The sequence below is a fragment of the Neofelis nebulosa genome, chromosome 9, assembly GCF_028018385.1.
Source record: "Neofelis nebulosa isolate mNeoNeb1 chromosome 9, mNeoNeb1.pri, whole genome shotgun sequence".
In the NCBI taxonomy this organism is placed as follows: Eukaryota; Metazoa; Chordata; class Mammalia; order Carnivora; family Felidae; genus Neofelis; species Neofelis nebulosa.
In genome coordinates, this window is record NC_080790.1 from 113,931,684 (window position 1) to 114,213,524 (window position 281,841).

Genomic DNA, 281,841 nt, shown 5'->3' on the forward strand with positions numbered 1-281,841 from the left:
CTACACTCACCAAGGAGCACCAGCCCCACTCCCTGACTATGGCCCTGTCTTCTTCTTCTTCATCATCCCCTTCATCCCCAATTATTTCATATTTATTTGATTTTTGCCTATCTTCCTTATAAGACTGTAAGTTCCAATGAGGCAGGGATGATAGTCTGTTCTGTTCACCGTTATATCCCCAGCACAAACAGCAGGTGCTCCATAGATACATACTGAATGAATACACTCTGTGAGGCAGGTATCATCACCCTCTTTCCTGCCCATGGGGAAACTGAGGCTCAGCAAAGCAATGCGACTCACTCGAGTTCATACAGTGAGTAAGTGGCTGGGATCTAGATTTGAAATAGCAGTTCTGGAAGCTGAGGTGTGGGCTGTGTCCATGGTGGCAGCTTGGGGTCCCTGAGACCAGGGAGACTTTTCAATCAGGCTGCCACGTCTCCATCACCCAAGATCAGCAAGCAGGGTGTTGTGAGGCCTGAAGGATGCTCTTTTAAATTTTTTTTAATGTTTTTATTTATTTTTGAGACAGAGACAGAGCACGAGCAGGGGAGGGGCAGAGAGAGAGCGAGACACAGAATCCAAAGCAGGCTCCAGGCTCTGAGCTGTCAGCACAGAGCCCGATGTGGGGCTCGAACTCCTGAGCCGTGAGGTCATGACCCGAGCTGAAGTTGGACGCTTAAGGGACTGAGCCATCCAGGTGCCCCTGAAGGATGCTCTTCAAGGTGAAGAAACAGAGGGCAGGAATTCAGTGCTGTGATCCTAATAAATGGGGCGGTACCACCAGGAGTGTCCTTCGGGCAGTCCCCTGTGATGACGGGGGTGCCCGGGTAGACAGCAGGAGGGGAGCACAAATGCAGACATCTTACAAGGGGGCCTAAGTCCTACGAGGTGTTCAGATCTCTTGTTGGTAATTAAGCAAAGGTGTTAAATCCTGTTTTTAATGATCCGAGCCTGTGACCGAATTGTTTCACATGCAAACACGATGTGTGTATGTGTGTGTGTGGGGGGGGGGGGGGGTTGTTTTGTTTTTACTAATTTTTAATAGACTTGATCTTTTAGAGCAGTATTAAGTTTGCAGAAAAGTTGTGCAGCAATTACACAGCACCCTTCTTCTTCCTCTCCCCAGCGCCCACAGCTTCTCCTGTGATGAACACTTTGCATTAGCCTGATACATTTGTTACAACCGATGAACCAACGTCGATACATTATTAACTGAAGTCTAGAGTTGTGTCAAACGCATAATGCCCTGTACCCACCGCGACAGGATCACAGGGAAGTGTTTCGCTGTCCTAAAAATGCCTGTCGCCCCATCTACCCATCCCGGTCTCCTCCGCCCAAAACCTTGGCAACCGCTGATCTTTTTATTGTCTTTAGAAGTTTGCCTCTTCCAGCACACATCTGCCAGGAGAACGACCTCTACCTAAGTTGGGAACAGGCCAGGTTGTGTCCGGTTCTGCACTTTACCTAGAACTGCTCGCGTCTGGGACCGTCACGCAGTCTCGGTGCTCATACAGCCCCCAGATTCGAGGTGAGCCCACCCTCAGCCGTGTGATGTTTTCTATGGATTGGGCCGAATATTTACATATTCATGTACTCTAAGTTATTTTCATTTTATTTATTTTCTTTTATATTACAGCGAGGGTATTATTTGTTTAAAATTATGCGGGGGGGGGGGCGCCTGCGTGGCTCAGTCAGTTAAGTGTCCAACTTCGTCACAGGTCATGATCTCATGGTTCGAGGGTTCGAGCCCCGGGTCGGGCTCTGTGCTGACACCTCGGAGCCTGGAGCCTGCTTCAGATTCTGTGTGTGTGTCTCTCTCTGTCCCTCCCCTGCTCATGCTCTGTCTCTCTCTGTCTCAAAAGTAAATAAACATTAAAAAAATTATGTGCCTTGGTAGGTTATGTCATTTATGAATGTCAACGGAGAAAAGAAAAGAAGCATGGTAATTGTTACGAAGAACACTGGCTCCCACAGGGGTCAGCCCAGGGTCTCTCCGCAGGACAGTCACAGAGGTGGGAGAGCCAGCCCCTCAAAAGGGACCATGCTGGCTGAGTGATTCACATGAGAATGAGTACATAAGCACAGTTCCCTTGCCCGGTGCTACACTACGTGTAGGCTATCCCACTTTACAGAGGGGGAAACTGAGGTGCAGACTGAACAAGTCCCCACATGAAGCTGGAAATTGAATCCCAACCCACTCTCCTAACCACCCAGCATCCAGCCCTGGACTTCCTAGGGCTCCTGGAAAGACCATGTCGGGTGAGCTGAGCGTCTTCAGGCCTAAATACCCCCCGGAAGGTATGGAGACCCACATAGGAGGGCAGAGAAGTCAAGGGCAGAGGTTCTGGCCTGGATTCCAATCTTGGCCGTGTCATCTGTGACCCTGAGACAGACGCTCCCCCCTCTCTGAGGCTCAGTGGTCTCATCTGTAAAATGGGTCACCAAAAGTGTGGTAGGTACTGTCCCTTTCCATGTCACCAATATGGAAGCTGTGGCTCATAGAGGAGAAATGACATACCCACTGTTAAATGGGGGGTGGGGTGGGGGGTGGAATGGTCCTCTAAGGTAAGGACACACTCCATTACCTAGTTAGGTCCCCGAGGCTCCTTCAAAGCCCAATTTCAGATTTACAGGACACTAGGCAAAGGTCAGGGGTCACTTTGCCATTCTTCCTTCCATCCACCCTCACGTGACTCCTATAGTGCCGAAGTATCTGAGAGCCAGGAAGGCTGGGGAGTGCTGTCCTTGGAAGCACCAGGCCTCAGTTTCCCTGCACTCGACTCCAGCTCCGAAACAGATCCCAGATCAATACATTCCTCTCCATCTCTCCTACCACTGCCACCCCAGTTTCGGCCATAATCACCTCTTGCCTCCCTACTTCTCACTCCCCACCCAACAGCCAGGGAGATCTTTTATGAATGTAAAACCACGGGGCGCCTGGGTGGCTCAGTCGGTTACGCGTCCGGCTCTTGGTTTCAGTTCAGGTCACGGTCTCATGGCCTCGCGAGTTCGAGCCCCACTCGCTCATGAGTGAGCACGGAGCCTGCTTGGGATTCTCAATCTCTCTCTCTGCCCCTCCCCCACTTTGCGGTCTCTCTCTCTCTCTCTCTCTCTCTCTCTCTCTCAAATAACCACATGTCTTGAATGCACCAGCCATGTTCCCATCTTCGGACCCGTGCCAACACTCCTCCTTGGTCAGCCCATACACAGCCCCGTCCTTGCTTTCGCTGAGCAAACTCCTCCTTCCTCCTTCCCTCCTTCTCTCCACCGAGACAGCTTTTCCTGCCACGCACGTTCATACCTTGCCCTCTTATCTCCCCTGGCAATGATCCCAGTTTGCAACGACAGATTTTGTCTGATCACCTTCTACCCAGCTTGACTGAGCCCCACCGGGACCAGAGACACTGACTTGTTTCCTGCCGTGTACTGAGAACCTAGAACTGTCTGCCCCAGAAGAGGTGCTCAGGGAAGCCTGAGAGAAGGGAGGGAAGGGCCCATTCCCTCCACCAAGTGGACCGAGACCTCCAGGGCAAGCCTGAGGGGGAACCCGGGGGGGAAAGGGGAAGGCAGAGGGCATCCCAGGCACAATTCAATTCACTGTTCAGCATGAGCCTACACATGCCCAGACACTGTGCTACGCCCTGGGGGGACGGCATATGGATGCTAGGCTAGTGACAAAACAAGGTCTGGGCCACCCTGCCCAGCTGTGCAAGTGTAGGCAAGTCACTGAACGTCTCTGAACCTTGATGTCCCCAACTACCAAATGGGAGAATTGAAGAAGTTACTTCCCTAAAGAAAACTCCAGCCTTAGGGCATTAAGACTTAACCTACTATTGAAATACCAGGGGAACCAGTAATTCGGTCTGGTTACCAGTGCGGCATCACAAATCATCCCAGGACTTGGTGGCCTCACACAACCCTTTTCCCCCTCACTGTTGCGAGTCAGGAATTTGGGAAAGAAACAGCTGAGCCGTTCTCGCTTTGTTGCAGTCAGATGTTGGCCAAGCTTGTGGTTATTTGAAGGTTCAATGGCCGCCCGTTGGCCAGGGACACCAACATGTGGCTTCTCCACCATGGTGGTCCCGGGCAGTCCACCTGTTACATTTATTACCTTCACCCCTTCCATGATCTCAGTTTCAAGCAGCCACCTAGGTGACCATCACTTCCGATCTTTCTAGCTCACTCTCTCTGGTACCCCAACCCCTACAGTCCTTCAGTCCCACTGGGACCTCTAATCCATGGAACTTACCACCTTTTCCCTCATGTCCTCACCCCCCCCCCACCTTGCCAGTTAAAGCCCACAGGCATCATTATTCCCATGCACTGCACCCCATCCCCAAGGTGCCCCTGCCCCTCTCTGGCTAAATACGCACTGGTTCACACCAACTCTGTCCCTCTGGGCTTGTTCCCACGCAGGGGGCTGGAGCATGGCGGCCACATGAGCACTGGTCTCACCGTATTTATATGATGGCTAGCCTCAATGGGGTCTTTGGTGCTGCCTGACAATCCCTTGGCCCGCTGTCTCCCCAGACGGTTCCTCCCCATCTTCTCAAATGACCCTCGCCTTCCCCCCTATCCTCACTCTTAGCTGAGGACCTTGCTTCCTATTTCACAGGGGAAATTCTAGCCATCAGAAGATACTTCCAGGAGTTTCCACTACCCTCAATGGCCCCCAAACACTCCGCTCTGTCTTCTATGACCATGGATGGACCATCTGTGCTCCAAGCCATGGTCATACCCTCTCCTGTGTATCCCAGCCTCTTCTTTCTCGGGTCATCACTGTTTCCGATCTACTGAATCATTCTCACCAACGCGCACAAATGCTGATATTTCTGCATTCAAATAACTTCTCTCGATCCCGCTTTGCTTTCCGCATACCACCCTATCCTCAGTCCTACAGCAAAACACCTCAAAAAGTCGTCGGTACCCACTGCCTCAGTTTCTTTTCTTGCTTTCCTTCCATTACAGAAGAGGTATAAAAATAATACCAAGAACGCTAAAAGACCAATCACCCAGATTTTACCATTTTTGCTTTATCATCCCAACCTCCCTTCGCCTTTCCTCCTGAACTCTTTTACAGTAAGTTGCAGACAGGATTCCTTTTATTCCTAAAAAAATCAGTGCGTATTTCCTAAAGGAAAGGCACTCTGCTATGATACCCCACGTCAGGAATTTTTACACTGATATCATACTCTTATCTAGTTTATAGACGTCATTCAAGTTTCCCCAAATTGTCCTACTGATGCCCTTCACAGTAAAGTGAAAACAACTTCTTTTTTTTTTTTTTTCCTGGTCCAGAATCTCACATCACTGCATTTAGTTCTTATGCCTCTTTGGACTCCTTAGTCCAGAACTGCTCCTCCGTCTGGCTTTCACGACCTTAACATTTTTCAAGAGTCCAGGCCAGTCATTCGGTAGAAATGTCCCTCACTTTGGGCTCATCTAGCACTCAGTCATGAGTCAAATGCTTCAGTCAAACTTTGCTGGCAGACATACGATCCCGTGTCCCTCTCAGTGCATCATACGGGGAGGCAGTTAATTGAGGCACTCGCCCCAATACAAGGGATGTTTATTTTGACCACTTGGTCGATGGGGTGTCTGCTGAGTTTCTCCACTGGAAAGTTACTATCTCGCCCTTTGGAATTCAAAGTGTCTTGTGAGGGGAGACTAAGGCTATGGAAATACCCCGTTTCTTGTCAAACATTGATCCGTGATGGTAGCATTTCTTGATGATCCTTCCCCTGAAATAATTATTCTATAGGAGTTGCCAGATGGTGATTTTCTAATTCCTACTCTTCCCCATTTACTAGTCGACTTTCTACTCTTAAAAAGGGCTTTCTGGGGCGCTTGGCTGGTGCAACTGGTAAAGCACATGACTCTTGATCTTGGGGTTGTGAGTTCGAGCCCTACATTGGATGTGAAGATTACTTAAAAATAAAATCTTTTTAAAAAAATTTCCTTTCGGGGCACCTGGGTGGCTCAGTCGGTTGGGCGTCCGACTCTAGCTCAGGTCATGATCTCACGGTCTGTGAGTTCGAGCCCCGCGTCGGGCTCTGGGCTGACAGCTCAGAGCCTGGAGCCTGCTTCCGATTCTGTGTCTCCCCTCTCTCTCTGCCTCTCCCCCGTTCATGCTCTGTCTCTCTCTCTGTCAAAAATAAATAAACGTTAAAAAAAATTTTTTTTAATTTCCTTTCTTTTCCTTCCTTCCTTCCTTCCTTCCTTCCTTCCTTCCTTCCTTCCTTCCTTTCCATCTTCCTGTATCTTCTTCCACTCTCTCCTTTAAAAAAAATTTTTTTTTAAATTGTTCATTTCTGAGACATGGAGAGAGACAGAGCCTGAGTGGGGGAGGGACGGAGAGGGGGAGACACAGAATCCGAAGCAGGCTCCAGGCTCCGAGCTGTCAGCACAGAGCCCGGCGCGGGGCTCGAACTCACAAACCATGAGATCATGACCCGAGCCGAAGTCGGATGCTTAACAGACTGGGCCACCCAGGCGCCCCTTCTTCTACTCTCTCTTAACCCCACTCCGGTCAGGTTTGGGCTCCCACCGTTCCACCTAAACTCTTTCCTGTCAAATAACAATGCCCTCCACTTTGCTAAATCAGCTCCCGGGTCTCGATGTCCTTGACCTCTCTCTGCACCATTAGACACAGACCATCAATTCTCCCTTGAGATGTTTTCCTTACTCGGTTCCCAGGACAAGTGTCATGGCGAGGACTCCTGTATTAGTCTACTTGGGCCTGCCAGAACAAGACCCCACAGACTGATGACTTAACAACAGAAATATATGTTTTATTTCTCCCAGGTCTAGAAGGTCAAGGTGCCAGTAGGGTTGGTTTCTGGTGAGAACTCTGTTGCTGGTTGACTTTCTTCTCCTTGTGTTCTCATATGGCCTTTCCTCTGGGCACACTCAGAGAGAGAGAGAGAGAGGGAGGGAGGGAGGGAGGATGTGCTCCAGGGTCTCTTCCTCTCCTTACAAGGACACCAGTCCTGCTGGATTAGGGTCCCACCTTTGTGACCTCATTTGACCTTAATTACCTGCCTAAAAACTTTATCTCGAAATACAGTACATTGGGGGTCAGGGCTTCAACATATGAATTTGGGGAGACACAATTCAGTCCATAACAACTGCCCAAATTACATCCCCAGCCTGGACTTCTCTCCTGGGCTCAGATTCGTGCATACAACTTCTTATATTGTTATATATATATATATATAACATATATATATATATTTTTTTTTAATTTATTTTTTGAAGAAGAGAGAGAGACAGAGCATGAGCAGGGGAGGAGCAGAGAGAGAGGGAGACACAGAATCCGAAGCAGGCTCCAGGCTCCGAGCTGTCAGCACAGAGCCCGACGCGGGGCTCGAACTCACGGCCCGTGAGATCATGACCTGAGCCGAAGTCGGACGCTCAACCGACTGAGCCACCCAGGCGCCCCACCGCGCGTGCAACTTCTAACGGAAGTCTGATGGGTGCCTCAAACTGAACAAGTCTCAAATGGAACTGCTAATCCCTCCCTCCTTTCCCTACCTGAGAAAGTTCTCCCATAGTCTCCCTCATCTCAGTTAATGGCAAACTCCTTCTTTCAATTCCTCTGCCCTAAAACCTCGGAATCAACTCAATCAATTTTCTTTCTCAAAACCCCACCCCAACGTATTTCCAAATAACCCCGGAGTCTAAGTTAGATTCAGAGCATCGCCATCTTTGGTCTGGATTGTGGCAGTGCCCTCTTACCTGGTCTCCCTGCTTCGGCCCTCGCTCCCATTCCATTTATTCTGCACCCAGCTGCTGGCAAGACCCTGTAAAAAGGCAGAGCTGGGCCTGTCCTCCGTCGGGTCAAAACCCTCCAACAACCCCCATCTCATGCAGAGCAGAAGCCAAAGTCCCTATCACGAGGCACAAGGCTGTGCCTGATCCAGCCCCAGGGGAGTCCCCCCGACGTCACCTCCCCCTTGCCTGCTCAGCTCAGCTCAGCCTTCCTCTCTACTGGCCGTTCCTCAAACCCACTAGACATGAGTCCCCTTCAAGGTCTTGGCCCACCCTGTTCTCTCTGCTTGGAACAGTCTTCTCCCACACACCCTCGAGCCTCCCTGCCTCACCTCTTCCAGCTCTTTGCCCAAGAACCACCTTCCCGGTGAGGCTTCCATTGATTGTCTATTTGAACAGCACCGCAGCCCTTCCCTGTCCCTCCCATGCCTTCTTTCTTTCCACAGAGCTCGTCACCATCTGATGTGCCACACACCTCTCCAAGGAACGTGAGATGGTGAAAACGGGGCCTTTGTTTTGTTCACGGTGACACCCCACTCGTGACCGCTCACGTTAATTGCATCCTTGCTCATCCTTGCTGTGTTCCAGCATATTTTTTTTTAATTTTTAAAAATGTTTTATTATTTATTTTAGAGAGAGAGAGAGAGAGAGAGAGACAAAGTGCGAGCAGGGGAAGGGCAGAGGCAGAGGGAGACACGGAATCCAAAGCAGGCTCCAGGCTCTGAGCTGTGAGCACAGAGCCCGATGCAGGGCTTGAACCCACAAACCATGAGATCGTGACCTGAGCCAAAGTTGGACGCTTAACCGACTGAGCCACCCAGGAGTCCCTGTGTGCCGGCATATTTTTAAGAGCTTTATTATATTCAGTCACTGAATCCTGACATGAGCCCTATGAACTGGGTATATCAGTTAGCTGTCACTATAATAATGTTGCATAGCAAAGCACCCCCCCCCCCCCGAAGTCTGTGGCTTCCAGCAGCAAATATTGATTTGTCCCTCCCTTGCCTGCTGCCATTTGGGCTTTGGCCGATCTTGGCTGGGCTCTGCTGAGTTTGGTTCCATGTCACGTCTGCTATATATTTCTTCCACTCCTCTACACCAGTCTGCTTGGTGCTGGGGATTTGGATAGAAGCTCTAGGTTCCTTAAACAGACACAGAACATTCTCTTCCCAGCTGTTTAGCTTTCTGTCATTCAAAAGTGGTAGCGTTGATGGGGGAAAAGAAAAACAATTCAAAGTTTAATACAACTAAATACCAAAACACAAAACTTTCTTCACCCAGACTTTCCTACAGAACCTTCAACTGGGACTCAGTTTCAAAAGACACAGTGCACTGTTGATAGCCCCATCCTTGTGATAGAGGTGGAGATTCCCGGGGGGACAAGTGAAAAGGTGAAACCTGTTAAGGCCCAGGCTGGAACTTGCACTTGGTCACTTTCATCTACGTTGCACTGGCCAAAGCAAATCAGATGGCCAAGCTTAGTATCAATGGAGGAGGGAGTGTAACCAGTCCTCACTGGGGGGGGGGAGCACGACAGTCACTGAACAGTAACCTAATTTGCCATATTTCATGCTATATCTTCTCTTTCTTTCTTTCTTTCTTTCTTTCTTTCTTTCTTTCTTTCCTCTTCTTTTTCTTTCCTTCCTTCCTCCTTTTCTTTCTTTCTTTTTCTTTCTTTCTTTCTTTCTTTCTTTCCTTCCTTCCTCCCTTTCCTTCTTTCTTTCTTCTTTCCTTCCTTCCTTTCTTTCTTCCTTTCCATCTTTCTTTCTTTCTTTCTTTCTTTCTTTCTTTCTTTCTTTCTCTTTCTTCTTTCCTTCCTTCCTTTCCTTCTTCCTTTCCTTCTTCCTTTCTTCCTTTCCATCTTTCTTTCTTTCTCTTTCTTCTTTCCTTTCTCTTTCTTTCTTTCTTTCTTTCTTTCTTTCTTTTCTTCCTTCCTTTCCTTCTTCCTTTCTTCCTTTCCATCTTTCTTTCTTTTCTTTCTTTCTCTTTCTTCTTTCTTTCCTTCCTTTCCTTCTTCCTTTCTTCCTTTCCATCTTTCTTTCCTTTCTTTCTTTCTCTTTCTTCTTTCTTTCCTTCCTTTCCTTCTTCCTTTCTTCCTTTCCATCTTTCTTTCTTTCTTTCCTTCTTTCTTCCTTTCCATCTTTCTTTCTTTCCTTCTTTCTTTCTCTCTTTCTTTCTTTCTTTCTTTTCTTTCTTCCTTCCTTCCTTTCTAAACAGATGAGGAAACTAGGGCTCAGAGAGATCAAATAACTTGTCTGAGGTTACACTGCTAGTAAGTGACAGAGCTGGAACCCAACCAAGTTGGAGTCAAATTTATCAATGTCATGGCCACGAGGCCAAGCAGTTTGGACTTACTCTGAAGGCAATGAAATACCACTGAAAACTCTTGAGCAAGAAAGGAACATAGTGGTTAATAAACTTTCCTCCAGTGGCAGTGCGTGTGCAGGATGTGTGGGAGAGGGAGAGAGGAGGGGCTCCTGGAGGTAGTTACAAAACTTCAGGCCAGAACTGATAAGGGACTGGGCTGGAGCAGTGTCAAAAAAGGGGGGGTGGGGGTGGGGAACAGTAAACGTCAAAACCAAATAGAAGAAGACAGAGGTGAGAGACAAGTTGAAGGACATTTTAAAAACACTTTTTCTTTATGGAGTGTCGAAATAAACATTTGTGTTTGTTACCAAAAAAAAAAAAAAAAAATTCAAGCAAAAAAAGTCATGCAGTGCAGACGGAAGCGTTCAAAGTAAAAGTTCCCTCCTCTTCCTCTCTTCTGAGATAAGCTCCATTAATAGTTTGTGGTGAATCGTTCCTGAACTTTGTCTGCAACTATACAACACACATACATCTACTCATTTTTATGTTTTTATTTGATTTGATTTGATTTTTTAATTTTCGAGAGAGACAGAGAGACAGAGAGAGGGAGAGCGCGTGAGTGGGGGAAGGGCAGAGAGAGAGGGGAAGAGAGAAAATCTTAAGCAGGCTCTGCCCTCAGCCCAGAGCCCAAGGAGGGGCTCGATCTCATAACCATGATATCATGACCTGAGCTGAAATCAAGAGCTAGATACTCAGCCGACAGGGTCTCCCAGGCACTCTTACATCTATCCATTTTTAAAGGTGCTTTTAAAATGCGTTCTGCCTAGGGGCAACTGGGTGGCTCAGTCGGTTAAGAGTCCAGCTTCAGCTCAGGTCATGATCTCATGGTTTGTGAGTTCAAGCTCCACATGGGGCTCTCTGCTGTCAGCACAGAGCCTGCTTTGGATCCTCTGTCTCCCTCTCTCTCTGCCCCTCCCCTGCTCATGCTCTCCCTGTCTCTCAAAAATAAATAAACATTAACAAATTTTTTTAAGTTAAAAAAAATAAAATAAAATGTGTTCTCCCTAAATCTTCGTTTCATCTCTTGCTTTTCATCCCATAACAGTATGACAGAGCCAGTTTTCCACGTCAGGACATTACATTGTCATTCTTTTTAACAGTTTTGTCACAGACTAGCTGTGTGACCCTGCACAGGTTGTTTAACCTCTCTGAATCTTGGTGTGCTTAATCTCTAACTGGGGGTTAAAATGTAGTGGCATTAAAATGAAATGAAATAAAATAAAATAAAATAAAATAAAATAAAATAAAATAAAATGCAGTGGTCCCACAGGGTGACTATGAGAATTAAATGCATTCATACATACAAGGCATCTTGCATAGTGCTGGACATATACTAAGCACTCAACAAAACAGTAACCCTTGTTGTTAATAGCTCCATGTTTAGCCGCATGATAATTTATTTAACCAGTTCCACCCATACAGTCACTTAGTGTGGTATGTTTGCAGAGACAGCCACGACAATTCCTCCCATCCTGGTACGCATGACTCTTTGCAATATGACTTCGGTGCATTTGTCATCTAGAGATGGAGTCTGTTTCTACTCTCCTTGATTCTGAGCTGGCCACGTGATGGGCTTTGCTCAATAAAATGCAGTGAAAGTAACAGTCCAGCACTTCTTTTTTTTTTTTTTTCAACGTTTTTTATTTATTTTTGGGACAGAGAGAGACAGAGCATGAACGGGGGAGGGGCAGAGAGAGAGGGAGACACAGAATCGGAAACAGGCTCCAGGCTCCGAGCCATCAGCCCAGAGCCTGACGCGGGGCTCGAACTCACGGACCGCGAAATCGTGACCTGGCTGAAGTCGGACGCTCAACCGACTGCGCCACCAGGCGCCCCCAGCACTTCTGAGCCTAGGCCTCAAGGGGCCTTGCTGCTTTTTGTTGTTTTCCCTTTTGGAGGCCATCATGTGAGGAAGCCTGAGCTAGCTGCCGAAGAAGCCACATGGAGAAGAACCAAGGCACTTAAGCCAACAGGCCCAGTCAACTGTCAGACATGTATATGAGCCTGTATTGGGCCAGCCAGCTTGCCAATACGCTCAGTAAAGGGGCACTTGGGTGGCTCAGTCGGTTGAGCGTCTGACTTCGGCTCAGGTCATGATCTCACAGTTTGTGAGCTCAAGCCCTGCGTCAGGCTCTGTGCTGACAGCTCGGAGCCTGGAGCCTGTTTCGGATATTGTGTCTCCCCCTCTCTCTGCTCTTATAATAAATAAGCAAATAAATAATTATTAGTCTAACCAATTCTGTTTTGGGGTGCTTTGTTAAGCAGCATCAGAAAGCTGATACAGTTAGGTCTAGTGCAGAGAGGACGACCCATGTTGGAATGCAAGTGACTTTTGTCACGTCTTATAACCTCTCTTCACTTCAGTTTCCTCATCTGAGAATGGAATACTTTAGTTCCTACCTCATCAGGCTGATGTGAGGATTCAATGAGATGATGAACATTCACTGTGAGGCTCAGGGCAAGTACTTCAACTCTTAACTGTGATTATTGCTTTTGTTGTTTGAAGGGAGTCTACACTGAATGGTTATAATGTGGGGTGCCAGGAAGAATAAGTGACGAAGATAACTGAGCTGGTCTTTGGAGGCTCCGTAACTAGATGAACACCGGAGAATGGGACTTGGGACAAGAGATCTGTATCAGGCTGGCCAGGAAGATGGAAGCGGTTGGCGCTCATCTCTGCCCTGCTTAGTGCCAAGGATTGTATGTGTGTGCCTGGGTGAGCCCTCTGTGTGAGGTCATGGGTGGAGGCTGGAACTGGGTGCAAGAACCAAGAACTGACACTGTAGGAGGGCCTGAGACCATAGGAAGGGTGTGAGGGCTAAGCCTTGGGAAATATCCCCATTCTTCTCAACGTGAAATCTCAGACTCCTCCCCCTGGACGGCATAAGCCCCGCCCATCTCTCCCGCCATATGCCCTCCCTTTCTCCCCCTCACTCACTGCACTTCAGCCATCCTGGCCTCCTTCCTCAAACTTATCCAACTCTTTCCTGCTCGCGGATCTTTGTACTCACTGCTCTCTTCTCCGAGGGAATTTCTGAACCACTCATGCTATGGCTCTTCCACTTCCATTCGTTTTCACAGCTACTTATCTTTTTCCTTCATAGCAATTATTGTTGCGTGAAACTACATTTGTTCATTTGCTTACACGCGTATTGTTTTTCACTCTAGAAAGTGGGCTCCACAAGGAATTGGTATCTGTCTTGCTCATACCCCACCCCCAGCACTGTCTGGCTCAGAACAAGTGATGAATAGCTAGCTGTGAACTGAATAAATGTGAACAAAGGAGCCATGAAAGCCAACAAACAAACAAAAAACAAAAACCATGGTCCAAGAGCTAAGTGGAAAGCCAGTCATTTCCTAAAAAAGGTCTTCATGAAAATCTTGGGATCAGCTTCTCCAACCTTCTCAGTCCACAGGTGGGGAAACAGGCCCAGATAACAGATCGGCCCACTTGAGAGCACCCAGAAAGCCATTACCATAGATGCCCAGCCCACTGGGGTCAAATGCTGCAGACCTGTCTGGCAAATGAGGCCCAGAGAAGGTCACAGCCACCTCCTTGAGGCCATCACTGTACATCTGAAGCTGTGGCCACCCCCATCCTATAGGGGAGGAGATCGGTCTCTTTGGGAACAGAGGTGCCAGTAAGCTGACAAACTGTGAAAGGAGGGCTGGAGAGGGTGGGAAGACCCATTCCTGGGCCAGGCAGCTGTTCTGAGGCAGCTCAGGGATAATAGCTGGTACGAAAATAACCCAGTCTCCTCACCCTTGTTCCAGCCCTCACACCTCTGCCCCACTAGAGGTGAGGCTAACACTTGAATTCCTCTCAGTAACACACGAGGTTTTAGCGGGGCCTGCGCAGAGGACAGTGATCATCAGACCCAGCCCTGTCCACTGGGGGCTCACAGTCTGATGGAGGAGGCAGGCCTAGAGGCCTGTCAGGCTGCAGAGTGACCGCACCTACGTCTGGGGACGTTCAAGGGAGGGACGATCCCCAGAAAAAAGGACCCCTGAATTAATTTGATTAGCCAGTTCAGGAGGTCACAGTAACAGAAGTAACCACCAGTGCAAAGGGAGAGAGGCAACACAGATGAGCTGCAGGAATAGTTTGCAAGCTTTCGTGGGTAGAAGCATCAGAAATCTGAGAGTGGAGGCACAGAATAGGAGGCTAGAAATGGGAGCAGTGTCAAAAAAGGTGGGGAATTGGGGCTGTCCAATTTATGCGGGAATTTGATGTCAAGAGAACTTGGGCTATCTTTGGTGCACCAAAGGAGAGACCTGGAAGATTTTAACCCACGAGGACGCCGTGATCAGGCTTGCAAGATAGAAAGTGCCCTGTAGCTGCTTTGGGGGAAGTTGCCCAGGCGGGCGGGGAGGATGACGGGTGGCGGACTGAAGGGAGAGAATACACTTCATTCTAGATGGGTAGTTCTAAATAGGTCTCCTGCAGGAGGCAGGAATAAGGTCTCAGTCTCTACAGGGCTTGGATCGTCACTCGCTCCACTCCTGCATCACACCACCCCGAGGGTCCAACTTCCGTTCGTTTGTCGCGAACTCAAAGTTTGAGTAGACAAAATGTACTGCTGGAACCCTAACCCTAGACGAGGGGTCCGAGCAGCCGACTTCAACTCCCAAAATGCTTTGCTTTACAGCTCTGCAGGTCGCGCATGCTTCAGGAAAGGCCGGCTGGCTTGTCCACTGGGGCGACTCGTCAGCTGGGTTGAAGTGCGGGAAACATAGGGACCGCCATCTTAGCTTGGGGCAAACCAACTGTACACGTACGGGAGTTTCGCCTTCTTTCTGTCGTCAGTTCCTAACAGGTGCTGAGACAAAACGCGCTCAATCGCTGCAAATCTCGTTAGTATGCTTTCTGGCGACAATTTCTCCCATTTTGCGCCCCCAGTCCGGAACGGCACCCGCAGGGACACCTTAGCACATCCCAGCATGGCCGCACTCAGCCGGATTCTGCGTGGGGCGGAGTCGGAAGCGGTCCCGCCCCGCCTCCTGGTAGGAAGGGGGTTTCCGCTTCCGGCAGCGGCGGCTGCAGCCTCGCTCTGGTCCCTGCGGCTGGCGGCCGAGCCGTGTGTCTCCTCCTCCGCCGCCGCCATATTGTCTGTGTGAGGAGAGGGGAGAGCGGCCGCCGCCGCTGCCGCTTCCACCACAGGTACTGTGGGAGCCGCCAGGCGAGGTCGTTGGTGTGTGGAGGTGGGTCCGGGATAGGACGACGGGTCGCGGTCGGCCCTCGCGCTCCCAGCGGACTCCCGAACGGCCCATCGCCTTCCCCTGCCCCCCCCCCCCCTTACACACACCAGCCGAGGCCCCTGCAGCCCATCGGGGAGGCCTGGGGCCACCCTTCAGGACCGCGAGCGAGGCTTGCGGGGCAGACGCTGATGTGAGGGTGGGAACTGGCTTTCTGGAGTCCCGCTTATGGCGGGGGAGAGGGCTGGACTGGGGCGGGGACTAGGGGGCAACTTGGAGGAGGGGGTCGCCTGAGGGGGAAGGGAGCTTGAGGGGTGGGGCCACAGGGGGATGCTGGGGGAGGGTGCCCAGGGGAGTGGTGCTTGATGGGTAGGGTGGGGTGAACCCTCCCGGGAAGCGGAGCAGCTGGAGTGGGGGCCTTCTAAGGGTCCCTGTGGGCCGGGCTGGGCTTCCCACCTGCAGACTGGGGTGCAAAGAGGAGGGAACCCCGGGCGAGGTCGCTGGGAAGAAAGGGGGAAGGGACCGCGAAGTGGGGCCGAATGGGTGGAGTTGGGAGTTCAGGGTTAGTTGGGAGCCTGGGTGGTAGAGAAGTATGTAGAATGGAAGGTTGGCCAGCAGTATCCAGCCTAGTTTGTGACCTTTCGGAAGAGTACGACTTCTATTTTGTTTTTTTGTTGCTGCTGTTGTTGTTGTTTGTTGTTTTGCAGCGTCGGAACGTTTCTAGTCTAAGCAGGTGATGGGTGGAGCTTCGGTAGTTTGTTTTTGGAAAGCGAAGTCAGGGTGGGAAGAAGTCGCTTCTTGACTCTTGGCTATTGTGGGAAGGGAAGAGTTCCGAAACGAAGGTGGTGCCTTGACTTGGGAAGGACTCGGTTGCCTTGAAGCTGCTGAGGTCTGCGAGAAGGGGGCACGGGGAGAAGACGTGCAAAGAAAACTGGAAGGGGACGATTTTAGCAGGAGTTAGGAGGCTGCATCACACCTAAGGAGTGGCGGAGTCGGCCAGGGCTAAAGAACCAGAGGGCCTGGGTTCTCAAATGTCAGTGCCTTTGCTACTTAGCTGTGTGCCCTGATCTCTGTGAGCCTTGGTTTTCCTATCTGTAAAGTGGGGGCCGTAGGATTTCCTAGGTCGTACGTTTATGGTGAGCGGTAGAAAGGATACTTTGTGTCGAGTGCTTACCGCGGTACCTGGCAGGTAGTAAGCGCTTGGTAGGTTAAAGGGACCAGCTGGTATATTTAGGGGTCCTCTGTTCTACGTAAAAGGTGTGGTCAGGAACCAAACGGTGGGCGAGACTTCAGAATATTACACTTGTGGAAATTGCTGCAGTGTTTTGTTTCGTTGTAAGTCGATTTGGCGTAACTGGCTTGGTGGGCCCTTGAAAGACCAGGGCCAATAGCGGGTCTCCCTCGTGTCATTTAAAAAACCAAAAACCAAAAAACGTCAACTGCTGTTTGACCTGGGCACCTTTATCCTTCTGTGACTTTGAAATACTTGAGTTTCATTTGCTATTGGGGGAGGGTGTACAACTTGAAGAAAGAAAAGATTTGAAGTGTGCTTGGGTTGATTTATCCACTGATTACAAAGTTAGGTCACCCTGGGGCAACTTTTTTTTTTTTTTTTTAAACCCCGACATGCCCGGTTATGTCCTCCTGTATGGAATACAGTAGCGAAGAGAAGCACACGTTGAAGGGGAACGTTAGGTTAGTTTCTGTGTAATGGGTTTCTTGCCTTGCTGTTTGGGGATGAAACAAGTGGCAGCTTCCTTTCCACAGTGTATTTTTAGTTCTCCTGTTGCCTAGCCACTGTTACAGGCTGAGTCTTTGATTTTACTGTTGTCTCTGTCTCTGAACAGATACCTTTACTTCACATACTCCTTTGGAGAAAGGGGAAATTTTCTTCAGGAACTGAGTTGAAAGCCTTCCCTTAGGGTTTGGGTGTGTGGTAGACAGAATGATACCCTCCCCGACAAAGATGTCCATACTGTAATTCCCAGAATCTGTGAATGTGTTACATGGTAGAAGGGATTTTGCAGATCTCCTTAGAGTCACGAATCTGAAAATAGGAAGATGATTCTGCATTTCATGGATGGACCCAATCTACTGACACGAGACCTTGAAAGCAGAGAACTTGACCCCCACCTGGGAGTCAAGGGAGGGCAGAAGGGTGAACACAGAGATTGCGACCATGAGAAGGACTCCGTTTGCTGTTGCTAGAGGGGGCCACAGGGAAAGCATGAGAAGGAATATGGTCGGCTCCAGTGGCAGAGACCAGCCCCAGCTGACAGCCGGCACTAGGAAATGGAGACCTCAGTCCTACAACCGCCAGAAACTGATTGTGACCAACAGTCAGAATGAGCTAGGAAGTGGATTCTTCCCCCAGAGTTGCCAGCAAGGAATATACCTTGATTCTGGCCTCGTGCCCTAAGCAGAATACTTAGCCAGAGCCCGCGTAACTTCTGACCTACAGAAACTTCTGTGACCTGAGATAATAAATTTCTGTTGTTTGAAGCCACTCCTGTTTGTGGCAGTTTGTTACGGCGGCAGTAGAACACTGTATCGATTTTTGGTACCTGGAGTGGGGTACTGTTACCTCAAAATGTGGAAGTGGATGAAGGCCAGAAAATTTTTGAGGAGCGTGGTAGAAAAGACCTACAACAGATGGTAGAAATATGGTTGTTGACTCCTAGTGAGGGCTCAGGGGGAAATGAGGCAGGTATTAGAAACTGGAGGAAAGAGGATCCTTGTTACTTAGTGGCAAGTAAGTTTAGAATTGTATCCTGTGGTTATGTGGAAAAGAGAACTCGTAAGTAATAAACCTGGCTCTCCAGTGGAGATTTCCAAGCAAAGTGTGGAAGGTGGAGCCTGCTGTATTTGTGCCTGGGAGTCTGACTAACAACAGCGAACCCCTATGAAATTTACGTAAAGTCCATGAGATCCTTGAGGATTTTATACTAACAAAAACGAAGCCAGCTTGGATTGAAAGACATAGTATGAAAGTTAAAGAGGTCTGTTAAAACCCCCCAAAGTCTAGGCAGGAAACGGGCTGGTAAACTCAGGTGTGAGTGTGCTGCTTTTTGTTAAAATGTGGGTGACTCAGAAGCTGGAACCAAGAGCCCAGAGAGGTGGAGCTGAAAGCTGCAGAGGATTTTTCCCTGACTTTGAAATGGAATGGAGTTTGCCCAGATTTTGAAACTGCTTTGGACCAATGGATCTGTTTTCTCTTCCATTTTCCTTTTTTGGACTGGGAATTCTATAACTGTTGCCCTATACCTGTCCCACCCTTGTGTATTGGAAGCAGGTAGCTTGGTTTTTGTTTTCAGAAATTGTGCCCCAGGAGTTCTTATTGTATTATACACAAAGCCTCATCCACACCTGATTTAGATGATGAGATTTGGGACTTTTTAATTGATGACCTTTAGGTGAGATTTTGGGATTTTGAGTTGATGCTATAATGGAATGAGACCTTAGGATGGGATGGATGTATTTTGCATTTGGGAAAGATATGAATCAATGGAGGTCAGAGGGGGGGCTGTGGTAGATGAAATGACACCCTGCCTTCCCTCTCCCCTCCAAAGATGTCTGTACCCTAATCCTGGAATCTGAATATGTTAACATTATATGGCAAAAGGGACTTTGCAAATGTAATTATGGTTTAAGTATCTTAAGATAGGAAGATTATCCTGGATTTTCTGAGTGGGGCCAATCTAACATGAAGGCAAAGAACTTTGTCCAGCTGCAGTCAGAGAGATGGGTCAGAAGTTAGAGATTTGAAACATGAGGGGAACTCAACCCGCCATTACTGGAGGGGGCCTCATGGAAAGCATGTGGACAGCCCCTTGCTGACCACTAGCAAGGAAATGGGGGCATCAGTCATAACAACCACAAGAAACTGAACTCAGCCAGCAGTCTAAATGAGCTTGGAAGCAGATTCCTGTCCCTGCCCCAAGTGTCAGCAAGGAACAGAGCAAGGTGGACATCTTGAGGGTTTTTTTGTTTGTTTGTTTGTTTGTTTGTTTGTTTGTTTGTTTTGGTCTTGGGAGACCCTAAGCAGAAGATCCAGCCAAGTGCACCTGATTTCTGGCCTATAGAAACTGTGAGATAATAAATTTGTGTTGTTTTATGTTTGTGGTAATTTGTACAGCAACAGTAGAAAACGAATAGAGGCCTTTTGCTGATTTTATTTAAAACTCTCGGGGGGGGGCGCCTGGGTGGCGCAGTCGGTTAAGCGTCCGACTTCGGCCAGGTCACGATCTCACGGTCCGTGAGTTCGAGCCCCGCGTCGGGCTCTGGGCCGATGGCTCGGAGCCTGGAGCCTGTTTCCAATTCTGTGTCTCCCTCTCTCTCTGCCCCTCCCCCGTTCATGCTCTGTCTCTCTCTGTCCCAAAAATAAATAAAAAACGTTGAAAAAAAAAATTAAAAAAAAAAAAAAAAACTCTCGGGGGGATAGGGGTGCCTGGGTGGCTCAGTTGGTTGAGCGTCTGACTTCCACGCAGGTCACGATCTCACAGTTGTGAGTTCGAGCCCCACTTTGGGCTCTGTGCTGACATCTCAGAGCCTGGAGCCTGCTTCCAATTCTGTGTCTCCCTTTCTTTCTGCCCATCTCCACTCATGCTCTGTTTCTCTCTTACAAATAAATAAACATTAAAAAAATAAATAAAAAAAGAAAATTTCAGGGGGATTGTTTTCTAAAGAACAGAAGTAGTAAAGATTATTCTGCAAAGTGATTTGGTTCTAGAAGACTTCACAAAGTAATTGTGTTGAGTAGAACCTATGCCTTTTCCTTAGTGTTTAAATATCCTGTTACTGCCCTTAAATACAATTGGAATTGGCTAGATGACTAGCATTGAAAAATGTGGATTCTAGAGCTCTAGGCCATTTTGGTAGGATTTCTATAAATTGATGACTTTTCCTTGCCTATAATAAATGTCTTGAGTAAATGACATAATTTCTTCATTAATTTTTATTGGCTGAATAAAGCAATAAGTTTATATGACAGCCTTTTAAAGACTTATTTCTAACTTTTTAGAGGAGATGGAAATGGGTGGTCTTTTTTTGTGAATTGATAACCACCTATATACAGTAGTCTGTTCTTTTTACCCTTCCCACCCCAACCCGAAGTTGTTGTAACGTCTTTTCTCCCTGTCTGTGTCATTTGAGGTTAAGAATCACATTTGGGAATTATAATTGCAGTATGGAGTTCTAACTTTTAAGAAAGGCTGTCCTGCCGCAGTATCCTGCTGATTTGATTCATAAAATGTAGACTCTCAACTTTAGTGGGGACTTCAGAGGATGGAGGAAAGGAGACCACTTCTTTTCAATTTAGTTACCTGAATAGAAAGATGATTACAAAATTAGAACATTTCAGGGTATGAAGGCCTTTTTAAGATTATGTATTTGACTTTTGGGTTTAGAGTAAAGGAAATTGGGCCACATGAAGGTTAAGTAGCTCAACCTGGTATCAGCCCTGGAGCTGGCCTAGAATCCTGGTCCAGGCAGTGGAGATACATGGCTTTTGAACTGTATTCCTTGTGCACTCCCTGCCTTGCCCTTTTTCTAGGTTTTACCTTGGACAGATTCTCTCTGCCTCACCTTCCTTGTGGAGTCATTGTGAGAATTGAGGTAGTGTAACACATTTAACAGTACCTACCATATGAAGTGCCCCAAGGATGTTAACTGTTGTAACATTTATGATAGTTGTTTCGGCAACTATATGACAACTTCTGCATAATCCCGTTAGTTTGTATAAATTTAGAAACAGAACTGGTGAAGTTTAGCACTGGATTAGGTATAAGGTCTTAGCACTTTAAGGGAATGATAATGTTTGTGATACTTGATTTAAAATGAGAAACTGGTTGGGGTGCCTGGCTGGCTCAGCCGGTAGAGCATGCAACTCTTCATCTCAGGGTTGTGAGTTCGAGCTCCACATTGGGTGTAGCATACTTATAAATAAAATCTTAAAAAAAGAAATGAGAAACTGGATTTGATCCTTGGTCTGTTAAATTCATTGAGTGACCTGGGCCAAGTTTGTTTCCCAAGAGTATTAGTGTGTTTGTACACCTAAATTTTTTTGAACTCCTAAGATGGATAATATCAAAAGTGGTATATCATTTAGCTATTTTTTAATGGAAATCTGGGCCAGCTAGCTTTTCAAACAAAGAAATTCCTTCAGGATTAAGGAAAAGGAATTGCTGTCATTGTAACAAAGGGTATATTTGCATTGGGTTATAGACAATTGGTAGTTTTTCTTAAATATTTGATATGCTCTGGGATAGATTTCAACAGACCTAGTTGTTGACCAGATACCCTTCTTTTCCCACATAGAAATCAAGGATTAAGTCTTTTTAAAAGTTTAAGGTGAATCCTGCTAGGAGCGGTATTTCATTGGTTTCTACAAATTCTGTGTCATTCAGCCTTAGACATGAGAAGCCTACTTAGCAACAGTCGCTATGGTGGGCAAGCTTTTTTTTTACATTAGTGGTAATAGTGTTTTCTTGCATAGAAGATACCGGGTTATCTGAAGTGAGGGTTTTAGCATTAAATACCCAGATACATTTAGAATAATCTTTTATAATTTATATGTGTCACATCTTAAATGCCCTTGTATTGGCTACTTTTTTCTTTTCCTTTTATACTTTCTGATCTTGTGGATTTTTCTGACAGGTTTTTACTAGCTGAAACATTTTAATCTGCTTGGAAAAGTGAACACTTGGAATTTTTCTGAAGTTATGACTAATGCACTAATGGGCATTTCTCAATTTAGCTATCTCATTAATGTGCTATAAATTTTAAGAAAGCAACCCTGTGAAAAATGAGTGGGTAAATTATTTTCCTAAAAAATTGAATCATGTCATATCAGAAAATACACAATAGCCATTTTAGGCTATTGAATTTATAACCAGTGAAAAGGTGTTACTTGTTCAGCAGATCCTGAATGCCTGCTACATGTCTGGTAGGTGCTATCATAAGGATTTCTAAAATTAAAAAAAAAAAAAAATTGAGTATTTTATTTATTTTTGAGAGAGAGACAGAGTGTGAGCAAGGGAGGGGCAGAGAGAGAGGGAGACACAATCCCAAGTAGGCTCCAGGCTTCAAGCTGTCAGCACAGAGCCCCATGTAGGGCTTGAACCCACAAACAGTGAGATCATGACCTGAGCCAAAGTCAGATGCTTAACCGACTGAGCCACCCACGTGCCCCTAAGAATTTCTAGATTGTCCCTGTTCCCAAGCTTACAGTTGAATGACATTTTGTAATCCTATATCATTCCACAATGTAGTACCTTTCTGAAATGTTTTCTTGTGAAAACTCCTACTGGCTTTGTGTCTTAGGTAAAGACACAGAAATCTGGGTGGGGGAGGGATTGAGAATTTCTCATTCTTAATGGAATTCTTTAACTGAGACTGCGAGAGGGGGTGGGGGGGGCGCAACAGGATAGCTGGAAAGAACTCCATCTTTGGAGTGAGATGACCATATTTGGAGGTTACTTAACCTCTCAAACCTGGATTTTGCTATCCAATTAGGGTAGCAGCTACCTTGAGCCATTTATTAACCTTCAGTTTTTTCATCTTTAAATGGGGGTTAGTAGTACTTACCTCAGATGTTCTTGTGAGGATTAATAACTAAAGTACCAGCTAATGTTTTCTCTGAGTTACTGTGAGGATGAAGAGTTATTTTAAATTTTTTTTTCAACGTTTTTAAATTTATTTTTGGGACAGAGAGAGACAGAGCATGAACGGGGGAGGGGCAGAGAGAGAGGGAGACACAGAATCGGAAACAGGCTCCAGGCTCCAGGCTCCGAGCCATCAGGCCAGAGCCTGACGCGGGGCTCGAACTCACGGACCGAGAGATCGTGACCTGGCTGAAGTCGGACGCTTAACCGACTGCGCCACCCAGGCGCCCCTGAAAAGTTATTTTATAAAATACTGGATGCCTGACTAATGTGAGTTCTTTCTCTTTGCTGTCAGTGAAGACCATGTGTTCATTGCAGTGCTCCTGCTCTTTATTTTCATTTTCTGCTGCCAGGAGTTCTTATTTTTTAATGAGGCCTTTTGACCCGTACTTCCTGTTTCTGGTGTGTCCTGCTGGGTGAGTGAGGTACTGAATTGCTATTTAGGGGTGGGTCGGGTATGTAAGTTACACCCAGTGTAGATTGCCTCGGTTGCTCGGGTACAGTATACACTGCCAGAGTGGTTATCTAGTCTTGGTGAATCTAGGGTTCTCTTCTAGGTAGAGAAGTGAATCTGCCTAGCTCATACTCAGGGAAAGTTCAAGGTTTGCTCACCTGTAGCCTTGTGGACCTGGATCAGAGGTCTTATTCCCCAGTGGTTTGATCACAGTTTACTTGTACTTGTGTATTATGTGTTAGGAATATGTTTGGAGGAGAACTTTTTCCTGTGTTAACATTTTCTCTATGTCCTATTCTCTCAGGTATGATCTTAACTTTCTTGTTTGCTCTGAATTTTGCAATCAGACACTCGGTAGGCAAAGCAGGAACCTATCTTTATGAGTACTTTAAAGTACATAAATCATTCTATGTATTTATGACTATATAGACTGAATATATATATAGCCATCTGCTTTGGAGTTGGTCTTACATCTTTGAGCCGGAGAGAGGGAGAGAAAACCTTAAGATCTTAAGCGGGCTCCACACCCAGTGAAGAGCCTGACCCGAGGTTCCATCTCACGACCTGAGCCAAAATCAAGAATTGGACACCTGATCGAGCCATCCAGGTGCCTCTTCCATCTTTTAAAACCCGATTTTTATACCATTGTCTCCTGGTGACCATCCCATTCAGATAAGAGACTAATGAAGGCTCCTGATTGTTAAAACTCACATCCTCCACCTTTCACCTTGCTTCCAAATTTAAAGCAACCCATTTCGTTGTAGTATGTATCGTAGGCTGTTATTAAATCAGTGTGCAGAATTAGGGAAGTAGTGTTTAATTAGTGAAAATAACCTATTTAGGCTTTGAATCCTAAACAGAGTAGGATTAAAATCTGGCCTCCTTCACCTAGTAATCCTTTGATCTTTGGCAGGTCATATAACCTCTGAACCTGTTTCTTTTTTCTTTCTTCTTCTTCTTTTTTTTAATGTTTAATTATTTTTGAGAGAGCACAAGCAGGAAGGGGCAGGGGAGGGGGGCAGAGGATATGAAGCAGGCTCCGTGCTGACAGCAGAGAGCCCGATGTGGGGCTCAAACTCATGAACTGTGATGTGAGTTGGTGACCTGAGCCGAAGTCAGATGTTTAAGCGACTGAGCCACCCAGGCGTCCCTGAACCTGTTTATTTCTAAAATGGGAGTTAACATTTCCTCCCATGCTTGGTTTATAAGAGGCATTCAAATGGACAGCAGTAGTTATTATTACATACATAAATGCTGGATTATACTTTACTCTAGATCTCAAATGAAGTTTTCTGTCTTTGGGTTCCAGAGGGTTGTGGCCAGTGGAACAAAGTTTCAGATTGTGACTTTATTTTGATTGTGTTGCCTAGTAAAATGATATACAGATGAAGACTTCTTTGCCCATCATTTATTCTGTATTATTGAAGACAGTACTGGACTTCAAATTTATGTCAGATGTTTGAGGTAGAGCTGCCTTAATTCAAGTAAGTCAAACTGCTTGGGTTTTCTTATGATACTTCCCTTCATTGGAAGACCTCCCACTGTTGCTATGTTATTTATGTAACATTGACACTTTGATTCTTTTTCTGGCTTAAAGGTAGAGAAATGAAATTCACACAGAGCCCAAATGCTAATGTTTTTTGTTATTTCATACTTGCTGGTTTGCTTTATGGGAAAGCTTGAGTGTGTTGCCTTTTAAAACAGAAATGTTGTAAATTTTGTAGATGGGAATAAAGACAGGAGGCCCCATACTGTGTTAGGATTGTAATGTCTTAAATATCCTGCAGGTTTATGTAAGCAATAACTATGTGAGTTATCGAGTATTATTGTGAATATTTATATTTCAAATTTGGATCCTTAACAGGGCCAGAAGAAACTTAGGCTGTTGACTTTGAATGGGTAGTTCTTGCTTATTCGGTGTGTACTTGGAGTCTTAGGATTTGAAGGTCAGAGTGGGTTAAGGGAACTGTCAAGGAGCTAATTGTTAACCTTGTCTATATTTCCCCCAATTTAAGAAACGAAACACCACTACTTACATGGCATTAGCTTGATAGATGAGAGAGAATATTGTCCATGACCTTGAGATAAGAAAATAGAATCATTATACAGTGGAGCTGGAAAGGTAACTTAATTTAATCTTACATTCATGTTTACCATTAACCTGTTTGTTTGTTTATTTTGGCTTATTCTTCCAAGTTAGGGTTATGAAGCTTATGTTATTTTATTTTATTTTATTTTATTTTATTTTATTTTATTTTATTTATTTTATTTATTTTTTATTTTTTTATTAATCTCTGCACCCAGAATGGGGCTCAAACTCATGACTCTGAGTTCAAGAGTTGCACGCTCTTCTGACTGATCCAGCCAGGTGACTCAGATTAGGAGGTTTAGTTTGTGTTTGTTTTTCTTTTTTTTTTTTTTGTGCCAATGACCTACATACAAGTAGATGGTCTCTCAGAAGAAGTCATTGTTCATTAATGGTTATATCTGGATTAAGAGGTTGGAAAAGATGATTATATGTATATCCCTTGAAACAAGGGGAGTTATGAAATAGTTTTTTCAACTTACTGCATGGATTCTGACAGTTTCAGCTTGCGATCTCTGTATGTTATTTAAACTTGGATTTTTCAGCCAATGTGCTATATTAGCCTGTATTAGTGTGAGTTAACAGATGCGCTGAGGTACTGGTCCCCTCAGCCCTCTGGCCATTTGTGCAGGCTACATACAGGGCATCCAAGCCAATGTCTTTAGGTCCAAAAGTCTTGATCACTCATCCCAGTGTGCCATACAAATACTACTTTCTCTTGGTGTTTTGAATTTTAAAAAGGCAATAAGCACTGATTTAGAAGTTTGGTAATTGAGTTTTTTAACCGTTTTAAGACGCAAAAGGCCGCCAATCTTAAGATAATCTTGGCTTTAAATTTAGAAAAGACTATTTTAAAGTATCTCTCAGATCTAAAGTAATTCTCTTTCCACATACAATTGAAGAGATACACTTTTAAAAGTTAGGGGTTGGGGCGCCTGGGTGGCGCAGTCGGTTGAGCGTCCGACTTCAGCCAGGTCACGATCTCGCGGTCCGTGAGTTCGAGCCCCGCGTCGGGCTCTGGGCTGATGGCTCGGAGCCTGGAGCCTGTTTCCGATTCTGTGTCTCCCTCTCTCTCTGCCCCTCCCCCGTTCATGCTCTGTCTCTCTCTGTCCCAAAAATAAATAAAAAACGTTGAAAAAAAAAAATTTAAAAAAAAAAATAAATAAAAAAATAAAAAAAAAAAATAAAAGTTAGGGGTGCCTGGGTGGCTCCATCTGTTAAGCATTTGACTACTGGTTTTGGCTCAGGTCATGAGCTCATGGTACGTGTGTCCCATGCGTTCTGGCCCCACCTTGGGCTCTGCACTGATAGCCTGCTTGGGATTCTCTCCCTCTCCTGCTGGCATACTTCTCTCTCTCTCTCTCTCTCTCTCTTTCTCTGAATGAATGAACAAATGAACAACCATAAACGATTCAAATTTAGACATTTGAAAGAAATTCAGGTTCTGGGGCACCTGGGTTAAGCTTCCGACTGACTTCAGCTCAGATCATGATCTCACGATTCGTGGGTTCAAGCCCCACATTGGACTCTGCTTACAGCTGAGACCCTGGAGCCTACTTGGAATTCTGTGCCTCCCTCTCTGCCCCTCCCCTGATTGCACTCTGTCTCTCAAAAATAAATAAACATTAAGAGTTAAAAAAAAAAAAAAAATTCAGGGGGCGCCTGGGTGGCGCAGTCGGTTGAGCGTCCGACTTCAGCCAGGTCACGATCTCGCGGTCCGTGAGTTCGAGCCCCGCGTCAGGCTCTGGGCCGATGGCTCGGAGCCTGGAGCCTGTTTCCGATTCTGTGTCTCCCTCTCTCTCTGCCCCTCCCCCGTTCATGCTCTGTCTCTCTCTGTCCCAAAAAAATAAATAAAAAACATTGAAAAAAAAAAAATTTAAAAAAAAAAATTCAGGTTCTTACTTTTTTATACAGTGAAGCAAAACTAAAGTGTCCTTGCTTAGAACTGTTGTCCTCACCTGACTCTGAATACCACCTTATCTTTTCTGAAACTGACAGTTTGTTAATCATTCATCAAGCATAGGTCTCCTGCTAGAACATAAATTGGAGCCTAGGATACATTGTCTTCCTCTCTCCCTTCAGGAAAGAGTGGGATAATATATTGTACTTAGCTTGAGAAATTTAATGGTTTAATACTTATGAAAATTATCAAGTTAACCTTTTTAAATGTATATTTTACAATGTTTAAAGGGGATATTACCTTTTGTCTCTGATTTTTTTTTTTAAGTTTTATTTATTTATTTGAGAGACAGTGAGTAGGGGAGGGGCAGAGCAAGAGGGAGAGAGAGGATCCCAAGCTGATAGCACAGACCCTACATGGAGCTTGATATCATGAACCGTGAGACCATGACCTGAGCCAAAATCAGGAGTCAGGACGCTCAACCCACTGAGCCACCCAGGGCCCCTAACTCTGAAATTATTAATTCTGCTGGGGTTTACAGATTCCTCTGGGCCTGTAATAGAAACTACAGACTTTTTCTTCACAAAAATATACCTGCACATGCTATTTTGTATGTACTTTTAGGAGTTTCATTTACCTCTGATCTCATTGATGGACTCCATTTTCTTTTTTTTTTAATTTTTTTTTCAACGTTTTTTATTTATTTTTGGGACAGAGAGAGACAGAGCATGAACGGTGGAGGGGCAGAGAGAGAGGGAGACACAGAATCGGAAGCAGGCTCCAGGCTCCGAGCCATCAGCCCAGAGCCTGACGCGGGGCTCGAACTCACAGACCGCGAGATCGTGACCTGAGCTGAAGTCGGACGCTTAACCGACTGCGCCACCCAGGCGCCCCAATGGACTCCATTTTCAATGCCATAATTTATGTAGCCCAAATAAGTTTCGCCTTTTCATTCATTATTTTTAGTACTGTAACCAATTCACCTGATTTATCATTTGTCACACTATTAGTCTTTCAACAAATATTTCTAGACCATATGTCAGCTTTAGTGTTAGATTCCTGAGGATACAGAAGCACTATTCTCTGCCCTTGGAGTTTTGTTCAGCTAAAAAGATGTGTACGATGACCATGCTAGATGGAAGGGGTACGCAAAGAGTGCTGTTGAAGTGCAGAGGAAGGGCGTCGACCATTAGAATTTTTCTGTAAATCCATGTTTGGTTCTGCATTTCTTTTTTTCTTTTTTTTAATGTTTATTTTTGAGGTGGGGGGCAGAGAGGAGGGAGATGCAGAATTAGAAGCAGGCTCCAGGCTCTGAGCTGCCAGCACAGAGCCCAACATGGGGTTAGATCATGACCTGAACAGAAGTTGGGTGCTTAACCAACTGAGCCACCCAGGCACCCTGGTTCTGCATTTCTTAATTGGCAAAAAGCGTCTCGTGAATTGGAATTCTAAATGGTCTGAAATTGAGAACGTAAATGTGCTTGCCATTGCATGTAATAATGCTGAACATTTTCTTTGTCTGTATCCCCCCCCCCGCCAGTTACCTTTGTAAAATACGTAGTATTAATTAGTTTTCTAATCTTATATATGTATTTAGTATAGAGCAGGGATTGCTAACTCAAATACCTACAGGAATCAGACCAGTAAGATAAATGAATAGAGTTGTCCAGGTTTACCTGTGGCATCTCCAATGGTTGGGTTTAGATCCCATTGTTGCATAACATAGCTGAGGCAAGTGATTTTTTTTTTTTAATTTTTAAAAATTTTTAAAAATTAAAAAAAAATTTAATTTTATTTATTTATTTTTATTTTTTATTTTTTTGAGAGAGAGAGACAAACTGAAGCAGGCTTCAGGCTCTGAGTTGTCAGCACAGAGCCTGACGCGGGACTTGAACCCACTAACCGTGAGATCACGACCTAAGCCGAAGTCAGCCGCTTAACCGACTGAGCCACCCAAGCGTCCCTAGCCAAGTGATTTTATCAGCGCGAGAATACAGGATTATTGTTATCAGACAGACCTACCTACCTTTTCATCTTCCTTCTTTTGAGAAATTGAAGGTTAATTTGTGTGTGTGTGTGTGTGTGTGTGTGTGTGTGTTGGCAGCTAAGTCACACTTAAGTATTTATAATGAAAAATTTTAACACATAATTAAACTCGATAGCTAATTGCTTTTTTAAAACACTGTGTGAAAAACTTGTACATGAATGTTCATAGCAGCATTGTTCATAGCGGCCAAAAAGAGGAAACAACCCAAATGTCTGTTAGCTGATAAATGGATAAACAAAATGTAGTGCTTCCATACGGTGGATTTAGCCATAAAAAGTAATAAATTACTATGACAGAAACTACAACATGGATGAACCTTGGAAACATACTAAATGAAAGAAGCCAGACACATAAGATCACATTATAGGATTGATTCCATTTATATGAATTGTCCAGGATAGGCAAATCCATAGAGATAGAAAACAGATTAGTTGGGAGATGGGCATCAGGAACGACTGCTATGGGGTATTGGGTTTCTTTTTGATGTGATAGAAATGTTCTGCAATCAGATAGTAGTGATAGTTGCACATTGTGAATTTACTAAAAACCACTGAATTGTGCGCTTTAAAATGGTGACCTTTGTCACGTGGATTTTATATCAGTTTTTAAAATTGGGGGAAAAAATACTGTGTGAGCCAAATGGGACGACATTGTTTGCTATAGAACAGAATGAGTAGGCTGTGAATCTAGACAATAAATCCCCATCTCTTTGTGACTTTATAGAGATTATTCTGACTTGCCTTCTGTAAAATGGGGAAGATATTACCTAGGTCTTGGACTTGTTAGGTTTAAAAGTGACAAATATAAATTCTAAGAAATAGCATTCACATATCTTGAGAGTTGGAAGCCAGCCAGTGTTCTTCCTTACATTCTGCACCTTCCTTCCTGAAATTAGGTAAGTTAAATGATAGATCCAAGGTCATATTTAGTCTTAGTGGTTCCAGTGTTCTCGCTCTTTCTGTAACCTCATGGTGCCTTGTAAATCCAAAGTTCGGGTCTTTCAGTAATAACTATTTCCATGGCTCTATCACAGATTGTCAGGCACAGTGCTCATCACATGGGTAACACACAGCCTCATAAAAGCTTGTGGTTCCAAAGAAACATCTCTCACACATGTTGACTGGTTTCATATCTCATTGGGAAATAGTATTACTATTTTACCTTTGGTGTTGGTGATGGATGTGATTTCTGTAAGACTAAAGAGCGTCTTTAAAATTAGCTGTAGCGGTGCCTGGGTCGCTCAGTCGGTTAAGTATCCGGCTCTTTTCTTCGGCTCAAGTCATGATGTTCGTGGGATCAAGCCCCATGGCAGGCTGTGTGCCGACAGCTTTGGGCCTGCTTGGGATATATATATTCGTTCATTCTCTCTCTCTCTCTCTCTCTCTCTCTCTTTCTCTGCCCCTCCCCCACTCACATGCTCTCTCTTCCTCTCTCTCAAAATAAATAAACAAACATTTAAAAAATAAAATCAGGGGCGCCTGGGTGGCGCAGTCGGTTAAGCGTCCGACTTCAGCCAGGTCACGATCTCGCGGTCCGTGAGTTCGAGCCCCGCGTCAGGCTCTGGGCTGATGGCTCGGAGCCTGGAGCCTGTTTCCGATTCTGTGTCTCCCTCTCTCTCTGCCCCTCCCCCGTTCATGCTCTGCCTCTCTCTGTCCCAAAAATAAATAAAAAACGTTGAAAAAAAAATTTTTTTTTTTAAATAAAAAATAAAATCAGCTGTAGATCAAATACTCATCATATTTGATGAGCCAAACTTCTTTCCTCGATTTTGAGCATGAACAGGTCCGTACGCAAGCAAAGTTGATTTTTGACAAAATATTGTTTGTTACTGTCCTAATATTCAGTCTGCCAAACATGTATGGAATACATTACCATGCTAGGCATTTTGATAAATATAAGGCGTATACCAAGAGAAATAAATTATGGTCTAGGTTCTTGGTTTTATAATTTGTTGAGGAGAGGGAATTGCATAAACAAAACATGTGATAATGTAATGAGTATATGGGGGTGCTTTGGTCTAATAGAGGAACGTTTGGCTTGTTTGGGAGAGGCATGGAAAGGCTTCATCGTGGATATAAAACTTGGCTGATTGTTGAAGGGTGAGTAGAGTTTCTCCTAGCCGGCATTATTGGAGGTCATAAAATTACAGGCACAGAGAAGGAGGAAAAAGCATATTCAGTACGCATTTGCTTAACATTTTAAAAGTTTTTTAACTTAAAAAAATTTTTTTTTAACGTTTATTTATTATTGAAAGACAGAGTCAGAGTGTGAGCAGGGGAGGGCCAGAGGGAGAGGGAGACACAGAATCTGAAGCAGGCTCCAGGCTCTGAGCTATCAGCAGAGCCTGACGCGGGGCTCGAACTCACAAACCGTGAGATCATGACCTGAGCTGAAGTCGGCACTCAAGTTTTATTAACTTTTTAAAAGTGTTAGAAATGTTAAACAATAGTAAAAAAGACATTAGAACAGAGGTTGTAAACTGATACCAGTTACAGTTACAGTACTGATTAAACTGGTTATGGAACTACTTGGGGTTTTCGTTTCTTCTTGTATTAGTTTTAGTAACTCTTTTTCCTCTAGAATTTCAAATTTACTGGCATAAAGTTGTTCATACTAATGCTATGTTAAATTTTGTTTTAGTATACAGCATATGATATTTTACCCATTAAAAAATTTTATTTTTAATATCAGTATAAGTAAAATTGGTCCCTTTTTGTGCATACAGTTTCAGTGGATTTTAACACACACAGAGATTCAGGTAACCACCATCACAACCAAGACATAGAGCAGTTCTATCACTTCTGTCATGTACCCTCAGTAGTCACTCCCAGCCACCCACCTGTATTCTCTGGCAGCCACTATTCTGTTCTCAGTCACTATAGTTTTATCTTCTCAGGAATGTTATATAAATGTATCTGTGTGGCTCAGTGGCTAAGCATCCGACTTTGGCTCAGGTCATGATCTCATGGTTCATGAGTTCAAGCCCCGTGTTGGGCTCTGTATTAACTGCTCAGAGCCTGGAGCCTACTTCAGATTCTGTGTCTCCTTCTCCCTCTATCCCTCCCCACTCATGCTCTGTCTCTCTCTCTCTTAAAAATAAACAAACATTTGTAAAAATTATTTTAAAAATTTAGAAAAGGAATGTTACATAAATGTAGTCAAACAATGTATAATATTTTGAAACTGGATTTTTTTTGTGTGTTTGTTTTTTACACAACATGTTGCCTTTGAGTTTCATTGAATTGGATCAATGGTTCCTTTCCGTTTCTGAGTAGTAGTATTCCATCGTATGGATGGACCACAGTTTATCCATTTAGTTAACATTTTTTGCTGCTGATTATGAATAGAGCTGCTGTAATGTACATGTATGGGCTATTATGAACATAAGTTTTTATTTATCTAGGGTAAATATCTATGATTGGGATTGCTGGGTCATCTGAAAAATGTAATTTTAACTTGATAAGAAACTGCCAAATAGTTTTCCAGAACAACTATACCATTTTGCATTCCCATCAACATTTCTGAGAGTGGTTGTTTCACATCCTTTCTAACATCAAGTATTGTCAGTATTTAACCTTAAAAAAAATTTTTTTTTAATGTTTATTTTTGAGAGAGAGAGAGACACACACACACACACACACACAGAGTAATCGCAGGGGAGGGACAGAGAGAGAAGGAGACACAGAAGCCGAAGGGGGCTCCAGGCTCTGAGCTGTTAGCACAGAGCCCGATGCGAGGCTCGAACTCACAAAAGGCGAGAGAGATCATGACCTGAGCTGAAGTCAGACGCCCAACCGACTGAGCCACCCAGGCACCCCAGTATTTAACTTTTTTGATTTTGAAATAATTTTAGATTTACAGAAGAGTTGCCAGTTCCCCCTAGTGTTAACATTTCACACAACTGTGACACTTTATTAAAACTAAGACGTTAACAAGGGACACCTGGGTGGTTCAGTTGAGCAAGTGTCCAACTCTTGATTTTTGGCTAAGGTCATGATCTCATGATTCGTGAGATCGAGCCCTGTGTCAGGCTCCATGGTGCTTTGGGATTCTCTCTCTGCCTCTCCCTGTGCCCCTCCCTTGCTGATGTATGCATGCTCAAAACAAATAAATAAACTTAAAAAAATTAACTACAGTACAGTACTACTAACTAAATGACTTTATTTGGATTTTACCAGCTATGTGCTTTTTCTGTCCAGGATCCAATCCAGAATACTACATTACATTTAGTTGTCATGTCTCCTTAGTCTTCTCCAGTCTGTGACAGTTTTTCAGTCTTTCCTTGATTTTCAAGACTGACACTTTTGGAAAAGACTGGTAAAATTGTAGAATGTCCTTCAGTCTAGGTTTGACTAATGTTTTCTCATGATTAGATTATGGTTATGAATTTTTAAGAATACCACAGAGACGGCGTGTCTTTCTTATTACGTTGCATCAAGGTTATATGATGCCAACGTAACTTATCGTTAGTGATGTGTATGTCGTGTCTGCCATGTTTCTCTACTCTAGAGTTATTATTTCTCCTTCTACATACTTCTTCATTAGAAGGTCTTTTCTAAGTCCAACCCAACTTCAAGGGGAGAAACATTAAGTTCCAGTTCTTTGAGGGAATATTTGTGGACTGTGTTAAAACCACCAGGGAGATTAATGAGGAGATACTTAGAGGCTATGCAGATAATCCTGTTTCTCCTAAAAGTTGTGCTCCGCAAGTTAAGCATCTGTCAGTGGATCTTGGCCGCAGTAATTTACTGTTGCTGGTCCTAATGGTGATTTTCTATTTCTTCCTGAATGTATATGTAAGTTGGAATTCTTATGTAGGGAAGATTTTCAAAATTTATGTAATTATTTATATAGGGCGGACTCATGGATATTTATTTTACTCTTTAGGGTTATGATCGAATTCCATCGTTCTATCATTCAAGCTTTGGCAATGATGCTCTTTCACATTGGTTTTCATGTCCCTTCGACTACAAGATTTGCCAGGCTATCTTGTATTTTTCCTGCCCCATTCTTGAATCAGCCATTTCTCCAAGGAGCTGTCATTTCTTTTATTGGAGAAAATTGTTGAGAAACCCAAGATTGGGCGTAGTCATTGTCATTGCTACTTGTTGACACTGCTTCTAGGTGCTGTAAGTGGACAGAGCTAGGAATTTGCATTCAATAATATTCACTCTTTTGTGGTGTGCAGTTCAGTGGGTTTTGACAATGCTTAGAGCAATAAATCCACCTCTACAGTATGACAAAGAACAATTTTGTTGCTTGGGGCAATCACTCCTCTGTTCTCTGTCTTTATGGCTTGCCTTTTCTAGAATGCCCTACAAATGGAAATATATATTATGTAGCTTTTTGGATATGGCTTCTTCACTTAGAAACATATATTTAAAATTCATCCATGTTGCTTAAATCGTAGTTTGTTTTCCACCTGTGTGCTTGTACCACCATTCGTTTATCCATTCACCTGTTAGACATCTTGGTTGTTTCAATTTTTTCGCAATTATGAATAAAGCTGCTATCAGCTTTTCACCTGTAGGTTTTTGTGCGAACATTGGTTTTCACTTGAATAAAATACCTAAGAGTGGGAATACCTAAGAGAATGTATGGTAAGTGTTTAATTTTATAAGAAACAACCAAACTGTTTTCCCAAATGGCTATATAGTGTGTTGTGTTCCCATCAGGAATGAATTAGTTTCTGTTATTCTGCATCCTCACCAGCTTTTGGTATTCTCAGTTTTTTATTTGAACCATTTTAGTAGGTCTGTAGTGTATTTAATTTTTACTTTAATTTGACTTTCCCTAATGACTAACAATATTGTGTATCTTTTCATATGCTTATCCGTAGATCTTCTTTTGCAAAATGTCTGTTCAGATCTTTTGCCTGTTTGTTAATTGGGTTGTTCTCTTATTGTTGAATTCTTTATATATTATGCATATAAGTCCTTTATCATATATGTGATTTGCAAATGTATTTTCCCCATCTGGCTTATTTTTCCATTAACAGTGCTTCTCACAGAGGAGAAATACTTTAATGTTAATAAAGTCCAGTTTAACAATTTTTATTTTTATGGGTTGTGTTTTGCTGTTACGTTTTAAGACCTCTGCCTAATCCTAATTCCTGGCCACTGGATCACAATATTTTCTTCTAAAGTTTTGAAAATGTTTCATTTTGTATTTAGATCCACCATCTATTATGAATTATTTTTAATGTTTATTTTTGAGAGAGCGAGCAAGTGCCCACAAACAGGGGAGGGGCAGAGAGGGAGGGAGACAGAGGATCTGAAGCAGGCTCTACGTTATCATCACGAAGCCCTACCTGGAGCTCACCTGAGCCCAAGTCGGATGCTCAACCGACTGAACCACTCAAGGTGCCTCTATTATGAATTGTTTTTTGTATAAGGTGTGTGAGGTTTAGAGTCAAGTTCATGATTTTGCATATGGATGTTAAAATGTTCTGAAACCTTTTAGAGAAAAGATTACCCTTTTCCCATATACCTGCTTTTGTACCATTGTCAAAAATCAATTGGCCATATTTGTAGGGATTTATTTCTGCACTTTCATTCTGCTCCACTGTTTTATCCTTTTGTCATTACCACACTTTTAATAACTGTAGCTTTGTAGTAAATAACTTAAATAGTGTGCTTCCTCCAGCTTTATTTTTCTTTCTCAGAACTGTTTTTGTTATTCTAGTTCATTTGGATGTGTTTTTTTTATTAGTCTGACAGTCTTTATTTTTTTCTGGATAATTTATTTCATTTATATTGAATATAATTAGTCATATTTCAGTTTAACTTTTCTCTGTTTATGTTCTGGGGTTTTTCTTCTTTTTTCTCCCCCCCCCCTTTTTTTTTGGTTCTTTTTATCATTCTATTTCCCCCCTCTTTCTAGTTTTGAAATACATGGTATTTTATATAAGTAGATACCATTGTAGGTATTAAACTTGGAGCCATAATTGACCAAAGTCTAATATTAATAGTCAAAGGTTGCTTGAACTTTTCCATAGTTTTTCTCTTTTTTTGCTCTTTCTCCTTCAACACAGACCTTCCAAATGGGATGGATGGATGTGTGCGTGTGTGCGTGTGTGTGTGTGTGTATATATATATATATATATATATATATATATATACACACATACTTATATATACCCTTTTTTTTTTTTTAAATGTTTAATTTTGAGAGAGAGAGAGAGACAGAGCATGAGTCGGGAGGGGCAGAGAGAGAGGGAGACACAGAATCCAAAGCAGGCTCCAGGCTCCAAGCTGTAAACACAGTGCCCGACGCAGGGCACAAACTCATGAACTGTGAGATCATGACCTGAGCCGAAGTTGGATGCTCAACCAACTGAGCCACGCGGACTTCCCGGGATTATTTTTTATCTCCTTTCTTTAGAGATCTTTGCTGGATGTAGAATTTTAATTTGGCAGATTTTTTTCCTTAGCACGCTGAAGGTATTAAACTGTCTTAGGCTTCATTGTTGCTTTTGGAAAATCAGCTGTTCTGCTGTTGCTTCTTTGAGTGTAATCTAACTTCTCTGTTTGCTTTTCAGATTTGTCTTTGTCTTTGCTGTTTTATTATTGTATGTTTAGTTGTGGATTTCTTTTTATTTATTGTCTGGAATTTGTTGGCTTCTGGAATGTGTTTGTGTCTGATTGCTTCTGGGAAATTTTCAGCTGTTACCCCTCTTTCAAATATATATTGCCCTTGCTGTCTCCCATTTTCTCAATTTCTTCTGGTACTGATCAAAAGTATATTAAACCATTTCACAGTATTATTCCTTTCTTGCTTTTCCATAGTTTTGACTTTTCTGCTATATTTTGGATAATTACTGGCCTATTTTCCAATTTCTTAGTTTTGTCTTCAACTTTGTTGAATTTACTCTTAAATCAATTCACTTGTTATTTTTTATTTCTTCCTAAACATTCTATTTTGTTCTTTTCACTTTTTGAAATCTGTTACTTTCTAGAGTATCCTGTTCCCTGCTAGTATTCTGAAGCTTATCTCATATTTCTATAAGCATAATCAACATGTTTTTTTTAATTTTTAAAAAACTTTTTTTAATGTTTATTTTTGAGAGAGAGAACACACAAGCAAGATGGAGGCAGAGAATCTGAAGCAAGCTTTGTGTGTTCAGTGCAAAGCCTGATGTGGGGCTCAAACTCATCATCAAACCGTGAGATCATCAACGTGGTTGGTTTGAGTTTGATAAGATCACAAGTCTCTGTATGTCTTTTCTCGGTTTTTTTCTGCCAGGTCTTACCCTTGTAGTCTTTTCTGTCAATACCTAGTTATCTTTGAGTACAGGCTGTGTATTCTATTTGAAAAATTATTTGTAGGAATCATTCGAGGTCTATAATAGCAAGGTGCTTTTTTCCCCCCCACAGAGAGCTTGTTCATATCAGGTATCTGGACATTACAGGTCCAGGAACCACGTGAAAACAATTTTTTTAATCTGATATTCCCTCCATAGAGTTGTATTTCTTTCCTGGATCTTCCACTTCTCATTCACTCTCACCCTAAAGTTTTAATCCTCTGAAGTCAGCTTATTATGAAAGTCTCCTGTTAGACTTCTACCCTTTGAGGGCCCTGTGCTCTGGTTCCTGTCAGAACAAAATTCTAATTTTCAGGGATCAACAAAGACCCTTTGGGCTTGCTTGCTTCTCTGGGTTCTCATTTTCTCTTTACTATAGGCTATAATTGTTTATCTGTTTTATTTAAGAGAGATAAAACAAGAATGTGTATATATGTGTGTGTGTGTGTGTGTGTGTGTGTATGTGAGAGAGAGAGTGTGTTTTGCGTGTGTGTTTAATCCGTTCTCTTTAGCTGTTCTCAGTGGAAAGATTGACCCAAATAACCTAGCCCACCATTACTGAAGACAGGGAAATTACCTGCAAAAATCTGGGTTTCTTACTTTGAGAAGCTCCAATTACACTTTCGTGGATCTACACCCGCTAGCTCTTTATTTGTCCTTTCTAGGCATTTTGCTTTGTGACCTATGTAGTAGAACTTATTTGTATGAGTGGAGAAAGGAAGAGAATGAGATCTGAACTGCAGTGGTTATGAGTTAATAATTTTTTGTTAAGGCACACATAGTCGAGTAGAGTGTTCTCTAGTGTTCTTCAACAGATATAAAAGGATTGCTGAGGGGTGCCTGGGTGGCTCAGTCAGTTGAGCATCCAACTCTTGATTTTGGCTCAGATCACTATCCCAGGGTCATGGAATCCAGCCCTGCGTTGGGCTGTGTTGGGCTCTGCGCTGAGTGTGGAGCTTGCTTAAGATTCGTTTTCTCTCTCTCTCTCTCTCTCTCTCTCTCTTTCTTTCTCTCTCTCTCTCTCTCTCTCTGCCCTTCCCCCACTCGCCCTCCCGCCCCCACCCCCACCCCCAGAATACATTAAAAAAAAAAAAAAAGGAATGCTGATCTGGTGTGCTTCTTATAGGGAATGACAAGGTATGCCAGCCTTTGGTAATTTTAGGGTATAACGTTACAGGTCTTTAAAATTCTTAACTTGTTTAAAGTCTTGTGCTTTTCAATTTCTTGTTTTACTGTTTTTCATCTGAGTAATTTCTGTGCATCCTTCAAAACTAAGCTTAGATGTTATTTTTTCCCTGGCAGCTTTCCCCAGACTTTGAGGTACTCCATAAATATTTGTTGAATGAATGACACTGGGTTGGTGGGTGACTTAAATTCCCTTCAATTCCTGCAGAGCATCTTAGACTTCACTCTTTCAAGCACTAATCGCTTGAGAGTGTGATGGTCTGTTTTCTTTGTCAAGGGCGGAGATAGTTTCTCTTTATTCTCCAAGGCCTAGAGAAATAATCCCTTCCCAGCAATAGGCACACATTTCCTGATACATAATAATTGTTTAATAAATGCTTGCTGAGTGGACATTCTGCTCTTGATTTGAAAGGAAGAGAGAATGGGAAATTAAGGGGGAACTATGGACATATGAAACAAGTAATTCCGATTGTGTTAACTCCTGCTTTTTTGTGTTCATTTCATAGCCACTTTGAAAGGGGAAAAGGCAAATTTCTATGACTGTTTGTCTTTGCTTCTGCAAGTCACAAGTATCTAGTTGTGTTCTCCCTGAGTTTGTTCCACAAATCATCTCTTTGCAGTGTATGCTGCCTGATTGCTAGGAAGAAGAGTTGATTCTCTGCAGCAGTGCTGAAAAGGTGTTGTTTTCCTTATACAACTGCTTTTCTTCTGAACAAGCATTCTTAAATCATGCAGTCAGTGCAATATAAGCACATTCCTCATTTTTTACCATAGAAATCTTTGCCGTCTAGATGATTATGAGATATTACTCATTCACTATGGCTTATCTAGGGTTGGGAGGGTTTATTTTGTTTTGTTTTTAAGATGGAGACCCTCATAAACATTAGGGTTAAAAGAACTAGTAAAACTGTATTGAAGTTTGAAAATGGACTTAACTTTTTTTTTTTTTTTTTTTTTTTTATTATTTTTTATTTTTTTTAATATGAAATTTATTGTCCAAATGGTTTCCATACAACACCCAGTGCTCATCCCAACAGGTGCCCTCGTCAATACCCATCACCCACCTCCCTTCCCTCCCACCCCCCATCAACCCTCAGTTTGTTCTCAGTTTTTTTTTTTTTTTTTTTTTTTTTTTTATTTTTTTATTTTTTAATATATGAAATTTACTGTCAAATTGGTTTCCATACAACACCCAGTGCTCATCCCAAAAGGTGCCCTCCTCAATACCCATCACCCACCCTGCCCTCCCTCCCACCCCCCATCAACCCTCAGTTTGTTCTCAGTTTTTTTTTTTTTTTTTTTTTTTAATTTTTTTTTCAACGTTTTTTTTTTTATTTATTTTTGGGACAGAGAGAGACAGAGCATGAACGGGGAAGGGGCAGAGAGAGAGGGAGACACACAGAATTGGAAACAGGCTCCAGGCTCCGAGCCATCAGCCCAGAGCCTGACGCGGGGCTCGAACTCACAGACCGCGAGATCGTGACCTGGCTGAAGTCGGACGCTTAACCGACTGCGCCACCCAGGCGCCCCATGTTCTCAGTTTTTAACAGTCTCTTATGCTTTGGCTCTCTCCCACTCTAACCTCTTTTTTTTTTTTTTTTTTCCCTTCCCCTCCCCCATGGGTTTCTGTTACGTTTCTCAGGATCCACATAAGAGTGAAACCATATGGTATCTGTCTTTCTCTGTATGGCTTATTTCACTTAGCATCACACTCTCCAGTTCCATCCACGTTGCTACAAAAGGCCATATTTCATTCTTTCTCATTGCCACGTAGTATTCCATTGTGTATATAAACCACAATTTCTTTATCCATTCATCAGTTGATGGACATTTAGGCTCTTTCCATAATTTGGCGATTGTTGAGAGTGCTGCTATAAACATTGGGGTACAAGTGCCCCTATGCATCAGTACTCCTGTATCCCTTGGATAAATTCCTAGCAGTGCTATTGCTGGGTCATAGGGTAGGTCTATTTTTAATTTTTTGTGGACTTAACTTTTTAAATTTAAGGTTCCAGAATAATCTTTTCCAGTTCTGCTGGGAAATTTATTTATAAAAATACATTGGTACAATGATTAATCAGACATGCAGTTTTCTGGTTTGGGATCATTTACTAAGCCTCCAGTTTTCTTTTTAGTTGCCAGATTGAAAAACAGAAATCACATGGAGTAGAAGAGATTAGAGGGAGAGATTGAGGAAGGCGAGAGGAGTTTTTAATAGAAATTAATTAGTTCTATATTCCATTTATGTTGATAAACCTATGATTTTGGCAGTACATGTTTTAGCCTCATAGTTAGATGGAGTTTTCATTTACTGGCATTTTATTAAAGAATAAGTCAAACAGAGCCATATAACTGGCTTTGGTTGTAGGTGTGGTCTGACTTTAATGGAGAAAATTTTGCCAACAAGATAATTTTTCAGTTGATTAATTGGCTTCTGTTAGGCTAAGCATGAACAAACAAAACATAGCCATGTATTCAGAGTCATTCTGAAGGCTTTTTAGGCCTATGAAATTGTTATCAGCTAAAATTACACCTCCTTTTATGCAATCATATGAGACAGTAAGGATGAAGTTAGGTCATTTAAAATGGAATTATTAAGAAAGTTAATACTTTTTCTTCAAGTCAGATTTTCTTAGGATATGCTTGTATTACGAACACTAGGTAGGACGATTGATCATCAGGATATCTAGGACTCAGGTACTTTCACCAACTTCTAAACAAGCTGTTGTAAAAATTGCTAACATCAAGTTTCTCCAATATTCTCTTAATTTTAACTGTGGCCCTGTTATGAACAGAGGAAACTATAATACTGGGAGAGAGAGAACGTGCATGCAAAGGGAACAGCAACTCAGGAACCCTTGAGTTGTTCTCCCGATTCTCCTAGCTTTGTACCAGATAGCCAGAATAGGGCTACCCTACCTTTTGGAGGCAAATTTCATTTTCATTACATTTCATTTTTTGAAAAGAAACAGCCTTGATTTGGTCAACAAATAATATTTCATGAACACCTTACAAAATGCAGAGCCTTGAACTGGCTACTGTAAAGTCAAAAGATAAATCAGACATGCATCTTGACTTCAGAGAGCTAAGTGTCTAATAAGGAAGTTAAGGTTTTTTTGTTTGTTTGTAATGTTTGTTTATTTTTGAAAGAGAGCTCAAGTGAGGTAGGAGCAAAGAGCAAGGGAGACACAGAATCTGAAGCAGGCTTCAGTCTCTGAGCTGTCAGCACAGAGCCCGACATGGGGCTCAAACCCACAAACTCTGAGATCATGACCTGAGCCAAAGTCAGATGCTTAAACGACTGAGCCACCCAGGTGCCCCAAGGAAGTTAAGGTTTGAAGACTATTGTATATGAGATACAAAGTGACCAGTTCTATGGGAATGAAAACACTTGAACCTTGCAGGTCGGCCACCTTCGCTTTGAATCCCAACTCTCTCCTGGATATTTATGGCCAAGCTACTAAACTTACTTAGGCTGTTTTCCTATCTGTAGATTAGGGAGAGAAATGGCTGCCTCATAGAATTGCTGGGAGGGTTAGATATTTAAAGCTGAGAGGCTCTTTTAGCTCCAGACTTGGAATATCTAATTGCTTGTTCAGTATCCTTTTTAATGTCTCCTCCATTTTAACCTTAAGTCCAAAACCTGATGAATGAGCTCTCTTCCAGAATGTTTTCTGTCTCCATAAATGGTATCAGCAGAAATCTAAAAGTCACCTCCCACTTTTTACCCCATTATCTAGACGACCCTGAACTATTGATTTTACACCACAAATTTTGTTCCTCGAATTTGTGCACTTATCTCCATTGCTACCACAGTTGGGCAAGCTTTCGTCATTGCTCCTGCATAAGTCACTGTTAACAGTCTTCTTTCTCCCTAAATCTGTTCCTCTGCTTGTCCCACATCCAGCCAGAGTGAACTCTTCAAAATGTACACATGGGTCACTTTTCTGCTTAAAACTCAACAGTGAGGGGTGTGTGGGTGGCTTGGTCAGTTAAATGTCTGACTCTTGATCTCAGCTTGGGTCTTGATCTTAGGGTCCTGAGTTCAGGCCCTGCATTGGGTGTGAATGTAACCTACTTAAAAAACAACTCCTCAATGAGTTTCCATTATCCTTAGTTTGCAGATAAAATCTTAAAGGCATTTTTGTCTCACCCTTGTTCTTCCTTGCTTGCTATTCTATTTCCAAGGACTAGCAGGATGTTTTTTCATAGTTGATGCTCATATACTTAAGGGATGGACAAAGGAAGGAATGTATGAAAGAACCAATCAGTAATTGAGAAAATTAGGCTGTCCCTTTATTTCTTTCTTGTTAGGCTGTATATGAACGTACATACATATTTACAGAGGTTGCAAGTGAAATACTATTTCTAAATAAAATGTTTATCTTTAATGAGTTCTCTTTCCTATCTTTTCACTTCCCCTCTTTATCCCCAGCCTGTCACTGATCTTCTGTCCCTCTTTGTGCCATTTTATTTATCTGAGGTTGCTGAGGTACAGTTAAGGACTCTCTCTTTTCTTCTCCCTATATAGTTCAGGAAAGCCAACCATTTGAAATTCCTATGAATGACTGTCTTACTATAAACAGATTATTTGGTATGCATGATAGTAAAGTGAAGCACGTCTTCCCGGTGTTGCAAAACTGCAAGCAGTTCCTCCCACTGGAGAATCAAGTCTGCCGTTTCATTAATTAGGTCCCAGCTGATGAGGCACAAAGCTGCAAGGGTCAAACAAGTACTTGAGAATCTCAGGAGTTTCATTAGTGAGTAGTCTTGCTCTCCTCTTCACAGAGAATGCCAAGGCCTTAAGAAAGCAGAGGAAGACTGGGTGATAAGACTGATAGATACATGGACTAGTAAATGGGAACTGGGGAATGTTTTCCACGTGACTCAGGTGATTTCCCAGAGAAAAAAATGAGGTCTCATTTTGTAATGTCATGTCCACCCATGATTGGCCCTCTGAGGCTGGGAGTTAACTATAGCTTCTGCAATTCTTGTATTTTTTTTTTTTAAAGAAAACATGGTTAAATTGGTAAATTTTATGTTATGTGTATTTTACCAGTTTTTATAAATCACGTTATTTCAACAAAAAACAAAAGTGGTACGAAGAACATCTGTATCCCCTTTACTCAGATTTACCTATTGTAATATTTTTTTTACCCCATTTGCTTTATTGTGTGACTGTACTCTTGTGCACACGTAATCTACCATCTAAATGTTTTTATCATTTGATTTCATAGTATTTTTTTTTATACCATTTCTCCTGCTCCAGTACAGGATACAGTCTAGGGGTAGGACATTGTGTATAGTCATGTCTCTTTAGCCTTCTTTTTTTTCTTTTATAGTATTGACATTTTTGAGGATATAGTGTATCCCCCCCCTTTTTTTTTTTAATTTTTTAAATATTTATTTTTGAGAAAGAGACAGAGTGCAAGCAGGGGTGGGGCAGAGAGAGAGGGAGACACAGAATCCGAAGCAGGCTCCAGGTTCTGAGCTGTCAGTACAGAGCCTGACATGGGGCTCAAACTCAAGAACCCATCTCATGAACTGTGAGATCATGACCTGAGCTGAGCTGAAGTAAGGTGCTTAACCCACTGAGCCACCCAAGTGTCCCTCCCCCCACCTTTGTAAAGTAGGCTTCACGTCCAGCATGGGGCTTGAACGCATGACCCTGAAATCAAGAGTCTGACCCTTTACCAACTGAGCCATCCAGGTGCCCCATTCCCTCACTGCTCCTTTTTAATAGAAGCTTCCTCATTTTCGGTTTGTCCAATGTTTCCTTGTAGTTAAGTTGAGGTTACACAACCTTAGCCAGAAACCTACATAAGTGATACGTTCTCAGGTTATAAAATCTGGAGACTCAATACATTTTTTTTAATTTTTTTTTTTTTAATGTTTATTTATTTTTGAGACAGAGAGAGACAGAGCATGAACGGGGGAGGGCAGAGAGAGAGGGAGACACAGAATCGGAAGCAGGCTCCAGGCTCTGAGCCATCAGCCCAGAGCCTGATGCGGGGCTCGAACTCACGGACCGCGAGATCGTGACCTGAGCTGAAGTCGGACGCTTAACCGACTGAGCCACCCAGGCGCCCCAATACATTTTTAATTAAATGCAGAGTAAAGGGGATCAACAAATGCTGTAGGATTCTCTGAAAAGATAAATAGATTCGAATGGTCAGGGGAAGACATCACAGTTTACCTATTATCTAGACTTAGTTTACTGATTTGGTGGAAAGCGTGTTTCTAAAAGTTTACCACTTTTCCCTTTAAGTTCAGGTAACATATATTACTGTCTTCTACCAGTTTCTATTAAGTTTCCTCCTGTATTAATAAATAAATCAGGAGGAAATTATTTGTTTTTAAATTTAATGAAATCAAGTATGACTTTCAAATGGCACAATTTGAGGGATTGAGGATCTATAATTAAGGATCTACTGATCATTATGCAAGGTTCCTGAATGATTTGGATTGTTACAAAAAGACATTGAACTTTGATGTATGTCTTTATTCCCTTCCTGGTTTCATAACCATTGGAGTCAGGCTAACAGTTGGTACTCCCGGCTTTGCCACTGTTCTATCTAGTCTTTTAGCACTCCTACTTGAGCTATGGAAAGCTACTCTTGCCAATGATTTCTGTGGAATGTATAAATGGTAGTAATGTTGATAGGTCTGTCCTCAGTGCCATTTTTCCCTTCCAGGCTGTCTTATAAAGAGCATCCAAACTTTAGATGATGCAGAATAGAATTAGGGCCAGCATGGTTTTAAGTATGTTTCTTGTTTTTTGTTTTTGTTTTCTTTCTCTTTTTTTCTTTTTCTTTTACTTTCCGGGTAATAGGAAACACTGTGGTTGACACAGTTGGGATCTAGTCATTGGTTAATAGGTAGAAGAGTCAGAGGTATATATATATTTTTTTATTTTAGCTTGTTGTATTTTTTATTTTTCTTTTAATTGACATCCAAATTAGCATATAGTGCCACAATGATTTCAGGCGTAGTTTCCTTAGTGCCCCTTAACCATTTAGCCCATCCCCCCTCCCACAGCCCCTCCCGTAACCTTCAGTTTGTTCTCCAGATTTATGAGTCTCTTCTGTTTTGTCCCCCTCTCTTTTTCTATATTATTTTTGTTTCCCTCCCCTTATGTTCGTCTGTTTTGTCTCTTAAAGTCCTCATATGAGTGAAGTCATACGATTTTTTCTTTCTCTGACCAATTTCACTTAGCATAATACCTATTCTCCAGTTCCATCCATGTAGTTGCAAATGGCAAGATTTCATTCTTTTTGATGGCCGAGTAATACTCCAGTGTGTGTGTGTGTGTGTGTGTGTGTGTGTGTGTGTGTGTGTACATACATATATATACCACATCTTCTTTATCCGTTCATCCATCGATGGACATTTGGGCTCTTTCCATACTTTGGCTATTGTTGATAGTGCTGCTATAAACATGGGGGTGCATGTGTCCCTTTGAAACGGCACACCTGTATCCCATGGATAAATGCCTAGTAGTGCAATTGCTGGGTCGTAGGGTAGTTCTATTTTTAGTGTTTTGAGGAACCACCATACTGTTTTCCAGAGTGGCTGCACCAGCTTGCATTCCCAGAGTCAGAGGTATATTTGAGGCCATTATTATAACATGGGTTTTTTTTCCTTCACACATGCTTTTTAACAATAATTCCTTGGACTTTATGCATTTTGTGTTTGCAGTTTGAAGAAAACAGGTCTGAAACAAGGTCATACCCCCAGCTGCTTCTGAACACATTGACTGCCAGATCTCCAAACATCAAGTCCACCTTCATTCGCCAACCTGTCTGACATGTCGGGACCCGTGCCAAGCAGGGCCAGAGTTTACACAGATGTTAATACGCACAGACCCCGAGAGTACTGGGATTATGAGTCACATGTGGTGGAGTGGGGGTAATTATTTCCTCTTACTTCACTGTCCTCACTCATAGGGTTGATTCTTGTGTACTTGTTGAGTAATTTCTGTTAGGAATCCTTCCTGACTGCATTTATAAACCTCAAGATTAAAACCTGATTTGTGTTTTCTTCTGCAGTGAAGAAGCAACGTATTGCTTTGGCAAATTAACAGTTTTGTTGGGCTTACCATTTAAAAATTACTTCTGTCTCTTATTCTTTCCTTGGACTTACATATTCTGGATAAAAGGCTGGTAACAAAGAGTTACATGTCAGCCTGTCTCACCTAAGGGCTTTGTAGTTAGGTGAGAATTAATACTTGAGAGATTTTAAAAACCATACTCTTACGTAAAGTATTTTTGAGGTCAGAGAATGTTGTCCCATGATGATACTGAAGGATGAAACAGTTCTCCAGAAAGATGTCCTCTTTCTGATAGAAACAAAATTAAACCCTTATCAGCGTTTGCTCTTACCATGAAGCAAGCCATGTGTAACGTGGATTTAAGCCCCAATTCCATTTTGAACAGTTGCAGTCTACCTCCGTAGTTGTGTTTGCCCCTATTCTCTCTGCAGTCTCATTTGGATGTTTGTATCTCTTGTCCCAACATGTAGGTATTTAATTGATCAGGTCATACTAACTGTGATAAAAGCATTTTGACATCCAGTGCAAAAGAAAGCAATTTGGAAATGCATAAAGCAGTAGCTCCCACATGCTACATTTTATATCTGTTCACATGTGATGTATATAACCTGTAAGTGGTTAAAGATAGTCTCCCAATATTGACACAAGGGGGTATGTAATCCTGATTGGGCCATGATTCTTAACAGTAAATGCATTGCCTCTGCACAAGGAGTTACAGTGTGCTTCATAGATACCATCAAGAACCAGTGGTACAATATCAATAAATGTTGTTATTGATAACCTAACAATTCCTCACTTGTCACAGGCTTCAAATTCTAGGAATACTTGTGTTTTGCTAACAAAATTTGAACCACTGTCTTTGAATTGAGTGCTTTGCACTTAGTTATGCTTAAATAACACTAAACAGCCCTTCCGAGGTTTGGCATGGCACTCTTGGCTCACATGCATTTGTTTTCTGTGTCTGCCACAGGAGAACTCCACCAGAATTAAGAGCCTCCTCCCCCAGACCTGCCTTAATACAGTGTCCGTTGTCCTTAGTACCATCTGCCTTGTCTGTTCATTTCACTTTCTTTTTGGCTGCTTGAGGACAATGGATGGCAAATTTGTTACATGTTGGATTTTCAGTGACCCCAGCAGGAGTAAATAGAATTTTGACATACTCTTTAAAGCAAAGTCATCTAAATTGTAATCAGAGGCAGGGATAAAATGTTGGCCTTTCCCTTATTTTTTACCTCTGATGTTGCTAGTGGTCATGGAATATGGGTAAAAATAGAGGAAGAGGCCCCTAACTATGATTCATGATCTGTAGTGTGATTTGCAAACTTTTTACATGGACTGTCTTCAGAGTTTGCCTTGGAGGGCAAGTGGGAAGTCAAGCCTATATGTTTGAAAGCCACTTACCTGCAAAAAGGTCCATGAAAAATCTGCTTCTAATGTGTGGCTGAATTGAAATATTCTTACAACATGAATTGACTTCCTGCTAGGTGCCAACACCGGGCCAGGCACGAGAGGCCAGAGATATATAAAAATTATCCTCCAAGGGAAAGCTGTCTGTTGTTGGATATAAACACATAACAAACCCTAATATAAGGTAGCTATGTGTGGCAAGCCAGTAGAAATGTAAACAGTGTGGGATTTGAAAGAATAATTGAAAGACTTAAACTTTTCTAATTCTAGGATTTAGAACACACATTTTTAATTAATGGCCCGATTTTTAAAATACAGAGAAACCAATTTGGGAATTATTGGAAATGCCTTTTATTTCTTTTACTCCTACTGGTAGTAGAGTTTTTAAAGTTAATTAGTGCCTTATAGTTTGAACTTTTAAAATCATTGTGACTTTGACTTTTTTTGTTCACAGTAATCAAGATGACTACCAACTCGTTCGAAAATTAGGCCGGGGTAAATACAGTGAAGTATTTGAAGCCATCAACATCACAAATAATGAAAAAGTTGTTGTTAAAATTCTCAAGGTGAGTATAAGAAGAAAGAGATTATAATTTCAGGAGTATTTGGGATTTAGATCTTTAAATGATAGTGATACCTTTTTTTTAAAGTAGCGTTTGAAAAGGTTTTTGTAATGCTTTAACACTTTTATACTGTATTCTCTGAAGTTGATAGACGAGGTTATCTGTTGTTGTTGTGAAAGAGGGCTCAAGTGAGCAAGAGGCAGAGAGGGAGAGAAAGAAGTGGGGCTCTCCGGAAGCGGGATTCGAACTCACTAACTGTGAGATCATGACCTGACCTGAAGTCAGGTGCTTAACCAACTGAGCCACCCAGGCGCCCAGAAGAGGTTGTCTTTATTTGACAGATCAGGAAATTGAGGCAAAAGAAGCAATTTGGCTCAAGTCCTACAGCTCAGCGAGATTGTGGCAGAGGAAGGGAGTAAAGGTTCAATCTTCTCTGTCCTAGGTCTTGCCTAATACTGATTTCCTATATTTTCAGTTATATTCCATCCTTTTGTTTTCAGTAAGTTGTTACCTTTTCTGTGTGAGGCTAAGGAGTCCAAACGCAGGCCTTTAAATGGCAGGCAGTTGCCGGCTGCGCAACTGGTGTGATGTAAGTGCCTGCGACGGGCACTGCTGTGTGTGCTCCAGCTCCGGCTGGTAATTACTTCGCAGTAGTGCAGGTCCAGTGTTGCTTGATACTCTTCTCCAAAAAGGAAGTAAAAATTTGTATTTATATACGAATTCCCCTGATTTTTAAATGTTGGCTCAAGAGTTTTTAAAAACACTACAGGAGTGCCTGGGTGGCTCAGTCGGTTAAGCATCTGACTCTTGATATTGGCTCAGGTCATGATCTCTTGGTCCGTGAGGTCGAGCTGACAGCACTGAGCCTGCTCGTTATTCTCTCTCTCCCTCTCTCTCTGCCCCTCCCCCACTTGCTCTTTTCCATTCTAAAATAAATACATAAACAAATACATACATACACACACTGTGTAGGCCAGGTTTGGCCAGGGGGCTACCAACATGCAACTTGGAAGTTACTTACGACTGTACTGTGCACTGTCATATGCCAGGAACTTAGCATATAGTTCCTTGCTATAGGAACTTTCCCATATTTGATACTGAGAAGCAAAGGTTCCCAGACTTCATCAATTTATAGCCACCCATATTGAGTCAGTAACTTTTAAGTAGTTAAGTCCAAAAAACAAAAAAATGTTTAACTTGGGTGCCATTTCAAATGTTATACACTGGGGCACCTGGATGGTTCAGTCATTTAAGTGTCCAACTCTTGATTTCGGCTCAGGTTATGGTTTCACAGTTCATGAGATCAAGCCCCAAGTTAGGCTCTGCACTGACAGCACAGAGCCTGCTTGGGATTCTCTCCCTCTCTCTCACTCGAGCACATGTGCACACCCTGGCTCGCTCGCTCTCCCTCTCTGTAAGTAAATAAATAACTTCATAAAAATTTTAAAAACTAAACTGTTATACACAGAAATTGAAAGAAAATATAATTTATTTTACGCTTATATGACCATAATTGATGAGTTTTGGGATATATACATCTGTTGATCACTGCACAGCTTCTCGAATGTTGGAATCATTTGGACACTAATAGACTCATTTCCTTTTCAACATTGGTTTTTGTGTAGTACTTACTTTTTGTCACAGGAACGGCTGAAAACCCAGCTTTGCAAAAATACACCATCAAAAGGAATGTAGTGCAATCTAATGTTGAAACTAAGAACAACCTCAGGTTGGTAGTATACTCCTTCCCTGGCGGATTTGGATATTAATTGATATCTCCCTCAAAACTTAAAAATCTCACAGAACCCCTATGAATTTGTGGGGGATGCCTTGGCATACCTTTTGGGAACCGGAAAGTTTATCTGTCTTATATGTCACATGTAGGAACAGAACTAAGCCCGAAATTAGAACATGTGGATTCTAACCCAAACTCTAAAAGTAATTAACCTTGGTAATCCTTTTAATCTAAGATGTTTTGTTCATCTGTGCAAATGAGATAATCTTGCTTTCTCTGTCTTTCTCAGTTGTTAGGGGGATCAAATAAAAAATTATATAGAGGGTACTTGGGTGGCTCAGTAGGTTAAGTGTCCAACTCTTGGTTTTGGCTCAGGTCATGATCTCATGGTTTGTGCATTTGAGCCCCGCATTGAGCTCTGCTGACACTGCGGAGTCTGCTTGGGATTCTCTCTTCCCCTGTCCCTCTGCCCCTCCCCCCGTCTCAAAAATAAATAAGTAAACTTAAAAAAAAAAAAAAATCTGTATATAGAAATATACTTCAGAGGTTGAAATTCTGTGTAAATTGTAGGATGACATGTATGTGGAGAGGGATATGGTAAAATAAAGTGAGGTGTTATCTAGTGTCATAAAAGGCACAAATAGTTGGTCTCACAGTTCAGAAGAAGCTGGTGGTTAGGGAAAGCTCCCAGGAGCTGTTTTCAGGCTCTGAATGGGGGGAGGATTTGGATAGGTATGGGTGGGAGTACAGAAGGGAAGAATCCACAAGATAAGAAAAGAGGAAGGAATAAGTGAGAGAAATCTTTCCTGTGGAAGATGTTGAGTGACCATGCATGGAAGGTGAACTTGGAAAGGAAAGTTAATTGGTGGTCAGCTGGAAAAGATAATCTCTGCATTTCCTTCAAGTCTTAAAAGGTAGCTCAGTAGGTTGGGCTTCAGACTCTTAATTTCCGCTAAGGCCATGATCTCACGGTCTTGGGATTGAGCCCTGCCTCAGGCTCCGTGGAGCCTGCTTGGGATTCTCTCTCTCCCTTTCCCTCTCCTTCTGCCTCCTCCTCTGCTCCTGTGCGTGCTCTCGCTCTTTCTTTAACAAAAAAACAAAAAAAAAAGGTAACGTGATTTTTCTCTCTTCTAGGTTGTTGGGAGTCATTGATGATTTTGAGTGAAGGGGGGTTTGGAAAGATTTTTTTTTTTTGTACTCCAGTCTTTTCCTAACTGTACTGTATATTTCACTGTAATTATATAGAAAGATGGTTGTAAATATAGATGAAGTTCGTTCATAAACTCTATTTAAAATTTTTGATCTCTCCTACCTATTTATTAAGACAAAATAGTTGCGTTGATCACATTAAATTAGAGTTTAAGTCACCCGCCTGGTCTATCACAAACCAGCCTTGTAAATTCACAGATTTTAAGGATTCTGTAGGAAAAAAAATTCATTAACCAGTAGCCTTAGCTGTAAGTTTTAGCTATAAGCCTTAGCTATAGCTGGCTGTTGGAAAATAGTGATTTAGTGGAAAACAGGTGATAGATTGATGGGTTAGTCCCTGGAAAGTAGATCTCCCAGATACTCTAGCAGATCCCAAAGATCTGATAGTTGAAGCAAAAAGAGGAGACTTCTGATCAGCTTGCTTCTCAGTCAGTGTACTGAGTTCTAACAGAAGCAAGGCTAAAAGCTGTGGATTGAATTAAATGTAGACCATGGGAGTCTCTATAAGTAACAGTTTCCATATATTGTCTACTTTGCATTGGGCCCTATTCTATCTGTGATATTTACATTACAACAGTTCTACAAGGCAAGTTATAAATTCAGATACATTTGGGGTGCCTGGGTGGCTCAGTTGGTTAAGCATCCAACTTTGGCTTAGGTCGTGATCTCTAGGTTCGTGGGTTCGAGCCCCATGTGGGGCTCTGTGCTGACAGCTCGGAGCCTAGAACCAGCTTCAGATCTGTGTGTGTGTGTGTGTGTGTGTGTGTGTGTGTGTCTCTCTCTCTCTCTCTCTCTCTCTCTCTCTCTCTGCCCCTCCCCTGCTTGCACTCTGTCTCTCTCTCAAGAAGTAAATAAACATTAAAAAAAAAATTCAGATCCATTTAAGTGCTTTTCCCAAAGCTGCATTAACTACAAAGCTGGATTTTGAGGATGGTCTGTTTCCAAGACTTGCTTGTTTCTGTACCTCCTGCTTAGAACTTAAGACAAGGTTAATTTACAGTATGGTTTGGTAGTTCCTAGACCTGGATTATCAACCTAGGAAATATCTAAGAATAGCTCTCTAACTCCATTCTCAAGATTCTGATTCAGCAGGGGCGCCTGGATGGCTCAGTCGGTTAAGGGACCGACTTCGGCTCAGGTCATGATCTCACAGCTCGTGAGTTCGAGCCCCACGTCGGGCTCTGTGCTGACAGCTCAGAGCCTGGAACCTGCTTCAGATTCTGTGTCTCCCTCTCTCTCTGCCCCTAACCCACTTGCATTTCAGCAGATCTAAGTGGGACCTGGGAATCTGTATATTTAAGAACACAGGTAACTATTAGGGACACCTGGGTGGCTCAGTCAGTTAAACGTCTGACTCTTGATTTCGTCTCAGGTCACGATCTCCCCATTTGTGAGTTCGAGCCCCGTAATGGGCTCTGTGCTGGCAGTGTGGGGTCTCCTTGGGATTCTCTCTCCCTCTCTTTCCATCCCTCCTCTTCTTGCTCTCTTTCTCTCAAACTTAAAAAAAAAAAAAAAAATCCAGGTGACTGTTGATCATGAAGTTTGGTAACCACTGATCTTGTTGATGAAGAGACAAAACATACTTAAAACAATTTCTAAGAATTCTATGCAGAATGTCAATAGTCTGAGGTGACTGATGCCCTGCGAAAAACCTCATGGTCCAGTGTAGCAGATACGGGCCACGTGTGGCTTTTGAGCATTTGAAATGTGGCTAGTACAAATGGTGGAGATATGCTGTGAGGATAAAATATAATTGATTCCAGAGGCTTAGCACAAAAAAAATATAAATTATTTATTAGAATTTTTATATTGATTTACAGGTTGAAATGATAAGATTTTGGATATATTTTGTTAAATATATTAAAATTAATGTGGTCTGTTTCTTTTTACTCTTTTAATGTGGGTACTAGAACATTTAAAATACACATGTGGCTTGTATTGTATTCCTTTTGGACTATCACTGTTTTATTTTTTTTAAAAATTTTTTTTTCAACATTTTTTATTTATTTTGGGACAGAGAGAGACAGAGCATGAACGGGGGAGGGGCAGAGAGAGAGGGAGACACAGAATTGGAAACAGGCTCCAGGCTCCGAGCCATCAGCCCAGAGCCTGACGCGGGGCTCGAACTCACGGACCGCGAGATCGTGACCTGGCTGAAGTCGGACGCTTAACCGACTGCGCCACCCAGGTGCCCCTATCACTGTTTTAGACTATTTAGAAGGAAGGCTTTGTGGAGGAAGTGCAGTTGGACCAAAGCCCACCCCAGAAAAATGAAAAGGATTTCTGTACGAGAACCGATGTAGAAATGATGGGTGAGGACAAAGGCACATGGGAGATATACTCAAGGGACTCTGCAGAGTGGTCTTTTTAAAATGGACACAGCAGCTCATTTACAGGAATATTGGTGATAAAGCTAGGCAGATATTATGGGTTGTGTCCCAGCCATATTCTGAGATATGTGCTCTTGTCGATCATTTTTACCCATAATGAAAGGCTTACAGAACTTAGGTAATTTGCCCCTAGTCACACAGCCAGCAATGAATGTAAGATTCACGTTACGTAGTCTGATTCCAAGTCCCACATTTAACCACAAAGTTATGCTGCACAAAGATGATTTGGTCATCCTTGCTGTTGGTCCTGACTTCCCCTCTGTAGGGTGGGGGAAGTCGATAGACTTAAAGGAAGGACTGGAAAGAGCCCATGTTTCATCCTAATTGTCAGAGACTTTTACAAGCTATGTCTTAGTATTACTAATAACTTGCAGTCCTAGTTTGTATAGTTTTAAAAAGTTAACATGCGGGGGGCGCCTGGGTGGTTCAGTTGGTTGAGCGACCGACTTCGGCTCAGGTCATGGTTTCACAGTTTGTGAGTTCGAGCCCCGCTTCGGACTCTGTGCTGACAGCTCAGAGCCTGAAACCTGTTTCAGATTCTGTGTCTCCCTCTCTCTCTGCCCCTTCCCCGCTCACACTCTGTCTCTCTCTCAAAATAAAATAAAAACATTAAAAAAAAATAAAAAGTTACCATGCTATGATTGATGACGAATTAAATGCTAGTTCTGCAGAGGTTTGCTCTTTGGGATGAAATCTTTTTTCTTTCAACTCAACATTTGCTGAGTCCCTGCAGAATCCCTGGCACAGGGCTAGGAGAAGGGGATTCAGAGAGGAGATGGACACATACCCTTTCCTTCAGAGAGCTCATAAGTAGCCATTTATGTATTACATTTACATGTTGAAATACTCTGAAATAATTTCACCGACGTACTTTTACCCTTTCAGCCGGTAAAGAAGAAGAAAATCAAGCGTGAAATAAAGATTTTGGAGAATTTACGAGGCGGTCCCAATATCATCACACTGGCAGACATTGTAAAAGACCCTGTGGTGAGTATGGTAGGCGCTGGCAAGGCCCACCAGGGCTGAGGTGGTGTTTGACCTGGAGCACAACTGGCCTCTTTATTTTCCCCCTCTACCGTTAAGTCCTGCTTTAAAAGTGCTTAATCAGTTATACCATTTAACTAGCTTGGGTCTTTCTTTCAAAGAGACCTCCACCCACAGACTATTTCTTATTCTTCTAGGCTAAGAGACTGATAGCACTGGAAACTGAAATGTGTTAATCCATTTTGCAAACTCAGGTCCGATGCCGATGGGCGATGGGCGCATTGTCGGGCTGCCTAGAGCCTGGTGAGACTTCAGCTCCATGTCTTCTGTTTGAAATCCATCCCCAAAATGACCTAAGTGTGGTGGTGATCAGAGTGGGGAGGGCTCGTAGCAATAGAGGGTTTCCTACTACTGAGGCAAGGACAACCAAATTCACCACGTAGTATCTGCGAACATTGTGCCTACTAAAGCTGCCAGGGCTATTGCTAATGTGTGTTTTCTTTTTCTTTCCCCTAGTCACGAACCCCTGCCTTGGTTTTTGAACACGTAAACAACACAGACTTCAAGGTATAATATATAACCAACCATTTCAAGGTGTTGGGTTTTTAGACCACATAGAAAGCCTTTTAGCAATGTTACTATTAGAAGAGCTTCCTTCTAACATGCTTAGAAAGAGCTTTTCATCCTTACTTAAGATAGAGAATTTATCCTTATTTTAAGATAGGGAAACTCACGTAGAAGCAATGTCTACTTTCCACATCTTGGTATTTCACTCTTTTGTTTGTTTTGTGCTCTTTTTAGTTACCAATACATTTACTTCTCACCACCTTTACCATTCATTTGACACTTTCTACAGATGTCAAACCTAATAAAAACCACAGCACGTGTTCAGTCAGGATCTGGCTGTAGGGATTTCACGTTAAAACAACTGTACTCGAGAAGGAATACATTGTGTGTGTACAAGCAAGGACTGCTTATACCTTGGGATCCCTCAGAAATTCTGGGCTATAGATCTCAAAAAGGGGGTGGGTAGAGAAGCATGGTACAAACTCTGGCATAACACCGACCTCTACAACAGATCTCTGACTTCCAGCCCATCTGGTAGCCTCCTTATTTCAAACAGTTCTCAATTCGAGCACGGCAGAGGAATGTGGGCACTCTCTTGGGTTACAAGCTGTAAAGGTACTTGACTTGCCTTTTCACAGTCCTGTAGTAAGAATGTTATGTATCAGTAAATGGGTGAATCCTGTGAACCCTTTGCTGGGAGGATGAAAAAAAGGAGAGTAAGTATTTTAGAAGCAGAATGATAACTTCAAGGAAAACTGTCAGGATATCACTAACAGCTGAATGATACATAGATTTAAAAAAAAAAATCTGCAGCTTCTTGGAACCTGGAAAGGATACACAACAGTTCAGAGTTTACTTTCAACTTGGGATGGGAATAGTTCTGTCAAATTGACAGATTTGGCAGGAAGCCATCTTGCATACCAGCTGGTGACCCATAGTGCCTATATAACTATATACATCAAAGGTGGGTTAGTTCCCTACTAAGGAAAGGTGTGTATTTGCCAAAATGCCTTATATTGGAAGGTCTGGAGGTAAATGCAAAGCAGACTAAACTTCAAATGTATGGTATCAGTGCATGTTGCATGTGTAAATTGGTACGTTCCCAACAGTGGGTTATAGCTTAAGCAATACAAGTTTAACTAAGTCTTCACTTTTGCATATAGAGTTAAATACCCAAAGTATCTCTTTTAAAAAGTAAGTTTCTGTTGGAGAAGTAGAGACTGATGAACAGACACATCCTGGAACGGTAGCGAACGAGCCAAGTCTTGGTTTGAATTACTACAAACAAAGATGAGAAATTGCCTTCCTATCAGCATTATTTCACGGCTTATATGTTGCATTTGTCTTTAACAGCAATTGTACCAGACGTTAACAGACTATGATATTCGATTTTACATGTATGAGATTCTGAAGGTAAGGGAACCTGGGATACTAAATATCTTTAGTTTGCTCTTCCTTTTGTTAAATGGTCCAGTTAACTGTGGAGAAGCCAGTGAATTAACTTTGGAAAGTATGTTGAAAGAAGGGGCCTCTTCATGTAAGTGTTTAGTTAGTTAATAGCATCAGAACCCTGTGCTAATGTAAGCATTATGGAATAGAGTCTAGTAGGAACGTAATTTAGAATGCTTTGGAAATGGTATTTGGAAGTGAGCTGGGGCCCCTTTAAAAAATACTTGTAATCTCCATCGTACTCCTATGAAAGTCACAATTAGATTGTCAAAACTTAACAAAAATAACTTCTGATATGCTGGCTTGTGGTATACTTTATTTTACTTAAAATTCTACAAGTAAAACAGTAAACTCCAACTCAGCCCTCAAAGGGTCATCGTCCTAAGGATTATGTAAATCTCTGCTCAAAGATTGCTGATTTAGAGTGGACTTTGATTTCTAAGATGAGATCACCAATTGTCTTGCTCCTAGTAAGCATTAAGATCATCTCTATAGATGAGAAAATTGTGAAGAGGTGGCTAAAGATTCTTACTAAATGAGGGTTGCTATAAAGCCTGCATTTGAATTTTAGTAGTACCCTAAAGAGGCTATCCCAACAGAGATATTTGATCTCTCCATTGGCTCCTGCAGTATTGTGACAGGCGTGACTTCACAAAGTTAAAGGATATACTTGTCTAGCCCTGGAAACCATAGGAACCGAAGTTGCCCTTCAGGAAGGACAAGAACTTAGCCAATGACATCAGCTGGCTTAAAGGCTGGGATTAGCAAACCCCAAAGGTTATGCTACTCAGTTCACCTTAGTTTGAGATTGGACATGGTTTTCAAATCGGATTTGATGTAATAAATCAGGTACAGGACAAACAATAAAATTTTTGGCTTTGTGGGCCATAGGTTCTTTCTCACACTATCCCTGTGGTCACACAAAAGCAGCTAGAGATGATACATAAACAAATTGGTGTGGCTGTGTTCCAATAAAACAGTCACGAAAAGAGGCAGCGGGCCGTATTTGGTCCATGGGCTGTGATTTGCCAACCTCTGTTGTGTCCTCTAAGCTGCTAGAAGATTATTGTTCTTTGAATGAGAGGTTTGTAGAACAGACCAGTTTTCTTGTTTTGAGGGGCCTGTGTTTCTGAAAATGATCCAGCCTTTGGGTAAGGGGGAGATACTGGAAGTGTTGCAATTGGTATATACTTTCGGTGTTTTTCAACAGAAAGGATGTTGAAACAACAGTGGAGGGACAGAACTTGAAGTCCAGAGGCTATGAGTTTTCTTGACTGTGGGATCTTGAGGAAGTCTCTGAAGAAGAGCTGTGGGAGTGATTGTCCTGTTCTTGACTCACAGGGGTTTTGTGAGGCTACAAGGAAACCTATGGTGAAAAAAGTAGAAGACTTTAAGAAAGTCACTCTTAAGCAGGCTCTTTCTTTCTTATCTGTTCCTCCTCCAGGCCCTGGATTATTGTCACAGCATGGGAATTATGCACAGAGATGTGAAGCCCCATAATGTCATGATTGATCACGAGCACAGAAAGGTAAAGTGATAGACCAACAAGTCTTATTTATCAATATGATAGAGTTTAGGCACTTGATAAATGTTTGGTAAACGAATGAACTCATTAACAAATCATAATGTTGAAACCACTATCATATTCCTAAGAATGCTATCAAGAAGGAAATAGATTTGGGGCGCCTGGCTGAGTCAGTAGGTGGAGCATGCAGTTCTTGATCTCGGGGTCGTGAGTTCAAACCCCATGTTGGGTGTAGAGATTACTTTTAAGAAAGGAGGGGGACGCCTGGTGGCTCAGTCAGTTAAGCGTCCGACTTTGGCTCAGGTCGTAATCTCATAGTTCATGGTTTTGGTCCTCTCGTGGGACTGTGTGCTGACAGCTCAGAGCCTGGAGCCTGCTTTGGATTCTGTGTCTCCCTCTCTCTCTGACCCTCCCCAGCTTGCACTCTGTCTTTCTATGTCTCAGAAAGAAATAAACATTAGAAAAACAACAACAACAGATTAGTGGGCAAAACATTAACTTTGGGCAGGGAAGCTGGCTTCTAGTTTCATTTATTAAATAATTAATCTCTTGGGAAACTCATTTACCTCCTTTTTCTTTTATAATGGGTATAATAATAATTGCTCTGCATGCCACTAGACTATTATGAGAGTCAAGTATACACGGCTGTGACATAGATAAAATATTCAGAAAATGCTGCTGCTTATTAGCAAGTGTCATGAGGCCCCCGAACTTTACAAATGCTTTTAATGAGAGCTGCACTGACCACATGACTTTATAATCAGTTTTTTAAGGTGACCAAGCCCACCTTTTATAGGCAGTAATAGCTATCTGTTGTATACTTTGGGGACATAGTTGATTTATTCATTCAACTAATATTCATTTAGACTCACACTGTTTAAGAAGTATTGTTCTAGAGGCTGGGGATATATGTGTGAGACAAATAGACAAAAAAATTCTTGTCCGTAGGGAGCTTGCATTTGCAGGAGGCTGGTGGAATAGAAAGTTAATAGTGATATTACTGGAAGAGGGGCACCTGGGTGGCCCAGCTGGTGCTGACTTTGGCTCAGGTCATAATCTCACGGTTTCGTTCATGAGTTTGAGCCCTGCATCAGGCTCACTATTTGTCGGCGTAGAAACCGCTTCGGATCCTCTGTTCCCTCTGATCCTCTCTCTGCCCCTCCCCTGCTGATAGTCTCTGTGGTGATGTGGAAGAGAAATCATAAATAGGGAATCGTAAAGGGTGTTAGGGTTTTAAATAAGGTTGTAAAAGAGAAGGTTTCATTGGGAAGGTGACGCTTGAATGACATTTGGAGGGAACCAGCCATGTAATCTCAAAAACAAATGTGTCCCAGATAGAGGAAATGGCAGGTGCAAAGGCCCTGAGGCAAGAATGTGCCTGGCATGTTGGATAGATAGAGCTAGATAGAATGAACAGGGGGGAGCGAAACAAAATGAGATCAAAGAGATAGAGAACCACATCATGTAAAACCTTAAAGATCATTGTCAGGCCTTTTCTCTGAAGATGCAGAGCTTTTTTTGCAGGGTTTGAGCAGAGGGTTGACATGCTGTCACTTAAATTTTTAAGAATTCATTACACATCTTTTAGAACAATTAAAAATAGTGACAATACCACATGCTGGCAAGGATGCAGAGAAACTCCATCTCTAATGCACTGCCAGCAGGAACATGGAGTGGCCCAGCCATTTTGGAAAATATCAGACTATTGTTTCTTCGTTTGTTGGTTTCTTTTTTTTTTAACGTTTATTTATTTTTGAAAGAGTGCAAGCAAGGGAGGGGCAGAGAGAGGGGGACAGAGGATCTGAAGCAGGCTCTGCACTGACAGCAACAAGCCTGATGTGGGTCTTGAACTCACAAACTGCGAGATCATGACCTGAGCCGAAGTCGGCCACTCAACCAACTGAGCCAGCCAGATGCCCCTACTTTGTTGGTTTCTTAAAAAGCTAAACGTATGCTTACCAAACAGTCCGGGAATATGGCATTTATCCCAAAGAAACAAAAAACTTAGGTCCACCCAAAAACCTATATATGGACATAGCTTTTTTTGTAATAGCTCAAAATGGAGAAAAACCCAAATGTCCTTCAGTGGGTGAATGGGTAATTGAACCGTGGCATTATGTGGTAGTATTACTAAGTAGTATTCTTCAGCATTAAAAAGGAAAGAACTAGGGGCTCCTGGGGCTGGCTTAGTTGGTGGAGCGTGTGAGTCTTGGGCTCGGGGTTATAAGTTCAAGCCCTGTGTTAGTTGTAGAGATTATTTAAAAATAAAATCTTTTTTAAAAAAAGGAAAGAACTACTAGTAATGCACCAACTTGGTGAATCTCATCCTGAGTGAAAAAAATCAGTCACAAAAAGTTACATTAATGGGTCCATTTTCAAAATGACAAAATTGGAGCTTGAAAACAGAGGTTGCACCAGGGGTTAGGAAGTGAGGGGAAGGGATAGCACAAGGGATATATGTGGTGATTAAACAGGTCAATGTCTTCTGGAAGTTACCTGAACCTACGTGTGATAAAATTGCAAGAACTACACACAAATGCATGTATATCAAACTGAAAAATAAGATCTTCCTGAATCATAATCATTTTTAAATGAAAAGCTTTTGCTCTTTCAAAAGTAGAGAATAGAGGCGCAGGGCAAGAGTGAAAGCAGGGAGACCAGTTAGGAAAAGAGACTGTTCCAGGAAGTCAAACAAGAGGTGGTGGTGGCAGTGGATGTGATGATCACGGTCAGAATAATGGTAGAGCAGCCATTTGTCAGATTTGCTGTGAGGTGTAAGGGAAACAAGAACCCAGGGTGAAAATTTTTGGCCTGAATGACAGGATGAATAGAATTACTTTTAACTGAGGGGGGAGAGGCTGTGGGTGAAGCAGGTTTTGCAGGGAGTGTTCAGGAGGTTTTGTTTGATAGGTCTATCGGGTGGCTAAAAGAGTCAGTTGGCAGGAGGCACAGGCTGGGGAGTCTAGGGGGGGAAGGCTGAGGTGCTGTGTGTGAAGCCATAGACCAGAAATGGTCATCTGGAAGTACTTGTTGATTTAAAAAAAAAAAAAAAAAAAAGGTCAAGGAGAGCTCTGAGGCACTAATGTTAAGGGGTTAAAAAGAAAAAGCATAAAAAGGTTATGCTTTCTTTTGTGCTTTTTATTACATTTCCACTCATTGCTGATACAAGGTAAACGCTGTACCTAGTTAACAGTGAACTTACACGGACAGGCCCAGAGTGATCGGCATTACTCAGGCCCTACTGCTTATACTTGAGATCATGGTCATGCTTTGCACAGTGAGCAAATAAGCTTGCCTCTTGGGCTTGCCTACTGCTTTTTCCATTTTGAGGACACAGTTTGGTCAGAATTGTTTGTGTGGCTTTTCCCTTACTTCGTTCACTCAGCAAATATTTTTTATTTTTCTTTTGTGTACTGGGCATTATGTTGCATTCTAAAAATTGCAGAAATGAATTACACAGTCTCTTCCCTTAAGGAGCTTACAGTGCATATTGAAAAAGAAAGAGAGAAAATGAATATACAGTAAAGAGTTGTAAGTTCTATTAAAGAAATATATTTGGGGTTCAGGGGACTAAAGGCATGGGTTAGTTCTACTTGGATAATTAGAAAAGACTTCATTGAAGGGCTAACTTAAATACCTCAAAAAATAGGGATATGTTCAGTAGGCGTCTAGGTTGGATAGCAGAAGACATTCTAGTCAGAAGAGCAGTTTGAGAAATTGTGCAGAAATGCAGAATAGATGGTGTTTTTCGGAAACTAGATCATGGAGAACCCTGTATGCCAAGCTAAGAAGTTTGATTTTCATTCTAAATGCTGTAAATAGGTAGTCACTGGAAAGGTTTCAGTAGTGACATGGCTGGTATTTTTAAGAGTATTCTTTTTTTCCCCCAATTTATTTATTATTATTATTTAACGTTTATTTATTATTGAGAGACAGAGAGAGACAGAGCATGAGCATGGGAGGGCCAGAGAGAGGAGGAGACATAGAATCCGAAGCTGGCTCCAGGCTCTGAGCTGTCAGCACAGAGCCCAACGTGGGGCTCAGACCCACCAACTGCGAGATTATGACCTGAGCCAAGTCGGACGCTTAACCGACTGAGCCACGCAGGCGCCCCTTTTAAGAGTATTCTGATGGCAGTGTGTGGGGTAGCATGAAAGATAAAATTGCTCATGATTTATTCTTCCCTCTTTTTTAATTTCAGCTACGACTAATAGACTGGGGTTTGGCTGAGTTTTACCATCCTGGCCAAGAATACAATGTCAGAGTTGCTTCCCGATACTTCAAAGGTCCTGAGCTACTTGTAGACTATCAGGTGAGAAGAGAAGGGCGGATAAAATTTCGGTCCTGTGTTTTGCACATAATTTGTAAAAATGTCGTTTTGTGCATTTGAGTAGGCCATTTATGCACATACATGGCTGTCCCTTTTATATGAATGTAAAACATGAGTCACTTCAGTTCATCCATCATAACTTGCTCTTATTTTCATAACGTCAGGAGAATATGAATAGATCTGCATTTGATCCTAACTGAAGAGAAGGTACACCAGAGATACTCTTTGGAGTCAAATTGAGAATTGTAAGGTTTAACCAACCTTAAAATAAACTCAAAAATGTTCTCTTGTGATTTTCCTAAATTGTATTTTAAAGACCTTCCCCTTGACCAAAAAAGAACAAAAACCCTCTTTCTCCTCACAGGAACAAAATCCTTGGGAGTACCTTTCATGCCCGCTCCTCGCAGGTGTTTTTATCAGACACATTGAGAAGTTCAAACTCTGTCCTAGAAATGGCTTTTCTGGGATCTTGAAGCTATAATGCAGAGCCCAAAACACATTTTATGCATAAAAATATTCTTCACAACATTGTTTATAATGGTGATGAAAAATAAAACACTATCTAATTATAGGAGAAATTAAAGATTAAATTCTGAAACATTTATGCACTAAAATAATGCTACACATTAAAAGGTTTCCATGGCCTGTAACAGTGTGGGACCTTCTTAGGTAAGTGAAAAGAGTAAATTCCAAATAGTATACAGATTGTTTTGAAACGGGGGTGGGGCGGGTATATAGAAAAAAGACTGAAAAGAAATACATGAAGGTGTTAACTGGTTTTTGGACTTTTGGACTTTGGGTCAGTGGAGTGATATATACTTTTAATAGTAAAGAGCAGTATTTTATTTTGAATTGCAAGATATTTCATGTATGATAACTAATTTTTTTTTTACTTTAATGCAGATGTATGATTATAGTTTGGATATGTGGAGCTTGGGTTGTATGCTGGCAAGTATGATCTTCCGGAAGGAGCCATTTTTCCATGGACATGACAATTATGATCAGGTGATAATTTTGTTCCTATTAGGGAACTTACTGGTCTAACTTAATGATGGCTAGATCTGCCTACCCATTTAGAAACTACTACGGATCTTGCTAAAATACGGATGACCAGCCCCCACTTGAGACTTGTTAATTCAGAATCTCCAAGGGGGGGCCCTATAATATCTTCAATTCATTGCTTATTCAGCCAAACTGACATTGATTTTCAGACTGGTGTTTTGGGAGCCTTTTGAAATCAGAGTTTTTCTCTTAGTCGTCTTAATTTGCAGTGCTTGCTTTATTGCAAAATATACATGGAAATTTTTTATTTTTTTATTTTTATAAGTTTACTTATTTTGAGAGAAAGTGTGAGCAGGGGAGGGGCAGAGAGAGAGAGAGAAAATCCCAAGCGGCCTCCAGGCTATCAGCACAGAGCCCGACACAGGACTCGAACTCATAAACCATGAGATTGTGACCTAAGCCGAAACCAAGAGTCAGATGCTTAACCAAATGAGCCACCCAGGTGCCCCTGAAAATTATTTTATAAAACATATACAATTAAAAGAATACTGGTTTAAGAAATAAAACATTACCTTAGAATCTCCTAGTGTAAGCTTTCATTAAAGAGTTGTTTCCCCCAACATGTTGGGAATGTTTCCTCCAACGTGTTGGGTTTTATATGTAGTGTTTCTGTGATCCTTTTGTCTCTTTATACGGATTAAGTTGATGTTTGTAGATGATGTTTTTTATACTAGCTTCACTTTCCCATAAAGAACAAGGGGCCATTTCTTTCAAAAGAACCTGGAATGATTCTAGGACATTGTGGAAGGTACTGTTGCTTTATTTGAGCACAATGACCATTTTTAATGAGTCAAAGAATACCACCTGAATTCAGTTAAAAATCAGTAACCCTATTCTCAGGACCATGCAGTCCAAGCAGTACAGAAAAAAAGAATAGTCACTTCTCTCAAATAGTTCATAGTCTATCCAGTAAGGGAACTGAACATATAAGGAAATAAGTTACAGTCATAAATGTCAGAGTAGAATCATAGACCAGGTACAAAAGGCAGTTGTGGTGGGAGAGTGGTCTGAATGTACAAGAGCAGCTTCCCAGAAGAAGGGACATCTTCAGTTGGGCTGTGAAGCAGGACAGTGCTTGATCAAGGAGACATTTCAAGGGGAAGGAAGCAGGTTATAAGACCATTTGTTCGGGTGCCTGGGTGGCTGAGTCGTTAAGTGTCCGACTTCAGCTCGGGCCGTGGTCTCATGGTTTATGAGTTCAAGCCCCACATCGGGCTCTGTGCTAACAGCTCAGAGTCTGGAGCCTGCTTCGGATTCTGTGTCTCCCTCTGTCTCTGCTCCTACCCCGTTCACGCTCTGTGTCTCTCTATCCCTCAAAAATGAATAAACGTTAAATTTTTTTTTTTTTTTTGCTTTTTTCCTGACACTTTCACATTGAGTGATAATTTAGGGAATTTTATATGGAAATCCATTCCTGCCATGCAAAGAAATTTGAAATATATTGTTAGAAGTTAGCATTCATACCTGTAGTCATGGTGACCCCTTTCTGTTAATTCAGTTAAAGCCGGTTGATTTAATTATGTAATGTGTTTGTGGTGTGGGTTTTTGTGTCTCTTCAATCCTAGTTGGTGAGGATAGCCAAGGTTCTGGGGACAGAAGATTTATATGACTATATTGACAAATACAACATTGAATTAGATCCACGTTTCAATGATATCTTGGGCAGGTAAGTCCTAAAACAAAATAGTTACATTTTCTTTGCCAACACACTTTTCTCTGCAAGTATGTCGGTGGTCTGGCCATGCAGGGTGCTGCATGAACGGGTCTGTTGTAAAAGGATTGCACCAAATGGCCTATTTCCCAGATTCACTTACCAGGAGTTTGAGTGTGGAGATTATGGTTACAGATTCCTGTCAAGTGAATGAAATGTGTAGAGTCAAAAACCAAAATCTCTTGATTTAGCTTGTTTCTCCAAATGACAAAAGCCCTCTCTAAGGGAGAAATAGGAAAAGGAAATGCATGCTTCAAGACTGATCTGCAAACCGTGAATGCTGACAATAGGAATTAGACACAATACGAATCGATTAGCCACTTAACTGGAGGAGGTGGACTTGCCTGATGAAAAAAGGCTTCTGCTGGCCAAGTGGCAGAGATGCCAGGAATTGCTGTGGGGGTGGGAAAGAGGCCTGGTGACCCAGCCACCTGACCTCTTTACTACACAGGACAGGGGCCTTTAATCCTATCAAGTAACCTGAATTATGTTTTGTAGAATCGTGAGGACCCAGATTTCTCTTTTCTGCAACACTGCTATTTCCAGTCTCTCCAATTAGCTTTGTTGTCTCCCTAGTGGCAGAGGGTACATGACCTACTCTCTTGAGTTCTGATCTCTCTTTGCTATTGGCTGGGCTCCTAGCCACTAAAGAAAATGTAGGAGTGAAATGTTGGGCTTCTGTGCCCCTCGGTCTATTTCTCATTCCCACTTTGGCTCTACAGACACTCCCGTAAGCGATGGGAACGCTTTGTCCACAGTGAAAACCAGCACCTTGTCAGCCCCGAGGCCTTGGATTTCTTGGACAAGCTGCTGCGATATGACCACCAGTCACGGCTTACCGCAAGAGAGGCCATGGAGCACCCCTATTTCTGTGAGTCTAACTGTCCAGTCCACAGAGCCTGTGCAGGCCCACCCAGGAGACTGTGCAAGGCAGGGGAGAATATGTGTTGTGAAGAAAGCTCTGGGCCCAACAGTTGAAATCCCAACTGCCTTTAGCTTGCCTTCAAGTTACTTGACTCACGGTGAACCTCGGTTTCTTCAGATGGGAGACAGTAATGGGAACAGTCTTGCAGAATTGTTGGGAGGACCGTGGTTGTCTCTCTCACAGGCTACTTGACCCGTGATCACTCCTAAACAAACTGCTTTACTTCCTGTGTGGGAGATATTTCTCAGTGGCTAGTCTGGAGTAGTTGGATTAGAACGGCAACCTTTTATCTGGCCTTGTCTGGCACTCGTTCACTGGAGAGAGTCAAGGAGGTTTGAATATCTTATTGTATGAACATCTTGACCTGGGTTTGTGAGCATAGCTAACGGTGCTGTTCTGAATGTAAATGCCACTTAGTCCCACCCCATCCTCACTGTGACATTAGCCTTAACGTTGGATCACTCCTTGGGGATTGGTGGGATGGTTTTATAGTGAACTGATTATAATCCTGCCCACTCTTCTGTGCCTGACGCAAATGGACAGGCTGATTGAGGTGGAGAGTGAGGTCTGTGGTAATAGCATCAACCTGCACAGACCTGTAGCTTTTGCCCATTTGGCACCATGCTTGACCAGCTGAGCTGCGGACCGAAATAAAAGCAATTTACTCTGATAAAATAGTACTGTCTTGGCCAGGTTAGATTGTATCGTCTCATTAAAACCTAACAAGATCCAAAAAAAAAAAAAAAAACTAACAGGATCATTTTGTTTTAAATTAGCTTTTCTATGGATAATGACCACATCTTCCTTCCATTTGGTTTAAGAGTTGGCCTTTACCACAGTTTGATAGGAAAGATAATCCTATTTTATGTTAGTTGTTTAATTCATGGTGAAGGTTCTTGCCACTTTATGTTCTTCTGGGAATAACATGGACTATAAATAAAATACATACAGAGAATGAGGATGGCTGCTTTAAGGCCCCAGACCATTACCTTCAAGTGTAACAGAACTTAACCCTTTTTGTCTTCTCTAGATACTGTTGTGAAGGACCAGGCTCGAATGGGCTCATCTAGCATGCCGGGGGGCAGTACGCCTGTCAGCAGCGCCAATATGATGTCAGGTCAGTTCTCTGCTAACTTTCCGGGGGGGGGGCAGTAGAAATCAGTTATTTTTAGTTTTGCTCCCTCTTTGTGGCCTGATTTCTTATGGCCCTTCTCTTTTCTATAATGCTGATCTTCTTCTTGACAGTACTGACCTGTGTGGTCTCCTCACCAGGCTTCCAAATGCTTTTTTGACACCTGGTTATGTTAGTGACACTGCCTTGAGTAGGGTATCGACAGTCGCTTCTAGGCCAGAGTCCCAAAAATTTCTCACGGAGAGGCTTGAAAGTCCCAGTAAACTATGAAAAGTAAAAGGAGATCTTTGTCACAGTTTAGAGTGACAGTAGTTGCATGATTCCCAGAAACAAGATTAAGAAATTGAGGGTGGGGGTAAAGGTGTATAGATCTGTACGTGTACAAGGATGCTTCTCCAGTTTTCTCCCAGAGCATCTGTCATGTGCCTAGCAAATTGTAAAGGTTTGTATGAAATGATTTTTCATTATTGTTGAGTCTTCTTGATTGAAAGCAAGTTTGTGTGTAGAATACACACTTTTGTAAAAGAAACAATAGACTTATCCCCTAAGAATTCTACATGTAGGTAACATCCATATGGGTGTACTTGTAGTCAGGACATTTAGTCAGACACCCTCAAAGAACTGTTGTCACAATTCTTTTTTTAAAGAACTAGCTACCTTTTAGAACTCAAGGTATCTTGAGGTATCCTCAAGGTATCTTGCCTATGGGCAAAATGATATATATCCAAATCCAAGGCTGCTGATTGTAGCCTTATTTGTAAGAGCAAAACATTCCAGCTTTCAGTAGGGAACTAATAAAATGAATTATGGGATATCCATTCAGTGGAAAGCTATATGGCCAGAGAAAAGAATAAATGTTTCATGTTCTTTTTTACCTCTAATTCCAAAATAGTCATGTGGAATAAAAACAAGATTCCGCACCATGTCCAAGGCCAGGAGGAGTGGCAAGAATACATAATCACATTTTTATATGTGATTTTTATATGCACATTCTTACATAATTATATTCATATATATGCATAAAATATTTCTGGAAGGATACACCCCAAAAATGGTACCATAAGTTGGCCAAGCAAAAGGGTAAGAGAAATTTTTCACTACATACTCTTCTGCACTTTTGGTATTTTGAACCATGAGAATTTATTACCCGTTCTAGAAGTGTATATGTAACAATTTGAAAATTAACTGGATGGTTGAGGAAGGCAATCTAACTGGTAATTCTGGTCATTAGATGAGTAGAAGAAACCAAATAAATTCTAAAACACCATTTTTGCATTTCCCCACCGAAAATGACTTTTGGTAATTTGGAAAGCTGCCAGCTAACCAGGCGTCATGATGTAAGAACACGTGAGCTTTGGCTCTAGCCTCGTGCTGTTCAGTAGAGCCGAGACTAGCCACATGTGGCTATTTAGATTAGTTAAAATTGAATACAATTTAAAACACAGTTCCTTAGTTGCCCTAGCCAGATTGCAAGTTCTCATTAGCCACTTGTGGCTAGTGACTACCATATTCACAGAGATCACAGAGCAGAAAGTTTGGTTGGAAAGCGCCGCCCTGGAGATAGGCCTCAGTTTTCAATTCAAGGATATTTGCTACTTACCAGCTGTGTACTTTGTACAAACTGCTTAAACTCCCCCAGCTTAGATTTCTTTACCTGTCTCTTCAATTGACTTAGAAATTAATTGTAACTTGAAATTAGATTTAATTTGTAAAAATCTGGCTGTGTAGAGGCCTTCAGAAAAAAAAAGAATTACTGGGGCGCTTGGCTGGCTCGGTCGGAAGAACATGTGACTCTTGATCTCCGGGTCATAAGTTCAAGCCTCATGTTGGGTGTAGAGATGACTTAAAAAAGGGAAAAAGAGAATAACTGTTGTGTCACTTTTGAAACAGGTGAAAAACCGGGGACTAAGATTTCCATGGTTGGTGTCTGGCTCATTGTTAGCTGTTTTCTTTTAGGGATTTCTTCAGTGCCAACCCCTTCACCCCTTGGACCTCTGGCAGGCTCACCAGTGATTGCTGCTGCCAACCCCCTTGGGATGCCTGTTCCAGCTGCCGCTGGCGCTCAGCAGTAACGGCCCCTTCTGTCTCCTGATGCCTAAGCAGAGGTGGGGGAGTCGACGCTCTCCTTGATGCAGCTTGCGCCTGGCGGGGAGGGGTGAAATACTTCAGAAGCACCGTGTCTGAACCGTTGCTTGTGGATTTATAGTAGTTCAGTCATAAAAAAAAAAAAATTATAATAGGCTGATTTTCTTTTTTTTTCCTTTTTTTTTTCCTTTTCTTTTTTTTTTTAACTCGAACTTTTCATAACTCAGGGGATTCCCTGAAAAATTACCTGCAGGTGGAATATTTCACGGACAAAATTTTTCCCCCCTTTTAAATTTAATTTCTCATCACTAAAGAACAAAGATGAACCAGCCTCAATCCCGGCTGCTGCATTTGGGTGGAGATCTCTTCCCATGTCCATCATTGCTCCCCCACCATCCCACACTTTGGGGGATTTATATCTCATGCTCTTCTCCAGAGATTATAAAAATGTAGCTTCTTCAAGGGAGGTGGGAAGGAAGAAGGAAGGGAGGACCCAACCTACAAGAGCGTTGTGCTGCTGGTCACTTTTATCACTTTACTCCAAGTGCTTCAGTGGGGTTGTCATGGTGAATCTAGTGGAAATATGTCTTCGTTTCATTGAGATGCTGAATATCACCTACCCAAAGTGCAGACAGGTCCTGAAAACTTCAATCTGAATCATGTCTTATTAACCGAGCCCTAAATCCAACTCACTTAGACTTCTAGTTCCAGTTTAGTTTAAAATGTTAATACCTTCCCTCCCAGTCTCCTTACCTTGGTCCTCTCCGCCTTCATCTCCCCACATGCTCTGTAGCTGGTGGGAGGGGGAGGCAAAATCTTTTCCAGTTTTCTTTGACTTGGCCATTTTGAATTCAGTTAGTTACTGGGCTTAACTTATTGCTTTTTGCAAAAGAAACAAACATTGTCTATATAGGTTTCATGCTAGCAACTCTTTCAGAGCTAATGGAAGATGTGGCCACACGGAGTTTCATTTTAAGCTTCCTGCCTTCTTTTCTTCCTTTCTTCCCCTTCCTTCACATGCCATCCAGTGAGAAGACCTGCCCCTCAGTCTTGTAAATGTATCTGAGAGGTAGGAGCAGAGCCACTATCTCCAGTGAAACTGAAATGGTAGACCTGTAATTGTGGGAAAACTATAAACTCTCTTGTTACAGCCCTGCCACCCCTTGCTGTGTGTATATATATAATACTTTGTCCTTCACATGTGAAAGATCCAGTGTTGGAATTCTTTGGTGTAAATAAACGTTTGGTTTTATTTATCAAGGTTAGATTTAAGTTCCCTGTGTAAAGGTCTCGCTGGGTGGGTGTCTCACGTTCACATCTGAGGGGCCTGCAGCCCTGTACCATGGAGGCTTCCCAAGGCCCCCATTTTTATACACCCCTCATTTGACCCATGGTACCGGGCAGGGCAGAGAGGCCTTAAAAAAGCACCACAAGCCAAAGCGTCTCTGGGGATTAAGGATCCTTTGCCATAAAACTCATTTTGTGTCTCAGCAGTGCAGGGATTGGGGATGGAAAAGTCGCCAGTTTTTGTGTGTTTGTGTGTGTGTAAAGTGGATTTTCCACTGTAATCCAACCACCTAAGTTTATCAGGTGCTTCACTGAGGAAGCCTAGTTTTTTAAGCACAATAGCAAAACCATCAGCTCTGTATTTTCTCCTATTCTTTCATTACAGTAGCTGCTTGTGGGAACTAGGAAAAATTCTTCCAACATATTTTAAGGCCTAAAGTCTTAGTTCCCCTTTCTCCTACCTTTATAGATCATAAGCCTTTCTCGCCTGGGCGCCATAGACAAACATAATTGTTTCAGGAGTTGAATTTAATGAACTTATCTAACTTTATAACCCATCTTGGCTCTAGTAACTTTATCAAGGTGGTGGCTTTCGTGAATAATAATGGTAAACTTTAGAGGAAGCTAAAGCCTCCTTTTATAATGCTTCTCAACCATAGGGAAAACATTCTGACAGTGTGGCAGGGTGATTTTCTTTCTTGTGGCCACTTACAGTGGATATTTATTGTTCTTGACCCTTTTATGCCCTAGAATGCTGTGGGGGTTATACCATGTGGAATTTGTGCAGAAGCTAAAAGCACCGGATGTGCCAGAGATGCAATTTGTGATTACGTTTGCACTGGATTGTGATTTGAACAGGACACTTACGACTAATGAATTCTTTCTTTTGAGGTGGGGAGGAGGGTTGTAAATCGAGACTTCACATCCCACCCTTGTAGCTCAGAGAATCTAGTTGTGGCTGAGGCTGATGTGGGGAGCTGCAGACAGCTGGACCTCCTAACACGCATCAGGCCTTGCAAGAGACGGAAGGTGAATGCAGAGGACTCTGAAATGCCACCCAAGAGCCTTTTAAAATAAATAGAAGTTTTTAAAATGCTACTTAAGGAGTCACTGCAGAAGCATGAAAAAAAAGAAGACCCAGTTGGGCGGGTGGGTGGGGGGCAAGGGTTTACAGAGTAACAACTTCTGTGTTGTTGTAAATTACCTCATCTGTATACCTTGTACTGGGACACTTTATTTCTCAGCGGCTGCCTGTGTCTGCAGTGATAGATGGCAGGAAACGCAATGCCAGTATAAGACAGTTGTGTTGGCAATTACTCTGAAAGGTTTTTTAAGTAATTTTTAACTTTGTTTGAAGTGCCCCCCTCTTTTTTTTTTTTTTTTTTTTTTTTTTTTTTTTTTTTTTTTTAAGTTTGAAGTCAGAAGCTCCCCCTCGTCCCCTTGATTTATTGGTTGTAATTGTATTGTAATTGGTATAACTAAAACATAACTGTGCTGGGAAGAAGTTGTGCCATGAAGGTCTTTAATTTTTTTTTTAAATAAAAACATTTAAACATGAAATGTCCCTGCAGCCTGAGCAATATGCTTCTCAAAAACCGACACCGTCTGTGTTAGATGGCTTAGGTCTCGTGTGTTTTGAATTGAATACTGGGTTGATGGAGATGTGAAATGGGATGGATTAAGATTGGTTGAGGAGCACTGAAGTCTGGACGTTTTTGACATCAAGATTCAGTAAAGAGGGCGTGATGTTGTTGCTAAACAGGACTGGTTTCATTCTTGCCCTTGTCACATACTTGGCCACTTGGCAAGTTACTTAACTTCTGAATCTGTTTCATCATCTATGAAATGGGGCCACTGCTGCCTTGGGATTGAATGAGAGTAAATGTCAAGTATCTGGCACCTGTTACGCCCTTAATAAACCTAGTTTCCCTGGCCCCCTGGTATGGAGGATTGGTCCTTGGTCCTGACTTTGCAAGTGATTCACAGTACTATCCATCCTTGGGACCTCCCGGGACCTCTGTGTGTTCAGTCAGGGTGAGGTTGGGTGAGTTGTCTTCAGAGTTCCTTTTCAGCTCTAACACTGATTTTAGAAGCTTTGAGTGATGTTTTAAATAAAAAGGTCCATGGAGACAGCTTGTTCATTAGCAGAAAAGATCGGTGTTGAGTGAATGGCAGTAAGCCCTGTGGAAGGTCGGCCTTGGAGATACCTTAGCCCTGGAGGCAACTTGCAGTCTTGGGGCCTGGAATGAAGATGTTCTGGTGAGCTTTCAGGAACATACTTGGCAGCTTAAGCAGAAACTACTCAAAGGGCTGGTAAAAGAGGTGAAATTTAGTTGACTTGCTTACCACTGCCAAATGAGTAAATTCTGTAAGATTATATATTTGAATTGCCATTCGATCTTTCTTGTTTAACCACAACTTTAAAAAATTGAAATCAGAGGAAGTGCTGTTATCCCAAACTTCTAGTTTCCTTTCAGTGTTCACTGCATACTATTTTATGACATCCACATGTCATTAATATTGGGCGTTGAAACGTGTGGTTTAGGTGAAAGGAACTATTGTGTAATACCTTGTATCTGAAATGTCTAACTTTCATGAACTTTATTTTATTTCCCTGAACTTCATTTCATGAATTTATTTCCATTTCATACAGGAGACAGGAAGACTAAATTGCTGGAGTGGGCCCGTTAGAGACAGAGCAATCTAGTTTTTAAAATTGTCTTCAGAGTATGGCTAATTACCATAGTCCTAAAATAGTTGAGAAAACTGGAGATTGGTTGACAGACTGGGGGATTTTCATTTCCTCTCAGTCTTTAAATTTCATCTTGCCTCACCTGTTGTCAAGTGTGGTTATAATTAGAACTGACCGTTAGACATCTCTTGGAAAAATCTGGCTGTTGACCACTGCCTGCAGATTCCCACCAGCAGATTCTCTCCCAAGATTAGGGTTGGGTTGGGTGATTGTGCAGTCACCAGTCCTTGCCTACCCCCCCTGCTGGTAATCCCCTCCTACCTTGTGCCTAAGCGATAGGGACTGTGGCTGATGGTCCCTGGTGACATGCTTGTTAGAGAGACTGTCTCCCTGGGGCCTTTTCCTGCTTAAGGAAAAAGTTAGTAACCAGAAGACTTTGAAGTAAAGAAGTCCCCGGTTCCCTCCTCAAAAAACACGTGTCTAAAAACCTTGATCTGAGCAGATGTTCCACCCTATCTCAAGTGCCCTCAGCCTGCTTCCCCCACTGCCATAACTATCCCTTTGCCCTTCTGCCTGGTTACACCTGAACGTTGATTGTATTGTTGTCTCTCTCGGCCTACACGTAAACTCCCGCTGACCTTGTAGGTCTTACTAATCTGTGCATCCTCATAAAAACTTTTCAGAAAGTATGCCAATATCCCTGAGGATTGAAGAGGATTGAATAGAGTAGCACAAGGAAAATGCTTAGCACCATACCAGGCTCATAATAGATGCTCAGTAAATGGTAATTCCATCCTCGGCTCCCACTTCCACCTTCCCACACACACACACGCACACATTCCACCACACGTGTGTGCACATGCACACACAGTAAGTAATGAAAGTACTGTTGCATGAAGGGCATCTCAGATCAGAAGAATCTCGCTCTTAAGTTTGCAGCTGTAATTATAAGCCACAGGCCAGACTGAACTAACGTGACAAGAAAATGTTTATTTAATGAGGCCTTGGTGAAATCATAAGTGGCTGAAGACTCAGCAGTGATCCTTACCAATTTAGTAGACTTGGATGCTAAGAGAGTCCTGCTTTCCACCATTGTATATAGTAATAGGAAATTCAGGCTGTTCTCTGTGTAAAATAGACGTATAGAGGGTGTCACAAGATAGTCTCGTTCTGGAATCAATCTTCACGTATTCAAGTACTTTCTAGATTTTATACCTTACTATGATGCTGTGCTAAATGTCAGAGAAATAACCTAGTAGAACTTAAGTGTCCTGGTTCTAAACAGAGTTCTGTCTGGGTGTATGGTTTGGGGTCAGTTAGTTAATCTCTCTGCATCTTCACAAGTGATTTAAATTACCATATAACACTTTGGACCTGTGCCAGTTACAAAGAAGCTATAACACACCCGTGAGCCTACCGTTCAGGTTAGGTCTGCATTACCAATACAGATGAAGCCCCCTTTGCCCTTTATTTCCTGATCATATCCTCCTCTCTTCCCCTCTGCCCCAGAAGTCCTAACGTTTTCTGCATCTGTAAAATTGAGGTCTAAATACCTGCTTCATAGGGTGGTGGTTCAGACTCAACAGTCAGTGCTTGGAAAGTGCCTGGCACATGCTGCAGGCGGACTCAGTGCTCCTTTCCACTCTGAATTGTACAGTTGTGCAGATTCATATGCAGAAAGACAAGGTCACACGTATAGGGAGGCCACAGATTTGTGCATTCATCCCTGCAGTTTCACAGTAGATGATTGTAAAGTGTCTTCTTTAAGAAAGAAAAAAAAAAAAAAATCCAGGGCGCCTGGGTGGCTCAGTCGCTTAAGTGTCAGACTTCAGCTCAGGTCATGATCTCATGGCTTGTGGGTTCGGGCCCCACGTTGGGCTCTGTGCTGACAGCTCAGAGCCTGGAGCCTGCTTCGGATTCTGTGTCTCGCTCGCTCTCTACCCCTCCCCTGTTCATGCTCGCTCTCTCTCTCTCTCTCAAAATAAAATAAACATTAAAAAAAAAAAATCTATGCATTAAATGTGACAGATTTTTAACAATGTAAGTCGTTTCTAATTAGCATGTAGGCCAGCATTACCTTGTCTGCGCCCACCCCATCTCACTCATTTCCCTCTAAGACTATCATTCTGTCTCTTTGAATTTTTAATTAATCTTCTGAAAGCTAAGTAATCTTGCAGTATAGCAAATTTCAGTGTGGATTTGGCTCCCTGTGGCCATGATAATCACCAGGGATTCTTCGTGGTCTCGCTATAATGTCTCCAGATGGGAGTTTATAAAATGGCCAATCCATTTCTTGGAGAAGTTCCTGAGGGGATTGGGTATTTCTGAGTCAACTTCATTCTTGCATCACCCGCTTTGACGGAGTTTTCTTGCCTTCTCTAATGAGAAAAAGGAAAAGCAGCAGCAGCTGGTAAATGATTTCCTGGTCTCACCCTGTGAGTCAGTCTCAGCTACAGATTTGTAGACGTCCCCAGAAAGGGAGGACCTTGCTTCTTTCTGTATGAACGGTTCTGGGAACCCCACGGTGAATTTCCTACGAAGAAGCTTACATACCCACAGCTCTCCACACTGATAAATACTTTCTTCCGTTCCCTGCTCACCCACTCAGCTCCGTCCCCCTCAGCCCAGTGTCCTTTATACATTCACCTGATTGGTCTTTCCAGACGTCATGTGTTTATATGAGAGGCCCTTCAGCAAACATTAGTTGGTGTTCATGAACCTGGCCCTGTGCTAAACAGTGGAGATTGAAAGAGATGAGACATAAGCCCAAGGGGAAATGTGTTCTTGTCAAACAGAAAAGTGGGAAACAAAACTGTGCAAATGGGGCAACTGTACTCAAAAGAAAATGTTTCCAGGAAAAATCACATTGCCAATCAACATAGTAGACCCAGCTAACTCAGATAACCACCTGCCTCTTGTTCTAAATACATGAAGATGCTGACTAAAATAACACTTTACTTTCAAGTACATAGCCAATTTCAAAGAAAGAAATGGAAATTCCCAGGTGGCAGAAGGGAAGACCATTCATTCTGAAGGTAAGTGGATATTGGAAGTCACAGTGACCCCCAAGACCCCAGGCATGGAGACAGATGGGCCACAGAGGCTAGGGGGTAGGGTTTGAATGCCCCAAGGGAGATAGGAGACAGCCTCAGGGCCTTTCAAGGTAGAAACTGAAACAGACTGCCCCTAAGGAAAAGATTGGAAGAAAATAAAATACCAGCTGTAGTCGCCTCTGGGAGGTGAGGTTAAGATAAATGTCACAAAAACTCAATCTGCAGAAAGGAATCCTGAGCACTTGGGGCAGAGAGAACAGTCAAGGAAGCCTTCCCAGAGGTAGGGCTGCTGGAGCTGGTTAGGAAAGAGGCTCAGCCTGAGCAAGTTTGAGCTACCACGGCCTGCACCTGGGATCAGACCCCATGTCTCCCAGCCCAGTTCTTCCTGGACTGCCTTTCCATAGCTGCACTGCCAAGAATTTCTGTCCAGGTTTCTAGCCAGTCATTATAAACTTTCTCTTTCTCTCTTTTGCTCTCTGTTCCTGTCACCAAAAACACTAACTCTTCACACAGATCTCTAGGTCAACTATAACTATAGTTCAGCTGATCTAAACTGGATTCAGCCAAACAGCTCTGCTTCAGGTTAAGGCTGGGCTGGGCTCCTGTGTTTTTGGACTCTGGTTTGCTCCATGTGGTGCCTTTTGGGACCCATGCCGAAGCTACCCAGGGTATGCTCTTCTCACGGTGGGTTGTTGGAGCACAAGAGGCCAAATGTATTCATACAAGCAAAGAAATACTTGAAGAAATAAAGGTTGGGAATTTTCCAGTATTAAGGACAGACAGCAAGCCACAGATCCAAGAAGTTCAGAGAACACCAAACAAATCTATACACACACTAAGCATATCAAAAATGCTAAAACAAAGAATCTTAGAGGCCAGCCCAGAGGGAAAATAACATATGATATACCGGGGAAGCCAAAAATTACCAAATGATGCAAGACAGAAGACAATGGAGTGACCAGTGCTGAAAGAAGAAAACCTATCAGCCTAGAGTCCCACACCCGGTGAAAATATCCTTGAAAATAAAGGACAAATAAAGCCTTTTCTAACTAAAAAAGAACTGGAGGAATACATTGCCAGAAGATCTGTTTCTACAAGAAATATTGAAGTTCTTCAGGCAGAAGGAATATGAAACCAGACAGAAATGTGAGCGAGCCTACCGTGAAATAAAGAGTGCCGGAAATGGAAGAAATGAAAGCAAAATTTCAAAGTTTTGAATTGCCTTAAGTCTAAAGAGGTCAGCAAGCCTATAAAGGAGCAGGTAAATATTTTAGGTTTTGCGTGTCCTCTTGTAAGCACTCTAACGCTGTGGCATGAAATGAGTCTTAGACAATAGGTAGATGTGCATGGCTGTGTTTCAATAAAACTGTGGACTCTGAGATTTGAGTTTCACGTAATGTTTATGTGCTACAAGTTAATTCTTTTGACTTTCTCCCCCAAATCATTTAAAATTGTTTTAAAGCCATTCTTGACTCATGGGCCACCCTTTAGAATGTGTATTTATAGCGAATGTAAAAATAAAAAATATGTATACATGAATGGTGGTATATCTGTACAATGAAATACTGAGCAATAAAAGGAATAACCTTCTCCAATAACATGGATTGGTTTTGAAATAACTCTGAGTGAAAGCCAGACAAAAGTATGCACTGTTTGAGTTCATCCACGTAAGATTCTAGAAAATGCAAACTAATCTCTAGTGACAGAATGTAGTTAAGTAGTTCTCTGCAAGTGCAGGGTGGGGGCCGGGGGTGGGAGAAGGGGAAGAGAAGGAAGGGATTTAAAGTAGTAGAAAACAGGAGCACCTGGGTGGCTCAGTCAGTGGAGCGTCCGACTTCGGCTCCGGTCATGATCTCGCGGTTCGTGAGTTTGAGCCCCGCGTCGGGCTCTGTGCTAACAGCTGGGAGCCTGAAGCCTGCTTCAGATTCTGTGTCTCCCTCTCTCTCTGCCCCTCCCCTCCTTGCACTCCGTCTTTGTCTTTCGAAAATGAATAAACATAGTTTTATTTATTTTTTTAAGGAATAGGGGCGCCTGGTGGCTCAGTCGGTTAGGCGGCCGACTTCAGCTCAGGTCATGATCTCATGGCCCCACGTGGGGTTTGGGCCCCACGTCGGGCTCTGTGCTGACAGGTCAGAGCCTGGAGCCCGCTTCGGAGGATTCTGTGTCTCCCTCTCTCTCTCTCTCTCTGCCCCTCCCCGACTCGTGCTCAGTCGCACGCTCTCTCTCTCTCTCAAAAATAAACATTAAAAAGTGTTTTTTTTAGTAATAAAGAATAAAGTATATGACCACAGCATGAAGAACAGAAGGGAAGAAATGGGAATCCACTTTTTTAAGGCCTTATACTGTACACGAAGCAGGATATCCTTTGAAGGCAAACTGGTTAAAGACGTGTGTTGTAAATCCGAGGTCAATCACTAAAATTAGTCTCTCCATCTCTTTCCCACTCTCAGCCCCAGAGTTTGGTACAGGGTTCCACCCTGGCTTAGTGGTGGAGCAGGAGACTCAGGCCTAACCAATCAGCATGTAGAGGCCACAGTGACTGGTCCAGGCCCAGGCAGATGGCAGCACCAATGGGACATGTTCTGGCTGTTCTCGGGGAATTCTGGGACAAAGACAAATCCACTGTTATTTCACAGAGTCAGACGTAGAAGTACGTGAGACCCTGCCAGAGGCACTGCCAGAGCCCTGTTGTGACCCAAGACCCGTAGGTGAGTGCAGTCAACAGGAAGGGGCGAGCAGCTGAGAGATGGAGAGAGGACACAGAAGGGCAAGAACCTTTCAGTTCTGTGAGCCAATAAGGCTTTTGGCCTGAGTTTGTTTGGGCTGCGATTTTCAGTCACTTGCTGTGTAACAAAGTACCACAAATGTATTATCTTTCCCACGGCTCTGGCATCCGAGTGTGGGTTAGCTGGGTCCTTTGCCCTGGGTCTCACCAGTCTAAAATCAAGCTGCCCACCAAGTCTCTGATCTCAAATGAGGCTCAGGGTCCTCTTCAAGCTTACTGTTGGCCAAATTCAGTTCCTTGTGGTGTAGAACCGAGCCCCTCCCTACCTAGAGGCTGCTCGCCTCCCTGCCATGTGTCCCTCTCCGCAGCATGGAAGTTTACGTCTTCAAGGTGAACAAGAGAATGTCTCTGCTGCTTTGACTTTCTCCTGCAGGAAGGCCTGCACCTTCTTTTGAAGGACTTCTGTGATGAAGTCCACCCAGGCCAATTTCCCTTTTGACTACTTCAGAGTCAACTGATTTGGAACCTTCATTATGGCTGCATAATCCCTTTACCTTTGCCGTGTAACATTATGTATTCATGAGAGAAAAACCCATCATATCCACAAGTCCTGCCCACACTCAAAGGGAAGGAATTATTCAGCCACGTACACCATGGAGTGGGAATCTTGGGGACCACTTTAGAATTCTGCATACCACAGACACCTGATGCCCTTGTGCCTTACACTCAGTCATGAATCAGTTTCTGGGATTTTCCATGTTCTACTAGACTTCAAGGTTGTTTCCTGTCTGACCTCTTTTCACTTGGCTTTACAATTACCTGGTTACTTGTCTCTCTTCCCCATCAGAAGCTAAAAAACCGAATGAATATTCATCATTCTACATCCCAGCTCACAACCTGGCTCCATAAACATTTGTTGTATGGATAAGTGGAGGTGATTCTTACACTGGGGATGAGGATTAATCTAGATGGCTTTAAGGACCACATTGATTGTGAAAATTCTTTAATCCCACCCTGCTGACTGCATCCAGTCCAAACTCAAGTATGGTTTAAGAGGTCCTACTCGGGGCGTCTGGGTGGCTTGGTCGGTTAAGCGTCCGACTTCGGCTCAGGTCATGATCTCATGGTCTGTGAGTTCGAGCCCCGCGTCAGGCTCTGTGCTGACAGCTCAGAGCCTGGAGCCTGTTTCAGATTCTGTGTCTCCCTCTCTCTGCCCCTCCCCTGTTCATGCTCTGTCTCTCTCTGTCTCAAAAATAAATAAATGTTAAAAAAAAAAATTTTTTTTTAAAAAAAGAAAAAAAGAGGTCCTACTGACTTTCCCCATGCACACTTCTCTGCCCTCACCACTGTCAAAGTCCACTTCCCTATCATACTATGCTGTAAGAAAGAACATTAAACCACTTCATTTCTAGGCTATGGTTTGCTTAGTTGTTTCCTTAGCCTAGAATGCTCTTCCCTACATCAACTGACTTAATCCTGCTGTTCATCATCTAAATAAACAGAAATCACCACCCCAGGAAATTTTTCTTCATCACCCTCTCCTGCCTCTGTGTGTGGCTGATGCCCCTCCTTGGGCTTCTATAACCCTCTAAGCTTCTTTCCCCCTTTCCTAGAACTTGTTATCTCTTGTAAGTTGAGTCCACCTCCCCTACCAACTTGAGCTGTCCCGGAGAGCAGAGAACAAAGCTTCGTTATTTGGGGTCCCAACACTGGCCTGGTCTGGGTAAGGACCACGAATAGTTGTTGGACAAAGAAATGCGTTCCATCTCTATTTTGTGATTTAGGATCTTTCAAGATATTCATACTTCCCGGTGTCCTGGGCCCCGTGGCAGGCCAGCCTAGCAGGCCCTGGCTTACCTGCAGGTTCCAAGCCCAGGCCACAGGGCAATGGGCATTGGCCATCACAATGTTCAAACGACACGCTGTTTTCTATCGGCCCGGGAAGGCTTTTTAAAAATTCTCATTCACCACCTAGTGCTCCTTTCAAAAAGAGTAGGCATGGGGAATTATGAGGCTGGCATTCCTGGTCCTGCTCTCACTTAGAGCTTCACGGTGATGAACTGTAGTTAGACAACGTGCTGCCCAGAGATGAGGAACCAGCCTGAGACAAGAACTGGTTACCTCCTCTGGGACACCTTGTTCCAGTTGCTGAGCATTTGACAGTAGCTTTTCCCTTCCCCTTTTCCCTGAGAGCCAGCCACTCCCCTGTTTTACAGAGCATCAAAGTTGGCCCAAGCCTTGCTAGGACCACACACTTTAGCCCTAGAGCTGTGACGGGGAGGAGAGCCTGTCTCGGTCCCATCACTCCCGCAGGCAAGAATTGAGCTGTGTCCCTGTGCTCTACACTCAATCACGAGTCTCGGTTTCTGGGATTTTCTGTATTCAAAGACCTGGTTAAGACAGTACTTTTATCATCATTATCATTTTACAGATAGGAAAAGCAAAAGAAATGACAAAATCTGGTCCCGTACACACCCACTCAAGTGTGCCGCGCGCTATAGCTCGGCTAGAACTCCGGGGCGCGCGCTTCCTCTCGCCGCTTAGGGCGCCCGCGCGCGTGTCCCCCGACCGCCGTCGGCCTAGCGTAGCGGCTGGTCACGTGCAGGCGCGGGGGCGGGGCCCGCGCGGACGCCTGCGCGCCTGCGCGCTTGCGCGCCGCGGGCTGACCGATCCCTACCCTGTCCGGCGGAGCCGGCGCTGGGTCCCGCGGCCATAGCCGCGTCTTCTCTCGGCTCTGCCACCAGCCGGGGCTCGGGCCCGGGCCCGGGCCCCCGGGACATGGCCCTCCGGAGTGCGCAAGGCGACGGCCCCACCTCCAGCCGCTGGGACGGCGGCGCCGAGAAGACAGGTACGGAAGCCGGCGGGGGTGCCGAGGAGCGGCCTTCGGGGACGGCGCGAGGGGCAGGGGCGGCCCTGCGGGTGGAGAAGGGGGGAGGCAAGGAACAGCTGTCGGAGGAGCGGCCCCGGGCGCAGGCGGCGTCCAGGAGGGGCCCGAGGGACCGCGCGGGGTGCGCCCAGCGCCGCGGGCCGGGGTCGGGACGGCGGGAGAGGAAAAGGGTGATGGGCCCGGTCACGTCTGAAAGGGAAGCGATCCTGGAACTGGGGAGTCAGCGGATGCTGAGACCACAGGAACCCTGCTGGCAGACTCGCGTCCCCTGTGCGAAGGAAGGGCGGGGGAATCTGGTCCGGCTTCGTCACGTCTGGAGAGAATTGGGTCTCCCGGAGAACTGAGGCCAAGCCTCCACCCCCGGCCCGAGGCTGTCCGGCCACGTCCGCACGCTCCTGGTGCCTCCTCCCTAGTTGTAAGGCAAGTTTCCCAAACTTCATTCATCGCTCACCCGCTTGATTTACGCGGTGTACGTGTACCACCTATTTGTTTTAATTGCCATAAAAATCCAGCCTTTTAAAATGTACAGTTCACTGGTTCTTAGCACATTTACAGTGTTGTGCAATCATAGCCGCTGTCTGATTCCAGGACGTTTCTAATTCCCAAAAGAAATCCATCACTCCCCATTCCCCAGTCTCCACAGCTCCTGGCAACCACTAATCTACTTTCTGCCTCAATCCTGTGCCACCTATTTGAATGTTACTTAATTTTGTAGGAGAAAGCGATTGTCCCAGATTTTCATAGTTTCATACCAAGCAGTAATTTGTGTGAAACCATGGTTTCATTGTGCACTGGTTTTGAATATGTTTTACGTACAGTTAAAATACGGCACTTAAAATTATTCACGTTTACTCTGTACCGAGTAAAATAATCTCTTTTTCCCCTAAGACTAAGGTGACTTTCCCACCTTTCCGTTCTCTGATGGGCGCTGCCCAGAATAGAACCAACCACGTATTCAACCCACATTTTTGGTGAAGCACCCGGTGTCCACATTTTGTTTCTCTGGGCTCATTTTCTGTTATTTTCTTTTTCTCCTGTTCTAATCCTGGATGGAAGTGGAGCTCACTCGTATTATTTCTTTGGGCTCTTTGGCCTTTGTAAACCCTTTGCTGGTGTTTTAGTATGACTGACATCTGTCCTCATGGCGTAGTAGTGCCCCGAGTAGTATGGGTTTTGTGACCTGTTATATCGTGTGGCTGTGCCTAGGTTGTGAGACCTAGTTTCCTTGATGTTTTGCTTCTCTGGATGAATGGGAGGAATTTAGAGATGAGACTTTTTGTTTTTGTTAAATGTTTTTGTTCTGTTTTTAATCCTATTGGAGACTTGGTGGCAAAGTTACTAATACTGGAAGCCCCCCTTTGTAGACTTTACGATCAGAGTGGTTTACTCTCTAGAATATTTTTTCTTTATTGTTAGGGTAAAGCAGTCTTTCTTAATACATGCTTGTCTTCATGTTTCAGGTAGTTAATGGATCTCTGCTAATTTGGATACTGTTTGTTGAAACTAATTAGGACTTCCAGAAACAGAGGCTACTTTGTTTTCTTTTGTTTTTAATAGGAACCTTACTCCAAGTAAGGTAAGGTGTTCCTCTCCCACTGTCTTTATCTGGTACAGATATGAAGTTCAAACATAAAACTTTAAGTTATTTTCCAGTGTCAACATTAGGAGTTCAAGGGATGGGGCAGGGGCGTGTCTGTTTAGGGGGACTCTCTATCCCCTCTGGCCGTGTCTTCCGTTGTTTTGATTAAGGCTAGCGTGGCTTGATTTGAGTTTGACTTCTGTTTAAAAACTGTCAAGCTTTCTCAGGGTGCCTGGCTAGCTCAGTCGGTAGAGCATGAGACTCTTGATCTCAAAGTCGTGAGTTTGAGGAGGTAGAGTTTACTTAAAAAAAAAAAAAGAAGACTAAAGCATTCTTGATATGCAAACTTAAACCGAATAATCAGTATGGAATTTTGTACTCTCACACAGATTTCGTTATTAAGTGTCTAGCATCATTTACCTCATCTAAGTCACTAACATGTATTGTGCTGATATGGAAAAACTTATAGAGGAAGCATAGCTAGTGTTTATCTTTTCTCATTGTCCTTTCCCTGTATATTAAGATATATCTTAATATACCATCTGTATATATCAGATGGTTTTGGGAGATACTTATTGCTCGGAGGATCTTTACCTGGGTTCTGCAGCCAGAGTTGAGAGAGGTGTGAGAAAGTAATGGGTTCAGCCATCCTTCTCTGAACTGTTAAGAATCACTGTTTCAATTCTCTTATTAAAATAATTTTCACGGAGAACAGGTCAAATAGTACTTATATCATTGTTCCCCCCTTGTTGAGGGAATTACTTTTCAGATATCAGGCTTTTTTTTTTTTTTTTAATAGCAGTGTCTTACATTTTGCAGCCAGTTGTAGGATAGTTACTTCACTCTGTCATGGTTATGATAACCAAGACCTCTAACTGTAAAGGAATTTGGAAAGTATCAGCTTCAGAATATATATATAATACATCTCTCTTTTAAGTGGGGGCAAAACGAAACTGGAGAAGAAAGGATTCAAGGGACTTTGGATGACCTATATGCAGATGTCTCAAGTGTAGCAATGTGTGTCTCACCCCAAAATCCATACATAAAATTTCTCTTAAAGTAGATCGTAGATGTTAAACCTCGGTGTTTTCCTGCACATCCCCAGAATAGGACTATGATTTTTCTCTCTGAGGTGAAATTAGCTGTTTAGCTGACACCACTAACCTTTTCTTCCTTGTTGTGTAGCTTAGCAGTTGACCTTATCACTCTGTGCTTTCTCCATCTGCAATTCACTTGAGTTTTCTGTTTTTTCCTTTTTTACATCACAACGAGAGCCTATATATTAGGTGCAGTAAATATTTGTTGAAGGAGGGGAGTGGCACACACAGGCGTGCCTTTGATATTGGACCCTGAACAGACAGCAGCTAAAGTCCACATTGGAGCAGTATCCTACTCTGGGAAGTACCAGTAACTTTAGGAAAAGGCCAAAGAGTCTAGGAACCTATGTAGAGTCGTGCAGTGAGCCCGTTCTTAACAGGAGCATGGGGAAAAAGAATGTCATTTGCTGTAGGCCAGTTTTTCCAGAGGAGCAGCGGCTGAGCTAAATTATTTATTTTATTCTGCACTTATTTGTTGGGTTCCCACAGAGTGCCAAAAACCAAGAAGACAGGAGTGCATTTTGAAATGCAGGATTAAAAACAAAATCAGAGTAGAGTGTTAGGAGAAATAAGTGTTGGATCTGTGGTTCCGAATTAGTTAAAGTTCTGGCAGATTATTTGCCAAAGCATAATGGGAATCTGGCTGATTGCAGACAGTGTTATTTCCCTCAAGTTCCTAGCAACAGTTTTCCTTTCCCTCAGATTGCCAAGCAGCTTACTTGGGAAGAGGGGTGATATGGATAGATATCTAAACAAATTGAGGAAATCTTTCCACACTCTTAACAAGTAGGTTAACAAGATTTCTAAATGTCAGCTTACCTCAGGCAGCATTCAGTGTTATCATTCTAAGTGTTCTTAGTTTGTGATGTGTAGAAAGTACAAGGGCACTCTAAATTGGGGGGGGGGGCGGAATACATATATATATATATATATATATATATATATATATATATATATATATATATATATATATATATAAAATATCTGCTGCTTTTTCTTTCTTTGCCAGAACTTAATCCAATCCCTGCCATATTTCGTCTCAGCCTATGATGTTATATAAAAAGTCTTCTTTTTGGGGCACCTGGGTGTCTCAGTCGGTTAAGCATCTGGTTTCGGCTCAGGTCGTGATCACAGTTCGTGAGTTCAAACCCCATGTCGGGCTCCGTGCTGACATCTGGGAACCTGAAGCCTGCTTCACATTTCTGTGTGTGTGTCTCTTTCTCCCTCTACCCCTCTCCTGCTCACACTCTCTCTGTCTCTCTCTCAAAAATAAATATTTAGGGGCGCCTGGGTGGCTCAGTTGGTTAAGCGCTGACTTCAGCTCAGGTCACGATCTCACGGTCCGTGGGTTCGAGCCCTGCATCGGGCTCTGTGCTGGCAGCTCAGAGCCTGGAGCCTGTTTCAGATTCTGTGTCTCCCTCTTTCTCTGACCCTCCCCTGTTCATGCTCTCTCTCTGTTTCAAAAATAAATAAATGTTTAAAAAATTTAAAAAATAATAATTAATAAATAAATAAATATTTAAAAAAAATTTTTTTAATAAATAAACATTAAAAAAAAAAAAAGTTCTGGGGCTCCTGGGTGGCTCAGTCAGTTAAGCGTCTGGCTCTTGACTTCGGCTCAGGTCATGATCTCACAGTTCATGGGTCTGAGCCCCAATTGGACTCTGTGCTGGTGGTGCAGAGCCTGCTTGGGATTCTCTCTCTTCCCCCTCTTCTCTGCCCCTCCCCTGCTTGTGTGCTCAGCCTCTCTCTCAAAATAAATACATAAACTTAAAAAAAAAAAAAAGTCTTCTTTTCTTCCACATGTCTCCATGTCTTCTCCTCCAAAGGATGGCCCTTTTGGGGCGCCTGGGTGGCGCAGTCAGTTAAGCGTCCGACTTCAGCCAGGTCACGATCTCGCGGTCCGTGAGTTCGAGCCCCGTGTCGGGCTCTGGGCTGATGGCTCGGAGCCTGGAGCCTGTTTCCGATTCTGTGTCTCCCTCTCTCTCTGCCCCTCCCCCGTTCATGCTCTGTCTCTCTCTGTCCCAAAAATAAATAAAAAACGTTGGAAAAAAAAAAAAAAAAGGATGGCCCTTTGACCCGTAGTTTAAAATTCCTTCTGTGGGGCGCCTGGGTGGCGCAGTCGGTTAAGCGTCCGACTTCAGCCAGGTCACGATCTCGCGGTCCGTGAGTTCGAGCCCCGCGTCAGGCTCTGGGCTGATGGCTCGGAGCCTGGAGCCTGTTTCCGATTCTGTGTCTCCCTCTCTCTCTGCCCCTCCCCCGTTCATGCTCTGTCTCTGTCTGTCCCAAAAATAAATAAAAAACGTTGAAAAAAAAAAAATTAAAATTCCTTCCTTGTCTTCCTCTTGAGTGCAGGATAAAACCCAGACTCATTTATGACCCACATTTCCTGCAGTCCTCCCAGGTTCTGTTTTCTCTCTTTACCTAACACTTGAGCCTCACAGACTCTCTCTGTGTTTTCTGGACATGGTGTTTCTCTCATGTGATAAGGTCTTTGCACGTACTCTTTCCTCCGCCTGGAATGCTCTCCAGCACAGTCTTCCATGTGCAAAATTTGCTTTAAGAAGGTGGCAGAATATATTTTCATTGAAGCCTTTCCTGATTGCCCCAGGAGTAGGCATTCTTTCCTCTGGATTTTCATAATTCGTCATGATTCTGTTCTATAATAATTGTGTTCCTCCCCAACGTGAGCCTCTCAAAGGCTGAGGGGTCATATTCATCTTTTTATCCCAGTGTGGTGCTTAACTACCAGTAGATGCTCATTGGGTGATGGACTGATACATGGATGGATAGACTAATGAGTGGCTGGGGAGACGGAAGGGAGGAAGGAAGGAGGGAAGGACGGACGGACACACACACACTCAAGCCAAGAACTTGAAGCACCTTATAAACAAACATCTGACCAGCTACGTGCTCTGCTAACAGAGGGCATTGGGACTTGTTTTTTCATGATTTCTAGGTAGAGTAACCATTTAACTGAGCATCCAAACTGGGACGTTTCTGAGAGTGCAGCTGGCAGGAGGGATTTACGTGGATGATTATCCTGGGACTCTAGGCGCAAACCAGGAATGTCTCAGACAAACAGGAGCAGACGGTCATCCTACTAGGTGAAAATAACAGTCTAGCCAGGAGGACAGGTTCCCCCCGGGTGAAGAGTCACCTGTGTTGCATTTGTAGCTGCACCTCCCGTTGCATGTAACCGCAGTGCAGTGATACCTGTTTATGTGGTTAGTGTGTCACAACTGTGGTAGGTAGGTAACCAGGACCACCTTTCATTGGTGTTAATAATGTGCGTCTTTGTCCTGGAAACAGTTTGTGGACTGTTGTCTCAGAATAAACTACTACTCAGGAAAGTTGCTTTGTGGCTCTCCTTTTTTTTTTTTTTTTAATTTTAATTTTATTTAAATGTTTATATTAGAGAGAGCACGCAAGCCGCAAGCCAGGAGGGCTAGAGAGAGAGGGAGACAGAATCCAAAGCAGACTCCAGGCTCCTGCGGTCAGCAGAGAGCCTGACACAGGGCTCGAACTCACGAGCTGTGAGATCATGACCTGAGCCGAAGTTGGATGCCTAACCGACTAAGCCACCCAGGCATCGCCCCCCCTTTTTAAAAATTTTAATGTTTATAGTTGAGAGAGAGGGGCTTTGTGGCCCTTCTAAAGCCTAACCGACTTCCAGCGTTCATCTTCTCTAAAGCCCAAACTTCCTTCCAGTGTTACCTTCCACTTACATTAAGTGTAGTGTCTTGCACCTTGTATTTGCTACATAAACATTTTTTAAGGAGTCGATTTACTGTTAGATGGAAGGGACTTGTGTTTCTTATCTCTCGGCCTTTCTTCTCTCTACCCTGCCCTCTGCCTCTTGAAATCCTCCCCTTCCTTTTGAAATTGCACTCTCCGGTAATGCCTTCTCAAGTTAGCCTGAGCTACAACGGTCTCTTTGAGCTCTTGGTGTCCACACATCCCTTTTTTGGGGCAATTATGGTACACTGCTTTGTAACATCTCTTTGGTATTGTCTTGTTTAACTTGCGTTTGCAGTTCGCAGTTCCGAAAGTTAGGCATTCCACATTAAATTGTGAAAGCATGTTTTCTGCATTATTTTCTTTTCCTTTTTTTTTTCTTCTAAGGAGATGGCTTATTTATTTATTTATTTATTTTTAAGTTGATGTATTTATTTTTGAGATAGAGAGAACACCAGCAGGGGAGGAGCAGAGAAAGACAGAGGATCTGAAGTGGGTTCTGTGCTGACAGCAGAGAGCCCAGCATGGAGCTTGAACTCATGAACCGTGAGATCATGACCTGAGCCCAAGTCGGATGCTTCCACTAAGCCACCCAGGTGTCCCTCCACATAATTTTCAATAGAAAAATTATAATATGATACACATCAACCACAAATCTCAGCCAATTTCCTAAAAAGGAATTTAAACACAGTAAAATGCCAGTGTATAAATAAACTATCACTTAGGGATGTAAGATGCTTAGAACATCACCCTTACTTAATATGGTCATCAGGAAACAGTTGCTTTGTGTGCAGCTATCATGCCTGTCTTATCACCAGCCACGCTGGAGACCCTTTGCAAGTATACCCTTTGATCTGTTTTTGAAAATATGTAGGGTCTCCTGTCTGGCTCAGTTAATAAACTGTGCAACTCTTGATCTCGGGGTCATGAGTTCAAGCCCCATATTGAGTGTGGAGCTTAAAAAAAAAGAAAGGGGCGCCTGCGTGGCTCCATTGGTTGAGCATTGGACTCTTGGTTTCAGCTCAGGTCATGATCTCATGGTTCGTGAGTTCGAGCCCTACATCGGGCTCTGCGCTGACAGTGTGGAACGTGCTTGGGGGCACTCTCTTTCCCCTGTCTCTGCCCATTCCCCACTCGCTCTCTCTGTCTCTTAAATAAACTTAGGGGAGAAAAAGAAAGAAAGAAAATGTCTCTGCATAATTCTGAAATGTTACCAGTTGTATTAGCATGTAACTGGGAAATTTTTGTCTCGTGGTTTTATTTTAAAATGCAGTATTGAATTTTGGCAATATGCATATAAACGTTCTGTGAAGTTTGGGATTAAGAAAGAACAAGCATTGTATTCTATTTTGTCCTATCCTATCTTATACTATACTATCCTATTCTATCTTATCCTAAAACATTAACAGTAAATGTTAGATATGCCTGAGTTTAATGAGCACTTATTGTAATTGTAATTCCTTGCTTGTTACTTACATGGTATATCTCCTTAGTGTTTTGCACATTATGTGCTAATTACATGTTTGTAAGTGGACTTTAAGAATATCTACCTGTACCCCAAATCAAATAAGGAGATTGAGCCCTGCGCAGAAAAGGTACACATGCTGAATACGTGCCTAATGCCTTTTTCCCCTTTGTTTTGCAGACTTTACCGCCAAAAGGAAAAAGAAAGTGGCAGAGATTTACCAGGCTCTGAACAGTGATCCCACTGACGTGGCTGCCCTTAGACGCATGGCTATCAGTGAAGGAGGGCTCCTGACTGATGAGATCAGGCAGAAAGTGTGGCCCAAGCTCCTCAATGTCAATACCAATGACCCACCTCCTATATCAGGTAATGGTGGGGAATGGTTGTGAGGGGAACTTGTCTAAGATGCGAGGACAAAAGAATTTCAGGATCTTTCATTCTTAATGCTCATTTTAAACCAGTTGTAGATGAGTAAATCTGAAGCATTTTAGGGCCCACGCTAAAAATTGGGCCCACTCTGAAAATAAGACCAAACTGATAAGACTTTTCTTCAAACACGGAGTGAGCTTTTACGAGGTTGATAGGTAGCTTTTATCGGCTAAGTGGGGGAGTTTATATTCTGGTCTGTGTTCACTTAGAGGTGGGTTGTAGGGATCTGTATTTTAACAAGCACCCCAGCTGGTTCTGGTGCAAATGAACTCCATTTTGAGAAACTTTAGGCCATGGGGAGAGCCAAACGAAACTTCTTCGTTGGGAAATACTAAGATTCTTTTGAAAGCTCAAATTCTGTAACTGTATGAAAAGCTGTTCCTTAACTAGTTTGCAAGGCCCATGCAGTGGAAGGAGTTTCTTGGAATATAGCACAACATACAAAGAAAGTACAATCTACTTTGTCATTCATCCACTCAACACTGGTGGCTTTCCTGCCGTGTATAGCAGAAGTCCAGTGCTGGAGATTCTTCCACTCATTTGGCAGGTGGTCCTTGTGCTCCTGTTGTGCGCCCGGTACTAGAGATGATTAGAACAGCCTCTGCTGATCAAAAGCTCGCAGTGTCATGGTGCACAGTGCAGCCGAGTGGGTGTTAAGTCGCCTCTCGTTCGTCTCTTTGAAACCGGCTGCCTCGGCGCAGTCAGCTGTGGGTTGGAAGGAAGCGACATCACCACATTCACAGTCTTGACTCCTGAGATGATGTCCTTCTCTCAGATCGCAAACTTCCCAGATCTTTATAAGATGAGGTCTGTATGTGGGGATGTGTTACACCTGCGCCTCGGTAGCTTTCGATCGTAGTTGTGATGGAAATGCACACTTGTTACAGAACGCTAGGTTCGGTTGAGGAAAGTGTGCACTTGCTGCGTATACACAGCAGCTAGAGGCTGCCGCGGTATTTTCAGTGTTGGATTGGCAGCTGAACACAAGTACCCGCTCCTGTTTGCACTCAGTCCTAGAATTTCAGGGTCAAGAGAGGTGAGGTACTTCTTTGTGTGCGTTGATCTTAATACTCCTTTCTGAGCGGCTCAGTGCTCCCTAGGCTGTACAGATGTTTGAGTTTCTCCAGCAGTCTGTGGTTTCCCCATCCACGATCTCATCTGATCCTTGCAGTAACCTGAGAGGGGCATATGGAAGGAAATATCCCCATTTTACAGACGTGGGCCTTGAAGTTCAGGGCCGTCCCCCGGTGACACACGGTAGCAGCCTCCAATAGGCCCCCGGCCTCCTGACTCCTCGTGCACTGCTCCTTCTGTCTCAGGGTTGTCTCCTGGACAGTCCGTGTCCCTCCGCTTACAGTCACTTTAGCTTGAATGAAACGGCGGGTTTGGAGCTAACCTGGGGGTTCCTCTCCCCATGTTGTCTCTTGTGTCATATGTCCTCTTGAGGAAAAGCTTAAGTGTGCCCTCCCGGCCTTTGGTGCCATAGCAGAATGTTCTTGTCCCTGCTCCGGCTTCTCAGACTTTGCTGCGGTAACGCGTTCCTTTTCCTCCCACAGGGAAGGACCTGCGGCAGGTGAGCAAGGACTACCAGCAAGTGCTGCTGGACGTCCGCCGGTCCTTACGGCGCTTCCCGCCCGGTGAGAAGCAAGTGCTCCCTCGGTCTTGCCGCCCCAGGAGCTCCCGCCCCAACTGCACCCAGCGGGACCCGGTCGGGGACCTTGTACTCACGACTGGGTCACCTTCAGACCCCTCACTGCCAAAGTCTGAGCCAGAAGTCCTTTCTCTTGGCCTAGAGGTGGTGGGTGAAAACCCTAGGGGTTCTTCCCCCTTCAGAGCCACGGGAGAGACTCCGTAGGGACCGCTGTAGCCGTTGTCTGGCTTTAGAGAGCAGCTTGGCTGACCAGTGGGCGCTAACAAGAGCCAGGCGTACCTTCATCCGATTGGATTTCTAAGTAGGGATTTCTCCCACATGCCTCTGTTGGGTCCCTGGACTGGAAGGGAGGCCATTCCCTGTGTGGTTAAAGGGGCTGTTTGAGAAACTGCTTCCCACGCTGGGGAGAAGGAGAACAGCGGCCGGCTCTGGTCTCTGTCTTCGCGACAGAGGAAGCTGGGCGACAGACGTCGTGCTTCTGATCCCGTCCTCTCCCTCTGGCAGCCTCGCCTTTGCTTAGGTCTGGGGAGGAAGGAGAATTGCTGCGGGGGACGAGAGCCTCTAAACCCATTGCCTCCCTCTTCCAAAACCGTGCTCTGGCTCAGATTTTGCCCGTTAAAGCGCCTTCTTTGCCCTGTGCAGCCTTGCTCCAAGGCGATGACACTCGCCATCCCTGTGTGGCCGGTAGCTTTTGAGAAGAACGTGTGCCCGTGGCCCAGTCCCCTTTCCCTAGGCTACAGGTCCACATAAGACCGCATGGGCCAAGGCCCCATTTCACCCCAGCTAATCTTTTCCTTGGAACCCTTTCTGCTTCTTCTGTTTATGGACCGATGGTGCGTGAGGCTCTTTGTGTGGGCTGACCTTTCCACGTGCTTTCATATTCTTCTTGTGTCTGTGTTGTTCTGAACTTAGCCGACCTCTCTTACTCTGAAACTTCAGAGTTAAGGTTAGTCTCTCCTCCTTGATTACTTTCCCTAACCATTGTAGCTGGTCTGCTCCATTTTCTTTTTGGCTTATCTTTTACAGTATGCCTTTTTGAGAAGAGGTGGTGTAAACACGAGCAACAGATGAATTTGCTTTTACCTTAAACCCTTTGTTCAGGGTCGTTTGGGCGCTTCCATGAACTGTTTTCTCTCAATGTCTGTCATAACTGGAAGAGCTAATGGTGTGGGAGAGCAGTGCTGGGGCCACTCCTCCAAAGCAGCTCACAAGGCCACGTTTTGGCAGTTTCCTTCTTCCTTTCTCTCTCTCTCTCTCTCTTTCTTTCTTTCCTTTTTTTATTTTTTTATTTTTTTTAATGTTTATTTTTGAGAGAGAGAGCAAGAGAGAGAGAGCAAGCAGGGGAGGGGCAGAGAGAGAGGGAGACCCAAAAGCAGGCTCCAGGCTCTGAGCTGTTAGCACAGAGCCCGACGCAGGGCTCGAAATCACGAACCACGAGATCATGACCTGAGCTGAAATCGGAGGCTTAACCGACCCTGCTACCCAGGGGCTTTTTTTTGGCATTTTCATACTAAAAGCCACATGAGAGGTGCCTGGGTGGCTCAGTTGGTTAAAGGTCTGACTCTTGGTTTCGGCTGTGGTCACAATCTCATGGTTCTTGAGCCCCGACTCAGACTCTGAGCTAACAGCAGAGAGCCTGCTTGGGGATTCTCCTCCCCCCTCCTTCTCTGCCCCTCCCCAACTCATGCAAGCTCTCTCTCTCTCTCTCAAAATAAATAAACTTCCAAAAAATAAATAAAAGTCACATGAGCAGAGGAGCCATACTGACCACTGCCAGAACCAGCTGCGTTATCTGCACTATCTCCTGAGGCAGGCTCCCCCGTTTCTGGAATATCTTAGATCAAGATATAGTCCTGGGGGAGTGCCTGAGTGGCTAAGTTGGTCAGGTGTCGTGATTCTTGATTTTAGCTCAGGTCATGATCTCACGGTTCAGGAGTTTGAGCCCTGTGTCAGGCTCTGTGCCGACAGTGTAGAGCCTGCTTGGGATTTTCTCCCTGTCTCTCTAACTCTCCCTGCCTCACATGCATGTGTTCGATATCTCTCTCTCTCTCTCTCTCTCTCTCTCTCTCTCTCTCTCTCTCTCTCTCTCTCTCTCTCTCAAAAATTAACTTAAAAAAAAAAGGCGGGGGGGCGCCTGGGTGGTTCAGTCGGTTGAGCGTCCAACTTTGGCTCAGGTCATGATCTCGTGGTCTGTGAGTTCAAGCCCCTCATCAGGCTCTGTGCTGACAGTTGGGAGCCCGGAGCCTGCTTCGGATTCTGTGTCTCCCTCTCTCTCTGCCCCTCCCCCGCTCATGCTCTGTCTCAGAAATAAACATTAAAAAAACTTAAAAAAAAAAAAGGTTAGATTCCTGTGATGCTTAGGTTGGCTTAGAGGGGAACACACAACTCTTAAATTTTTTATTTTTATGTAGTTTCATATCTATAGAAAAGTTGCAAAAATAAGACAAATAATTCCTCAGATACCTTTTGCCCAGATTTCCTTATATGTTAGCATTTTGCTATATCTGTTTTCATATTGCTTTGTGCCTTTCTTACACACACACACACACACACACACACCCTTTTTTTTTCTGAACTATTTAGGAATAAATTACAGACCTGCCGCCCCTTTACCCCTAAATATTTCAAGGTGTGGTTCCTAAAACAAGGCCCTTACATAATCACAGTGCACTTATTAAAATCAGTAACACTGAAAAATACTGCTTCTCATGTACATTTTATTCAGGTCTCACTGTTTACTGCAATAATGTCCTTCACAGGAAAAGGAGATACAGATGCATTCATTTCCCATTTAGTCATTGTTTCTCTTTAGCCTTCTTTAACCTGGAATAGTTCCTTTGTGTTTTATGACTCAGTTATTTTTGTAAAATTTCCCTCGGTTTGGGCTTGTCTAGTATTTCCTTATGATTAGATTCAGGTTTATGCGCTTTTTTTGTTGTTTGTTTATTTTTGAGAGAGAGCACAAGTGAGGGAGGGGTAGACAGAGAGGGAGACACAGAATCCGAAGCAGGCTCCAGGCTCCGAGCTGTCGGCGCAGAGCCCGACGCAGGGCTCCAACTTCAGTGCCCTGAGGTCCTGGCCCGAGCCGGTCGGACGCTCAGCCGACTGAGCCCCCGGGCGCCCCGGGTTTATGCGCTCTCGATGGGAATTCCACGGAAGCGATCCTGTGTTCTCGGCGCGCACATCAGGAGGCTGGTGCCGTCACGTAGCCACATCCCTGGCAGTGTCCGCTGCGGGGACCTGGTTAGGACGGCGTCTGCGGGCTCGTCCGCCGTGAGGTGGCTGCTCTCTGGCTCTTTCCCGTGTGCCAGGTGGTTTCGATGGTGTGTGGATTCCTGCGTGTTGCCCAATTGTTCCTAATTCCGTTTTTTGTTTTTGTTTGTTTTTTTTTAATTAAACGCTTTGGAACTCCTTTGCTGCCCGTCCTAACCTCCTGGTTACCAGGCTGCTTGCTGTGTTCAAGTGCATCTCCCCTCCCCCCTCCGCAGGCATGCCAGAGGAACAGAGGGAGGGGCTGCAGGAGGAGCTGATCGACATCATCCTGCTCATCTTGGAGCGCAACCCCCAGCTGCACTACTATCAGGGCTACCATGACATCGTGGTCACCTTTCTGCTGGTGGTCGGCGAGGGGCTGGCGACATCTCTGGTAGAAAAATTGTCCACCCACCACCTCAGGTACCGGTGCGGAGGAACAGAGGAGGAAGGCGATCGCTGCCCGAGGCCCCCCGCCCCTCCCCCGCCCCGCCCCCGGGAGAATGCCTCGGCCCGGTGTCCGCTCATTGTTTTCAGCGTGGGAGCCCCGTTCTGCCCCCTCAGCCCGGATCCGGGTGTCCGGTCGGACCGAGCTCAGTGCATTGTCTCCCTCTAGGGATTTCATGGACCCCACAATGGACAACACCAAGCACATATTAAACTGTCTGATGCCCATCATCGACCAGGTGAATCCAGAGCTCCACGACTTCATGCAGAGGTATATACGCCCCTCCGTGCACGCGCAGACACACCCCTTTGGCTTTCTCCTGGCCCGTGTGTCTTCCCCGCGAGTCTGGCTCGGTGTCCCCATCATCGTATGTTGATGAGCGTTAAGTTCTTCCAGGTTGTCCTTTCTGTCTGCCAGCGACCTGGATAATCCAGTTCTGTACATTCTGGGAGCATTTGGGGGGTACCGTGCTCCCGTGGGGATACAAGAGATGTCACAGCACAGGCCCTTGAGGACTTTACATCTGGTGAGGGGTGAGGAGAGGTCGGTGAGGTCCGCGTGCCGAGGTAGACTCTTGAGGTTACTGCCACCAGAGAACTACATAACTACTGTGGGATGCCCAGGCGTGAAAGACAAAGTCAGCTGTGGGTTGTTTTACTCACCAGATACCAAGGAGAAGAAATATTTCTTTGCAAATCTCACGGGACTTTTTTCTCTTCTGTGTAACTGGCAATGTGTCTTTGACCGGCACCTCACCCTTTTTCTTTTTTTTTTTTTTTTTTAAATAATATCTGTGTCTTAAGGTGTTTCAGTGATCTCTTAACTGAACAGTTAATACAATTATGTCTTTAAGCCTGAGAATCTGTATATTGCCTGTGCCCCCAGACGGATATATGACTTTCTCAGAACGAAAATGATGGTACATTGTGAAAACAGCTACTTCTTCCTGTATATGACATTTTTTGGCCATTAAGAAAACAGCCAGTGAGATAAGGCAACCAGGACCCTATCATAGTATTAGTGTCATGATGGTGGGTATGTTTTAAGGACTTTGTATTTTGTGAGAAGACGCTGAATTCCTCGGTGGCTGAATTTTCCAGAGAGTGTCTTTCCCAAACTCTTCTCATAAGCGCGGAGGACAAAGACACCCCCGACACTGGGAAGGGACAGCCCAGCAGGGAACCTAACATCTGGATTTCCTTGCCCCTAGTGCCGAGGTGGGAACTATCTTTGCCCTCAGCTGGCTCATCACCTGGTTTGGGCATGTCCTGTCTGACTTCAGGCACGTTGTGCGGTTATACGACTTCTTCCTCGCCTGCCACCCGCTGATGCCCATTTACTTTGCAGCCGTGGTAAGTCCAGGCCATGAGCCGGCAACTAGGTTCACCGTCCAGGATCATTTTCCCTCAAGGGAGACCTGGTGACAAGGGAAAGATGGGAAAAACAGCATTTCCCAGACTGACGTCCCTGGACACCGTTCCGTGCATTGTTAATGGGAGTGTCATGGGAAACAAAGGTTCTGTGTAAAACAGGCTTGATAAATGCTTGGTTGAACCAAGTGAAACCAGTCTGTTGACCGCATGTCTCCTCTGAACCTTTAAAATGCTCGCGTGCGTTGGGGATGGTCAGTGTTCCTGTTGACGTCTTCCGGAAGTGGTACAGACCGCAGCTCCAGACTCGGGAAGAGGCGAGGTGCGGTATGATGAGAGGACACTGACGTGGCTTGGTGGGGGCTCCAGTCAGGAGGGCCTGGATCGTGGAGGTCACAGTGGAAGTGGGAGCACACGGGAACCCTTCGCTGTTTTGGGGAGGGGAGCAAGCCTGTTCTTTCTACTGCTTTGATCCATTTCTTCCTTGTTGGAGCTCCAGGCATCTCCCCGATACCCCTTTCCTCTTCTTCCCCCCGAAAGAACCTCGCTCATTTTATTGGTCAGCCTTCCACATCCCGGGGTGGGAGTTTGCCGGTTGTAGGAAGGACCAGCTCACCGGGAAAAGCACTCAGATACGTGCGTTATTGCTTCCTAGATGGACACGAGACTTTGTTGAAGGTGCAGGGCCAGCCCAGTCTGTCACCAATTTAAATTCATCGCTAAGGAGAATGACGTGCCAGCGGCGAAGGCCCCATATGTTCTGGTCTCTGACGCAAGGCCTTGCTCCCCACAGATCGTGTTGCATCGAGAGCAGGAGGTCCTGGATTGCGACTGCGACATGGCCTCGGTCCACCACCTGTTGTCCCAGATCCCTCAGGACCTGCCCTACGAGACACTGATCAGTAGAGCCGGAGACCTGTTCGTTCAGTTTCCCCCGTCCAAGCTGGCTCTGGATGCAGCTGCCCAGCAGCAGGCCGAAAAGTGAGTGAGGCCAAGGCTCCGGTTGAACCGGGGGTGTTCGTACGTGAGCAGGAGCGGCGAAGACCGTGTCTGCTGGGGACAGGGCGGGGCCGTGCTTCTAGAGATCTGAGCTTACGCCAGCAGGACCCCCACTTGGGTCTTCGTGAGTCTGTATCAAGAAGAGCCTTCTAAGCAGTGGGTGGCTCTGCCCTCAGCCTCTTTCATAATCCAGTTTTTCTTTCCTTGTCTTCTTTCGCGCCATCTCGTTCTTTCCGTTTCCTTCCCTCTGCAGGACGGCAGCCTCTACCTTCAAAGACTTCGAGCTGGCGTCGGCCCAGCAGAGGCCTGACACGGTGCTGCGGCAGCGGTTTCGGGGCCTTCTGCGGCCTGAGGAGCGAACGAAAGACGTCCTGACCAAACCAAGGACCAACCACTTTGTGAAACTGGCGGTGATGGGGCTGACGGTGGCGCTCGGAGCGGCCGCCCTGGCCGTGGTGAAGAGCGCCCTGGAGTGGGCCCCGAAGTTTCAACTGCAGCTCTTCCCCTAGACGCCAGAGAGGACGCTTCCTCTTCCGTGACATTAAGGTCTCACCCTTCCATGGAAGGATTGGGAGGGGGTGGAATTTCCTTTATTAAAAGGGTTTCTGTCAAGGGTTTTCTATTCCTGCCGGCCCTCCCTCCCTGCCTGTGGTTTGCCTTTGCTTCAGAGGCCGAGAGGGGAGCCCGCCTGGCATCTGGCGTCGGCACTTGGAGGCCTGGCTGCGGGACTCCTCTCCTTCCGGGGGCGTTACTCAGCGTCCCCCCACCCCCCCCCCCACCCCCCGCTGCCACCTCTCGTGTTGGAGGAACTGGGTTTCTTGAGCTGCCCACAGCTGTGGGAACCCGCTGGGCCTGGTGCCTGGGGACCCTCTCGGCTGCCCAGTGGTAAGTAAGTTGGGCCACTGAGCGCCCGCCTCGCGGCTCCTCCGGTTCTGTCTCCGGCGGCCGGTCAGAGACGGAGGGAGCCGCTGCTGAGGAAGTCGGACCTTGGAGCAAAGGCGAGGGACAGAGGCTGCCGGCCGGGACCAAGACCGGCCCCTCTCAAGAGCAGCTCTGCTAGCTGGCGGAGCTGGTCAGAGATCAGACAGGCGTGAACTAGGTTCCTAGGTAAATCCTGCCTGTTTTCAACCTAGAAGGCACTTGGGCATCTCCAGTCGAACAGGAAGGGACATCAAGTTGTAGGGCCCAGATACAAACTGGTTTTGCCTGCCTTGTGTCTTTTTTTCCTGTCTGTTCTCTTGCACATGCCACATGATGTTGCTTTTAAAGGACACTTTTATTACTGTTTTTAGAATTACACATACCCAACGTGTAAAGTGCCCTCACTTTAAAAATGATAGTTCCTTCATGGGAAAAATAGTTCTCATCAGAAGGATGAGCTTCTAAGACCCTGAACTTCCTTTCTCCCCAGTTATTTAACACCTCACTTGAGCTCGAGTTGCTGTGTGCTAACAGCCCCGCTCCTCCGGAGTGCCCACGTGCCCAGCTTTCCTTCCTTCCTGTTTCCCTCAGACCACTTTCCTGCTCCCATGTAGGCACCCGCTCACCACGCTGGCTTCATTTGGGGGGGTTCAGTTTATGCCCTCGACTGCTGGTCTCTCCTTCCTGGTTGGAGATGTCACCGGAAACTCGTCAGCAACCAGAAAGGGACACACTGCAGCCTGCAGAGGTTGGGGGAAGCCGAGAGCAGCCAGCTCCCGCCCTGAGCTTCTTGGGGACCCTCCAGGACTTAGGGGACAAGATGGATCGTTCGGTCCTTCCTGGACGGCTTTTCCCGTAAGCGAAGCCAAGTTTCTTTGAGATTAACTCTGGCTTGAAAACAAAAGTGCCTTCTGCTGCTCTGAAGAGTTGAGGCGTATGGTATGAAGCAGCAATGTCCTTTCATTTCCCTGGTCTCTGGGGCACTGTTCTCTTGGCAGGTGTTTTCTTAACGTGAACATGCCAGAAGTCCTCTCCCTTGGCATACCCAGACCACAGAGTGGAGGGCATTTAGTGTGCCAGGCAGCCAGCAGGCCCAGAGCAGTGGGGAGTGGTGTCTACGCCAAGTCACGTGAAGTGACACTAAGCACTTTAAAACAGAAGGTCAAAGTGATGGGTCATTCTCTGTAGCAGGAGCCCCACTTGGGGCGAGTGTAATGTGGGTGGGTTAATCTAGACAGTGGGGGATTCGTGAAGACCAAGGAAATTCTTCTAGGCCCCCGAGGTGGTGATGTGACAGATAGTCCCAGTCTTCTCCCCCTAGCAAGTTTGTCCCCTGTCATCTTTAGGGACAGATGGCAGCACGGACGCCTGCTACCCCGGCGCTGGGGCCTGGAAGGAATTGATGGGGAAGAGGGAAGGAGGGCATGTGATCAGGGTCCCAGGGCCACGGCCTTTAGATGCCAGGAAGCAAGTGTCATATGCTCCCGCCATGGCCTAAGGAGGGGGTTCGTTTGTTTTGTGGCTTTGCTGACATCAGGGTTCCCCCTGCCAATGAGAGGAAAGCATTATCCTTTACCTTCAGGTGGTTTACTGTTCTGTAAAGAATACATGTAAATATTTTGTACAGAGCCCTGTATAAAATAAATAGCCATACGTGGTTACTAATCAGTCTCCTGACATGGTGTCCTGCATACCACTTGTGGGGAGTAGACTCTGGCCTTACGCACCTGGCCTTGGGGCGCCCCCTTCTTCCACCTCGGGCCTGGGACTGCGCTGTAGTCTGCAGACTCTTGGTTGGCCTTGACTTGCTCAGGGAGCTTGGGGATTACCTGCCGCCCTGTTTCTCTTTCAGCCGCACACCAGGTGCTGCCTGGGGGTACTGGTCACCGTGCAGGCCACGTGGGGTATTAGTCTGGGGTCATCTTGCCTATTCTCCACATATTTCTGGAGATGCCTTTGGCTCTAAAGGCAAGGCTGACATTTGGTTTGGGACCTTCATCGGAGTCTGATGTGAATGTAACTTTATTTCCACATGTGATTTCCAGCCACAGAGGAGCCATCGACAGCTGTTCTTGCCAAGCTCTTCCAACACCCTCAACACTCCCAGCCTTTGGGTAGTGGGGGCCCAGGGCGGTGCCAGGTGCCTGTGGCCTCCACCTTGAGGATGGGGCCATCCTGGAGGAAGCATCTGAGTTGTCTGGGATGCTCGTTAGCGTTTCCCTGGCCCAGAGGGGAGGGGCACCCGAGACGGAGCAGGCACCGCTCAGCTCTTGGACCTTGCCCCACCACCGCGGGCCAGCTGCCCCTTGACCCGACGCAGAGCACGGGGCTGTCTGGGAACCGCCCCGCCCGTGGGAGCTCAGGCATCAGACCGCTACGTTGAACAAGCAACTTGTCTTGAGAGGCAGATTTGGCGTCCGTTTCATCAGAGTTGATGGTTAAATATAAAGAGGAGAATTTTGGTCCTTCCAACATTGAAGGAAGCGTATGTGTGGCATAAGAAGAAATAACTGGGTTTTGTCCCCTAAAAGCCTTGGAATTTCCCAATAGGAGCGTCTTTTGTTCACAGTGATTCCGTTTGATTCCCTGTGAGTTTCTGCTAATGAGGTGACGAGGTGGGATCACTAGAGTTTCCAGAATGGACAGGTTTGGAGGGTGGGACTTTTACCCTTCCCACTGACTTCCAAGGAGGCGAGGGGACTGGTGGAGGGTGGGGGGGCGGCGGGGGGAGGGGGCGGTAGCTGGGGAGCCATGGCTATACTAGCTCCGGATTCAGAGATTCGGAAAACTTCTGGATGAACACCTCACAGTGCCAGGAGGCGATGCACCCAGAGAGGGTTTGGGGGCGCTGCACCTCCCTCCCCTCAGCCTTGCCCCCTGCATCTCTTCCATTTTAGTTTGGGGAGTTGTATCCTTTATAGTCGGTAAACGTAAGCAAAGTGTTCTGTGAGCCCTTCTAGCAAAGTATTGAACCCGAGGGGGTGTTGTAGAAACCCTTGAATTTGTGGTTGACCGGAGAGAAGTGTGGGCAACCTGGGCGCCCCATTTGCGGCTGCATCTGAAGTGGGACCGAGTTAACCTGTGAGGCCTCCAGGTAGTGTCAGAATTGAGTTGTATTGTTGGGCCAGTTGGTGTTGGGGAACTGGAGAAGCGGTGTCAGAAAATGCCACGTGATAGGCGAGTAGAGGGGGAAATAGTGTAAAAACAACAGCCGACTAAAGTGTGGGTGGGGGGTGCCTGGCTGACTCCGCTGGAGGACGTGCGTCTCTTGATCTCAGGGGTCATGAGTTGGAGCCCCACACCGGGTGGAGAGCTTCCTGGGGAAAAGTGTGGTGGTTTTATAGAGATGAAATAGGTCATGCCAGTGGAAGGGGACTTGGGGTCCAGGCCAGGGACAGCTCTGAGCCCTAGAGAAGGGAGCTGGGACTGGGTGTGAGAGACCTAATGGTGGCATGATGGCTGGTGTGTCACTTCCTGGCAGCGTGAGCTGCTCTGAGTTGCACCCTCCTTGAGACTCAATGTCAAGAACAGTAAAATGGGGATAGTCCCATCCCACATGGGCGGTTTAATGAGACGAGCTTTGTGGAAATGTACAAACTGTGAGGCGCTGCGAGTGTTTTAATTCGGTGGGGGTGAACGTTTATTGATCCATAAACGCCTTTAGCCAGCCCGGAGCTAGGACCCCCAAGTTCACCCAGGGAGCAGGCGGTGCCTGCAGGGAAGAACAGGCCGGAGGCTTTTGCCACTTGTGCCAAATCCAACCAAGAGACCATGGGGCCTGAGGCTCAGCCTGGCTTTATCTTCTTTCCCTGCCCCGCCTTCTCCTGCAGCCTTCATTCCTGTCCTTACAAAGGCCCTCCAGTTGCTCGGAGTCTTTTCTCCAGACTTCCATGTGCTGGGATCTGCTCAGCAGCCTTTGTGAGCCAGCAGGCCTGTGGGCTTGCCTCCAGCTTCCTGCCTTTTAAGCGAGTGGCTTTGATGCCCGCCCCAGACCCTCAAGGAAGATGTGTCGCCTCCGGCAGGGGCTGTGAAGCCCATCCTCCGCTTCCTGCCCTTCCTGCCCGTACCAGCAGCAGCTGCTCTTAGCAGCGGGCTTCCTCTTGTCTTCCCCTGCTCTGGGAGAGACAGGCTGTCCCGCAAGTCCCACAAGTCCACGGGGCCTCCTGCCGCTTCCTCGGGCAGGTGGCTCGAGTCCAAAGCCCATGGGGTTTGGTTGCAAGTCTGCCCTGGTGAGCTGGCACGGGGCTGTCTGTGGTCAGGGCCCCCGGAAATGGGCTGTCCCCTTGGGAGTGGAGGCATCTGCACTTGACCCACAGTAGGGAGCACTTGCAGCCTGCCCATCTAGGATCGTTCACCCGCTGGCACGGAAGGTGCTAGAGGCCAGAACCTGGGCCAGCCCTGCACCCCTCTGTACTCCTGACCCTCTCTGCTTGGCTGCAGCCAGACTCTGCTCTGTGCACCCTTGCCACCCTGCAAACTGCCTGTCCAGTTGCGATTGGCCCAAGAGCATCCTGCCCCTCAAGGGGGGCACAGGGACGCCTAGACGGAGCGAGGACCCCAATGCTCCGTCACGCCTTTGCTCCACCACTGACAGAGGCCAACCTATCAATTTCCTGCTGCAATTCCCAGATGGCTGGGGATCCCGCCTGCATGTAGGGGTCCCAGCCCACCGCCCTTTCACTCCCTCTCACGACATCATACTCATCCCTTCCTGAAAAGCCATTTTAATTAGCTTACACAGCAGCAAAGAGGGAGCCGTGGGCGATGAACCCGATGGGCTGTGCTTTAGAAACCGCCAGGTCTCTCTCGGGGCTCTGAACAGGACTAGCAGCAGTTCTATAAGAGGCCCCAGGCCTCTGACCGCAAAGGCAGAGAAAAGCCAGCCCCACAACGCCGCTGGCGAAGCGGTGGGCTACACGTGTTCGGCAGACGAGGGTGGTGGAAGCGAGGAGTGTGGACTCACACGAGGCTCTCAGAGATTCCATCCTGCAAGACCTCTGGCCAGGGCCGTGTTTAAGTCTGGGTCAGGCAGAGTTCCGAAGAGCCGAGAGGTCTGGCCAGCAAGCCCCAGAGGGAGGGCAAAGGCACTGGGGCAGATGCAGCCAGGGACAACACGCACTGGGAGCTCAGGCTGCAACATCCCTTGCAAACAAAGCCATCCACGTAGCTCAGAGGCCTTGGTCTCCACAAAGCCTCTGTCTCAGCCAAGCACAACGGGCATCTCCCAGGCCACAAATGAGAGCCAAAGCACCAGCCCTGTCCCACAGCAGCATGGGGATGGATGGGGGGCTGGGTCAGCGTGGGGACCGGACCATCCTCAGCTAGTGGCAGTTCTGACAGCTGGGGTGGCAAGGAATCCCATTCACCCGGCAACGGCAGCCCCCACTGGTGTCTCCTGGGCCCTAGAGGATGGGGAGGAGAGAAGGTCATGGCAGTGAAAACAGTGCCCCCGCCCCCAGCCCGCCCCGCTGCTCCATCACACCCTCAAAGCCCTGCACACCCCCACTCCGGCCCTTCGCTCTGGCAGGGCCGCCTGCCACAAATGGCTTTCTTGGCCTCAGCTACCTGGCAGAGGCAGTCAGGTAAGATCTTTCTGGGCTCCCACAGCACCCCTAATTACAGGGTCCCAGTCTATGCTCCCCTAGACCCAGAGCAGGCAAGGGACGTGATGGCTCTCTGCAAATCCTGGGTGGGTCAGCACATTGGCAGCTTAAGAGACGCTCCCTCTGCCTCCGTCCGTCCCGGGGTCCACCCGGATACAACTACGAGCCCCCGACCCCAAGAACTCAGCCCTGATAAACACAGCTGCCTTTGGCGGAGCCCTTCCCTTGCATGCTTTCATTTGGTTTTGAGGACAAGCCTGCAAGACTCCTGCCATCATCTCCATTTCACAGATGAAGAAACTGAGGCTCAGAACAGCCTAACCACACAGCCGGCGCGCACCAGAGCCAGGGACCCGCTCTGCCTCTGAGCCCAGACTGAATCCTCACTCACTGCCCTCTAGGATGCGGTCAGCAAACTTTTTCTGCAAAGTGCCGCTTCCACCAGGTGTCTGGGGCCATCAGGCCTCAGCCTTTGTAGTGCAAAAGCGGCCACGGACGGTACACAACGAATGCACGTGGCTGTGCTCCCAGAACACGCTGCTTGTGGACGTGAAACTCGCGTCTCGCATCATTTTCACGTGTCACACCAAATTCTTTTCTCGATACTTTTCAACCATTTAAAAAATGTAAAAACCGTCCTCACTTTACAAACTGGACGGATCCAGGCAGGGAGTTGGATTTGGCCCAGGGGCTGTTCCCCACTCTGGGGGGAGGCCCACGGGCGCCCCCCCGTCATGCTCCCCAGCCTCTGCTTCCCCCCCGCCCGCCCGCCCCCAAGACTCACCCCAGGCCCCCAGCGTGGGCCCTTGGTGACCCAGCAGATTTCGGTGTGGCAGACGGTGCAGCGGATCCAGTCACAGCCGTCCTTCTTCTGCACCACGATGCGGCACTGTGGGCAGTGCATGGCCTCGCCCTGCTGCAGCATGGACTGGGGCACGGCAGGTGCCAGCCTTCAGCCGGGCTGGGGCGGCTGCCGGCCGGAGCCCTCCCTGACCCCTGGCCCACCACAGGGACAAACCGGCTGGCCCTCTGGGGGTGTGGGGTCACTCTCCTACGCTCTTCTGCCTTTTGGAGACGTGCTCCCCACTGCTCACCCCCTGACCGCTTGTCCTAACCAGTCCCGCTTCTGGATGGCAGTGACGCCAGAAAGGGGTCGGAGCCTCTGTCCAGGGCTGTATGAACCACAGCCCTTTCTGAGAACTGAGAAGCCCCCAACCCGCGGACCGAACCCTCCCAGAACCCAAATCCCCAGGCCTTAGCCTTGACCCTGCCTCACCCTGAGCATCTCTGTTGTCTGCCTGGCGGCCACATCGTTCTGGGCCCGCAGGGCCAGGTCGTCCTGGTACTCCTTGCAGTTCATCTGCTCGTGGATGGCCTGTGGCGGGCGAGGGGCTCGATGTGAGAAGGCTCCAGACCAGTCTGGAGAGACCAGAGACGGGCATCGTCTCGTCTGGTCTCGAGACCAGTCTCGTTAGGGGTCAACCACTGAGACGATGAGGGCAGGGAGCGGCCTGAGGTCAGGGTCCGGCAAGACTCAGTCTGGGTTTGGGGTCCAGGCTCAATTCAGGACAGGGGTTGAGCATCAGTCTGGGGTCAGGGGCGGGTTGGTGTGTGACTAGGAGGCCAGGGTCAGGGCTCAGTTTCGGGCCGAGGCTCAGGCTAGGCTGAGGTTCCATCGAGAGCCAGGGCTCGGTCCAAGGGTTAGGCTCAGTTTGGGGCCTGGACCAGTCCCCGCCATCGACATGCGGCTGTCCGTGGTGAAACGACCAGGCTGGGGTCACAGCTCCCTTCCCAGGAGAACAAGCACCGAGGTGCAGTGAGCTCCTGGCAGGACTAGGGTGACTGGACAGCGTGGGCCCCTGTCCCCACCTTACACAGCAGGCAGTTGACGTGGAAGCACACTGGGCAGGTAAACTCGTTGACATCATCCTCAAAGAAGCACCATCCCTTACAGTCCGGGGTCTTGCAGTGGTAGCTGAAGGCACTGCGGTTTTCCGCGATGGAGACACCCAGGTCCAGAAATCGCTGGTAATCCTCGGGGGGCAGCAGCTGCCGAGAGGCCACAACCTTGTTTGCTCGGGGTTCAGAACAGCTGACGAGGGCCCTCCCAGCCACCAAATATCCTCCAGGAAGCCCTCGACCCTTGAAGTCCAACCCAGCCCTGCTCCGTGTTTAAAAACTCCATTCAAGGGGTGCCTGGGTGGCTCAGTTGGTTAAACATCCAACTTTGGCTCGGGTCATGATCTCACGGTTCGTGGGTTTGAGCCCTGCATCGGGCTCTGTGCTAACAGCTCAGAGCCTGGAGCCTGCTTCGGATTCTGTGTCTCCCTCTCTCTCTCTCTGCCCTTCCCCTGCTGGCACTCTGTCTCTTTCTCTCTCAAAAATACATAAAAGCATTAAAAAAAAATTTTTTTTTTTTTTTAAATAAAAACTCCATTCAAAAAGTGGATTAGAAGTCCTGGAGATGGACAGTGGTGATAGGTGCACAACAATGTGAGTGTACTTAATGCCACAGACCTGTACACTTAACATGGTAAAAATGGGGGGAAAAAAGAAAAGAAAAACGGTAAAAATGGGAAATTCTGTTATGTATATTCTACAATTTAAAAAAAAAAAAAAAAAAAAGGAAAAATGAACAAAAATAATAACCAGCAATGCTGGCGAAGATGTGGTTAAAATAGTATCCTGGTACGTCACACTGGGAGACAGCCGTGTGGCAATTATGTTTCAACAAAACTTCTCTGACCCTTTAGGACTCACTCCCCATCTACAGGTTCATCCCAAGAAAATAATGTATAAGAAGAGACGCCATTCAAAAAGTTCTTGAAGCATTCATTACAAACTGAGAAACTGGAATTATTAAGAGAAGAGATATAAGCAGGATACACGCCATAGAGATTTATAATAATCCTCAGAAAAGTTCTATAGCAACATAGCAAAAGGTGTATCTATGCTGGTCACAAGTAAAAATCATGCCTACATTCCCCATGTTGATTGGGGGCTGGTTACGAGAGTTACGTCTGTCAAAATTCACCCAACTGCATGCTTACAATGGGTGCTTTTTATTGCCTGCAAAGTTCACCTTAGTAAAACTGATTTAAAAAGGAATAAAATCATGTCTGCCCACGGACACCAAGGGAAATGGAAAAAATGTATCCGGGGATTTTCTGGGATGCGGGGGTTGTGGGTGACTTTTCTCTTTGATTTCTGTTCTGGTTCTATGTGGTTTAGGCATGTTTTTTGTAAAGATAAACTCCACTGCGTCACCCTGCTGATCTCTGCCCCTTTCTCCCTCTGCCACACCTGAGCATTCTGAGTCTTGGGTCAACTCCCAAGGCCTCTGGGGAAGCACGGGGCCCTGCGGCCCCCTGGAAGGAGCTCTGGCCCCATCACAATGCCCTTGGCAGGGGTGGACCTCAAGGGAAAAACCCCTGGATGATGACCATGGGTGCCGGGACATCTGGAAGGACCCCATGTCTGGGGGCCTTTCCAGGCCCGAGTGAGAAGGCCTCAGCAACCACCCAGAGCCGCCCTTCCCCGGTGCCCCACAGACAACAGATAAAAACGAGGCTGTTCTTGGATGTGGGGAGAAGTTCCCCAAGTTCTACCCTTTCTGCCTCCCCTTTTGGAGCAGAGGTAGACCCCTTGGGCTCCAGGAAATACTTGGTGCAGTCAGGGACATTCTCGGAAGCAGGATCCTAAGGGAGAGGCAGGAGGTACAGAGGTCTCACGGATGTGCCTGGGAGGGGGGGGGGGGTGGTCTCCCATTTGGACCTCAGCCACTTTGACCCTGCCTCCATGTTTTGGTCTGGGAACCCCAAGATGCCCAATTCTGAGAAGGCCAGTCCCGAGCAATTTAAAAACCACGAATCAGGCCCAGCAGTCGATTTTCCAGGTGGGGAAATGGAGACTCCAAGAAGGGTGGGATCTTGATGATAATCATAATAGTAACAGTGAACACACTCGTGCAGACGTGTGCAGCACCGGAATGGATTGCTGAAGAAAGGGCCCTGATTTATTCGTGTCTCCCTGACTCCACACCCTTGGATGGTGCCCTCGCGGGGACTATGGGCTCGAGCATGCTCACGGGGATGGCAGCAAGGAAAAAGAGCAGACGCGTGGCAAGCACTCTTGCACTGGAGCTCCCTGCTGGCTGCTCCGGGACCCTGGAGGCCACCAGCCTGGGAGCAGGCCTTGGCCAGCCTGCCGGTGGGTGACAGAGCACAGCGGAAACAGACCCAGCCGCCCCGCCATTGCAAATAAGGCCATCATAAATCAGCCCGTGACAGCTGATCCACCGGCTAAACCCACATGGGACCAGCCAGGCCCAGCTGGAGCTAGAAGAATCATCTGGCTAAGTCCAACCCCGATGACTCACTTGCAGATTCGTGAACTAAATAAACAGTGGTTGTTTGAAGACACTACGTCTGGGATAACTTGTCAGGCGGCAAAAGCAAACGGATATGAGGGCTCACCCATTACTCTGAAGTCTTTTACACACACACTCTACTATATTCTTCGCAACTTTCGAAGAAGCTAACTGCGACCCTAGCTGAGATGAGAGAACCAAGGCATGGGGTGAGGATCTGACCGGAGGTCACCCAGGCCAATGGCCCCAGAATTTCCCCATTCTAATGGCTCTGCTGTCTTTCCTTCCCAAGAGTGCTTTCTTTACCACGCACTTCCCCCAAGTCCCGTCCTGTTCACTGCTTGGCCCTCAGCAGCCCACACAGAAGGCTCCGGATAAATATGTGCTGAGACCGGTGCCCCCAACCCCATCCCCACCTGCCAGCTCGGTGCGCCCTCCGCCCCTGGCCTTACCGCCCGGATCTCCCTCTCCAGCAGCTTGCCCGAGCACGAGTACGTGTTGTCAATGAAGGGGCAGGAGACCTCGGCCTCCTGGCTGTTGCGGATGGTGCCCTGCAGACACTCCCTGGAGGGGGTGAAGGGCGGGAGGGGGAGGTTAGGGTCATCTGAACCCCATCCACCTGGATTCCACCCCTCACATAGTGAGGCCTGACCCCAGGCGGGCTTCTCTTCAATTCCCCTCTTCCTTCATATCCCTCCCATAAACCCATCTCCAAAGCGTCCACTTCTGTGCACCCCACAGCCACCCCCCATTGCTCTGGTCCAGGCCCCCATCACTCCTTGCCGGAGCAGAGCAGAAGCATCCTTCCTGGGTTCCCTGGGCCCACCTCGCCCTCCGACACCATTCCCAACACACTGGCCTCCGGATCCGCCCAGAACAAACCTGCTCGCCTCACTACGGCTCACAAGAGCCCTGAGGACTTGCCCTCTCGAACTAATCTCTCGGTCCATCTCTGCTCCAGCCACACTGACGCCTGCTTGGCCACAGACAGGCCAGGCATACAGCTGCAGCAGACCCTCCGGTCTCTGCTCAAATGCTACCCCCTTAGGGGCTCTCCTGACCCGCTCCTGGAGCAGGGCCCCTGTTCTTTGATCAGAATCCACTAATCACAATCCGCTGGTGCTTAGCATTTGACACAATTTACAATTCCATCAGCGATTATTCGATTAATATCAGACTCTCTCCACCGGAACGTAAGCTCCAAAGAGGCAGGAACTGAGCTTCTTTGTTCCCTCCTGGATCCCCAGGCCTAGCACAGTCCCTGGCACCCAGGGGCCGTGCGAATGTCCGCTGCGTGAAGGCCTGCGTGAAGGTCTGCACAGCCCAGGACCGGTGGCCTGGCGGAGCCTCACAGAAGGACGGTCTGCCCACCAGCCAGGCGAAGAGCGGGGCTGGCTCAGTCTGCCGGCGCTAGGGCCTCAGTGCCCTTGGCTGGGCCTGCCGCAAAGAGCGGCAAAGGGCGCAGGCTCTGGAACCAGAATGCCTGAGCAGTGTGGCCTTGAGCAAGCGGCTGGCCTCCGAACCTCACATTCCCCCTCTGCAAAATGGGGAGACAGCGCCTACCTCGCAGGTTTTTGTGAGCGTCCAATGAGATGTAAGCGCACAGGCCCCACCCACTCTCAGCCCTCCGGTAATCGGCGGCTGCGACAAACGCTGCGTTGCTGGGGGTGGGGTTGGGGGCCGCACCTGCAGAAGGCGTGCAGACACTCACGCAGCACCACGGCATCGCCGGGCGCCAGCACCAAGTAGCACACGGGGCACTCGGTGGGCTCGGTGTTCAGCACCAGGCTCCTCTGATCCAGCTGGACGTGTTGCAGGTAGTTTCCCTCCTGCTGCTGCTGCTTCCGCTGGGCACACGGGGCGGGGCCGCGGGGCGGGTCAGGGTCTCGGGGGAGGATCAGACCAGGAAGGGGGCAGGACCAGAGGGGCCAGGTCAGACCCCGGAGGCGGGGCAAAGCTGGGGGAGAGTCAGGATCCCTGGGTGGGGGTGGAGGTGGCCTGGCAGTGGGCGGGGGACGAGATGATGGGAAGGATGGGGCCAGGGCAGGAGGGGAGGCGGGGAAGCCAATGACAGGAGGCGGGCCAGGCAGAGGCAGGTTGGAGCTGCAACCAGGGGTCAAGCCACGAGAGGGAGTGATGGCAATAGTGAAGGGAAGGAGCTAGGGTCTGAGGGGGTAGTCTGGGGGTCTTAAGAGGGTTCACATCCCCGCCCAGAAGCAGGGCGGGGGGTGGTGGAGTCGGAGCCCGTCAAGGTCACAGAGTGGGTCAGGGGTATGGGGGTGGTGATAAAGCTAGAGAGCAAAGCAAGACCGGAGAGAGGACGGGGTCTGGGCCAAGGTTGTAGGTAAGACCACGAATGAGGTCATGGCTGGGGTGGGGCAAGGGCAGCACTGGGTCCGAGGAGAAAGCAGGTGGGGGGCATCCAATCAGAATGGGGGACACTCAGGGTCTGGCATCTGTGTAATCAGGGCTTGTGTCAGGATCGGGGGGCATAACTACGGAAGGGGCAGGACAGAGGGCGGGGCCAATCTTACAGGGAGCAGTGAAGGGCCCGGTCCAGGCTCCTAGGAAGTCAGGGGTGAACCCCAACAGGGAGGGAGGGGGTCGGGAGTAGCAGGGTCCAGGGTGAGGTCATGTCTAAGTGGAGCAGTAACTATCACAGGTGGATAAGGGGAAGGTGGATACGAGCGTGGTCGGAAACAGGGTGCGGGAGTCACAGCCTGGGGCAGTCGTGTGCACAGTGGGTGTGTGTCAAAGCTAGGGGCGGAGCCACAGCCGAAGTGGGGGCGGGGCATGTGATCACAGCCTGGGACCAGGGTCTCAGCACTTAAGACCTCCAGGAGAGGGCGGGCCACAGTCAAGTGCGGGGTCAACAGCAGCGGGGGGGTCAGGAGGGGGCAAGGCAGCCACGGGGTTGGAGCGGCAATGCGGAGGTGCCTCCCGTCCCACCGTACGCCTCCCCGCCCGGTCCACAGGTGTTTGGTCCGAGGCCGCCGCGCCCACCTGCTGGTACTGGCGCAGCGCCTCCTCCTCGCCCGCCAGGCGCGCTCTCTCCTCCTCGTCCGGCTGGTACGTGGCGGGAACCTGGTAGGCCTCAGGCCGCGCCCGGCAGCACATCTCGCAGCCAGGCCTCGTGGGCTTGTTAATGAAGGTGCAGCCGGGGCACTGCCAGCCCACCTGGGGGCAGAGTCGGAGGGTGTGGGGCTGAGCACTGCGCGGGGAGGGGTCCGGGAGCGTGGAGGCGGAGTCGGGGGCGGGGCGCGCGGTCAAGGGCGCGCGCGGAGGTGGGGGCGGCTTACCGGCGGGGGTTCGGGCGCGGCTTCGGGCTGGCCCCGCCCCGGCTCCTGAGGGGCTCCTGGCTTGGTGGGGGCTGGCTCCAGGGGGCCCCGGGGCTGAAGCGTGAGGTCCTTGAAGCCCAGATCTAGGGAGGAGGATTTAGGGCGTGGCAGATCCACGCAGCCCACTTGGCGCACATTCTGTGCCAGCCGCGCGCCCCGCACAGCTCCGCTCCTCGGTCCTCTCCCTCCTCCCTGGGGGAGTCTCCAGCTCGGCTCGCCAGGTGAGCCCAGACCTGGCTGAATGTCGGGCTCCCACAAAGTCAGAGTCCCTCCTCCACCCGTGAATGCTCCCGCGTGCTCCCGGCTTAAAACCCCGCCGCCTAAAGACAGGCCTCCTATGCTCAAGTTATGCACCTAGAGGGACAAACACTTCTGTCCTGCTCCTGCTAAATCCTGACTCTGCATCCATTCATGAAGGGCCATCGGACAGAAAAGCGGGGGAAAAAAAAAAAAAACTGGCTAGAGTCTTCAAGTATCAGGACAGTCACAGGAAGACTAGGGCACCAAAGACTGAAAGACCCTGGGAGACACGACGCCGCGGCCAGGTCTCCTGCTACAAAGGACATTAGTGAGACAACTGGTCAAATCTGGGTAACATGTGTGGATTAGATAACAGTACTTTAGCATTGTTGGTTTCCTAAATTTGGTAGCTGTATGTGGTAATGTAAGAAAATGACCCTATTTTAAAGAAAATGCACACTGAAATTTTTAGGGGAGAGGGACATCATGTCTGCACTTCAGAACCGTTCAGAAAACAGAAGTATTTATGCATATAAAAACAGTTGTGTATAGAGAATGATAAAGCAAAGCAGTTGTGGTGAAATGTTAATATTTGGGGGAATACACGCGAAAGGTCCTTGGGAATTTGTTATGCAATTCTTTGTACAACTTTGCAACTTTTCCGTCTGTCTGAACTATTTCCAGATAAAAATTTTAAAAATTGAGAATAAATGCTATTATTATCATGGTATCCAATTTACAGATTTAGAAACTGAGGAGTTGGAGACAGGAAGGGACTGGCCCAAGGTCACACAGCTGATAAATGCTGGGGCCGGGGGCTGGACTCAGCCCCTCTCCCCCAGACCACCGGCTCCAGAAATGGCTCCCTCCTGGGGTGTCCTTTGTGCACTATGGATAAGGTCCTCCTGGTGAGAGTTCCTGACCAAAAGTCCACGGACTCTGCTCCCTCTTGCCCTGCGACCTCAGATGAGTCCCGTGCCACTCAGAGGCAGAGTCTCACCTTCCAGCATCCGCAACTGCCTCTCCCGCTGCAGCTCCTGAGGGTTAAGTGAGGTGTTGCAGGCTGACAGCAGGTAGAGGTAGGCGCTGTCCCCATTCCGCCGCACCCCATGGGAGTGCAGGGTTTCCTGGTCCCGGGCCAGCCGCTGCCCAATGACCCACTGCTGTAGGATGGGTGGAAAGCCGTAGTCCAGGAATACCTGGCGGGGACACGGAGAGAGGGAGAGGGGAAAGGGAGGACCAGAGTAAAGAGAAGTGGACGTAAAATGGGAAGCGTCTGCCCTGATGTTTCGCTTTCGTGTACCCCCTCCACTTCCGCCTGCACCCCCCCCCCGCCCCCCAACTCACCATGTCCTTGAGGGAGGCCACGGTCATGTCCGGACGCACTGTGAGCCAGATGGTGACTGTGTGCATCTGAGCATCCTCCACACTCACCCACAGCCTGCGGAGAAGGTCACAGGTCCAACCTCAGACACCAGCTGCTGGCACGTACCTGTCTGCACGCCTGTGCACGCAGCTGCACGTGTACAAATACACGCGCACGCGCCCACAGACGCCCGGTCTGGGTTAGGGGGCCTTTCCTGGATTCCCGCAGCCCTGTGCTTCCTCCTGAATCATAACCCGCTGCTTAAACCCCTGCGGTGGCTCCACGCTCTTCTGAGAATCCAATCCGGACTCACTGCGGCACACGAGGGCCTCCGTGATCCGGGCCCCTCCCTACTCTCCAGCCTCCTGTCATTCCCTCCTTTGCTCTTTAGCCAAACCACCAATCGTTGTTATTTACTATATGCCACGATGCTTCAAAGCACTTAATATGTTTCTTTTTTTAATTTTTTTAAACATTTATTTATTATTGAGAGACAGAGCATGAGCAGGGGAGGGGCAGAGAGAGGAGGAGACACAGAATCCGAAGCAGGCTCCGGGCTCTGAGCTGTCAGCACAGAACCCGATGCGGGGCTTGAACGCACAAACCGCGAGATCGTGACCTGAGTCGAAGTCGGACGCTTAACCGACTGAGCCACCCAGGCGCCCCAGCACTTAGTATGTTTTAGCCCATTTAATCCTCTCCACAAACCCAGGAGGCAGATACTGTTGTCACTGCTGTTTTACAGATAAAAACACGAGGCACGGACAGGTTACGCTGAGGCTACCAAGTAACACTGAGACTGTGAGAGGCAGGACTTCAACCCAGTGTTATTCCAGAGAAACACCAGCTTTCTCAAGGAAGGACCCTTCAACATTTCTGGAAGGTCAAAAGCATGAAAGGGAAGGGCTACGATGAAAAAAACCAGAACTGGATCCCAAAGGAAACAGACACATCAGAGCACAGAATACGAACAGCAAAGAAATAATCAGTAAATGAGGACGAGTTCCTGGAAATGTACAAGGTGACTCCGGACTAACCTAACCTTTAGATCCAACTACAAGTTCACAAGAAAAACTGGAGATACTTAAATGACACCCCGAGGTGGCAGTTAATAAATCCAGCATGTGGGGGAATTCTGGAGGTCCAAGACCAAGGTTCTTAAATTAATGGCATAAAAATAAAGAGGAGGAATTAAAAAGACAAGATTAAGAAAGGATACATGTCGGGGCGCCTGGGTGGCTCAGTCGGTTGAGCGTCCAACTCCAGCTCAGGTCATGGTCTCGCAGTTCATGGGTTCGAGCCCCGCATCGGGCTCTGTGCTAACAAACAGCTCAGAGCCTGGAGCCTGCTTCGGATTCTGTGTCTCCCTCTCTCTGCCCCTTCCCTGCTCATGCTCTGTCTCTCAAAAATAAATAAATGTTTAAAAAAAAAAAAAAAGAAAGAAAGGATCCGTGTAGATCTTCTCTGGCTCCTAACTGGAATAAGCCAACTATAAAAACTGTCAATGAGATAATCAGGGAAATTATACTATAAACTGTATTAGGGGATTTTAAGGGATTATTCTTAATTTTTTAGATGTGATAATGGTATTGAGGTTAATAAGCAAGTCATAGGGAGGTAACGTACAGGCATGGTGACTATCGTTAACATTTCTGCCTCATGTATCTGAATACTGCAGGCAATAAATCCTAAAAGCTCTCATTGCAAAAAAAAATAATAATAAGGGCGGCTGGCTGGCTCAGTTGGTAGAGCATGTGACTCTCAATCCCAGGGTGGTGAGTTCAAACCCCATGTGGGGTATAGAGAACACTTAAAAAAATAATACGTAAGTATGTGAGGCAATGGATGTTAACTTGCTGTGTTCATCACTGCACAATTACACACATGTACCAAGTCATTATGTTGTGCATCTAAACTGGTTCTGAGACTCGATTTCCAACGTGTGGATGGGAAGAGGGAGGCTCCTGCAATTCTCAGGCACCAGCAGGGCGTCCTCCATTTCAACTCAATTCTGACCCGATCTACCCAGAAACAGCAGCAGTGTCCGCAGCTTGAGGGCTCAGTCCTACGAGACCGCCCCCTCTCAAATGGCAGTCGTAAGCCGGTACTGAGTCATCGGATACAGAATCGGGAGTTCCAACAGCCCACTCCTGGGATTCCATTAATTTGCTAGAGCAGTTCACGGAACTCAAACATTTTGCTTACGAGACCACCGGTTTGTTATGGAAGGACGTAATTCGGGGACAGCCCGATGGAAGAATCTAGAAGAGATGCACAGTGCAAGGCACACCATCCGGGAAAGGGTGGTAGCTTCCCTGCCCTCTGGAGTGCTCTAGCGTCCCCAGATCTCCACGTGTTCACCAACCCAGAAGCTCTCTGAACCCCGCCCTTTTCAGTTTTAATGAAAATCTCATTACATAGGCATGACTGATGAAACCATTGCCACTGGGGACTGATTCTACCTCCAGTCCCCGTCCCCTCCCAGGAGGTCAGGGGGATGGGACTGAACACTCCAACCCTCTAATCACACTGGCTGGTTTCTCTGGTGAGCAGCGGCCCCCATCCTTAAGTGATCTAGGGAGGTTCCAAAGGTCACCTCATTTGCACAACAAAAGGCACCTTTACCACTCAAAAAACGTAAGAAGTTCCAAGGAGCTCTGTGCCAGGAAAGGACAAAGACCAAGAAAATATTCCTTATTATAAATCACAAGATCACAACACCTTAAACTAATACACTGTCCTGTGTCCATTATAGCTCGGTAAAACTCAAAAAGAAGATTGGGCACGAATGTTCACAGCATCATTATTCACGTTAGCCCCAAAGCGGGAAAACCCCAAATGTCCATCAAATGATTAATAGAGAAAATGTGGTATATTCGTACAATAGATTACCATCGAGCAACAGCAAGGAATAAAGTTCTGATACGCGCCACCACACGGATGAATCGAGAAAACATGATGCTAAGTGAAAGAAGCCGGACACAAGAGGCCACGTGCGGTATGATTCCATTTCTGCGAAATGTCCAGACTAGGCAAGTCCCTGGAGATAAAAGTAGATTCGCGGCTGCCTAAGGCTGGGGTTGGGGAAAGGGAGGGAGATGAGCAGAGACTACAAATAAAAGCACGGACCGGGGTCCTTTACAAGGCGATGGAAAGTTACTAGGCAGCAGTGAAAAAGCAGGTGGGGGGGGGAGGGGGGGCGGAGATAAGCACCACGATTCACTGAGTGAGTGACATGTGCCAGGCATTGTGCTAAGCATTCCGAGAGCCATTCAGTCTCCTGGGGAAAGATGACCAGCCTCCGTTCTCCCTTGCCTCTACTTGCTAACAGAAACCCTGAGTTCTAGTTGGATGCCTGGTCGTGTTTCACAGCCTCCCTTCAAGCCGAGCGTGGCTGTGAGAATACCTTCTGGTCCACAGGAATTGAGTGGAAGAAGTGTGTGCTCTCTGAGCTGTGCCCTCAAGGGTGGGAGCGGGGGTCCCTCTTCCCTTCTGCAGAGGCCGCTTTTGGCCAACAGGCTTGAATGGCAACTTGAGTAAGACAGACAGAAGGGGCCACAGCGACCATCACCGCACTGAATGCAAACAAGCTCATTAAGCGACCCACCTCGAAATATCCCTAAGCCCCCGCTGACAAAGGGGTCACTCACACCAGGCACAGTGGCCAAATAAGGGGAAACTCCAAACGTCCCCATATTCTCTCATTCTCCCCTGTAGCTCTAGCCCCTCACAGACAGTCCCTGCTTTGCTGTCCTGCCCACCGCTCCCTGGTGATGTCTTCAATACAGTTCTATCTCTTTTGTTCTGCGCCTGCACAGCCAGCTTCTACCCAATTGGGTCGCCCCACATTTGGGGGCCCCCATCTGGCTGGGAGACACCACACTTTCCTCCCTACCGGCAAGAATGCTGATGGGATGGCCGGAGCTGGAACAGCCATTTTAGACCATGAAGCGAACCGCAGAATGGAGCCCATGAATGGCAGAGTAACAAGACAGAAGCCTGAGTCTCCGGGGACCTACAGGAAGCACAGCCCCCACATACAGACTGCCTGCCATCAAATTTATTTATGCCACCGTTACTATGTTTTTTTCTGTTATATGAGGACTAACATTCTATATGTGTTGGTTTTTTTTTTAATGTTTACTTATTTTTGGAAGAGAGAGAGACAGAGCACGAGCAGGGGAAGGGCAGAGAGAGACGGGAGACACAGTATCCAAGCAGGCTCCAGGCTCCGAGCTGTCAGCCACAGACCCAACGCTGGGCTCGAACTCACGAACCGCGAGATGCATGACCTGAGCCGAAGTCGGTCGCTCAACCGACTGAGCCACCCAGGGCGCCCCGCGATCTCTCCAGTTCTTACTTAGATGGTAAAGTGATTCTGGTGTCAGGAGACCTGCCTCATTTTTAAAATCAAAAAACCTCTGAAAATTCTGAGAGGTGAAGTGACTTGCTATAGATCTCACAGTGGATGACAGACAGAGCTCGGGTTTGAAGCTAGGTCTCCTGACACCAGAACCTGCCATTAAGAAGAACTGGCGAGAGGGGAGCCTGGGTGGCTCAGTCGGTTGAGCGACCGACTTCGGCTCAGGTCATGATCTCGCGGTCCGTGAGTTCGAGCCCCGCGTTGGGCTCTGTGGTGACAGCTCGGAGCCTGGAGCCTGCTTCAGATACCGTGTCTCCGTCTCTCTCTGCCCCTTCCCCGCTCATGCTCTGTCTCTCAAAGATGAATAAACATTAAAAAATTTTTTAAGGGGTGCCTGGGTGGCGCAGTCGGTTAAGCGTCCGACTTCAGCCAGGTCACGATCTCGTGGTCTGTGAGTTCGAGCCCCGCGTCAGGCTCTGGGCTGATGGCTCGGAGCCTGGAGCCTGTTTCCGATTCTGTGTCTCCCTCTCTCTCTGCCCCTCCCCCATTCATGCTCTGTCTCTCTCTGTCCCAAAAATAAATAAAAAACGTTGAAAAAAAAAAATTAAAAAAAATTTTTTAAAAGGAGAATAACCGGCAAGAATATACTGCAGCCCACTGGGTTTCAGGAAGCCCTAAGACCTAGGCCAGTCGTGCCCTCCTCACCTGATGTCCTGTGTTGAGGAGACCTCAGGCTTCAGTTGGACACTCAGGGGCACCCGTTGCTCTGCCAGCCAGATGGCACACTGCACTGCCACGTGTTCATCCCCGCCTGCCACTGCTCGGGTGAGTCTCAGGGCCATCTCCTCGGCTGAAATCCAGTACAATGGAAGCAGTTTAGCACACGGTTTATTTTCCAGGAGCTGGGGGAGAGGGAGGTGGTGGTCCCTTGCACCTACTGCTTCCTCTGTCTCCCTGGCGAACTCCTACATATCCTTCAGCACCCAGCTTAAAAGTCCCTTTCTCTGATACTCCCCATTCCCCCTCCCTGTTCATGTAGTTCTATTTGTCCTTCAGACTCCCAGGCCCCCAAACTTCCATTCATTTATGTGACAAGGATTTACTGAGCTCCTACTGTGTACCAGCCACTGTCCCAGAAACTGGGATTCGGCAGTGAATAAGATAAACGGGTCCCTGTGCTGACAGACCTCCCGGCCCAGCAAGGAGATAGACAACAGAAAAAAATTCAGGTTGTGATCCACGCTGGCAAGGAAATAAACAGCATAAGGAGATCAGGGAAGGCCTCTAGGAGGAGGGGACACTGAAGCTGAGACCAGGAGAAGCTAGATGTGTCCAAACCCAGTTAGGGAAGAGTGTTCCAGGTGGAGAGAAAGGTCAGGGCAAAGGTCTTGAGCCAGAAATGATTGGATGGGAACAGAAAGAAGCCAGTGGGGCTCCATCAGAATGAACAAGGGGGTGAATGGGGTAAGACTGTGAGGTCAGTGAAGCCAGAAGGGAACTGTGGGCTAACCGAGGGCTCTGGCCTAAGAACACAGAGGGACACAGGGTGGGTTTTGAGCAGAGTGATGACATGACCTGACATGTTCTACAATGCTGGGTGGAGGGGGGCAAGAGGGGGCGCAAGGACCCCTGGTATTTAGGTCAACTGAGATCTGTCTCCTGCACCAGCCTGAGAGATCTCCTGTGTTCTCTGGGAGCTCTCCACCCCCATCACAACACAGTGCTGGCTCGTGGTGGCCTCAGGGACACACCATAGTTGAAGGACCAGCCCCTGGAAGCAACCAGGCCCCAAAGAAGGAAACTGAGGGGCAGGTGGATAGAGGGAGGGTGCGGTTAAAGCCACCTTTCCCACCCTTCAAGGCAGGGGAGGCCAGGTCCTGCTGGGGCCCACCGCCTAAAGGAAGTTTCCCAGCCGCTTCCAGGCTGTGCCCACCTTTCTTGGTCTTCTCGTCCATCTGGCGTGGTTGAGCCCATGCCCCCAGGCGGGGGCAGCAGCTGCGGAGAAATGCTATCCCTGGGTCACCTGGGAGAGGGCGGATGACCACAAGTAATTCAGTCCCGGCCGGTGGCCTCCGGCCCGGCCCGAACCCTCTTTATGCCTTGGTGTCCCCGGATGGAATCGGGTAACATCACAAGCACCGGAGACCGGGTATGGGAACCGGCTGGGACCCTGCGTGGGAGATGAAAGGGCAAAGGGCACCGAGCCAAGCCCACAATGGGCGACAGAAGAAGCAGAACAGACCTGGTGCAGGGATGAGGGTGACGCCGCACAGCCGGGCGCTGTTAGTCCCTGGGGAGGGCCCTCCCCCCAACTTCTCGCTTCTGGGAACACCCCTGGCGCCGAGGATTGCAGCCACACTCCCTCCCCTGCGGGGCGGCCCCAGACAGTCGGGAGGGGAGGGGAGCAGCTACAGCGAAAGGGAAAGTGAAAGTGGAGGCCCCGGAAGTGGGGCAGCAGACTGTCGGGACATCCGGACACCCTCCCCCCCAACCGCCCGGCACACCCGGCGGCGACTGGCACCTACGCAGTCCCCGGCGGCGCCCGCCCTGCGCCGGGGTCGCGGTGGTCCGGGGTGCTCAAGGACCTTGACCGGGGTGACCCCTGTTGGGCTGATCCGGGACTCCCCGACCCTCACTCACCCGGCAGGCCGCGCCCGCACGGCCGCGGGAAGGGGCGGGGGGCGGGTCTGGAGGGGAGGGGCGGGGCAGTGGCCGCCGGGGGCGGGGATTGGACGGTATGGGGGCGGGGCTCAGCCCTGCATACTCACCGGCAACCAGGAGGGTCAGCCCCATCCTCAGCTCCTTTTGCGAAACACAAACCGAGGCTCTATCCCCATTAGGCTCCTTGCTTCTCCTTTTGGCCCCCACAGGGCCCCAGCCCGCTGCCAGACAGTCCCTAGAGTGTAAATCAAACCGCGTCACTCCTCAAAACACTCCCGGTTCTTCCCAACACTCTCATAGCAAAGTAAAAGCCGAGATCCTCTCCACAGCTGCAAACTGTCTCCCTCCTCTTACTACTTTAAGCCTAAAAAATAAAATAGCCAGTTATTTTCAAAAAAAAAAAAAAAAAAAAGTTATTCAGGAATAGCCAAGAGTTGCAGTTTGGGACATTCAAGCTGTGAAAAACCATGGGCAAATCTAACAACGCATAGAAACATTACTGAGATGGAGGGAATTGGGAGGCATGTTTTGAGCCAAAGTCCATTGGAGAAAAGCAAGAGTTCAGGGTGATGACACTTTCTCATTGGCTGAGTTACAGAGGTAGTGAATTTCTTGTAGGAGATCCAATGCACATCTTTTCCCTGTTGGGCTTGTAGTTGAGTCTTTTCTGTTGAGGACTCTGTTGGGGTATGTAATTGACAATTCTTCCCGTAATCGACCTCCCCAGTGGTACCTGTCAGAGCTCCCCTTCCTGGATTCCCCACTCCACTTCCGGGAGGAATGTTCAACCCATGGCTCACTCCACTCAAACCCACTGGCCTCCTAGGTCCTGGAATAAGGCAGACACACTCCACCTCGGGATCTTTGCATGTGCCATAACCCCAGTATCGTCATGGCTTGCTCTCTCCCTTTAGTTTAGTCGTTACCCAAAACTCTTCCCTGTTCACTCTATCTGAAATTTCATATACCCACATACATCCAGCATTTAATTTTTTTTAATGTTTATTTCCTGAGAGAGACAGACAGAAAGACAGACAGAGTGTGAGCGAGGAGGAGCAGAGAGAGAGGGAGACACAGAATCCAAAGCAGGCTCCAGGCTCTGAGTTGTCAGCACAGAGCCCAATGTGGGGCTCGAACCCACCAGCCACAAGATTGTGACCTGAGTCGAAGTTGGACACTTAACCGACTGAGCCACCCAGATTCCCCTTTCCAGCATTTTATATCCTCCTTCCTGGCTTCATTTTTTTTTTTTTCTAAAGCATATACTACTGGGGTGCCTGGGTGCCTCAGTTGGTTGAGTGGCTGACTCTTGATTTTGCTTAACCAACTGAGCCACCCAGGTGTCCCTGATCTGTGTCTGGTGATATTGCCATCTGAACTCTGAGTGTTTGTTTCTGCTGATTTTCACTTCTGTTGCCTTGTTTTCCTCTGGTGACCATTGCTGGTTTTTGACGGTCGTGGTCCCTTCAGCCCTGAGGTTACCTGCACAAATGTGTATTGAGGGCAGATATTTTCTTTCAGGTGTTCTTGTCTTACCCTTGGGCCTTCAAGGGCAGAGCTGGCAGTCACTTTGGACATCCTTCAACCCCGTGGGGAGACTCTTTGGTCATTCAAACCTGGGTTCAGCCCCGCTGTTCATGATGTACTTGACCCTGGACAAGATCCCCCATCTCTGGGCCTTAGCTTCCCCCTCTGTACAATGGTGATCGTGATGGTCCCTCCTTCGTAAGGCTCTTTTGAGGATGTGTCTCAGTTCCTGGTTATTGATGTCTAACCAGTTACCCCAAAATTTAGGGGCTCAGAACAACAACAAACATGTAGATCTCACACAGTTTCCGGGGTTTAAGAATTCAGGAGCTTCTTAGGTGGTTTTGGCTCAAAGTCTCTCAGCGGTTTTAGTGAAGATGTTAGCTGAGGCTTCAGTCATCTGAAGGCTTGACCAGGGTGGAAGATCGGCCTTCGAGAAAGCTACTCCTATACCTGGTTGGCGCTGCTTTGCGGGATGTCTAAATTCCTTGCCACCTGTGCCTCCCCAAAGGGCTACTTGAGTGTCCTTGAAACATGGCTGCTGGCTTTCCCAAGAGCAGATGATATCCTGGCGAGCAAGGCAGGAGCCGTGGTATGTTTTATGGCCCAGCCTCCCTCCTTCAGACGGACAGTGGTCCCCATGACCGGGGAGGGCAGAGTGACCCCTGTGCGGGACTGAGGCATTGCCGCAACCCTGGGCCACGAGTTCCGGGATCTGACACGGGTGCAGCACGTGACCACCTACAGCCTTGTGGCCCTGCGAGCACCGCCTTCCCGCACCACTTCGGCAAGGCCATCCCCAGCAGGCGGTGCCACACTCGGGCATGCATCCTGGATGTCGTGCCGCCATTTGTAGTGTTTTATCTACACACGGGGGACCTAGGAGTTTGTGAAAGCCAAGCAGAAGAATCCGGCTGCTTATGAGAATGACAGACGAGCCACTCATCTGGGTGATGGCTCCCTGGGCCGGAAAGATCCTTCTCTGGGAGAAGAGCCTACATTGTAGTGTCTTGAAGACATAATACACTTCTTATGGGAAGCAAAAAAAAAAAGAAAAGAAAAGAAAAGAAAAAAACCATATTCCTTCATTTTCATAATATCCTATTTGTTACACCTATCGACCCGGCTCAGGATGGGAGGGAACTACACAAAGGCACGGATTCCATGTGTCAAGGATCATAGGAGGCCATCTTGGAGGCCAGCCATCACATGTCAAATGAGATAAGGCGGGTAAAGCGCTTAGAACCATGCCTGGCACGTGATGTGACCTCAGTAAACACTAACCAGCCCTAATAAGTGCCCTGCTTTGTTCGGGGCATATAGCAACCGCTTTCATTTAGTCATTCAACAAACATTTATTGAGCAGCTCCGTGCACCAGACACTGTTCTAGGAGCCGGGGAGACTGCGGTGAACAAAACATAGCCCCTGGCCTCATGAAAGTCCCAGACATAGAGTGTCCTGCCACGTGGGGCTAAGTGCTATGACGACTGGCCTCACAGGCAGGTGGGACTTCGACCCATTTTATACCTGGGCCCGGGGTCAAACAAGCTCTGCAAAGAGCCGAAATGAGCTCTGAGTCCCCAAGGAGTTCAGGATTTCACCAAACGCAGAGGTTCTCCAAATTGGCTGCTCAGTCACATCGCCCTGGGGAGCTTGTTAAGGTGCACACCCGAGGCAGTCCGACTCACAGGTCAGGAGAGAGTTTGGGGATCTGCCTTGTAAACAAGCACCCCAGGGGACCGATGCAGGCGACTGACCCACCACCTCTGAGACTCTGTTCTGCGTGAGTCAGTGATGCAGGGCAGGGCCGGTCCTGCTCCAAGGAGGATCCAGCCTTTGGGGCGCCTGGGTGGCTCAGTCAGTTAAGCGTCCGACTTCAGCTCAGGTCACGATCTCGCGGTCCGTGAGTTCGAGCCCCGCGTCAGGCTCTGGGCTGATGGCTCAGAGCCTGGAGCCTGTTTCCGATTCTGTGTCTCCCTCTCTCTCTGCCCCTCCCCCGTTCATGCTCTGTCTCTCTCTGTCTCAAAAATAAATAAACGTTAAAAAAAAAAAAATTTAAGGAGGGTCCAGCCTCCAAGGAGGGGCAGGGCTTAGCCACACAGAGAGGAGGGGAACAGGCTGGAGCCCAGAGACATGGAGCAATTTGTCCAGGGACACACAGCCTGCAGGGGCAGTTTGAAGCACACGGCGGTCGGCTTAGTTAGTTGATCAAGTATATCCTGTGTTGTGTATGTAAATCAATCAATCAATCAATAGCCATAAATTCTTTTCAGGGACTCCCAGCAAGAGGGAGAATCTATTTTCCCACCTCCTGAATCTGGCTTCGGGGCACGCTTTGGCCAATGGGACATTTGCTGATGCGACACAAGCACAACAAGCACCTTGGCCCCTGCCCTCTCTTGTTTTTTGAAACCCAAGACCACGACAGGAGGGGGCCCGGGGCTAAGCCTGTTGGAGGCTGAGACTTCCTGGAGCAGAGGTGACCCACCCAGGTGGGCGTCCCTACAGCCTGCTGACTGACAGACAATGGGGCTGTGAGTGAGCCTGGGCGCTCCTCTAAGCAGCAGCTGCCTGGGGCGCCTGGGTGGCTCAGTTGGTTATGTGTCCGACTCTTGATTTCACCTAAGGTCATGATCTCATTGTGAGATCGAACCCCATGTCAGGCTGCGCTGAGCATGGGCCTGCTTGGGATTCTCTCCCTGCCCCTCGCCTGCGCTCTCTCTCTCTCTCTCAAAATAAATAAATGTTTGTTTTTTAAAAGCATTGGCGGCCTGCCACAGCGCGTGTGAGCCAGCTGAGCCCAGCCCAAACTGCTGAGCCAGAGAATCAGGGACCATTAAGTTTTGGGGTTTGCAATGCAGCAAAGACTGCTACAGCCTAGTTATGGGGGGGGGGGGTGCGGGGGAAATTTCCTCCCTTCACTTGGGGCAAACTGTCCTTAGTCGCGGTCATTAACACTAACTGCCCAACAGACAAACTCCAGATCACCAAGATCTCACACAGGAAGCCTCGTGTGTTGCTCAGTAAAATCCAGTGTGGATCTGGTGGTCCTCCTCCAACTTGTAGCTAAGGGCACCGGAGCCTCGAGGTGGCCTGCGTTAGGGACAAGAGGGGTGGAGCCTCACCACCTCTCAGTGCCCTCACCGTGGGCGTTTCCAAGCATGCACAGCTCCCCATTGGTCAGAACTGGTCACATGATTGTAAGGTGGGGCAGGGCAGCTAGGGGAGCCCTTGAAGTACTGGGCACGCCCACCGCCCTACCTTAGCCACATAGAACTCACTAACCGCAGATGTCATTAGTTTTTTATTTGTGTGGTTACTTGTTCCACAGCTGGCTTCTCCATTAGACTGAGTCCATCTGGCATGATGCCCGGCCTAAGCCACCGTCCATAAGAGTGGTTGAATGGCTGGCTAAGCGAGCGAATACATGGAAGGGCAGGCCGCAATACTGTCGTTTGTATTTAGCCCCCAGTTATAGAGAAAATCCCCAGTTAGATTTCCTAGAGCCCCTCACTCGCGATGTACTCAGAATATACTTGCACTACGTTTGATTCTGTAAAAGTTTTATGATGATCATTATCTGGGTATAAATGGAACGTGGAAGTGCTCTGTAACTGCGGCCATGTGCGTTACTTGGGGAGAGTGGATTTTACATTTTTACCTGTCCGTTGACTGAGCAGCCTTGTCAAAAAGTTCCTGCTTCGCGGCAAAACCAGGTGAGTCTTTTTGTCTGTTGTGTCGTCTTGGACGAGTCTTCTGCTCTCTAAACCACATTTTTCTTACCTGTAAAGTGACTGGCGCATTTGCCTTACAGGGTCGTCCTGAGAATTAAAGGGGGTCTCTAGGTGTAAGCCGGGAGGGGAAAGAGGAAAGCTTGGAGGACTGCCTGCCCCATGAGACCCGAAACACAGCTGGGCCCTGCCCCGGGGAATGCTGGCTGCACACAGATGAGGCTGACTTCTCCCAGTCTATCAGTTAGCTTTCGCCGCCTAACAAAACACCCCAAAACTCAGAGGCTTAAAACAACGATCACTTTATTTAACTCATGATTCTGTGGGTCAGCTGGGCAAGTCTTCCGGCCTCCATCGGCCTGACCGATCTCTGCATTTGTGGACTGGTGGCCGGGTGATCCCGGGATGGCTTTCCTCACATGTCTGCAGCCAGCAGCCTATTGACCTCAGTGCTCCTGCTTTCTCCCACTATCTCCCCTCCCACGTGTAGCGTGAGCCTCGGGGAGGCTGTACCCACCTATAGCTGGGGGGATGGGCGTGGTTAATTAGCGGGACTGCATTTCCCTTGCTGGTGATTGGTCAGGAAAGGGCAGGTGACCCAGCTCTGGCCAATGAGCTATCTGGGAAAGTCTGTTAGGCGCGCTTCTGGGAAAACTTTGCCCGTCCCGAGAGAGAGCTATGGGGCTCACAGGAACAGCTAACTCTTATGGAGGGTTTAAGTGCTTTACGTGAAATAACTCATTGAACTCCCATGAGTTGGGCACTCTTGCCCTCATCGCAGAGATGAATCATCTCAGGCATAGAATAGGGTGGTTAAGAAGCAGAGGGTCAAACCGCCAGTGAGCGCGGGAGTCAGGATTTAATTCCAGGCAACCTGACTCCAGAATACTGAGTTGTTCGGTACTACAGAGCCGCCCTCCTGCCTCCTCTGGTCATGGATCACTTATGTGACACCTGAGACTTGCTGTGGCCATTGTGCCAGTAGTCACCAGGGACAACAGAGCAGAGACGGAATGAGCCTGGAGAGCCAGAGTCCTTGCTGACGGTTCTGAGAGCTGAATCAACCAGCCCAGAAGCCCATCCCATCTCCTGACTTCTTGCTTTGTGTGAAATACATTTCCTTCTTTTATTTCTATTATTATTTTTTTATGTTTATTTTTGAGAGAGAGATAGAGAGACAGAGCATAAGCAGGGGAGGGGCAGAGAGAGAGGGAGACACAAACTCCGAAGCAGGCTGCAGGCTCTGAGCTGTCAGCACAGAACCCAACGCAGGGCTTGAACTCACGAACCATGAGATTAGGACCTGAGCTGAAGTGAGACACTTAACCCACTGAGCCCCCAGGCGCCCCCTTCCTTTATTTATTTTTTGAAGTTTATTTATTTTTAAAAATTGTTTTTTTAACGTTCTATTTATTTTTGAGACAGAGAGAGACAGAACATGAACGGGGGAGGGTCAGAGAGAGAGGGAGACACAGAATCTGAAACAGGCTCCAGGCTCTCAGCCGTCAGCCCAGAGCCCGACGCGGGGCTCGAACTCACGGACTGTGAGATCATGACCTGAGCCGAAGCTGGACGCTCCACCGACTGAGCCACCCAGGCGCCCCTGAAGTTTATTTATTTTGAGACAGGGAGAGAGAGAGAGAATGTACACGAGTGAGTGGGGGAGGGGCAGAGAGGAGGAGAGGGAGAGAGAGAGAGAGAGAGAGAGAGAAAGAGAATCCCAAACAGGCTTCCCACCGTCAGTGCAGAGCCTGACTCGCGACTGGAACTCACGTACTCAGGGCTGGATCATGACCTGAGCCGAGACGTTAAGAGCCCAACGCTCCACCAACTGAACCACCCAGGTGCCACCATTCCATGAGAGGCTAGAAGGAATGTCCCGGAGACATTAAACTACCTCACCACTCCTTTATTAGGCACAAGGTAAAAATAGATTCTTCTGGCATCCAAAACCCATAGTATTGATCCAAAACCCAGAACAGGGCTTGGGACGTTCCAGGAGGCCAGGGGGAGACGACCGTGCCCCCTCCATCCCCCAACTCTGGTGCTCAGGCCAGAGGTGGACAGGCGCGGGCCCTCGCTCCAAACCGCTTGAGTTAGGCGAGGACCAGCCTCATAGTCTGAACTGGGGCTCCTCCAGCCCAGTCCTTGGCTCGGAGAAGAGAGCGGCTGGGAGCCCAATTCCCAGCACAGCCTGGGCTCTGGAGTCCTGAGTTGCAAGGGAGAGGCCAGCAGCCTTTGGCACAAGGATTTGTGAGAGGCACTGTCCCAGGTCGGAAGTGCCTGGGCACCTGCACGAGTGGATGCGGACACCTGTGCTGAGAGGGCCCAGTGTGGACACTGACCGTGGGCTGGAGATGTGTCGTCCGCAGGAGGTTCGTCTTTTGTTCACTGCGGCGCTCCCAGCACCGAGAACAGGGCTCGGCGCGCAGTGAGCTCCCAGGATTTGCTAAATGCGCAAGCCTGTGTGCACAGGTGTGCGGAACCACACAGGGGTGCATACAGCACACTCCACACATGCCTCCTTTCTCCCTTCTAGAAGGCACTAAGGTTTGGCTCAGTGCAAAAACAAAAAAAAGGCGGGAGAGAGCTTGGAGATACCCCAAAGTCAATTCCACTGCTGCAGCTGAGAGTCTAAGGCTACCTAGCCATATAGACCAGCTTCTCTCACCCCCTCCTCTTCCTCGGCCTCCTCCAGCCCCGGCCCTTCAGGGACCACCTGATCGGCCTCCCAGAGGTGGGATCGGGGTGGAGCTGAGGGGATTGGCTTCTCCCGCAGCCAGGGATGCAGCAGGATGCCCGTGGCCGTGAGGCGTTCGGCTGGCTCCCGTCGAAGGAGACAGCGGACCAGGCAGCGAGCGGGAGCTGAGAGGCCCTCGGGCAGGGCAAAGGCACCGCGGCGGATCTTGCCAAAGAGCAGGGCAGGCTCTGAGTCTTGGAAGGGGTAGTGGCCAGCCAGCATGGTGAAGAGCGCCACGCCCAGGCTCCACACATCGGCTGCCTTGCCTGAGTAAGATGCCCGGGAGCTGAGGATTTCAGGTCCCACGTAGGCCGGACACGCGTGTTTGTCCCACAGGGAGTCGTCGGGCCCGTTCAGCACACAGGCATCCTCCAGGTTCTCCAGCACCAGCTTAGTCCTGTGGCAGGTGGAGAGACAGAAGGGTCACCTCTTATTGGGCCCCCCGTGCCCCCACATGGCCCCACGCTGTCACCCTTAATGGCACCCACTTCCTCAGTGCCTGCTGGCATTTGGCAGAATTGAACCAGTCTTGGGTCGCCCGGGTGGCTCAGTTGGTTAAATGGCCGACTCTTGACCTCGGCTCAGGTCGTGAGCTCATGGTTTGTGAGTTCGAGCCCCGCGTCGGGCTCTGTGCTGACGGCATGGAGCCTGCTTGAGATTCTTCCTCCCTGCCCCTATCCCACTCATGCTGTCTCTCTCAAAATAAATACATTTAAAAAAATAATAGTAATAAATAAAAATAAAAAAGAATTGAGCCAGTCCTGTGAGGCTGGTTGACCGACCTCATTTTACACATGAGGAAGCCCAGGCTCAGAGACATTAGTCATTTCTCAAGGCCACAGAGCAATTCAGTTCGAACTAGGACTCTGAGAGGAGCACATTTCCCAGTAGTCCCTTGAAGAGGGGGCTGAGATAGGTGGGGGCCTTAAGGCTCTTCTAAATATTTATTTATTTATTTATTTATTTATTTATTTTAATGTTTATTTATTTTTGAAGGAGAGCAAGAGAGAGACAGAGCATGAGCGCAGGAGGGGCAGAGAGGGAGGGAAACACAGAATCCGAAGCAGGCTCCAGGCTCTGAGCTGTCAGCACAGAGCCCGACGCGGGGCTCGAACTCAGGAACCAAACTGTGAGATCATGACCTGAGCGGAAGTCGGACACTTAACTGACTGAGCCACCCAGGAGCCCCCTGACTGGTACTCTTCTAAAGTGTCAAGGTCAAGGAAGACAGGAAAGACTGAGGAACAGTTTCAGACTGGGGGAGACTAAGGAGTATGACAATTGAATGCAAGCTGGGCTTCTGGACTGGATGCCAGACAGGAAATGAGTATTAGTGGGAAACTAGCGAAATTGAAATCAATCTGTGGTTCAGTGAATAGGTACTCGACCCAGGTTAATTTCTTAGTTTTGATGCTTGTTCCGTGGTTGAGAAGTTAATATTAGGGGAAACTGGGTGAAAACAATATGAAAACTCTTGGCACTATTTTTGCAACTTTTCTGCAAGTTTAAAACTATTTCAAAAAGTTTAAAGGGTACGATGGGGTCACCCTCCTTCCCCCCCCCCAAAAAAAATCTTGAAATGAAATTCATGCTCCTGATGGATGTTCGCATGCACTTGATTGGCTTGGCATGCTCCCTGACACGTCCTGTACACCCCCCGGGGGGAGTCTAGGGGAGGGGACAGAATGCCAGGTCCCTTTCTGTTCCCTCCCTCCAAAAATCACTGATCCTCAGCGTCACAGAAATAGTTCCCATGTGAGGAGCTTCAGGGCCTGTTTTGGCTTGTTGTCTGTGGCCCTGACATCCTGGAAGCATCTTGACAACCTGGCCCTTTCCCCTACCAGTGGGGAAACTGAGGCCCAGAGGCTCCGGGTCACCCAGAGTCAGCAGGTAAGGCCAACCAGACTCCCGCCTCTCGAGTTTAAGGTGAATTAGGACCTCTCTGGAGTCACCTCTGGGGTCAGTTCCCAGCTCTGCTATATATTTAGCTGGGGGGTCTTGGGCCTTACTTGACTTCTCTGGGCCTGTTTGGTCCCCTGACCTAGAGGAAGCAATATCAGCCCTGCCTCCTATTCGTAAGGATCCCAGCCAAGTCAGACAGGGCAGCCAAGCTGCTCATCGCCATCGGCTGCTGTGACTGTCACAGAGGCAATGCTCCACCTCAGGGGCTTTGCATTCGGTCTGAGTCAACCTTTCCCTGGGACCCGGGCGGAGGTGCTCGTCCAGGCTTCTCCATTCCTTGCGTAAGTTACTTTACCCTCCTGGGCCTCGGTTTCCCCAGCGTGGCTCACCTCTCAGGCGTGTCTGTGCGCAGGGTCTCTGTGCCCACACTCACCTCTCCTCGTTGGTGAAGACAAAGCGCCGCAGCTTGAGATCGCGCAGGACCAGGCCGTGCTGGTGACAGTGTGCCAGGGCGGCGGCCATCTGGCGGAAGAGCGCGGCGGCCTCGGGCTCGGGGAGGCGGCGGCGGCGGCGCACCAGGCTGTGCATGTCCCCGTGGGGCCGTGGGAAAAAGGTGTAGAGGTGGCGGGGGCCCGCCACGACGTCGGCCGGCCGCGCCACGTGTCCCCGCGGGGGCAGCCGCGAGTAGGGCTCCAGCACCGCCTGGGCCTCGCGGGCCGGGTACACCTGTGGGCGGGGCGGGGCGTAAGCGCAGGTGGGGGCCGCCCCGCGGAGCCCGGCCTGGCCTTGGAAGCAGTCACGGCCAACCATTCAGGCACTGTGTGCTCGGCACTGTGCCACGCGCTCCAGCAAGCCGCTCCACCCGGACGAAGCTGAGAGGCCGCACAGCCAGCGGGTGGCAGGCCTGAGACCTGAATCCGAGCTCCACGGTCTGTGCCCTCAACTGCTACCTTAGACGCCCTTAAAATTCACGCAACTGGGAAATGACAGGGAACCCAAACGGAAATAGCCCAAGGCCGTGGAAATGCAGAAGAGTAGATAGCCCACGAGTCACTTTACGCATAGCATCCCATGCTCATAGCTACACCGTTCCCTAGGATGCACCGCCTGCCCGCCCTCTCATTCACTCCACAAGCAGATACTGGCGACTGCCTGTGCCGGCCTTGGGGATCCAACCTGGCTGACGGCCGTGGCCCCTGCCCTCCTGATGCCCACGGTCCAATACAGGAGACGAGGAAACAAGCCAACAGACAACATATTTACAAATTCTCATGAGCATCACAAAGGAACCAGAAAGATGCTGGAGGAGAGAATATTTTGGAAGGGGGCACCTACCCGGAAAGGTGTGGTCTAAAAGGGACTCTGGGGAAGTGACCTGAATGATTCAGAGATGCCCACGGGATAAGCTTTCCAGGTGGGGGACATGGGCAGTGCAAGGGCCCTGAGGCAAGAAAGTGTTTGAGCCACTTCAGAAAAACCAGCCCAAGATCAGTTCAGCTGGAATGGGGCAGGGGAGGGAAGGGGGCAGTGGTGAGTGTGGTGAGGGTGTTGGAAAATGTGCTCGGGGCTCTACGGACATCAGATGGAAACCTCCCCACAGCCCTGAAAGGTGTGTTCCGTTTTACCGATGGTGAAACTGATGTTCAGAGAAGGAAGGTCACCTGTCGGAAGCCATACAGCTGACCAGAGGCAGAGCTGGTATACTGACTTTGTCTGCCTTTAAACCCTTCCCATGTTATTTTGGCCATGCCCACACAAAAAATAAAAATAAATAAAGCGCATACATATTTAATTCATGAAAAAAAAAGCAAGCATATGTTTAAAAAAAAAAAAGAAAAGAAAAGAAAACCAAACAGCTGGGTGGCACAGAAGAAAGAATTCAAAAAACAGAGACTACTTTTTTTTAAGTCAGGGTAAACATTCCTGCCTCTGTGCATTTGAACTTGCCTGTCCTGCCGCCGGAATGCTCTTTCCTAGAGACCCACAGGGCTGGCCCCCGCCCCCCGACTCACGTAAGTCACTGCTTGAATGTCACCTCCTCGGAGAGGTCTTCCTGGACTAAAATCACCTGCTCCCCCATAATCCCTGTCCCCCTCTCTTTCAGCTCCCAGCTTTCTCTCCAAAGCACTTACGATCCCCTGGTACATATTTTACTTATTCTCTTGTTTACTGTCCATGTCCTCCACTTAAGCATCGGCTTGATGAGAGCAGGCCTCGGTCTGTGTTAGAGCCACAGCAGGGTGCATGGCACGCAGGGTGCTCAGTGAAGGTTTGTTGAATAAATGAATAGGTGATCCTCTACAGACAGGCCGGTGATCCTTCTACACACTGACCAGAAAAGCCTAGGCGATGGGGAAAGCTGGAGGCTCACTGGCTGCTTCCCCAACAAACACAGGAATAAAGTAATATAAGGACCCCTCAGCCCTGGCAATCCTCTAGAGCCAAGGCCCTTTCCAGGCCCCCTGTGATGCTGGGGGAGAATGACCCTGGGGGAACGTACCTTGCAGGTGTACTCGGTGCCTGAGGGGCAGTGCAGGGCCCAGTAGGCCCGGCCACCCTCCTCAGGCTCCAGGAGGACATAGGGCCCAAGACGGGAGGCAGTGGTCCCAGCACAGGCATGGGCTGGAGCAGGAAGGGGGCTCGGAGGCAGCGGGCAGGAGGGCAGCCTGGGCTGGGGCCCAATTCGCGCTTGTTTCCGGATGGGACACTCGGTGTCTAGGTCATTGTCCAACTCCCACCGCTTCCTCCTGGAGGGGGCACCCGCAGCAGCAGCCAGAGGGGTGGCTCGCATCTGCAAAGAAGGGAAAAAGCACTGAAGTGAGGCTGTTTGGTGGCCCCCCCTTTTCCCTAGCCTTTATGGAGGAGGACTTGGCAGTGTGCATCAAAGTGACAAATGCCCTTAACCTTGACTGCGTGTCCCGCTTCTGGGGATTTATCCTCCAATTAAAATGCCCACCAAAAAATTAAACATGTCAAGGGCTGTTCATCAGAGCCTTGCATCCAATACCAAAAGGCAGGAAACACCCCCAAACGTCCAGCAGTATGGGGCTGGTTAAACGTCATGATACAAGCCACATGGTGGAATATTATACAGCCCCGGAAAGGGACCAGCAAGCCCTGTACACACCGATATAATGATGTCGGTACACGGTTATCCTGCACCCACGTGATAGAAACCACTAAATGTCCATCATTGGGGAACTGGTTAAGTCAATTATATGTCATCTGTACACGAAAAAACTGTAGCCATTTAAGATTAAGAAAACTCTTTAGGGGCACCTGGCTGGCTCAGTCAGTAGAGCATGAGACTTTTTTTTTTTTCAGTTTATTTCTTTATTTTGAGAGAGAGACAGAGCCAGAGAGAAAGAGAGAGACTCTCAAGCAGGCTCCGTGCTGTCAGCATAGAGGCCAACATGGGGGTCCATCTCCTGAACCATGAGATCATGACCTGAACCAAATCCAAGAGTCGGATGCTTAACCGACCAAGCCACCCAAGTGCCCTGCATGTGACTCTTGATCTCAGGGTCGTAAATTCAAGACCCAAGATTGTAAAAGCTTGCTAAAAGAAGGAAGAAAGAAAGAAAGGAAGGAAGGAAGAGGGAAAGAAAGAAAGAAAGAAAGAAAGAAAGAAAGAAAGAAAGAACGAACAAGGAAGGAAGAGGGAAAGAGAGAAAGAAAGAAAGAAAGAAAGAAAGAAAGAGCAAGGAAGAGGGAAAGAAGGAGAGAAAGAAAGAAAGAAAGAAAGAACAAGGAAGGAAGGAAGGAAGAGGGAAAGAAAGAGGAAGAAAGAAAGAAAGAAAGAAAGAAAGAAAGAAAGAAAGAAAGAAAGAAAGAGCAAGGAAGGAAGGAAGGAAGAGGGAAAGAGAGAAAGAAAGAAAGAAAGAAAGAAAGAAAGAAAGAAAGAAAGAAAGAAAGAAAGAAAGAAAGAAAGAAAGAAAAGAGAGGGGTGCCTGGGTGGCTCAGTCGGTTAAGTGTCCGACTCTTGATTTCAGCTCAGGTCATGATCTCATAGTTTGTGAGTTCGAGCCCGCATCAGGCTCTGCGCATCAGGCTCCGCGCTGACCGTGCAGAGCCTGCTTGGGATTCTCTCTTTCTCTCTGCCCCTCCCCAACTTGTGCTCACGCTCTTTCTCAAAAATAAAATAAATAAACCTAAAAAAAAGAAAGAAAGAGAAACTCCTTATGTGCTGATTAGAAAAACCTCCAGAGTGAACGGTTAAGTGGAATTTAAAAAAAGCAAAGTGGAGAACTGGCCTTGGCGGTGAGAGGAAGAGAGACTTTGCACTCTATCTGCTGAGGGGTGTAGTGCAGGGAGCTATTACCTGGGGCAGGGAGGGAGGGATGATGAATGAATGAGGAAGGTATGAATGTACATATGAATGCGGGCTCTGGAATGGATATGTTGTCCAGTGCACCAAGCAAGCTGCTATAGGACAGATATACCCTGAGATGATTGAGACGATATCATTCATGTAAAAAACGCCACCAGCATATCAAAAAAAATGTATCTCCATACTTGCTTATATGTCGGTATGTAAATGCACAAGTTTTGGAAGGACCCAGACTAAACCGGCCACAGTAGCTCCTGGCCTCCTGGGAGGCCCAAGAGAGGAAGGGATTTGGTAGAAAGGCAAGGGCATTTTCAATTTCGGTATTTTTATTTATTTTTATTTATTCATTTATTATTTTTTTGATTTTATTCTTTAACGTTTATTTATTTTTGAGAAGAGAGAGACAGAGCATGAGCCGGGGAGGCGAGAGAAAGAGGGAGACACAGAATCTGAAACAGGCTCCAGGCTCTGAGCTGTCAGCACAGAGCCCGACGCGGGGCTCGAACTCACGGACCGCGAGATCATGACCTGAGCCGAAGTCGGACGCTCAACCGACTGAGCCACCCAGGCGCCCCTCAATTTCAGTATTTTAAAATAAAGATCCTGCACTCATTTATGGCTTGAGTATTTCAAAAATGAGTGTATTTCTTTTTTTGTTTTTTCAAATGTGAACTTTACTATTGCCTGATGACTCAAAGCTATCAGAATCACAGGTCCAGAGTTAGTCAACAATAGACAGTGCAGTTTCACCATCAGGTAAGAAGTAAGGCAAGGAGGGGATGTCTCTCAAAGGTGGTAAGATTCATTCATTCAGTTATGGAGGAAGCCACCCTCCCCCCGGGGGGGGGGGATATGCAGCTGTATAACTGTGTGGTGGGTGGAGGAGAGGGCACTGGCATGCCAGAGCAGGGAGGTTCTCTCCTGGATCTATCTGCCTACCCATTCAGGCTCCAGATGAGGGACACGGAGCCAAGGTATAAGACATTCGAGGGAGATAGACTTCAGCCCCGGTAAAGACCTTCCCGAAGGTCTGAGCCAGGATCAATGGGGAAACATCACTCAGAGTCGGTTCTCAGACTGAGGACCACCTACTCCCAAGTCCGAGCGAGCGGTGGGCTGCCTTGGGAGGGAGGCAGGGAGACCTCAAATGGCGTGCAAGGCCGTAATCCCAACGTAGTAAGAATGCAACAGCGGGTGGCTGTAGTCAGACATTCCCAGGTTCGAATCCTGGCCCAGACCCGGCCTGGCAGGGGTAGCTCTGGGCAATGGAGGCGGCCCCTAACACCCACCTCTTGCTGTTCCCTGACGCCTCTGGCGGAATAAGGGCAGGTCATACCAAACACACACTCACAGAACCCAGAGCAGACAGCTGTACACACGCCCCTCAAAAACACAGTTTGTCCAAGCCGGCCAGCTGCGACACCACATCCAGGGCAGAGAGGGGCACACACATCATTAAGGGACACACAGCTCGTCGTCCTTGGGCAAGCGGGCAGACATACACACGCAGAGCCCTCCCAACTCTCCCACTCACCACTGACCGATACCTGTAAGGTCACAGGCGAGGTCTGACACGTGCCCCACCCCCTAGACGGCCCCGCCCCGCCTGCCGCCGCCGGGCTCCTCCCGTGGGAGCGGAAGCGGCGGGCCGCGGGTGTCCCGAGGCAGAAGATTCAGCGGAAACCGAGCAGCGGGAGGGGGAGAGGCGAGGAAAGGAGGCCGGGCCCCAGGGCTGTGAGAAGGGGCGGACCGGGGCCCTCCTCGTTCCTCACGCCCCAGAGTCTGCAGGGACAAAACGCAAGCGCGCACGGTGCATACCTGCGGCCGACGCCCCGCACGCTCCGGGGGTCCCGCACCCCGCGCGCTGCACCCTCGCTCCCTCTCCCCCTGCATCTGCCCCCCAAGGTACCCGAGCCCGGCCCCAGCACAGCCCACACCTGCCACCGGCTCCTCGCGGCTCTGACCGTGCGCCGAGACACATCCGCTCCAACCCCGCAGGCCCACGCGGATCCCGCACACACACCCCAGAGGGACACAGACCCTACGCGGTCCCCGGCGTCCCCCGCGGGCCCCTCACACACACGCCTCCCCCGCCCCACGCTCACCTCCCGGGGCCACACGCCCGCACCTCTGTCCCCTGTTCCCTCCGCCCCCAGGATATGCTCTACCTTCGCGGGTCCGCACCCTCCAACCCGTCCGCCCCCGACCCCCGGCCCGACCCCTCTCCGGCCCCGCAGGGTACCTTGCCCGGGCGTGCGGCGGGATCCTGAGTCTCCAGGGCACTCCCACGTGGCCGGGGGCCCGCTGCGACGCGGCTGCGCTCGGGACCCCGGTCCCCGCAGCCGGACACGTGTGGAGCCGCCGCCGCTTCCGCTGCGAGTGTCTCCCGGCTCCAGAGCCGGCTCCGGCCCGGGCCCGGGTGATGCAAACCTGCGCTAATCCGCCGTCGCCTGATGCGCTCCAGCCCGGGATTGCAACATCCCGCGCGCTCCGCCCCCTGGGGGAGGGGGGGGGTGGTCACCGCCCCGGCGCGCCCCGCCCCCCACGGGTGTCTCGGCTCCACCCCCTCCCCCACCTGCCCCGCGCAGACACCAGCCACTGGCTCTCCCTCCTTCCTTGGAAAGAGCATTTTGCTTTTCTGAGCCTCAGTCTCCCCATATGCGAAATGGGGAGAACGTCCTTCCTTCTCAGGATGCAGAGGAGAAAAAGAGCAAACCGTGCCAGTTCCCCGGGTGCTTTCCTGTTTTATAAAGTACCTTCCCACCAATGCTTTATTAACCTTTAGGAGGACTCTGGGCAGGCAGGAAGCTCCGCTCGCCCCATCCTAGCCCGAGGCCCAGGCATGGGAAAGCAGCCCGGGAGTTTTGCAAAGACCTCAGACTTTAAGATCTGAGTTGCGGGGCTCAGAAGAACCGATGTGGTCCCCCGGGGAGGCCTGGGGTCGGGCAGGCGGCACAGCGTCCACTGGATACAGGCAGCGCAGCCTAATGATTAAGAGCCAGCGCCCTAGACCCAACCTGCCTAAGAGAGCACCCCACCTTTGCGCCGACGCACTGTGCAACCTCAGGAAAGTTACTTAAAACCCTGCTAGAGCCGAAAATCCCTCCTCTGTAAAATGGGCTTATAGGAGTACTCACTTCATAAGGTTTTCGCTTGGACAAAATGCTTAGAACTAGATGCACAACCTAAGTGTTCAATAAATAGAATAGAGGCTCGGGGAGGGGAAGTCACCCCATAACAGGACTTACACCCCAAGCCTAAGACACCCTGGTGCCACTTCCTATTTGGTAAAGCATCCCCGTGCAGCCCCAGGGATCCAGTACCTTTCTTGGAAATCCCTTTTAGGTCTTGATGTCTCTGAACGCACCAGTGTCAAAAAATAGCTTCTCCAGGAAGAAGTTGGATGGCGTTGGAAAGGTGGGTGAAGCTCCCTCTGTTGCTCAGGTTCCAGAACCCCAGGGACCAGCTCACCTGTGTTTCAGGAATTTCAGGGCACACCAGGGGACTCTGGGATCTCATTTAACCCTGGAGACTCCCCTGCCAGGGAGGAACCAGTGAACTCATTTTCTACCCCTGGGAAGTCTAGACTCAGGTCGAAAATCCCTCAGCAGTAAGGGACAAAGAAAAGTGGAATTGGTTGTTTTCTCTGTGCAGCCAGCACTGTGCTGGGTTTGCTCCTACATTCCTTACTTTGTTCATGCTGTGTCAGACCCTGCTCTAAGTGCTGGGGACTCAGCAGTGACAAGAGTGACCCATCTCTGCCCTCACAGTTCTTGTAAATCAGTGGGAAAACAGACCATTATCAAGAAAATGAAATCAATAACCAAGATCATTTAAAATTCAGGATACATGTCATGTGTTTTCTTGAATAAACAAAGAGGATAGATGTGTCCTGTAGCACAGACGACTGAGGGGTGGCTATTTTCATTGGGGCTCGTCAAGAAGGTGATGTTTAAACTAAGATCTTACGGAAGAGACGGGCTGAGGATGCAAAGATCTGAGGGGACATAGAAAAAGTAACCGCAAAGACCCCGAGGCACCTAATGAACCATGAGATGAACACTATGACCTTTATTCTACAGATGAGTGACGGTGAGAGGTTTACCCAAAAGCACCTACCTTGTGGTATGAAGCAGATTTGAGATTTGAACCTGGGGCAGCTAATGCCAATGCTTATACCGTCCAGGGACATTTTACAAGCTTTGCCACCCGGCAGCCTCCACCTGGACCAGTGGATATGGCTCCTGGAACTGCACCCTGGGAATGACTCCCCAGGTTCAGGAGGGCCTTGTCACATTTGGGGGGGGGGGTCAAATCCTGGTTTTCTAGACCAATGGAACATAAAATATAAGCCACATAATGTAGGATTACATTTTCTAGTCATGCATTAAAGAATACAAAGAGGGGCACCTGGGTGGTTCTGTTGGTTAAGCATCTGACTCTTGATTTTGGCTCAGGTCATGATCCCTGGGGTGGAGGGATTGGGGACCCCCTCCCCCTGCCGCAGGAGCCCTGCTTTGAGCCCCACCTCCAGCTCCCTCAGCTGATAATGGAGCCTTCCTTAGATTCTCTCTTTCTCTGCCCCTCTCTCCCTGCTCTCTCTCTCTCTCTCTCTCTCTCTCAAATAATTTTTTTTTTTAATTTAAAGAAGAATAGGGGCGCCTGGGTGGCGCAGTCGGTTAAGCGTCCGACTTCAGCCAGGTCACGATCTCGCGGTCCGTGAGTTCGAGCCCCGCGTCAGGCTCTGGGCTGATGGCTCAGAGCCTGGAGCCTGTTTCCGATTCTGTGTCTCCCTCTCTCTCTGCCCCTCCCCCGTTCATGCTCTGTCTCTGTCTGTCCCAAAAATAAATAAAAAACGTTGAAAAAAAAAATTTGAAAAAAAAAAAAAAAAAAAAAAAAGAAGAATAAAAAGAAACAGGTGAGGGGCACCCGGATGGCTCAGTCAGCGGAATTTGTGACTCTTGATCTCAAGGTTGTAAGTTCAAGTCTCATGTTGGGCATAGAGATTGCTTAAAAAAAAAAATCTTAAAAAAAAACAGGTGAAACTAACATTAATAATATATTCAATTATCCAATATATCTAGCATGTGATCATCTCAACAAATAATTACGAAATTATTAATGATATACTCTAAAATTTTTTTTCCCCGCTAATGTCTGCAATATCCGGTGTTTTATACTTTGGAAACAAATCGGAACAGAAGCTAAATTGTGAGGGCTTAAAGTAAAATGCTGTGGGGCGCCTGGGTGGCTCAGTCGGTTGAGCATCCGACTTCGGCTCAGGTCATGATCTCGCGGTCAGTGAGTTCGAGCCCCGCATCGGGCTCTGTGCTGACAGCTCAGAGCCTGGAGCCTGTTTCAGATTCTGTGTCTCCCTCTCTCTGACCCTCCCCTGTTCATGCTCTGTCTCTCCCTGTCTCAAAAGTAAATAAATTAAAAAAAAAAAAAGTAAAATGCTGTTCTACCAAGACAATTAAATTGTGTTTAGTGGACAACATGTTTTACTTGCTTTAAAATTAAAGTTAAATCACGTGCAAATTTTCAGCATCTTAGCCATATTTTAAATGCTCAATAGCTTTGTGTAGTAAACGGCTACCACAATGAGTAGCACCCTAGAGCAAGAACTCTTGGTACCTGATCCAGGGAGAATAGCAAAGAAGTTAAGACCTGTTGGGTTTACAGCATAGATGCCAAATACCCTTGAGCCTCAGTTTCCACGCCTATAAAGTGGGATTAATTACACCTTTCCTAGCATGGTAGTCCTCAGGATTAAATGCACTAAGGCACCCTCAAGTCAGATCCCATTTCCCGGGTTCAAATCTCACCACTTCCAAGTGATGAGATTTTAGGTAAATGACTTAAGCTCTCTGTGCCTCAGGTTCCTCATCCACAAAATGGGGATAATAATAGCACCTACTTCATAGGTTCGTCATGAGAATCACATGACTTAATACCTGTGAAGTGTCTGGAATATAAATGCTGTCTAAGTATTCGTTAAAATGTAAAGAAAATAAATGGTGACCAGCTCCCTTCCCCAGTTAAATGCAAACCGTGGGCACTTTCCTAGAGAGAGAATTTGGCTTTCATGAATTTCCTTCTCTCCAGGCTTAGAATATCCCCCTACCCTGGTTTCTGAGCCCAGCTGGTTGTGTTTCTTTCTTTTCTAAGGTTTTTTTAATTGTTATTTATTTTGAGAGGGAGAGAGAGAGAGAGAGAGAGATCACCAGCTGAGGAGGGGCAGAGAGAGAGAGAGAGAGAGAGAGAGAGAGAGAGAGAGAGAATCCCAAGCAAGCTCCACACTGTCAGCACAGAGACACTGTCAGCACAGAGCTGGACACAGGATTCGATCCCACCAACAGTGAGATCATGGCCTGAACTGAAACCAAGAGTCAGATGGTCAACCTACTGAGCCCCCAGGCGCCCCAAGGAGGCTGCGTTTCTTTTTTTTTTTTTTAATTTTTTTTAACGTTTATTTATTTTTGTGACAGAGAGAGACAGAGCATGAATGGGGGAGGGTCAGAGAGAGGGAGACGTAGAATCTGAGACAGGATCCAGGCTCCAAGCTGTCAGCACAGAGCCCGACGCGGGGCTCGAACTCACGGACCGCGAGATCATGACCTGAGCCGAAGTCAGTTGCCCAACCGACTGAGCCCCCAGGCGCCCCAAGGAGGCTGCGTTTCTATTTGCTGTAATTCTGCTGGCCCTCAGCTCTGGGCGCAGGGACACAGAGGCTGTGCTCCAAGGGAGAAGAGGCGTGGGGGTCCAAGGGCCAATGACAGCAGCTGCTGGCCTCCTTCCTTTCCACCCCAGTTGGCTGGTGCCCGCCACATGCCTGGAATCCCACCACAGGTGTCCTTAAAGCTTCCATCTTTAAAAGTTCCTCCCACAGAAGCGGAAAAATGCCTTAGCGTGCTGGTTGGATCCCAGGTCTGGCTAAAGCCACCCATCCCGATCCCGTGAGATGGTGGGCAAGTCACATCCCCTTTGGCGGTCTTACTGTTCTTCCCTGGGAAATAGGAAAAGAGAGTTGGATTAGGTCAGTGTTTTCCAAAACATAAAACGTACACCAATGGGGTTTTAGGGTCTCAAGACTCTATGACATAACACCGACTATCGCAATATAGGCATTTCCTTTTGATTTTCTTCCTGTTCCTCCAATTACTAGGGAGAAAGTCTCATGTAACGGCTTCTATGTCTTTGACGCCTCACTTGTTAAGGAAAGGAGAGCAGGCTCTGTTCAGAGCCTTCAGCAAGAGACAGGACTTAGCTAGAATCTAAGGATCTTCTTGCTTGTTCTTATATTCAGTTTTATGGTCACTTTCTCTTTATGGAAACTGATAGCGGCTTTCCATTTGAGGTTAGTGATTACAATTTTCCATTTGAAAGAAATTTCCCTAAGTTTTTATTTTATTTTTTTTCATTTTTATTTTATTTATTTTTAGTTTAGTTTTTAATGTGAAACTTATTGCCAAATTGGTTTCCATACATCCCTAAGTTTTTAAAAATGAGCTGACTGCAAGAAAAACCTTACAGAACCCATAATACAAATGGGTAAACGGATCTGGGCCAACGGATTTGGGAATGGCGGTGGCTGATTCAAGGGTTGCAGCTCTCAGCTCTGCTGGGGGAGCCCTTAGGAGACGACTGGGCACCTCCTTCTTCTCTGGGGCTTTGCAGAGATCCTTCATCATCTGAATCTGTCTCAGGCAAGGCTGGAAGGTCAGTGCCTGGGCACAACATCAGCCCAGCAGGGGTCCACTGACAGTCACAGCCCTGCTGGGCCATCCGGCTCTGTCCTCTGAGCTTGGGAGTGTGATTCTTTGCCCTTGGATGGAGCGTGGTCCTGTGTGGATCCTCCCCTTCCATCATCTTACTGCAGCCTGAAACTTCCCCACCCAGTTCTTGTTTTCATGCCTGGAGGCAGATGAGGAAACTGGGGCTCGGAGAGGTGACATCACTAGTCTACGGAGGTAGTGAGATTAGCAGCCAGTCAGTCTGGCTCAAAGCCCAGGTGTCCTTTGTCTACGGCTTTGTGCCTTCTCCTTGGCCTTCTCCCTACCTGTATGACCCTGGGCAAGTCATTTAGCCACTGAGACCCAGAGCCCTCGTCTATAAAATGGAATTGACATCTATCCTCCTGAGAGGGGTGTTGAACAGCATCTTGCAGCTGGGAACTGTTACTGGATTCAGTGGAGGGTTAAATGAGTTAATACAAGGTGCTTAGAAGAGTTCCTGGCACAGGGTAAGCACTTGATGGTAGGTGGATAACTTACCACAAAGTGGTAGTTTCCACAAAGCCCAGGATGCCATCTCTTAACCCCTTCCCTGCCCCCCCCCCCCAACACACACCCTTGGAGAGCTGAGGGTGAAGGGAGAGGTAGGGACATATTTCCTGAGCATCCCCCATGTGGCCAGCCTGGGCTGTGCCCTTCGTCTGCTTTCTCATACAATCCTGACCACAACCCTGTGAGCTAAGGACGAATTTATGCTCTTTTGACAAGTGAGAAAACCAGGTGTCAGAGAGGAGAAGTAACCAGTCCCAGATCACACCGCAAGCCAGAGGGGTTTGAGCCCAGGTCTGTATGGTTCCAAAGCCCTCGCCGTTGGCTGTTTCAGGAGCCTCCACCAGATCGGTCAGAAGTTCCTGGGGAAGTCCCATGCCTCCCTCAAAGGGTGAAGGGTCCTCTCCCCCAGTTGGTGGCAGGAGGAGCCAGAGACGGCAGGAGGAAAGCTGGGTTGCAGTTCTGACCTTGCAGCTGCCGGTTGGATGACCTTAGGCAGCCTCCAGTCCCTCTCCGGGCTCAGCCACATAATTACGGCTTTGTGTGTATTGGAGGTGGGGCTCTGGAACCTTCCAGAGATCCTCATTCTCTTCTTTGCCTTCCCGCTGGGAGGAGGAGGGAGCCCCAGATCCGAGTCCTCCCAATACTGGAGTCTTTGCTGAGTCATCCGATCCCTGCCCTGCCTTCCTTCCCCCCTGCCTGCTTCCTGCTGGCTCTGAAGCCGTCAGGGCCAGGAAGGAAAGGGATCGTGTGTTTGAATCAGGCCACTGTCCAGCCCTTCCGTTTCTGGGAAAAGCTTGAGGAGCGGGGTGGGGAGCAGGAGGGGGTACTGAGGTGTTCAGCCAGCTGCCAGTTGCATCAGAAAGCCTTGTGCAAGGTGCCTTCCCAGGTCGGGCACAGAGCCCTGCCCCATAGCCCCTACACCGACCCTGGTCTCCTGGGTGCCAGAATGAGGACTGCTAGGCTTTGTGGGGACACTGAGCCAGGCCTGGCCCGCACGGAGTGGCAGGAGGGAAGACAGGGTTCGGGGCAGGTGCTACTCATCTACCTGGATGATGGCACTTTAGACTGGTCCAGAGTCAACCCATCCACTTTGTCCCTGGAGAAAGCCAAGACTAGGCCAGTGCCCTGGATACTGACTGAGCCCTGATCCTTGACTCTGGTCATAGACTGAGCCCTGTTCCAGACTTTACACTCTTACTGAACTCTAACCTAAAAACTTGGACGGAGACTGAACCCCCATCACTGCTGACAGCCACAGCTAAATCCTGACCCTGGCCCCAAACCAAGCACTGACTTGGTCACTGAAGAGGCACCCACTTTTTCCCATCCTGACCCTTGACCTAAGTTGCAATTCCTGCTCATGACTGAGTTACAATCCTCCAGGCAGACTTAGCTCTAATCCTTTACCCTTGACTCCAGTGCCCCCAGATAAACCCCCAACTGGAGCCCTAGGCCTGGTCTGTCAAGAATCAAGAGTGGTGCTCAGGCCCAGAAGTCAAGAGCTTGGCACTTGGGTGCCTGGGGGGCTCAGTTGGTTGGCGTCCCGCTCTTGGTTTCGGCTCAGGTCATGATCTCACGGCTCATGCGTTTGAGCCCCGCGTTGGGCTGGAGCCTGCTCAGGATTCACTCTGTCTCCCCCTCTCTCACTGCCCCTCCCCTACTCTCACTCTCTCTCTCAAAATAAATAAACAAAGTTAAAGAAAAAAAGAGCTTGGCACTTGCTGGTCTCCCTTCTGGCAGTCTCACCACCACATCCCCTCCCAGCACCACCCCCCCGCCAGCCCCCCTGCAAGGTTGAGGACGGCCAAAGGGCTGGATTGAACCACAAACCACAGCTCCATGGAGGTGTCCTCTGAGTAGCCCAAGACTGTGACTCAGCAGGGTGGGGGCAAGACGTGGAGTCAAGCAGGGCCATGGGGGATGGGCTAGGGCAGGTGCCGTGTCAGTACAGGGAGAGAGAGGACAGTCTCTCTGAGATTAGAGCTGCAGGTGAAGTGTGGGGAGACCCCGGGGTCTGGAGATGGATGGTGCGTGTGGCCGGCCAGGACCACTGAGGCAAAGCAGCCCGGTCTAAGTCCTATCCACCTCCAGCTACCCATTTATCGCCCATTTTTCCATCCCTCGTCCACATCATTCTTTCTCAGAACATCCTTTATTCCCTTCATAACACACAATAGAATTTGGAATTTCACATGTATTTAATTATACATAATCCTTATATATTAATATTAAATATATTAATTAGATACCATCGCATATATATTTTACATATATATGTTTGTCTCCCCCATGAAACTGTAAGCTCCTTTAGGGCAGGCACCTGCTGGTTGGGCTCACCAGCATATTGGTAAGTGCTCAGTAAATTGTAACGAAATGGATTAAATCCCTCCACCTATCTATACATCCCTCATCCATCCATCTACCATTTATTTATGACCTATTCCTCACCATCTATCCATTCAACTTTCTCCTACCATTATTCCATCCTTCCATCTACCCTCCATTTGATCATCATCCATCCATCCATCCATTCATCCATCCACCAGCTACATATCTTTCCAGCATCAATCAAACCATTTATATATTCATTCACTCATTCATTCATTCATTCATTCATTCAACAACTAGGTATTGAATACCCACCTCTATGTCAGGCACTGTTCTAAAGGCTGGGGATATTTCAGTGACAATAACAGATAAAAACGGTGCTTATCTCCTAGTAGAAAGAAGACGTGCAAGGAATAATTAACACGATAAATGCTTACACGATAGGGCATGTTGGAAGGTGCTAGGTGCTAGGGGAAAGAAGTAAAAGTAGAATTGTGGGTAAAGAGGATCCTGAGGATCTTAATCAGTAAGGTGGTCCCCCGGATGCCACGAGACTATCTGGAGGACAAGTTGTTCAGGCCAGGGAATCACTTCCGCAAAGCTCTCAAGGGAAGGCTCGACTGGTTTGCTGAGGCCAAAGGGGGTCAGTGTGGCTGGAGTGGAACAGGTGAGGGGAGGTGGTGGTAGATGACGTCATTGCTAATACAGATTTAGACCATCTGGAGCTTTGAAGGCCTTCGAGAAGACTCTGGGGAGAAAGGAGCGGATGTTGCAATAATTCCGTTGGGAAACGCTGGTGGCTCAGAGCAGAGCAGGGGTGAGATGAGATTGGACTCTGGATATATGTAAACGGTGGGGACAGCAGGGTCGCTGATGTTGCAGATACGGAGAGGAAACAAGAGTTCTCAAGGGTGCCTCCGAGGTTCCTGGGCCTGAACACCTGCAAGTGTGAATCTGCCATCCGATGAACGAGGCCAGGTGGCAGATCGGAAGGTCAGCTTCGGTTGTGTTGAGTCTGAGATGTCGTCCCAACGTCTTCAAGGAGACGTTGGGCAGGCCATCGGATGTATGCACTGGAGTTCAGGGCAGAGGACTAGGCTGACGATGTACATCTGGAGCCATGGGCAGGAAGGAGCAGACGGGGAAGTAAGGGGGACAGCCATCAGAGTGTGGAGTTCCGGACACCAAGCGAGGAGAAGTGTATCAGGGAGCAGGGAGGGGTCAACCATCAAAGGCCGTCGATCAGTCGAGAAGATGAAGACCGAGAATTGAGTGTTGAATTTTGAGTCGTGGTACCCTTGACAACTGCCGTTTCAATGGGTGTGGGATGGGGTGGGCAGGTAGCCACATGATTGAGGTGGATTGAAGAGAGAAGAGGAATTAGAGACAGTGAGAGGATAGACACCTTTTCAAAGACCTTTGCTGCCAAAAGGGGGCTAAAAAAAAAAATGAGTGGTAGCTGTGGGGAGGGCTGTAGGATCAAGTGAAGGCCATTGTCTTGAAGATCCATCCACTTGCGACTCAGCCATGAATCTATTCAGTTGCCATCTACCATACGCTATCAATCATGCATCTATCCCAATATCCATTCCTCACTTGGAAGCTAAGAAACCTGTCCTGAATTTCTACGGGGTACCAACTTCTATGCCCGGGCACTGGAGTTGGGGGCTTGTAGGGCAAGAAACGGGGACCCCGGAATCTGGCACGTAGGAGGTATTCCGTTTAGGTGGATTGGATGATTTAAGACGCAAGGAGACCTGGTGCTCGTCTTCTAGGTGCTGGGTCCAGCAGGAGGACACAGAATGCCTGAGCTGGAGGCATGGTCTGGGTGCCGTATAATACGAACCAGAGAGGGAAAGCATTTTGCTCCAGGACACACTGTGCGTCCGTGATGGAACGGAGATTCACACTCAGGCCTCTTGTCTTTTTTTCTCTTCCAGGGTGTTCCGTCCAAGGGGACAGAAGTTAGCTGGGAGCAAGGAGCGTGTAGGAATGTGGCACTTTCGAGAGGATAGATTTTGATTTTGATTTATTTAATTTATTTTTTTAAGTAATCTCTACATCCAACATGGGGCTGAAATTCACAACCTTAAGATCAAGGGTCACGCAGGCTCCACCGACTGAGCCAGCCAGGTGCCCCAGGAGGATAGATTTTTAAATATTTGTATTTATTTCTGTTTTGGCTCAGAACTCAAAAGGTACCAGGGGTAATACTTGAAAAGTCTCCCTCCCATTACTATCTCCAGCCGCCTACCGCCTCTTTCTGGGGGCAACCAATTTTCTCATGTTTCCTTAAAGACGTAAGGGATGACTATTTTCCCCTTTAAATACAGACGGGAGCATACATTCGCTCCTTCAGATTGCTTTTTTTCTTCCTATTTGACAATTTGTCTTGGGGATTATTTCACATCGGTTCAGAAAAAAACTTCCTGGGGGGCGCCTGGGGGACTCAGTCGGTTAAGCGTCCGACTTTGGCTCAGGTCATGATCTCACAGTTTGTGAGTTCGAGCCCCGCATCAGGCTCTGTGCTCACAGCTCAGAGCCTGGAGCCTGCTTTGTGGATTCTGTCTCCTGCTCTCTCTGCCTCTCCCCCGCTCGTACTCTCTCTCTCAAAAATAAATAAAACGTTAACGTTAAAAAAATTTTTTTTTAAAGTTTGGGCATTTGCACTCTTAATGGAACTTTCTGGGTGATCATCCATCGAGAGTGTGCCAATCTACCCCCTGCTAACAGAGCGTGTGACTGCTTGTTTGCCCACAACTTCGACAGCACAGTGCCTTATCAACGTTTTTCGATCTTTACTCATCTGATTCAGAAAAACGAAAGTGTCTTCACGCAGCTTCCGTATGTTTCTCTTGTTCTGATGGACGAATCTTTTCACATTTTACAGGCACAAAGACGGATGGGGAAGAGGAACTTCTCAGGGCCGGCACCTGCCTTGCTGGGCGCTGAGCACCCCGTCTTGGGAGGTGACCCAGCAGAGGTAAGAGGAGGCCAGGTGTTGGCCTGGCAGGGACTAGGCCTAAGAACAGTTTCAACTCCCGCTGCTTCCTCCATTCTCTCCTCCCCCTCCCTCCAGACGTGCTTCGTGGGCTGGCCAAGGTGTCTGTATCTCCACAGGCCACCCCAAAGGTCCTGCCCCCTCCCTTAGGAAACCTCTTCCTTCTTCCTGTCATTTGACCTTTTGTTGGCCCAGAGCTTCTGGAATGCTGGGCTAAGGTGACATCTAGCCCTTCTACTTGGCCCCACAAGACGGAGAAAACCATAGAATCGTAGGCTATTTCTGCTACTCTGACACTTAGTGACGGTCAAGCCCACACCCCCTCGTCGTGGGGGGAGGCAGGCAGAGTCGTGTAGTGTGTATGTGCCCATGTGCGTATATTGATGTGTATATTCCACGGATGGTATATCTCTGTGGCAGCCTGCGGTCAAGGAAAAAAACGCCTGGGTCTGGAGCCTAGCCGGGCCCGAGTTCGAATCCTCGCTTAGCCTCTAACCAGCCATGTTGTTGGAACAGTCATCTGCCCTCTCTGAGCATCAGCTCCCTTTCTTGTGCTTTTTTTTAATTAAAAAAAATTTTTAATCTTTATTTTTGAGAGAGAGAGACAGAGTGCGAGGAGGAGAGGAGCAGAGAGACAGGAAGGCACAGAGGGAAACACTGAGCTGTCAGCGCAGAGCCCGACGCGGGGCTCGAACCCACAGACCATGAGATTATGACCTGAACCGAAGTCGGCCGCTTAACCGACGGAGCCACCCAGGCGCCCCGCGCTCCCTTTTTTCTAGTTTGTACAAACCAAATTCTTCCTGCCTCAGGGTTTTCATCCTTGCTGCTCCATCTGCCTGGAACTTTTCCACATCTTTCCCGCTTCCTCCTCCTCCTTTGGGTCTCAGGTCAAATGTCACCTCCTCACAGAGGCCCTCCCTGACCACTCATGAAGCATGGGTCTGCCCCAGTCCCTGGGGTCTGTCTCTATTCCGTAACCCTGTCTTAATTTATTCACAGCCCTTGCCAAGGTTTGAGATGACCTCTCCGTGTGTAGTGAATTGTGTATCATCTGTCCCTCCTGCCCCCACCAGAAAGGAAGAACCCAGAAAGCAACAATGTTGCATCCTTATATCTAGCACAGAGTGGGGGGGAGGGGGCTTACTGGGTGTTCAGTGAATGATTGTCTAGAATGAATGAATGTGAAAGTGCTCAGCATCATAAAAGCTCAGAATTGCTGGGCATTTTTTATTCTGTAAATGCAAACCTTTACCCCTGGGCTCCGAGGTCTGAGTTGAGGGGAGCCTTTGTCCTGTGATTGGAAGGGGCAGGACGGGGTCAGGCGGAGGCCTGGGGAGGGGAAAAAACGAGGCCACGCTCATGCTCACAGGACACATGTAGACACCAGGCTGTGCAGGTGCTTGTGTGTGCACGCACGCACACACACACACACACACACACACACCCCTCTTGCACACTCTTCTCCCTGCGGGGACACTGATGACTGCCCAGACTGGCTGGGCCCTCCCAGCTGCCTGGCCTGACTGGTGTCATGTGAGCTCTGAGCTTTGCAACAGCAGGGACCAGTCCACCAGGCACCCGTAGTGCCCAGCCCAGGGCGGGCACTCACGATCGGTGGAGAAGATACATTCGCTTCCTTCCTCTTTCCATCTTCTATTTATTACCCTTCCTGCTCCCCTTCCCCGCCTCCCTCAGGGCCTCCAGTATCAGGCAAGGTGCAGCCCCGATCCCTCCCTCTGCCCTCTCCCCTTCCCTCACACAAGTCTCCACTGAGTGGGTATTAGATGCTGAGGCCTGGCAACTCTTCCTCTGCCGAACTCAGCCCGTGGGCCCCGCCTGGACACACATCTGGTGAATATCCTGTTTTCCTCCCTCCCTCTCCCTTCTGTGACCGCATGTCCTGGGCCAGATGCTTATCAAATCCTATGGGTTCTTCCAGCACCAGACTCCTGATGGCCTGGTGCCCGGGGCTTGGCTTTGAGTCATGGGCTTTGAGGTTTGGTGAGGCTGGGGCAGGAAGCTCATGGGCCCCTGGTGATGCCAACCCAGGCTGAGACTTGGCCCCACCACCACTCCGGCCCACGGAGCACACCTGTGATTAGACACGTGAAGACGTGGCCTGTAACAGGACATGATGTGTCCGAGGTCACAGGGAATGTCAATCTGGAAATTCAACCACGGCGCTGCCCACTTTTGAACACATCTGCTCGGCAATGGAGACACAGACACCGCTGCCCAGTATTACAGGACCAGGGTTTGAATCCCAGCCGTTTACTAGCCGTGTGACCTTGGGCAAACCACAGAGCATGAACGGGGGAGGGGCAGAGAGAGAGGGAGACACAGAACCGGAAGCAGGCTCCAGGCTCTGAGCCATCAGCCCAGAGCCCGACGCGGGGCTCGAACTCACGGAACGCGAGATCGTGACCTGAGCCGAAGTCGGACGCTTAACCGACTGAGCCACCCAGGCGCCCCTCTGAGCTTTATTTTTACTTACACACGGCAGATCCTCAATAAACGTAGCTGCTAAAGAAAGGCAATATGAGTCAGGGCAAATACGCTCTTGAGGGTCTCAATGCGTCCACAAACACACCATTATAATAATTTACACGCCGGCTGGTGTGCGCACGAATGGGTCGCGGTACACGCCCACACAGGCACCATGCTCACTCAAGGGCTTGGGCAGGGGTCCGCCAATTCGCGCATGGATGCGTGTGTCTGTGAATTCACTCGGGCAGATTGTTTTTCCCCAACAATGTACACCATACTTGGGAGGGGGGGGGTTCCAGAGGCTTCTCTGGGCACTGGTCACAGGCAGGACAGACTAATGTGTCCACCTGGGTAAACGTGATATCTGGATATCTACCCAACACCCATATGCTTGCCTGTGTCCGTGTGGGCCTGGGTGAGGGGTTATGCAGATGACCTCATCCTTTATCGGGTTGATTAGTTGGAAGACTCTGGGGGGCATTGGGGTTATTTCTACATCCACAGATGCCAGAGTTATGGAACTTTTTGAACCTGGACGTTTGGGTTCAATGTCACCTGTGTAGCCCTGGGCAAGAGGCCTAAGCACTGTGCTCAGGTTCCTTTTCTACGAGTTGGAGATAGTGGTTACCTCGTTATGGTGGCACAAGGGCGAAAAGAGTTTGTGTGAAATACTAATGGCACAGCATGGCACAGACTGGTGCGGTACGTGCTTCTCTCTAAATCTCCCCGCGTCTGTCCTCTGTGATGTGACTTCACCTGGTCCTTCAATTGCAGCCCTTCCTCTATTATACTGCCATAGTCAGTCTGCAGGGCTGTCCTTTTCCACTAGACTGTGATGGAGGGCAGGACCACGTCTGAGTCATCCATAATTATAACTTGTACATTGCCTGCTAATCTGGACCTCCGATTTCTCCTCTGGCATAACAATAGCTAGCATTTATCGGGCACTCCTACGTGCCAAGCTCTGTGTTAAGCTCATTCGGTCTTCCAAGTATCTCAAGAGGTTGGTGTTCTTGTTGTCCTCGTTAAAAAAAAAATTTTAGGGGCGCCTGGCTGGCTAGGTCAGTTAAGTCTCAGACTTAAGCTCAGGTCATGATCTTGTGGTTTGAGTTCGAGCCCCACGTCGGGCTCTGTACTGACAGCTCGGAGCCTGGAGCCTGCTTCGGATTCTGTGTCTCCCCCTCTCTCTGCCCCTCCCATGCTCATGCTCTGTCTCTCTCTGTCTCTCAATAACAAATAAACCTTAAAAAGAATTTTTAAAAATGTTTTAATGTGTATTTATTTTTGAGCCTGAGCAGGGAGGGGCAGAGAGAGAGTGGGAGACACAGAATCTGAAGCAGGCTCCAGGCTCTGAGCTGTCAGCACAGAGCCCCACTGGGGCCCAAACTCACGAAACTTGAGATCATGATCTGAGCCAAAATCAAGAGCTGGACGCTCAACCCACCGTCCTTTGTTGTCCCCTATTTTAGAGGAAAATAAACTGAGACTCAAAAGGGTTAGGGAATTGCCTTCACTGACACAGGGACTTGAACCCTGGCCGACTGTCCCCCTGTCAGCCTGCCCTCAATATAAGATTTGGGACAAAGAGTTGGGGCAGGAATGTCGCTGATAGTCTGCCTCACAGCTGGCTCTCTCCCTCCACCTCCCACAAATACCTTCCCCATCTCTGTCAATATCGCTTTGTTTGTCTCACCCTGGGGCGTCTCCCTGCCCTGGCACAGCGTCCCCAGAGGCCAGGCAGTGGCCTCAGATCACCTCTTCTTAGATCCAGTTGGGGGTGAGGTGGAGGAGCTCCCCTAGAACTGGGCTTGAGAAGTAACCTTGTCCCCGGGACCATAGGAGTGGGGAGGGTATACAGGACTCAACAGGACGGAGGGTAGCCCCTGGGGTGATGTGGGTTGGGTGCTCAGGCTCTGGAATAAAAGGGGGTGAGGCAGAAGGTGAACCTCCCCCACCAGCCCGTCAGTCCCTCTCCAGCTCAGGTCTCCCCACCTCAGAGAGCAGGGAACTCGGGCTAAAGGAAGAGGGGCTTCCCTCTGACCTAGGGGAGAAGCTGTCAACCGGCTGAGCCGCCACCACCTTGAAGGAACACCAGAGGGCGCCCGAGGCAGCTATGTGCTCTGTGTCTCTTCTGTACCCCCAAGCGCCCCTTGGGTCTCCAGGAGCCACCAAAGCCCAAGGCCCTGTTGGGTTCGGCTCTTGGGGTGGGGGGAGCACCCTCTACATGTCAATTAGGTCAAGCTGGGGTACAGTGTTGTCCAAATTACTGATTTGCTGTCTACTTGTCTCCTCATTTATTGAGAGGATTCAAATCCGTGCCACAGCCTGGAAGCTCCCAGGGAAGTGCCCTGGGGCAACTGGGGGGGGGGGGAAGGGGCTCTTCTCACTCACCTGTTTCCTGGTCTTTTTCAGATGGGAGGATGAACTCCATCTTTTTTTTTTTTTTTTTTTTAATGTTTATTTGTTTTTGAAGGAGCCAGAGACCGAGCATGAGCAGGGGAGGGGCAGAGAGGGAGACACAGAATCCGAAGCAGGCCCCAGGCCCCCAGCTGTCAGCACCGACCCCACTCGGGGCTCGAACTCACGGGCCCTGAGGCACAGTCTGCCGCTTAACCCCGGGCGCCCCCTCTGTTACTCCATCTTGACAAGAACGATCGTTACCATCATGATTATTTTTACCCAAAAATAATTTCCGATCTATAGGAGAGTGGCGAAGGCAATACAGAGAGTTCCTCTATACCCTTCAGCCGCCTCTCCTCACTGTCCTCCAATCAGCGACAGTCTCTTGGTCTTCCTTTGTCTTTCGTGACCTCAACACTTCCGAAGAGTGCTGGCCAGAATGTTTCGTTTCCCAAGGTCAGGTTGCGAAACCCCTTGGGTTTCCCAAGGTCAGGTTGAAGTTATGGAAGTTGGGGAGGAAGAACACCAAGGTTGAAGGGCCTGTCTCCATCACACCATTTCAGGGGGCCATGCTATCACAAGATGTGTTACCAGGGATCCTAACCTGATCCTTTGGTTCGGGTGGTGCCTGACAGATTTCTCCACCGTCAAGTCTCTTATTTTTCCCCTTTCTACATTCCATCTGTTGGAAGCAAAGTGCAACTCACGCTCCAGGGGAGGGGAACCAAGCTTCACCGCCTGGAGAGGAGGACATCGGAGGACAGGTTAAAGCCACCACAGAAATCACACGTGTTTGTGGGGGAGGGAGCTAGAGGCCGTGCAAATATCCCCTTTCACTTTAAAGTTTCACCCCTAATTTGAGCTTTCATAGGTGGGTTTGGCCTGCAGAAATTCTTCCTGTGGTGCTCTGGGAGTGATTTTTCTAATTCTCTCAATAATCCGTTATGCGTATTTTTTTTTTACATTTTATAATTAATCATGCTTTTATTTTTTAATTTTTTTTAACGTTTATTTATTTTTGAGACAGAGAGAGACAGAGCATGAACAGGGGAGGGGCAGAGAGAGAGGGAGACACAGAATCCGAAGCAGGCTCCAGGCTCTGAGCTGTCAGCACAGAGCCCGATGCGGGGCTCGAACCCACGGACCGTGAGATCATGACCTGAGCCGAAGTCGGACGCTCAACCGACCGAGCCACCCAGGCGCCCCAATCATGCTTTTTTAAAAGTGTATTTATTTTGAGAGAGAGAGAGAGAAGGTGCACACCAGCGGGGGAGGGGCAGAGAGAGAGGGAGAGAAAGAATCCCAAGCAGTCTCCATCCACACTGTCAGCGCAGAGCCCATTGTGGGGTTCGAACCCACAAACAGTGACTGAGCCCCCCAGGCGCTCCTACCGTTAATCATGTTTTAAAGTGTAGTACATCCTCCGTGGTGGAAAAGTGAAAGTGAGTGGAAGCATATGCGGTGTCAGTCTCCCTTCCAGGCCTACCCCCGCCACCCTGTCCCCAGTCTCCTCCCCGAGGCAACCAGTCAACAGGGATTTCACACATGCCCAGGCTACGTCCACCAATATTCTCCTTTTTCCACAAACGGTTTGAAAGTATTCATAGAATTCCGCACCCTATACCTTTCCATCTAACAATATCACTTGGACATCAGTCCAGATCAGTACTTAAGGATTTTCTCCTTCTTTTACACGGTGTTCCGGTGTCCCTGTAACATAGATGTGCCCTGCTTTATTAACTAAGTCCCCTACCAATGAGCATGTCGGCTGTTTCCAAATGTCTTCTCTTACAAACGATACTGCCGTGTTCCTGCATGTGGAATTGAACCTATAGGTATACCTGCACGAGAGGGAGGGACCAAAGGGCATGAGTATTTTCCATTTGGATATTGCCATACTGCGTTTCTTGGAGTAGGGGCTGGTTTACACCCTGTGTTAGTTTCCTAGGGCTCCTCTGCAAAGTACCTCAAACTACGTGGCTTAAAACAACAAAAATGTGGGGCGCCTGGGTGGCGCAGTCGGTTAAGCGTCCGACTTCAGCCAGGTCACGATCTCGCGGTCCGTGAGTTCGAGCCCCGCGTCAGGCTCTGGGCTGATGGCTCGGAGCCTGGAGCCTGTTTCCGATTCTGTGTCTCCCTCTCTCTCTGCCCCTCCCCCGTTCATGCTCTGTCTCTCTCTGTCCCAAAAATTAAAAAAAAAAAAAAAACACAACAAAAATGTATTGTCTTACAGTTTAGGAGTCTGGAAGTCTGAAATCGAGGAGTTGGCAAGGCCATTCTCCCTCGGAAGCCTTTAGGGAAGAAGGCTTTTTTGCTTCTAGCTTCTGGAAGTTACAGGCAACCCCTAGTTTTCTTGGGCTTATAGACGTATCACTCCAGACTCTGCCTGTCTTCACATGGCCGCCTGCCCTCTGTGTGTGTCATCTCCAAATTGCCCTTTCTTACTGGAACACTGATTATTGGATTAGGGCCCATCCTAATCTAATAGGACCTCATATTAACTTTATTATATTTGCAAAGACTCTATTTCTTTAAAAAAAAAAAAAAGGATTTTATTTTTAAGTAGTCCCTACACCCAGTGTGGGGCTCGAACTCACAACCCTGAGATCAAGAATCACATGCTCTACGGACTGAGCCAGCCAGCTGTCCCACAAAGAGCCTATTTCCAAATAAAGTCACAGTCACCAACTCCAGATGGACATGAACTTTAGGGAAACAGTATTCAACCCGGTACATATTCCCACTGGCAAACTATGACAGTGAAACAGCCTGCTTTGACATTCTTCAAGGAGTCACGTGACAGTTGGTATTGTTGGGAATTCACTTTGGTTATTGGATTCTGCTTCTCGGAAATAAGATACTCTGTGGGGATGGGGCTCTGTGGGGGCGTGGGATTTATTGGGGTTACAAGAGCAGGGTCAGCTTCCTACGGGGCAGCTGGAAAGAAAAGCTCATGTGACATAGATCTTCTGGGGTGGATGTGTACCTCCCTTTTCTGGGCCATTTTGTCAATGTGAAATTCTATCCCTGATCCTGATCAGCTGTGGGCACTAACCCAGAGTACCCAGGTCAGAGGTCACGCACGGCCACTCACGGGTTGTTCCCTGGGAATGTTTTGTCTTGGGCAGCGCCTAGTCAAATTCTGAAACAGATACAAATGTTTAAAAATAGGTACGTTTCAGATAAAAATTTGGATTCTAGCTTCTCTGGAAAGAAATGTCGGTTAACACTGTGCTCGCATTTCCACAGGGCAAGAAACATTCCTGAATACATTTACTGGCATTTGATATCGTCTCCCCAGCTCTGGGCCTTCAAACCAAGGGGCAGTTCAGTGCAGTGGCGCAGGCTGTGGACTCAGGAGCCCGACTGCCTGCATTTGAATCCCATCTCTTCCCCTTGCTACCTGTGTGTCCTTGGGCAAGCTGCTCCGTGTTCCCGAGCCTCACCGTCGTTCTCTATAAAACTATGATTGATTGATTCAACCCATTTTATTGAGTATCTACTATGTGCCAGACATTTTCTAGGCACTTGGGACATGCCAGTAAATAGAGCAAGGAAAAATCCTCCTTCTTGTGGAGATCATACTGCGGCAGGGGGTAGACAAGTGGCAAACACTAATAGGTAAGTGATATAGTATACTGAAAGGTGATAAATGCTATAGGAAAGCAAAAACCAAACTCCAAAGGGAATAAGGAATGGGGGCATGGTCGCATTTTACAACAGGCTGTTCAGGGAAGGCCTCGCTGAAAAGGGGGGCGTTTGTGCAGACTTGAAGCGGGTGAGGGAGTTGGCCCGCTGGTGAGCTGGGGAAAATGTATCAGCAGAAGGAACAGCTATGCAAAGGCCTGGGGCAGAAGCTGGCCTTGATGTTGGAGGAACAACAAAGAGGCGGGAGAGGAGACAAGGAGGGAGAGAGCTGAGGTCACAGGGGAAGAAAGGGGGAAGCGAGTGTCAGTAAATCATGTAAGACCTTACAGGCCACCCAAGACTTTGGTTTTACTCTGTGAGATGGAAGCCATGGAGGTTCTGAGCAGAGAAAGGGCATGGTTATACCCGGATCTGTCTGCTCTGCTGAGGTTAGACTTGGTGGGGGGGGTGAGGGAGCACAGAGGGGGAAAGCCGGGAGACTGGGGAGACCAGGGAGAAGCTGGTGCAATAATCTCAGAGAAAGTCAATGGTGGCTCAGGCCAGGGAGAAGCTGAAAGGACGGTGAGGAGGGGTGGGGTCAGGCTATATTCCCAAAGTGGGCTAGCCTCCGGGTTGGATTGGAGCATGAGGAAAAGACAGGAGCCAAGTTCGCTCCAGGGGTTTGGCTAGAGCAAGCAGGGGGCTGGGGGTGGGTAGTTCCTGCAGGGGTGGATCTGGAGGGGAGGGTTGACAGGAACAGTTTGGGATAGTTGGGCGAGGCCTCAACCCTCAGGCAAAGGCGGTTGGAAATACAAACCTGCAGCCTGGGAGCAGGGTTTGGGGAAAATAATCTGTTTGTAAGGCACTGAGAGCGCCCGGTGTTCCTTAAGTGCTAGTAGGGGTTAGCTGTTCCTGTTGCCCAGCTTTGGCTCCGGCTCTCTCTCCCAGTACTCCTGGCTTCATATCCCTCTCGGGGATGGGAGCAGTGAGGATGCTGGAGAAATTTCCTTCCCAACAAATTAGCATGTAAACCCACCCTTGGGTCGCTTCTCTGATCATTAGTTAAGTCATCTGTAAAACGAAAACAACAGTCCCCTTTCTCGGAGAATTAGCGTGAGACGCGAATGCGAAATAGTAGATGTTAAGTGCCCAGCACCTGGTAGGTGCTTTAACAGTCTTTTCTCCTCCTTACCCTTGTCCCAAGCTCAGGGAGAAAAGAAACAAAGTCAGTATCCATCCCAGCTGTTTATTGAAAGGGAAGGCAAGACGGAAGGGGTGGGCAGGATGGGGAAGGGGCGTGGGGCACCAGGGCAGTAGTGCCAGCCGGGTGGGGGAGAACGGAGGACCCTCCCGGGAGACCCCCTCCAGGCTGGAGGTGCGACCGAGGGGGGAGGGTATGGGGCGGAGGCCATCGGCGCCTCTCTCCGGCTGCCTTGGAGCTCCCTCTAGTGGTGAGAATGGAGATGATGCGTCTGGCCAGGGAGGCTGCAGGACGGAGGTGCTTGCTGGGGGCCCAGCAGGGCACATTTGTTACAGGGTGAGGTCAGGACCTGTGGGTAACCTGTGGGTGATGGTTTCTAGATGAGTGGATTTTCAGCGGCAAAGACATCCCAGTTCTCCTGACCCCTGGCTCTTATAAACCATTTAAACGCATGTCCAAATCATCTTCTGAGCCACCAGGGACCATCAAGCCTCTAGCCAGGCTCTCTGGGCCCAAACTGTCCCCCAACCCTTGAGGCCCCCTGGAAGCCAGGAAGCTGTCCAGCAGGCCCCGTGTTCCATATGTGTAGAACAAGAGCTGGCCCAGGAGGAGGCTGAAGATGTGGGTCCTAATTCCTGCAGACTGCCAGCCTCCCCCAGTCACCTCATCTGTAAACTGGGGCTAATAATAGCCCACAATGGGGGGGAGAGGGGGACTGAGGGGCTCTGATGCCAAAATGGACGTCGAAAACGTTCTGAAGGAGGTGACTGTTTTCGCACCATCCTGGAGAAGTCCAAGTGGGGGTTTTTGACCCATCCTCAGGCATCCTGGGGCAGCTGACAGATGAAGGGTTTAGGGAAAGAGGATGACCGTACCACCTTTCCCCCCAACATTGCCTATGGAGAGTAATGCTTTTATCTGGGTAGAATAGGAAAGTCATGGAACTCCAGAATCTGAGCCAATCCCCTCATAGTACATAGACAGGAACTGATGGTCTGCAAGGGTAAGGGGTTTGCCCAAGGTCAGAGTAGAATAAGGATAGATTAAGGGGGATGTTTTCTACTCCTGAAGGGCCTTGAAAAGGAGGGAAGTTTGGGGAGGACTTGGGGAAAGTTGGCATCTTGGATGAGTTGGGGCCCCATCCCTGGGAAGGGGCACTGGGATCTGAGCTCCAGCCTCTCTGACCTGGAGCTGGATCTTATGGGGGCATAAGTGAAAGGGACCTGCTTCTCAGGGAGAAGTTAGGGACATAGTTGGAGGGCAGGGTGTGATGGGACAGAGGAATGGTCCAGACCCCAGGTCTGGCTTCCCCTCTAGCCTTGTGGGCAGCTCAAGAGTCCCTCTTGGGCTGGATGGTCTGCACAGAGGATTGCCCAAAGGGGCTGGCAGGTGGTGAAAACCAAGACTGGCCATTGGCATCGCGGAAGATGGGGGACAGCTGTTGCTCTGGCTCGTCCCCGAAGATCTCCACGTGGCCATCAGCTTCGGTGTCCAAGGGTTCTGCCTTGGTGTCCTGGCTCAGCCAGCCGGCCACAGCCCAAACCAGGCAAATGGCCAGCAGGATCCCAGCCGCCACGCAGAGTACCGTGCCTGCCAAACGGCAGGTGCCCAGGGCCTGGTTGTAATCGGCTGCCCGCTGATCCAGCACCAGGAATTCCCCCTCTCCGATGCCCTCCAGCTTGGGGGGCACTGCGTAGCCAGTGGTCAGGGCCGCCACACCCAGCAACAGAAGAAGGGTCCCCGTAGACAGGCTGATCTGGAGAGAGGCAGACAGATTGGGAGGTAGTCAGGGTCAGTGGGGAGCCCCAAGGTGATCCCAAGTGGACTTAAATGTAACTCCTTGGTCTAACCTTAGAGATGGGAATCACAGGGGAGTCACAGAACATACCTTCTAGGACCTAATTGATGAGGGGCACAAGATATCATGTTCTGTTGGGAATCTTGAGGCCCCTTGATCAATGTCCTTCCTGACTCCCACTTAGGAACCACTTAGTAGGTTTCTCCTGCCCACCTTGAGTTTCCCGCCATCATTATTTAGGCCCCATCTCTTCTCTCTGTCCCATCTACCCCCATCTCTCTGTTGGGATAACTCCTACACATCCCCCAGATCTCATCTCAAACCTCACCTCCTCAGGGAAGCCTTCCAGGATGCTCCTGGAGTGGGTCACGTCCCCTGCTTTGGATTCATACAAACACTGCACGTTTGTTCTTCAGTGCACTCACCTTGGCGCACACTTGAACATCTACTTTCTTTCCCATTTATTTATTTTCTACACTTTATTTATGTTGAGAGAGGGAGCACGCACGCTCAAGAATGAGTGGGGGAGGGGCAGACGAGAGAGAGAGAGAGAGAGAGAGAGAGAGAGAGAGAGAGAGAAGCCCAAGCAGGCTCCGTGCTCAGCACGGAATCTAGACTCAGGGCTTGATCTCACAAACCGTGAGATCATGACCTCAGCTGAAATCAAGAGCTGGACACTTAACCAACTGAGCCCCCCAGATGCCCCTTGCACATGTACTTTTGTTACCGTGTAAGCGATGTCTGCCTGCCCCGCTGGAAAGAGGGCCCGGGGAGCTATGACAACAGACACTGTCTGTTTTGGGTCACGCAGTGTCTTCCTAGCACGGTGCCGGTAAAGAGCAGGAGCTGAGGGAATGTTTGCAGAATGACTAAACGAAGCACAGCTAGGAGCTGCTAGAGAACAGGGACCGCATCTTGAATTCTCTGTGCGCAAGAGCCTCGTTCCCTGCCCGGGAATTAGAAGATGCTCAAAATTTTAAGCTACGGACTCACTTTTCTTTTGCTCTTCCCTGATCACCCCAGGCACTGACAGTATCTCCTCTCCTGGCACCCTCTGATCCTTTGGCCTGGGGTTGTGCATTCACTGCAGATAGCTTGACACTTTGCCTCCCCCCCTGGAGAGAAGCCATTTGAAAGCAGAGGGAAAGGGACCCCTGCCTCGGTCTCCGTACAGTATTTAGCAAAGAGCTACGCCCAGGGTAGGCACTCAGCTCACTGACATCTCCACACCTTTCCCCACACTGTGTGCCCTGACTGACCTCTCTCCCTGGTTGTTAGAGACACCGATTGTTTCCCCCCTGTCTTCCCCGGCCTGGCAACAGCACCCCAATATATCACTGTGAAACCACAGTAGGATTTAACGGAGATGAACCCCAGTTCATGCCAGTCAGTATCTACTTTTCCTGTGGCCATAGTAATCAGTTGAGAGACGGGCAAGTGACTCAGTCAGAGCCAATGCAATGCTTGACAGGACTTCCGGAAATGAAAAGCATTGTTTTTGTTTTTGTTTCTGAAGGAAAGGCTGGAGGAAATTCTGATTTCCCGTGGGTAGTGTGGAGGGAAACCCAGAGGGTCAGCAAGGTAGCAGCTACCTGGGGATCCTGAAACCTAGCAGGGGCCACCTGGATGGGGGCGCCACGGGGAGCCTAAAGACTAAGAGAAATCTTGAGTCCTCGGGGTGCCGGTTTGCACTGCTGGATTGAACCTTACCTGAAGTTGCTCCACCTCTGGTCTACTGTTTAAATCCATTTGAGTTGTGTGTGTGTGTGTGTGTGTGTGTGTGTGTGTGTGTGTTTTCAAGATTTTATTTTTAAGTAATCTCTACACCCAGTGTGGGGCTCAAACCTACAACCCAAAGATCAAGAGCTGCACGCTCTACCGGCTGAGCCGGCCAGGCGCCCCAAATTTGTATGGTGTTGAATGACTTATCAACAGTAGCCATTTGGCAATTTTTTTTTAAGTAGGCTCCACACCCAAGGTGGGGCTTGAACTCATGACCCTGAGGTCAAGAGTCGCATGCTCTACCGACTGAGCCAGGCAGGCACCACCTCCCCCCCACCAGTTGGGTGTTTGTTGCTGTTGTTGTTTGTTGCACAAGCAAGACGCCTATATCTGCTATATCATCCCTCTCCTTTCTGTCCACTGATCCCATGTCCTCTCTGCAGTCACAGGAAATCACATGAGTTGTTCCTCCTCTGGCCTTACCTTCCAGCACAGTGAGGGCCAGGGTCGGCGGGGACACAGGACAGGAGGCCCCTCAGGGTCATCGCTGAGGGCCATACCTGCGCAGTCTTCATAGAAAAGGTGCAGATAGGAGCGGACCCCATACCATTTGCCGTCTTCCACGTTGGGGCCGCGGCTACAGCCGCAGGAACGGTCACAGTTTGGCATCATGGATCTCTGTGGAGGAAGCAAGGTGCAGTGGGCAGAGGGCCCAGTGAAACCCTCCCAGGCCCCCTGAATCTTTGTACCTCCTCCGCTCTTCCTCCCATTTTAGATAACCCACACTCATAACACAGCCCGGCTTTCTAGATGCTGGTTTGTCTTTCCCCACGTACACTGTGAATGAGCCAATGCGCAGGAACACTGAGCCCAGTGCTTGACAATTGTAGGTGCCAACAAATTGTACTTGTTTAGTCTGGAAGCCACCCAGTGGCTGGCACTGTGGGTTCGGGAGCCTGACTGACTGGGTTGGAATCCCAGATCCACCACTTCCTGGCTGTGTGACTTTAGACAAATGCTTTCACCTCTCCAAACCTCGGTTTCCTCATCTGTAAAGCAAGGCTGATAATCACACCCGCTTCACACTGTATCTGAGGCCAAGGAATGGCAACTGTTGTAGTTACTATTCCTGTAATTTCTTCATTATTATTTTTAATCCTAAACTTTTTGAGCTTCATATCTGGAGTAAGAAGTTCTCATCCCTATCTCCCCTCAAAACCTTCCCCATTTTCAGGGTACTCTTGGGGGTGACTGTCATGGCTGACACTTTGCCCAATCAGGCCGAGCTCCCAAGGTGCAAGGCTCTAAAAAAAAAAAAAAATCCCTCCCCAGGGCTGCCCCTCACAAAGCAACAGCCTCCAAGTCCCAGGAAATCTTGACTCCAGACATGGTGAAAGCCAGGGGCCCTCCGAGGCTCAAGGGTTGTTAGATTTCTAGGGAAACCTATCTACGAGCCCCTCTTTTTTTTTTAATTTTTTTTAATGTTTATTTATTTTTGAGACAGAGAGAAAGCATGAATGGGGGAGGGTCAGAGAGAGAGGGAGACACAGAATCTGAAGCAGGCTCCAGGCTCCGAGCTGTCAGCACAGAACCCGACGCGGGGCTCGAACTCACGGACCGTGAGATCATGACCTGAGCCGAAGTCGGACACTCAACCGACTGAGCCACCCAGGCGCCCCGAGCCCCTCTTTTTTAATAAGACATTTTTATTGAGGTGTAATTGACATATAACATCATATTAGTTTCAGGTGTACAGCATAATGATTTGGTATTTGTAATGATCGCCATAAGTCTAGTTAACATCTGTTACCATGCGTAGTTACCAATAAATTTCTTTCCTTGTAATGAGAACTTTTAAGAGCAACTCTCTTAGCAACTTTCAGATATGCAGCACAGCATTATTAACTGCAGTCACCATGCTGTACATCATGTCCTCGTAACTTACTTGTTTTCTAACTGGAGTTTGTACCTTTGGCCACCTTCACCCGTTTTGCCCACCCCCCACCCCCGCCTCTGGCAACCGCTAATCTTAAGAATCTCTCTTTTCACAGATGGAGACCCTGAGGACTGAGTCACGGAAAGTACTTGCGTATGACCACACGGAGAGGACTAAAACCAAAGTGGGGGATGGGGAGAGGGGTGGGTTGGGGGAAAGCGGGGTTTGTGAGGGGGACGGACTGGGCTCCTGCACCAACACCCCTGAACAGCTTCAAACAAAATAAAGCAAGGCACTTCTACTGAAAGATAAGATAATTTCTAGCCCTCCTCCCCCTCAATTTCCAATCAATGTGGCCTTCAGTTTCCTGCATAGAGAGACTCACCAGCACACACATACACAGTACAGACAGGCGCGCGCGCGCGCGCGCACACACACACACACACACACACACACATCAGAGACGCACAGATTGACGCACAGACACACAGCAACACGGATACACAAACATGGCAGAAACATACCCCCGCAGGCACACATACACCACATAGAGACACGCACAGGACACAGAAACAGACACACAGACACCCACATTCAAAGACACGCCACAGACAAACAAGAACACACAAAGACACGCAGAGCGTAAGCGTGTGTTGGGGCGATTCTTGGAGTCCCCAGGGATCCACACAAGCGCCAGATGGGCTCTTCTCAAGGCCTGTCTATAAATCGCGGTTCTTCACCATCCTCACTCAAAACTCGGGGAAAAGGAAGAAAAGGAAAGGGCACAATTTTTTTTCTTTGGACAGAGGATGGGAAAAGGCATAGACCAAAAACGAAAGACGGAGGAAGAGGGCGAGTGGTCCCCGGAGAGAACAGGAATCTCCCTGAGAGGTGGGGGGCGGGGTTCCCAGGGGGTGTGGCCAGCGAGGGACCCTCCCCCCGGCCGCGGCTCTCTGGAGGCCCCGGGTAGAGGGGGATGCATGGGGGCCAGAGGGGCAGTCAGAGTCAAAGCGGCGACTATTAAAAGACCCTAGGGGAAGGGGCAGGGAGGGGACGCCCCGAGGGGACGCCCCGGAATTGTTGGTCTGGATTAGCTCCTCCCCTGCAACTCTCACGGTCCCTCTCCCCCAAATACACCTAATCACTCAATCTTGCTGGCAATGGGGAAGGAAGGTGACCTTGGCGCTGCCTCCCCGTCGGCCTGGCCCCTCCTCCTCCCCTGCCGAGGTTGCGGGGAGGGGGTCGGGCGGTCAGGGGGAGGGAGAGGGAGGATGCTCGGGACACCGCGCGGATACCCGGGACGTGGGTTGCCATAGGAAACGCTGGGGAGGTGTCCCTAGGCGGGAGGAGGGTGGAGCTCGGCGACGGGGGGAGCGGGAAGAGGAGGGGGCTGCAGAGTCCGAGGGGGGAGACTGCGGCGGAGGCCGGCGGAGGGAGGCGTACGCGAGAGTGACAGGCGGGACGGCCTGAAGATGGATGGAATCTCTCGCCGGCACGGCCTCGCTCAGTTCTCCTTCCCAGACCCCCAGACCCGCCCGCCTCAGTGTCCGGCGCAGCCCAGGCTGGGAGTAGGGGCTCCCTCCTGGGGGGCGAGGCCAGCGAAATCCGGCCAGTTCCTCCCCTCTCTCCACCGCACCACTGTTTCTGACCGGACCACCAGTTCCCTGGGCGAGATTAACTGCATCCTTTCTCCCAGGGGGAAACCGAGGCACGGAGGGGTGGGGATGGGTTTTAGGAGAGAGGTGGCTACGGGTCTTGTCCTCTGAAGCCTCCTCCCATCCTCTCAGCCCTGAGGGGTCTCTGGGCGAGGCGGCTGGTGAGACCTCTGCCCCCTGCTGCTTCTCTGGGACCTCACCTCCTAAAGCCCGAGGCAACGCCGAGGCTTGGGCGCCGCCGTCCCGTCCGGGGCTGGACGTGGCCGTGCTGGGGATGCGGGCGGGGTGGGGTTCCCCGGAACCCGGGAGAAGGCGGAGTGGGGGGTCGGGCCCCGCGCGGAGCAGGGCTGAGCTCACCTCTCTGCCTGCGGTCTCCGCGGAGCGGGAGCCGGAGCGAGAGAGCCGAGCCGAAGCTGGTTCTGTCGGCGCCTGCGCCGCAGTCGGGGGCGGGGGTGACACGAGGGTGGGAGGGGGGCGCCCGCCCCACGGCCTGGCTCTGCAGATGGCGCACCCCTGCAGGATGGAGAGCCCCTGTCTCTTTCCAGAGTTCCCTTCTCTCTCTGAGACCCCAGACCCCTCGCGGAAACCCCCAGGCCTCCCTGGAACCCACCCCTCCCGCAGCCCCTGAAACTCCACATCTGACTCTCCATCACTCCCTCAATCTCCCATCCCTCTGCCTGAAGACCCTCGCCTTCGCTGAGCCCTCACTTCCTCCTTGTAGCCTCACTCCCCTCTCTGGGTCTCCGTCCCCTGCATGGAGCCCCTAAGCCAGTAGACAAACGCTCCTCTTGCAGAGCCCTCCCCCCCCCTTCTCCAGAGACTCCAGCTCTCTCTCTCTCAGCCCTCACCCATGGCTGAGCCCCATCTCGCTCTCAGGGGCCCCCTACCTCTCCCTGGGGCCCTCACCTCTCACTGAGTCCCCTATCCTCTCTCCACTCTCTTTTCCTCTTTGAGCCCCTGTCCCTTGCTAAGGATCAGCCCCTCTCATCTTGAGAAGGGAGCTGGGGTTGGGGAGAAGGGGTTGGGAGAGAAGCTTCATGTCTCCTCTGGAAGGAGCCAATGAGATGGCCTCCCTTGTTCTTGCTTCTAACCTACGGCGAGTTCCACCCTGGGCAGCGCGTGCCTATGGCCCATCTCTCTGGACAGCTAGGCCTTGGCAATTGTGTCTGCTTCATTCCTTGTCACGTGCCCACAGCCTTGGTTTTGTCCCACACTTGCTGCTGTGTGCTCTTAGGAAAGTCACCGCACTGCTCTGAGCTTCTTCAGGCACCATTGCACAAACATGCCTTCATGCCTTGAGCATGCATTCTATCTCTCCATGTGCTGGGGGCAGGGACACAGGGATGAATGAACTCTGCGAGATGAGGCCAGATCTTTTTCGTTCACTGCTGTATCCCAGAGCCTCACGTATTGCTTGGCATTGAGTAGGCAGCTCAACAAACATTCACTGAACACAGACTAGTAATAGTAACAAATATATGCTGCTTGTTATGTGTGAAGGGCTTGTCTAAGTGCTTTACAGGTACTACTTAGTCTAACTATGTGTGTGTGTGTGAGAGACAGAGGCAGGCAGACAGACAGATGGACAGAGACAGGAAGTCCTGGAGCCCCAAACTAAAGGCCTCAAAGAGTGACAGGAGGTGAAGCTGAAGAAGCATTGGAAATGACCTGTGCCGGTTTTAAAACATGGCAACAAATTCTTTAGCACTTCTCCCATGGAGGGCTGGGGTCCACGTACCCTCTGTTAGTATCTTGGGTGAGCTGATGACTGCCTGGGACAAGTGAGGCTCTGACTCCCAAGGCTAGGACATAAAAGAACATGCAGGGGGGCGCCTGGGTGGCTTAGTGGGTTTGGGCATCTGACTTTGGCTCAGGTCATGATCTCGCGGTTCTTGAGTTCGAGCCTCGCGTCAGGCTCTGCGCTGACAACTCAGAGCCTGGAACCTGCTTCGGATTCTGGGTCTCCCTCTTTCTCTGCCCCTCCCCTGCTCATGCTGTCTCTGTCTCTCAAAAATAAATAAACGTTAAAAAAAAAAAAAAGGATGTGCACTTCCCCTGGAACTCTAGCTCTTGGAGACGAGAGGAGCCATGCAAGAAGTCTGTTTACCTTGAGGCTGCCATGCTGTGAGGAAGCCAAAAGCACATGGAGAGCCCACGTGAAGCAACCATTCCCAGCGGACCTTGCTCTTTCAGTCATTCCAGTTGAGGCATCAGATAAGTGAGTGAAGAAGCAACCAGATGATTCCAGTCCACAGCTGTTCAAGTCAGTTTCAGCTCCGATGGTAGTGCAGAGGGTTCTGGAAGTTCTGGAGGCAACAGGAAGGGATGAGGTCAAGCGTACAGGAGGATAGGCTGGCCTTGAGCCAGCACAGGAAGGATCCAGTATTCTCTGAGACCGGGGGAAAGGAGAGAGGGTGGCCACTGAGAAGAGATACAGCGTAGCGGTTGTGAGTTGAACTCTGGAGTCTTTCAGGTCCAGGTTTGAATCTTGGTTCTGCCACTTGGTACTCCCATGATTTAACGGCTCTGAGCCTCAGTTTCCCTGACCGTAAAATAGAGGTAATATTAGTAGTTGCCTTTCAGAAGAGTTGTACGAGTGAAATGAGGTGTTCATATAAGACCCTTAGTGTAGCACCTGGACCAGAGTAATAACTCAACAAATTGTCCCTAATACTAGTATGGTCACCTTAGTTTATAGGTGACGAGGGTAGGAAGTTGAGTGACAAGACATCTGATAAATCGAATGCTCTGGAGAAAAACAAGAAACATCATCCACTAAGAGGAAGGTTTATGGGTGGCTCAGTCAGTTAAGCGGTTAAGTGTCTGACTCTTGATTCTGGCTCAGGTCAGGATCTCGCGGCTCATGGGTTCAAGCGCCATGTTGGGCTGTGCGCTGACAGTGTGGAGCCTGCTTGGGATTCTCTCTCTCCCTCTCTCTCTCGGCCCCACCCCTCCTTGCATTCTCTAAGCAAACAAACAAAGAAACAAACAAACTTAAAAAAAAAAGAAGAAAGAAAGAGGAAGGTTTTAGGAGTACCGGATGGCTCAGTCAGTGGAACATGCAACTCTTGGATCTTGGAGTTGATCTTAATTACTTTAAATTTTTTAAACAGTCACATGTGGCTAGTGGCCATCATATTGGACAGTCAGGTGTCGGTGGGACAAACTTGCTGCCAAACTTGATCGTGGGGTAGTGAGTTTGAGCCCCACGTTGGGTTTAGAGGTTACTTAAAAAATAAAATACGATGGGGCGCCTGGGTGGCGCAGTCGGTTAAGCGTCCGACTTCAGCCAGGTCACGATCTCGCGGTCCGTGAGTTCGAGCCCCGTGTCAGGCTCTGGGCTGATGGCTCAGAGCCTGGAGCCTGTTTCTGCTTCTGTATCTCCCTCTCTCTCTGCCCCTCCCCCGTTCATGCTCTGTCTCTCTCTGTCCCAAAAATAAATAAAAAAAAAATAAATAAATAAAAATAAAATACGAAATAAAAAGAAAGAGAAAGTTTTAGTTCAACAGGAGGCTTAAAAAGGGTGGTGAACCAGCCACAAAAGGCCATATATTGTATGTTTCCATATATATGAAATACCTAGAGTCCAAAAATCCAGAGACAGAAAACAGATTAGTGGTTCCTAGAGGCTAGGGGAAGGGAGGAATGGAGAGTGGCTGCTTAATGGGTTTCCTTTCAGAGTGATGGAAATATTCTAGAACGAGATAGCGGTGATGGATGCACAACATCGTGAATGTACTATCATTAGGGAGAAATTTTATGTTATGTATGTTTTACCACAATTTTTAAAGGGTGGTAAAGATTTGGAATGATCAGTAATAATGATGGTGTTGGTGGGGACGGATATCACTTACTGAGCATTTACTATGTGCCAGGGTAATTTATCTTCTCAGCAACCTTATGACGCCACTTGCCTGAAGTCGTTCATTCACAATGTGGCAGAATCTGAATTTGCTCTGATCGCTCTGAGGCCATGATCTGTAGAAGCCACAGCATGCGCGGCTGTGACTTTCTTCGGCAGTGTCAGGAGACCTGGGAATGAAGAAAGAGGCTGCTGGTACCCCAGCTCCTGGGGTAGGTCCTCCTGGACAGGTGGGGCGGAAGATGCAGGGGTTCCAGACAGAGGAGCTCAGCGAGGTCCAAAAATAGGTGGATGGGAAGAAAGGGAGTCTGAGGTCAGAGTGTGGGATATTGTAGTCAAAGACTTTAGATGTAGAACCCGGTAAGAGGTGAGAAGGTTCACTAAGCCAGTGCTATCCAATAGAAGTTTCTGCAAAGAAGGGAATGTCCTAGATCTGTGCTGCCTGAACAGGCCATATTTAGCTATTAAGCATTTGCAATGGGGCTAGTGTGACTGATGAATCGAATTTTATTTAACCCTATTTATTTAAATGTTTATTTTTGAGAGAGATAGAGAAGTGGGGGAGGGGCAGAGAGAGAGGGGGACACATGATCTGGAGCAGGCTCTGTGCTGACAGCAGAGAGCCCGATGTGGGGCTCCAATTCATGAGCTGTGAGATCATGACCTGGGCTGAAGTCGGATGCTTAACCAACTGAGCCACCCCAGCACCCCTATATTTATTTATTTATTTGGAAGTACGATTTACACCCAACATGGGGCTTGAACTCACGACCTTGACATCAAGAGTCACACGCTCTACCGACTGAGCCCCCCAGGTGCCCCCTAACCTTAAGTACTTTTTTTTTTTTAATTTTTAAGTTTATTTATTTTGAGAGAGGCAGAGACAGCACGAGTGGGGGAAGGGCGGAGAGAGAGAGAGAGGGAGAGAGAGAATCTCAAGCAGGCTCCCAGCAGCCAGCGCGGAGCCCGATGTGGGGCTTGAACTCATGAAACCATGAGATCGTGACCCAAGCTGAAACCAAGTGTCGGCCGCTTAACCGACTGAGCCACCCAAGCGCCCCAACCTTAATTACCTTAAATTTAAGTTTAAATAGTCACATGTGGCTAGTGGCCACCTTATTGGACAGTCAGGTGTCAGTGGGACAAACTTGCTGCCAGGGCCCTACATTGGGCATGACTGCCATCTCAGACTCCCATCATCTATCCCTTTTCACCTAGTGCTTCTGCGTTGCCCCCCTATTGGGTCCCTTCTCTACACTGTAGCCACAAGGATCCTTAAAGCATGAGTCAGATTCTCATAGGGGAGTCTCATTCCCTGCCCCAAACCCTGTACTGACATCTCATCTTACTCAGGGTAAGAGGGAGAAAACTGGTGGAATAAAGATGGCCACGAACTCTCTGTCCCTTTGCCCTTCAAGAGCTGGAGTTTATTTCTCTTCAGAGCTGGCCCTGGCGATTGCTTCAACCAACCCAATGTGGTGGGAGCAATGTCGTGCCTGTTCTGGACTTAGCTTTCAAGAAGACCAGCTTCCTCTTCTCCCTCTTGGGACACTCCCTTCTGGAAAGCTCCTTCTTGGACTCCAGTCCCCACGCTGAAGACGCCCAAGCCACATGGAGAGGCCACACGCTGGTGCTCCTGCTGGCACCCCAGACAAACTCCCAGCCCGCAGCTAACACCAAACACCACACTGAATGAACAGCATCGTGTAAGTGAGTCATCTTAGACGTGTAAGCCCACTCGAGCCCCCAGATGACATCGTGTGAGCGGAATTATCCCACTGAATCCCGTAAACCCACAGTATCTTGAGAGAGAATAAAACAGTGTTGGGCCATTAAGTTGACGGACGGTCTGTTACGCAGCAATGACTATGCCAAACCAGTTCTTACTAGGACCTACGGTTGCCCCTCCCCCACAACCTAACCTACCTCCTTCATCTCATCTTCTTCCGTTCCCTCACTCACTACTCCAGCCACACTGGCATCCTTGCTATTCCTAGAATGAGCCAAGCACATCAGGCAAACTCCTATCTCAAGGCTTCAGAGCCTTTGTACTTGTTTGTTTCTCTGTCTTGACTGATCTTTCTCCAGATATCTGCATGACTAGCTTCTGGCTTTATTCAGATCTCTGCTCATATGTCACCTTGTCAAAGAGGTTTTATTTAAACACTGTCGTAGGGACATGGACTGCTCACCAAATTTCCGTGTGCTTCACATATATTTCCCAGTTCCCTTGAAGTTAGACAAAGCCATGTGATTAGTTCTGGCCAATGAGACCCAGGTCTCCAAAGAGATCCTTGGCCGCAGAATTTCTTGGAGGAGAAAGAGCAGAACTTAGCATTCATTTAGTTAACAGGAAACCTTGAAAACAACCGAGGGTGAGAAACTGGGTTGCTAAGAAACCTTCTAGAATGGGGGAGACGGTTGGCATCCATTGCTAGGCAACCTAAAAGAAGCTAGACAGGCAGGTTTGGGTTGCGAGCAGCTTTCCCCCTCCTTTTCATAGTCTCCCTGATCGCCAGACTGGATATGCTCTTAGACACTTCTGCTCCAACCCCCTAACTGAATAGATAGGGAAACTAAGGCCTCAAAAGGCAAGATGATTAGCCCAGATTCCCCCCGGTTTCTCAACGAGAGCAAAGACAAATGGCATAGGAGGGCATCGTCATGGGGAGTGACCTGGCATGGCTGAGGCAGAGTTTTAGGGTAGAGCTGATAGCTGAGGAAGAGTCTATAAAACAATAAGGAAGTCAACTGTGAAAGGCCTTGAATGCCAGGCCAAGAATCTTAGACTTGATCCTGAGGGTAATGGGGAGTCACTGAATGGTTTTCAGTGGTGGTCCCATGTGTTTTCCAAAGACCCCCTCGGGCTGCAGTGTGGAGACCCAGGACAAAGTCTCAGTGCCCTCAAGGCCCTTCATGCTCTTGTCAGTCTGTCTCCTCTCTCCCCACCGCCCCCTCCAGCCAGCCACAGCCAACTCCCTTCCATGTCACCTTCTTTCGCGGAGCCTTTCCCCTTGCGGTTGCTGGTGTCTAGAAAGCTTTTTCCTTCACCTGAATCCGCTTAATCTTATCGTTCTAGTTATAATTGCTACAGACCGAACTGCCCCCCAAACTTAGTAGTGTGAATAACCACCGTTCCATTATGTCCATGGACTCTGTGGGTCAGGAATTTAGACAAGGTAAGAGGGGATGGCTTGTCTCTGCTCCATGGTGGCTGGGCCTCAGCTGGGAAGACACTGCTTCAGCTGGGAGTGACTTAAATGACTATGGGCTAGAATCACCTGGAGGCTTCTTCACTCGTCTGGCGCCTGGGCAGGTGCCCTTGTCACCTGGAGCACCTGCATGGAGTCTCTCCATAGGTTTTGGGCTTCTTCACTGCATGACGACCTTAGGGGTGTTGGACTAATATACTCTTTTTTTTTTTTTTAACGTTTATTTATTTTTGAGACAGAGAGAGACAGAGCATGAACGGGGGAGGGGCAGAGAGAGAGGGAGACACAGAATCTGAAACAGGCTCCAGGCTCTGAGCTGTCAGCACAGAGCCCGACGCGGGGCTTGAACTCACGGACCGCGAGATCATGACCTGAGCCGAAGTCGGACGCTTAACCGACTGAGCCACCCAGGCGCCCCAGGGGTGTTGGACTTCTTAGGTGGTGGTTCAGTGTAGAAACCTACAGCATCTTTCTGCTACATCTTATTGGTTACAAGTGGATCACAAAGGCCAGTCCAGACTCAAGAGGCAGGAAATTTATGGAAGGAATGTCAAAGAACTTGTAGCCATGTTCTAAAATGGCAACAACGTACTGAGGGGTCAGTTACAGCTTAAGCATTGCCTTCTCCATGAAGTGACCTGACGCGCCCTGCTCCATGTCTGGATTAAGTGCCTCCTGTGTTCCCGGCCCAACCCCCCCCCCCCCCCCCCCCCCCGCCGCCAGCCCCACTGTCCACCTCCAACAATGCATTTCCAGCCCTCTGTTTATGCGTCTTTCTCCTCCTCAGGACTGTGAGTTCAGTAAGGACAGACCATGTCTGGTTTTTTTCACCTTTGTACACCCAGCACAGAGCCTGGTAAAAGCAGGCCCATGATGAATGTTTGTTGAATGGGTGAGCGAATGAGTGATTGAGGCGAGACCGTGATTGAGGCAAAGGAGAAAGCAAGGATGGGGCGGGGGGCGGGGATCATGAGGGTGGCCATTGAAAAGGTGAGAAGTGATAGGACACAGGACACACTTTGGAAGTGTAGTCAACAGGGATGAGGGATATGAAGCTATGGGGGAAAAGAGGAGCCCAGGATCACCAAGAGATTGTTGGCCTTTTAGTCTTTTTTTTTTTTAATTTTTTTTTTAACGTTTATTTATTTTTGAAACAGAGAGAGACAGAGCATGAACGGGGGAGGGGCAGAGAGAGAGGGAGACACAGAATCGGAAGCAGGCTCCAGGCTCTGAGCCATCAGCCCAGAGCCCGACGCGGGGCTCGAACTCACGGACCGCGAGATCGTGACCTGAGCTGAAGTTGGATGCTTAACCGACTGAGCCACCCAGGCGCCCCGGCCTTTTAGTCTTTTAGCCAACAAAGATGTGGGTGCAGAGCAGGCTTAGGAGGACCATGGAAACCAGAATTCAGGTTTAGCTATGCCAAGTTTGAGGTGCCAATTAAATACCCCGGTGGAGATGATAAGAAGGCAGCTAGACATAAGAGTCTGGCAGCAGCAGGATGGAGATTCGGGCTTGAGAATCCACAGCTATGGTAAGTAGAATTCCAAGATAGCCTCAAGATTCCCACCTGCTGGTGTGGGTGCCCAACAAAACCAGTTCCTCTCTGTATGGGTGAGACCAGGGAGCACGATGGATGTCATTCAGGCGATTAGGTTACACTATGTGACAAAGGGGAAGGGATTTTGCAGAAGTGAGGTCCCCAATTAGTTGATTTTTAATTCATCAAAAGAGAGATTTTCCTGGGTGGGCCCAATCTAATCAAGTGAGTCATTTGTTTATTTTTTTAATGTTTATTTATTTTTGAGAGAAACAAAGTGTGAGCAGGAGCAGGGCAGAGAGAGCGAGAGCGAGAGTGAGAGCGAGAGAGAGAGAGAGAGAGAGAGAGAGAGAGGATCTGAAGTGGGCTCTATGCTCATAGCAGAGAGCCCGATGCTGGGCTCAAACTCATGAACCGTGAGATGACCTGAGCCAAAGTCGATGCGCAACCAACTGAACCACCCAGGCGCCCCTCAAGCGAGCCCTTTGAAAGAGAGCCTTCCCTTAAAATTAAAATAAGTAACTACAGGGGCGCCTGGGTGGCTCAGTCGATTGAGCAGCCGACTTCGGCTCAGGTCACGATCTCATGGTCCGTGAGTTCGAGCCCCGCGTCGGGCTCTGGGCTGATGGCTCAGAGCCTGGAGCCTGCTTCCGATTCTGTGTCTCCCGCTCTCTCCGCCCCTCCCCCGTTCATGCTCTGTCTCTCTCTGTCTCAAAAATAAATAAACGTTAAAAAAAAAATTAAAAAAAAAATAAGTAACTACATAAATAAAAATAAAAGAGAGCCTTTTCTGGAATGTCTGGCTGATTCAGTCGGTAGAGCATAGGACTCTTGATTTTGGGGGCATGAGGTCATGAGTTCCAGCCCCGTGTTGGATGCAGAAATTACTTTAAAAATGAATGAGTGAGTGAATGAATAAATGAATGAATGAATAAGATCCTTCCCTGGACCAAGCAACTAGAGGCTGCAAGAAGATTCTCTTCGCTGTCCTTGGCAAAATAAGGTGCCACTCTGTGACAGCACCTGGGAAGACAGAAACTGTGAGTGGCCCTTACAATAATGGCACCAGCTGACAGCCCAGAAGAACACAGGGACTTTGACCCCAGGGAACTGAACTCTGCCCACCACCAGGTGAATCTGGAAGCAGACGCTGAGTTCCGTAAAGGAATGAAGCCCCAGCCAACACCTTGACGCAGCCCTGTGAGATTCTGAGCAGAGGGCCCGGCTAAGCCTTGCCCGGCCCACAGAGACTCAAACAATAAATGCATGTTGTTTTAGGCTGTTTGTGGCACTTTGTTACCCAGCAATAGATAACTAACCCATCAACATACAGGTGTTGTTAAAACCTTGGAACCGAGATGGTGCAAATAGTCCAGGCCTGGGACCCTACAGAGATGAGTCAATGACCGCGTGAACAGAGACTGGAGGGGGACACACCCCGCCCCTCACCCTCGAATGCTTCTTACTCCTTCCAGCCTCTAGGTGTCTCCAGAGTCCGCATAAGCAGGTCTCTCCCCACCTCTTACAGGTCAGAATCCATTTCCTTCTGAAATGGAAAGACCCAGATAACATAACAATAAATGGTCTCCCGTAACAATAAGCGGGCCCCTCCCCAACTTTGTGTCTGGGAACTAAGGCCTGCAAAGGAGCCTTGCCCAAGGTCCCACAGGGATCTAGGACTATTCCCCCCCCCCGCCCCCCCCGCCCCCCCCGCCCCCCCCGCCCCCCCCCCCCCCCCCCCGCCAGGCGCTCGACCCGCCCCCACATTCCCAAGGGCAAAAAGACAGACAACCTCCCTGTTTCCAGCTTTCACTAGGGGAGAGATCCGGGGTGACTGGTAGGCTGAGACTGCAGTTTCTGATCGATCCCAACTGGAAAGGGTGCAGCCTTGAGCTTGGGGCTGCCGGTGTGTGTGGAGAAGGGAAGGAACCCCTCCCGGGGACGGAGCCAGCAGAAGTGCCCAGCTGTGGTTATAGGGCCAGTGGCCCAAGCCCCGCTGTCCAGCCCCTGGCACCCTTCGTTGCAGATTGAGTTTCCCCCAAAGCAGACACGGAGACGGCAGTCTGGGGTGCAAGAGATTTATTAGGGATATAAACACCTGTGAAAAGAAGAGGGAGGAAGCAAGGTTGGGTGAGGGAGGTCAAACTGCGCTGCAGGCCTGGCAAAACCTCGGCCACCCCGGAGGGGCCCTGGGTGAGTGTCCGGAGGGGTGGGTGGTGCAAGTACTGCCTGTCCGCGTGTCCCCACACTGGACAGGAATGGCCAGGCGTTTCTACCTGATCCCCCTGGGCCACCAGACACGGGCTGCCCTAGGGCTAGTGGATCTTGGCAGCTGGAGGCCATCCGCTGACCAGATTCCTCACAGCCAGGGAAGTGCTCCTTAAAAGGGGTTCAAGGGTGACACCCATCTCTATCTTCCTCAACTTCTCAACTCTTCCTGGAGGGATTTTTTTTTCCCCCATCTTGCTTTCAATCAGAGGCTGAGCCAGAGGACTGGAATTCTTGCACCTCCCCCAACCAGACACCCCCTTTCTGTACGCACCCAGCCCTCCCAAACCTGCTATCGTCCTCTTTTAACGCGTCTATGTGTACCCCAGTCCCCAAATACCCTCTCTCGATGAGGTCTGCACACTTGGCCTTCGTTCTTACAGGGGACACAGGCTCTGTCCAACCTCAGGAATCCACTGGACCTGGCAGTGGAGGCACTGGGGGTGGGGTGGGGGAGGGGGGGGGGTGGGGAGGGGAGGAGGACAGAGTTTGAAAAGGCTTTCCTCGGTTTCCAAAACACGCTGGCAAGAATCTCAAGGACAGGAATCGCTGTGGCTTCTGTTGCTTCTCTTTTAGTCATTCAATAAATCTACACTGCAGGCCAATGATGGGCCGGCTCTGGGACCAACCCCGCCAGCCCAGGCCCTGCGCTGACAGCCTAACGCCATCTGTGGATTCAAACAGGGAAGGAGAGGCAGCACCCTGACACGACACTCCGCCAGGGCAGAGAACTAAGATGCGGGGCCCTGACTTTGACCTTGGCCGCTTGCAGGCCCTCCTGCAGGTTGCTGCACCACCCTGACCCCGTTTCCTCTTCTGGACAAATGGAGTAATATACTTCAGGGGGCACCTTGTTAAATGCTGCTCACCTCGAACTTCATTTCACCCTGAAGAAGGTACTGTTATCATTTTCATGTTATTCATATTGAGAGAAGAGTCAGGGTGAAGTGAATTTGCTCAAGGTCACACAGATGCTCAGTGGTGGTGGTGCTGGGGCTTTTGCGCCCAGACGATGTGGCCCGACCCTTCTTAATTCTCATGAAGGGCAGGGTCAAACGGGCCCCCTTGGGCCAGGGATGCCTGCGACACTTGTTTCATTTGGTCCACGAGGATTTAAAGAGAGTTGTGTCAAAAAAATGAACCAAATAAAAATAAATAAATAAAGATAACGGAGTCAGCTTTCATTTTGTAGTTGAGATGTTCACAGAAACATCCAGATTTCTACCTTCTCTTGAAAAACCAGGCCACCGTGGGTTGCCTTCCCACAAGGTCACAACTGGCGGGAGGAGAGCAGCTGTCCCCATAGAGTGTCTACCCAGACTCTCTCATGGACATTACCTGCCTGGCCCTGTGGGGAATGAATGTGTCACCCTTAATCAAGACCAGGGAGTCCTGAGACAGAGGGAGACAGAGGCCTAAAGGGGCCAGGTGCCTTGCCCAGCGACCCCCAGCTCTTCCTGCACATGGACTTCAATCTGGCAAACTGTCTGGGGGAGGGTTGAGGAAAGGCACAGACATGTAGAACCACCGGGCAAGGTCGGGGCAAATACACTTTATTCAGTCCTGGCATCAGACTGGCGAAGTCCTGCTGTGGGTGCCAGTGCCCCAGATCGGGGGACCCCTCCCCTCAGCTACTAGACTAGTTCTCCAAGACCACAGACAGTGACATCTCTTCACTCACATGACGTTTTCTGGGTTTTTTTCATTGTCTTTTTGTTGTTGTTGTTTTTCTTAAAAAAAAAAAAAAGAGAGAGAGAGAGAGAGAGAGAGAGAGAAAGACAGAGAGAGAGCGCGAGAAAGGCCCAGAGCCGGAGCACCAAGCTTAAAGGAGGCAGCTGGTGGCTTTGTCAGCGACGGGAACGCGTGGGGCAGAGACCTGCAGAGACCCTGGGCAGGGGTCCAGGAGGACTCTGGGACCGTTTGTTCCTGAGATTTGTGTGTGTGAATGAGAGTGTGTGCACACCCAGGAGGATGAACACACGCCGGTGAGATACAGGTAGTGAGGGCAAAAGGGGGTATGGGGAGGCCGGAGGGGCGGGACTTGAGCGGAGAGTTGGGGAGTAAGAGGGGGAATTTGGGGCAGGGGTCCCCGAGGGCACCTCGAACCGGACACAACCTCCTCCGACAGCAGCGCTATCCAGATTTTTCACACGGAAAAACAGGCGCAAACGGCACACCTCCACTACTCTGCCCCTCCCTTCGGTGTCACTGGCCCAGTCGATGGTCTCAAGCCAGCTGTTCAAAAGTGGGTCTCTTCTTGTCACTCCGTCTGCTCTCATGCCTCAGTCTCAACACCCCCGCCCCCGTACCAACGTGCCTCAGCTTCTCCCACTGAATACGGTCACTGTGGGCACAGGACTTGAGTGATAGAAAAGGGCGGTGGGCTTAAGGGAGGAGTCCAGGCTGGGAGTGTGCCTTAACGTGATGGGGCACTTGGGATGGGGGTGGAGAGCAGCAAGGCCCTTGTCCCCAAATAGACTGATAATTGCCTTGGTTCAGAGCTTTCTTGGGCAGTCCTCTCGTGGTGCAGTTCCAGATGAAGACCCTATTCCCAATTCCCGGATGGGGGAAAGAAAAGGCAAGTTTCTGGGTGCCAAGGTAGACTGTGGAGGCAGTCTAGCGGTGTGTGTATAGCAGGCGGGAGGGTGCACGTCAGTCTGGGTAACCCCGCAAGGAAAAGGGGTTATGCCACTTAGGGAGAGTTCCAAGCGCCAAACCCAACCCTTCCGGGCCAGCTAGTCTCTTTCTCCCCTTTCCTAGTGCTCCTCCCATTAAGGCAGAGACGCCCCGTCGGGTTGAAAGGAAGCCGCGGCTCCCGGATCAAAAGATTTCTTAGGATCGCTCAATGCCCGCCCCACTTCTTCCCGGAGCGGGCCACAGAGGCTTGCGGTTCAACTGGGACCGGCCCCCTCCTCCTAAGAAGCATTAAGCATGCGCGAGAAGGGGGCGGGCCCCAGCGCTCGGGGGAGGGGAGCGAAGGGGTTTGGGAGGAGCGCGCGGTGCCGCCCAGCCGCAGCGCCCCCCTAAACCAGAGAGGAGGCGGGCTGGGCGAAGGCGGAGGGATCGGGAGCAAGGGCAGGGGCGTGTCCTCCGGCCACGAGGAGGGGCGTGTGCGAGGTGGGGGGAGGGGTGCAGGTCTGTAGGAGTGGACGGGAGGTGTAACGGAGGGGGGCTGGCTGCTGGTGGCTGTGCGGGAGGGGGCAAGACGGGGCGGGGCTTGGATGTCAGGGAAAGAGTGGGGGTTGGGCTGCCTTGGGGTGTGTCTGCGGGGGAGGGGCATGTCTGGGTTTGAGGGGGATGGGCACGTCTGGGAGGGGGGAGGCTGCGCGGGAGATGGGGTGCCAGCCTCGGCCTCCGAGGGGCCCCAATACCTGATTCCTGTATGTAAACAGCTGGTTTGGGGGCGTGCGCGCCCCGCTGACGGTGGGCTCAGTAGGTGAAAACCAGGTCGGCGATGCTAGACGGGCGCCAGTCCCCCGCGATCATCTCGGTAACTTCGGGGGTGCAGTAGTCCGGGAACTCGAAATGCGACGTGCCCGAGGGGGGCGGCAGGTCCGGGTCGCGGTCCAGGGCGCTGCAGTCCAGGCCGGCGGGGCCGGGGGGCAGTCTGGACAGAAAGCCCAGCGGCTCCTCCCCCGACGCCACCGTCTCCTCTTCGCCTTCCTCCACCGCCGCCGCCTCCTCCTCTTCTTCCTCTGGCTCCTCGTCCTCCGACGGAGTGGGGGAGGCGGCGGTGACAGCCGCCCCCTCGCCCGACGGCCCTTGGGCGCGCTCCGCGGGTCCCCGGGCAGCCCGCCCCGCTGGGACCATCCTCCACAGCTCCCTCCCTGGGGTCTCGACCAGGCGCACTTCCAGCAGCTCCTCGTCGTCGTCCTCGTCGTCGTCCTCGGGCGCCGCCGCGCTGCCCCCCAAAGGCCCGCCCGCTGCTCGGCGGCCCCCGCGGCCAGGCAGCTGCGGCCCGGGCTTGAGCCGGCTGCCGCCACCACCGCCGCCGGGGGGGCGGGGCCGCGCCTTGGCGGGCGCCCCCTTGCTCTTTTTGCGCGGCCGGTACTTGTAGTCCGGGTAATCCGCCATGTGCTTGAGGCGCAGCCGCTCCGCCTCCCGCACAAACGGGATCTTCTCCGAGTCCTGCAGCAGCTGCCAGCGGCGGCCCAGGCGCTTGGAGATCTCGGCGTTGTGCATGTCGGGCCACTGGTCCATGATCTTCCGCCGCTCGTGCTGCGACCACACCATGAACGCGTTCATCGGTCTCTTAATGTGGCCGCTCGGCGTCTTGCACCAGCCGGGCTCACGCGCCCCCTCCTCGGCCGGCCCGGGCCCCGGGGGCGGCGGCCCGCCGTCCCGCTTGGCCCTCGCGCCCCGCTGCTGCACCATCGCGCCTGGGCCCGGGGCCGCTAGACGCCGCCGGGGGCCGTCCGCATCCTCCGCGGCTGGGGGTGGGGGAGGAGGCAGCAGCGACGGAGGGGCGGCCCCGCCCCGCAGCTCGGCCCGGCCCCCGCGAGCTGGGGAGCGAGGAGCTGGGCGCTCGGGCCCAACGGACGGCGGGGGGAGAAGGTCAGCGGCGCGGTCTCAGGCGGGCTCGGCGCGCCCCCGCCGCCTCCGGCAAGTTGCGCCCAGCCGCACGCTGCACATTGTTTTGCGGGGGCGGAGGAATCGCACCCTCCGGCCCCCGCGGGCTCTCCTCTCAGTCTCCTGCTCCGCCGCGGCCCGCGCGCGCCGCTCCCCGCCCCGCCGCCTTCCAGTGTCTTTCTCCCCGCGCGGCCCCGCCGGCGCGCGCGCCACCCCTCCCCCTCGCCGTCTGCGGGCCGCTGCGGCGCGCGCGGGGCCGCCCCGTGTAAACACCGAGGTGCCCGCTTGGGCTGCGGCCGGGCCACGCCTCGCGCTCAGGCGGCGCGTCACCCGTTGCTGGGCAGAGAAGCTGGTATTTGCATCTCCCAATCGCTGGCTGCCGGGGCGGGGCGGAGCTCGGGCTGCGGGGCTGGGCGGTCTCGCTGGGTTGGAGGGTGTCGGATGAGGTTGGTTTCTTTTCTTAGGCTGGGGACTGGAAGGAGGGTGGGGGAACGCGGAGCGTGCTTCCCATCTGCCTCCTAAAGCTCCCGCCCCACGTTGCCTTTGAAATTTTAGCTTATTCTGTGACACCTGCCGCCAGGTGGGACATCCGCCCCCTCCTCTTTCAGGAGCGTCTTTCTGCACAGTCCCAGGACAATGTGGGGGCACTCAGGCTCGGGAAAGCTCAAGAGTACAGTGTCATCGTTTCAGAGATGTAGCCCCTGCCTACTACACATAGGGTCCAGCCACACAGAGGCTCGACAAATGCTTTGAACTCAATGAACGAAGCGCTTTCATATTATTTTAAACCTCGTTTGAAGCCCCACAAGAGTCCTGAGAAAGAAAGGAATAGGACGCCTATTTTCCGGATTCAGAACAAGAAAGACACGCAGACTAGTAAGGTTCGAATCCTAGGCTTGCAGTCCCTCCCTCTCTTCCCAGCTCAGCGCATCTCGCTGGAGCGAGTCGCTGGATCATCTCGCCTACCAGCCAAGGGTCCTGAGCAGGGCTGACTAACTGATTTTTCACAGTCCTCAGGCGAGGTTCGAGGATGCGAGAGTGTCCCATCCCCAGGTCCCAACCTACACAGCCACCCGCCGGGTGCGGACAAGGGCGCGACGCCCCTCCTGGGTCTGGAGAAGCGTGCGCGGGCACGGGGGCGGAGCCAGCGCGAGGGGCGTGTCCGCGACGCATGCTCTAGGCGCGTGGCGGGGAGGGGCTGCGCGCTCCCAGTTCACCACGTGTGAGCCGGCTCGGGAACCGCGGGCCCTGTGCTGCCCCCGGGGGAGGTCACCTTCACGGCGCCATAGGCCTGGGCGATGGGAGGGGGCGCGTAGGCCTCGCCCCTCAGGACTAGGAGCTGGGAGGGGTCGGGACGAGGTCCTCTAAAGTGTCTTTCTGCTGGGGCGTAGTGGGCACTGTCCGGTGCGGAGAGTGGAGAGCCTGGCGACAGACCTCACCCACCACTGGGCGGGTTGGGGCAGAGAGCCCAGTTGGAGGGTGTAGAGCAGGGAGGAAGGGCTGAGGTGCGGCTCCGCAGACGCGGGGGGCGGGGTGATGCTCTGGGTGCCCGGGAGGGAAATGGGAGCGTGTGGCCGGCGGGAGGGGGCGATTCTTAAAGGCACAGGGCGCTCGGAAGGAGAAGGCCGCGCTCCCGACCAAATGGTCCTTCCTCGGATTTACTGGACGCTGAGATTCGGAGCTTCCCTGAGTTTGAACCTTCAGAACTGGAGCCTGGCCTGTTCCATCCTCCATGGAGTCAGAATTACAGTATTCGTATCCCGATTCCTCCTCCTTGTCCTTGAAATGGAGGAAAAAACCATTTCTCCCTCATATGGTTGTTTTTTACAAGTTAAATGTGGATACTGGCTGTGAACAAATCTGACACCTAGTAAATGCGCAATAAATATTAGTTATCTGGGACTCTGGGCACCAACAACGTAGAGACACCAACATAATTTTTTAAAATTGGCGAGGTGGGGATGGGTTTATTTCAAAAAGGGCATCCGGGCACTTGGGGTGGGGGGGCACAGTTAGTTAAGCTACTGACTTGATTTTGGCTCCCGTCGTGACCTCCGGGTTCCTGAGGTCCAGCCCTGGGTAGGACGCTGCACTGACAGCACGGAGCCCGCTTCTCTCTCTCTCTCTCTCTCTCTCTCTCTCTCTCTGCCCACCCCGTGCTCATGCTCTCTCTCAAAGAAACATTAAAAAAAAAAAAGTGTGCAAGTGCACTGCAATCAATTTTAGAATATTTTCATCAACCCCCAAGGAAATTCTGTGCTTGTTTTCCATATCTCCACCTCTGTCTCAATGGATTTGCTGCACCATTTTATATTCCTACCAGCATGTGTGAGGGATGCAATGTCTCCTTGCTCTTACTTTTGAAAATACGGCTCTTAAAAATGTATTCTCTTGCCTCTAGCTTTGTCAAAAAGGTATCATGCTGTTATATATCCTGGTATTTACTTGCTCATTCAGTATTATACTGCTAAGGTTCACCTAAAGTATTGCACCCATATGGGGTTGGTTCATTTTCCACTGTGGGCATATGCTATAATTTTCCTATCTGTTGTCCTGTCCACGGACAGTTGGATTATTGCCAGGTTTTTGCTCTTATAAGGAGTGTTACTGTTAACAATGCTAGATGTGTCCCTGGAGTTCAAGTGCAGGGTCTCCAGAGTGTATATCACGGAAAGTGTGATGGCTACATCTGAGGACGTGTGAATGCTAACTTTTACAAGGTAATGTTGTAAAACTGCCAACTTGCACCAATTTACTTTTTCACTAGGAGCAGAGAAGAGATTCTTTTCATCCACATCTTGTCCAAAGTTTGGTATTATCAAGCATCTTAATGTTTGCTTGCATTATTCTGTCTCATCATGATTTCTGTTTGCTTTGTGGCACTTACCACCTTCTGGAATTATTTTATTTGTTCACTCGGTTTTTGCCCATCTTCCCTCCACTAAAATGTAAGATCCACAAGGGCAGAGATTTTTGTCTGTTTTGTTTTATGGCTCTATCCCTAGGAGGGTGCCTAGCACATCATAAGTACTGATTAAATATTTATTGAGTGAATCAAAGTCAGTGTTCTATCAAGAGTACACTCAAATTCCTACAGGAGCCCAGAGAAGAAAGTAAAATTTTGAAAAAGAAAACCTAAAACTCAGATCCGCTGCTGAGATGCAGCGGTTATCAGTGCATACAGACTACCTTGAGTCCTTTCTAATGGGTGCCCCAGAGTCTAAATCTTGTAGGCCACGGGTGTTCAAGGTTGGGCTCACCACTGAGCTGTTCAGTGTAGACTGCAGTAGGAAGACAGCGAGTTTCTTGGAGAGATGCTGACCACCACTACCCAATGGTCCAGGCCACCATCACCTCTCATCGGGCACCTGTCCAGCCTCCTTTCTGGGCCCTGCACCCACCAGGTCTCCTTCCATTTCATTCTCTTTCCTGAAGCCAGAGCAATGGTATGTTTTACTCACAAATCTGATTGTGTATCTTCCCTTTTTAAAAACCTTCATTGGTTTCTTCATTACTTTCAAGATGAACACCAGGCTTTTATTGGCCCAGCAGGCTTGGTCTGACCCCTCCTCACCAATTTGACCTCCTCTCTTACTTTCTTTGTCCTGAGCCAGTTTCCAGCCACACCGGCCCTCCTCCCTTTGTGGAACAAGCTGGGCTGCCTCTCACACAGGGTGTTGAGAAGTCCGTTCCCTCACCCTTCCAGCACTCCTACCTCTGTCTCCCTCCTTGTAGCCCTCCTAGCCCCATGTCCCTTGCCTTCAGTGCACCAGTGGCCTACCTGGCCCATGTGACACTTGGGATAGAGAACTTTTTAACACCTATATCCTCTAAATGGCAGTATTTTCAATAACAGTTATAAAATATAATAAATAATATTAATGATAATGGCCAGAAAAGAAATGTAGATGGTGAAAATATTCTTTGAACTTTTTATATGTAAGCATGTCAGCAAAAATAAACATGACAATACAAAAAAGGGAAAAGAGTATTGAATCGATAGTTTTCAGTTACATTAATACATTTCTTTGAAAAATAAAAGAAAATAAAGAACACACCTACATAGTCGTCTATTGCAATAATGATTATGTTACGTTACAGTTTAAAAACACGAAAATGCTTTAAAAATAACAATCAGGGGCACCTGGGTGGCTCAGTCAGTTAGGCATCCGACTCTTGATCTCAGCTCAGGTCTTGATCTCAGGGTCGTGAGTTCAAGCCCTGTGTTGGGCTCCATATTGGGCATGGAGCCTACTTAAAAAAAATTTTTTTTAAAAGATTCAATTTTAAGATTAAATATATTACTCAAGTTTGGTAAAACATAATTTTACCTGGGGCACCTGGCTGGCTCAGCCAGCAGAGCGTGAGACTCTTGATCTCACGGTTGTGAGTTTAAGCCCCATGTTGGGCAAGGAGCCTACTCAAAAAATGCCACCAAAAAAACCCACATAATTTTACCAAATGAAAATTATAATGTAATGTAATATAATATAGCATAATAATATAATTTTACTAAATAATAAAATCTGCAGTTACCACACAGCGATTCACTCTTTGTTTCCCTGTTTCAGCTTAAATACGAAAGCTTCAAGTGGTCACATAGGATGACAGAATTGAAGCAACTCAAGCTTCATAATCACTGTGCTATCATTGTTTATTTTGAATCTATTGGTTTTTTTTTTTAATTTTTGTTTTTTTTTTAACGTTTATTTATTTTTGAGACAGAGACAGAGCATGAACGGGGGAGGGGCAGAGAGAGAGGGAGACACAGAATCGGAAGCAGGCTCCAGGCTCTGAGCCGTCAGCCCAGAGCCCGACGCGGGGCTCGAACTCTCGGACCGCGAGATCGTGACCTGAGCTGAAGTCGGCCGCTTACCCGACTGAGCCACCCAGGCGCCCCTGAATCTATTGTTTAAACAGAGACATATGTTGTACCAAAGGGGCTACAGACACAAGTGCTCAGGAAGCTAGCTGGAATAATTCTGTACTGTTACGAGCTTATTTTCAAAACTAACATGTGTAGCTGCATCTGACTCGGCATGTGTTAGGGGCTGACTGAATGGATAGTGCTCTGAATTAACTTCCTTGTAGAATATAATGTTTATGAGTGCACAAGTAATTAAAGTAGGCTGATTTGAAGCTTACAAATATATTATTAAGACTCCAGTTAGACCAACAAATTGATCTTCGGGGAGGAGTATTTTACCACTGACAAGGTTTAGAAGGGTGGGCCCATGGAGGAGATAATAAAAGGCAGGCTGACTTTCAATCCGTTTTATTATTGTTTTTAAATTCTCTTCAAACGACACACCCTCTCGTTGCCTGCACAGCCCCACTTTGGAACTCTACGGCAGAGCAGAAGCTACATGAGATCAGAAGACCCGCCGAATTTCCGCTCGCACCATTGTGTCCCCAGCACCTAGCAGATCTTGACACAACAGAGACTCTGAATATCTGTTCAAATAAGGGAGGAAGGAGCCAACCCAGACACCATCATGCAACTCCACGCACCCCGACTCTATCTTGCTCCAAAACATCAGTGTGTGAACCGGCATGATCATCAAGGATGTTCCTAACGAAGAGAGAGGACAGTAAGAACAAGGTAATTCGCTTTTTGATTTACCTGACTGTCTTCTTTAAAAATTCAGAGATTAAAGGCATGCCTGGGTGGCTCAGTCGGTTAAGCGTCCGACTTCGGCTCAGGTCATGATCTCACGGCTTGTGGGTTTGTAAGTTCGAGCCCCACGTCGGGCTCTGTGCTGACAGCCTGGAGCCTGCTTCGGATTCTGTCTCCTTCTCTCTCTGCCCCTCCCCCTCTTGTGCTCTGTCTCTCAAAAATAAATAAATGTAAAAACAAATTTTTTTTTTAAATTCAGAGATTATGATGGTGAGTGTGAGTGTGTGTGTGTATGTTTGTGTGTGTACCATGTCTCTTTCTTTTACCAAATAATAGTATAGATCTACACATGGGGCTCTTGATCGCTTAAAAATGGCTGGTGCAGGGCCACCTGGGTGGCTCAGTCAGTTAAGTGTCCGGCTTCGGCTCAGGTCATGATCTCACGGTTTGTGAGTTCGAGCCCCGCGTCTCGCTCTGTGCTGACAGCTCAGAGCCTGGAGCCTGCTTCGGATTCTGTGTCTCCCTCTCTCTCTGTCCCTTCCCTCCTCATGCTCTGTCTCTCTCTGTCTCAAGACTAAGTAAAACATTAAAAAAAAAATGGCTAGTGCAAATCGAAATGTGCTATAGTGCAAAATTTTCACTGGTTTTCAAAGACCGCATAAAAAATGTAAAATATTGCATTAACATTTTTCTCTTGATTTTGTGTTGAGATTATAATATTTTGTATGTATTAGCTAAATAAAATACGTTAAGATTAATTTCACTTTTTTTTTACCATTTTATTTATGTATTCATTTATTTTTAATTAATTAAATTTTTAAATTTTTTTTTTGAGAGAATGCAAGTAGGGGAGAGGGGAAAAGGAACAGGGAGAGAGAGAATCTTTTTTTTTTTTTTTTTTTTTTTTATTTAAAAAAATTTTTTTTTCAACGTTTTTTATTTATTTTTGGGACAGAGAGAGACAGAGCATGAACGGGGGAGGGGCAGAGAGAGAGGGAGACACAGAATCGGAAACAGGATCCAGGCTCCGAGCCATCAGCCCAGAGCCTGACGCGGGGCTCGAACTCACGGACTGCGAGATCGTGACCTGGCTGAAGTCGGACGCTTAACCGACTGCGCCACCCAGGCGCCCCAGGAGAGAGAGAATCTTAAGCAGGTTCCACACCCAGGTCAGGGGCTCAGTATCACGACTGTGAGATCATAACCAGAGTCAAAATCAAGAGTCTGATGCTCAACCCACTGAGCCACCCAGGCACCCACTTTTTTTAACCTTTTTAAATGTGGCTTCTGGAAAATTAAAAAAATAATGTTTATTTATTTTTGAGAGAGATAGAGAGACAGAGCGCAAGCGGGGGAGGGGCAGAGAGAGAGGGAGACACAGAATCTAAGGCAGGCTCCAGGCTGTGAGCTGTCAGCACAGAGCCTGATGTGGGGCTCAAACCCACAAACTGTGAGATCATGACCTGAGCTAAAGTTGGTTGCTTAGCCAACTGAGCCACCCAGGCGCCCTTGGAAAATTTTAAATTACACTTAAGGCTTGCATTATATTTCCAATAGATAAGACTAATATAGAAGGTGGAGGTTTTTCTCATTTTATTTTATTTATTTTATTATTTATTTTAAATGTTTATTTTTGAGCGAGAGCGTGAGCGCGGGAGGGGCTGAGAGAGGGAGACAGAGGGCCCAAAGCCAGCTCCGCGCTGACAGCGGAGAGCCCGATGCGGGGTTTGATCTCAGGAACGGTGACCTCATGACTTGAGCTGAAATCAAGAGTTGGACACTTAACCAACTGAGCCACCCAGGGGACCCAGTTTTTCCCATTTGAGCAAAATTAAAAGTGGGCCATCTTTTGCCTATCCCCCAATTTTAAAATGTGTGTTTTGAGTTTGGTTTTGTTTTGTTTTGTTTAGGTTTTGTTTTGTTTTTGTTTTTTTAAACTTGTCTGTGAAATTCCCAAGTTTTAAAAATCCTGCTGGAATACTGGATGGTCAATCCATGAGATGTAGTGTGAGATTCAGAAAAACACAAGGCAGAAAGGAGAGACCAGAATTGGGGATAGGTTTACGGAGAGAAGAGGACAGCGGGAGAGTCATTTTAACAGCACCAGCATGACTGATGGAATGGGGAATAATCATATTGGAGAAGGAAGGGAAGGTGACTGAATGGGGAGGGGATTTTATCTGGGTAGTGGGTCCCACCTGGTGACTCTGAAATCACACACCACTGGTAAATCCCCACATCTCCTGGAGTATAATCTTTACCCCCACAACCTGACTCTGAAATTCATCAGACTTTTTCTTTTGGGGGTGACCATATTATTTATGATGAAAGGGACACTGTTAATAATTATGCTGGAACAACAGAAATAAACTGGGTAAACTGGGAAAACTGGGAAGCAGGTTATCCTCATCTCATTGGCTAAATGTAGGGGACTCCCCTTCGATGAGTTAGAAGTCAAGCAAGCAGATACTGGGGTTTTAAACAATCAAAGTGTCCAGGGTTTGAAATGAAAATTTGTTCAATATTATTAATCTTTGGGATGTTATTTCAACTCCTTTGTTTTGATTTTCTCATCTGCAAAATGGGAGAGTATAATAGGTTAGGACATGGGACGTGCTAAAAGGCTCAGTAAATGGTAGCTGTAACAAAAGCAACAAAAAGATACAAAAGGCAAAACTATAAAGATAGTAAAAAGATCTATGGTCGTCGGGGTTTGAGGGAGAGAAGGTTGACTAGGTGAAGCACAGAAGACTTAAATCCTAATGCATGAGAATATTAAAAAATCATTTTAAACATCTGGAGAATCTCAAGATGGAATGAAGAATTCGACAAAATAGTTGAATTGTATTAGAAATGTATGAAGCGGGGCGCCGGGGTGGCTCAGTCGGTTAAGCGTCTGACTTCAGCTCAGGTCACGATCTCGTGGTCCGTGAGTTCGAGCCCCGCGTCGGGCTCTGGGTGACGGCTCAGAGCCTGGAGCCTGCTTCCGATTCTGTGTCTCCCTCTCTCTCTGCCCCTCCCCCGTTCATGCTCTGTCTCTCTCTGTCTCAAAAATAAATAAACGTTAAAAAAAAAATTAAAAATAAAAAAAAAGTAATGTATGAAGCAACCCCACTGAAGAGGGTGGGGAAAGGGTGCCGACTTAAGTAATTTTAGAAATGAGTGGATCCTGTAAAACTAAAGAGTAATGAAGTACTGTCCTCTAGTTGATAAAGTTTCCCACAGGGCTATGGGTTAACAATGCTGATACTGCTGTATATGTATACTGGAAATGAACAATTAGGTAAATGGATGGCGGAGAGTGGGAGCCAGGTCTCTCATTGGTGGAGTGGGAATGTACAGGTAGACAAGGAGAGAAGGCTATAATGACTCGTGGTAACGGATTAGAATTGGAAATAGAAATAGGAACTCATGTTTAGCTTACTACAGATACAGATGGTTACATGCAGAAATATTTATAGATGTGTGTACACACCCAAGTTAGCATATACACATATACTTCTTTGTTCTGTTAGTTGAAAAGGCTTCAAAGAAATGACACTTCAGTAGCAATGAGCACCCTTAGCGTCCCAGTCTTGGTTTCTAATATCATTCTCCAATGGGAGGAATCGGGCCTTTTGAGAAACAGCTGATTCTAGGACTGGGGCAGGAAATATGCAAGATAAGCCTGGGGCGAAGATAAGTGCCCCAAAACAACAACAGTATGAAGGAAAGACACACAAAGACGCGGGATATGTCAAAGGGACACAGGAGTTAACTGAAAGAGCCCCCAAAGGCCAAAGCTGGAACAATTTGAGCAACAAAATTAAGTAGTATTGGGTTATAGCCTAATGTATGAAATAAATATCTATGAGTCCATACTGGTATAAATAAATAACTGAATAAATCAATAGAAGGGACAAATGTTGAGTGCAGAAAAACTCCAAATAACTATGTATATACTCTACTCTTTTTTTTTTTTTTTATGTTTGTTTATGTTTGAAAGAGAGAGCCCCAGCTGGGGAGATGCAGAGGGAGGGACAGAAGAAGCAAGCAGTGCACCGACAGCAGAGAGCTCAATGGGGGACTCAAACTCATGAATGGTGAGATCATGACCTGAGCCCAAGTCAGGCACTTAAACCACTGAGCCACCCAGGCGCCACTAAATACTCCACTCTTAAAGGGGTGGAACAAAAATCCCACCCTTACGTGTGGCCTAAGCATTGTCACTTCATTCCAAAGAGGACAGTATGAAAAAGGGTGAAAGTAACTTTCTAGTGGAGAAATCTGACAAATTCCTCTTCATCCGGGTGTTCGAGGTCAACACCAACAGTGATAAGTCATGTTGATGTCTGAGAAACTGCCACAGCCCAGAGGAACCTAAGGGGTCGTGAGATAAATGCTAAGTGGCATCCTGGATGGGATCCTGGCATAGAAAAAAGACATGGAGGGGGGGGTGGCGCCTGGGTGGCTCAGTCGGTTAAGCGGCTGACTTCGGCTCAGGTCATGATCTCGCGGTCCATGAGTTCAAGCCCCTCGTCGGGCTCTGTGCTGACGGCTCAGAGCCTGGAGCCTGTTTCAGATTCTGTGTCTCCCTCTCTCTGACCCTCCCCCGTTCACGCTCTGTCTCTGTCTGTCTCAAAAATAAATAAACGTTAAAAAAAAAAATTAAAAAAGAAAAAGACATCAGGTAAAAACTAAGGAAATTTGAATAAACTATGAACTTTAGCTACTAACAGTGTATCATTATTTAACAAACCTATCATGTTAATATAATATGTTAATAATAGAGGAGGGAGGGTGGGTGGGGGATAAAGAATTTTGTATTATCTTCACAATTTTTCTGTAAATGTAAAAGTGTTCTAAAACATAAGGTTTATTTTTAAAAACACGGCACAAGGCTTTATTTAGTTTATTTACACTTTAGAGTGTCAAAGCCATTACACTGCCTACCTTGAAAATGGAATTTCCTCAATGGATTAAAATAAATATTCATTTATCCTACAGTTTTAATATGTTTTGAATCCAGGAGTTAAATTGATCAATAAAAGTTGGTTACCAATTACTTAGGTCAATGTCTTGTGAACTCAGCATCAAAAAAAAAAAAAACAAAAAAAAAACGCAGCGTCGTTAATTTGTATGTAGTTGTAATACAAACAAGGAAAGACGACTGGTTCCTTGATCATTTTAACTTCGATGAAAATACCTGTAATGAAAGAAATCCACATAGAGCAGATATCAACCCCAATGCTTGCATTTTGCTTGCCTAAAATTGTTTAGTACAGAACGACTTATATTGTTGTGTAATTGGAACAATTTTGTTCTCCTTAAATAAAATACCAGCCAAAGATCATTCAGACTGCAACTGACAAAAGGCGTTACTACTAGTTTCTTCTAATTTAGAGAATTCCCTTTTTTTTTTTTTTTTTTTAATCGAGAGTCTTGTTGCTACATTGAAGCTAAAAGGAGAGTGGGGTCGAAGCCCATTGGTGGTGTCCCTGGGCCGAGGGCAGGACTCTAAGCCAAGGGACCTGCCCATTGGTGGGCTGCCCGGCAGCTGTGGGGCAGGGGCGCCTGGGATGGAGCTCGAAACCCATTGGCTGCGTCGCTGGAGGATGGTGTAATGGACCGCCAAGGCCTGTGCAGCCGGTTTCTACAGCAACGGAGGCTTGAAAGAGCCACTCAGATTTCGGCGTTCACCCCCAACTCCCCCTTCCGGAGGGGGCAGGGCGGCCTGGATTTGAGGGCCGGAGAGGAAGGCGTGGGGGATGGGAGTTAAGGGGACAGAGCCTTCCTCCGACCAAAGCTACCTTGCAAAGCAACATTTGAACTGGGTTCGAGGAACCTGGCCTGCGTGTTCACTGGGGGGGAAGGGGGGGGGGGAATCTGCCAAACAGCCATAAAGAAGAAAGCGGAAAATGATATATAATACCGTCCCTCCCTGATTTTTCCATTGGTGATATCTTGCATGTGAACGAGCACAAAGCCCGGCACAGAGTAGGGCCTCAATACTTAATGGGAGGGAGAAAGAAAAGGAAGGGAGGAAGGAAGAGAAAGGGGAGACGGAGGGAGGAGGATCCATGATGTGGGCAACGTGGCGTGAGACAAAGTGCCCGCCCTACTGGGCTGAAATTCCACAGTCAGACCCCGAGAACTGAGGGGGAATGATGGCCTTAGGAACGGGGGCTTGAAGGAGAGTGAGGTCGCCGGGGCGCTGGCGGAGGGAGGGGGCGGCTTACAGGCTCCTGGCTCTGGATATTTGGAAGACCTGACTCTGCAGTAAGACGCCCTGGGTTCACATTCCCGCGAGCTCTGTCACTTGCCAGCTGCCAGTGCTTCAAACTCTCCGGATCCCGGCGTCTTTGTGTTGGGGGAGTAATAATACTTCATTGAGTTGGTGTCAGAACTGCGTTAAGATAATGCATGTCAAGTTCTTAAAACAATGCCTGAAACATAATAAATGTGCAATCACCAGTAGCTGTGTTCACAATTGAAGAGGGGTGGGATCTAAGTGGAGAGAACAGGGCGGTTGTCATTGTTGGGTAAGGAGGGAGGCGGGAGGAGCAGTGTGGAAATCCTACAAAAGAGACCAGTTTGGATGTCATATAGAAAAATCACCGGAGATGATAGCCAGCGGGCAAAAAAGGAAGAAAAATGAAAACAAACAAACAACAACAACAACAAAAAACAAGGATGGTGGCTACTGTTTGCTGAGGGTCTGGCATTCTGCCAGATCCTTTGCATGAATTGTTTCATTTCATTTTCTCACCAGCCCTGATGAGACAGTTATCATTAAACCCATTTTTCTGGTAGGGAAACAGGCCCAGAGAGGTTATGTGGCTTGTCTGAGCTAAGAAATGACAAAACCAAACAGGGGCAATTGTGAGGCCCGGGACGAGAGTGCAATTGGAGGTCTGTATGTCTCTAGTTAGAAGTTATACATCAGTATGATGTGCTGAATGAAATATGTTTAATTCTCCTTCTTGATGAATACACTTTCAGAAAAACCTGGAAGGCCAGGTTCGAATTAGAATTACAGGACTGGGGGCGCCTGGGTGGCGCAGTCGGTTAAGCGTCCGACTTCAGCCAGGTCACGATCTCGCGGTCCGGTCCGTGAGTTCGAGCCCCGCGTCAGGCTCTGGGCTGATGGCTCGGAGCCTGGAGCCTGTTTCCGATTCTGTGTCTCCCTCTCTCTGCTGCCCACCCCCACCTTCTCTCTCTCTCTCTCTCTCAAAAATAAAAATAAACATTTAAAAAAAAAAAAAAAAAAAGAATTACAGGACTGAAGGCACCTGCCACCTTCTCTCTCTCTCTCTCTCTCAAAAATAAAAATAAACATTTAAAAAAAAAAAAAAAAAAAAGAATTACAGGACTGAAGGCACCTGGGTGGCTCAGTCGGCTAAGCATCAGACTCTCGGTTTCTGCTAAGGTCATGCATGATCTCAGGGTTTTGTGAGTTCGAGCCCCGAGTTGGGCTCTGACCTGACGGTGCAGAGCCTGCTTGAGATTCTCTCTCTCTCTCTCTCTCTCTCTCTCTCTCTCTCTCTCTCTCCTCCCTCTATCCCTCCCTCTCTCTCTCTCCCTCTCTCTCTGCCCCTCCCCTGCTCATCCGGTCTCTGTCTCTCTCAAATATATAAACTTAAAAAAAAAAAAAAAAAACCAGGGGTGCCTAGGTGGCTCAGTCCGTTAAGCATCTGACTTTGGCTCAGGTCATGATCTCATGGCTCGTGGGTTCAAGCCCCACGTCGGGCTGTGCGCTGACAGCTCAGAGCCTAGAGCCCGCTTTGGATTCTGTGTCTCCCGCTCCCTCTCTGCCCCTTCCCCACTCACAGCCTGTCTCTCTCTCCTCTAAAAATAAACATTAAAAAATGTTTTTTAACCTTAAAAAAAAGAAAAAGAATTCCAGGACCTTTGGAATTCTGGGCCAGAATGTGTTGGCCCAAGGAACAACTGGATCCTGCATCCTGCCCTTGTCCAGCTACCTCCCCTCCCACCCATCCCACCAGGGAGGGACCCAGCATGCATGAGTGGACAACCCAGCCCCCACCTCCGAGCTGCCTCTTACAAACAGCTACTTTAAGAACTAAGCCTCCAGTCTGTAAGGTGTGCATTAGGCAGTGTAGTTTACCCTCAGCTGAGCAGGACCCAGGGATGAGACCCCCATGGGTGAGACCCGTGAAGGCTCTGTAAATGAGCTCAGGGATATTTTGGAAGGGAACTCTGAGGTCTGGGGAAATGTTCTGGAAAGGGAGGACACAGACTCTGGTGGGCAGGTCCTCTTGTGCCCAGGAATCCTCACCCCCACCTCCTGGGGAGGAGCAATCAGGCCTCAGGGCAATGGCTATTCTTGCCGGTGGTAAGGGAGTGTTGAAGCCGGGCACTTGGAATCCAGGAACTAACTGCGTGCTCTCCCGGGTCCTCACTGTGCCAGGGGACTGGCAGGCGGTGTCAGTGATATGCCCTCAGAGAAATAGGGGAGGAGGGGCCAGACCTCTCAGGCTGAAGGAAACCCTTATCCAAGGTGAAGACTGAAGGAGTGAATTAGCTTTTTAAAGATGAAATAATAGGGGCGCCTGGGTGGCTCAGTCGGTTGAGCAGCCCACTTCCGCTCAGGTCATGATTTCGCGGTCCGTGAGTTCGAGCCCCGCGTCGGGCTCTGTGCTGACAGCTCAGAGCCTGGAGCCTGTTTCAGATTCTGTGTCTCCCTCTCTCTGACCCTCCCCCATTCATTCTCTGTCTCTCTCTGTCTCAAAAATAAATAAATGTTTAAAAGAAAAAAAGATGAAAGAATAAGCCCTGGGGTCCCTGGGTAGCTCAGTCGTGTGGCGCGACCAGCTCTTGATTTCGACTCTGGTCCTGATCTCAGGATTTGATTTGTGAGTTTGAGTCCCGCCTCGGGCTCTATGCTGATAGTACAGAGCCTGCTTGGGATTCTCTCTCTCTCTCTCTACCTCTCCCCCTCTCCCATTTGCTCTCTCTCTCTCTCTCAAAAATAAATAAACATTAAAAAATAGATAAGTGTACTCTTAATCCCCTTCATTTATTTCACCCATTCCCCCAACCACCTCCGTAATTCTAAAAAAAAAAGAAAGAAAGAAAAGAAAAGAAAAAGATGAAAGAATAAGCCCTTTTTCAGGAGACAGTCCGTGCAGGTGTGCTAAGGGATACTTCGAGTACCATTAAAGGACAAGTAGACACAATGTCTTGATCTGTAACCCTAGCCAAGTAATTTCTAGATCATTCATGCAATAAATATTTATTGAGCTTTTCCTGTGTGCCAGACCCAGTGTTAAATGCTGGGCTACAACCAAGAGCAAAAAAGTCATGATTCCTGCCCTCTGGGAGCTCAAAATTGAGAGATAGAGGCAGATATTAATCAAACCATGGCATAAATAAACATATCATTGTACTTGTGGGAGCTGCTGGGAGGAGGGAGTGTTAGAGGGTCTGGTCTAGAAGGTTAGGGAAGGCTGCAGTTAGAAAGTGGCATTAGAGCTGAACACTAGGAAAGGTAAGGGTTAACATGGGTCGAGTCTGGGAGGGTGAATTCCTGGAATGACTAGCAGGAGCCTAGCCGGGGTGGGGGGTGGGGGGTGAGGCCCAGAAGAGGCAGGACTCTAGCAGGGCCTGGTGGGCCCCAGGGAGAGGACACAAAGTCTTTGAAGGTCTTTAAACTGGGGAGTAATGTGATCAGATTTCATTCTGGGGACTGTTGTCCAGGATTGAAGGAGAGCGTGTTAGGAAGCAGAGAGACTAGTGAGTTGGCTGCTTGAGAGTCTTAAACTTTCCCATCAAAATTTCTTATTTTTAAAGATAAAGGAGGTGAACTTCAGGCTCTGTAGAATCTACAGGAATTTCTTTGAAGTCTTGTGTTGTATTTTGCATTTATTGTTGTTGTTGTTGTTGTTGTTGTTGTTGTTTTTGCCGCAGACAACACGTGAAATCATTAAAACAAAACAAAACAAAGCCTCCAGGGACATACTGCATAAAATTAGTTTTCCTTTCACCTCACACTCCAAATATCCCGTTCTTCTCTGAAAGCACAACAGTTACCAATTTCACTAATATCCTTCCAGAGTTGTTCTACATATAAATAAGCATTTGCACATATTAATTCTCTTAATTTAAATATAGGTCTATCAGATCATTACCATCGTGCACTTAAATCTTAACAGTTTGATTGTCAGCTATAACTCAAAGCTGACAAAAATCAGAAATTTGAAATAGTAGCATACTGTATCTTGCTTTGTTCACTTTAAAATATGTCTCAGAGAGCATTCTGTATTAATGCACAAAGAACTATTCTGTTAAACAGCTGCGTAGTGGTCCACTATTTAAATGTGCCATAGTCTATCTGACTAGTTCCCTATTGATAGGCAATCAGTTTCGTTCCAGTCCTTAGTACCCTAAGTAATTCTTCAGTGAACATCCTGGTACACGGGTATTGTTTACACACGTCCAAGTTTAGCTATAGATTCATTTCCTATAAATGAATGCTGTGTTACAGATTATGTAAATTAAAAATTTTCCCCCCAATGTTTATTGTTTTTGAGAGAGAGAGAGAGACAGAGCATGAGCAGGGGAGGGGCAGAGAGAGAGGGAGACGCAGAATCCGAAGCAGGCTCTGAGCTGTCAGCACAGACTCCGTCGCACAGACCGAGAGATCATGACCTGAGCCGAGGTCGGACGCTTAACCGACTGAGCCACCGGCCCCGCCCCCCCCATCCTCCTCCAAATTGTATCTGTGTTTACTTTCATGAAACATGTCCTCCCCCAAATATTCCCGGTCATGTTGATAAGCCAGTAAGGGGCACTGTATGGATACACTGGCATTGCACATGTCTGGTACACTCTCATGAAACTCCACCTTAAACTCAGGATGATCTGAGCCGTGCTCACCCGTAGCTTCCTCTTGTATCCCCCCCATCCTCCACCATACTGAAACTCCTTCTGCTTACTCTTTGTTGGCCATACCTGGAGCTGACATGAACAGATATGATGGGCACCCTGGCTGTGAATGAGGTCCCAACAGAGCCCAGGAGCCTCTTGCAAAAGGAGGTAGATGGTTGGCTGAGTCCCTGGAGCAATAGGGAGCCCCAGAGGGCGTGCCGGAGCACTGGATTGGCATTTAGGAAGATGATTTGTTCCTTGGTCTGCCTCCTCCCATCACTCTGCCTCTATAAGGCCCTTATCAATGACCTTGACATTACTCAGGCCAGTGGGCACTCTTCAGACGTGACTTTGCTTGACATTTCTCAAAGCCAATCTTACTTGGTCTCTTGCGGCACTCAATTCAGGTGTTAACCCCTCTCACTGTAACTTTCCTCCTTTGGTTTTTATGTCTCTACACCCTGGTTTCTCTTCTCCTTTTCTGGCTGTCCTTCATTAGCGTGTCACGATTTCCTTTTCCACCAGGTAAAACTCGCATGTCAGAGCTGCTTAAGGTATGCTCCAAGTTGCTGTAATCTTTCTTCCTTATGCTTTTTCTCCTGACCCGTTAGGAGACTGTAAAATCAGTTTAACGGGTCATGTAAGCATTTATAAAAGAACGAAGAAAATGTCAGGGCACCCCATCCACAGGGTTAATATTATTTCCTTATATACATAAATTTTTTTTTTAACGTTTTTATTTATTTTTGAGACAGAGAGAGACAGAGCATGAACAGGGGAGGGGCAAAGAGAGAGGGAGACACAGAATCAGAAGCAGGCTCCAGGCTCTGAGCCATCAGCCCAGAGCCCAACGCGGGGCTCGAACTCACAGACCGTGAGATCGTGACCTGAGCTGAAGTCAGCCGCTTAACCGACTGAGCCACCCAGGCGCCCCTCCTTATATACATATAAACTGGTTTCTTTATAGGTAAGTACATATATGCATATGTCTTGTGGCCACGATATAAAATGCATATCTTATTATGGGATGTGGTTAAAGAGTTTGAAGACCATTGCTATAGGACTCCCGTTTATTTCTCCAGCCCAGAACTCTCCTTAGAATTTAAGACCTTGTATATTGAGCCACCTGTTCCACACTTTCTCTCGGACATCCTCTATGTCCCACAGCTGGAAACCTGGGAGTCCTCTTTGGCACTTACACCTCCCCCAGCCCATGTCTAAGTCTTGCTGCTTTAAACTCCTAAATATGTTTACCCTGCCTACTTGTCTTAAAAAAAATTTTTTTTCATGTTTATTTATTTTTGAGAGAGAGAGGCAGAGCACGAGCTGGGGAGGGGCAGAGACAGAGAGGGAGACACAGAATCCAAAACAGGCTCCAGACTCTGACCTGTCAGCACAGAGGCCAACGCGGGGCTTGAACTCATGGACCGCAAGATCATGACCTGAGCGGAAGTTGGACACTTAACCAACTGAGCCACCCAGGCGCCCCTCCCTGCCTACTTTTCTTATTCTGTCTTCATCATCCAGGTCCAAGGTACCCTCATCGCTCACCTGGGGAAACTGGCCTTTTTTCTACTTATGCTCCCCACTGACTCATTCTCTACAAAGTATCCACAATGATCTTTTATTTAAAATTTTTTTTCCTTTTATTTATTTTAGAGAGAGAACTAGTGAAAGCATGAGTGGCGTTGGGGCACACACAGAGAAAGAGAGACAGACAGACAGACAGAGAGAGAGAATCTCAAGCAAGCTCCGTGCTCAGCACAGAGGCTGACGAAGGGTTCTATCCCACGACCCTGGGACGATGACCTGAGCCGAAATCAAGAGTTGGACACTCAGCCGACTGAGCCACCCAGGTGACCCATGAATGATCTTTTAAAAATACAACCATGAGGCGCCTGGGTGGCTCAGTCGGTTAAGCATCCAACTTAGGCTCGGGTCATGATCTCACAGTTTGTGGGTTCGAGCCCTGCATCGGGCTCTGTGCTGACAGCTGGGAGCCTGGAGCCTGCTTTGGATTCTGTGTCTCCCTCTCTCTCTCTCTGCCTTTCTCCCTCTCCCACTCTGTCTCTCTCTCTCTCTCTAAAATAAATAATAAACATTAAAAAAAATAAAAAAGATACAACCCTGATCATGTCACTTCCTTGCTCAAAGATCTTTCAGTGGCTCCTCATTAGATTCTTACACTCAAATTCTAAACATGGCTGACCAGACCCCAGGGTCTGTATCCTTATTTTGTACCATCATCTCCCTCCTACCTCTGCACTGGCCACACTGGCTGTTCTGGATAGGGTTAGATGTCAGACAATATTCCCACTGTTTGTTTTTGTTTTTTATTAAGTAAACTCTATCCCCCATGTGGGGCTTGAACTCACGACCCCAAGATCAAGAAGAGTCCGATGCTCTACCGACTGAGCCAGTTAAGTGCCCTCATTCCCACCGTTTATGTGCCTTACTGTGCTATGCATGCCGTGAAGCTAAAACTTTCTGACTCCCTTGCAGCTAGAGCTGCAGCAATTAGATATACTTGCATGAGGTTTGAAGGTGGAAGGAAGTTAAGGCAGAAGTCAGATAGTTTTGGCTGTTTCTGCTCATAAGTAAGGTTGTGGAGACACCGGTGTCATGTCTCTGACTTCAAAACCTCATTTCACTGTCCTGGCGGTAGAATTGGCAGTAGTTTTCCGATCCCAGCAGCCTGTCCTTGGACGGTAGCTTCAGTAGTATGTCCTCAAACTCAACCCTTCCAGTGATGGCTCCTGGCTCTTTTCTGTGAGAGGCAGCAGCTCCTCTGGTAAGTCAGTTCAGTAGTGTTCTAGGAGTCATTCCTAATACCCACCCTAGGTCCCATTACCTTCTTCGATACCTAGAGTGGTTTCTGTTTCTTTCTCTCTTTCTTTTTTTAATATTTATTTTTGAGAGTCAGGGGAGGGGCAGAGAAAGAGGGAGAGAGAGGATCCGAAGCAGGCTCTGCCTTAACAATGGGAGCAGGCGCAGTTCATGCAGGGCTTGAACTCACAAACCGTGAGATCATGACCTGAGCCAAAGTTGGAGGCTTAACAGACTGAGCCACCCAGGTGCCCCAAAGTGGTTTTCTAAACCTGGACTGATACACTGGGCTTCATTTGGTTTTAGTCATGCCTCCTCTCACCATAGGGTTATTAAAATTGTTATCTCTGTTGCCTAGGCTGCCCTTGTCACTCACTGGTTAACCTCCACGCCGTCTCTCAACTCCTTATGTATTTTTTTGATCTCAATTCAAACGTTTTTGGGGGACGTTATCCCTGACTCTGACCCCTAAGATCAGATCCATCTCTGTATGTTTCTTGCAGTGCTTTTTATCACACTTTGTAATTATGTCTTTGTGTGGTTCTAGAATTTGAGCCCCAGGGAACTTGACTATGTTGCTGTATTCCATTTCCTAGAAAGAGTTGGTGCTTAATATATATGCTAAATAACTGAATGGAGGCGGCCAGACTGGAGGGGGTCAGGACAAAATAAAGCCTCTTAAGTAACACTGACAAGCCCTGGGTCACCTCCTCTTGGCCTTTTTCCAACCACATCTTTCTGTGACTCTGTAGCCAGCCTGAACAGCCTGTGTACTCTGGCCTCCGGGCCTTTGCACAGGCTGTTCCTGTTGCTTGGATCTCTCTTCCCTCTCCACCTGACTTATTCATCTTGTGGGTGTCAGTCATGACATCATCATCTCTTCCAGGAGACCTGTACTTCAGACAATTTTATATGCTTTCTATATACTTTTTTCAGAGTATTAAAAAAATTATTTAAAAAACTGCTCATCCCTTATCTGTATCTCCTTCTGCAAGTAACCCTCTCATTCCCGGGTGTGTGCAAACTACCCGCAGAAGGGCTTGGCTCTAATGGCCCTCAGTATCTGTTGAAAGCTGAATGAAAGAAATGTCAGCTAATCAGCCAGCCTCAGCTTGGGGATCTCTGCACACTCTCTAGGAGCCCATGAACAGTGAGGGATTGTAATTCGGAGGTAGCTAGATCAGGAGGAAGCTGGGGGAGGTTTGTTCCGCTCCAGCCCATGGCTGAGTCCCCAGACCGCCAGGCAGGAGGCCCTGGAGTAGATCCTGTGGGGGATGGGCAGGGAAATAGTTTCTTCCTCTGCTCCCTCCAGGAGAGCTGGAGGGGGAGGGAAGGCAGAGAGAGGGAAGATTCCTTCCAAGGAGGCTCCTTGGCACGGTGCCTGCTTGGAGGGAGGGCGGATATGATGAATGCAGGCTTTCTCTCCGCCTTCAGCCCTGTGAAGGAGGGAAACCCAAGGCAGAGAAGGGAGAGCTGATGGGGGAGGGACAGGACTGGAGGGAGGGATCGAGGAGGGAAGAGTCTGTTTGCTTTGGGAGACAGGAAGGAGGGGCTATACTGGCTTGGCAAGGCGGGGCTCTCAAGAGCCACCCAGGCCTCAACCACACCTGATCAGCTCTGGAAATATCCTGAAATCACTGAGTTAGAGAATCAGTACACTGAGAATTTTAATTCTTAGGATTGGATCATTTCAACATCTCTGAGCTGAAAATCCTTCAGTCAGTTGTGTCTGGGGTCTTCAGGGCTGGCTTGGAGGAGTGAGTCAGCTCTCTGGGAAGTTTCCCAGACTCTTTCTTACTCCCTAATACCTGGAAGAGATGGCGTTTTTTAGAAACCTATGAATACTTTGCATCCTATTTGTGGCACTTCCCCATTGTAATCTGAGGGCAGAATCCCTCTCTCTCACTTTAATACCATTCAGAACTATAGTCTCAAGCCTGGCTGCCAATCAGAATTGTTGGGGGCGGGGGTGCTTGCTAAACATGTTTTCATTCACACCAGTGATTTTGATTCCTTGGAGCAAAGTTAGGACTTAGAACTTGAGTTTTTGCCATGTGCCAAGTGAGCGTAACGCATACATAAGGTTTAGGAGACAACGCCAAAGGGTCTGGCACAACATAGTAGGTGCTACGTGTTGCCTACAGGGGTTGGAAATGCATTTGCAGGGTAAACAAATGATGGGTAAGAAGCACGGATTAAACTAGAGTCTGTGTGCCCTAGCATCTTCCACTCTGAAAGGAAATAGGGCAACAGTGTTAGCAATACAAAAGATAAATATTTATTCAGAACAAAACTTTTAACAATCGATTTTACATTCTAAGCCACAAGGAAATAGCAAAACATAAAGCGAAGGAAAAACAAAAACTAAAAGAAAAGCAGTGTACTGTCTTTTCTACTTTAACTTGATAACACTTAGTTGACCCAATGCCCTCTTGCAAGTGGTCTGTTTTGCAAGTACATTTTAGAGTTGACAGCTCACTTACGATTACAGGTTAAAATCACCTTTCTCCTGTGAGTGAGGAAGCTATAGATGAGCTCCAGTCAGATGCTTCTCTGGGGTTTCTAGCTATTGAGGCTAAGGTGCAAATGTAAACCTCCGGTAGGTTTCCTTACTGAGGAGCACCCCCATTTCTAAGCAGTGGCAATGAGTGGTGGAGGGTGAGGTCCCAAAGGACTTGGCACTTCAATCCAGATACAGTACCCCAGGGAGCAGTAAGTGCACCCTGGATTATGTTCCTTTGTCCCTTCCTGATCTCCCAAGTATTCAGAAGCCCCTGCTAAATGTCTTTCTCCCCCGGATGATTTCTTAGCATTCCTCTGGGCTCATCATTCTGGAGAGATCAGACTTTCTGGGCCCTCAAGTGTTGAGGAAAATGTTGTGAAGTGTGAGAGGTAGTGGAATGAGCACCGGGCTTGGGGTCAGGGAACTCTACTCTAGGCTAGCTCTGGAACCAGACAGCTATGTGATTTTGACCCAGTCACTGACCCTCTCTGGGCCTGTTGCACCTGTTGGAAATCCAGGGGATTGGCCTAAACCAATTTTTAGGTCCTTTCCAGCAAGAAAATTCTAAATTCCATGATTCTGTGAAAAATGGCTTCTGAGCCACTGAACAGCTGTCCCAAAGTCCATGCATTTTAATGCCATAAGAGAGGCCCTTGGCCACCATTCAGAGCTTATTGACTCAGATTACATACACTTCTAACAACACTGGTTTCACAAATTCTCAGACCACATAGATGAGAAGCAGCAAATTAAAAGGGGGAGGGGAAGAGCTGTAAAAAGTAGACACCCTGACAGAAGCCACAGTCAACAATGTTCTGGATTCAACAAACACTGACGGAGTGCCTACCACGTGGTGGGCCCTGTACCTAGCGCCGGGGCATAAAGATGAGCAAGGCAGCCCAATGGGTGAAAATCCTGGGAGAGGACAAGGCGTGGGGAGTAATAAGTACAAAAAACCCCCCCCACAAAAACCACAAAAAAACCCCCAATACAACCCAGGTACAAAAACGAAAAACAAAATCCTAAAAAGAGGCGACACATCTGCACACGACAGTTCTCGGTAGTCACTGATGACAGAGTCACCAATTCAGAAAAGGCTGAAATGGAGTAAACTCGGTTTAAGAAGGCAGAGAGAGAGAGATGTCTCTTGTACGTTTAAAAAGATCTCCTTCAAAAACGATAAAAAATGGTTTCAAAAAAAGTTTTGGCACTTAAGAGGGGGTAAGCTGGCTCTGGGTTCCCCTGGCAGGCAGGCGGGTATTCAGTGCCCAGCCACCCCGGTTAGCTGAGCTGCCACGGAATTGTGAACTGCTTTGGGACACTGGGCAAAGGCGTGTCCTCGCTTGCCGCAGAGGTTGCAAACGATGCCCTTCCGGCAGTAAGGGCTCAGATGCCCCTCCTCCCCGCACCTGAAGCACCTGTCCTGCGTGCAGCTGCCGCTCATGTGGGTCCGGGAACCACATTTAAAGCACGTCTTGGGCTGCCCCTTGTACCAGCTGTAGCCCCTCTCGGCCCCCAGGAAGAAGGCCCCGGGCAGGTGCCTGACCCCGCCCTCCCCCTGGCGCAGCTCGATCTCACACTTGTACTCCCCGGTCCAGATCCCAAACCTGTCGGTCACTTTCACGGGCACGGCCAGGACATCGCAGTGGCGCTTGAGCCAGGTCACGATGTCCTCCACGTCCACCGTCTCGTTCCGGAAGAGGATGAAGAGCGTCTTCAAGCTGGACTTGCTCCGCCCCAGCACCACAAAGTTCTCCCAGCAGTCCTCCTGCTCGCGCTTCTCCTCGTAGACGCGTAGGAACAGGGCCAGCTTCTCCGCCGAGCGGAAGCTCACGTCGAACTCGCGACTGCCCGGGATCTGGATGACCGCGTAGATGTCGCTCGGGTCCATGCCGATGGAGCGCAGGATGAGCGCGCCCACCACGAAGTCCCGAGTCGGGCAGGCACCCTCGTCTCCCTGGAAACAGATGCGCACCAGGAAGCGGCCTTTGCCCGGGCCCGCCGCGGGGCCCGTCGCCACTGCCTGCTCGTCCTGAGCGGGCCGCTCGGCTGCGTCCTCGGCCGCGCCAGGCCTGGCAGGGCCCGCCATGGCCGCCGCCTCGGCCTTCTTTCTCCGGGCCGCCTCGGCCGCGCCTTTCTTCTTGCGCGGGTCCGCCGCCTCGCCGGCCGGGTCTCTCCGCCGGCCCTTCGGGTCCCCGCGGCCGGCCGGGGGGAAGTCGCCGAGGCCCGGCGCCGCCAGGCCCGCGGGGGCGCCTAGCCCGCCGCCCACGCCGCCCACGCCGCTGCCGCCTTCCTCCTCCCGCCGCGGCGGCCGCGACTCGCGGAACTCGCCCTTCTTCTCGGCCAGGTTCTTCACCACCTGGGCCCAGCCCATCTTCTCGCGGCCGCCCTCGGCCTCCTCGCCGCGGGCCGCGGGCCGCGCGGGGGGCAGGAGCTGCGGCCGCCCCCGCTTCCTCTCCTCCTCCGCGCCGCCGCCGGTGGCCATTTTACCTCCTTCCCAGCATCCTCCACTCGCTCCCGCAGCCAAAGGGCGCCCATCCGCGCGCCCGCCCGCCCGGGGCTGTGGGGGTTTGGTGTGTGTCTGTGTGTGTGTGTGTGTCTGTGTGTGTGTGTTTTTGAAATTCGACGCTTCTCTCCCCCGCCCCGCCGAAGGTATTTACCCGCGGCGCGCAGCGGCCAGCGCCGGCCCCGAGCCCTCGGGTAACGGCCGAGCCGCGTCTCCGCCAGCTGCGCTCCGGCCCCACCTCCTGGGCGCCCGGGCGGGATGCGCCGCTTGGAGCGCGTCCCTGTCCCTTGCGAAGGCTTGGCAGCCGGGGCCACGCTCTCGAGGATTCGTTCTTTCGCAAGCGGTCCTCGATGATTTCATTCAGGCAGCATCGCGAACGGCCCACGGTCCCAAGACGAGCCTATTTTGTTTTCTTTTCTATACCTCTTCTGTTTAACCAGAAACAAACGAAACTTAGCTCTCCCTCCTTTCAGAGCCTACGGCAGTGCATTGTTTTTCCAACGTTGGGTTATGGACATTTTCAAACACGAAGTTGAAAGAATTTTACGGTGAACATCTTACCTTTACCTTTGGAGTATTTTAACATCATTAGAATTTTTACTGTGCCTTATCACAGTACACCTCTATTCATCAGTCCTTTTGATACATTCCTAAATGATGCTGCATTTTTTAAAAAGACCCATTATACTCATGATGACAATTATAATATATTGAGCTCTTCAGTGCCCGGTACTGTACTAAGCTCATTAGCACACTTTAAGCTCTATCACATGGAATCTTCCAAAACCACGCTGTAATGACACCCCTATCACAGGAGGCAGGGGCCTGGAGACCGGGTTAAAACACTTGGCTGAGTGTCAGAGTAATAGGCGACCGCATGTGTAGGTGGCTTATATTTCGAAACTGCTTTGCTTCGGACATTGTGGATCAAGGACTATTTGCATCAGACTCTCCGGAAAATCTGGTTGACACGAAGATTCTCAGCTGAAGTTCGCACTGGACAGAATTTGTATTCCTCCATCTGTCAAATGGTGCTTTGGAAGCATTAATAAAATCTGGGTGTTTGAGGGGATGGGTTAACAATACGCTTTGTCAGCTTTGTTTTCTTTATGCAAATCTGTGTGCATCTCAGGGTGTTTCAGTGACCATTGTGACTTTAGTGAAAGAAGAGGTGGATTGTGGAGTCAGGGAGACCCTGGTGTGAATCTGACTGCTTTGAATCTCAGCCTTGTCACATGGGGCCAATGACCTCAGTTTTCATAGGCTCAGTTTGCTCATCCATAACAAAGGGATATTAATGTCTACTCTCAGAAAAGACTAATGTTGGGGTTCAAGGAGATTGTGTGTCAAAGAGCTTGGTCCACAGGGGGTTTCCAAGAAAGGCTATTCTTCATTCTGTTGGTGTTTATTCTTTCTGCTTGACAGCTCAAGTCTTTCCACTGGGAGGAGGTTTACAAAACCAAATAGAACCTATATAATTTTAATAATCTCTCCCATTCCTCTTACCCTAACTGCTCACCCCAGGCAACTATCATACAGATATTTACAAGGATCAGGCAGGTACCTAAAATAAGGACAGTGTGCTGGGTGAACTGGAGAGCAGGTATTCTGTCTGAAGGGGCAGCTGCTAGTCATCTTCCAGCTGATTATTGCTAGGGCTCACTGTAGCCAGATATTACAAATTCTAAAGAGAAAACCGAACTATTTTATTTGTGGGAAACATTCTTCCTTCTTCTACAAGGCTGTCTCTGCTATATTTGGATCCTCTCTACAAAATTTAGAACCAGCTCACTAAATTCCAAGAAACCACTTTTTGGGATTTCAATTGGAATTGCATTGCGTTTGTACAGAACTGCCATTTGATAATACTAAATCACCTCATCTATGACCTCACTGGATTTCTCGTTTATTTAAGTCTTATTTTGATAAAGTTCAATAACATTTTATAGTTTTCTTCATACACGTCTTGCATAATTAAAAAATTCATTTTGGGACACCTGGGTGGCTCTGACAGTTAAGTATCCGACTCTTGATCTCGGCTCAGGTCCTGATCTCACAGTTTGTGAGTTTGAGCCCTGCACTGGGCTCTGTGCTGACAGCTCAGAGCCTGCCTGGAATTCTGTCTCCCTCTCTCTCTGACCCTACCCCACTCATTCTCGTTCTCTCTAGAAATAAATAAACTTAAAAAAATCAATTAAAAAAGGGAATACAAATTGAATTTTGTGTATTAACAACAACGCTGACATCTTTTAAAATTTCTAATCGTTTTTAAAATCACTTAAAAATTTTTTTTAAGCTTATTTATTTTGAGAGAGACAGAAACAGCATGAGTGGGGTGGGCAGAGGGAGAGGGAGGGAGAGAATCCCAGGCAGGCTCCAGTGCAGAGCCTGACGGGGGGCTCAAACTCACAAACCGTTGGATCATGGCCTGAGTTGAAACCAAGAGTCAGACAAGACGCTTAACCGACTGAGCCACCCAGGTGTCCCTCACCTTGCTTTTCTATGTTGATACGTTCAGCCATATTGTCTGAATAACAAAGGTTTTGGTCTTTCTGTTCAGATCTAAGAGTTCTTCCTGGGGGCACCTGGGTGGCTCAGTCAGTTGAGCGTTCGGCTCAGGTCATGAACTCGTGGTCCGTGAGTTCGAGCCCCGCGTCAGGCTCTGGGTTGATGGCTCAGAGCCTGGAGCCTGTTTCAGATTCTGTGTCTCCCTCTCTCTCTGCCCCTCCCCCGTTCGTGCTCTGTCTCTCTCTGTCTCAAAAATAAATAAATGTTAAAAAAAAAATTTAAGGGGCGCCTGGGTGGCTCAGTTGGTTGAGCGCCGACTTCAGCTCAGGTCACGATCTCGCGGTCTGTGAGTTCGAACCCCTCATCAGGCTCTGGGCTGATGGCTCAGAGCCTGAAGCCTGCTTCCGGTTCTGTGTCTCCCTCTCTCTCTCTGCCCCTCCCCGTTCATGCTCTGTCTCTCTCTGTCTCAAAAACATAAATAAACGTTAAAAAAAAATTAAAAAAAACATAAAAATTAAAAAAAAATTTAAAAAACAGTTCTTCTTGGCTTACTGCACTATCCAGGACCTCTCATCTAACCAAACATATATTAAGCATATCTGTTTTATTTCTGACTACAAAGAAATGTTTGTATTTTGAAAATATTTGACCTGTGGATTGGGTTCTGGCTCCATCTGAAATTTTACTAACCATATCTTATATTGTAAGATTTTGTCGGTATGTGTATGGCCATTCCTTCCATCAATTCCCTTTTTCTCAGGTCAAATTTTGCAGATCCAAGATTTCTGTAGTCTCTTTTGGTCATTTTTAGCTTTATTTCTTGTTGATTATCACTGTCAGCAATCTTCCCTAAGAGTTGGGTAAAAGACTGAAAATTTATATTTATTTCTCGGTGAATTTCTTTAGAAATTGTCAGCCATTCTCCTTAGCAGTCAGATTGGCCTATTGCAGAGATCATTGAACCAGGAGCTACAGGGGCCAGGCAGGTACTCTGAAAAACTCCGTCCAGATGGGCACTGAGGCCATCTACAGAGGGGAGACTTTACTCATTTCTTTTTTTTTTTTTTTTTAATTTTTTTTTTCAACGTTTTTTATTTATTTTGGGACAGAGAGAGACAGAGCATGAACGGGGGAGGGGCAGAGAGAGAGGGAGACACAGAATCGGAAACAGGCTCCAGGCTCCGAGCCATCGGCCCAGAGCCCGACGCGGGGCTCGAACTCACGGACCGCGAGATCGTGACCTGGCTGAAGTCGGACGCTTAACCGACTGCGCCACCCAGGCGCCCCGAGACTTTACTCATTTCTGGCAAATTATTGCCATGGAAGGATATCAGAATTGGTCAGTTTGGCACCTCAGTCTGGGTTCTTATTGACAGACTTCTGGCATTGCACTTTTTTTTAAAGGTTAGTTAGGAGACTGTGACAGAGGCATGATTTGAGATGGACCTTGAAATAAGAAGCAGGTTTTGGAGAGGAAGACAGAGAAGAAAAAAAAAAAAAAAAAAAAAAAGTCCGTGGGCCAGGCAAGTCTCTCTGTGCTGCAAGGTTGCAGATTGGGTGTGAGAGGAAAGCAAAGTATGTGCATGTGTGGGTGGTGCTAGTAAGCGGTATAATTCCAGATATACTTTGAAGGTATTGCTGACAGACTTGGATGTGGGGTGAGAGGTAAATCAAAAGATGAGTCAAGGGGGAGGGGTGCGCATGGGTGGCTCAGCCAGTTAAACATCCAACTCTTGATTTCAGCTCGGGTCATGATCTCAAGGTTCGTGAGCTCAAGCCCTGCGTTGGGCTCTGTGTGGACAGTGCAGAGCCTGCTTAGCCCCTTCCCCTGCTCGCACTCTTTCTCTCAAAATAAATATATATATATTTTTAAAAAGGATGGGTCAAGGATGACTCCAGGAAGAGAGTTGCCATTTTGAATTGGGGGAGAGTTGCCTGTCAGAGTTGCCTATCAGGCACCCAAGTGGAGATGCTGAGTAGGCAGTTGGATGTATGCGGCTGGAACTCAGCGTAGAGGCTGGAGATGCAAGTCTGGGAGGCATCTAGGTAGAAATGACATCTGAGGTCACAAGACTGGAAGGGAACGTGAATGGAGTATGAGTGGATAAAGAAGAGAGGGCTGGGTTCTAGCCCCGAGACACTCTAAAGGGAAAAGAGGAAGAACCAGCAAAGGAGAAGAGAAGGGGTCAGGAAGTCACTCAAGAGAGTGGCTTCCTGGGCACCAAGTTTAGAAAGTGTTTCTACCCCAATGTTTATAGCAGCACTCTCAACAATAGCCAAATTATGGAAAGAGCCTAAATGTCCATCAACTGATGAATGGATAAAGAAATTGTGGTTTATATACACAATGGAATACTACGTGGCAATGAGAAAGAATGAAATATGGCCTTTTGTAGCAACGTGGATGGAACTGGAGAGTGTGATGCTAAGTGAAATAAGCCATACAGAGAAAGACAGATACCATATGGTTTCACTCTTATGTGGATCCTGAGAAACTTAACAGAAACCCATGGGGGAGGGGAAGAAAAAAAAAAAAGAGGTTAGAGTGGGAGAGAGCCAAAGCATAAGAGACTGTTAAAAACTGAGAACAAACAGGGTTGATGGGGGGTGGGAGGGAGGGGAGGGTGGGTGATGGGTAGTGAGGAGGGCACCTTTTGGGATGAGCACTGGGTGTTGTATGGAAAACAATTTGACAATAAATTTCATATATTAAAAAAAAAAAAAAAGAAAGTGTTTCAAGGGAGGAGTGATCCGCTGTGTCAAATGCTGCAGATAGGTCAAGAAAGATGAGTAGAAGTGACTGTGGTGTTAGTACAGTGGAGGACACTGGTGGCCTTGATAGGGGCAGGTTCAATGGAAAGGTGGAAATTCCTGGGGCAGTATCTCAGAGAACAATGAGGGAGGGTAGAATTCTGTGCACAGTTGTAGGAAGCGGTCTTAACAGGCAGTTCATACAGTCATAGGAGGGAGGCAATTAGGTGGGTCCATGAGATGATACGAACCTGTGAATTTACTGATCCCCAGGATTTTTCTTAGTGAAATAGGAAGCAAAATCATTAGCCAAGAATAAGGATGAAGAAGAAAGTGATGGAGGTTTGATGAGAAGAGAAACATGACGTAATTCTTTAGGATGATGGCTGGGGCCAGCTGAAGGATGGTATTTAAAACCCAGTTGGGGGGCACCTGGGTGGCTCAGTCGGCTAAGCGTCCGACTTCGGCTCAGGTCACGATCTCGCGGTCCGTGAGTTCGAGCCCCGCGTCGGGCTCTGGGCAGATGGCTCAGAGCCTGGAGCCTGTTTCCGATTCTGTGTCTCCCTCTCTCTCTGCCCCTCCCCCGTTCATGCTCTGTCTCTCTCTGTCTCAAAAATAAATAAACGTTAAAAAAAAAAAAATAAAAAAATAAAAAAAAATAAAACCCAGTTGGGCAGAATGTGGCGAGCTACGTTTCTGCTTGAGAGGTTAGTCCCTCAAGGCGCTCGGTAGTCCGCGTCCGTTTCCTTGGAGACGGACAGCCCGGTCTCGCTGGAAGTTTGAGCTGCCTAGGTTACCACGTGGTCCACGCTCAGACAAAAGAGTTGCAGAAGCCGAATAAATAGGCATCGCAAGAGATCGGAGCCCCGCGGACTCACGACTCTTCTTCCATTTTCCCCAATGGCCCATGTCTTTCCAAAGTAAGTAAAATGAACACCGATGGGTGGTGAAGTGCGCATGCGTCCCCCCCCCCCCCCCCCCCCCGGCCTCTTTTGGTCTGGGCCTGGTTGTCTTTTGACCCCGCCCCCTCCCCCGCCCTTATCTCCCTAGCCCCGCCTCTCCCTCGGGCTCTCCCAGCTCCCGCGCGTTCCAGTGGTAGTTAACTGGGAGACCCTGTTCGCGTTTGCTGTTACGGTCCATGGGTTGGGAGTGATGGACGTTCTTTCCCGCCCCAACTCTTTCCAGACCCAACCGCTCTGGGATTCGCTCCACAGTCCACAACTTCCAGATTCTGGTGAGTCCGGGAGCGCTAAGGAGCAGATGGGGGCTTGCTGACCCTGGGCCTGCAGTCCTCCTGCCCTGAACCCCCAGGCTGTGACTGTCCCGGGTGATAGAGTCTGGAGACCTGAATTCCAGGCCTGCCTGTGTCACACAGTCGCTGTAGGATCCGGGGGCAATTCTCGGAGCCTGTTTTTTTCTCATCACCTTATCGGAACGTGAGGGTATTTTATACTGCTCTCTTATTTATCTCTGATCGCTACTATGGTTTTCTATTGGGTCTTTTCCATGCCTTCTGTTTCTCACAGTTCTTAGCACCTCACAGCCTGGATGTGCTTAGTAAATTCTGGCTGGCTGATAAAAAAGTGATAGCTAGCATTTCTGAAGCTCTTACCACATGCTTCACAAATATCCCTTGGACTGCTCGCATCAACCTGCGGAGGTGGGTTTTATAATTAGACCTAGTTTACAGATGAGAAAAATTGAGGCTCAGAGGAGTAAAGTCACTTGCTCAGGGTCACAGATATCTGTAAGGGGTGAAGCTGGGATTTGAACCCATCAGGCTGTGTGACTGATTGTGTTGTATCTGGTAGGATTATGTTCCATGGCAGCGGTCCAAGCAGAAAACCAAGCCATCTACTCTGCCTCCAGTCCTACAATCCAGAGGCCACAAGAAGAGCAGAGTGAAGGCTTTGACTAGTGTCCCGCCAGGTGGGCAGAAACCCTTGAGGGCTGGTATGTGGATGGGAGATGGGACAGCGTGTATGCCCTCGGCCTTTGGTGACATCAACTGTATTAGAGTAGGCTAATTGCGGTAACAAACAATCCCCAAGTTTCAAGGGTTAATATTCAAGCCTATTTCTCATTTCCGTCAAAGAACAATTGTGGATCTGCAGGGGAGGAGGTAATCTTGTCCACATGGTCATTCAGCGATCCAGGCTTCTTCAGCCTTGTGGCTCTGACAGGTTGTGAGGCCTTGGAGTCTTCTGCTAGATACTTCTGCACTCAGAAGAGAGAGAGAGAGAGAGAGAGAGCGAGCAAGGATACGGGTAATTTTGTGGACATTTTTTTTTTTTTTAGACTTGAAGTGATACATATCATTCCCACTCATGTTCCAGTGGCTGTAGCTCAGTCGTATGACTACCCATAACCACAAGAGGAGAAATGTCCTGCTGTGTGTCCAGGAGGCCAAGAAAACAGGGTTTGGTCAACTCAGGATAATCTCCACCACATTGTTGTTATGCCTTCTGTGGGAGTTCTCAGGCCCTTGGCTCAGGCAGACCTGGGTTCACTTCTTGGCTCTGCCCTTTACCATCTTGGAAAAGCCATTCATCTCTCTGAGCTTTAGTTTTCTCATTTTTTAAAAAATGTTTTTTATTTATTTTTGAAGGAGAGAGAGAGGCAGAGCATGAGCGGGGGGAGGAGCAGAGAGAGAGGGAGCCACAGAATCCGAAGCAGGCTCCCGGCTCTGAGCCATCAGCACAGAGCCCGACGCGGGGCAGGAACTCATGACCCGCGAGATCATAACCTGAGCTGAAGTCGGACGCTCGACCGACTGAGCCACCCAGGTGCCCCCTCTTTGTGTTTATATGTGAAAGAGAGTCAGGTTCTGGGATCAGATCATTATAAATATGGTTTTTACCTACATCAGTGTCTGATAGGGCTTTGGAAAGTCATGCAGGAAGTAGGAGAATTCTGTGTTCTGTGGGGCTGTCCTATTCTGGGGCTATCTATCGAGCATCCCTGGCCCCCACCCACTGATGCCCATCAGGACCCCCAGTATTTGTGAGAACCACAAATCCTCCTTTCCAATGTATCTAAAACGCCCCTGTCAAGAGATTTGGATGTTGAGTGCTGAGCACAAGGCCTGGTGGTAGTGACAGAATTTGTGTCTTTGCCTTTAGATCTATTCATACAGCATCCACAGGGAAACTCCTTTCCTTCTGTCACTGGGGAGACAGTGAGATGTGTAACATACAACCACAGTAAGAACCAGAGTAATTAACACAGGCCAAGCACTTACTATGTGCCAGATACTGTTCTCAGCACTTTGCCCACATCACTTCATTTAGTCTTCTCAACAACCCCGTGAGGTGGGTGCTGTGACGATCACCTCTTCTTCTAGATAAGGCATGGACAGGTGTAACTTCCAAGGTCACACAGGTAGGAGGGGGCAGGGCCAGGCTGTGACAGTCGGCAGTTTGTCTCCAGGGTGGACAGTCTTAACCACAGGTCGATGGAGAGTCTGTGGGCACCGGAGAAACATGGACCCGAGTTGGTGTTCCTGTCTCCCTTCCTGCAATTCCATCTAGGTTATCTCTCGCAGCCCCCGCTACAGAGATTCCTGCCTTACGCCGGGTGAAATCCTCTGTGTAAATTACAATGATGAAAATAGTTACCACTTGCTGAGGACTTATCTTATGTTAGGCTCTGTTGCAGAGGCTTCATTCATTCATTCATTCATTCATGCATTCATTCAGCAGCATCCATTTGCTGAGTACCCACATGCCCCAAATTGGGCTGAGTGTTGTTGACTTATGGTGACGGAGACAGATTGGGTTTCCAGCTGCATAGAGTTCACAGTCCCAACCTCAAACATGTAACTACACAAAACTTAAAAAAAAAAAAATTTTTTTTTTTTACACTTATTTTTATTTATTTTGAGAGAGATAGAGAGAAAGCAGGGGAGGGACAGAGAGGGAGACAGAATCCCAAGCAGGCTCTGCGCTGGCAGCACAGAGCCCGATATGGGGCTCGAACTCCCAAACCGTGAGATCATGACCTGAGCCGAAGTCACGAGTCAGAAGGTGTACCGACTGAGCCCCCCCAGGAGCCCCTTTTTTAATTTTTTTTATGAAAAAATGTTTTTTATGCAAAACTTTCAATACACTTGAGATAGACGGGTGCAAGGAAGTCACCACTTCATTCGTTCCTTCCGACCTGGGAGATAAAATCACTATTTTACAGATGAAGGAACTGAGGCTTCGGTTGGTGAAATGTCTTAAGCAAAGTCATGTCCTTGAGGGCAGCTTTTGTGTCTTCAACAAGATGCATCAGCTGATTCCCCCAAGACGGGATGACCCTATTCCTTCTTGTTCCTCCCTTTTGCAACTAAAAAAGCCCTAGATGTAACACAACAAATGTAAGAAGACTTTGAAAACTGGAAAGAATAACGTGGGTTGGTTGCTAAAGGGGTGAGCAGTCATCTGGCCTGTATGCTACGTCTCAACAGGGGACGGACTGTCTGCTAAAATGAAGATTAAGTAGGATCCAGAGTATTATTTAAAACTTGGGGGTGCTTGGGTGGCTCAGTTGGTTGAGTATTGGACTCTTTTTTTAAAATGTTTTTATTTTATTTATTTATTTTTTAATTTTTAATGCTTATTTATTTTTGAGAGAGAGAGAGAGAGAGCATGAGTGGGGAAGGGGCAGAGAGACCAGAGGGAGACACAGAATCTGAAGTAGGCTCCAGGCTCTGAGCTGTCAGCACAGAGCCTGACCCAGGGCTCAAACTTGTGAACCGCAATATCATGACCTGAGCCGAAGTCAGACGCTCAACCACCTGAGCCACCCAGGCACCTCAAACATCAGGCTCTTAATTTCAGCTCAAGTCATGATCTCACGGTTCGTGAGTTCGAGCCCCATGTCGGGCTCTATGCTGACAGAGCAGAGCCTGTTTGGGATTTTCTGTCTCCCTCTCTCTGTGCTCCTTCCCTGCTCACTCTCTATCTCTCTCTCTCAAAAATAAGTAAATAAGCATTAAAAATAAACATCAAGGATACGACAAAAGCACTTGTCATACCAAGAATAAGGAAAATCACAACATGAAGGAGAAAAGACAGACATCAACACCAAGATGAGTCGGATAGAATGATTTGACTGTTTTTATTTACAGATGGCATGCCTGTCTATGTAGAGAATCTTAAGGAATCTACTAAATCTCAAAGAAACTAGAATTAATAAGTTTGTCAAGGTTGCAGAGTACAAGTACACAAAAAAATCAATCACATTTCTATGTTCTTACAATGAGTATGGGGAAACCAAAATTAAAAATACATTTATAATCCAAAGAAATTGAAATATTTAGGCATAAACTTAACAAAGAATGTATAGGACTTGTATGCTGAAAATTACATAATGCTAATGAAAGAGATCAAAGAAGACCTAGATAAATGGAGAGACATACTATGTTCACAATTAGAATACTCAGCATAGTGGGGGCCCCTGGGTGGTTCAGTCGGTTGAGCGTCTGACTTCAGCTCGGGTCATGATCTCCCAGTTTGTGGGTTCGAGCCCCACGTCGGGCTCTGTGCTGACAGCTCGGAGCCTGGAGCCTGCTTCAGATTCTGTGTCTCCCTCTCTCTCTCCTCCTCCCCCGCTCACGCTCTGTATCTCAAAAATAGAGAAACATTAAAAAAAATTTAATAAAATTAAAAAAAAAGATTCTCTCTCCCTCTCTCTCTTAAAAATAAATGAAAACATTAAAAAAAAAAAAAAAAAAGAACACTCAGCATAGTAAAGATGCCAATTCTCCCCGATTCGGTTTCTTTTTTTTTTTTTTTTTTTTTTTTTTAATTTTTTTTCAACATTTTTTTTTTTTTTTTTTTAAATTTTTATTCAACGTTTTTTATTTATTTTTGGGACAGAGAGAGACTGAGCATGAACGGGGGAGGGGCAGAGAGAGAGGGAGACACAGAATCGGAAACAGGCTCCAGGCTCCGAGCCATCAGCCCAGAGCCTGACGCGGGGCTCGAACTCACAGACCGCGAGATCGTGACCTGGCTGAAGTCGGACGCTTAACCGACTGCGCCACCCAGGCGCCCCTCAACATTTTTTATTTATTTTTGGGACAGAGAGAGACAGAGCATGAACGGGGGAGGGGCAGAGAGAGAGGGAGACACAGAATCGGAAACAGGCTCCAGGCTCCGAGCCATCAGCCCAGAGCCTGACGCGGGGCTCGAACTCACAGACCGTGAGATCGTGACCTGGCTGAAGTCGGACGCTTAACCGACTGCGCCACCCAGGCGCCCCTCCCGATTCGGTTTCTATGTATAATGTAATTCCTAGCAAAATCCCAGGAAGGTGTTTTATAGACATAGGTTTAATCTCAAATTTATATTGGAAAGCAAGGCCCTAGGATAAACTATTTTGAGAAAGGAGGATAATGTGGGAAGAATCACTTTACCTGATACTAAGGCATACTATGCAGCTACAGTAATCAAGACAGCATAGAATGGGCAGAGATAAACACCTACACCAGTGGAACAGGACAGAGAAATAGAGCCACATAAATATGCCTGGCTGATTTTTTTTTTTTTTTCCCAACGTTTTTTTTTTAATTTATTTATTTTTGGGACAGAGAGAGACAGAGCATGAACGGGGGAGGGGCAGAGAGAGAGGGAGACACAGAATCGGAAACGGGCTCCAGGCTCCGAGCCGTCGGCCCAGAGCCCGACGCGGGGCTCGAACTCACGGACCGCGAGATCGTGACCTGAGCTGAAGTCGGCCGCTTAACCGACGGCGCCACCCAGGCGCCCCGCCTGGCTGATTTTTGACAGGGGTGCACAAACAGCTCAGTGGAGGAAAAGGAAGCCTTTTCCACAAATAGTGCTGGGGCAAGTGGACATCCATAGGCAAAAAGAAAAAACAAACAAACAAAAACAAAAAAAAACAAAAAAAGAGAGAGAGAGAAAGAACAACAAAAAGAACCTTGACTTGAGTTTCAGAAGTTAGACAAAACTTAACTCCAAATTAATTGTAAAATGAAGTAAAAATTAAATGTGTTCATGTAAACGCGTACACCTTTTAGGAAAGAAAATACAGGAGAGAAAAATCTTTGGGACCCATGGCCCCGTGAAAAGCTCTCAGACTTTATACCAACAGCTTGATCCATAAAAGAAAAATGAAATAAATGGGGAAGTTCGATATCATCAAAAGTAAAAACTTGTTCTGTGAAAGACTCTGTTAAGGGGATGAAAAGACGAGCTACAGACTTGGAGAAAATATTTGCAAACTGCATCTGACAAAGGACTGCTGCGTAGAATATATTGAGAACTCTCAACAGAAGAACAATGCAGTTAGAAAATGGGCAAAAGACATGAAGAGACATTTCACTGATGAGGATATCCAGATGGTAAATAATCACATGAAAAGATGTTTGACATCATTATCCATTAGGGCCGTGCAAGTTACACCACAGTGACTTGTCACCACACGCCTATCAGAATGGCTAAAATGAAAAATAGTGATAACACCGAATGCCGGCAAAGAGGAGAAGCTGGACGATGCATGTGTTGCTGGTGGGCATGTAAAATGCTACATCCGCTCTGGAAGAGACTTCGGCAGTTTCTAATGAAACCAACATGCAGTTCTCATCACGGTTCAACAATTGCACTCTTGGGCATTTATTCCCGTGACGTGACAACTTAGGGTCACACAAAAACCAGTGCATGAATGTTCCATAGCAGCCTTATTCATAATACTCTCAAACTGGAAGCAATCCAGATGTCCTTTAATGGTTAATGGTTAAATAAGCTATGGTACATCCATACCACGGAATACTATCCATTGATAAAAAGGAAAGGATTGTTCAGATTCTGTGTCTCCCTCCCTCTCTCTGCCCTTCCTCTGCTCGTGCTCTGTCTCTCTCTCGCAAAAATAAAAGGAAAGGATTGTTGATACAGTCAATAACTTGGATGAATCCACAGAATTTTGCTGAGTGAAAAAAAGCCAATTCCAGAAGTTATATATTCTGTGATTCCATTTATGTAGTATTCTGGGAATGACAAAATTGTAGAAATGGAGAACGGATGAGTGATCACCAGGGGTTAGGGACACAGGCTGGGGGAGGGTGGTAAGGGGAGGGGAAGAGGGTATGGCTATAAAAGGCAACATGAGGGGCGCCTGGGTGGCTCAGTCGGTTAAGCGGCCGACTTTGGCTCAGGTCATGATCTCGCGGTCCGTGAGTTCGAGCCCTGCGTCGGGCTCTGTGCTGACAGCTCAGAGCCTGGAACCTGTTTCAGATTCTGTGTCTCCCTCTCTCTGACCCTCCCCAGTTCATGCTCTGTCTCTCCCTGTCTCAAAAATAAATAAAACGTTAAAAAAAAAAACATTTAAAAAAGGCAACATGAACTATGCTTGCGGTGATGGAAATGTTCTATATCTTGCCTGTCTTAACATCAATTTCATGGTTCTGATATTGTAGGTAATTTTGCAAAATGCTACCATTGGGAGAGACTGGGTTAAGGATACAGAAGATCTCTCTCTGTGTGTTTTTTTTTTTTAATGTTTTTTATTTTATTTTTGAGAGCAAGAGAGTGTGAGCAGGGGAGGGGCAGAGAGAGAGGGGAACGGGGGATCCAAAGTGGGCTCAGTACGGACAGCAGCAAGTCCGATATGGGGCTCAAACTCATGAACCTTGGGATCGTGACCTGAGCCGAAGTCAGATGCTTAACTGACTGAGCCACCCAGATGCCCCAGTAATAAATTTAATTAAAAATAAAAAAGATATATCAGGGCTACTACCATTAATGAAAATAAATTGTCATTATTAAAGCTACAAATCTCCCTAACTATTTGAGTTCAACTTGCTAATCTTATAATTTTTACAAACACTACAAAGGGGGATTTTGGAAGTTGGTTAATTAATTTCCCCTAATTCTTTTAAGCCACATCTTAAAATTTCATACATTGAATTTTCATTTTCAAAGAGTTCGCTTGTCTGATTCACAAAGACCATTGAGCATTTAAATAATGCTTGTACATCTAATAAATAAACTTCGAGATATGGGTAATCTTATGTCCTCTCATGTTTCGGTAATTTATACACATTTAATAAGAACGTCTTAAACTTTTAATTTGAAACAAATCTAAATCAAAATCTCATTTACACATTTTAAATTAGAACCACAATATTAATCTATTAATCATTCCATCTTTTAAACACTACAATTAAATACCCGGCGTATACAGATAACTCATAACTTTAACACAACATTATTGTAGTTTACTTCATCACTTCAGCAGTTATTACTAACATCTTCCAGGGTTAGCTGTGTCGATGCTTTGAAGAAATAATATTTTTCTGAATTGTACTGGGTTGCACCTGGAGTAGGGATTTGGGGGGGGGGGCGGGGACGAGAATGTGGCCACAGCATTCATGATGATTTGGGTGATTTTTTTTTTTAATTTATTTTAGAGAGAGAGAGAGAGAGAGAGAGAGCGCACAAGCAGGGGAGGGGCAGAGAGAGTGGGGGACAGAGGATCTAAAGCAGGCTCTGTGCTGACTGTAGAGAGTCCGATGCAGGGCTCGAACCCATGAACCATGAGATCGTGACCTGAGCCGAAGTCAGTCCCTCAACTGGCTGAGCCACCCAGGTGCCTTGATGTGGGTGATTTGTCCCGGGCTGGCACATGACACGCTGTGAGGAAGCAGGGGTTCTGAGAACACGTCCTCCAAATGCCTTATTCTGATTGGAACTATTTTCTTTCTTTTTTATATTTTTTTATTTTTTTTTAACGTTTATTTATTTTTGAGACAGAGGGAGGCAGAGCATGAACAGGGGAGGGGCAGAGAGAGAGGGAGACACGGAATCCGAAACAGGCTCCAGGCTCCGAGCTGTCAGCACAGAGCCCGACGCGGGGCTCGAACTCATGGACCGTGAGATCATGACCTGAGCCGAAGTCGGACGCTTAACGGACCGAGCCACCCAGGCGCCCCAGATTGGGGCTATTTTTGTATACTCCTTATCTGGCAGGGCCACAGCTTTTAGAGGTGTTTCGGACAGCCAGTCGGGAGTTTTGCACAGCTCCTGTGCCTTCGTATGGTGCTGTGGTTCTGATGCCAATCCTCAGGTCATCAGTAACAGCAGTGACAACGAGAAATGCATATTCAGCACTGAGTATGGATCAGGCACTTCTCGACACACTTTAAAGCAGAATAACATTAAATCTTCACGACAACCCGATGAAGTAGGCGTGATGATCACTCCTATCTTATAGGTGGGAAAACTGAGGGACAGAGAGGTCATGTGACCCGCCCAAATTCATGGGCTAGTGGAAAGCAGTGTCTGGATTCGAACCCAGGCTCTCTGGCTGATTAGTTCCTGCCCTTAACCCCCGCCCTGTCTGACTCTGCTACCGGCCAGGTTGGTGGGAGAGATTGCGGGCACCTGGCCGTCTCCTGTGCTACTCTTCTCGCTCCTCCCCTCTGTCCATGCCCAGGGTCACGGGGAAGCCTCCTGCACTTCTCTGTCCCTTATATCAAGGCCCAAAGTGAGGCCTGGGAGCTTACTGATAGATGTGAGTTTCATGCTCTGCCTCACTGTCACATCTTATAAAGTCGAGAGTGGGTGGGGCTGGGGCCTGGGCCACCTCAATGGATGGTACTGGGACCCGATCCTAGGCCTGCCTATATCCTTACTCCCTCTCTGCCTTTTCCCATGCCCTAGCGTTGCATTCCAAGTCCGCCACGTCGATGACAAGCCAGCTGAGGCAGCCACAAGAAATGCACAGAGAGAAGCTGGACTCTGGGAAGGCACAGGCCAAAATCCGGCTAATGAAGGTAGGAGCATCCTCCCACAGGCACCAGGGCCCAGGATGGGGGCGGGGGGGGGGGGGGGACAGCGATAGCAAACACGCACTGAACATTTGGTGGATGCTGGGCTCATTTCCTTGTTAGCAATGCCATGGGCATGCTTATCGTCACCCCCATTTTACAGATGGGGAAACTGAGGTGCAAGGCGATGAAGGACTTGTACCAGGTCACATAGCCAGAAAATGGTAGTACCAGAGCCACTTAAGCAAAGTGTTTGCCTTTGTGTTTAAGACTAGGAGGGGCGCCTGGATGGCTCAGTGGGTTAAGCGGCCGACTTCGGCTCAGGTCATGATCTCGCAGTTCGTGAGTTCGAGCCCCACGTCGGGCTCTGTGCTGACAGCTCAGAGCCTGGAGCCTGTTTCAGATTCTGTGTCTCCCTCTCTCTGCCCCTCCCCTGTTCATGCTCTGTCTCTCCCTGTCTCAAAAATAAATAAAACGTTAAAAAAAAAAATTAAAAAAAAAAACAAAACTAGGAAAATGATCAGAATCACTTTTTATTTCACTGCATTAGGAACACAATCTGGTGGCTTGTCCATTAAGACATTTCTAGTAAATGAACCTTTCGTGGAATATGATGCACCTTGAAGCAGAGCTTAGACGCTTACTAGTACATTTTTCACACCTCTGATACAATTTTAGATAAGTAATTTTCTCACCGTCCATTGTTTTCTATGGCTTCAGAACAACGTTTCAAAGTATTTGAAATGACGAAAAGAAGAGTCTTTGTGTCCATAGAAGAAAGTAGAATACTGAATACTATAAATACTACAAAATACCGTAGAAGAATGATTAACTTCTTCGAGAAAGTTTTTTTTTTTCCCAAAAGTTTTTTTTTTTTTTCCCCATGAAATTTCATGGATTTGGCCATCAATAAATGTCTGGTAATACATTTCAGATGTTTGTTCATCTTCTGCTTTATTTTTTTATTTTATTTTATTTTTTATTTTTTTTCAATATATGAAATTTATTGTCAAATTGGTTTCCATACAACACCCAGTGCTCATCCCAAAAGGTGCCCTCCTCACTACCCATCACCCACCCTCCCCGCCCTCCCACCCCCCATCAACCCTGTTTGTTTCGAGAAAGTTGTTAAGAGCTCAGTGAACAATTACTAAATAAAGAAATAGGGAAGAATGCTATGAAACCTTTTCTTCCCTTTAACCTTCAATTTTGCAAAAAGGTTCAGAGGTGGCCCAGTGTTCTTAAAGGAGGAACTCATATTTCTGGTGTTTATTGTTATTGTTTTATTATTTTCTTTCTTAAAAATTTTTTTAAAATGTTTTTATTTATTTATTTTTTAAGTTTATTTATTTAGAGAGAGAGAGGGAAAGCGTGTGCTTGGGGAAGGGGCAAGGAGAGAGAGAGAGAGAGCGAGAGAGGGAGAGAGAGAGAGAGGGAGAGAGAGAATCCCAAGCAGGCTCCACGCTGTCAGTGCGGAGCCCAATGTGGGGCTCGAACCCACCAACTGTGAGATCATTACCTGAGTGAAATAAAAAACCCAATGCTTGGGGCGCCTGGGTGGCTCAGTCGGTTAAGCGTCCGACTTTGGCTCAGGTCATGATCTCACGGTTCGTGGGTTCGAGCCCCGCATCGGGCTCTGTGCTGACACCTCAGAGCCTGGAGCCTGTTTCAGATTCTGTGTCTCCCTCTGTCTCTCTGACCCTCCCCTGTTCATGCTCTGTCTCTCTCTGCTTAACTGACTGAGCCACCCAGGCACCCTGTTTTTATTTATTTCTGAGAGGGGGAGGGGCTGAGAGAGAGGGGGACAGAAGATCTGAAGCCAGATCTGTGCTGCAGAGAGCCCAATTTGGGGCTCAACCTCATGAACCATGAGATCATGACCTGAGCGGGAGTCCAATGGTTAACCTACTGAACCATCCAGGCGCCCCTCTAGTGTTATTTTTATCCTGACTTTAGAACTTGGACAATTTGGCTCTGAAACCTGGGCTCCTAAACAGTTCCTAGTGTTGTCTCTTGTAACCATTCATTCATTTAGTCAATAAATATTTACTGAATGCCTCCTATGTGCCAGGCTCTGTTCTAAGGATTTACCAGTCATGTGGCTGGCCTCTGACCTTAGGGAGATTACATTCTACTTTGGGAGACAGACAACAAACAAGACAGATAAATATATAATGTGTGCCGTGATGATAAGAGTAATGAAGAAGTGTAAAGATAAGGTTAGGGGCTAGAGAGGCACAGAGGAAGAGTGGCTGTGACTGTTTCAGACAGGGTAGTCAGAGAAGGCTGCTAAAGTGATATCTGAGGGAGAAATGTTCTAGATAGATGAACTGCAAGTGCAAAGGTCCTGAGGTTGGTATAGCTGGAGATGAGGAAAGATAGTGGGAGTAGGGGTATGGGTGGTGATTTGTTTGCAGCTCTGTTTTCCCTGCTCTGGCTTTTTTTTTTTTTTCCTTTTAATGTTTTTATTTTATTTTTGAGAGAGAGAGAGAGTGCGTGCATGAGTGGGGCAGGGGCAGAGAGAGAGAGGGAGACACAGAATCTGAAGCAGGCTCCCGGCTCCTAGCTGTCAGCACCGAGCCCGACGTGGGGCTCGAACCCGCAAACCGTGAGATCATGACCTGAACTGAAGGCTGACTGAGCCACCCAGGCACCCCTGGGCTTTGTGTTTCTATGCTGAGTGAGACAGGAAGACCCTGGAGGGTTCTGAGTAGAACCAGGAGATGATCTGACCTACGTTTTCACAGGAGTCCTTGGGCTGCTGCTGCTGTGTGGAGAATGGACATGGAGACAAGGGGGGGGACAGGAAGGGAGCGGAAACTACCCAGTCGATTTGCTCTCGGAGACAGAAGAGGATCCTGACTCTGCCCCTCAGTCTCAGGACAATATGCCTCTACATTTGAGAGAGGGAAAACTATATGCCAGGTGCCATCCCCGGTGTTGGGGACACAGCCGTGAACACAGCACTCAGAACCTGTTCTATTATGGAGCTGACGCTGTGGTGTGTGTGGGGGGACCTGTAATAAATGGATCAAAAAACCCCAAAGAATAGTTACTCCTCAGTTTATTCAACCCATACTTGTGGAGCCCCAGGCACTGTCCTATGTGCTGTGCCCTACAGCTGTGACGACACATGGCTGCCCCCGCCCAACTGGCTGCGACATTCTAGTGGGGGAGGCAGGCAAGAAGTAAGAAAAATAATAAGAAAAAGATATAATTACAGGTTGGGGTGAGGATCAGGAAGGAAACAAAGCAGGGGTTCTGCACTAGATCTGGTGGCCAGGGAAGATCCATTTCTAGGGCAGAGGTCATGAATTCTACAGTCGATTCGAATCCCCTGGGAGTTGGGTATGTGCGGGGAGCACAGCTTCCTGAGGCCAGCCCCGGCGACGTTGGCTCGGCGGGCTTCTGGGAGACGAGGCTGATCGTCGTACCAAGTGAAATTGAGCATGTGAAGTGCTTAGCACAGTTTGGGGCACGTGATAAATACTCTGTACGTTTGCGCCGTGACTCACTCTATGAGGAGTATGGGAGCCGAGGGCCAGGAGAGGGTGATTTCTAGTAAAGGACAGAGAAACGAGGAACAACAGAGGAAGAGAGCACGTAGGTATGGCAGAGGTGGAGGGTGAGAGCCCGTGGCGATAGTTTCAGCTCCTGTTCCTGAGTCACACTGGGTGCCAGGCACTGCCGCCAAGGGGCTCGATTGTGAACGTTACCGCCTGTGTTTTCTACAGCAGCTCTCTGAAGCAAGTATGTTTCCTGACCTTGAGAAATATTAGCAGGGCTCTCGGAGGCTAACGCCTCTGGCCAGGTTCCCTGCAGCCGTAAGTGGCCGACTTGGTATTTGAACCAAGTGTGTCTAGACCTTACATCCAGCTTTTAATCACTGTGGGGCTTGGCCACATCTCACAGCTTTAAGCCCACTCACTTCCTGGTCTTGGTGTCGTGAGAAGACAGACATCGGGAATCACAAGTCTGGCTTTCCAGTGCCGGTGCCATTACCTTCTGGCTGCGTGACTTGAGGCAAGTCCCTTAACCTGGCTGAGTCTCCGTTTATCGATAAAATAAGAGTTAGTTGGGGTGCCTGGGGGGGCTTAGTGGTTGAGCATCTGACTTTGGCTCAGGTCATGACTGGGCTCGCAGCTGACAGCACAGGGCCGGCTTCGGATCCTCTGTCCCCGCCCCCCCCCCCACCCTCCCCCGTTTGTGTGCGTGTGTGTGCGCGCGCTCTCTCTCTCTCTCTCTCTCTCTCTCTCTCTCTCTCTCTCTCTCTCAAAAATAAACATTAACAAAATAGCATGTGTTTAAACAAATGAAATAAGAGTCAACATAGGGGATGACCTGATACCGTGTGCCATGTTTGGAGTGAGGCACATAGTAGGCCCCCAACAATTCTTACTGTTCTTATTGTAGATTCTGTGTACCTGCTGGTGGCAACCTTAGGCAAGTCCCTTAACCTCTCAGACCCTCATTGTTTCCACGGCGGAGCGATGTATGAAAGGAGACGCTACTCATTCAGCTCAGCTGCCTGCAGAGAAACGGCAGCGATTTTTCTTGCTTCCCCTGCTTCTCCACACAAGGCCCGTCACCTCTGCCACCTTCTTACCTACCTGGGGTGTTTTTTATTTTTATGACAATTGGTATTACTGTATCTTCTTGACTCAAAGAAGCCAGCGATCATAAGGTGCAGCTTTATCTTATTTACCCACGAACAGAATTTTGTCAGATTGTGGCATGCCGCCGGTTGGAAGAGGCACCCCCCCCCCCCCACCTCTGAGGTGTAAAATTAGGGGAAAATGGGCGATTCAGGATGGACGAAGTAGTTCCGCGGCTCTGACCCTCAGACAATGGGGTCGCATTTACCAGTCGCGACCACAAGGGGGCGGGCGTGCGGCGGGAGGGAAGCGGTCCCTCGGCTCCGGGAGGCTCCAGCCTTCCCGCGCAGCCCCGCCTCCCATCGCTGCCCTGCCCTCCGCCCGCAGACGTTGCTCAGGAACGAGCGAAACTCACTCCAGGAGCTGTGCAGCCATGAGGTCTTCCTCACCACGCTCAACTGGGAGCTGGTCAAGGCCATCCAGGACATGGAGGACAGCTCGGCCCTGAACGTGCGCGCGATGCTGCAGCAGCAGGACATCCTCGCGGTGAGGCCTAACTGCACCCCCCTCGCCTCCGCCCTGTGCACCTCCGTCCAGCTCTCGGCGCCGCCCCGCTGAGCGCTCGGGTGCCCTCTCTCGGCCTCTCCCGGCCGGTCGCACCAGCGGCTTCCTTCTGGCAGATGCATCTCTCACACTTGGCCCCACCTCCCTGGGTTTTGGAATCAGACCCAGATGGGGGCTCATCCCAACGCCAGCACTAATTGGAGTTAACCTCTTAGCTCTGTAAAGTAGAGCACAAAGCACCCACCCCAAACGCGGGGTTGTACTCGGCACACAGTAGGTGTGCAAGAGAAAGCGGCTGCAGTCCCCACCCCAATCAGCAAATACACAGTGTAATACTGAGTGCTCTGTATATACTCATATAATCCTTACAACAACCCCCTGGGGTGGGCACTATTATCTTTATTTTACGTCGGAAAAAATGGGAACAGAGAGGCTGGGTAACTTGCCCAAGGTCACCCTCAAGCACACCCACCTAGCAACTGGGATTTGAACCCAGGCAGTCTGGCGCCAGGGTCTGGCTTCCTCCCAGCATGCTGTGATCCGCGCTCTCAGCCCGTGGTGGCACTTATGGTCTATTGGTGGCGCTTATGGTCTATGGGTGGTGCAGCTTTTCAGAGAACCCAGGGGGCATCCTCCACCTCCTCTGGGAGAGGCTTGGAGAAGCTGCTGGAAAGTTCACAGGGACCCAGGAGTTTGGGCTGGAGAAGAGTCAGAGAAAATGGCTTCATGGAGCCGTTCTGGAGTTCCCTCTGGCCGCGGTCTGCCCCGGGAGAAGAGGGACTGAGCTCACTGGAGCCTGTGAGATGAAGAGAAAATGAAGTCTTGGGAACTTGGTCTGCTCAGGCTGCCATAACAAAATGTGATAGACTAGGGGGCTTAGACATAGACATTTTTTCTCAGGGTTTTGGAGGCCGGAAGTCCAAGATCAGGAGGCCAGGAGGGTTGAGGTGCGGTGAGGCCTCTCTCCTCGGGGTGCAAATGGCTGCTTTCTCTCTGTGTTCCCAGATGGCTTTTCCTCTTTGCTCACATGGAGAGAGAGATCTCTCGCGTCTCTTCCTCTTTTTTTTTTTTTTTTAGTAAAATTTATTTTTAATTTTTAACTTTTTAAAATATAATTTATTGTCAAATTGGTTTCCATACAACACCCAGTGCTCATCCCAACAGGTGCCCTCCTCGATACCCCTCACCCACCCTCCCCTCCCTCCCACCCCCCATCAACCCTCAGTTTGTTCTCAGTGTTTAAGAGTCTCTTATGGTTTGCCTCCTTCCGTCTCTAACTTTTTTTTTTCCCTTCCCCTCCCCCATGGTCTTCTGTTAAGTTTCTCAAGATCCACATAATGAGTGAAAACATATGGTATCTGTCTTTCTCTGCCTGACTTATTTCACTTAGCATAATACTCTCCAGTTCCATCCACGTTGCTGCAAATGGCCAGATTTCATTCTTTCTCATTGCCAAGTAGTATTCCATTGTATATATAAACCACATCTTCTTTATCCATTTGTCAGTTGATGGACATTTAGGCTCTCTTCCTCTTCTTATAAGCACACTAGTCTTATCAGATTAGAGCCCCACCCTTTTGACCTCATTTAACCTTCATTACCTGCTTAAAGCCCCTATCTCCAAATACAGTCATATTGGGGGGTAGGGCTTCAACATGTGAATTTGGTGGGGAGAGGGGAAACAATTCAGTCTATAAGAGAAGCCAAGGACCTGCACAGTTATTCATCCCAAACTTAGTAGAATATTCTCTAAACTTAGACAAAGTCATTGTTGATTTTCTGGCATTGATCCATTAATACATTTTTCTGTTCATCCTGAGTGCTTCCTGTGGGCCCTTGGGAAACAGTGATTAGTGGGGCACTTTGTCTACATCAAGCTCTCCTCGTGGGGTCACGGGCAATTAGAAAGCCATTTATGTGTACTGCCGTGGGGACAGGGGATGTGGGGAGCCCTCTCACCCAGAGGGGCCCTCTCACCCAGACATGGGAAGGTCAGGAAGGCTTCCTGGAGAAAGGGATGCTTGGGTTGAAACCTGCAGAAGTAGGTGTTCACTGGTAGAGGGCTATTCCGGGCAGAACGAATGGGCATACAAGGCCTGTGGAGAGAGGGAACATAGCTCAAGGAGCCACATGTTGGCCCAAGGTCAGGCCAGGGCCTTGTCAGCTTAGCTAAGGAGTTTGGGCCTTATTTAAGGGCAGAGGGGAGCCACTGGAGAGTTTTAAATAGCAGAGGGATGAGGTCAGCTTTTATTTATTTATTTATTTAAAAACGTTTTTTTTTAATGTTTATTTATTTTTGAGAGAGAGACACAGCACGAGCAGGGGGGGAGCAGAGAGAGAGGGAGACACAGAATCCGAAACAGGCTCCAGGCTCCGAGCTGTCAGCACAGAGCCCGATGCGGGGCTCGAACTCATAAGCCATGAGATCACTTGAGCCGAAGCTGGACGCTCAGCCGACTGAACCACCCAGGCACCCCTATTTTTTTTTTTAAAGAAAGATCATCCTGACTGCTGTGTGGAGCATGGATCTAAGGACAGCCAGTTAGCAGTAGCTGTTGTAGCATTGCAGGCAGGAGATGAAGAGAGCTTAAATGAGACAGTGGCAGTGGGGATGGGGAGAAGGACATGGCTTTGCAGGCTGTTGGGTGTTTTTTTTTTTTTAATATTTATTTATTTTTGAGAGAGAGAGGGAGAGAGACAGAGCATGAGCAGGGGAGGGGCAGGGAAGGAGACACAGAATCCGAAGCAGGCTCCAGGCTCTGAGCTGTCAGCACAGAGCCGGACGCGGGGCTTGAACCCGTGAACCGTGAGATCCTGACCCGAGCCGATCTGCTCTTGGTGACATTTCAAAGGAAGGGGGCGTGGGGACCGCAGCCTGGGTTTGGCCCGGTGCCTGGGCGCGCGGCCGTGCCATCGCGGAGGTGGGTGGTAGAGGGGACCGTGTGGAGCGGGTCGGCCAGCCTCTGGGCAGGTTGCTGCGGCTGGGGCTGGGTTTGGATCTGGGGACTCCTCTGAGGAAGTGCCGGGTCCCCCGAGAGCCCATGCTTCGGCAGCGCCAGGAGACGGTGGGGGGCGAGCTGACCCCACCCCTCCCACAGACCATCGTGGACATCTTGGAGTGCTCCAACAAGAAGAAGCTGCGGCAGCTGACGTGTGAACTGAAGGAGTGGGAGGAGAAGGAGGAATCCAAGATGAAGCGTGAGGATCCCTGGGGCGAGCTCCCCGGTCCCCTCTCTGGCTTCTGGGAGGTCAGCAGGGCGCCCACCTTGCACCTGCCTTTTGGAAACCAGCAGCCCCGTCATCCCCCTGGTTCGGCAGGTGGAATTGCTAAGATGCAGAGCTTAGTGGCTTACTTCTGGAGCACTTGGCGCTTCGAGGCCCCGCGAGGCTTCCCCTTTACGGGCACTCTCGGTCACTGCGGCTCCCTGTGAGGCAGGGACCGTTCACCCATTTACAGATGGGAAAGCCGAAGCGAAAGGAAGTGAAAGTAGCCCGCCGAAGGTCAGATAGCTGGGCACCAGAATCCAGCCCCAGCTTGCCTCTGTTTCCTGCCAAGGTCCCTCTGGGAGCCGGTGGCTGGGTCCCGCTGGTCCCGGGTCTTTGATCGTGTTGAGCCCGTGGTTTCTTTCCCCGAAGCAGACTGGAAGCCTTCTGAGGGAAGGGGCGGTGTGTCGGCGAGCCTCAGACCCTGGGACACCACCCCCATGGAGGGCGGCAGGACAGACTTTGTCTTAATGGTCGTTTCATGGGCCCGTTGCCCTGGGAGCAGGTGCATGAGGAGACAGGTCCAGGGAGGGACAGTCTTGGCGAGGGTCACACAGTAAGTGGGCCTCCCGCATCTCCTGGGAGGGGTCCTCGAGGGAGGATCCTGCCTCCTGTCCCTCCTGACCTCTCCAGACCTGGAGCAGCAGGTGGAACAGCTGAACGCCACGATCGAGAAGACCCAGAAGGAAGTGAACTTCCTGAGCACGTACATGGACCGCGAGTACCCTGTCAAGTCGGTCCAGATTGCCAACCTTGTGCGCCAGCTGCAGCAGATAAAGGACAGCCAGCAGGTAGGTGGGCCCTTGGCCCCGCTCCGCCATACTGGACCATACTGGACCATACTGGAGACAGGGCTGGTGGCCAACACCCTCCTGCTGGCCCCTAGGATGAGCTGGATGACCTTAATGAGATGCGCAGAAAGGTCCTGGAGTCTTTGTCCGAGCAGATTCAGAGGAAGAAGAAAAACCTTCTGAGATCTCTGGTGGTGGTGAGTAGGCAGCTGCTGGGGTAGGTATCCAGGTCCTGCCCCAGCCCTGCTTTCTTCCCCGTCCTCTGCCTCCAGGCCCCCTGCACCCCCTCTGGACTCTACCACTGCTGCCCAATAAGAGGCACTGGGGGGCCAGACCTCTCCTCCCTCCACAGAAAAACCAGCAGCGCCATCAGGAGGCTCTTCTGCAGAAGATCCGGGATGGGCAGGACATGCTGAAATGCAGGGGCAAGTTCAGAGAAGTGAGTGGGCACGGAAGGTGACGGTCCCTCCGGGAGGGAGCAGAAGGGTGGGCGGTCCCCAGGACCTGTGGGAGTCAGGCTTGTCTTGATCTGGCGCTCGGGTCTCCAGCCCTGGTATTGGCCTCCCTCCTAGCCAGTGCCTTACTGTCACCTGCCATTCATCGTAGGAGGGGGTTGGTGCCGCCTCAGCCTTGCCTCGTTGACCAGCATCCCCGGTGATGACCCATTAGCAACATCACCAGACATTGTCTGCGCGGCCCTCATTTTACTGTCGTTCCCACTCCCTCTGTTCATCCTCTCATTTTTGTCACTCACCATCACCTGTTAGCCGTGTTAATGAACTTCACCGTCACCCCCCTCTCGCGTTAACTTTCATTATCGTCTTCCTTCATCCACTGTCGGCGAGAGTGGCCTTTGCTGCCGGCCCCCGTTAAGTCTCATTACCAGGTACCGCCCCCCCTTTGCCACCTGTCGCCATTCTCCGTGATGTCCTGGCCGCTTTCAGCGCCATCAGAGGTTGGCACTGACTCGCGAGCCCAGGAAGCCCTGTGACGAAGCCGCCCCGATTCCCTAGATGTCCTCGCTGCACCTGCATTCTGCCCCGGTCTCCCTGTTGTTGGGGGATGTTGGCTTCTCACTCTCCCCTGCTGCACTTCTGTCCTCAGTTTATCAGCCAGTTTGAGGAGGAAATACCCATCCTAAAGGCCGAGGTGGGGCGGCTCAAGGTCCAAGTCCAGGAGCCCCGAGAGACCGTGTTTGCGGATGTTCTGCTTCGGAGACCCAAGTATGTGATCTTTTTGGCAGCTGCCTCTTAAACGCGCCATGCCGTGTGCTTGAAGAGGCTCTCTGTTCCTGGGGAAGGCAGAGCCCTGCACAGGGGGCCGGGGAGACCTGGGTCTCGCCTCGCCTCGCCTCTGCAGCTGACCACGTGGCAGATGTGACGTTGCCCGTCTGGGCCTGCTTGTCCCACCAGCGCATGGGCAGCTGACTTAGATCGTCTCTTTGGACCCCCCTTCTGGTTCCCAGATTCCGTGTTCCCGCCAAGTGGGTGCACCCCTAAGCTTCTTGGTTGTTCAGGAAGGTGCAGTTGAGTGGGGTGGTTGACGCCAGGGAATAGCCTGGAAGACACTCTGAGGAGAGAAGGATGTCCTCTCTGCTTGGTACACCGCTGGGCTCCAGAGGAAGAAGTTCCTTCCTTCCAAAGCCAGTTCTCTGCCATTTTTCTTGTGTCAGGCCCTTTGTGGCGGAGCTTGGGGGTCCTACTAGGTCTGGCCTCTCCATGATGGCACGCAAGACCTGGGGCACCTCCATGTGGAGGCCTCAGGTAGGCAGTTGACCTCAGAAGATGGATACTGGCTAGCGATGGAAATTTAGGTATTGCCAGTATAGAGATGTGTTTCCTTTTTCTTCTTTTTTAATGTTTACTCATTTTTGAGAGAGAGAGAGAGAGACAGACAGACAGAACACGAGGAGGGGAGGGGCAGAGACAGAGGGAGACACAGAATCCGAAGCGGGCTCCAGGCTCTGAGCTGTCGGCACAGAGCCCGACCTGGGGCTCGAACTCACGAACCGCGAGATCGTGACCTGAGCCGAAGTCAGACGCTTAACCGACTCGAGCCACCCGGGTGCCCCTAGAGATGCTTTTTTTTTTTTTTACCATTATTATGAAACATTTCAAATAGACAGACAGTAGAGAGAATATTAGGATGAATAGCCGGTTGCCCGTGTAGTTTTAGGAGCGGTTATATTTTTGCCATATTGGCCTCATCGTCATTCCTTCTTCTCGTGAAGTGTTGTGGATTGCAGACAAGCCTGACATGTCACGTCTAAAGACGTCCGTGGGCACCAGGAGATTAGGGAAAGCGTGAGCGTGGATGGGAGAATTGGGACGGGGTGGAGACAGAGTGTCATGTGTGGCCTCGTGGGTGTGCTGATCACTGGGGGGCGGGGGGGGGGGATGTGTTGCGGATGCAAACCCATGGCTCTGGCTACTTGTGTGGAAAGAATGATGCTTGTCAGTTACCGAGTGCTCTTTACGAGCCGGCATGGTCTCATTCAGTCCGCCTGCCAACCACAGAGGCTGTGAGTCTGGCGCCCTGCTTGGCTTCTCACACCTTCTTTGCTCTTCCCTACCAGGTGCCCCCCAGACATGGATGTCATCCTCAACATCCCTGTGGAGGAACTGCTCCCCTTCTAGATGGCAGGCCATGGGCCATCCTTCCCTCCCTGCTCTTTCCCCCATACCTGGAGCCTTGACTTGTCTCCTTCCACGGCCACGTGTCCACTCAGACCCTGGACTGCCCTCTCTCCCTTCCTTCCTTTCTCCCTCCCTCCCTCTCTGCCCCCACCCTTCCTCTCCTTTCCTTCCTTCCTCCCTCTCTCCCTTCCACCTTCCTCTCCTTTCTTCCCTCCCTCTTTCCCCCCACCCTTCCTCTCCTTTCCTTCCTCCCTCTCTCCCTTCCGCCTTCCTCTCCTTTCTTCCCTCCCTCTTCCTCCCCACCCCTCCTCTCCTTTCCTCCCTCCCTCTCCCTCCCCCTCCCCCCTTCCTCTTTTCTTTCTGGCTGGTGCAGCTGCTTGGGCCAGGTGTGCATTCCCAGTGAAGCGTGCCATTTCTTTTTACCAATAAAGCTGGCTTTGCATTTGCTCCCTTGCTTGGAGATTTCCGGCTAGGCCTGGAGAAGATGTGGTAGGCACGGACTGTCTTAAGATAAGGGGTGGGTAACTGTGCTGACCGTATCTGGGGGCACAGAACATCTCAAGAAGGGCTCCTGACCCCCTGCCTGAGTCTCGATGGCTCTGTGGCTCCGGGCTGCCCCGCCCCTGGCATCCCTGGTGCAGTGGGAGCCCAGCTTCCCTCCGGATTTGTACCCAGACCTTTTGAGGCCAGTGCCAGGGCGGAGGGGAGACTCCCCGAGTCCGATGCACCTGGGATGTTGCTGGGCTTTCATAGCCGATGGCCATCTCTATTCTCGCGCAGCCGTCTGTCTGTCCACTGCCTGTGCCCCAGCTGTGCGCGGACGTGGCACCCACCCAGGTGCGTAGTTGGGCACAGCCCCCAGCGTGTGCTCCTGGACCCCCTGCATGCAAGGACTGTCCCTCCAGTTACTGGGAGTGCTGTTAGCACACATCCCTCGGCTGTCGGACCCTCAGGGGCTGCCTCAGCTGCAGAGGCCACTTCACCCAAGGTCAGCTGTCCTCCCACATCCACTGACTGCTCCGGGTGCAAATACCAAAGTCCCGGCCGTCTTGGCCTCACTTGGGACAACTCCGAAGGCCTGTTCTGGCTCCAGAACTCCCTGTAGGGTCAACTGAAACAGTCCTCGGGCCTGCCTCGCAGCTTGACCTCTCCCTCTGCCCGGTCCTGCCTGCCTCTCCCTTCCTCAGTTGACTCCCGGGTGCCCATTGGTAAACATCCTGCACTTTATACTCTGCCTCAGACTTGGCTTCCCTCGGACCCAGACTCTGGCTGCTCACTGATCCACTCTATCGAGGGACTTTGGGCTACAGGTTACGGAACACCTGACCAAACTGGCCTAAACAACAAAGGGCTCAGGTAGATAAGTGTTCTAGGTGAGGCGAGGCTTTACCCGGAAGTCAAGCGAGGACGCCTTCCTCTACTTGGTTCTCCAAAGTGTTCTCCTCCCCCTGAGGCTGGCACTCCTGTGGTCACGGCGTGGCTCCCAGCATCTCCTGGCAGGGCAGGGGTTACGATCCGTTGTTCACGTCCTACTGGAAAGAGTGTCTCTCCCAGAATTTTCAGCCAAAGTCTTCCATCTTCACTGTGACCGGACCGGCTTATACCGTGTGCCCACCTTGAAGCAGTCAAGGAGGTGGAGAATGCCTTCGGGTTTAGTCTAGGGCATGCACACCACCCTTGGAGCAGGAGACGGGTGGTTGGGGTGGAGCATGTGACCTAGGCTAAGGCGGTAGGCACCTCTAGAACCACACGGGTCCCCAAATTGAAATGGAAAATGTTTCTTTAACATTTTATTTCATTATTTTTTTAATTATTATTATTATTTTTAACGTTTATTCACTTTTGAGAGACAGCACAAGCGGAGGAGAGGCAGAGAGAGAGGAGACACAGAATCCGAAGCAGGCTCCGGGCTCTGAGCTGTCAGCACAGAGCCCGACCCGGGCCTCGGGCCCACGAACTGTGAGATTGTGTCCAACTGAAGTTGGACACTTAACTGACTGAGCCACCGGGTGCCCCTAAAGATTTTGTTTAAAAGTAATCTCTATACCTGGGGCGCCTGGGTGGCTCAGTCGGTTGAGCAGCCAACTCCGGCTCAGGTCATGATCTCAGCTCGTGAGTTCGAGCCCCGCGTCAGGCTCCGTGCTGACAGCTCAGAGCCTGGAGCCTGCTTCGGATCCTGTGTCTCCCTCTCTCTCTGCCCCTCCCCTGCTTGCACTCTTTCTCTCTCTCTCTCTCTCTCTCAAAAATAAATAAACATCGGGGCGCCTGGGTGGTGCAGTCGGTTAAGCGTCCGACTTCAGCCAGGTCACGATCTCGCGGTCCGTGAGTTCGAGCCCCGCGTCAGGCTCTGGGCTGATGGCTCGGAGCCTGGAGCCTGTTTCCGATTCTGTGTCTCCCTCTCTCTCTGACCCTCCCCCGTTCATGCTCTGTCTCTCTCTGTCCCAAAAATAAATTAAAAACGTTGAAAAAAAATTAAAAAATAAATAAACAAACATTAAAATTTTTTTTAAAGTAATCTCTATACCTAATGTGGGGCTTGAACTCACAACCCTGAGATCAAGAGTTGCATACTCCACCGACTGAGCCAGCCCAGCGCCCCGGAAGTGGACAGTGTTGAACATAATCCGAACAAACACTTAGCTAGCACTCTATCAACCCTATGAGGTACGTGTTGTTAGCATTTTCCATTGTACAGAGGAAGAACCCAATACGTGAAGGGGCAAAGGGATTTTTCCAAAGTCACCAGGCTAATCAGTGGTAGAGACCGGTCACTCTCACTTAATCACTGTACCGTCAGGAGCTCAGCTGAGCCGGAGAGCTGAGGTGTCCCAACAGCCGGTTAAGTCACAATAATGTGACAGTCAAGCCTTTCGTTGCTTACCCAGTGCAAGGAAGAGGCTAAGCCAGAGAAAGTGCCCACATCCGCCCTGTTGCATTTTCCCCAAGGAATGGCCCGCTTGGTCAGGTGGATCAGTGCCTGGGGGGTGGTCTTGCTGCTGAGGGAGCCTTGAATGAAAGGCTCTTGGAGTTTTGTGAATCTGCCACACCCCCCGCCTGCCCCCCCCCCCCCCTCCCGCCAAGGGGTTGAGAGGGGGAAGGTAGAATGGGAGGGGCTACGAGAAGGAAAGTAAGTGCTGGGTCCTGAGGCAGACTGGAGACAGTATCTTCAGGGGTTCCCCTCCCCCCTGATACGGAGGCCTTGGCAGAGGTACCCGAGGAGGGTCTTGGTGGCTGAGTCCTTGGTTGCTCCCCATTCAGAGACTGCTGTGCACTGGCGGGGCAACGAGGCTGGTGGGGGGAGAACTTTCCCTGGGGAGGCCTACCAGGGAAAGCCTTCGTAATGGCCTATGGCCTAAAAAATCACATGGGTTTTTTGGCTCGGATCACGATCCCAGGTTCATGGGATCAAGCCCTGCATGGGGTTCCACACTGAGCGTGGAGGCTGCTTAAGATTCTCCTTCTCTCTCTCTCTCTCTCTCTCTCTCTCTCTCTCTCTCTCGGCACCTGGGTGGCTCAGTTGGTTGAGCGTCCCGACTTCGGCTCAGGTAATGATCTCGCAGTCTGTGAGTTCAAGCCCCGCGTCGGGCTTTGTGCCGACAGCTGGGAGCCCGGAGCCTGCTTCGGATTCTGTGTCTCCCTCTCTCTCTCTGCCCCTCCCCCGCTCACACTCTGTCTCTCTCTCAAGAAATAAACATTAGAAAAAATAAAAATAAAAAAGATTCTCTCTCTCACTCTGCCCCTCTACCCTGCCCACGCTCTTTCTCTCAAATAAAAAATAAATAAATAAATAAAATAATATTCTAATGGGTGTAAAGTGATATCTCATTGTGATTTTGATTTGTGTTTGTCTGACCACTAATGATGTTGAGCATCTTTCATGGGCTTATTTCAAAGAGCCTTTTGTGTGACTGAGTACTTTGAACTTTTGATCTTCCTGAGGTATTTATTAGCAAAAGTTTGTACAACCATTGTACAGCCCCAAACCGTCTTTTTTTTTTTTTTTAAAGTTTATTTATTTTGAAAGAAAGACAGCATGAGTGGGGGAGAGGCAGAGAGAGGGGGAGACAAAGAATCCCAAGCAGGCTCTGCATTGTCAGCACAGGGACCCGAGGCGGGGCTGGAAGTCACGAACCTCAAGATCATGACCTGAGCCGACATCAAGAGTCGGACGCTTAACTGAGCCACCCAGGCGCCCCTACAGACAAAAACGCTTAGCGTTTTCCCTAGAACATGTTTTCCTTACAGTGACTCTCTTAATGTATCCTCTGTCATTGCCTGGTGTATTTCCCAAACCAAGCAAGTCCTGGTTGCTTTTGGGTTGACAGCTTTTTCCCTTGCTTTAGCTCTCTTCTCTCCCTCTTACTATCAACAGCAAGAAGAAACCAGGCTTCACCTTCAACAGGTTCTAGTTTAGGTGACCGGCAGGAATTAGGAGGGATTTGGTAAGGCCCTGAAGGGTAGGGTCCCACCCGGAGGACCGCTGGTTCGCAGTAAGCCAGTGAGGATCGACCGTGGCGTGGGCATACCGGATATCGCCAGCAGATGGCGGTAAAAGGCCAATAAAAATTAACCTTAAGGGCCGGCTCCCTCGGAGTGGATGGCCGCTTTGTAACTCGCCAGTGGCGCGTTTTATCGTAGAGTTCGTAATTGCAGACGATCATTTGCACCGTGAGAGTGGCGAGGGGGAGACCTCGGTTATGTGCCTGTTGCCATTGCCTGCTCCATGCATCCAGTCTCACCCCTTCCTATTCTTCTCCGGTCCCGATTTCTAGTCCCACTTTCCTTGCCTCCGTCAAACAGGCTGATTTCCCTGAGCAAAAGGCTCAGCCTTTGCGCTGGCAGGGCCCCTGGTCTGAATGCTCTTCTCTCCGTCTTATCTTGCGGTGGTAGTTCAAATTTCCTTTCTCAGAGAGGTCTTGCCTGACCGCAATTTCTAAGGTGGTTCTCCTTGCCCATCACATCGTTCTATTTTATTCTAATTAATTTATCTATCATTTTATTTTATTTAGAGCACCGACTACTGCCGGACATTAACACATTCATTTACTTCTTTTTATATCTGTGGTCTGAGTCCCCCAGCTATAAGGTAAGCAGCAAGAGGATAAGCAATTTGTCATTCTGGTTTATGGCTACCCCTGGTGTGGGGCGCAGCGCCTGGCACACAGTTGATGCTCAACAAATACTTATCAAATTACTGAACGAGTGAACTGACCCTGCTATTCGTAAAGCTAGGTTTCAGCAGTGACACTTGCATCGTCATGGAAACAGAGCCCCAACCCAGGGAAAAGGCTCCAATGAAGAGGCAAAAAGGAGTATAAGGCAAACTGCATTATAAGACTATCGCTGCTCTGTGAGCTTCCGACGGCAGGACCTGGGTGCTTGGCCACACCCTCCCATTGCGCTGAGGCGACAAACAGGACATCTGTAACCTCCACGTCACCTTTTATCTTCACGCAGGCGTGTCCCTGGGTTAAACATTGCACAATCTTTTTGTGCAGCGTTTTTTTTTTTTTTACTGGTTGGCTTGAACCTGCAAATCGTCTCTTAAGAATGCAGCCGCGTTGGGGCGCCTGCGTGGTTTAGACGGTTGAGCGGCCGACTTCTGCTCGGGTCATGATCTCACGGTTGTCGAGTTCGAGCCCCGCTTCGGGCTCTGTGCTGACACCTGGGAGCCCGAGCCTGCTTCGGATTCTGTGTCTCCCTCTCTCTCTGCCCCTAACCCACTCGCATTCTGTCTCTCTCTCAAAAATAAACATTTAAAAAATAAAAAAAAAAAAAAAAAAAAAAGGAATGCAGCCGCATAGGGGCGCCTGGGTGGCTCAGTCGGGTAAGCTCACAACTCTTGGTTTCGGCTCAGGTCATGATCTTGTGGTTTCATAAGTTTGAGCCCTGCGACGGGATCTGCGCTGACAGTGCTGTGGAGCCTGCTTGGGCTTCTCTCTCTGCCCCTCCCCCACTCGCGCTGTCTCTGTCTCTCTCAAAATAAATACATAAACTTAAAAAAAATTAACAAACAACAAAAGAATGCATAGCATTCACACACACACACACACACACACACACAAGAAAGAAAAAAAGAAAAGAAAGAAAAAATGCAGCAGCAACTAGGGACGCCTGGCTGGCTCAGTGGTTGGTGCATGCAACTCTTGATCTCGGGGTCGTGAGTTCAAACCCCGTGTTGGGTGTAGAGAGGACTTAAAAGTAAAATCTTTTAAAAAAAATGCAACGGCAACTCGTGCCCACCCCACCTGAGCAGGGTTCAATTACCTCCATTTCCCATGAAAGTGCATCGTTGTGACTAGCGCTGAATGGGCCCTTGTACTCATGGAATTTCCGCAAAGTTCTGTCTTAGGCAAAATAGAATTTGCGTAGGGGGTTAAGTAGGGGAGATGATGCAAGATGCAAAGGCGACAAGTACAAGCTCTCACGGCTTAAGACAGTGGTTTGGTTATTACTAGGTGATCTCTTAGGGCTGTGTAGATTCTTTTTAGTAGAAGCACATGAAAAATATAGATTCAGTGTCTAAGTAGCTATTTACATAAGTTTAATGTAGATGTGCATAGTTATGGGCAGGGTCCTTTCGAACAAGTGACAGAATACTGGTATAACATTGAACAATCTTCTCTTTTTATTTTTTTAATTTTTATTAAAAAAATTTTTTTTTAACGTTTATTTATTTTTGAGACAGAGAGAGACAGAGCATGAATGGGGAAGGGTCAGAGAGAGGGAGACACAGAATCTGAAACAGGCTCCGGGCTCTGAGCTGTCAGCACAGGGGCCCGATGCGGGGCTCGAACTCACGGACCGCGAGATCGTGACCCGAGCCGAAGTCGGCGCTCAACCGACTGAGCCACCCAGGCGCCCCTCTTCTCTTTTTAAATGTTGACAATAGGGGCGCCCGGGTGACTCAGTCGGTTAAGCATCAGCTCAGAGCCTGGAGCCTGCTTCAGATTCTGTGTCCTCCTCTCTCTCTGCCCCTCCCCTGCTTGCGCTCTGTCTCTCTCTCTCAAAATAAATACATATTAAAAAAAACCCCCACAGCCAGAAATTTCAGGCTGTTTCATGACTTCGTATCTCTTCTCTAAGTTTCCGGGGACACATCTTCGTGGTCGGGATAGCTTGCTTTCTGCTTGTGATGGACAAGCAGGAAGCTACTCTACTTTCTGTAATAACAACTCCAAAACTTCCTTTTGGGGAATCCACCCCAATCCCTGAAGAGGCTGGCTCTATTTCTGGATTTGGGGGTGAGATTTGTGACCAAGACAATCAGAGGGTCCCATCCCCCAGCCACTGATTGATTTAGAGATGGGCACAAGATCTAAGTAGGGTCAGTCGGGTCTACTGAGGCTCGGGTCTTGGACTTCTATTTGTGCTGCTGGGGTAGTGAAATCTCTTTCCTCCTGGACTTCTTATTGGAGTTGATGTGTAACTGCAGTTGCTTGAGAGCAGTATGCATATACAGCTATCAATGAATCCACGGCAGCAGGAGGTAGCATATTACCACTGGAGGTGAAAGAAGACAGGTTCTAATGACATCATGTGACCCCTCACAAACAGCTTTGATGATTGTCCCTGGTCTTTCGGTTGGGTGAGCCAATAAATTACCTGAGGAGTGTTGACTGATATGTAACTAAATGGCTCCTTTTTGTATGGGAGCCTGGAATTGACTTTGAAATACATCAAGAAAGGAAGATGTCTCGTTAACAGCACTTTCTAATGTTCGCCCTCTTAGGAAAAGGAAGATGCATAAGCTTAAAATAGAATTCTTACTTATCAAAATACATGCACGAATTCTGGAAATGTGGCTTCAGGGCTGTTAAAATCTGTGATTAAGTCAATCAGTATTGCACACCTCGGGACCCCTGGCTGGCTCAGTCTCAATGGAGCGTGGGACTCTTGATCCGGGGTCTGGAGTTTGAGCGTGGAACCTACTTAAAGAAATATTGTATGCCTACTCTGTCTGTGCCAGGTGCCCACTCCAGCAAGGTTGGGGCAGCTCGGTAGTGGGAAATAATGCAGACCCTAAATGTTTTTATTTGCTCAGTTGGCACGCCTCACTCAATGGGAGTATCAGCACTGCCTTGAAGAAATGAACAACTCTCATCCTCCATCAGCTTCGAGTTCAAATTATTCTGTTGTTCTGTCGCATCAGTAAAAAAAATCACCTGATTTACCATGGGAGGCAGGGGTGGCTTGATGGGTGTGTGATTTGTGCAGTCACACAGGTCCCTATACTCAGAAGGACTCTCTGCTTGGTTTACTATTCCATGGTAGCTGTCTTGAAATTCTTAGTAATTTTGGAACAAGTGACCTCATATTTTTATTTTGCACTGGGCCCCGCGAATTATGTATCTTGTACTGACTGCGGTCTGTTAAGTTGAATCTCAGATTCCTTAAATCCCACCCCACCCCCCGCCATTTTTTGATTTGCAGAAGCAGCTGAATGCATTCTTCATCAGATTTATGCCACCAGCCTGCCTTTCTACCGTCTGATTCCATGAAAACGAATGAATTTCTGTACTATGTTTCATAGCCTCAGGACATACCGCGTGATGATTAAAGGCACGAACATGGAGAAATGTCATATCTTCTATTTCTTTCATCCTGTTATCTGACTGAGAAATGATGCTGTGGGAGAGGAGCATGAATAACTACTGGAACATTCTCTTCTGGTCTGCATTGCTCTAGTGAACCCAGCTTTTTCACATTCATGACAAATTTAAAAAGTTTTTTACTAGCGAAAGAGCCCAAATACAGGTGCTAAAAATAGGCCCAACGTTTTCTGCTAAAAATATCAAGACGGATGCACTTTGTTCACAATTCATGAGTTGGATCCTTCTTAGAGGGGCCCTTTGTCTAAGTAAAAATGGCTCCAAGGATGGGACCAGGGAGAGGTTGAATGCCAGGAGGGGGAAATTTCTTACTACCTGTAAGATACATGGGAGGGACTCAGCAGACATCTTTTCCTCCTTCCCGGCAGCCATGACACCTTCAAATTAAAGAAGGTTTGGCGGGGCAGGGGGCGCCTGGGTGGCTCATTTGGTCCGACTGGCGTCCGACTTCACCTCAGGTCATGATCTCGCGGTTTGTGAGTTCGAGCCCTGAGTCGGGCTCTGTGCTGACAGCTCAGAGCCTGGAGCCTGCTTCGGATTCTGTGTCTCCCTCTCTCTCTGCCCCTCCCATGCTCCTGCTCTGTCTCTCTCTGTCTCTCAATCATAAATAAACATTAAAAAAAATTATTTTTAAGAAGGTTTAGGGGATAGTGATCAAAGGCAGCTACCCAGGAGGCAGAGGGAAAGCATGCTGAGTGCCTCGGGAGAGCTTCAAACTCCCTCTGACTTGAAAGGAAGAGATACTCTTGGACGAGAAAAAACGTAAGTGGTTAGCCCATTCCCAGTCTCCATTTCATAGCAGACTCATTTCCCCAAAGTTTTCTTATGAAACATTTCAAACATATAGCAAAGTGGAAAGAATACCCTTTCCCCACCACCTAGATTCTACTCTTAACAATGTGCCATACTTGCTTCATCACATGTCTGTCCATCTGTCCATCTTCCCATCCAGCCATCCACCCATCTTATTTTCATGATATATTTCTCTTTTTTTTAATTAGGAATTTGGTGTGAGGGGCAGAGAGAGAGGGGAGACACAGAATCCAAAGCAGGCTCCAGGCTCTGAGCTGTCAGCACAGAACCTGATGCGGGGCTTGAACCCACGAACGGTGAGATCATGACCTGAGCCCAAGTCGGATGCTCAACCGACTGAGCCACCTAGGCAGCAACCCCCCTCGACTGCCCCCGGTCTTAACCATTTCCAAATGTAGAATTTAGTGGTTTTAAGTATGCATACATTGTGGTGCAACTCATCTTCAGAACCTTTTCAATTTATACAACTAAAATTATACCCATTAAATCTCAGCTCTCCATTTTCCTGTTCCCCCAGTCCCTGGCAAATGCCACGCTACTTATTGTTTTCCTGAATTGGGGTATTCTTGGTACCTCAGTTCAGTGGAATCACACAGTATTTGTCTTTTCTGCAACTGACTTTTTTTCCACTTAGCACAGCATCCTTGAGGTTCATCCATGTTGTAGCATCATTCAGAATTGCCTTCCTTTTTAGGGCTGAGTAATATTCCATTGGACAATTATGCCACATTTTGTTTTCCCATTCGTCCGTTAGTGGACGTATGGGTTGGTTCCACCTTTTGGCTATCGTGAATAGTGCTGCTGTGAAAATTGGTGTGCAAATGTCTCTTCAAGATCTTGCTTTCAGTTTTTTCCAACTTTATTGAGGAATAATTGGCAAATATAATTGTATATATTTAAAGTTTATTAAGGTACTATTTCTATTTCACCTATCCATCATTCTTTCTAGAAGTTTCTTTTTTACTAACAGAACCCCAAATTTTAAAGACTCATTGCCTCTGGGAATAAAGATAACATTTTCTAGCTTCCCTTAAAGATGGTGTGGCCATGAGACTAAGTTCCGGCCACTGGTATGTAAGCAGAAGTGTTGTGTGGGACTTTTGGGAAAGTTGCCTAAGCACGAGGATCCTTTTGTCCTCACCCATTCCTTCTGTTCTCTGAAACAAAAGCATGATGGCTGGAGGCCCAGCACCCACTTTGTGCCATGAGGTGACCTTGAGTATGGAGGCTATTCACTAGGGATGGTGAAGCAGCAAATTAGCAATCTGGGTTGATGATGACATAGTGGGCCTGTCAAACCAACTCCTGAACTACTTCAAAAAAAATTTATTAAAAAATTTTTAATGTTTATTTATTTTTGAGAGAGAGATAGGCAGACTGTGAGTGCGGGAGGGGCAGAGACAGAAGTAGACATAGAATCCGAAGCAGGCTCCGGGCCCCTAACTGTCAGCACAAAGCCCGACATGGGGCTGGAACTCACGATCTGCGAGATCATGACCTGAGCCGAAGTTGGACACTTAACAGACTAGGCCACCCAGGCGCCCCTCGCCTGAATTACTTTCTACAAAAGTCTTTTGCGTGAGAGGAATAAACTAAAAAAATAAAAAAATAAAAAAATTTTTAAAGCTTATTTATTTTTGAGAGAGAGAGAGAGAGAGAGAGAGAGCACAAGTGAGGGAAAGACAGAGAGAGAGAGGGAGACACAAAATCTGAAGCAGGTTCCAGGTTCCGAGCTGTCAGCACAGAGCTTGATGTGGGGCTCAAACCCACGAACCTTGAGATCATGACCTGAGCCAAAGTCAGATGCTTAACTGACTGAACCACCCAGGGTCCCCAAGAGGAATAAACTTCTATGTTGCTTAAACCCTTTTGGGTTTTTCTATTATATGAAGCTGGATTTAAGTAGGACAATAAAGAAGCTTTCCCACCTTCTGTTTCTATCTACCGTTTTTACAGCCCCCAATTTTTCAGACACAACTCTGTAATAAATTCCACATCTTTACAATCTAAAGCTCAAAACATTATTTTAATTTTTATGTTTTATAATTTCCAAGAATTTGGTGTATGAACTTTGTGGTAGTAATTATTGTTGCTTCTGGGTCCATGGTAGGTTTTTATTTCTTTGTCCCCTTGCGGCTGGATGGAACCATGGGACTCATTCTTTTTTTTTTTTTTTTAATCTTTATTTTTTTTGAGAGAGAAACAGAGCGTGAGCAGGGGAGGAGCAGAGAGAGAGAGAGAGAGAGAGAGAGAGAGATGGAGACAGAATCTGAGGCAGGCTCCAGGCCCTGAGCTGTCAGCACAGAGCCCGACGCGGGGCTTGAACTCACAAACCCTGAGATCATGACCTGAGCCGAAGTCGGACGCTCAACCGACTGAGCCACCCAGGCGCCCCACCATGGGACTAATTCTGACCAATGAACTGTAAGAAGTGGCTGCTGTCACTTGAGAACTGGAGCATATAGCTGCCAGTGTGAGGGCCTGCAGGGTTCCTTTTCCTTCCGGAACGGTGGATGGGAATATTAGCAGCCAGCCTGGGTCCTGGGGACAATGAGGAGCAGAGCGCCCCATTGACATGTGATGGTCAGGTAGCATGAGCAAGAAAGAAGCTTTTTTTCTTTAAGACCATTGAGATTTCCTGCTTGCTCTTACTGCAGCAGTAAGCACCCTAGCCCAGCTGTCCTCAGATGTGGTCAGTGGACTCCTAGGGGCCTCCAGAACCGCTTAAGGTGGTCCTCAGGGGGTGGTCAAACTATTTTCCTATCGACACAAAGGCAATTGGTTTTTTTATTTTTTATTCTATTTTTATTTTTATCTTATTTTATTTTTATTATTTTTATTATTTTTATTTTTATTTTTATTTTATTTTTATTTTATTTGCCGTGTTGGCCTTTGCACGTCTGGTTCACAAGCAGTCGTGGGTAAAACTGTTGGCCCCATAGCATGAACCAAGGTGGTGGCCCCAGAGCTGTTCTTCCTCACCTTTGATTCACAGTAAAATAAAACGAGCAAACAATACACCCAAAGGAACAGCAACCACCACCACAACAAAAACCTAGCTGTACTTAAGAATGTCCTTAATGACAATCAGAATTTTGATCAAATTTCATCCCATGAGGCCTAGAGGCACCAAGGGCAGGCTGCTCCCACACGTGCCATTTTGGCACCCTGATTGTTTGAAATTAAAGTTACGTGATAATGGGGCGCCTGGGTGGCTCAGTCGGTTGAGCGGCCGACTTCGGCTCAGGTCATGATCTCGCCGCTTGTGAGTTCGAGCCCCGCGTCGGGCTCTGGGCTGACGGCTCAGAGCCTGGAGCCTCTTCAGATTCTGGGTCTTTCTCTCTCTCTCTCTGCCCTTCCCCCGCTCACACTCTTGTCTCTCAAAAATAAATAAACATTAAAAAAAAAAAAAAAGTTACGTGACAATAAAAGTTACGTAGCGCAGGGACGCTCAGACTGTTCTCTGTCCCCTTGAAAGCAGGAAACCAGTAAACCAGTCTTTCCCTGTGAAAGATACCACCCCTGTACTAGAAAGTTAAAAGACCTCTTCATCCTCAGAGGCAGGGACTTCAAAGGAGAGAAAGCTTAGAAGCACATTTTATTTTTTCAAATCTACTACCCCAGCCTACACTCTGCTTAGAATTCTCTACGAATTAAAGCTCCCAAACACCAGTTTTCTATATCCTGTCAATTCGTCACAGATTTATTGCCCAAAATGTATAAAAAGTGCCTGTCTTGGTCATTTCTTTAGGGCTCACTCTTGGGCTTCTGTGCACATTTAACAGAATCTTGGGGTTTTTTCCCTCCCGTTCACTTGTCTTCTGTAAATTTAATTCTGGGTTGGCTGGAAGGCCTTGGAGGATAGAGGAAGAATTTTTTTCTTCCGTACAGAACACATTCTTTTTCATCTTCTGTATGACGAAGCGGGAAGTACATCTAAAGCAGTTTGGAAGTATACTGGCTTCTCAAGGAAAAAAAACACTTGTGCCGCTGAATTGTGAGCCACTCTTCGTGAAACACCATTTTAATTTGGATGAATGACTTATAGACAAATTATGGTTATCCAGACTTTGGTATGGTATTAACAAGAATGTGCGTCATTGTGATTTCTAAGAACTACACATTTGGTCTTTGCCTGTAGATCCTGGCTCACAGCTTCCCAAACCCTTGGAATTTCCTAAGGGTGGAGAGTGATAAAGGTGTCTTTTCTTATGTGAATGAGGCGACTTTTGGATTCTACCTAAGGGTCGGGGCTGGTTGCCAAGGGAACCCACCCAGCAATTAAGGGGTTGGGATTTCCAAATCCCCCCACCTCCCATCCTGGGGTTAGGGGAGAGGGGCTGGAGGTTAAATCAGCCATTGGTCAATGGCTTAGTCAATCCGGACTATGTCATAAAGCCTCCATAAGATCCAAGGGGACAGTTTTTTGGTCTTTTTTGGAGAAAGCTTCCACATGCCATTGAGTTGGACCCCATACTCCAGGAGGACAGAAGCTCCCTTGTTTGGAACCTCGGCCTATGTATCCCTTCATGTGGCAGTTTCCACATTAAGTGAGTGTTCCCCTGAGTTCTGTGAGAGACTCTTGCAAACTAATCAGACCTAAGGAGGAGGTTGTTGGAACCTCCAACCTGTACCTTGTCAGTCAGAAGCAAGGGCAGTAGCCTGCGGTTGGCGCCAGGCATTGAGGCGGGGGTCGGGGACAGGCTTGTAGGACGGAACCCTTAGCCTGTGGAATCTGCTGTCTCCGGAGAGACGGTGTCAGAACGAAGTTGAATTTTTCGATTCTAGGCTGGTGTCTGAGAATTGTTTGACGTTGTGCGTATGGGAAACACCCCTACCCCCCATATTGGAATTGGGTCCAGGGACCCTAAGAGAGAATGATGTTTTGCTATTGTATAATGAAATATGTAAAAATGTGAAAGATTTGGTAACTCAGTGAACCAGTATTTTCCAAATGACCGATGCATGAAGTGACCAAATCACGCATGGGTAACAGATCCATTTGAAGACAACAATAGACCCGGGTGCCTGGGTGGCTCAGTCGGTTGAGCGTCCGACTTCAGCTCAGGTCATGATCTCACACTCCATGAGTTCGAGCCCCGCGTCGGGCTCTGTGCTGACAGCTCGGAGCCTGGAGCCTGTTTCCGATTCTGTGTCTCCCTCTCTCTCTGACCCTCCCCTGTTCATGCTCTGTCTCTCTCTGTCTCAAAAGTAAATAAACATTAAAAAAAAAGTTAAAAATGGAACTACCCTATGATCCAGTAATTACACTACTGGGTTTTTATCCAAAAAATACAAAAACGCGAATTCAATAGACAAATTATGGAAACAGCTTAAGTGTCTCTCAATAGATGAATAAACACGATGTGATATATATGCACACACATATATGTATATCGGTATCCTCTTCAGCATGTGACCTATAATGTCTATCTCCTGCTGTCTAATTATTATTCATATTTATATACATACATACACACAATGGAATATTATTCAGCCGCAAAAAAGAATGAAATCTTGCCATTTTCAATGACATGGATGGAACTAGAGAGTATAATTCTAAGTGAAAGAAGTCAGAGAGAGACAAATACCATATGATCTCACTCATGTATGGAATTTAAGAAATAAAGCAAAACAAACGAACAAAGAAAAAAAAAAAGCGAGGGAGAAAGACAAACCAAGAAACAGACTCTAACTATAGAGAACAATGTGATGGTTACCAGAGGGGAGAGGCGGGTGGGGAGGGATGGGTAAAGTAGGTGATGGGGATTAGGGGGTCACTTGTGATGAGTGCTGGGTGATGATATATGGAATTGATGACTCATTATATTGTACACCTGAAACTATTATTACACTGTATGTTGTTATATCTACTCAATTTTAGTAAATTGTAGTCCACATAATTTTATAGTATAACCTGGGTGTAGATATATATCTATAGATATAGATATAGATATAGATATAGATATACGTAAGCTCCACACTGGAGTGATCAAGACCTGAGCCGAGATCAAGAGTCCGATCTGAGGCTCTACCAACTGAGCCACCCACGTACCCCAGTATTTTTATATTTGAACCAAGTAGTAATTCATTATTCATGCCAGCCAGGGAAAACTGCTTCTGAAGGCCTCACCTGATTTGGTCAGACCTATATGGATATTAAGGCCCACTTTGACTTGAGACTTTTATTATATCGGCACAGTCCCTTCATAGCTGGACTTTGATTGGTGTTTGATTGAATTAGCAGGGGACCGGAATCTGGGGGTGGGAGTAATGTTAGAATTTTGCCTATCACGAAACCCCGGTTTATATGACATTATACGTAATGGAAAGAGAGCTCATGCTTTATAGAAAGGCAAAGGAAATTAAAATGTTATCGGCAGTTTTGCTTTCGTGTAAAAAGCAAATTAAAAAAACAGAATAAAACGTGCCATCTCTATTTTCAAAAGTTTTGATGTTCTCTAACCAATGCATCGTTATAAAAGAATCGAAGCACGTCTATATTCATTTTCTCAAAACAATGATAACTGTTTGTCAATTGTGCTTTTTGCTAATTGGTAAAATTAAGTACTGAAATTCCAGGGGCACCTGGGTAGCTCAGTCGTTGAACCTGGACTTGGGCTCAGGTCACGATCTGGCTGCTGGTCAGTTCCAGCCCCACATTGGGCTCGATGCTGTCAGCCGGTCAGCGCAGAGGCTGCTTCAGATCCTCTGTTCTCCTCTCTCTGCCTCTCCCCCACTTGCGCTCGCCCCCAAATACATATTAAAAAAAAAATTCCAAAACTGAGTGCTACAGACTGAATATTTGTGTCCCCCCAAGATTCACAGGTGTTAGTTCCCAAACTGGGGAATTTGAGGGGGGGGGGAGCGCAGATCTGGAACCGCCCGGAACCCAGAGGGCAGGGAGAGACCCAAGAAGGGGGCAGATCCCCCCCACCAGATGGGTGGCTGGTTCAATGAGCGAGGGAACTTACCTACGAGAGGCTTGTCTCGAGAGCCTTAATGGGTTCCGCAAAGGCTCCATTTCTGACGGTCTCATCAACACAGCACTCTCTCCAGGCTGTGTCCTTGAAAATGGCTCCGGCTGTGGAGGTGGTGGGCGGAACCAACATGCTAAGGACGGGGCAGGGGGTGAGGGACCTCCCAGCTCCCGGGTCGACCTGCTATTGAGTCCTCTGGATGACCTCCTCCAACCACAGGTCGCAGCCCCAGCCCCACCCTCCGTGATTGTACTTGAATGTGGGGCCTCTAAGGAAGTGCTTACGGATAAATGAGGCCATGAGGGCGGGGCTCGTATCCTTTAGGATTAGGTTCCTTGTAAGAAGAGACCCCAGAACCAAGCCCCCTGTCCGCCCTGTGAGGACACAGCCGGAAGATGGCCAGGAGGGCTCTTTCCAGAAACCCACCCTGCCAGCCCTGGATCGGTGCCTTCCAGCCTCCAAAACTGTGAGCAAATAGACCTCTGTCGTTTAAGCCACTCAGTCTATGGGATTTTGTTAGGGGAGCCTGAGCAGACTAATGCACTGAGAAATACCAACATTTCATACATTTTATTATTTGCCTTTACGTTTGGAAATAAGATAATAATTATTAAAATTTAAAAATCGGGGTGCCTGGCTGGCTCATTCAGTAAAGCTTGTGACTCTTGATCCGCGGGTTGGAAGTTAAGAGCCTTACGTTGGGTGTAGAGATTACTTAAAAGTAAAGTCTTTTTTATTTTTATTTTTAAAAATTTTAAATATTTATTTTTGAGAGAGAGAGAGACAGACAGAATGTGAGTGGGGAAGGGGCAAAGAGAGACAGAGGCACAGAATCTGCAGCAGGCTCCAGGCTCTGAGCTGTCAGCACAGAGCCTGACATGGGGCTGGAATCCACGGGGCTAGATTTTGAGATCATGACCTGAGCCAGAGTCGGTCGCTTAACCCACTGAGCCACCTAGGCGCCCCTAAAGTCTTAAAATAAATTTAAAAATCAACCCATATTAGAAGACTGGTGGCTTATTTTTTTTTCTCTGCAGCTTATAAACCAGGGCCATGGGATGTAGTTTTTTGTTTTGTTTTGTTTTGTTTTAAGGAAAATAAACATTTTATTTTCAAAAACCTCAGGACTTCAGCTTCAGAAAGGAATGTCTTGAAAGTAGCTATTGTGCCATTTTTTTTCCTGGGAATAATGCCATGGTATGTACATTATTTTTATCGGTTTCATGACTTTCTGCCAATTTGTAGTTTGATAACTCACAAGTTCAGTTTCTTCTATGAATACGACTATTCTGAAAGATAGAATATTAAGGACTATTCAATTTCATAGCAGCATTTTGGTTTTGTTGGTTAACATTCATCTTGACGTGGGTTACTAGGACAACCTCTTAACGAAGTTTCCCTCCTCCTACTCCCCTCCCTCCCTCTGTCCTTTCCTTCGTGGCCAAGCATACAATCACCATACAGTTATCCTTGAAACAAGATTCAGAGTTATTTGTCTTCTTTTGCAAGGAAAAAAACGTGGCAGAAATAGAGGAGCAGGCTAAACACACACCTATGAAAATAGTGATTGCGATCGAGCATATTTAGAGCTCTGTTCGGCTTTCAGAGCATACCTGTTCCCCATAATTCCGGTTTCAGTTCCCTGTAGCAAAATGACACAGGGGAAAAGGGAGGGAAAAAATCCTCATCTCCTCACAGGAGACTTGTTTACTTAAGGGGTCTGTAGACGTTTGAGTTATAGCTCTTGAGTAGCTATACTTTAATATTTTGTATTGATACTTTATTTGATAAGAGGGACGTGTTGACCTCAATGAAAAGTTCGCTGTCGTCTCAGTATATTGAAGACGTTTCTCCGCCTCCAAATGACGCTTTTGTGATTGTGTTTTTTACTCTTTGATTTCAAAACTTACCCTAGAGTAAAATGGACTCTTTTGGGTGTACAGTTGTATGAGTGTTGACTACCACTAAAGTCAGGATGCAGAAACAGTCCCCCGCCATCTCCCCAGATTCCCTTGGTATCCTTGACTACCGCAGAAGGCAATTCTTCCATCTTCTGCCCAGGAAGTCAAAGCCTGGCTGGCAGGCCAATTGAAGCAGAGAGGGGGAAGGAATCAGGTGTCTTACAGATCAATAGGTGATCTTTGAATTCTTTCCTTTTAGAGTGGTTTTCAGCTCCTCCGGTGTCCTTGAATCTAGTGTCTCTTTGTTCATACTCTGCAGAGCAGACGCTTGTCTCTCTCTTTATTGCAACTTCTGATCATCTTTTACTCTGAGTAAAGACTGTGAAGTGTATATATTCCTGCTTTTAATTTTCTTTATTACTTAATTTAATTTTAATTTAAAAAAAAATTTTTTTTTTCAACGTTTTTTATTTATTTTTGGTACAGAGAGAGACAGAGCATGAACGGGGGAGGGGCAGAGAGAGAGAGGGAGACACAGAATCGGAAACAGGCTCCAGGCTCCGAGCCATCAGCCCAGAGCCTGACGCGGGGCTCGAACTCACGGACCGCGAGATCGTGTCCTGGCTGACGTCGGACGCTTAACCGACTGCGCCACCCAGGCGCCCCTAATTTTAATTTTATTTATTTATTGCAATCTACAAAGACTTGGCTAATTTTTGTGAATCTTCCACAGGTTTTTGCAAGGAAGTGTTTCTTTTTTCTAGTCATGCAGAATGTTCTTTTTTTTTTCAGTTATGCAGAATATTTTGTATTTTAACTATTCAAGTTTGTTAATTGTTTAGTACAAATTCTCCATGTCCTTATTTTTTTTTCTTTTTGTACTTGATTTATTGATTTCTTTAAAAAAATTAAAAAAATTTTTTTTTAACGTTTATTTTTTTTTTTTTTTTTTTTAAATTTTTTTTTTTTTTTTCAACGTTTTTTTTTTCATTTTTTATTTTTGGGACAGAGAGAGACAGAGCATGAACGGGGGAGGGGCAGAGAGAGAGGGAGACACAGAATCGGAAACAGGCTCCAGGCTCCGAGCCATCAACCCAGAGCCTGACGCGGGGCTCGAACTCACGGACCGCGAGATTGTGACCTGGCTGAAGTCGGACGCTTAACCGACTGCGCCACCCAGGCGCCCCTTAACGTTTATTTTTGAGAGAAAGAGGGAGAGACAGAGCGCACGCAGGGGAGGGGCAGAGAGAGAGGGAGACACGGAATCCGAAGCAGGCTCCAGGCTCCGAGCTGGCAGCACAGAGCCTGATTAGGGCCTCGAACCCACAAATGGTGAGATCATGACCTGAGCTGAAGTCAGACGCTTAACTGACTGAGCCACCCAGGCATCCCATTGATTTCTTGATTTCTAATAGAATTGGAGGTCATTTACCTGAAAGAAATTTTAGGAGAGACATTTTGGGTGGGAAAAACTTTATAAGTGGAAATGTGGTGCATCATTTTCTCCAGTATCCCCTCAATTCTGTCTCCTCCATGCACTGTGGGTGAAGGGGATAGAAATAAGGCATAGTATCCCATCTTTTTCAGGGGTTGTGTCTCGTCCTTTGATGGTTCATCATTGGTGGCACCACAAATAATTTTGGAATCCTGCCTTGGAATTGTTCCTTTTTATAAGTCTGTGTACATTTTTAAAGATTGGGGTGTAAATGACATGTTAGTTTTAAGCATACTTTGAAGCAACTTTCAGATATATAATACAGTATTATTAATTATAGTCACCATGTTATACATATCATCCCAGGACTTTATTTATTTTATAATTGGAAGTTTGTACTTTTTTTTTTTTTTTTTTTTAATTTTTTTTTTCAACGTTTTTTATTTATTTTGGGGACAGAGAGAGACAGAGCATGAACGGGGGAGGGGCAGAGAGAGAGGGAGACACAGAATCGGAAACAGGCTCCAGGCTCTGAGCCATCAGCCCAGAGCCCGACGCGGGGCTCGAACTCACGGACCGTGAGATCGTGACCTGGCTGAAGTCGGACGCTTAACCGACTGCGCCACCCAGGCGCCCCTGGAAGTTTGTACTTTTGATGCCCTTCTGGCCATTTCTAGCCATTGTGCCCCATGGATCCCTGTGAATCTTTTTTTATTTTTATTTTTATTTTTTTTAACGTTTATTTATTTTTGAGACAGAGAGAGACAGAGCATGAATGGGGGAGGGTCAGAGAGAGGGAGAGACAGAATCTGAAACAGGCTCCAGGCTCTGAGCTGTCAGCACAGAGCCCGACGCGGGGCTCGAACTCACGGACAGCGAGATCATGACCTGGGCCGAAGTCGGCCGCTTAACTGACTGAGCCACCCAGACGCCCCATCCCTGTGAATCTTTGATGGGGAGTGAGGAAATGAGTAGGAAACTAGAAAATGTTTTGCCAGAATCAAAACCACACTCAGATACCACCTCACGCCAGTCAGAGTGGCCAAAATGAACAAATCAGGAGACTATAGATGCTGGAGAGGATGTGGAGAAACGGGAACCCTCTTACACTGTTGGTGGGAATGCAAACTGGTGCAGCCGCTCTGGAAAACAGTGTGGAGGTTCCTCAGAAAATTAAAAATAGACCTACCCTATGACCCAGCAATAGCACTGCTAGGAACTTACCCAAGGGATACAGGAGTGCTGATGCATAGGGGCACTTGTACCCCAATGTTTATAGCAGCACTCTCAACAATAGCCAAATTATGGAAAGAGCCTAAATGTCCATCAACTGATGAATGGATAAAGAAATTGTGGTTTATATACACAATGGAATACTACGTGGCAATGAGAAAAAATGAAATATGGCCTTTTGTAGCAACGTGGATGGAACTGGAGAGTGTGATGCTAAGTGAAATAAGCCATACAGAGAAAGACAGATACCATATGGTTTCACTCTTATGTGGATCCTGAGAAACTTAACAGAAACCCATGGGGGAGGGGAAGGAAAAAAAAAAAAGAGGTTAGAGTGGGAGAGAGCCAAAGCATAAGAGACTGTTAAAAACTGAGAACAAACTGAGGGTTGATGGGGGGTGGGAGGGAGGGGAGGGTGGGTGATGGGTATTGAGGAGGGCACCTTTTGGGATGAGCATTGGGTGTTGTATGGAAAGCAATTTGACAATAAACTTCATATAATAAAAAAAAAAAAGAAAATGTTTTGCCAGTTTGAGTTGTGATGTGCTTTATAATTATCGTGCTTTGGTTAGAGTATTACTTTTTCTCGGTAATGTGTTTACTATAGAAAAAATAGAAAGTAGATAAATAACAGAAAACATTATCCATAATCCCATATCTTTGTCCATTTAGGGCCTCTGGTTATCAGAAATGTTTTTATGATGATAAAGAAATAATTTACTTGCTATCCCATGCTATTTTCTAAAGAGATTAAGTGCTAAAGAAGGTTATTATCTGCTGACCTGGTTACGGAGGGAAGGGGGTGGATGGGAGAGAAGCAGCAAGAGGGCAAGGGGTATGTTGTAGAGAATGCTGGGGGGAATTATAGGGAGTGGGTTGGGAATTGGAGGCCTGGGAAAGAGCCTTGATGAATGGAGGAGTGCAGTGACTGCCAAGACCCGGGACCTGTGGGCTGAGGTGTCAGTGGCTGAAAAGAAACTTGGAGGAAACCAAGGATTTTGAAAGGGAATGGTTGTGAAGTTTTGCCGGATAGGGTGATGGAAAATGTCTTCCCTATTTCCCCATGACATCTTCAGGAAAGCATTTATTTCTCATGACTGCATTGTGCAGTTGAAGCTACTGTGGGATGCATTGCATTGTTTTCTTTGAGAAGGTCACGGAGGAAAAAATAAAAGCTGTTGCTAGAACACCCGCCCCCCCCCCCCCCCCAGCATTTTGGTGCCTGTTTGTGCGTGTGCATTGTATCTTTGCTATACAATGGGATCGATATGGATGTGATTTTTATAGTGCTCTTTGAGTTAGGAAAACAGTTGGATTCTTTCTGTATGACTAAAGAAAGCTCTAAATTTATCCTTTTGAAAGGATGTATATAGCATTATAGATTATGAATATATCTACTTAACACTTCTCTCATTCCTGGACATTTAGGTAGTTTGGGGTTTTTTGCTATTTTAATCTATGCTGTTATCTGTGTTTGTACAATACATTAAAAAAAAACCACTTGGATTCTTAAAAAAAAAACACAACAACAACGAAAAAGCACGGATTCTTGTTATCTCCTCAGAATGTGTTCATTCCTAAAATCCGAGTCTCTGAGCCAAAAAGCATGAACATTTTTAGGGTTTTTGAGAAGGATAGCTAAATGTCTTCCAGATTTACCCGTTTAGTCTTAAATAGTCTGATGACAAGGCTTGTTTCTATCTATACCTTGACAAACGTGGGTTTGCAAATCTTTCGAATATCTGACAATCTGATAGATAAAAATGAGAGGTCACTGCAGCTTTAATTTGCATTTATTGGTTTTATAAATTTAAAAATTTTATTTTTATCTGAGGTACACTTGACGTATATTAGTTTCAGGAGTACCACACGGTGGCGCAACAATCACCTACGTTACTCAATGCTCATCATGAGCAGTGGAGTCACTATCTGTGACCTGTTACAAAAGTATTGTGATACTATTACAGTATTATTGACTGTATTTCCTATGCTATACTTTTCACCCTGGGTGTTTATATTATAACTGGAAGTGTGTGACTTTTAATCCCCTCCACCTGTTTCCCCGCCCCCGCCCTCCCCACGACTCTGACTCCGTGTTCATTCTCTGTATTGATGAGTGTGTTTCTCTTTGTGGTTGTTCTTTGTTTATGCATTTGTTTTATTTTGTAGATTTCACCTGTAAGTGAAATCACATGGTCCTTCTCTGTCTGACTTATTTCACTTAGCATCCTACTTTCTAGGTCCATCCATGTTGTTGCAAGTGGCAAAATTTCATTCTTTTTATGGCTGAGTGATGTTCCATTGCATATATGCAATATTGGTTCAATTTGCATTTATTTGAGACCGAGTAAGACGTTTTCTCCCCCATGTTCTTTGGCCATTTTCACAGTTACGTTGCTAGTTCATGTCACGCAGCCCTTTTGCTACTAGAGGTTTGAGGTTTTCCTCCTTTATGTTAACTTACTATATTTTTAGGGTATCAGCACTTTATCATATATGTCTCAATTTGTCATTTGCCTTTTAACTATTTGTGATACTTTAATTTTTCTGTTTCACTTTGAGGTTTATTTTAATATATATATTTTTGAGGTATCATTGACATACAACAAACTACCCACATTTAAAGGGTCCGAGTTGGGAAGTTTTTGCCTTATGTATACCCCTGCTAGGCCATCACCACAATTAAGATAATGAACACATTCACTGCCTCAAAGTGTCCTCATGCCCCTTTGTAACTCCTCCTTCCACCCGCCCCTCATATTCCTAGGCAACCACTGGTCTGCTTTCTGTCATTGGAGATTACTTGGAGTTTTCTAGAATTTCATATAAATGGAATCAGACAGAATAAACTTTTTTGGGTAACTAGTTATGAAAGAGTTGTACATTTAAAAGCACAATGAGGGGCGCCTGGGTGGCGCAGTCGGTTAGGCGTCCGACTTCTGCCAGGTCACGATCTCGCGGTCCGTGAGTTCGAGCCCCCCGTCAGGCTCTGGGCTGATGGCTCGGAGCCTGGAGCCTGTTTCCGATTCTGTGTCTCCCTCTCTCTCTGCCCCTCCCCCGTTCATGCTCTGTCTCTCTCTGTCCCAAAAATAAATAAAAAACGTTGAAAAAAAAAAAAAATTAAAAGCACAATGAGATACCACTACATGCTTACTAGAGTGGCTAAAATTTAACGTTTATTTATTTTTTTTAATTTTATTTTTGAGACAGAGAGAGACAGAGCATGAACGGGGAAAGGGCAGAGAGAGAGGGAGACACAGAACCGGAAGCAGACTCCAGGCTCTGAGCCATAAGCCCAGAGCCTGACGCGGGGCTCGAACTCACGGACCGCAAGATCGTGACCTGAGCTGAAGTCGGACGCTTAACCGACTGAGCCACCCAGGCGCCCCTAGAGTGGCTAAAATTTAAAAGACCGACCATATACCCAGTGCTGGTGGCAAGTAGAATGTGTACTTTCCCTTGATGGTGGGAGTGTATAATGACACAACCATCTTGGGAAACAATTTGGTATTTCTTCTGTTTTTTTTTTTTTAATTTAATTCTTTATTTATTTTTGAGAGAGAGACAGGGCATGAACTGGGGAGGGACAGACAGAGAGGGAGACACAGAATCCGAAGCAGGCTCCAGGCTCGGAGCCGTCAGCCCAGAGCCCGACGCGGGGCTCGAACTCGCGCACCGAGAGATCGTGACCTGAGCTGAAGTCGGCCGCTTAACCAGGCGCCCCGCTATGTAATCTTTTAATACTTTGTTTTTCACACTGTCATTTTTAAACCATCTGGAATTCATTTTGGTTTGAGATGTGAGGTAGGGAATTGGCGGTTCCGTGTTTTTGTGTGGTTAGCTGGTTTCCAGGATTTCTTGGAATTATTTAGGCCTGAGTGTTCTGGTTTGTTTCTCTCAGGTGGAATTTGGCATCTGTCATGTAAATGTTATAGAAAATTCATGGGCATCAGGATGTGAGAGGAAACTTATGCATGATCCTGCTTTCCAACCCTCTCCCCCCCGCAAAAAAAGTCATAATTTTCATGAGTTACATTGTATCCTTTGAAGAGATAGTTTGATATAATGGCAGCCATCGTATAAATGGTATTTTGGATAATGTTACTCGTATGTCCCGTATTCTCTAAGTATTTCCATTGTTCGTAACTATATGTGTTATTAGTATATAGTGTTTCGCCGTTTAGAATTTTCCCGTTTTCTTGCCATTTTAAATAACGTTGCATTGAACAGCTCCGTGCTTTTTTCCTTCCTTTGAATAACTTGACAAATGGATAGATTCCTAGAAGTAACGTTAACTGGATTAAACACGCAGAAATTCTGTTTCTTTGTTCTTATCTCCACTTGACTTTCCAACAGGGCTGTGCCAGTTCCTATATTGTGAGGGGGCACATTTGCGTCCCAAGCACCATTGCGGCCTTGCTTTCTGAGACCGTTACCAATGTTGGATGTCTGCATTTTGTCCGTTTTATTACACAAACGAGTAAATGAATACCTCATCAGTCAGTCAACATGGCTGGCCAAACCGTGCACCTTCAGCCCTCTTCTCTCTCACCTCCTGCTTTGTGGCAGCCATGGAGGTGCACTGCTCAGACCTCCCTTCAAGAGAAGCGGCTGTGAGGATGTAGCTGCTGGACAGCCTCCGGTTGCCATACTTCCAGGTCTGCAGTAGCATTTACCCAAGGCCATGTTCTCCAGGGGCTGCTCCCAGCCCTGGACTATACCCCATGGGATACTCGAGCCTGGAGCTCCTTGCCCTGGGTGGGGCTCCTCTGAGGGGCTCCGAGCCTTTGCATCAGCCCTAGACCTGTAATCTCAGGCTCCTCCTCTCCAGTCCTCCGGTCCCTCTCCTTTCACAGGTATCAGACCCGCATTGCAGTCTGAAGGCTCCCCTGCCTCCTGCTCCTCCCCCCCTCCTGCCACAGGTGTTTCCCCCTCAGTGAAATCTCTTCGTGCCTAACTCTGTCTTGGTATTAGGTCTTAGAGCCCCCAGACTGACAACATACCCCGTGGAGGAGTCCAACTGGGAGGCCTTCGTGTGGGCTAGATACAGACTCCAGGGTTTATTAAGTGGATGGCAGAGCGTTCTAGAAGACAGGAGCTTTGAGATGGGCCAAAAACCGGAGCCGCGGAAGGAGGGAGCCAACACCATTCGTGGGGGTGGGGCTAACAGTACTGGGACTACTTGGAGACGGTGTCGCGTTGTGCACCGCGGCTGTGGTATCGGAGATCGTGGTCGTGGCGTCGTAGCCGTCGGTTGCTTCTCGGTTTGGCTTTTCGTAGCTGTTCTGCAGAGCTGCTTCGATCTGTGGACAGGCGGTGGCGCGATGGGCCTCCCGTGGTCTTTGGTGCAGCGCCGTTTGCTCCTGTCGCACACGAAGGCGGATCTCTCCAGGGAGCTGCAGGGCAGCCTGCAGTGTCCTGGGAACTTGCGCCCACAGCTCGACCCACCCCCGCTGGCTGCGGAGGAGAGGACCAGAGGAGAAGTTCAGGGTGGAGGCAGCCCCGGGGCCTGCCCAGGGATCGGGGCCGTAGGGGAGCGTTTGGCTTTTTATTCCGAGATGGCCGCTTGAGACAGCAGGCAAATGAGAGGGGGGAAGTCAGGCAAGAGGAGACAGGACTTGCCTGGACTGACGGCCTCTGGGGAACCCCGAGGAGCTCTTTCTCCGCCAGTCTCCGCCGCTTTGCCGCTAGTCAAGGCCTGTGACATCACTGTAGTTGGTGCCACAGGATGTGTGGGTGAAATCGGGGTGTGGGGAGCCGGGTCTTCATGGCAGGGAGGAATCTGAACCCTTGAAAGGGGGAGTTGAGGCTCTTCTTACCCCCCGGCCTCCACTTTTCTGCCTCATTTGTTCTCAGGGAATAGGAAACCAAGTATCAGACGACCCAGGGCAAAGACAAAAAAGGTCAAATCGTTCCCCAACGCCTTAAAGGGAAATTAATGATTGCTACTGATGGGGTTTTTATGCATTCATACACTGCCGGATGCCAGGGGCCACCTTCTGGATAAATCTGATGGCTGTGTCTTAGCTCCGTCTGCCATCACCTCAGCACTGGCATCTTCTGAGCACCGTTCCCTTCTGGGTTTCTAAATTTTTTTTTTTTTTTAACCTTTATTTTTGAGACAGAGAGAGACAGAGCATGAACGGGGGAGGGGCAGAGAGAGAGGGAGACACAGAATCGGAAACAGGCTCCAGGCTCCGAGCCGTCAGCACAGAGCCCGACGCGGGGCTTGAACTCACGGACCGCGAGATCGTGACCTGAGCCGAAGTCGGACGCTTAACCGACCCAGCCACCCAGGCGCCCCCCGTTCTGGGTTTCTACGCACCCATTGCCTGGCTGTCTGATTTCTTTCTCCCTGGCTCTGCTTGTGGAGCACCTTGTTTGCCATCCTGTGTGAACTTGCCCTCTGGGAGGTCTCTTCGCCCTGCCTGCCAGCACTCTGTTGGGCATGGGGATGGGACCCTTGCTCCTAGGCCCAGTCTCTCCTCTGAGCACTAACTCTGGGGCTGATGAAAGTGGCAGAGAGAGTGGCCTTCTCAGCATCTTAGGAGCTGAGATATAGGGAGCTCACACAAAGTGAGAGAAAGGTATTGTGGACCAGGTTGAGGCTGACTTTTGTTTTAAAACAGGAAAAAAGTTTGAGGACTGGTTTTTGTAGAAGATCGTACACAGGGTAGTGGCTGGGTGCGGGGTATTGAGGCCAGTGGTGAATGTTGAGTGATCCCTACCTTAGGCAGGAACTCGGGGGTAAGTCCTGCCTCCAGGCCTCCACCTGGCTTTCCTGTCACCCGAGCAACCAGATCTGCTAGCATTCCTGCCCCCCAGCCCTCCTCCTCCATCCAATTTACCTGGAGTCACCATTAATCCAAGGGATGCAAAGACCAGGAACAGGAGCTTCATGGCTGAAGGGATGGCTTGGGAAGCAAGGTGGCGGTTTAATGGAGTCCGGCCCCTCTGTGTGATGTGCTTGGAGCTACTGCCTTTATAGAAGCCACATGATGCCAGGATACTGGGCAGTGAACCAGAGGAAGGGTTCATTGCCACCCAGAACAGTCAGATTAAATCATAATGGCTACCAGTCTGTAGCTGTGATTGATTTATTGAACGCTTGTATTCTAGGCTGTGGGGAGGGGAAGAGGCAGAACACAGCACCATCTTTCAAAATATGCTTCCTAGCCAGTGTCGGCAAGGGTGTGGGAGAAACGACTGCTCTTTTGCACCGCTGCTGGGCGTGTTGATTGGTACCGTTTTGCTTTCAGAGAGCAATTTGGCAATATGCACCAGGAGTCTTGAAAAATGCCTGCATTTTGCCTCGGTAACTCTATTCCTGGACTTTGGCCTAACGGAAATAATCGAACAAATACACAAACAGGTCTATCTCAACATTGTTTGCAATAGCAGAAAACCAAAAGCATTCTAAATGTTGGTGAAACACGGGCAACTGAAGACAGTATAATTGGACACCATGCAGTGATTAGACCTATTGCAGAGACTCATTTACTAGGCGGGTGGCTCATTAAAGACACGCCAACACTCTTCGCGTTTCAATTAGAAATACGTGGCGTCGCAAGAGACGCAATTCAACTAACAGTGGCTTAACTCATAGAAGTATCTATTATTTAATCAACAAGAAGAAGGGGGTGACTTGGTGGTGGGATGAAGTTAGTCTTGGATCCTTCTGCTCTGCTATCCTCCACGTGTAGGTGCGCTGATTACCAGTTTATTCTCTTAGCCCCATATCCACCCTTCTTTGTCTTGCTTTACGATACTGGATTTGAACCCTGGAAAGATGCCTCTTTTGCCAGGTGGCCCTGTGTTAGGCTTTGACAGTAGAGGGTGTTGGAAGTGAAAGAGCGGACCTCGGCCGGCCGATGGAAGAACACCACAAACCGCTCATTTCATTCTGGGTTCCAGTTCTCCATTTTAAAATTCAGTCAAGGAGCCCCATGGCTCTGAGCCCAGCTCCAGCCCTGCTCAGGCCATGCTCCTTCCCCCTGATGGCCACTCCAGTAGCAGCACTGGCTTGTGTCCTCAGGCAACTGCCTCCCTGGCCAGCTCCCTCTGGGGAATTTCTTCGTCACTGCTCTGTGGCAGCCACATCCACTTTGAAGAGAATGTGTGAGGTTAGTTCTTCCACTGGAACCCGGAAGTAGCGAAATGTGCTCTTTCCCTAACATTAATATTGCTGCTACTTCAGGTCCATAATCATTTACCTTTTATTTTGTTGATTAGGTCACTTACCAGTTTTTATTTATTTGTCTTTTTTTTTTTTTTTTTTGTCAGGGGTGGGGGGAGTAATGCAATAGGCCCATGTTTATGCCCACCAATAGAAATAACAGCCATTAACTGATTGACCCTTATGACTAAATGGGACATTTCCTAGACTGGTCACCATATCCCTTCTGGGATGTTCTTCCAATTTGCAAAAATGACTTTTCTTGTTTGACCTATGGATACATGACCTGTACCCTAGAGGAGTGAGCAACCATTCCAAAATTTCTGGGGCTCACCATGATGCTTCCACACCTACCCTCTGGAGTGATGAGGGAGTGACTGTCTTGGGCAGAGTAAGAGATCCAGCCCTCTAAATGCTTAGATGCTGCCTTATTCATGGAGGGTTTACAATTAAGCTGAAAACAACAGTATGAAACCTGTTAGTCACGCTAGACAGAGATCACCAAGGAGATTACCTTAGATGTACGATTGACCAGCCTGGGTTCCCTGGAGGTATCTTAGAGCCAATAGTATTCTCTTGACTCAGTTGACTCAGTTGGCCAGCTAGGGGTGGCATTTTTATATTGGCTAATACGTCATGTTTTGTATTAGTTAATACCAGCTGACTGACTGGGTTAGAATAAGAAGTTTCTTGCAGTCAGGAATCGGTAGAATTGTTGACCTCGGCATGCCGTTTAGTACTGTAGAACCACTTCTCTCAGCTTGGTCTGGGGACCCTCAGTACCCGGTTTAGGAAAGAATTCTAATGCTGCTTATTGTTCCTAGTTATCTGTTGCTATATAACAAACTAGTTTAGTGGCGAGAACCGCAGTAGTCGTTCACTTAGCTCGTGACTCTGCAGTTTGGGCAGGATTCAGTAGGAGAGGCTCATCTCGGTTCCACATGGCGTCAACTGGGACACGTTAGCTGGGGCTGGAGGATCTACTTCCAAGATGGCTCACTCATACGGCTGCCAGGGTGGTGCTATCAGATATAAACTCAGTGGGCGTGAGGGACCTCTTCATTTAGGCCTCCCCATGTGGCCTTCCTTACAGAAGGATGGCTGGATTTCATAGGTGAGCATCCCAAGAGATAGGGACTAACTTGCTGATTGCCTCATCTTTAATAGGTGTAACTCAAAGAACATCAATCAAGGCTGAAGAATCAAGTGATGAAGGTGTAGACATATTTGGCAATGTAGAGATAACATTGAGAAAGTATTGTATTGACTCATATTGGATGTGTTGGAAAGGGAGGAGAGATAAAAAATATGCTAATTCTATCATTGTTCTAGAAGGAAACCAGTAGATACTGTAAAAAGAGAAGGACATCCAAGGATACTGTATAACGTTATTGTTATAAAGATGACCACTCAAAAGTCTAAATTTAATTAAATATCTGAAACCTAAATATCAGAAAACCACACACAGACACACACTACCTGGTGAATGACTTTTTAAAACATAAAAAATATATACAGTATTTCAGAATTCAGACTGAATATTATCTGCCCTATCCATAAATATAGATGCTTAATTCATTCACCTTGAAAATTTCGTATTAGATCATAAAGCATACCCAGCGCTGCACTGTATATAAGATACCTAAATTTCTGATTCAGAAAGAAGGGGGGGTTTTGTCTCAAAGTGTTACAGACATACCAGTACACCTGTCTTGTCTGTCCCCTTGAGACCTGGAGCAAACTGGCTTCTCCTAGAGTGACACCACTGCCCTATAAGCTGGAGCGTGTGTTGGGGTCATGGTAACCTCTGTCTTCTTGGCTTGCCCTTCTTGGAACCTCTGCCTATGAGGAGGGAGGGTGATCACAGTCCGAGTATTCTTGACTTGGTGCTCCTAGGGGAGAGCCTGCACCCTAGGAGTGGGAGTTAGGTGGGGGAAGGAGGTCCAGTCTTTTGGACTGTGCTTGCCTTGACTAGAGTTGGGGTGAAGGCAGGAATGAGAGATACTTCTCCTCTGGTGAAACCATAACCCTATCTTTGGAGTCTGGAGGGAAATAGTCACTGTCTTCTGAGCTGCCCCTGCCAAGAGTTCATGGACATTGTGTGTGTGTGTGTGTGTGTGTGTGTGTGTGTATTGGGAGCAAATGCTGACCCCCGTGTTGCTAAATTAAATTACTAAATTTAATTTTTATTTTATTATAAAATTATTTTATTTATTTATTTTTAAGTAGGCTCCACACCCAACGTGGGGCTTGAACTCATGACCCTGAGTTCACAGTCACATGCTCTATCAACTGAGCCAGCCAGGCATCCCTATAAGGGTTTTTTAAATTTGGTGTTGCAGAGACTCTTGAGTGACTAGTTCAGTGCAGAAATTCCCTGTCCACCCACCTCCACATATACCCACGTGTAGGAACCCTCCAGATTTGACAGGTGGTTCTCAGATCTATTTGCCTGGTTCTGTGGTTTTCAAACTATAGCATGTATCTGAGTCATGCAGAAGATTGATGAAAATACATGTTGTTGAGCCTCTACCCCCAGAGTTGCTGATTCAGTGGGTCTCAGGTAGGTCTAAGATTGGCCTTTCCCATGGTGTTGCTGCTGCTGGTTCAGAGACCACACTTTTTTTTTTTAATTGAGGTATAATTGAATATGTTATATTAGTTTCAGGTATAGAATATAATGATTCTATATGTGTATAGAATTCCTATAGATTTAATTCTTTTTTTTTTTAATTTTTTTTTAAATGTTTATTTATTTTTGAGACAGAGAGAGACAGAGCATGAACGGGGGAGGGGCAGAGAGAGAGGGAGACACAGAATCAGAAGCAGGCTCCAGGCTCTGAGCCATCAGCCCAGAGCCCGACGCGGGGCTCGAACTCACGGACTCACAGACCGTGAGATCGTGACCTGAGCTGAAGTCGGACGCTTAACCGACTGAGCCACCCAGGCGCCCCTAGATTTAATTCTAATGCTAATTAGATTTAATGCTCATTCCATTAGCACACATAATTACAGAGTTTCTGTTCTCTTACAATGAGAACTTCAGATTTGCTCTTTTAGCAACTTTCAAATATGGAATACAGTATTTATTTTTATGAAAAAAAATTTTTTTTAATGTTTATTTTTGACAGAGAGAGAGACAGAGCATGAGTGGGGAGGGGCAGAGAGAGAGACACACACACAGAATCCGAAGCAGGCACCAGGCTCTGAGCTGTCAGCACAGAGCCCCATGCGGGGCTTGAACTCACAGACCGCGAGATCATGACCTGAGCCGAAGTCGGATGCTCAACCCACTGAGCCACCCAGGTGCCCCTGCAATATAGTGTTATTAAATATAGTTTCCATGTTGTACAGTACATCTCCATGACTTATTTTAGAGCTGGAAGTTTGTACCATTTGGTCCCCTTCATCCGTTTTGCCCACCCCTGGCAAACTGCCCACCTTTGCCCACTCCCACCTCTGGCAACCATCAGTCTGTTCTCTGTCTGTGAGCTTGGTTTTTGTTTGGTTTATTCCACGTATAAGTAAGATCATACAACATTTGTCTTTCTCTTTCTGACTTAGCATAATGCCCTCAACCTATGCTGTTGCAAGTGGCAAGATTTCATTCTTTTTATGGCTGAATAAGATTCCATTGTGTATATAAACCACATGTATCCATCCATCGATGGACACTTAGGTTGGTTCCCCTATCTTGGCTATTGTAAATAACCCTGCAGTGAACTGGGAGGTGCAAATACCTTTTCCAGTTGGTGTTTTTGTTTCCTTCAAATAAATACCCAGAAGTGGGATTGCTGAATCAATAGTAGTTCTATCTGTAATTTTTTTGAAACACCTCCATATGGTTTTCCATAGTGGCTGCACCAGTTTACGTTCCCACCAACGATGCACAAGGGCTCCCTTTTCAGAGACCACATTTGAGAACAACTGGGTTAATCTTACATCCAAGGCGGGATTTTCTCCGTGTTGGGGCACATATTAGTGCTTTTATTGTTGTGCGTGTAGCCCACTTTCATTTTTTTGTTTGTTTCTTCACTTCCATTTCTTTCTACTCTTTTTTTTTTTTCACTTAGTTTTGCTGACGATGTCATCTCTGTGTGTGCGTGTGTGTGTGTGTGTGCATGCACATGTATGTATGTATTTGCTATTGTTGGGGGGGAATGTAATTAAAAATAAAATCTCTTCTCAACCCATAAAACCTCCCCACAGACGTAGAAGAGAAAGAAAACCGTTTTGTCACTAAATAAGCATTAAACCGGGACGTGATGCATACCGTAGACAATCTGCCAAGAGATTGCAAAGACCAAAATCTTACCCATTTCTATAGCCAAGAAGATACAACTCATTACAGACATGTTCTCAAGACAAACACTCCCTAGCCCTGAAGAGGACCAGAAAGTACCATTTGTCACACATTGCTGATCCTAGATTCACTTGATACGTGGAGTGACTTCTCTGTGTTTGCTGATTGGTTTCACCCAAAGGAAAAACAAAATTCTCATATCCTTGTGGCAGGTGGTAGTTTTGAAACTTAGAGCGAGGAGCCTGAGGAACCTGCTGAAGTTAGGCTCCTACCTACCCACAAAAACTGTGACTACATTTCAGAGAGGTGGCTCCCAGGTCTTTGAGGAAGACATTCCTGGGTTGTAAAGTGGTCAAGAAGTCTATTTACATTAAAAAAATAATAATAAATGTTTTAAAGAAGGAGAAGGAACTTACAAGTTTTCTAAAGTAAATGCTCTAAGAAAAGGGAGGGGAGGGGTGATAAGTCTCTAACAGGGAGAATTAAGGCTCTTTCTTTTTTTATTTTAACTTTAAACAAATTTCCATTACACAAAAGTTGCCACATAGTTGGCTGTTTCTCTACTTTGTACACAATTATTCTTGCTCTCCACAGAAAGACTGCTTCTTAACTTTTCATCTGGTGATGGCAAGTATGAAAATCCCGATTTTAACGTTAATAGTAGTAAAAATGCCTCTTTTTATTCAAAAGTACAAAATAAATTCTTTGTGAGCATGGACAATGACAGCAGTAAATCAGAATTTGTTGTCAACTGAAACCAGTAACTGATGGTTATAATGATTTTCTTAAACACCAGCCAGACTTTGCTTCAGTCATTTCCTCCAGTGGAATTCTCTGAAGTTATTGTTGAAGGGCCCTGCCTTGAGTTTCCTCTCACAGTTCATTAATAACGGTAAAGCACTGTTCTAGGAATTAGAACATTCTACCTTCCATACCCCCTCCCAGTCTACCCATTCCACCCATTCCTGGGTCCTTTTCTTCTTTAGGAATTCCGGTGACTACGACTTCTGCTATAGTTAACAGAAAGGCAATTCTAGCAGTATCCAGTAAAGTAGGTCTTACACCTTTAGTTGGATCAGTGACTCCTTTTCCCACCATCATTCAAAAAATCTCCAAAGCATAGCGTCATAACCAACTTCTAAGGGACTTTGCATACGTTTCTCAGCTATCAAGGATCCTTCAACACCTGCATTCTTAGCCATGGTCATCACAGGAATTTTGAAGATCTTCGTTAGCTGGAGTTATTGGATCCAAGGCTGGAATGCACCAAAGCAGGGCACAGCCCCTTCCCAGAGAATCTTCAGTAGCAGCTCGTGGAGCATTGAGGGCATCTGTAACTCTGTCTTTCTTTTCACTCACTTCAACATCATTTGTCCCAGCCTTCGGCACAGCTACTCTGAGAGTTTTGCCAGATGTTCATTCACCTTTTCTTTTTCATATTCACTAGTTGTGATATCTAACTGTTGATTTCAAGTGATTTTTTTGGATACGTTTTTCAATTTGAGCCTTGTCACCTTTTCCTTTTAAGAGCATGGAATCATCTTTGGTCATATTGACCTCTCCAACTTTTCCTAAGTCATGAAGCTGAACATCTTCAAGATTTAGAGTCAATCTTTCTTCCCCAAACACTGCACCACCAGTAGCAATAGCCATGTCTTTAAGCAATTTTTTTTCTGTTGTCACCAAAACCTAGAGCTTTGGCTGCTTACCACCTGAAGACCAACTTTTAACCTATTCAAAACAAGTGTACTCAAAGCTTCTCCGTGAACATCTTCAGCAGTTACGAACAGGGACTTGCAGTGAGCATTGGCATTTCAAGAGCAGGTACAACGGACTGGACACTAGAAATTTTCTTGTTTTTCTGTTTTAGACATTTTCTTTTCACTCAGTAGAACATAGTCATCTTGGAATTCACATTTCTTTTTTTATTTTTATTTTTTTTAATGTTTATTTTTATTTTTGAGACAGAGAGAGACAGAGCATGAGTGGGGGTGGAGCAGAGAGAGAGGGAGACACAGAATCCGAAGCAGGCTCTAGGCTCCGAGCTGTCAGCACAGAGCCTGACGCGGGGCTCGAACCACAGACCGTGAGATGACCTGAGCCGAAGCCGGACGCCCAACCGACTGAGCCACCCAGGCGCCCCTCACATTTCTGATCTTTTGCTGTGTTAATGAAGTACAGAGAAATATAACCTCGATCAACCTTTATGCCTTCAATAATTTCTAATTCATCGTTTCGTGTTTTTCCAACCTTTACTGTGATGACGCCCTCTCTTCCAGCCTTTTTCATTGCATCGGAAATGATGTTGCCAACTTCTTGGTCTCCACTTGCAGAAATCTAGCCATGTGAGCAATTTCTTCTGGGGCTGTCACAGGTTTAGACTGCTTCTTAAGTTCAGCGCTTACAGCATCAACAGCTAGCATCACACCGCTCCTGGCGTCCACTGGCTTAGCACCTTTGCTAACCTTCTCGAAGCTTGAACTCACAGATGGCGAGATCCTGACCTGAGCTGAAGTTGGATAGTTAACCGACTGAGCCATCCAGGCGCCCCAGCTGTGAATTTTTAAAACATTCAAAACATTTTAAAACAATGTTAATAAGAATTGCTAAAATAAAAATCCCAACAACACCAATTGCTGGCAAGGATGTGGAAAAAATTGTTATCTCTTGAATTGCTGGTGGGAATGCAAAATGGCCCAGTTACTCTGGGAAATGGTTTGTCAATTTCTTTTAAAGTTAAACATCAACTTCCCATTGGACCTAGCAGTCCTACACTTGGGTATTTGCCCTAGTGAAATGAAAACCTAGGACCACCCAAAAAACCTATAAACAAATGTTTATAGCAACTTTATTTGTGACAGCCCTAAACTGGAAAAACCCAAATGATCTCAATGAGGGAAAGGAGAAAAAAAAAAATCTGCACTAGATCTCTAGAATATAATACTATTCGGCAGGAAAGAGGAATGAGTCACTGATGCACATGGAAAATTGGATAGACCTGAAAGACAAGCTGAGTGAGAGAAGCCAGGCACAGAACATTTCATTCAGCGGGTGTCCTAGGAAACAGCAAAACCACAGTGATGGAAAATAGATCAATGGTTGCCGGGGGTTGTGGTGGGATAAGAGTTTGAATAGAAAGAGGTATTTTTTAGGTGATGAAGCTATTATTGTATGTTCTGTTTGTGGCGGTGGTTGCACGAATCTAAACGTGTCCAAATTCAACACCGGGGAATAAGGCGGGGACTTGGTGTGGTGCTACGGTATCTTTCGTCTTGGGTGTCTGTCGTGCCTTTTGCACAGCTTCCAACCGCACTGTGTTGGGACAGAGCATCTGGAGGTTCACAACCTCTTGTGGTCTGTAGGAGCCACTCTGAGGAGGGTCCAGGGGAGAATTTGCCATTTTCAGTGGAAAACAAGTGGTGGTTACTAAATATGATGACTGTGTACTTTGGATCTGGATTCACTGCACCTTTGTTTATAGTAAGACACCAACTGCTTGAGAAATAAGAATGTTTTAAGTAATCCATTAAGCAGATGTGAAAAGGAACATTTTAAAAGGTGCAATCTCTTTTCAAACTCTTGAATTCAACATACCCGGTATGTTTGTTAATGAACTTGAGGCATGAAAAACAACCATGTCAAAATTCAAAGAACTGTATGCCAAAAGAACAAAAAGCCAAATTTACTCAATGAAATTGAGCAAATTATACAAAATAATTGTATCATCCTATGCTTATGGGTCCTTAGCTTCCTCGCGACAATTTAATATGCCCAAGAGCTCTTTTCACATCTCAGGATTCTTTCTAATTTTACATCACTTTACGCATATGGATGTACAGTGGTTTAGCTGAAAACAGTACCCTTTTGATGAACTTGTATCTTATTTTTCCCATTTCTCTTTTTACAAACAAAACGGGAATGATTATTTCCCATCACATTTTTTTTAAAGATTTTATTTTAAAGTAACCTTTACCCCCCCAACATGGGACTCGAACTCACAACCCTGAGACCAAGAGTCGCATGCTCTACTGACTGAGTAGCCAGGCGCCCCTCCCAGCACTTTAAATAGTTCTTCTATTTGTGGTCATGCTACCAGTTCTACACACGGTTTAATTTGATTTCTTTTGCTTTTAATCTTTAGGGATTGCTTTAAAAATTTTGATATTCTTATATTAGGTCAAATATTTAAATGATTCCAAAGTCAGATCTTCCAAATAGGGTATATTCAGAGAAGTCTAGCTTTTTTTTTTTTTTAAATCTGTCTTCTCTGATTCATTTCTTCCTGCTCCTCTAAATAGATGTGCACTTAAATTTTTTCTTTCCTTTTAAAAATAAATGTATCTAATGCTTTTGTTTTCATCTCCCTTCCCTTCCATCACTCTCTCCTCAATATGGAGAATTCCAGGTTACTTACGGTCATTGAAGCCAGGAACAAGGGAGCAGCAAAAGCCAGAGGCAAGAACTTCATGCCTGAAGGATAGGGACATGTTTGGGGACAGTACAGTGGGGTGGATGGACAGAACTACCTATGTCACTTGCCTGGAGCTCTAATCTTTATACGACTTCAAATGAGATCAAAAGTTGAGCAGTGAGCAAATAATGAAGTAAAATAAAGCAGAAATCTCCGCCGTTAGGGCCAAAGGATTTGGCCAGACTGTCTCGTTGGCTACTGCATACATTTGCGGAGTTCTCACAGAATATCTGGAAGACTAGCATCCAGTCTTTGAAAATACACTTTCTAGCTACTGTTGGTAAGGGTGAGGCAACACAGGGACAACTGAGTACTGTTCCTGTGAGTTTAAATCAATGCAGTATATTTTGGAGAGCAATTTGCAATATATATTCAATGTCTAAAGCAAAGTTAAACAGAACGAAACTATGCTACTCTTTGACCCAGAATTAACACGCATAGAGTAAATGGATAAGTTCACAAAGATGTCTAAGTACTATATTTCCTTCTTAGCATTGCTCGTAATGAGGATGTGAAAATGTAAATGTCCATCAATAGAGAATTTGCTGATTTATGGTACATAACACATTAGAATTCCATGCAGCTTTAAACAGTGTTAATCAAGGACCTACAAGATTAAAAGCTGGTGTGATCTCTTTGAAAAATGAGTGAAAATTAAGTGAGAAAGGAAAGTTATGGGATAGTATGAGCTAGTTTTTGTTATATGTATTTATACATATACATACATATGCATAAAATATAAAAAAATATAATCTGGAAGGATATGTACCCCTAATTTAAGGGTCTTTATCTTTGGGAAGGATTATTTCTGATTTTATTTTTCATAATTTTATGTTTCTCTATATTTATGATTGTTTCTACTATTGTTGTTTGTTTCTCTTGCTTTTTACACTCCACATGTAAGAGAAATCATATGGTATTTGTTTTTCTCTGTCTCATTTCACTTAGTATTATACCCTCTAAGTCCATCCACGTTGTTGCAAATGGCAAGATTCATTCTTTTTTATGGCTGAGTAATATTCCATTGTGTGTGTGTGTGTGTGTGTGTGTGTGTGTGTGTGTATCTCTATCTCTATCTATCTCTATCTCTATCTCTAATCTATCACATCTCCTTTATCCATTCATCTGTTGATGAACACAGGTTGCTTCCATATTTTGGCTATTGTAAATATTGCTATAGTAAACATAGGGGTACATATGTCTTTTTGAACTAGTGCTTGTGTTTTCTTTGGGTAAATACCCAGAGGTGGAATTGCTGGAATGTATGTATTTCTATTTTTAGTTTTTTTGAGGAACCTCCATACTGTTTTCCAGAGTGGGTTTTTTGAAAAATTTTGAGATGAATATACTTATACAGTAATATTTGCTTTCTTTCCTGATTAACACAAAAGATTGACTGGATTCAAATCAGGTTCACTGGAATCCAAGATCTTTCCTGTGTTAAGCTTTAGTAACAATTTCAAGATACAGGTAATTATGAAGCACAGGGAAAACATGCAAAAGTCTCAGGTGTTCATGTCACTTCCCAGCTCCCATGTGCCTCATTAGAATGAGCTGTGGATTGGGTTTAATGCAGGAGATTTCTGAGTGATGTCTAAGTGATGCATGTGAGCGTATCACACAAAGGGGGATGTTTCCTTAAGAAACATTTCCATTTTAGTCTCTGAAAATTACATAACGTTATACATGCATGACATTTTTTAAGGAGCCATGTCTATATAAATTATAGATTCCAGGTTTGTTTACTAGAAACAATTCTAGATGTATTCAGAGCAGATTATTCTGTTAGTTAAAGACTGCTGCTAGTGAATGGTATTGGTGAGTTCTCCAGGTCTGCTTGCATGTTTAGAAGGGGATCTGATAGAGTCAACATTATTATTTTTCTTTCTTTCTTTCCAGGAGCATCCCTGATAAAGGGAGAAGATTGATTGTAGGACTGTTGTTAACCCCGTTCTTCCCATCTCTCTCTTTTTTTTAAAGTTTATTTATTTATTTATTTTGAGAGAAAGGGAGACAGAGAGAGAGCACAAGGGAGGGGCAGAGAGAGGGAGAGAGAGAATCCCATTGCTAGTGCGGAGCCTGATGTGGGGCTTGAACTCACAAACTGTGAGATCATGACCAGAGCTGAAACTAAGAGTCAGATGCCTAACCGACTGAGCCACCTGGATACCCTATTGTGTTGTTTCTTCTCCTTCTTCTTCTTCTTCTTCTTCTTCTTCTTCTTCTTCTTCTTCTTCTTTTTTAAATTTTTAATGTTTTTTTAATTTTTGAGAGAGAGAGAGAGACAGAGACAGAGACAGAGACGGAGTGTGAGTGGGGGAGGGGCAGAGAGAGAGGGAGACACAGAATCTGAAACAGGCTCCAGGCTCTGAGCTGTCAGCACAGAGCCCGACGCGGGGCTCAAACTCACGGACCGTGAGATCATGACCTGAGCCGAAGTCGGATGCCCCACCGACGGAGCCACCCAGGCGCCCCAGCTTTCCCAAATTTATTAATTGTACAAGGGAAAGTTTGACCATTCTCTCCCCATTTCCCCCATGCAGCAACTGGCAGCCTCCATGGTACTTAGTGCTTCTCTGAGTTCGACTTTTTTAGATTCCATATATAAGTGAGATCATGCAGTAGTAATCTTTTTTTTTATTTTTAAATTTAAAATTCAAGTTAGTTAACACATATCATAATATTGATTTCAGGAGTAGAATTTAGTGATTCGTCACTTGCGTATAACACCCAGTGCTCATCACAACAAGTGCCCTCCTTAATGCCCGTCACCCATTTAGCCCTTCCCCCCACCTCCTCTCCAGCAACCGTCAGTCTGTTCTCTATATTTAAGAGTCTCTTTTGGTTTGCCTCCTCTGTTTTTATTTTATTTTCTTTTTCCTTCCCTTCCCCTATGTTCATCTGTCTTGTTTCTTAAATTTCACATATGAGTGAAATCATATGGTGTTTGTCTTTCTCTGATTGACTTATTTCACTTAGCATAATACACTCTAGCTCCATCCACATTGTTGCAAATGGCAAGATTTCATTCTTTTTGACGGCTGAGTAATATTCCGTGTGTGTGTGTGTGTGTGTGTGTGTGTGTGTGTGTGTGTGTGTTATGTGTATGTGTGCATGTATATGTGTTTGTACCATATCCATTCATGTGTTTTTTTTTTTAATTTTTTTTTTTACATTTATTTATTTTTGAGACAGAGAGAGACAGAGCATGAACGGGGGAGGGGCAGAGAGAGAGGGAGACACAGAATCGGAAGCAGGCTCCAGGCTCCGAGCCATGAGCCCAGCACCCGACGCGGGGCTCGAACTCACGGACCGCGAGATCGTGACCTGAGCTGAAGTCGGACGCTCAATCGACTGAGCCACCCAGGCGCCCCAACCATTCATGTGTTCTTTATCCATTCATCAGTTGATGGACATTTGGGCTCTTTCCATAATTTGGCTATTGTTGATAGTGCTGCTATAAACATCAGGGTGCATGTGCCCCTTCGAATCCGCCTTTTTGTATCCTTTGGATAAATACCTAGTAGTGCAATTGCTGGGTCGTAAAGTACTATTTTTAATTTTTTGAGAAATCTCCAGCCTGTTTTCCAGAGTGGCTGCACCAGTTTGTATTTCCCATGACAGTGCAAAAGTGTACCCTTTCTCTGCATTCTCACCAACATTTGTTGTTTCCTGAGTTGTTCCTTTCAGCCGTTCTGACAGGTGTACGTGTTCTTTTAATTGCGTTGTTTTCTGCATATATTTTAAGTTTACGTAAATGGTATTATATGTCTGTTCCTTTTTTTTAACGTAGTTAATGTCTACGTACATAGCTATGTGTATACCGAATCTGTTGCTCCCATCTTACATGTTATATTCTAAAGTATGTAGTCATATAATTTTATTGATCCATGACTCCAGAATGGCTGTCCAGATTGCCTTAGATTGGTATTGGTATTGCTAATACCAATAATGCTGCAACTAACTAATTACATAGTACATGTCCTCTTAGGACTTGGGCAAGAATATTTTTGGGATATAATGAGGAGTAGAATTCTTGAGTCATAAGATAAGTGTATAACGAACTTAATGAAGTACTAGATTGTTCTCAGAAAGATGAACTGTCCATACTTCTTCAAGTAGTATTTGAGGGTTCCTATGTTTCTACGTCTTCTCTAACATGTGCCACTATCCAGTTTTCTAATTTTACCAATGCCATTATTGGTTTGATTTGCTTTTCTCCAATTACCAGTGAATCTGAGCATTTCCTTATATGCTTTGGTGACTATAGAGTCAACATAATCCCTATCAAAACTTGAGCAGGATTTCTCTTTCTTCAGAAACAGACAGGCTGATCTTATCACTTACGTAACAAGACCAAAAAAAAAAAAATTAACAATTTTGAAAAAAGAACAAAGTGGCAAGGCTTTCGTTTGGTGAATTCAAAACATATAAAATGCAGTCATCAAGACACTCTTAGCACCGTAGGAATAGAATGCGACCCCCTTAATCTAATAAAGATCCCTTGGTCAACAAGCTAAAACCACACAGTGTACATGTCCCCCTTCCCTTCCCCTACAAAATCATTCCTAATGTAATTCTTCCCCTAAGATGTGTCTTGCCCTGTCCTTTCTTCTTCGGCCTTTCTCTGATCATTAAAAATCACGCATGTGGGCATATATAAAGTTATCTAGAGAGGGAAAGGCTGACGGGTTATCACTCCAGGTTGAGAAATCCCAAAGTTGATGATGAGACGGACCACTGATCTGTACCACAAACCTGTCTCTGCCACAGGCAGCCCTTTCGGAACTCAGAGGAGGTCCTTGAAGAACCACTCAACAGATTACTCTCCCTCTTCCCAGATTAAAACAAAATGAAGCTGAACAAAGTCAAAGCTGCTCCCCTTCCCAGAACAGGAGTTTACTGGGGCACCTGGGTGGCTTAGTCAGGTTAAGTGTCCGACTCTGTTTCTGTTCAGGTCATGATCTCACGTTTCTTGGGATAGGGCCCCGTGTTGGGCTCTGTGCTGTCAGCATAGAACCTGCTTGGGATGCTTTCTCTCTGCCCCTCCCCTGCTCTCTCTGTCTCAAAATAAATAAATAACACATTAAAAAAAAAAAAAAAGAAGAACAGGAGTTTACTTAGAGGGTTCATCTGAAAAGAAGAAAACTACTACTTACTGCAAAAAGCTGTTATGTGTGAAAGTCAAGTGGAGACTGGCTAGACCCGTGGGGACAGTGCAGGGTGCTACAGGTGGCTGCTAATTTTGGAGGACCATTGACACCTTTGGCGCCTTTCATCAGAGAAACAGTTTTGGCTTTAGGCCCATGGAGCTGCCCTAAAAAGAAGCATTTCTGATTATAACAAATTACTCTTGGGCCCTGTTCTTCTCTTCATGGATAGTTAGATCCCAAGGGACTCCATGGTTTGGGTCATCCTCTCTCTGCCATGCTTTGCCTTTTCTTACTCAGATGTTTTTCTTACTTTAACTGAGCTTCCTGGGGTCATGTCCAGATGGGCAACCTAGATTAGGAGAGGGAGTTTTGTGATGGAGCAGCGCTTGGAGAGGCTGGACTTATTTTTTAGATTCTCACTTCAGCATGCATTTTTCTTCACAGCTCAGGAGATTCATGGTTGATGGAGGTACTGATTTCTTTTGGAATCTGGAGGATGGCCAGTGGATGACCATCGCTGGAAGGTCAGACACTCCACTGGAGGACCAATTAACAAACCAGGAATTGAGTTCAAGCCCCACATCGGGCTCTGTGCCAACAGCTTAGAGCCTGAAGCCTACTTCAGATCCTGTGTCTCTTTCTCTCTCTACCTCTCCCTTGCCCATACTCCGTCTCTCCAAATACAGTCACATTGGGGGGTATGATTTCAACATATAAATTTTTTTTTTTAAGATTTCATTTTTAAGCAATCTCTACACCCAACGTGGGGCTCAAACCCACAACCCTGAGATCAAGAGTTGCACGCTCCACTGACTGAGCCAGCCAGGCACCCCTCAACATGTGAATTTTTTTTTTAATTTTTTTTAACGTTTATTTATTTTTGAGACAGAGCATGAGCGGGGGAGGGGCAGAGGGAGAGGGAGACACAGAATCTGAAATAGGCTCCAGGCTCTGAGCCATCAGCCCAGAGCCTGACGCGGGGCTCGAACTCACGGACCGCGAGATCGTGACCTGAGCTGAAGTTGGACGCTTAACCGACTGAGCCACCCAGGCGCCCCTACATGTGAATTTTTTAAAAATGTTTATTTATTGTTGGGAGAGAGAGAGAGAGGCAGGTGGAAAGGAAGAGAGAGAGGAAAACAGAGGATCTGAAGCAGGCTCTGCACTGACAGCAGAGAGCCTGATGCGGGGCTCGAACCCACAAACCGCAAGACTGTGACTTGAGCCAAAGTTGGCCTCTTAACCAACTGAGTCACCCAGGCTCTCCTGACATGTGAATTTTGCGGGGACATAGACATCCAGACTCTCAGTCTTCTAGATTTGACCCTAGGTTGTTGGTTAGCCCAGTTTGAACTCTGCGTGCCATCACCAAGGCATTTCAGCCAATCGCTGGTGGAAATGTCTGTCTCATGGAGTTTCTTAGTGATTGAATTGAAGGTTCCAACTTTATATTCCAAATCCTTGGGTTCATCATATGAAACAGGCATAGCCTTGTGGAATGTATTAGTTTGTGTGTTATGCAGTGAACACCACAGATTAACCTCTCTGACTAAATATGGAGACAGGGATAATTTGTAATAGAAAACCAACTCAAACCAACTTAGGCACAAAAAAACATTTATCCACCCAAATTTCTGAGGTGTCTAGAAATGTGGCTGCTTCAAGCAAGCCTGGTCCAGTGATTCCAATGTCATCAAGCTTCTCTATCCATATGCTTCTCTCTGGGTGTTCATCTTGTCCTGTTCTGCAGACAGAATTCTCTGTGTGATAGAGAATGTGGCCGAAAGCAGCCTCAGATTCATTCCTTTGCAGGGTGAGGTCCTGAGACAAGATCCTGGTTCCAAATGGAAATATCCCGGGAGAGAATTCTGACTGGTCCAGCTGGAGCCACGTGCTACACCATTCACTTTGGCCAGGCCAATTTCAATAAAAAAAAAATAAGTGAGGCGTGAGTTTGTATACCCAGCTTGTGGTCAGGGGGAGGAGGTAGTTTGATTGAAGGAGTCAGAAGATGATTTGGTCTGGGAGACAGAGGGAGAGCTAGACTCAGAAAACAGTGACTATTCAGTTCCTAATGGAACCAGCAGCCGATTTTCTTTACATATTCCTTTGCTGATTAGTCTACGTTTAACAAGGATTGGTTAATAGTTAACTGGTTGTAGGCTTGCAGACTCCTAGATCGCCTGGATGAGAGAGCAGGGCAACGAGCAAGAGGAGATAATCTGCCCCGATAGGGGTGGGGGATGGGAGCTGAGATAGGGGATGTGGGTGGGGGTGGGGGGGCTGGGGGCTGAGATAGCGGATGTGTCGGGGGGGGGGGGTGATGGGGATGAGGAGGGGTGCTCTGGTAGCAAAGATTTCCTCTGACACTCATCATCTATACACTCTGTCTCTGTCTCTCTCTCAAAAATAAATAAACATAAAAAATAAACAAAAAAGAAATTAATGTAGCTTAATCATACCCAATTTACATTCTAGGTTAACTAGTTAATATGAAAGGGTGATTATTTTTCTTTAAAACTCACAGATGTAATCTACATATACACGATTTTGAGAATAATTTATTTTTTATTTATTAAAACTTTTTTTAAAGTTTATTTTGAGAGAGAGAGAGAGCAGGAGAAGGGCAGAGAGAGGGAAGAGAGAATCCCAAGCAGGCTTTGCGCTGTCAGCGTGGAGCCCGATGTGGGGCTTGAACCCACAGACCGTGAGATCGTGACCTGAGCTGAAACCAAGAGTCGGACACAACCAGGTGCCCCGATTTTGAGAACAATTTAATACGTGAACTTCAACATACAACTCTATTCTAACGTCATTATTTGAAATATAAAGAAACAGATCCTTACAAGACCAAAATAACCCATAAGCCATGAGGTTGGGTGTTATGTTTTTCCTTATCTTTAAAAAAATTTTTTTTTAATGTTTTTTATTTGTTTTTGAGACAGAGAGAGACAGAGTACCAGCGGGAGAGGGGCAGATAGAGAGAGAGAGAGGGAGACACAGAATCCGAAGCAGGCTCCAGGCTCTGAGCTGTCGGCACAGAGCCCGATGCAGGGCTCGAACCCATGAACTGTGAGATCATGACCTGAGCCGAAGTTGGATGCTTATCCAACTGAGCCACCCAGGTGCCCCTTTCCTTACCTTTTTTTAACAAGTATGCACCACAATGTCTGAAGTAAGGCAAATGCTGTGAATGTGAAAGTGTAGTTTGCAAAGAATACAGAGGAGTTAGAAGTGGTGGCCATGCTAATTAAACAATTAGGTAATAATGTCATGTTAAGTCAATTTGCAGCATGAAAACTGTTTAAGTTTCTTTCTTCTTTAAAATTTATTTATTTATTTTGAGAGAGAAAGAGCACAAGCCAGGGAGGGGCAGAGAAAGAGCCAGAGAAGATCCCAAGCAGGCTCCACACTGTCAGCACAGAGCCCGATGTGGGGCTCAATTCCATGAACTGTGAGATCATGACCAGAGCTGAAATCAGGAGTCGGACACTCAACCAACCGAGCCACCCTTGCTCCCCACACCGCCATAGCAATTTTTGATTTACTGGTAAACTCAAAGCCAGTTTGTGTGCAAAAATCCAAATATTTGACAACAATTAAGTAATCATTCCAGGCTTGTTGCCTTCTACTATGCTTTTGTGGGCCTTATTCTCATAATTAACAATAAACAGTCACATCTGACTACAGTTGATATCCACTGAGATCTTGGGTTTGAGTATAAAAATCCTAGTAAGGTTGCTCGGCCTTGCCCAGAGCCAGTGACTGACAAACCCAGAACAAAGGCTCAGGGTATTCTAAGAGGTACTTGTGGTTCCTACGTCTTTTTACCTAGCAAGGAGGAAGAAAAGGATATCGTCTCTCTCTCTCTCTCTCTCTCTCTCTTTTTTAAGTTTATTTACTTAGAGAGAGAGAGAGAGAGAGAGAGAAGAGTGAGCTGGGAGGGGCAGAGCAAGAGCCTCATGCAGGGCTCGAACTCATGAACCATGATATCATGACCTGTGCCAAGATCTAGAGTCAGATGCTTAACTGACTGAGCCACCCAGGTCCCCCCAAGGATGTCATCTCTTTTATGGGCCGTATCAGTGTGCTGGGGCTGCTATAACAAAATACCACAGACTGGATGGCTTCAACAACAGAAATGTATTTTCTCACAGTTCTGGAGGCTGGAGTTTAAGATCAAGGTGTTGACAGGTTTGGTTTTTGCTGCAGCTTCCTCCTTGGCTTGTCGATGGGGAAGGATATTCCCCAGTATTATTCATCTTGAGAAGACGGGTGACTTCTATGATAGGACTCAAAAGGAGGCCTTAAACTTAGATGAGAAAGAAATTTCTCTTTTTCCTGAGGGATAATGAAGGGGGCACTCCAACTGTGGGAAGGTAAGCTGGATGTTCGAGAGTTTGGCAAATAGCTATAGCAGGGAGGAAATCTAATGCCCACGAGATATACTTAGGATTCTTCAGAATTGTAGCAAGAGTTGAACCTATTCTTTGTGTGGCATCTCTTTCATGTTGCACGAAAACTTCCAGGAACATAGTTTTAAAAGACTGTGGGAAAATCTTTGCCTCCATCAGGGTGACACTGTGGTAAAGAATCCACCGGTTAAGGAAAAGTGGCCTTGAACATTTTTTTAAATGTTTATTTATTTTCGAGAAAGAGAGAGCACAAGCTGGGGAGGGGCAGAGAGAAGGGGACAGAGGCTCTGAAGCAGGCTCTGTGCTGACAGCCCCGATGCACAGCTTGAACTCATAAACTGAGATCATGACCTGAACTAAAGCCAGATGCTTAACTGACTGAGCCACGCAGGCGC

The 281,841-nt window shown here is 47.5% G+C and overlaps 9 protein-coding genes, 3 long non-coding RNA genes and 2 pseudogenes across 25 annotated transcripts; 5 read left to right on the forward strand and 9 right to left on the reverse strand.

Annotated features, from left to right (window-relative positions):
* The first annotated feature begins 15,155 nt into the window (after positions 1 to 15,155).
* CSNK2A1 (casein kinase 2 alpha 1) lies at positions 15,156 to 71,352 on the forward strand. 2 transcript variants are annotated; one of them, XM_058685177.1, is made up of 13 exons: positions 15,156 to 15,298; positions 46,667 to 46,876; positions 48,880 to 48,991; positions 55,208 to 55,309; positions 55,823 to 55,873; positions 57,227 to 57,286; positions 58,767 to 58,850; positions 63,049 to 63,159; positions 64,081 to 64,182; positions 65,805 to 65,905; positions 66,673 to 66,821; positions 67,906 to 67,992; positions 69,964 to 71,352. In XM_058685177.1, the coding sequence occupies exons 2-13, from the start codon at positions 46,776 to 46,778 to the stop codon at positions 70,077 to 70,079; spliced, it is 1,176 nt and encodes a 391-aa protein (XP_058541160.1). In that variant the 5' UTR covers positions 15,156 to 15,298; positions 46,667 to 46,775; the 3' UTR covers positions 70,080 to 71,352. The 2 variants fall into 2 exon arrangements, with proteins under 2 accessions (XP_058541160.1, XP_058541161.1); XM_058685178.1 differs by lacking the exon at positions 46,667 to 46,876 and having other exon boundaries at positions 15,175 to 15,298.
* A 1,528-nt stretch (positions 71,353 to 72,880) lies between these two features.
* LOC131485565 (uncharacterized) lies at positions 72,881 to 74,953 on the reverse strand. Its single transcript, XR_009248914.1, has 2 exons — positions 74,393 to 74,953; positions 72,881 to 73,619 (listed from the first exon to the last, which is right to left on the reverse strand). It is a non-coding gene; the product is annotated as an uncharacterized LOC131485565 (long non-coding RNA).
* A 7,535-nt stretch (positions 74,954 to 82,488) lies between these two features.
* On the forward strand, positions 82,489 to 101,350 carry TBC1D20 (TBC1 domain family member 20). 3 transcript variants are annotated; one of them, XM_058685180.1, is made up of 10 exons: positions 82,495 to 82,697; positions 82,933 to 83,160; positions 84,201 to 84,312; positions 90,796 to 90,981; positions 92,601 to 92,681; positions 96,184 to 96,370; positions 96,564 to 96,665; positions 97,606 to 97,747; positions 98,559 to 98,746; positions 99,018 to 101,350. In XM_058685180.1, exons 4-10 carry the CDS (start codon positions 90,882 to 90,884, stop codon positions 99,271 to 99,273), a joined length of 1,056 nt encoding a protein of 351 aa, XP_058541163.1. In that variant the 5' UTR covers positions 82,495 to 82,697; positions 82,933 to 83,160; positions 84,201 to 84,312; positions 90,796 to 90,881; the 3' UTR covers positions 99,274 to 101,350. The 3 variants fall into 3 exon arrangements, with proteins under 3 accessions (XP_058541162.1, XP_058541163.1, XP_058541164.1); XM_058685181.1 differs by lacking the exon at positions 84,201 to 84,312 and having other exon boundaries at positions 82,933 to 83,156; XM_058685179.1 differs by lacking the exons at positions 82,933 to 83,160; positions 84,201 to 84,312 and having other exon boundaries at positions 82,489 to 82,697.
* A 3,043-nt stretch (positions 101,351 to 104,393) lies between these two features.
* RBCK1 (RANBP2-type and C3HC4-type zinc finger containing 1) lies at positions 104,394 to 121,643 on the reverse strand. Of its 6 annotated transcripts, none has more exons than XM_058685184.1 (13): positions 121,605 to 121,643; positions 120,898 to 120,987; positions 119,670 to 119,814; positions 114,583 to 114,676; positions 114,236 to 114,434; positions 112,957 to 113,078; positions 112,661 to 112,834; positions 111,344 to 111,504; positions 110,110 to 110,221; positions 107,158 to 107,337; positions 106,565 to 106,663; positions 106,073 to 106,216; positions 104,394 to 105,087 (listed from the first exon to the last, which is right to left on the reverse strand). In XM_058685184.1, exons 2-13 carry the CDS (start codon positions 120,917 to 120,919, stop codon positions 105,007 to 105,009), a joined length of 1,533 nt encoding a protein of 510 aa, XP_058541167.1. In that variant the 5' UTR covers positions 120,920 to 120,987; positions 121,605 to 121,643; the 3' UTR covers positions 104,394 to 105,006. The 6 variants fall into 6 exon arrangements, with proteins under 6 accessions (XP_058541167.1, XP_058541166.1, XP_058541168.1 ...); XM_058685183.1 differs by having other exon boundaries at positions 121,490 to 121,620; XM_058685185.1 differs by having other exon boundaries at positions 121,486 to 121,610.
* A 7,129-nt stretch (positions 121,644 to 128,772) lies between these two features.
* Positions 128,773 to 138,319, reverse strand: TRIB3 (tribbles pseudokinase 3). Its single transcript, XM_058685188.1, has 4 exons — positions 138,099 to 138,319; positions 134,027 to 134,317; positions 131,960 to 132,252; positions 128,773 to 130,021 (listed from the first exon to the last, which is right to left on the reverse strand). Exons 2-4 carry the CDS (start codon positions 134,315 to 134,317, stop codon positions 129,529 to 129,531), a joined length of 1,077 nt encoding a protein of 358 aa, XP_058541171.1. The 5' UTR covers positions 138,099 to 138,319; the 3' UTR covers positions 128,773 to 129,528.
* A 10,976-nt stretch (positions 138,320 to 149,295) lies between these two features.
* On the forward strand, positions 149,296 to 164,835 carry LOC131485571 (uncharacterized). The gene is made up of 3 exons (XR_009248917.1): positions 149,296 to 149,452; positions 157,610 to 157,981; positions 164,760 to 164,835. It is a non-coding gene; the product is annotated as an uncharacterized LOC131485571 (long non-coding RNA).
* On the reverse strand, positions 159,220 to 168,595 carry NRSN2 (neurensin 2). 3 transcript variants are annotated; one of them, XM_058685189.1, is made up of 3 exons: positions 168,407 to 168,595; positions 163,192 to 163,386; positions 159,220 to 160,944 (listed from the first exon to the last, which is right to left on the reverse strand). In XM_058685189.1, exons 1-3 carry the CDS (start codon positions 168,494 to 168,496, stop codon positions 160,519 to 160,521), a joined length of 711 nt encoding a protein of 236 aa, XP_058541172.1. In that variant the 5' UTR covers positions 168,497 to 168,595; the 3' UTR covers positions 159,220 to 160,518. The 3 variants fall into 3 exon arrangements, with proteins under 3 accessions (XP_058541172.1, XP_058541173.1, XP_058541174.1); XM_058685190.1 differs by lacking the exon at positions 168,407 to 168,595 and adding an exon at positions 166,657 to 166,805; XM_058685191.1 differs by lacking the exon at positions 168,407 to 168,595 and adding an exon at positions 166,500 to 166,650.
* A 10,123-nt stretch (positions 168,596 to 178,718) lies between these two features.
* SOX12 (SRY-box transcription factor 12) lies at positions 178,719 to 182,050 on the reverse strand. The gene has a single exon (XM_058685192.1). The coding sequence runs from the start codon at positions 181,553 to 181,555 to the stop codon at positions 180,611 to 180,613; it is 945 nt and encodes a 314-aa protein (XP_058541175.1). The 5' UTR covers positions 181,556 to 182,050; the 3' UTR covers positions 178,719 to 180,610.
* A 21,267-nt stretch (positions 182,051 to 203,317) lies between these two features.
* Positions 203,318 to 206,297, reverse strand: ZCCHC3 (zinc finger CCHC-type containing 3). The gene has a single exon (XM_058685193.1). It carries the CDS (start codon positions 206,048 to 206,050, stop codon positions 204,827 to 204,829), a length of 1,224 nt encoding a protein of 407 aa, XP_058541176.1. The 5' UTR covers positions 206,051 to 206,297; the 3' UTR covers positions 203,318 to 204,826.
* Positions 206,298 to 212,064: 5,767 nt separating this feature from the next.
* On the forward strand, positions 212,065 to 235,183 carry C9H20orf96 (chromosome 9 C20orf96 homolog). Of its 4 annotated transcripts, XR_009248918.1 has the most exons (12): positions 212,065 to 212,250; positions 212,516 to 212,564; positions 213,142 to 213,259; positions 221,998 to 222,110; positions 227,087 to 227,245; positions 230,362 to 230,461; positions 231,161 to 231,318; positions 231,414 to 231,515; positions 231,671 to 231,757; positions 232,423 to 232,541; positions 233,894 to 234,340; positions 234,735 to 235,183. XR_009248918.1 is itself a non-coding variant. In XM_058685194.1 (11 exons), exons 1-11 carry the CDS (start codon positions 212,231 to 212,233, stop codon positions 233,952 to 233,954), a joined length of 1,086 nt encoding a protein of 361 aa, XP_058541177.1. In that variant the 5' UTR covers positions 212,065 to 212,230; the 3' UTR covers positions 233,955 to 235,183. The 4 variants fall into 4 exon arrangements, 3 of the variants coding, with proteins under 3 accessions (XP_058541177.1, XP_058541178.1, XP_058541180.1); XM_058685194.1 differs by having other exon boundaries at positions 233,894 to 235,183; XM_058685195.1 differs by lacking the exons at positions 212,065 to 212,250; positions 213,142 to 213,259 and having other exon boundaries at positions 212,368 to 212,564; positions 233,894 to 235,183.
* On the reverse strand, positions 227,594 to 250,608 carry LOC131485582 (uncharacterized). Its single transcript, XR_009248920.1, has 2 exons — positions 250,354 to 250,608; positions 227,594 to 228,059 (listed from the first exon to the last, which is right to left on the reverse strand). It is a non-coding gene; the product is annotated as an uncharacterized LOC131485582 (long non-coding RNA).
* An 8,824-nt stretch (positions 250,609 to 259,432) lies between these two features.
* DEFB132 (defensin beta 132) lies at positions 259,433 to 261,871 on the reverse strand. The gene is made up of 3 exons (XM_058686402.1): positions 261,777 to 261,871; positions 260,102 to 260,385; positions 259,433 to 259,588 (listed from the first exon to the last, which is right to left on the reverse strand). Exons 1-3 carry the CDS (start codon positions 261,826 to 261,828, stop codon positions 259,433 to 259,435), a joined length of 492 nt encoding a protein of 163 aa, XP_058542385.1. The 5' UTR covers positions 261,829 to 261,871.
* A 6,448-nt stretch (positions 261,872 to 268,319) lies between these two features.
* On the reverse strand, positions 268,320 to 270,389 carry LOC131486347 (60 kDa heat shock protein, mitochondrial-like; annotated as a pseudogene).
* Positions 270,388 to 270,949, forward strand: LOC131486348 (cytochrome c oxidase subunit 7C, mitochondrial-like; annotated as a pseudogene).
* Positions 270,950 to 281,841: the final 10,892 nt, after the last annotated feature.

Coding starts and splice junctions, on each gene's coding strand:
- DEFB132 (XM_058686402.1), bottom strand. CDS start 261,828: ATGAAGCTCCTGTTCCTGGTCTTTGCATCCCTTGGATTAATGGTGACT. Junction 260,386..261,776: donor TGGATTAATGGTGACTCCAG/GTAAATTGGATG, acceptor TCTCCTCCGCAG/CCAGCGGGGGTGGGTCGAGC. Junction 259,589..260,101: donor ACCGTCTCCAAGTAGTCCCA/GTACTGTTAGCC, acceptor ATGCTACTGCAG/ACCTGGAAGTATGGCAACCG.
- RBCK1 (XM_058685184.1), bottom strand. CDS start 120,919: ATGGACGAGAAGACCAAGAAAG. Junction 114,677..119,669: donor TCCTCAACACAGGACATCAG/GTGAGGAGGGCA, acceptor CCTTCTCCGCAG/GCTGTGGGTGAGTGTGGAGG. Junction 112,835..112,956: donor CCGCGCCCGAACCCCCGCCG/GTAAGCCGCCCC, acceptor CTCTGCCCCCAG/GTGGGCTGGCAGTGCCCCGG.
- C9H20orf96 (XM_058685194.1), top strand. CDS start 212,231: ATGGCCCATGTCTTTCCAAA. Junction 212,251..212,515: donor ATGGCCCATGTCTTTCCAAA/GTAAGTAAAATG, acceptor AACTCTTTCCAG/ACCCAACCGCTCTGGGATTC. Junction 231,516..231,670: donor TTCTGAGATCTCTGGTGGTG/GTGAGTAGGCAG, acceptor CTCCCTCCACAG/AAAAACCAGCAGCGCCATCA.
- NRSN2 (XM_058685189.1), bottom strand. CDS start 168,496: ATGACTGAAAGAGCAAGGTCCGCTGGGAATGGTTGCTTCACGTGGGCT. Junction 163,387..168,406: donor CACAGCATGGCAGCCTCAAG/GTAAACAGACTT, acceptor CTTCCTCCACAG/AGATCCATGATGCCAAACTG. Junction 160,945..163,191: donor GGCCCTCACTGTGCTGGAAG/GTAAGGCCAGAG, acceptor GCCTCTCTCCAG/ATCAGCCTGTCTACGGGGAC.
- CSNK2A1 (XM_058685177.1), top strand. CDS start 46,776: ATGTCGGGACCCGTGCCAAGCAGGGCCAGAGTTTACACAGATGTTAAT. Junction 64,183..65,804: donor GACATGACAATTATGATCAG/GTGATAATTTTG, acceptor CTTCAATCCTAG/TTGGTGAGGATAGCCAAGGT. Junction 66,822..67,905: donor CATGGAGCACCCCTATTTCT/GTGAGTCTAACT, acceptor TGTCTTCTCTAG/ATACTGTTGTGAAGGACCAG.
- TRIB3 (XM_058685188.1), bottom strand. CDS start 134,317: ATGCGAGCCACCCCTCTGGCTGCTGCTGCGGGTGCCCCCTCCAGGAGG. Junction 132,253..134,026: donor GCACCGAGTACACCTGCAAG/GTACGTTCCCCC, acceptor CCCCGCCCACAG/GTGTACCCGGCCCGCGAGGC. Junction 130,022..131,959: donor GTCTTCACCAACGAGGAGAG/GTGAGTGTGGGC, acceptor CACCTGCCACAG/GACTAAGCTGGTGCTGGAGA.
- TBC1D20 (XM_058685179.1), top strand. CDS start 82,628: ATGGCCCTCCGGAGTGCGCAAGGCGACGGCCCCACCTCCAGCCGCTGG. Junction 97,748..98,558: donor CCATTTACTTTGCAGCCGTG/GTAAGTCCAGGC, acceptor TGCTCCCCACAG/ATCGTGTTGCATCGAGAGCA. Junction 98,747..99,017: donor GCCCAGCAGCAGGCCGAAAA/GTGAGTGAGGCC, acceptor TTCCCTCTGCAG/GACGGCAGCCTCTACCTTCA.
- SOX12 (XM_058685192.1), bottom strand. CDS start 181,555: ATGGTGCAGCAGCGGGGCGCGAGGGCCAAGCGGGACGGCGGGCCGCCG.
- ZCCHC3 (XM_058685193.1), bottom strand. CDS start 206,050: ATGGCCACCGGCGGCGGCGCGGAGGAGGAGAGGAAGCGGGGGCGGCCG.